This window comes from Pseudorasbora parva, chromosome 11, assembly GCF_024679245.1.
Source record: "Pseudorasbora parva isolate DD20220531a chromosome 11, ASM2467924v1, whole genome shotgun sequence".
NCBI classification, from domain to species: domain Eukaryota; kingdom Metazoa; phylum Chordata; class Actinopteri; order Cypriniformes; family Gobionidae; genus Pseudorasbora; species Pseudorasbora parva.
The window spans coordinates 23,550,077-23,838,434 of record NC_090182.1 but is presented as its reverse complement, the minus strand read 5'-3'; the positions used below and the strand labels follow the sequence as shown (position 1 = coordinate 23,838,434).

Here is a 288,358-nt window from a genome sequence, read left to right as displayed (position 1 = left end):
AAACTTTTCTTGTCTCATCACATTCAGTTATGAATAAGATGGTTATTTAAATGATAGCATTTTTTTTATTCAAAATGGCAAATATTCATGAAAAAAGTTAAGTATAGTTTACACTTACTGTGGGTTGTTAAACATATCGATCGTAAAACAGTTGTCAAATATTAAATGTTTAGCTCTGTATCTTATCACACTGTAAAAACTGAAAGTGTTGCGGGGAATTCACTCCTGTCTTGAGTGAATAGTAAGCCCTCCCTTCTTTAATCTGACTGGCCATCATTTTGACATTAACGAGAGCTGTTATATTGCTGAGGCAGACCAGCCAAAAAAAATTACACTTTTAACTTTCTGTTATCCTAACAACAAACAAAGCAGTGCAAAATGGAGAGCTTTAGAAATGTTGCCCCATATTGATAGGATAGCATCTTGCAGTTGATGGAGATTTGTGGGATGCACATCCAGGGCACGAAGCTCCCGTTCCACCACATCCCAAAGATGCTCTATTGGGTTGGGATCTGGTGACTGTGGGGGCCATTTTAGTACAGTCAACTCATTGTCATGTTCAAGAAACCAATTTGAAATGATTCAAGCTTTGTGAGATGGTGCATTATCCTGCTGGAAGTAACCATCAGATGAAGGGTACATGGTGGTCATAAAGGTGTTGGACATGGTCAGAAACAATGCTCAGGTAGGGCATGGGATTTAAGCGATGCCCAACTGGCACTGAGGGGCCTAAACTGTGCCAAGAAAACATCCCCCACACCATTACACCACCACCACCAGCCTGCACAGTGGTAACAAGGCATGATGGATCCATGTTCTCATTCTGTTTACACCAAATTCTGACTATACCATCTGAATTAGTGCTGCAACGACGCGTCGACGTCATCGATGACATCGACTACGGAAATACGTTGACGTTCGTGAAATGCGTCGACGCATCGTGTCAGACGTTCATCTTGCGTAATGTTGATTTCTGCTCCTGGTTCTATCACAAAAACCTAGACCGTGAATATCAAAAGTATGGGAATACTTTAAACAGAGGCCAAACAGTGTTTCCCACACACAGACTAATTTGTGCCGGACTGCCACATAATCAATAACGGCCGCCACATTCGTCATTCATTCATTTTTACGCTATTTAAAAGACGCACGCATATTCGTTTAGCTGCATTTCCTTAAATTCTCTCTCCACCCTTTTGCGCGTCTCTTACTCACTCACACACGCGTTGCATTCGACCGTAAAACAAGTTTTATTGCATTTTGGCGCATTTAGTATGACATAGCTTTTAAAACCAGAGCAGTTGAATAACAGAGTTGCGACAAGCCTTCATCACGCGGCAGCGCGCGGTCACGGCGCTCATATAATTCTAAACAAACCAGCGCGGTGTCAATCAATACAGACCAGTGTTTCCCAACCGGGATCCCGAGCAAAAGTTGCGGGGACGCACTTACACTTCGGTTCATCTCGCATCTGATGACGCATCTTTAATATGGGTTGTAACTTGAAAATAATGCTGTATGTATGTTTCTGTCGATGGATACACGTGCTGACTCCTCAGGTACACTACAACAACAGCGATAATAAAAGAAAAACGTGGGCAAAACGGTCTCTCTTTGTAAACTTTATAAAACGCATGCGAGTGCTGCTGTTCGTCCGAATATGAGCAGTCATTTTCACCGTCATCACCCCCGTGTAGCCAGGAGACTCGAATGAGAAGATCTGTCTTTGTGCACTCGTCCCAAAAAGCGCGCAAATATTGAGTTATCTTTCAAATCCTGTGCTTAAACGGACAAACTCACAAAAAGTATGTCAAAATGTCATAGCCTACTCTATGCCTTAAGTGAACTTTATACAGAAAATACGACGACTATCCGTGGGTCTTAAAGGGGCAGTAGCATTCACTGCTGTCTGTTTAATGTCAAACAAAAGATAAAGACATCACTCACTGCTCCTGACTGAATAGCTTTTGTAAGTTTAATAAGGATTATTTTTTTTAATTTTAACAGTTAAATGTGTGGTTATTTTACTTTTGATTACTTAATTCCATTTCTCTACCTAAAAACTAATGTTAGACCTACCTGAAAATCCTGAAAAGCATTGTTTATTTTATTCTCATCTTTGCTCAATAGTATTTATTTGTGCTGCTGCTTCTATTTAAGTTATCTGTTCTTATTTTCTTTATTTTCATTTGACAGTAGTCCTTTTTCCCCTGAACATAGCAAATACCGAACTGTACTGAAACGTGAACCTAAAACCGTGATACAAAGTGAACTGTGAGCAGTCTGTACTGTTACACCTCTAGCGTAACTTATGCGAGGGGGTGCCACAGAATTGTGAAAAATTTCAAAGGGTAAAAAAATTAATCGTTAGATTAGTCGACTAATCGAAAAAATAATCGTTAGATTAGTCGACAGAAAAAATAATCGTTAGTTACAGCTCTAATCTGAATGTCTCAACAGAAATCGAGACTCATCAGACCAGGGAACATTTTTCCAGACTTCAACTGTGCAAGTTTGGTGAGCTTGTGCGAATTGTAACCTCTTTTTTCTATTTGTAGTGGAGATGAGTGGTACCCGGTGGGGTCTTCTGCTGTTGTAGCCCATCCGCCTCAAGGTTGTGTGTGTTGTGGCTTCACAAATGCTTTGCTTGAATCAGTCGGCCCATTCTCCTCTGACCTCTAGCATCAACAAGGCATTTTTGCCCACAGGACTGCCGCATGAAAGATGTTTTTCCCTTTTCACACCATTCTTTGTAAACCCTAGAAAGGGTTCTGCGTGAAAATCCCAGTAACTGAGCAGATTGTGAAATACTCAGACCGGCCCGTCTGGCACCAACAACCATGCCATGCTCAAAATTGCTTAAATCACCTTTCTTTCCCATTCTGACATTCAGTTTGGAGTTCAGGAAATTGTCTTGACCAGGACCACACCCCTAAATGCACTGAAGCAACTGCCATGTGATTGGTTGATTAGATAATTGCATTAATGAGAAATTGAACAGGGGTTCCTACTAATCCTTTAGATGAGTGTATAAAGTTATTGTCTCTCAAAATAAAATTAATTAGTCAATTAAACGAATAATTTTTCGAACGGATCGCAAGCCGTTTGGTAGTGACATCAAGGAGAAACATTAGCATATTGCCTGGCAACTTATTGTGCGCGCAGACTCCTGTGGATACTGGATCATCATGTTGAGAAGATGCTGTGTTTATTGTGTTTCATATTAAGCTAACTCATATACTGTCATATATTCTACTGTAAATTAGCTGTGGGCTGCAGTATTACCTAGAACTGTGTCTATTAATGCAGATTGTCTGTCATTCTTACTAATCTGAGTAAAGAAAAAAAATGGCGCAAGATTTGTTTTGCAAACTTTAATGTTACATCAGTTCTTCAGTGGTTGCTGCTCGGCTAACATGTGCTCTGTTATTGATACAGTTCCTGCATCTGCTCTGCAATAATTTATAAACACACAGACACACACTAGCACATTTGTTAATACTGATGGTGAGGAATTACAGTTGAAACATCTCATAATGTACCTCAAACTGAGTAGCATCACTGAGAAACATCCCGCTCAAGGTTGGGGTTGAATTCTTCCTAGCCTGATGCCAGCCGAACTCAGCCCCAGCAGCAACATTTGAGTCCGGGCAGTTCGGTCTGGACTTGATCCATAGAGGAGTAATTATGCCTGAAAAGAAATTGTTAGGGTGGGCTTTAGAAGATGATGGACAGATGATAAACAATAACATAATTTAATCATCCACGTCATCAAAGGCGCTTAGTTGAATTTGTTCAAATCCTAAACGGAGAACTTGTTCGTATATGCATTCACCTTCACTGTTTATCTCAGAAATGAGGATCATGTTGGTAACTCTGTGTATCCTTAAATTCTTTTTTTTTTTCAACACAGGCAAAGATCGTTTATTCCAGCGTGCGTGCTGACAGGGTTTCCAAGTTTTTACAACAAAACCTGCCAACTTCTAGCACAAAACAATAGCTTCTCAGGGGATAAAATGTGTGTTATTTTGGCAAGGTTGCCTGCTAAAATTCGCATTCCTGGTTCTATATATCACATAATTGAGGTCGCTTCAACTGCTGACATGTTAAACAAAACGGGAAAACCACAGACTTAGTAGCACTGTGCAGTTGAGTTCTGTTGACATTTGACAACTAACGTTAAGTGTCGCGTCGTTGCTCTGATTGGTTGTAGGTCTATCCAATTGAGGTCTTTACTGGTTCGGTTGAAACACCCCATAATTACAGACGAATGGAGCAGTATCAGACTCATATTCTGACTAGAATTGAGTATGATGATGTTAGGCTAAGTTCTTCCAGTTTCATCATCGATTTAGACTGGGATTTGTGTAAAATCAACATCATTGTTACTGTCTTTACAGTGTCTTGCGGACGTTTAGGGAGCCTCCGGACGGAGTTGGAGTTCAGTTATGGTAATAGCGATTGTTAATGAAATACGCGCTGTACGTGAAAGACCAATCACAACAGACTGGGCCATCTGACCAATCAGAGCAGAGTAGGCTCGTGGAAAGGATGATTTAGACTAGAGAGACTGATTCATCCGTCAAGTCGTTTGAGAATCATTGGACATTGTGGTGATGTGCAATGTATATTATGAGAAAGTGAAACCGTTTTTTGAACTTTGATGCAAGTAAACATGCTGTTGGAGACCTCCAACCTTTAAGAAATATCATATATTTGGGAGGGATAATTTGGCTATTACCAATTATTGAGGGAGACCTGTCCTCAATGCCTATGGTGGTTACAGCCCTTACATATATTTGAGTGAAACAGCTTCCAAAAAAAAAAAAAAAAAAATGCATTGGATGGTTGTGGTTTGCTATTGGTTGGGACAGGTTGACCCGCCCTTGTGCCAGTAAAGATTACAAACGATGTTGTTGCAAGAGGGAGAATGAAAGATTATGATGCCCACAAATAATAATAAAAAAATAATAATGATGATGTGCACGAATAAATTATTCATAATAATTGTAATTTAAATGGTTATTGTAAGATCTCAATTCATTCTTTAAATATTTACTTGACACATAAATATCAATCTACATTTTTTAAAAAACTAAACTTTTAAAGCCTACCATGACATGAATTGATTTATGCACCGCAGTCATTTTTCAACACACTCCAGGAAGTGTCACAATATTTCTCCTTCCTCTAGTCTCATCCATCCTGCTGCACTGGTAATTGTGTACCCTGTTTAAACCTCTCCTCCCTTCCCCTTGCAGCCCCACCTGCCCAAGACCAGATGTATTTCCTCTTTGATGTGGACTGGGTCACTGGGCCCTGGTAGCCACTTCATTCCACCAGCACATGCCTGACAAAGAACCCAAAGCGGCCCTGAAATGCTACGCTTTTCAATGCAGCTGCCGACTACCCACTGATAAATGGAGCACGGTTTGTCTTGTCTTGACCACACCTTGTAGAAAGCAGATTCTAGAAACCAGACTCTGTCTGTGCTTTGAGACAAATGTGGCTAGAGGACTTCACAGGAGGTTTGAACTTGAGCCTCTCAATAATGGGTGGCCAATTATAAGCATCTGTTGAGGCAGAAACAATCTTCACCACGCTGAAGCGTTGTGTGGTGATTTATCACAAAGCCGTAGACAGCTTTCTTTCTTGTAGTCTTTTTTGTCTGTCTTTTATATATCTGAACATGTTTCTGAGTGAGAGGCATAAATCTAATTTCTGAAATATAGAAATAAAACATTGTTTGAATACTGTCTTTTTTTTACAGTGCTTAAACATTGTTCAATGAAGAGAAAAGTAATGCAGTAATAAAATAAAGGCCATGCCAAAATGACTTGATATAGAATCAAAATTAATTTAAATGTGAAGAACATACAAATGCCCCACTTTATATTAGGTGTTCTTAAGTACTATGTACTTACATCAAAAAATAAGTACAGTGTACTTACTGTGTTCAAATTGTATTGCAAAACACCTTTGCTGATATTGAGGTGGATACGGGTAGAGTTAGGGACAGGTGTGGAGGTATGGGTCAGTTTAAGGGTAGGGTTAGGTGTAAGGGAAGTGCCAACTGTGTAATTACAAATGTAACTACAGAAATTAATTACAGACGTAATTTCATGCAGGTATTTCTTTTAAATGTAAGCACAATGTAAAAACATTTATGTACACAATAAGTGCATTGTATCAAATTATTAATTACAATGTTAGTAGTTGTTAAGGCCACCTAATATAAAGTGGGTCCCATACAAATATACAATAAATCTATATATTATAAATAATACTTATATATAACAATTTAAAATAACCTTTTTTATTATAAAACATTGCAATTTTTACATTCTTTTATTGATTTATTTATTTTAGCATTTAATATTACATCATTGTCACATGAACCGTCAAAAATCATTATAATATGCTGAATTTGTTGCTCAAGAAATAATAATAATTATTATTATTATTTTGATTTTGAATATTTATGTGGAATCAAAACCTTTTTTCAGTGATTACTTGATAAACAGAAAGTTTAAAAGAACAGCATTTTTTAATAGATATTTTTGTAACAACTTTAGACAAAACTTTTAAATATTAGTATATAATTGTTACATTATGGTCGGTTTTTGTAAAACTCGCACTTTAAATATTCAGCATTTAACAGTCCTTGAAATTATACTCTACAATTACCTTAATGAGATCAATAAAAGAAAGATGTAACTTCACTCCATGAATGAACAATGCCATGTATTCTTGCAGATTTTCTTCACCAATTATTTCTATAAGTACAACATTAAGTACCCCCCTAAGTACCCCCCCCCCTCCTCTGACGTCTTTTTGATGGCAACTGCCCTAACTTTCACTTGATTTAGGTAGCGTGATAAATTTGTGTCTTCTTCCTTTTTCCTCTTTCTCTGTCCATGCTTTCAACAAGAGCCATCTGTGCTTGATAAAGTCACAAAAATAACTGGTCAGGGTAAACTAATATTTAATGTGCCTTTCAAAACATTGCCTTCTGCCTGACCTTCTGAAATGTGTGACAAGAGCCTGGGTAAACTGCACTTATGTTCTTAAGGTTAAGAGAGTTTAAAAATGTTGCATGCATGCTGATTGTTGCCTTTGTAAATCAGGCCCAGGCTGAAACAACAAACTGTTTTTGGTTAGACTACTTTAGATTTGAAAGAGAAGGAGAAAGCCACAGATAGAAAGAAAGACACAATTTTAGAATTTACCCCTTCATAAAATAATTAAAGTTTAATTTAAATCTGAAAAAAATGACAAAATTTATGTTAAAGGTGGGGTAAGTGCTATCTGGTAACCGTTGTTGATATTTCAAACCACCAAAACAAACACGCCCCTACCCCCAAAAGGGTCTCGCCCCTATTTTGATAGCGCCGCCCCACACATACGTAAACGCAGAGGCATCAACAGCTATGGCAGAATCTCTGTGTAACTAATCCAGGTCGAATATTCAATGAAAAAGTCATCCCTTCTATCACAAAAAACACAAACCGTTCTTGTGAACAACTCGATAGTACACAAGCAAGACAGTCCAGCTAACAAACATATTACAATTATGACAAGATTAGAGTTATAGCGATCACAAAAACACACACAAACCGCTCATGAACAACTCGATAGTACATAAGCAAGACAGTCCAGCTAACAACATATTACAATTATGACAAGATTAGAGTTATAGCGATCACAAAATCACAAATTGTTCTCATGAACAACGCTATAGCACGAGCCGACAGTCCAGCTAACAACATATTACAATTATGACAAGATTAGAGATAGCGATCAAACAGTTCTCATGAACAACTGTATAGAACACAAGCACGACAGTCCAGCTAACGACATATTACAATTATGACTGGATAACGGTTATAGATCATGAAAAGAGTAAACAAACATATATTAGGAGTATAGTATCTTACTTGTCGGAGACATTGTGTGAGCTGATGCTTGAAGCAGACAGGGAGGAGATTTAGATGCTCCATAAGGTTTGGAAATGAACGGGTCTTTATCATCGCTGAAGTGAGACACAATACGATAACAAATGGACAAACAAGCGAACATGACACGCGAGCATAATCAAGCAGCATATATTAGGCTAGTTCTCGGCTAATGTCCGTCATGTGTGACTCGTGTGTTTTGAATAATGACGTGCACGGAGCGAGAGCGAGTGCTCTTCTCACCAACAATGGTAGACACGCCCCTTACCTGCTGATTGGCTACAAGTTTGTTAATCCACCAAAATAACAATTATTCAATTGCAGTTATGCTTATCATGCGATATTACAATGGGTGAATAGACTACCTCATATTATACATACATGCTGTTTTTTATGTTAATGAGATATAGCTTACTAACATAAAAACTAGCATAAAAATGCTTACTTGCATTATATTTATGTAACTGATTTAAAAACAAAAACAAATTGTGATTAAAAAAGGAATGCATAAACTTATATTTTATTCACAATAGAATATAGATACCATTTAAAACGTTGAAAGTGGGACATTTTGGAATGTCATTCCAGATATATTGACTAATTTTGGATTTCATGAGAGATACACATTCCAAAAAAGTTTGAGCAGCTAGCAATAAGAGGCCGGGAAAGATAAATGTGTATATAAGGAACAGCTGGAGGACCAATTTGCAACTTAGCAGGTCAATTGGCAACATGATTGTGTATAAAATGAGCCTCTCAGAGTGGCAGTGTCTCTCAGAAGTCAAGATGGGCAGAGGATCACCAATTCCCCCAATGCTGCGACAAAAAATAGTGGAGCAATATCAGAAAAGGGTTTCTCCAAGAAAAATTGCAAAGAGTTTGAAGTTATCATTATCTACAGTGCATTATATCATCCAAATGTTCAGAGAATCTGGAACAATCTCTGTGCGGAAGGGCCAAGGCCGGTAAACCATACTGGATGCCTGTGATCTTCAGGCCCTTAGATAGCACTGCATCACATACAGGATACTACTGTAATGGAAATCACAACATTTCATTCAACATCTCAGGAATACTTCCAGAAAACATTGTCAGTGAACACAATCCACCTGCCATTGCAGGCTAAAACTCTATAGGTCAAAAAAGAAGCCATTTAAACATGACCCAGATATGCAGGTGTTTTCTCTGGGCCAGTGCCCATTAAAAAATTGACACTGGTAAAACTTTTCTGTGGTCAGACGAATCCAAATTTGAAGTTCGTTATGGAAAACGGGGATGACAGTTTTCATCTGGACTAAAGAGGACAAGGACAACCCAAGTTGTTATCAGCGCTCAGTTCAGAAGCCTGCATCTCTGATGGTATGGGGTTTGACAAGTGCGTGTGGCATGGGCAGCTTACACATCTGGAAAGGTACCATCAATGCACCATCTTCTAATATTCAAGTTCTAGAACAACATGTGCACTAATCCAGATGTCGTCTCTTTCAGAGAAGACCTTGCATTTTGCAACATGACAATACCAGACCACATACTGCTCAATTACAACACCATGGCCCCTTAGAAGGATACCTGTATGGAAATGGCCAGCCTGCAGTCCAGATCTTTCACCCATTGAAAACATTTGGCGCATCATAAAGAGGAAGATGTGACAAAGAAGACGTAAGACAGTTGAGCAACTAGAAGCCTGTATTAGACAAGAATTGGACAGCATTCCTATTCCTAAATCCCCAGATGTTTGCAGACTGTTATAAAAAGAAGAGGGGATGCCACACAGTGGTAAACATGGCCTTGTCCCAAATTTTATGAGATGTGTTGATGCCATGAAATTTAAACTTATCAACTTATTTTACCCTTAAAATGATACATTTTCTCAGTCATATATGAAACTTCCACATCATTGTTTTTATTCACAATTTGTACAGTCTCCCAACTTTTTTGGAATCAAGTTTGTAATTTAAAAATACAGTAAAAACATTTAAAACATATATACAGAGCCTATATACAGTATATTTGAAAAATGTTAAATAGAAGCATGTTCACTCATCCCCCCCCCCCCCCCCCAGTCCCCAGTATTTTTCCATTTTCTACCTGTTCTGCATGTTGCTTTTCCACCTCTTGTTTGACTTATTTGGGATTTCTCTAAGCATAAGTTCTCTGGAGAGCAGTAAACATTTATAAACCACATGCTCTGAATTTCATACTGAATACAACAGTAAAAAGAACATGACAAAGGTTTTACAATATATAATATAACCGACATTTATTGTGAATGGGTCACTGAACAAGAAATTTGCTTTGTGCATCAGTGAATATAACAGCCCTACAGAGACAGCTACTGACCACGTATCTGTTTCCACCCCAGGTAAATGGCTCAGTCAGACAGACGTGTGGCTGCTTGCCCTCAGGCTTTTGTGATGCTTTACTTTGGGCGAGAAGAACATTATAAAAGCAGAGGTGTCTGATCAACTCCAATCGTAATTAAGCTGACACTTTAATCAATTGAGATGCCAGCTTGGTCTTAAAGGTCAACTTCTCTCTAGCTGCATCATCTAACAGTAAATAAGATGCTGACACACATAAATAAGAGATTTACTAAATACAGTGAAGAGCTGATTTTTACAAACACAAGTTTCAAATGTTCTACAAATCATTCAGAGCAGCAGCCAATCACAGCATTAATATTTGAAATCTAATTATGACAGGCTGAAACAAGGAGTGATTTTAGCATGTCACTTCCTGAACTTTATTAGGCATCTCTGAGGTGGCCTCCATAAACAAAGCTACACTCACATGCTGAATGTGTGCAGTGTCTTTCTTTTACCTGTTCCTTATTTACACAGGAAGCACCAGACTGCCACACCTTGTCAATCTACCTCTCCGAGGAATGCGGGTATTTACGGTCAACAGTATGACGTAAACCTTTAACTATCAGCCTCACTTCAGGGGGATCTTTCAAGCGCCATTGACATTGACATACATGCTAAGCCCAACAAAGTAGCAGAGAGCTTACTCTTTCCTGCATGTATAATCCAGTAATTTCTTGCTTCTTTTTTCTTGTGTACAATTGCATGTCTAGACTGAGCTTCTTTCTGTTGTTGCCTCCAACAAAGCTCTGGGAAAACTTTAAACTCGCCTTCTCATGCCTTCCTTCCCCCCTCAGCTACACATCTGTAGCCAGAGATATTAGACAAAATGTCTCGCTGCGCCCACGCAAACATACAGTCACAAACCAGCCCACCGATCTCCACCCCCCACTAAGAAACACGAGCACTAGGACTAACATTTTTCTGTGCGATCTGCTTCTTTACCGTAAAGATTGGACCTTCCACACTTTGTTGTTGGTGCTTTTTGAAAAATTCTGTGACGAGAAAAAAAATTGGTTAAATGGTTAAATGATTTAATGAGTAAAATTACTTTTCTGTATATGATTCTGTATGTAAATAATAATTTGTAAAAAAAAATTAAGAAATAAAAATTTTTAATTACATTATCAAATTAAATAATTAAATAAATAAAAATATATTATTTAAAAATAAAATAAAATAAACAAAGAAACAAACTAAATAAATACACCAATAAATAAATAAAAACTAAAAAAACTAAACATAAATAAATAAATAAATAAATAAATAAATAAATAAATAAATAAATAAATAAATAAATAAATACATATAAAAAAAATAAAGCAAAACAAAACAAAATAAAGCCAAACAAAACACACAAAACAAAATCTTAAGCATCCTTGTGACCCCCACAAGAGAATTAATGGATGGAAATTTTAAAAATACAAAAAAAAAAAATGCACTAATTTATACACTTATAGTGGAATATTGGAGCAAGCATTAGATAATTTAGTCCACTTTTGATATATGTTTGTCAGATGTATACACAATTTGTTTTACTTCTTTAATCAACAAGAGTTTCCCTATGAAATCCATTTAAAAGGCAACAGGTGAGTGTATCCAGTGAATCCTCTGGGAACACAGTCCCCCTGCAGGCCTGCATCCATCAATATCCTGCCTGGACCTCCATCCTCAAACCCCCTCCTGCTCAGTTCAGAGCCCTAATATGTGGGGCCAGAATTTTGTGCATGCTGAAAAGCCTGAAATAATGGAGAATCATAGCCATGAATGACACTGATGACAATGAACAACACCTTCAGATCCATTGCGCTTGTGGTCTTTGCATTTATTGCAGAATTATTGCTGACAGCCCTTATTGATTAAACGCTTCACTGTTTGCTGTATAGATCAAAAGGTAATTAAAATAGCAATAATATGTCACATATTATTATAAAATTAAAGGTCAAACAGGAGAAAATATGTCACCTCCTGAAATTGGCAGATTAATTAAAGAGCAGGTTTCATCTTTGAATGTGTTTTTTTTTTACTCCTGAGAATCTCTGCAAAACGATCGATTGACATTACATTTCACCTGTCATTTTAAAAGATGGCACAAACCAACAGCAATCAGTCTTTTGTAATACTTTATTAAATGGTGCAAAGGACAGAACTAATATTTTGTCTTTTTGTTTTAGGTATCTGTCTGTTCATTGGGGTTCTATATAGAACCGGTTCTTAACTCAACTCCAAAGAACCTTTTATGCTAAAGGTTATACAATGACAAGAAAGAACCCTTTTTGTCACAAAGATTCTTTAGGCTATTATTCATTCACATATTACATTATTCTGCAACATTTTGTAGTTCTAATTAAATGATTGTTTATTAAACTGTTGTAACTTAACATAACATTTTAACCATGCTGATTTTTAGAGGAGAAAAACTAGAATAGCACTCTTTGTTCGATATTGATTAACAACATAACATGAGATAAATATATACATTTTCGAACCCCCATATCTTGAATTTTGTGATCATTCACATGCATTCATGAATGCATTTGACTACAATGAATAATGTAGTGAAATGTTTGCCAGTGATATTAAATATTTAATCCGGAAAGGACAAAACAAATGATAATGAATGAACCCCTAAAAGGCTCCATATAGAATCTATATAGAACATTTTCTTCTAAGAGTGTACAGTAGGTGACAAGAGATTTGACAGAGGTGTAGTTCTTAAACAAATGCCCTGACTGTTTTCCCCCATTTTCCACCACACTCATGTCCGTACAGCAGCTGGTCCCACAACGTCTCCCAGAAGGATAGACGTTTGCGATGGACAATAAGCCTGCAGAGGCGCCGCACTGTGCCACTGGGAACAGCTTCGGAATGGGAATGAAAAATCTTTAATCTAGAATCACAGCTGTCCTCCCCTTGTTACTGAAGAGCCGCACCAGAATTCAGACCCCCCTCCCCATCCACGTCAACTCAAAGCCAATGGCTCCCCATGGTACCGTTGCATCCTGATAAAATGGGAACTTTCACACAAATAGTTTATGTGAGTTCCTCTCATAAATCGAGGCATGCGCTCTTTCTCCTATCAATAAAACTCTAGCATTCAAGGGCTGTTCGACACAGCCATTCGCTATGGTGTCATTTAATAGGAATCAAAAAGAGATTCTTCTTTTTATGTCTGACTTTATGAAGTACCTTTTATATGCACACAGGAGTATACACCCTTTCAAAACACATTATCACATTTTGTTTTGCCCAGGGTAAACTCCTTCAAAAACTCTTACAAAGACACATGCTTTTGCAATGATATAGGTAAATCACAAGCACTTTGTTTTGTTCGTACAGCTGGATTCATGTTTAACCCCAAAATTTTTGCTATATTCTACGTTTGACAAATCTCTCACTCACAGGCTTCTCGCACATGCAGGACTCCCTCTGCCTTTTTCTTTTTTCCTTCTTAACAAAAAAGTTCTTTCTAAACAACTGAACCTAGGTTGAATAGCAGTTTCATAATGTAATGACAGAAAGAAAGGATAATTGTAACCGTTTGGGGGTTTTGCTCATTTGTACAGAAAATGTTTAGCCAAAACCTTTCACACTTTTCCTAACACATCATTTGCCATGACAATTAAATGTATAAGGGTTTTTTTTTTTAATTAGCTGGACTCAATTAAACTAGAAGTAGGCTACATGATGGCAGATGTTTCATTCATAATACACATGATGCATATTTGTAATGGTGATGAATCTAACAGTAAATGAAACAGTTTTACGATAAATAATTGCATTTCACAATATGCATACACTATAACATTAGTCAATACATAACACAAATGCATATTACAGTTTAAAATCTACCATTTACCATGGTGTACACTTAACCACTGGACACATTTATCCAAGATTTTCTGTAAAATTACTACCAAAAAAAGGCAACAGGTAACTGTTGTGTTTACTAAGCATTTACTAAATGTTTAATCATTTTATGATTATTGACACCAATGAAAACATTTGCTTGTTTTGCTTTTATACTTCCAAGAACATTCAACTATAGTTGTTTTCTGCTCAACCAGATGGCACATATCATTCAGAAGGCAGAATTATGGGTAGTTTATGTAACCCTGCTATTGCCGGTTCCGCAGTGCTTTTAAGCATTGCAGAAAATTCTGGAGAAATGTGTGTATTTGATTATTTTCTATGCACACGTAGAAGGAAAAAAGGGGAAAACTGAGTAATGAAACAGAGCTGAAACTGTGGTCATTTATAATGTGTGGTTTCATCTTTTGAGTAGCGGTACCACCACCACACTGTGAAAACCAGACCTATAATCAACACCAGGGTTGTGCCAGGGGGATTTTACTCAAGTGTTCTCACATTTGTACTAGTGTGAAAAGCTTCGCAAGCAGGGGTGCAGACATCTATCTATCACTATTTCATACTTATTCTAAAATCTCATACATTTTGCTTACAATTCACTTCAGTTGGTTCATCGATAGCATTTAAACTATTAGAAATTTCAAAACAAAAATGAACTTTTGAAATTGCTGTCCACTTCATAATTAGGACATTCCGAATAAAACATCGCTGTGTACTCAAACATGGAGTCTTTTGTCATGGCAACAGCTGTGGACCTCATGAACACGTTGAGGCTCGTGCCAGTAAAGGCCAGAGAGGATGAATTAGGTCTTTTTTATGTATGTTTACTTTGGCATGGTGTTGCATGCAGAAGTCAGTCTCCCCCCTCAGATGACTTAGATGCGCTCATATCCCTGAAACACAAGGCTTACTAGAGCGATGACCTTAACTTATGTTCAACAGGTTATGCTGGTCCAAATGTGAATAATCATCAGCAACGAATGGAAGCAGGCACTTTAGAAGAAAACCACAAAATGGTGTGTGTAAGGGGTGGGGGGGGATGGGAAATGGTCCATGGTGAAATATTGATACTATATTACCTGTGCTGGCAAAAGGAGTCGGAATGTTGAATGTTTGCGGGATAATTTTTAACCACAGGCAAAACAAGTGAAAATGACGATTTTGGGGTTCACACAAAAAGTCGTTCATGAAGCCCTCGTCTAGCGATCGCAATGCTCCAAATATAAACATTGAAAAGTATCTTTTTTTGTATGCTTTCTGAGAGGAGTATTCCTAGATATAGATATTTGGTGTTGACTTGGTGTGGGTCAAATATGGTGGTATTGCCAGGGATTTTCAGGTATGGTTTTTTTTCTTAATTTTTTTTTGCAACCTTCAGAAAACTTTTTTTCAAAATTTACTTTGCTGACTTTATCAACTTCAAACAAATGTAGCTCAGTCATTTTTTGTCAGAAAATAACAATAACTCATTTTTGAAAATGTGTTCATTGTGACTGATTTTGCCAGCATGGGTCCCATATGATAAATGCAAAATGTACATTATTATTGTATTGTACAATGTTATTAATATTATATGTAAAACAATTCAAGTCAAAACATCACATTTCAGAATGTCTTAGAATGTGAAATGGTTAATGAACATCTGGCCTTTTAACCTTTAGGAGTTCACATGATTAATATCACATTAATATATTTACATATTAGACTTACTTATTAGAAAGGGCTAGTTCAACTAAAAATGAAAGTTCTGCCATCATTTACTCACCCTCAAGTTGTTCCAAACCTGTGCGAGTTTTTTATTTTATTTTAATTTTAAATGTTGAACACAACAGAAGATATTTTGAAGAATGTTTGTAACCAAACTGACATTGACTTCCATAGTATTTTTTATTTTATTTTTCATGCTATGGGAGTCAAAGGTGCCCCACAACTTTTGGTTACCCATATTCTTTAAAATATCTGATTTTGTGTTCAACAGAAGAAACTACACAACTTGAGTGTGAGTAAATGATGACAGTTTTTATTTTTGACTGATTTATCCTTTTAAATTTAGCTCATCCAAAAATGTCATTTACTTACCTTCAAGTCATTTCATTTTGTGTGTGTGCTTTCCTATACAATGGAGGTCAATGGTAAACTTACTGTTTGGTTGTTTGGAGTAAATGATGACAGAATTTTCATTTTCAGACAGAACTGTCAAACTGTCACATGTTAATCTTATTTCTTTGTACCAATGTGTTAAAAATGACTTAACTTCTAAAGTTTATTTACAGGTTTTAATTCAATTTAGATCACAGATTTGGTCGCAAACTCTTGGACGGAATATTGACCAAATCAGTGCCTGTGATCTGAAAGTTGTGCCGCTGACATTTCTCAGAGAGAGATGCATGTGCGTCTGACTGCTGTGATTATGAAACGCTGTCTAAGAGTGCAAAAATAAGACTTAAGGGGATTAAATTACATGACACAGAGCTCAGAGAATTTACGTCTGCTGAATCACTCTGATCAACACTGCTGGGTTTGAGTTACAGCAGAACATGTGGTATTTGTTTTGAACATCAATTAATATTGATGATCCATTCCTGCATGCTCAGAGCAGCTATTTTTAAGATTTCAATTTAGAAGCAGTTTTATCTTATCTGCCCGAGACAAATGACTCAGTAGACTTATCATTCATATTGTAATTATTGCTTCTACAATATGTTACAGTGGCATTTTTCAAATTTAATTAGATAAAAAACACTATTAAAATAAATCTTCCTTGTTATGAAACAAATCAAGCCTATCACAAATTTCACTTAGCAGTTCAGGCAAGCACTAGAACACTGCACAAAGACGCTGACAAACCTCCCATGTGAACTCTGTATAAATTTAGGGGAATATGGTGAAGTCAAGCACAAGTCATAAAATTGTATTGTCTGATCATAATAAATTAAGGCACCAGACAGAGGACAACCCTTGGAAAAGCGAGGAGGCTTCCCGGGAGACGAGTGAGCGAGTGGAGTGTGTGTGTGTAGTAGTAGCCACACAAACCAAACTACTCAATCAGTCCTGAGCAAGAGGGAATGGGTCATGCATAAGAAAAATCGAAAGAATTAAGGGGGCTGCAGTGAAAGTGTCCCTGAGTGCAGAGCGAGAGTGTGTACGTGCGTTTGTGTGAAGATCTAAGGGCTATATTACCCCTGGGTTGTATGAAGGGGTGTAAATCAGGAGGTCCAACCACACCATAATGGCCCCTTTGGGTCAGTCTGCTGGCCCTTTAAACAGCTAAAAGAGATGGACGTTGCTGAGAGTGATGAGAGGGGGAGAGAGGGGGGATAAAAACAGGTGACCTGAATCATTTTGTTCAGAAAGAGTCTAATTTTATCAGGTTTTACATTGATAATAAAGGGTTGCGATATAATGCAGTTGTTAAAATTATATCTTTTGAATGAATGAAATAGGGTTAGGGGCCTCTATGAAATGATTATATGCTATCAACAAATTCTGTAATCATCAGTCATGCTATATAAACTATTAGGTGTCAATATCCACAGCCTTTTATATTTACTGTATAAAACAGCACAACTGAGTGCAGAGTGACTAATAACATTGCATTTTCATTTTTCCCACTTTCCATGAAGTCATTTGACTGTACAACTGTACAAATATAACATTTAAAAACAATAAATAGTAAAAATAAAAGTATACAAGTAGAATTATATGTATGTATATTATGTGTTATATAAAATAAAAGTATATCAAATTGAAGTGAAGTAAAACAATAATAAACAAAACAAAGACAAAATGGTAACACTTCACAATAAGGTCTTGAACTAACAATGAACAATGCATTTAAGCTGATTATAAACAGGGCAACTTTTTGAACAATGTTGCTGAAAGATGTTGCTTGGGCACTTTCCCATTGAGAATGGGCAACACATTTCTATCTGGATATCCAAAGAGAAATTTGTTTGCCATTCCCATTGGGAAAAAGCCCACAAAAACATCAACATTGCTCAAAAAGTTGCCCTGTGTATCATCAGCTTTCCAGTGTTTATTAATCTTTGTTAACGTTAGTTAATAAAAATCCAGCTGTTCATTGTTTGTTCATGTTAGTTCACAGTACATTAACTAATGTTAACATACAACTTTTGATTTTAATAATGTATCCAAAGAACCTTTCCATTGCACAAAAGGTTCTTTGTAGTGCAAAAAGTTTCTTTAGACTATAAAATGGTTAGAAAAAAAAGGCTCTTTAAAGAACCTTTCACAAAACGGTTCTTTGTGGAACCAAAATGGTTCTTATAGCATCATTGTGAAACCCCATTTTTGGTTCTTCCTGGCACCGTTATTTTTAAGGGTGTATTTGTAAATGTGAGAAACTTTTCACATAAATGTTAACTAAAGTAGTAAAAAAAGGCTCTTTAAAGAACCTTTCACAAAACGGTTCTTTGTGGAACCAAAATGGTTCTTATAGCATCATTGTGAAACCCCATTTTTGGTTCTTCCTGGCACCGTTATTTTTAAGGGTGTATTTGTAAATGTGGAAATTAACATTAACTAAGATTAATAAATCCTGTAGAAGTATTGTTCATTCTTAGTTAATGTTAACTAAAGTAGTAAACTAATGAAAGCTTATTTGTAAAGTACCGAAACAAACATGCAATATCTGCAATAACAAAACATATATTTGTCTGATATGATTTTGTTTTGATTATGTTTTGCAATGTAGCGTGCTTAGCTTAGTTTTGGTCGTTAATAGAGTCGAACGTTTGTGCACATGCAGATTTCTCAGCCACCAGAGCGCAAACCATGAGCGTTAGCATTGGCGCGGTGGATAACATTAGCGCTGTGCCTCCATATATTCCTCTTTCTACTCTTCCTGTAACCTCAGAGGTGGAGAAGAAAATGAAGGAGGATTAGTAGAACTCGGAATCATCCAAATTACTCTAAATGATTTCTTCCAGAAGGCACAGCCGATGTGTGGCATGTTTAAGATGACATTTCAGTTGTAGAGGTAATTTGCATTCTATTTGACTCTGAACGGCACGCCGATATTAGGGATTCCGCCTGCAATTTTTTGATTCACTCAGTTCAAAGATACACGCTAAGCAGCCGGGCTTAATCAGGGTAAGCACGACTCCTGTCAATCTAAGACAAAAGACATGGAGCTTCTCTAAGCTCCCGAGGCATTCGGCCCTGTCCACTCATGACACAGAGCAAATCTCGACTGCATCAATTCATCTTATTAAACAAAGATCTCAAACCGAACACATGTATCGGTAATATCGCCGGCGAAATTAAAAGAAAGCGAGGGTGGGGGGTAAAAAGGAAGCAGGAGAAAAAAGATTATGTTCAGGTTATTACATGCGGCTGCACATCATGAGGTGTGAGGTTGCTGTGATCCTGTTGCTAAGATACTTGGCTAATACCACGGAAACAAGCCCATATTGCTAATCTAGAGGAATCCATGCATGCCTCCACATATTTTGGCAGTGTGAGCCTGGACTCCATTACATGTCGTCAGTCCCTCACCTACAGTCTATGGTGTCTCCCTTTTTATCTCCATAAGCCCCCAAGATCTGAAAGAAATATAGAAATCTGACACACTTTTGCCGCTATATTTGGTGGCCATGGGCAATTTAAAAAGGATTACACTTTGGGAGAAGGTTCTATGAAAGTAGAAAACATGTGCATCCAGCCATGAGAGTCCTTCAAAAAATGCATATCTGGGGGAAAATGCACCTGTTTTGATAACACATTTTATGGCACACTCTAGAATGAGAGCACTCAGGATTTTCAATGCATTAACGATATGCTTGATGAAATATATGAATATTAGCAATTAGGCACATAATGTTGAGGTGCTCATATGTGTGTTCAGACTCATTGATGTATGCTGAATTGACATGGCACTTTATCTGATTCGGACTGATCTGAAGTTAATTTTAAGCGAAAATCTGGTTTGCAGAATATTTTATACATTGAAAAATTCTGAACATCTGCTGATACCTAAATATGGACTGAAAAAATTATAGGAATAATAATAAAAATCGTACATTTATGTTGATGTGTTAACTAGGATAGCAAAAATACTGTAAAACATAATAACAATAAAAAGCAAGAGTTGAATGTTTTAAAAGGCATACAAAGGTTTCAAAGCTTCTCAAAGTGTCCAGATTGTGCTTCTCTAACTCCTTAATATTCTGGTATTGTGTTTCAGAGCTTATGTACATATAAAAACAGATTACAGCTTCACCTGTCTTTTTGTTGGAAACATTTGGGGTATGAAGCCAACATTTGACAATGTCAGAAGACGCTCAGAGAGATAAAGTTTCAAATGGTCTATAATATATTTAGTTGAGAAGCTATTACAAGCTTTAAAAGGATGTTAACATCTAATTTAAAAGACAGCTGTGAACGCTTATTTTTTGTTGTATTTGTTTAGTGCTTTCTGTTGCATTTTAAGCTAATTTAATACATCTACACATAAGGCTGTATATAAAATTATTTAACATGTCACTGTGTAGAACAAGCTATACAAAAGTTGTGTTGCATACCTTAAGATTTGACATAATAGACAAATCCTGTAAAAATACAGCGAAAGAGCCTTGGACCGGCATAAAGGACCAGCTCTAGCAATGAACCAGAGGGTTTTGATAAGAAATTAAGTGATATTCTGATTGTCACCTGTCTAATGTCTTAGCAGGAGTCCAGAAGGTCTTACAGAGAGATCAATTTCAAAAATCTATTTAAATAATCAAACACATTGCAAACCCGAATAAGTTGGGTGCAAAAAACTGGCAATTTAGATAACTTAAAATGTGTCCGTTTTGTGACCTCAAAAGAAAAAGAAAGTTTTAAATACTCATAAAGGTTAACTTGATTGAACTAAATATGTTAAATTTGAGTTGGCTCTGCTCAAACCAATCAATTTCTTTGAGTGTTAGGGTTTAAAATGCATTTTGGTATTCTTGCATCACTTCAGAACTGCCTTTGACGTTTGATATGAATGATTTTACATTTACTCACTCAACTATATAAAGGTCCAAAAACCTTTGGCAATATAGTGCATTTTATTTATGTATGTATGCGTATATGTATATATGTGTATGTGTGTGTGTGTGTGTGTGTGTGTGTGTGTGTGTGTGTGTGTGTGTGTGTGTGTGTGTGTGTGTGTGTGTGTGTGTGTGTGTGTGTGTGTGTGTGTGAGAGAGAGAGAGAGAGAGAGAGAGAGAGAGAGAGAGAGAGAGAGAGAGAGAGAGAGAGAGAGAGAGAGAGAGAGAGAGAGAGAGAGAGAGAGTGTGTGTCTGTCTCTGTAAAGAAACTAACTTGAAATTACCTATACTTCTAGCCATTAAGACAGTTTCAAACAGACCATGGTAAAAAATAATATGTCAGGAATCAGGATCAAGGTGATATTAATCCTGAATGCTCAGCAGATACACAGATGTGATGATTACTTCTGTAAATTTATATTGATAATGCATTTATTTACCATAACGTTACTGATTCATAATTGGGCAAAATCAGCAGTCCATATGTATCTAGATGTGTGAACAGTGTGGTAAGCATCAATGTGTGTGCACGTCCAAGTAAATGTTACTGTGAACACTTTCTCCGGGCACATATTGTTATTGCTGCTAAAGAGTAAACAGAGCAGGTTAGATCGATATGGAGCAGAGCGGTAGGGACAACAAACCCTTTGCTTTTCGTCTCTACCTCTCTCCACTCATTTCTCCCAGTACCAGGAGAAACTGCCTTGTTTACTGGCGATGGGTCTGGCCGTTGATTGTCATCCCCGCGGTAATGGCAATGCGTGCACCAGATCAATAACCATCTGCACCAATCCTCAAGCAATAACATTCAATAGGGAAAATCCATTTACTTTTACTTACCTTTCATTTTACCATAAGGACACCCAGCCTGGGCAGTGAGCTTAGCAAGGACGCATTTAGCATGGGACCCCAAACACCACAAGTACCATAAGCCTGTTTTTTCCCACTTAAAATTGGTGGCCGTTTGTGAAAAAGGTAGAGTTTTTAAAGAGAGAGAAAGGGAAGCAGAAAGGTAAACACTGCCGTATATCTATGCATGTGCAAAATGTGTGTTTGGGCTATATCAGGTAAGAATTCATGCCTGAATTTATCTGAATTTATTCTGTCTGTCTGTCTGTCTGTCTGTCTGTCTGTCTGTCTGTCTGTCTGTCTGTCTGTCTGTCTGTCTGTCTGTCTGTCTGTCTGTCTGTCTGTCTGTCTGTCTATCTATCTATCTATCTATCTATCTATCTATCTATCTATCTATCTATCTATCTATCTATCTATCTATCTATCTATCTATCTATCTACCTGTCTATAATATAGTCTCAGTAGATAAACAGACAGACATTATTAAACAAATATAAAATTATTTAAAATGCTAATTGTGTTTTCTGCCATCACTCTCCAGAAGTTGGCCTGTATATCTGTCTCTGCTTCATAACAATGAATCTGGCTGGCCTCCCAATAACCCTGCTCCCATAGTCTAAGTCCACCTCCCCATCGTCACACCAGCAGCCAAATATCCATGCAAAAAAGCAACATTACCCAGCCTGATCCACTGCGAGAGACAGCTAGAGTAATGATTCAAGTAGTCTGCTTCTAAGAACAGAGTACCGACAATGCACGCACACACACACACACAGACACACAGACACACATGCACGCACGCACGCACGCGCGCACACACACACACACACACACACACACACACACACACACACACACACACACACACCAACAGAACTGTGAGTGTGTTTATTGGGGGCATGCTTGTTTATGAATCTGAATGCTTTATATTTGGCTCCTACTGTCATTGGGAATGGGCTGTACCTTTTATGATTTATATCTATGGGGTATTATTCACTAAAGTGTCACCATGCCTGAAAAATGTCATCTACATCATCGTGTGGGAATGATTTCAGTGAAGCAAACAATATCCCACCCATTAAAACTATTTTTAAAGCAATACATATTTACTTTAGAGTAAAACTGCACACATCTTGATTTAAAGGATGAAAAGGGTACGTTTTATAAGGGATTTACTAAAATAAATAGGTTAAAGGACACTTGTCATGTGCACTTGTGGCATAAAGATACATATAGACATATATGGGAGCATTTGTGAATTTAAACACACACACACACACACACACACACACACACACACACACACACAAATCTAGCATTATTATAGGCCTGTGTTTGTGATGAACAAAAAGCAACTAGTCTTAAGTATTTATCAGATGTGCTTATGTATGTCGCTATTAATATTTTCCGAATACGTGTAAAGACGTGGCTTATGTGAGAATGTTCCTTTGAGTGTTCACACACATCCTCTGGATTACTGAGACTATACCATATACATAGGCTTGTAAATGCTTTCATAAATAGTTGCCCACCTATTGCTATGATCTGATAAATATAGCACACCATATAGATGCACTTAATCTCTCTGCGAAGGTCACAACCTTTTACATGTAACATACATGCGCACTCAAAGTGAGAGATGCCCACATCACGCTCATAATTTCCCTATTGTTCCAGGTTGAGGTTTAAGCGACTGGAATGCTAAGAGTGCCTGACAGAAGGCCACTGTACTCCCAGCAGCGACAGCAGTGACTCACTGAAGCATCCATGCCATCCCACATTGTAAAGCTCTGGGCCTGGCAGCCTCAGATCCACAGTGAGGCATTAAAGCTGGGCCTGGGATTTTGAAGACTTCAGAAGCCACACACATGCAGATGTGTAAACGTTGGCAAGATCATGTGTTACTTGTACTGTTTCAACTATACATAATAAAGTTGGTATACTGGGCTGAAAAACAAACAAACTATAAAAAAGGATATGCTGTATACTTTTTTATGTGAGTCGAATAATCCCAGTTATGATGTAACTCTGGAATAAATGGCTGCACAAATGTTACTGTTGTGGCACAGTGCTATTTTTCTAAGTATTATTACCCACTGTAACATTCATTGTTTAATATCCCCCTTTAAACCTTTATTAGTTCATGAATCTAATGTTTATTTTATTAGAGTAGTTTTTTAATGCATTTATTTTTTGTTCTGAACGTTACGTATATACAGAGCACGGATAAAAATGTACAACACACAAATATTGATTTAAGAAACTAGATCCAATACTGTAGAAAACGTCTTGCTTTGTAAAGACTTTTTTTTTTTAATGTATGTTCGGAAAAGTTATTTCAAATGCAGCATTGTCAAGCAAATATTTTAAAAATCATTATTTCTTGCTTTGCAATACTTTCAAATTGCCCAAGCAATAAGAAATAAATCAATCGACAGCCATTTCAATTGCTATTATTGAAAGAAGGAAGGGTTACTATGAGACATGCTGAAATAATTATCAAAGTACAAGAACTGTCAGATTTAGGAGGAAAACTAATGCAATAAGCTGTAAGTCTTTACATCGTTCTGTGAATACAATCCTCTTCATAAAGTGTGAAAATAAAAGACTTGAGAGACATTACCATACTGAAAAAAAGACAACATGACGATTCTTTAATGCTTAGGATTAAACCAAATTAAAAAAAAAGAAGAAACAAGAAAAAGAAACAAATCAAGTAAAATATTTTACCAGGAATTTCTAATAATAATCTAATATCTTGTTCTTAGGTTTCTTATGTATGATTGTTTCTCCCACTCCCACAGGAGTACAGTACATGACAATACACTGCTGTTTTTAAATGAGCCATGAGAATAAAACCAGCGCTCTACGAAGCGAAGGTTTAGGAGCAGAAAATATAAGAATTATTCCTCTATATTTGCGAAGGAATGTTAGCAAAAGCCCTCAGTTGTAGAACAGATAATCCAGGATCGCTTTCACAGAGAACGCTCTCTCAGTCAGTGCTGATGTTCATCTGCAATTTCTAGTGAAAATCTACATCCAAATGACAGTAAAATAAGCTTTAAAAAAAAGCATTTCTTTGTTGTGATCCTTTGATTACTTTCATTATGTTTCACACAAATCCCATATTCTTTCTCAGAATTACTCTCAAAAACAAATAAATCCAAATACAAATCCTGCTGTCATGCCTTATAATTTGACTGTGCGTCCCACATATCTCTCATGACATGTGACGCGTCCCAGAGTGCTCTGGTCTCAGTGAAGCAGTGCTACAGTGGCGGTCCGCATCTGTGCTTTTCCGGCATCGGTGGAAAACACACGCTAGATCTGCCGCTCTGTCTAATTACCTCATACAGCATGGCAACTTCAAAAAAAAGAAAGAGGTTGAACTTTCATATATATTGATCTTAATTATTTCGGCCCCAGAGGGTTAAACAAACTCCAAAGTGGAAGCAGAGGGGTAGCTCTGTTTTTTTCAAGCTTTACTGGGATTTGGCTCAATTGGTATAGAGGTGCGCTGCAAAAGGGAGAGACGGGAAAAACAGCCTCGGGCACCTAGCTGAGGATTTGACCTGCTCTCGCAGCCCGGGAGAGAAAGAAACGGAGAGAGGGAGCGACGGAGAGAGAAAAAAAACCTGCTTTCCCACACTCTCCAGGTTGGGTTTTTAAGGCTGGATATAGCGGTGCCCCTATAGGTGTGTGCATTTCCAACACATTGCTAGGCAATAAGTGCGTGAGATGTTGAACAATTCAAACACTGTGCTGCCGTGCCGACCCTAAGGCTCAGCTTACAGCCTCAAAATTAAACAAATAATAATAATTAAGAAAAAAAAAATCAGCTCATAGTCCCTGCACGCCGAGGCCTCACACGTTCAGCCGAGTCACGCAATGCAGCTCGATGTGGCCCTATATGATAAAAGGGAATTATAAGCCAACACTAGGAGTTCAGAGGAGCAAGTAAGTTATATCCTGCACCTTTGAAGTTCATCGACCAGTGTGTTTTCAATTGATACTTTTGGAATAAGTTGAGAAAATAAACAGAGGCAGTGCTTTTTGAGAGTTTTAAATAGCTCAAACTAACAACAATTCTGCATTTACATTTTGCTGCATTGCAACCATTTTAAAAACATTTCACAAGTTTTAAAATCTACCGCTTTTAGTTTTAATTTTGTTGTTGTTTCAAAATAATTTTTTTTATTTGTATTTGTATAATTGCTGTTGAAAAGTAGTTCACCTTAAAATTAGCATGAACAATTAAATATATATATATATATATATATATATATATATATATATATATATATATATATATATATATATATATATATATATATATATATATATATATATATTTTTTTTTTTTATATGTTTGGCTGACCAAAATTATAACACCTAAAACTTGGTTTTGTGTCAGACCAGAACACATTTTCAAAACAAATTTCTTTCTCGAATCCCCTCGAATTTAACAGTGTTGCTTCATACCTCAAGCTGTGATACAGGAATCGTCTCTTTTTTTCCTTCATGTATTTTTGCTCTCCCCTACATTTCTATTTTGCAGGTATTTTTTGAGAAGAGTTCTGCTCTACTATAGTTATGATAATTTGATCGGCGAAGACATAGATATTTGAACTGGAAGAACAGGAAGATGCAAATCCCCCCGTAAATCCCTATGCCATACAAGCCTCAGCCGACGGTGCAGTTTAATATCTGCAGCCATGATTAAAAAGAGAAGGTGAAGCTCCATTGTAGTAATAAGAAGGATGAATGTGCAACACAGGGGCTGGGAAAAGAGGGGTAGGGGGAGTTTTTTCTTTTTTTTTTTTTTTTTTTTGATGACCTTTCATCTTCCCATGTCTATGAATTATAATTCAGAGGATATGAAATCTGACAAGGAACTTTTGTTGTCCCTCAAGGCTCTAAATAATTTAGAATAGTGATTCAGGTACAAGCATTTTATACAGGGTCACCTGTAAGTACTCTGCTTTCTCATTGTTTCACAAAATACTCTGTAAATTCTTTATAAAAAAAAAAAACAACTCATAGGAAAATTAAGGAAACTTTTGCTCCAAATAATGTATCATTATTTTATCTAATCTCATTATTTTATTAATTTAATTTTGACTGCCAACATTACAGTATTTTTAGATTGTATTTTAGAAGGTATTGTAAATACAGTGAACATTTTTCAGCTAATTTTTCAGTGATCCATTTGAAAGAAGCTTCCAAATTTCAGCAACTCGAAGCTATCCCAGGCCTTTTCTTTTAATACCCACATACAGAAAAAAAGACACGCTTTGGCCACGTCTATGATCATATTTACTACACCACAGTTCAAGGACTTTTTTATACTGAGTGAACACCTAATGTTGACATGACATCTTTAATCATTTCAATAAAGAAAATTACAGAGTTATTTTACAGTATTGTTTATTTATGTATTTATTGTTTTTTAATTGTGCTAGTATTCAAGGTAAACCATTATTATGGAATGGAAAAAACACTCTTTTTGCTTTTGCAATACAATTGCGATAGAGAACTGTAATAATTTTGAGTCTATTAATGAAATATTGAAATGTCGCATATTGCACTGAATTTTACGATCACTGATGTACCACAACATACATATTATGTGTGTGTGTGTGTGTGTGTGTGTGTGTGTGTGTGTGTGTGTGTGTGTGTGTGTGTGTGTGTGTGTGTGTGTGTGTGTGTGTGTGTGTGTGTGTGTGTGTGTGTGTGTGTGTGTTTAAAAAACCTACAAGTTAACTGGATGAGTTCACAGTGCACTTCTTTCACTTTCAGATAGTGTCTAGACTCAGTCTTAACCACCATTCCATTCAATTCAATAGGACATTAAGACATGGATGAGTTTTTGGGTCGATATGTCAGCAGAACTATAGCAAACTCTCTAATGGAAACCAAATTGGGTGGCTGTTTTATAGCAGCAAGGCAGAGGCAGACGCACAGAGGTTGCGGGCAATAGACTGAGGTCGTACAGGTCAGAGATCAGAGCATTCTCCTATCATAACAGACATCAGATTTACAATTAGACAGGCAAGTCAGGGGTACACATATTCATACAAAAATGTCAATAAAAAATTGCAAGCACACTTTATGTTTCACACTTTATTTTGTTATTTTGTTTTTATATAAGCCTACATGTTAGAAAAAAGTAAAGTTTAAAGTTCTTGTGAGCAAAGAAACATAAGATTATATATTAGTTTATATGATTAAAATGAATTAGAATAATGTGTATATGCATAAAAGAGTAATAATCTAACAATAATAAACAACAATCTAAACTAACAATATTAAAAGCATTAATGTAATATAATACAACAATTGTGGTTGTGCAAGAATAAATATTATGGGCAGCAAAATATGAGTGATGATGTCACATTGACACAAATAAAGCAATTTTACAGTGTTTGAGGATTTTTGTTTGAATGTGTGTTTACCAGTGTGAAATGACTTCCTGTCACTCACTGAGATACACTGCACACATATTTGTTGTTCGTCTGTTTTCTCCTCACACATTTATGTCAATAAAAATGCTGTGCATCCATTCTGGGGACATCCAGCAAAAACACTCTAAGTAAATTAGGCACTTCAAATGGCACGAATCGCCAGTCTAGTCTCAATATCACTGGGGCGGAAGAAAGTGGAGGCTTAATGATCTAAACCATGTGAAGGTCGTCCCTCCTCTGTCACCAGCAACAGTGAAATGTCACTCTAAAATTCCTGCTTCTAACAACACACACATCCTTGGACTTTCCAGGTGTGGTCAAGCCTTTTTATCGTTTTATTTTTCATTATTCTTAGTTGTAAAGCTGCCCATTTATGCAAGCATTTAAAAACAATAAATACACATATAAAAGTTAATATTTATATAGTTTGAATATCTTACCATAGAGTTAGGTAAATATTTGTTTAAAAGGTTAAATGGTTAAAATGTGACTCCTTACCGTTCAGCAAAAAAAAAACAGTTGGAGCTGCCGACATAAAACCTAAATCTCAGGGCTGACGTTATGATTCCTGATTACAATCTTCTCCAATTCCACCCTTTGTTGGGCTTTTGTGCGCTTCAAAACCAAGTAAGCTACTTAAGAAAACACCCCTCGCTGGGTCAAGTGAGCACAGACAGTGTTTAATTACAGTGTTCGTTTCTAATGCACCTTTTAATCTTCAGAGTTTTGCATGCATAAACGAACACTACTTTCTTGTCACTAAATACATCAGTGTTTTAGCTACCAGGAATGTTTAAAGACTTCTGTTAACCGCATTTGTACGCATCATCTGTGTTTCTTACACCGACTCTCTGCTCAACACTACAGCTGTCATTGTTGCTGCCCCCTGGAGAGAGTGACTAAGAAGTACCTAAATTGGTAGTGAAAGACACACACTTATACGAACGGAAACACAGGCAAATTGTACATTTACAGTTTTAGATATGTCAGACTTTTCCATATGAGTTTATTCTTTCCCATAAACCATTATAAACTACCTCAAAGATTTTTTGAAAGGCAGTTTTCTTTCCTGTGGTGTTTCCTATTGAATGAAGACATTTGGACAAGGGCTCATCCCTTTTTTGAATAGCCAATAGGCTTTGCTACATTCCACCTACTTGCAGTGAATCTAAAGATAAATTTCATTTAAATTGCATGAAACTAGAAACACTATAGGTTTTGAATATGCATATATCATCTATTCAATTATACAGAAAATACAGAAGACGCATATAAATGATGATGAATTACTCTCTCCCTATCTGGTCATCTCTTTCATCTCCCCTATAAGAGGGTCAGAACAGATATGAGGGCAGCTGAGCTCTGTCCAGAGATGGTTTCCTTCACAACAATGTATAAAGAAGTCAAGGTGAAATTCCCCGAGAAGCTGTAACTTTTCAACATTCAGTTGCATAGTCAGATAGATTTACACGCTTCCGTGACTGACTAACAAGGTCAAGAGCAGGAGGCTAATAAAAATGAAGGGAGAAAAAAAAAAGGAGATGAGAGAAACTGAACTCTTCTCTAGCCTCCATTCACCCAAGGCTCCACATCCACTACAAGCAAATATTAAGCAGAAAACCGTGAGATCAGAAATACAGAGCGTTATAATGACTGTGTGTGATCGCACGCAGATGAAAAAGACTTGGTATTCAAGCAAAGAAAACAGAGTCAGAGAAGAAACAACAAAAATGCACGGTTGCACGCTAACTCTAAATCCAGCTATTGGTTTTTTTGGGCCCTTCTCGCTTTCTATTTTCTCTCACGCGCTGACCCGCGGCTTCCGATGTCACAGACACATTAAAGGCGAGTTTATTATCAGGCCGGAGAACGACAACACACTCAGTGCCTGAATTATGACGACAGTTGGAAATCCGTTGTCTCAAGCATGAAGCCAAATGGACTGTATTTCTTCTCTCTGTAAAAACATACATCACTGAGGGCTGAAGGGCAGACTCTCAGTAGGTAAGCGTTCTGTAGTCGTGGCCCTCACTTAACCAGCACTGGGGGCCAGATCACTCTGATAAAGCAACTATTTAACCCCGACTTGAACTCCCACTGAAAATACAACCCTCGTATGGCACTATCTCCGAGAGGTCGAGAATAAAACAGCGACGGGAAAGAAAATATCACGTGCGTCCGATGAGCCAGAGAAAGCAAACATTTGCTCAAATTCATAAGCTTGTTATTTGGGTTTGCCTAAGATCTTATCACCTATGATCCAAAACACTTACAGATAGTAAATATTGTCTGGGTGACTTAAACATCTCATTTTTGTCAGCCAATTTATATAAGCCAGCTGCGTGATTTTTTTTATTCTCTAAAAATTAGCATTTTTTTTTTTTTTATTGATTGCACAGTCTTAACATTTCTGATCATCTAAAACTGTAGATGTAATATCGATACATTTATGCATTTTCACAACCAACCGACCAAGACGCATCTAAAACAAAAACCTAGACAGCTGTCAATCAGGCGTCTGTCACTAGTACCTTTCCCAGGGTTGGGCTGTGCGCTGGCATCCCCACACTGTTTTCAGATAAACAGTTCCTATTACACTGCAAACAGCTCTTCGTGCCCTCCCCTCCTCCTCCGAAAACAGAGTCATAATTCAAAACAAATGATTCCAGGCTTTGATGAGAGCACTTTTATGGGTCACAGAGAGTGAACCTCCCTACCGACATCTGTTTGATTTTATCTACTTGAACTTTATCCTCAGCTAGAGATTTATCGGCCTGCACTGGACCGAGCCTGTTAAAGTCGCCGTAACAGACAGGGTGAGAGAGGGACCGCGGGGGTGATCGCGAGCGACCAAACGAGTGAATGAGTGTCGGATGGCGAATGTGTGAATTAATTAGCTGCAATGAGTGAACTAGTGATTAGTGTGTGACTGAGGAAAAAATAAATGACAAATATAGGAATAGCAATAAGTCAGAGTGGACCAGAGGGAAGAAGATAAGAACGGGATGTCTAAAGGGGACCATCAAAATAAAGTGTTACCAATAATTATTACAAAATATGTCATACTGTCTGGTCTTATGCACACTATGTTTTTTTTAAAGGAGTGCTAACCAAGGCTGCATATGAAAAAAAAATACATTAAAAAAAGTAAGACTGAAATATTGTTGCTATTTTTATACATTTTCAAAGCTGAATTTTCATTAGTCATTATTTCAGTCTTCAGTGCCATAATCCTCCAGAAATATATATATATATATATTAGTTATTATATATATATATATATATATATATATAATTATTATTATTATTATTATTATTATTATTATTATGTATTAAAAACTGAGTGATGTTAATCTTTAATTTATAACTTAACATTTAAACATTAACTACAGTGGTCCATAAATATTCCCCAAACAGTTCAAATAAAAGGTGTCTGTGAATTCGCTTTTCGGTTCCTCGTGCTCTTAGCCATGTACCAGTTGTTCAGTTGCTGTACGTGTGGTTCAGGCAGCAGGTCAAAGCCCTGGTCAGAACTCAGAGATTCCCAGACTCTAAAGGGCCTATAACTCATTCCCAAGCCTGCCTTAGACCCAGTCTCCTCCTGGCTCTTTCCAGCTCTGAAATATCCTTTCAAAGGCCTGGCGCTGGAGACAGATACTGAGGTGTTTGAGATAAGGTTGGAGATGCATTAAGGGATTTTCCCTTTTAAAGTTGTCAAAGTTTTTTTTTTTTCTCTCTCTCTCTCTCTGCAGCCCTTTTCAGTCATACATTTTTCCCAGAGGCTTGTGAAAGGAAACTGAAAAAATAGGTGAGCCAAAAAAAGGGAGAGAAGCAGCATATTAAGCACGGGGGCTTAGGCTTGTGGTCACTTCACAGCTCATAAAGGATATGAAGGGAGACTGTGAAGAGGGCCCAAATGCTGAGACTTAAGGGACAGGCAAAAGAAAAACTCAGCTACATTTAAAAGCACAAAGCGTCAGTGTAAGCCAGGTCAGAGAAACCTCTCCTCAGGTAGATCACTGAGACTCCAGCCATATAGGGGAAGAAAACAAGTAACACAATCTGCAACAAAGCAAACTTTTGTCCAGAGTTTTATTAAATACTCTAGGGGGAAAAGTCAGACTGAAAGTTGACTTTATGGACATTGCAGAGATCTGAGTACTTACAAATGATTAGAAAGGGCAGAAAGCCTTTATATGAGTTGGTTCTGCAGTTTTCTCAATTTTACTTCTCTTTTGATAAGTAATTAGATGATTGTGCTTGCACTACTAGCCAAACTGTCCTAAAAGGGATCATTCAAATTCAGCCACAAAAAAAATATTTATTCATTCCAAAAGTTTCTGCATTCTGAGTTTCTTCTGTTGAACACAAAGTAAGATATTTTGAACAAATCCAATTTTTTCTGATATACTGTATCTTTCTCAATGTTGATTGGCCCTGACATTTTTCAAATCATCTTTTGTGTTCTGCAGGAGAGAAAAAAATTAAAAAAAATTATGAGAGAAATATTCTAATCAAATAACTGCTTAAAAAAAAGACTTATTTTCTGTCTCTCTTTCGGTAATGATGTGTCATGATTCTAACGCTGGGACTGTCTCTGTTTCAAAGCCTTTCTTTAAATGTACACTATAAATATTTCACACAAAGTTTATCCATTGCCTATACTCAAAAAAGTCACAGATTTAAAAAGGGCCTTCAATTCATTATTTTACAAAACTAAAGGAGGCCTGGCCTAAGATTGGTGGAGATGGGGTTGGACTGACAATCTGTTAATGGGAAGAAGCAATGAAATGTTCATAATTATCATTCAATAGCTATGAATTTGCTACAAATTTAGCAGTTCACTAGTTTTTGAGAGGAGATTCGGAGTCCAGTGTGATGTGACAGTTAGCATCTTTAGATCTGTCAAAAAAAAGTTAAAATACATCTCTGCATAAACAGCCTCCCCATTTTTTTTTTTCGTTGTCTTCTTCGCTCTCTCTGGAGTGGTTTAGGGGTGGTTGGAAAGGGGGTTTTGTCCAGCTTGAGCAGAGATTAAAGTTAGACTGTGATTGGGAGCGTAAAGTTGACTCTGAGCATTAAGTGGGATTAAAGTTGGGCTGGCTGTGGCAGGACCTGAACACATTCACTGTTATGCACTGTTGCAGACCCCCCTATTCATCTAAAGGTTTTGAAAGCAAGAAAGAGAAAGAGAGAGAGAAAAGTGTGTGTTGGAGGGGTTCTGCAAGCCCATTTGTTATTTTAAATGTGGCTGTGAGTGTCTGCATTGAGGGACGAATTAATCCATTAATCCAAAATTAGTATAAAAGATCAGTCCTTGCCACCGAAGCAGAGCAGAGCTGATCATGAGGCAAAGAACAGAATGCTCTGGGTGACTGAGCATTTGAGTATGTTTTGAGTGCACAAGAATATCATTACATGTGCAGAAGTGTGTATCCAAGTCGTGTGTGACAATGTAAAATGAAACAAAGCATCATTTAAAACACAGATTAAATGCAAATGTGATATTAAGAACTTGTATTTTCTCTATTCACCAATTTCACCATTTTATCATTTTGGTTTACTTACATTATGTTTAGCTTGAACGACAAACAAATGATTTCTCTTGACAGCATGGTAGTGCAATGAAAAGATGGGAAAATAAATTATATTAAAAACATACGTTATTCACCTGTCATTATTTACTCATACTTGTTCGATACTTATATGATTCTCTTCTGTGCTACAAAAAAAAGAAGAAAAAAGTGCACTATACTCCCTCTTTTCCATGCAATTACAATAAATGGGGACTGAATCATTCAGACAAAAAAATATCACATTCATATTCCAAAGTTAGGTCAGTAAGTTGAAGGACAAGTGATTCAGCTGAATGATTAATTTAGACCAGTTTTGCCAACATGATCAACAATTTCAATGAACAGTTTACCCAAAAATGTAATTTACCTCATAATTTACTTAACGTCAAGCCATCCAAGATGTATGATTTTTTTCTTTTAGATGACTACAATTGGATATATATATAAAATATATATATATAAAAAAGTCTTCTTTCAAGATTTATAATGGCAGTGTAAGAAATGTGTAAAAATAAATAAATAAATAAAAACATTAAAAAATAACTTTATAAACTAAAACAACTTACCTTCCGACATGACGCTGTACGCGTTGATTTACAGTAAAAGAGTAACCCCTAACCTGCACAAGCAAAGGATAGAGCAAAACAAAAGACTGATCAAAAATTAGATGTCTAAAATGAGATTTTTTTTATTATTATTATTATTTTTATGTAAGAGGAGAGAAGCTTGAAAAGAAGTTTGTGTTCACACTAGACGCGAATGAAGTGATAAGCGCGAGTCATTTACATGTTAAGTCAATGCAATGAAGTGAATAGACATCTGCAAGTTGAAAAATCTGAATTTTAGTGGATGTTCGCACAGCGTTGACCAATCACTTGGTGAAGTGACAGATGAGAAACCCTGAGGCCAGAGTAATTTAAAAATGCTACTGTTATGTGTCATAAAATGTAGTTTTAAGAGTTTTTCAAGCAAGAATGTAGTTGTAAACAGATTTTAAAGCTCTAATCTGTGGTTTATTTATTAAGAGAGCGTTGTGAGATCCAGGCGATCAGCAGAGAGCAGCCTTAACTCGGCTAGTCCTTCTGACGACTGCCGCTGTAATGTCTCTGAAGTGGTTAAATATGAGATATAATTCGTCTTGTTTAGAATCAGATCGGGAAAAGTTGGTCTCATTGATCTATAATTTGTTCCCTGCCTAATCGTTAGGCTGAGGGGAAAGTGAAGAAATTTAACTTTATAACATTTTTATTTCGCAATGAAAGTCGCCTGGTAGAAGCGCCGCCCATGACGTGAATTCGCGTCTGTTGTGTAACAGCTTCAGAACACTTAGAATATGAAGACAGAAGTCATATGGATCATTTTTTTGTTTGTTTTAAATGGGTGATGAATTGAGAAATCAACTTTCCCTTGAGCATAAGGTCATGGTAATATAAGATTATCCTGTAAGTTTCAGAGCTGAAAACATCCTCGTTAGTCAAAGAAAAGCTTTTATAGACACCAGGCCCAGAAAACGATCGTGTTCGCATCTTGACGTCATCTAGTGGTGAAACACCGCCTCTACAGAATAATAAGCATGTGTAATTAAGTAGCCCCGCCCACCGACTTGGCCATGTCCTCTTTTTTCAAAATGCTTACAAATCATACAGGATGAGTTTTTTTTTAGAAAGTAAAAATGCAGAATGTTTCCTGTGATGGGTAGGTTTAGGTGTAGGGGCAGTGTAAGGGGAAAGTAAGTACGGTATAATAACGCCTATGGAATGTCCCCATATGTCACAAAAACAAACGTGTGTGTTTATGCTTATATCCACATATCGTGCGGGCCATGTACCACAGAAATAATATTCCAATCAATCGCGGGTGGATGAAATATAAATCATTGTGTTTGCTAGATAAAGGCGTTTACGAGCCCTGTGAGAGAATCCCCATTGCCGCTTATAAAACAATCCCTCCCTCATGTGAACTGAACTGACAGGGGAGCTGAAGCTCATTAAATATGCAAATCTTATCCAAACCGTGGGTGTTTACTTCCATGTCTCCAGTGTGGCACGCCCATCAAAACCTAGCGTTCAGGAGAGAGCCTCAAAACCAGTGTAGAAAATAGCCTATTACTTATTAGTTATGATGATTTTGGATGTAAAAACCCACAAACATCATTAGTTAACCTCAGACAACCGTATATATTTATACATGATGTCCCCCTGAATAATTTCTTTACTACACCTGCCAAACTTTCACACAAATAAATGTTTGTTCACTAGTTATAATTTGTTACAAACAAAAGAGAGATTATTATTTTTTTTCGTTTATCTTTCTCGCACACCTGTTGGGGTGTATATAGTTCAGTCGTCACTGGCCTGCTGTTCTGACAACAGCTATTTCTTCTCTTTCCTCTAACATTTTCAAACAGACTCCTCAAGCAATTAACAGAGTGAATGTGAGTTCATTCTCCAGGCATAAACGCCCAGCATGTCTACATGGGACATTTCCTGTGCTAATGAAACCCAGATCAGAGCAGTCAAAACTTCACTGACCTCTCAGCATGAGGAATCATCTCCAAAAACACCCAAAACATTCCCCTTTCCAGTGAGCATCTAAACGTTTTATGATTTTCAGCTTGTTGGTAAGCAATATAAAATGTGCAGTAAACGTAGTGCTGCCAAACTGGCTGTGGCCAGTGAAACTCAAAGGGGGCGAAAGAAAAAGAAAAATAATTGGACAGACTTCCACAATTTGTAAAGGAAGGAAAAAAGAAAACCCATAAAAATGTTGTAAATGCATGAGAAATGCATCAAAAGTACATCAGCCAAATAAAAAGAGAAAAAAAAATACATGGACTGAGCTGATGAAAAACAGAAAGAAAAAAAAAACATACGTCACTCATTTACCCAAACATGTCATTACTGTAAAACCAGTTAAAGGCTGTGTTAATGTTCTAAAAGCATTAGTAATGAAACCTTCAAAGTGTCTATCAATGCAGTGTGTATAAAGAAGCCAAATTTTACAGTCTCTGGCATTGGCAAATAGTTTCCGAAATACATATATGTAAGCATTTCTCTCTTTTACTATTCAAAGAGATTTATAGAGCTGGAGTAAATTACAGTGGCCTTGAAAAAGAAACCAAAAATCATCTCCTCCATCAGTTTGACTCTGCGTGTGCCAAAACTTGGCCTTTTAACTCCACAAGCCTCTCTCTTTCTTGAGCCCCTTTCTTTGCCGTCAGCGTACACAGCATGTGAACAACTGATCTGACATAAATGAAAGAGCAGAGAGGCATAAAACAACACGGCTCTTTGTGCTTTCCGAGACTTAATACCCCGTGTGCCACAAAATCTGATCCCACACACATATACACAAACTTTTGATATGCATTCAATATATATTGTCGGTATAAGAGGGATGTGCTATTTTGCTGCAGATGCGACTACAACACAATTTTGGCTACAAACGCAAATGCCAAACAGATGAATGGAAGATATGGTAACACACACACACACACACTCACACTAACACACGCACCCCATTGCAACCACCCGGAATTTGGGCTAAGATTAGACAAATTAAATAGTATTATTCACGTCAGTGGTGCAGCTGTGCTTTAAAGTGGCTTTGTGTTAACTATCAAAATGGTTTGCTTTGAAAGCCACAGTCTTCCCCTCATTGGCCAAATGAAAAAGCCCTCCTGCTCCCGTTGGGTGGGAAGCTTTTTTTTTTTGCTCATGCAATGGAAAAATCATGGCTTCCTTCGACTGCACCAATAGCTTTGTAACTCCAGATCAGATGTTTTGCTTCTATGGATGAGGTTTACAGGGTGGTATTGGTTTTTCATCACAATTGACAAGATTTTTTTTATGGTGCATGTAAGCGATTATGAACATGAATGGCGTATGGGAGTTTATTCAGTAAATGTGTGCACACTGTCTAAATCTCCCTGCTGCGGGGACAGATGATCATGTCAGTCTCTATGTGCTCTCCCTCTGAGCTGAGAATGGATGTTCGACTAGACACGAGCCAGAGGGGTTCGCATGTGTGTGTATGTGCAGAAGAACACCAGCCAGGGACAATGATGGATCTTCTACTTTCAGGCATATCATCACCTGCATGCATGTGTAACACACTGTGTCAGTGTCTGTGGATATGAGAAACAGTGATAGAGAATGCAAAAAAGAAATGGAGGGAAACCGAGGAGAAAGGGGATATAAAAAGCTCCGGAAGACAATATTTCATAAAAGTCAACATGAAATCGGAATTGAGCCTATCTATTTTCTTAATGTATGTTCCTGGCCTTATTGTGAACGATCTATCAGTGCATGTTATTCCAAAGAAAAACAAAATGTCAGTCTTTATAATATTGCATTAAAATGTAGCATGCTCCCCCTCTGAAACAACTTTCATTTCTACTGATATCACTTTGGCTGTGTAGGATATGGGATAATGTTAACCAATTGCCAAATAGCTATTCCGTCATTGTTTTAGCCAACAAATTCTCAAACCCAACTCGTCCCATATTGACGCTTGGTCTATTTTCCCTTCAGTGCCGCACGCATTGCGCAGAGTACTCTTATTGATTTAAATGAGAAACATTTCCCGTCATACACAGATGCACTGGGCATGGGGAAGTTATAATCATGAATAAATTATATATTGGGTTTTGATTTTGCCATTATGACATGTTGGAGTGTGATTTTCAATTTAATCAGGCAGCCAGCATAATTTCAGTTACATTTATTTTATTATTTTATTCAAGAACCATTGTTTATTATATGATATTACAGTCAGATACTACTGCTGATACAATTTACTCCAAATGTAAATATTCCAAGTGTTCGGAAGCCAAACGATTGATTTGTGTGAAGAAAAGACACTAAAGCAATCAGCATCTCCACATGCAGAAGATCATCCACACTTTCACTTTGCCACCCGAAGAAACATTACGTCAGCTTTGACTGTAAAATGCCTTTGGCTCTCGTGCATCTCATGACCGATTGCATCATGCTAAAGAGTCTGTGTATCTTTTAAATGAGATTTGACTGAGTGTGTGTTCTCGGTCAACTCTGTTCTTTACATAAATATATGACTTTTTTAGTCAGTTTTTACAATAAATACTTGTGGCTGTACTTGCCTTTTAACGTTAAGTGTTTTATTTTATTGAGAAGGGGGTAGGTTTAGGGTAGGAATGGGGTTAGTTGCTCCAAAATATAAAAGTAGCCTACCGTATAAATATTAATAAAATCATGTGTACTTTTACGAATGTAAACAATTAAATGCTGCTTGATCTGACCATTAGGCAAAAAACTTAAATCAAATGGGTACCCTGCACGTCAGAAAATTATGCTATAGGTGTACCCTGTGTGTCAAAAAGTGACGCAGATGGGTCCCGACCAATCTTTGATAATATGTGACAAGTTGGGAGGGAGAACATGTTGCAAAGGCAAACTCACATGCCTGGCTCCTATATGTATTATATGGACAACTGGCTGGACGCACATTATTCCGCTTATTACACAGCTACACTGTAAAACATAAAAACGGAAAATGTATTGGTTATTTTCTGCCAGTACATTATCCAGGAAATTTTATGAAAATTTCCGTTGATCCTTAAAACACGAACTAATGCAATGTGTAAAACACCTGTTAAAAAAAAAAAAAAAAAAAAGGCAAATTCCTTCATATTTATATAGTACATTGTGCCCTATTTTTTTCAGTGTACTTGCCTCAAGTTAGCCTGACAAGCCAGACCCACATCAAGATGTTTGGTCTGGGAACTCACCATTGACAGGGCTCAATCCGAGGGGCTGGATAAACGGTTTTCTTTCAAACTCCCTCAAACAATTGGATAGAGCTACAACCAACCAGAGAAACGTGAAGCAGAGCTTGTTGATAGATTAAACATTCGCCATATCCGGTCGGCAAAACTCCGAAACACATCTTCCCTTTTTAAGAATGACTTCAGTGCCGTTCTTTGTTTTTTTTTCTCAGAGAAATGCTTAACTCCAAGTCTTCCAGAGTCGCAGTCAAAGCTGATTCGAAAGACCGCCGTTCGCCAGCTTCTGTGTTTACTAGAAGCACGCAAACGCAACTCTGCCGTCATTATGTTCAGCCCCGCCCACCGACTCTATACACGATGTGATTGGCCTGACCAGAGTTTGGCGTTTACAGCTCAGAAGCGTGATTAAGAGTTGCTAGACTACACTCGCGGCAGATTAGATTTGCTGCCGCTAGGGTGGGTCTAGATCTCTAGGCTAGTCTCAAGTAAATTAGAAACAACATTTTCTATTACAAACAATTACTATTGAGTTTAAATATTTTATTAGCTCTTCCGCAAAGCTTCCGCAAAGAAAAACAGTTCCAAACTGCTTTAAGCCTTTGTCTATATAGCTGAAGATTTGTTTTTACCATAGGCTTTATGTTGAAAATTAATGCTGAAAGGGTTTGTTCACCCAAAAATGAAACTAATCCCATGATTTAGCCTACTCACCCTCAAGTAATCATAGGTGTATATGACATTCTTCTTTCAGACAACTAAAATCAGAGTTATTTAAAAAGTCCTGGCTAACGTTAATCCAGCTAACATTAATCCAAGCAGTAGTTGTAACCTTAGCTGTTTTTGAAGTCCATAAAAAATGCAACTGTCCGTCAAATAATGTGCTCCACACGGCTCTGATTGGTTAATAGAGGCCTTCTGATTCAAATCGATGCGTTTGTGTAAGAAAAATATCCATATTTAAAACTTTATAAAGTAAACCCTTGAAGTCTTCCATTGTAACCCATGGCGGTCAAGTGTATTACAGCCACAAGATTGTGTCAGATAGTCAACGACAGCATTATTAATTTATGTAGTGTCATTCAAGTTCACTCGTACCCGTTTAACTTTGGCAGTTGTTATCTGGGAATAACATACCACTGGAATACGTGATTGACCAATCAGAATCAAGTATTTCACAGAGCCGTGCAATAAATGTAAAGTAATGTTCACTTTAAACAAACCAGTCATGTCCTGCCCTGAAGTTTTATCTTGTTTAACACAAGAATAAATTAATGCCATTTACAAACTCAAAAAGTAAATGAGTATTTTTTTTAACTAATAAATTAAAAAGACATAAAAAATACACTCACCTAAAGGATTATTAGGAACACCATACTAATATTGTGTTTGACCCCCTTTCACCTTCAGGACTGCCTTAATTCTACGTGGCATTGATTCAACAAGGTGCTGAAAGCATTCTTTAGAAATGTTGGCCCATATTAATAGGATAGCATCTTTAAGTTGATGGAGATTTGTGGGATGCACATCCAGGGCACAAAGCTCCCGTTCCACCACATCCCAAAGATGCTCTATTGGGTTGGGATCTGGTGACTGTGGGGGCCATTTTAGTACAGTGAACTCATTGACATGTTCAAGAAACCAATTTGAAATGACTCAAGCTTTGTGACATGGTGCATTATCCTGCTGGAAGTAGCCATCAGAGGATGAGTACATGGTTGTCATAAAGGGATGGACATGGTCAGAAACAATGCTCAGGTAGGCCGTGGCATTTAAACAATGCCCTTTTGGCACTGAGGGGCCTAAAGTGTTCCAAGAAAACATCCCCCACACCATTACACCACCCCCACCAGCCTGCACAGTGGTAACAAGGCATGATGGATCCATGTTCTTATTCTGTTTACGCCAAATTCTAACTCTACCATCTGAATGTCTCAACAGAAATCGAGACTCATTAGACCAGTCTTCAACTGTCCAACTTTGCTGAGCTCTTGCAAATTGTAGCCTCTTTTTCCTATTTGTAGTGGAGATGAGTGGTACCCGGTGGGGTCTTCTGCTGTTGTAGCCCATCCGCCTCAAGGTTGTGCATGTTGTGACTTCACAAATGCTTTTCTGCATACCTCGGTTGTAATGAGTGGTTATTTCAGTCAAAGTTGCTCTTCTATCAGCTTGAATCAGTCGGCTCATTCTCCTCTGACCTCTAGCATCAACAAGGCATTTTCGCCCACAGGACTGCTGCATACTGGATGTTTGCCTTTTCCCTTTTCACATCATTCTTTTTAAACCCTAGAAATGGTTCCGCGTGAAAATCCCAGAAACTGAGCAGATTGTGAAATACTCAGACCAGCCCATCTGGTACCAACAACCATGCCACGTTTAAAATTGCTTAAATCACCTTTCTTTCCCATTCTGACATTCAGTTTAGAGTTCAGGAGATCTTGATCAGAACCACACCCCTAAATGCATTGAAGCAACTACCATGTGATTGGTTGATTAGATAATTGCATTAATGAGAAATTGAACAGTTGTTCCTAATAATCCTTTAGGCAAGTGTAAATTAAAGCTGCAGTCCGTAGTTTTTCCTCTGTCACCATCTTTGTTCTAAAACTGCAATTGCAGTTATTCAAGGAAATATCAACTTTAAGTGAATTGTGCTACAGTGTGGATTCAGAATCACAGATTCTACTGTTTGAAGTATAGCCGACATAAGAACAAAAGAATACATTATCTGAACAAGTAAGTAGCTAACATCCACTTTTTTTCTGACCAACTAAGGGGGAAAGGGCATTGCAATAAATCGTGATAATTAATCTAACGATTGTTTATCACAACACGTCAAACTGGTACTGGTACATAGCCTAATTCAACCATTAAAATGTCGTACCTGTCCAGCAGACAAAAAGCTGAAAAAAACCTTCAAAACATGAAGTTCACGCCAACTTTAAAGGCCATTTTTATACTTCTTTTCACATCAGCCGTTTGAAGTCTCTTTTTTTCTGTAGCCACTCTGAAGTCCGAAGATTTTTGCATTTTACAACGGATGAATCTCCGGTTGTAACTGGTGATTGTCATTTGGACCTTTCTGGATCCGCCATCAAATTGATACGTTTAATTATATCAAGTGCTGTGAGAAAAGGCTATAAATCTCCACCTCCAACATCCTCACATGCAATATAGCCTGCTAGCCAGGACACCTTCTTGTGTACATGTGTACAGATGTGACGCAGTGACGCAAAGATAAGCTTAAATTAAAAACATTATTACAAGCTTACCTTTGTAAATTGAGCTATGGTAAGCAGATAGGTTTGAACACTGGCTTGTTATGTACTTGGTCAAAAAAATATTTTGGATAATCCTTAACCCAAAAAAAGTTACGGACTGCAGCTTTAAATAAAATTCACAATACAATAAATAAATACAATTGACAATACATAAAATGAATGGCAAATAGTATGCCCGGCTGGATAATTATGTTAAAGTTCAGAAGTAACATGGATTGAGAATGTCAGTTCTTGATAATTGTAACAAATAAGCTAACAACCCTTTTGCTACTGAAATGAATTGACAAAGTTTTGAGATAAATGAAATGGATTGACTGTTCAGTCGCTGAACGATGTGGAAACAAATCACAGGGCACTGGTTGCTGACAGAGGATGTAGTTTTGCAGACCAGTGATTTGGACTGGACAATCCTGTGGGGAGTCAGATTAGTATGTGGCTCAGGCAGTACCCTCACGCTCTTGGCAGCCTCATTGAGGATCCTTGTTTTGAACGAGGACGTGCTTATGTTTTGAAGCTGAAGTTTATGCAAACTTCCAGTTCAGCTGACCGACATGATCAAATGAAAGTAATAAGCATAAAATAATGTGTTGTGTGTTATAGATTGTGGTCTGGGCAGAGCGTTTCCAACATTTGATTGAATCCGGCCTTCCTCACGCCTCAAAGAAACTTGAGCTGGCTCCCCTTCTACCCAGCACCCCGCCCAAAGCATAACAAAGATTTGAGTCGCAGTTTCACATTTACTGAGGGATTATTCACCCTGTCTGTGTGCTTGGATCCCCGAGCTAATAATTTTAACTTTTACTGCCTCCATAAGAGAAAGGGGGTGATAGCAGTTATGCTTGTATTTATTTCACAGAAAGCCTGTGTGATGGTGTGTTGTTTGACGCCCATGGTAACGTGACAATTTAAAGTGAGTCAGAAGGAAGAGTTACATAAAACAAGGTACTAAGAAAAACAAGTTGAGCTATGAAGGTTTACTTCGATATGATGCAGTAAAAAAACAACTGAAATTCAACTGCAATGTTGATTTTTATAGCTTTGTCTCTTGAGGCTTTGTAACTGAAGGATATTATTAATAACCCTATAGGCCTACATGTGCAGTGGCGAGAATGATGACAATGCAAATCACAATTCCAGAGGAGAAAAACACCCACGACGTAAAACGAATGGGACTGTTGCCAAAGACAAGACTTGCGGAGCTCGGCTTCCTGCAACACAAGGAATCATTCTTCAGTTAGTAGTTGTTTGAAAAGCTGATAGTCCCTCCCAAATGAGCCATTAATGATTGATGACTTTTTTTGTCACCATAGCACATACACGGTGTTCATTCAGCGGTTTAATGCACGTATTAAGAGCACGGCAATGAGCGAGGGTGTGTGTTAGCGTTAATACATCTGTGCAGGGACATTACTGAAAGCATTTTTACACTGCCGAGTTTATGGGTGGGGCCCAACCGTTCCCCACCAACAATTCAGCATGATCACATTTAATATACGAATATTAAAAGTGTATAAATTGTGAGGATTCTGCATTAATGAATCACATATAGACAAGATTTAAAAAAGAAACACTGGAACCCGAGTGATGATGACAAATATGTAGTCGACTAATACTTCATGGGTACTTAATAGTGTATACTTTATACTATATATCCTAGCTAAATAAAATTATGAATTTCTTTAAAAGAACAAAATAATCTATTGACCCCAAACTTTTGAACGTTTTTTTTCAGCAAACACTGACACTTCTCAAAATGCAAACTGTTGTCTATAATTTAAGTGTGGTGCATTTTGCTCACACATATGGCTTCATGCTTGTAAAAGTGTGCTAAAAGGGGCTATTTGAAAAATGATATCAGCAATTGTTTTTTTATCCTTTGGATCACAGTGTAAAAATACTTGATATCAGTATCTGCTTTACATTTCATAAATCGGTGCACCCCTAATAGCGATGTACCGACTGAAATTGTGACCACAGAACAGTGATACACAGCGAACTGCGAGAAATATGAACCCTTACACCCCCAGTGTGTTCCTATGTGGAAGCGGGATCATTTCAGAAAGAGATTCAAAATGTGAGCCAGCGTGTGTGCGTTTGGATGGAGTGGAATCATCTCCCTCCGCAGGCTGAGATTTATGCAAGGCACACTTGAACGTGTGAGTGGAGTCAGCATTTTGAAGATTGTGAAAAAAGAAGGGGGAAAAAGAGGGGTGACGCTAGAACCACACTGTTTAACATTCACATGTTTTACATTTCCAGCCTCTGCGAGGATGACATTTCATTTCTTACTACAAGTCATCTCGCCCTGCCTAATTCAATTTACTCCACAGCCTGTCCTCCATTACCATCCTCCTTCTGAGAAGCCTCTTCAATCTCCAGAAAAAAAGCAGCAACACATTATTTTGTTTTCATCGGCCTGAGTGGAGTGCTTTGATGCTGTGGGTTGCAAATGAGCGTGTAAATAAAAATCGACTTTGTCAAATTTGCCTCCCATTTGCTTCTAATTTCATCTTGTAGTTTGATTGTCCAAGCCAAAGGCCCAAAGCAAGCGAGCTCAAAGCTAACACTAGCAGGTTAAGGGCCACACATCTTTATCTAGTTAGGTGGAGTGGATTGATGAACAGGGTGGGTGATTAATAGAGGTTTGGGGGGATTCTTCTCCGGGGTGCATTCACTCACAAACAGCCACACACACCCTGTTGTTCATTTGTCTGTCTCTTGATGTTACTTTGTCTCACATGGTGTCTGTACGGACAATCCGAACAACTCACATTCAGCAAATTTTCTTTGAGCTTTCCAAACTTTCTTATAAACTTGTCCAGTAATGTTTTTACAAAGCCATCTTTCCAGTGGTAGTCCATGTCAAGCCGTCTTTGTAAAACCATCCTACCAATACCATTTAATTCATTCCATCCCACACACAGATTCACTTTTGAAGGTTATAGCTAATTTAAAACATGGTCAACCATTAGCTGTACATTCAGTAGAAACATCAGCGTTGGCAAGACAGACAAGTATCACACGCTCAAAGTTGACAATAAATAGCGTGTTTGCTGCATTGAGATATTGTAGTCAACACTCTCTGTAAGTTTTATAGAATTAATCATCTTTTGTTCTCATTTAAGAATTCCTTTTTCGTATATAAATATTTAATTATCATGCCAGTTTGGATAGAGTCATCTAATGAGTGGATGAATTTAAAGTTAAACACATACAAAATTTGGGGTCTAAGATTTTTTTAAACATTTTTGGACAAAAAAAAAGTAGAACTATAGAACATATAGAAAAAAATAATATTTAGAACATTTGATGAAAATGTCAAAAGAACAGCATTTATTGAAAATAGAAAACTTTTGTCACTTTTGATCAACTCAACGCATCCTTGTGGAAAATAATTATTAATTATTTTGAAAAAAGAAAGAAAAAATCTTACTGAGCTAAAACTTTTGAACACTAGGTGTATACACATATGATGCTATCAATCTTGAATCTTCAAATACAAAATAGTGGCAAATTGTTTAACCTGTTCACAAACTATTTCTGTAGAAATTCTGCTACTGATAATGTGATTTTATTAGCTGAACGATTCTTATTGAGAACACCTGTTAAACCCAATCTCTGGGTGTTTCAATCAGCTCCCTAGTTCAGTATTGAGGCACTGATCAGGGAGTCGGCTGTTTTAAGGGATGTCTAAAAGTGCAGAATCCTTCCAGGGCACTGAAACATTCGCTCCCACAATGTCCCACAATGCACAGTGAAAACCAGGGAGCATCGAAGCCACCTCAGACATGGCCTGTGTGGAATTGTTGACCATGTACGTTTCTTTTACTTGTTTTTCTTTGATTTCAAGTATTCAAGTATTTCAAGTATGTGTTTGATATTTGCATACATGGAATTGTAGTTGTCTTTGATCCAACATATTTATTGTATTTGTTAAAGATGATTTCAGATGTATGATGTAACACATGCCAATGTGTTTGTATTATTAATTTATAATACAATATAATATTATAGTAATATTATGAGATATTAATGAGAAACCCACATACAACACTCTTCAGTCTGACTATAATTCTATTTTTGCTGCATCACAAAATAAATCAGGAATCTGGTTTTGAGTTAGAGGGGTGATGAATTGAGAAATCAACTTTCCCCTGAGCTTTTGATAGTTTCAGAGCTGAAAATGTCCTGGTTAGTCAAAGAAAAGGTTTTATAGACACCAGGCTCAGCAAACGATCTTGTGCTTCATACTTACGTCATTGCGTGACGAAGCACCACCTCTACAGCGCATCTAATCCAGTAGCCTCGCCCACGGACTCATGGAGGTGATCGGCTCGTGCTAGCTGATCACCACAATAAACGTGCGGAGGAAGACAGCAAGATATTGCACTATTCCTGGGGCCTTTTGCGCAAAACTAGGATAAGGGATTAAGACAGGATAACTTGGTGATCTTTTCATTTTTATGCAAAACTTAGTACATAGCTGTCGTGTAAATATACCCTGAAGGCAAACTCGATAACGATAATGAAAGATAACTGTATATTAGCGGATAAATTGAGCCAGGATCACCAAAATATCCCGGCTTAATCCCTTATCCTAGTTTTGTGCAATAGGACCCTGGTTGTGGAAGAACACAGTCGCTGCATAATCTTCCTTCGGATCCTAATATTAGGAATGTGTTTTTGAACTTTATTTTTAATGAAGTTCCAGCTCACGTGGTGGAGACATGTTCACTTCATTTCACTGCGGAATTGTTTGTTAACAAATCTCCGGTCGATGCTGGATTTGGATCCGACAGGAATGGTGCAACACACTTATGTGAGTAAAACTCGTTTTTATATGTAATAATATTGCATTGTTGTAGATTTTTTTGTTATATTCCATTCTTGTTCTGCTATTCTTTTTCTCTCGAGTTGACATTTGAAGGGCAGCGTGCGCACGTGTATGTGTGCGCGCGTGGTTCACGCTTATATCGTCCGATCTTGCGGGTTATGTGTAATATAAAAATAATAGTCCAATAAATCGCGGGTGGATTAGAAATAAATCATTGTGTTTGTTTGATAAAGACGTTTACGAGCCCTGTGATCAAGAAAATTATTCCGGTTGCCGCTTCTCCCTCAGTCTCTCCTCTCCCTCCTGTGAACTGACAGGGGAGCTTAAGCTCATTAAATATGCAAATCTTATCCAATCCTAGCCGTGGGCGTTTACATCCAAGTCTCCAGTGCAGCACTCCCATCAAAACCTAGCGTTCAGGAGAGAGCCTCAAAACCAGTGTAGAAAATAGCCTATTACTTAGTTATTAGTTATGATGTTTTGGGGGGAAAAAACACATTCATTAGTTGACCTCAGACAACAGTATAAACAAATTTAAAAAGCCAGATCATGACAACTTTAAATAAGTGTAAATAAATGCATTTATTAAGCATTTATAACATGCGAGCTAAAAAGGGCTCACTATTTGGCAGGTATTGGGTTAGTCACCCTTTGTATAAATGAAGTTATAACTGCCTAACAACGATTTATAATGGATTTGTATTTGGTTTTCACGTAGTCATTAACAAACACTTTTATAAACTCTTTACAAAGGGAAACTTAATGTAAAGTGTAACCATTGTTTCCTTGTTTATGGTAACACTCATCATCACTGGGAAATGTCTAATCCTACATGTTGAAATAAAATCAGAAAGAGAGACCGAATGAGTTTTCATGGACCCATTACTCTGGTAGCACATTCAAATCAGTTTAAAATTCCTTTGAAATTTCCTACAATTTCAGTTATTTAATTACTTACAGTCAAATTTGTACAAGACATGTACATGTATTTGTACAAGACATCTCTCTTTTTTTCCTTTTCCAAGAATAGCATATGCTTTATAAACTTTTACATACTTAAATCCCATTGCTAAACATTACATGGGCATTAGCGCTGACCTTTCTGCTGACCATATCCATCTTATCAAGTTGCAAGTTTGGAATCTTTGCATGGAACAAGTGGTATAGTATTCATAACCTCTGTTTAGGCTATAGAGCTGACAAAATGTTAACTTAATCTGACTTGACACAAACGCTTTGGGTCTATGGCCTAGGAGGTCGTGAAAAAGTGTTAGTGGGGTTAAGTGCGCAGGTTAGCAGTAGGCTATATAATAGGCAGCAAAGGAGTGCAACAAAGCAGTCAATGCAGACTTTCTGTCCATCAACTTTCCTCATCCACTGCTAGTTTGTCTTTAACATTCTCTGCTTGAGTTAAGTCTGTGACAAATAAGCATGTTTTGCTATCACCAGATGCTGCTTAAAGAATCATGATTTCTTCCATGAAAGCAACCTTTTCACTTTGTCTCCTGCCCTTGACTCCTTAAAAAAACGACTACTTATGTGCTGTTTTTAATACTTTGATTCTCAGCTCAGGTAATAAAATCAGACAGGGTTGACTTTTTATTTACTTTTGACTTTAAAAAAGAGAGAGAGAGAGAGAGAGAGAGAGAGAGAGAGAGAGAGAGAGAGAGAGAGAGAGAGAGAGAGAGAGAGAGAGAGAGAGAGAGAGAGAGAGAGAGAGAGAGAGAGAGAGAGAGAGAGAGAGAGAGAGAGAGAAAAAGCTGAAATTACCAAAAAATGTTAGATTCAAAGTGTGTGGTGATCTCTAATGTGTGTTTGTGAAAGGGATTAGCAACTTCGCTTCACAACTACAGCAACAACTGGTCTAAATCTGCGCACTCTTTGAATACGAGAGGTACTAATGAAACATTTTACATAGCAGGGGAAAACAGAGAGCTAGTAAAACCAAGAGAGAAAAAGTTTTAAAGGCTTCAAGAAGGAAAGCTGAGAAACCAAACCCCAGCATATGCTGTGCCAAAAACTGGTTAGCGAGCCTGTTAGCTTTTCTTAGTTGTAACTTTTTCTATGCTACTGCCATGTGTTCTTCCGAAAGCTACGTTTTACTGCTAACACATTTCTGAGCTGCCTCACACAAAACGGTGCACTAAATATCACTTTTCAGAGGCTAATGCTGAAAAAAGAACCACGTTTATGAGTAAATCTTTTCTGAAATGCATTCTAATATTTTAATTCCAAAAACATGCCGCTCGCGAGCTATTTATGCACGTCATGTGCATCGGCGGTTTGTCAGCAACAACTTGAACGTGCTTGGTGGCGAACATTTGCTTGTGTTTTTTTGCGGAGACGTGCTCCCAATTTCAAAGGGAAGCATGCGTGAAACACTGTGTGGCTCAGAGTCCCGCTCCAATGAGAAACACATTTAAGCATTCAGCACTGAAATGTCAAACCCAGCGCTGTGCCAGCACAATAAGGAGAATAAGAGAATAGATTAGCGTTTGAACCCTGTCTGTTGTCAAATGATGGAAAATAAATCACAAGGCTTTAATCATTGAAATTGTACATCTCAAATCTTCTACATCCCAAAGTGGGATGCACATGAATGATGCTCAGAGGGAAATTTGCATGCATACACACAAACTTTGGAAGAGAAACATGCGCAAGCACTTGAGTGAGTTTTCACATGATCAATAAGAAGAACTGGGATAAACTATATGGGTTTCAAGACATTATAACCATTTTTAATGACCTCATACTCTGATTATTTTTGCTGCAAGGCCATTTGGTTTAAACACACCTCAGCTTTCAACACACCTCAGAGACTAATTACTTGAGAGATGACAAGCAATGTCATTGGCAAGACCACCAGGACTCTACTTTCATTTTGAGTGAAAAGTAGTATGAACAAGCAAGCAAGGACATTTTTCAAAATTCAATTCAATTTGGAAATATTAATAACAGGGTGTGACATTTCTCAGTTGTTTAACACTGTTAAAAAGTTTTTTTTTCTTCTAAGAATGGAAGCACTTCAGCGTAGAGGGTTTTAAAATTAAATTAGGATCCTCTTGAAGTCACATTTACCACGGCTGACATTTAACAACATCCTGTGACCTGATGGTTGACAAGCTTTTCATTAAGGACTGCTGTGCTCTGCTCTTGCATATTAAAGACATCTTATTTCCATTAGAGAACGAAAGAGTAACTCACTGAATTTCACTGAATTTCTCACTGCCTAAAAAAGCTACAACACATCCAGAATTAGTAAATATATTCACCTAAATAGAATACAATAATAAAATGTAATGTACATTTTGTTGGAAATATTTTTCCAACAAAATCTAATTTGTTCGAAATGATTTGCTGTAATCTTGTTGTATGATCTTAAAATAATTTAGTCAAGACTATTAAAAAATGTTGTCATTCCAACTAAAGTTTTTCTATGCCTAATAGAGAAGGGATTTTTTTTTTTTTTGTGGTGACGAGGTGAGCATGTGCTTAGTTTGTGAGTAGCTGCCGCACACACACACATTCCAAGATTGTTTGTGAGAGGGGAAGCAATGATGACCATATGTAGTGCGGGATCAAACCAATTTATTTATTTCTATAAAAACTAATAACCAACACAACACTTTTTCACATGCTAAGTGAAGTGTAACTTTGTAGCATGCAAGAAACGATCAAGTAAAACACTTGTCCTCTGGCATTAGCACAGTTACAGCTCATAGCCACCCACAACCTAACCACGTGTCTACACGACAATAGTAACCTCAAAAATCAACATAACATAAACTCTTTGTTAAATGTTAAATTTAACTGAATACCAAGATTTAACAGGTCTTTCCCTTTACTAAAAAAACACATTAAATTGAACTCCCTATGCAAAGCATGCTGGGAACTAGAAATACACTGCCAAGTTCAGTCAGCGCAACAGAAATGATTAATGTAGTCCCAACACAAATGTTTTAGGTTAACTTAATATGTTACAAATTTCATTTCATTTAACATAATAAAATTGAAATGGCAATTAAGTAAAACACAAAGATTTGTGTTGTTTCAGCTTATTTTATTTTGATAAACTAAGTAAATATCTAGAAGGCAAAAAAGGTAAAATAAATAAATAAATAACTATATATATTTATATAATATAACGCACATTTACAGACATTCACAGTAGACGCACTGGAAAATAAGGCTTCTGTCTTATTGAACACACATATCCTTCCTAAAAAGTCTGCCTGCCTTAATTTCACTCAAGGGGAGATCTGGGAGAAGATCAATGCCACTAAACCCAGGACTTACCCTCCACACAGACACACACACACACACACACACACACACACACAGTCTGCAAATTAAATGCAGAGGCTTGAGCAAAAACATGCTTCCCCACACACAAACAAACGCTGGCGTGTGTACACGGTGCGCTATTTAAATCATCCGAGTCCCGTACAGTGTTACAGCGGGACAGTGATGGTGACAGGCAGCGTCTGCTGATTTACCCGAGAGGAAATGTCAAATGATTGACACACCGGCCCACCTATTACCCATCACAGCAGGGTCTCCACAGTTTCAGCCGCCCCGTCGATCACTACCATCCGTTTGCGCAGGCGGTTTTATGAAAAGAAAAGAAACAAAAAAAGGAAAGGGGGAGGGGGAAAAGTTCTGAAACTAAACCCAAGGCCCACCTGTCTGTCGGCTGAGGGGGGTTGGACAGAGCTGAAATAAAGTCCTTATGAGAGCACTGTGATCATAACCTTCACAATCCACAACCCTTACAGCTGTCTCTCTCTGGCCCCGAGACCCCGACTTCACACACACCCGCGCTCCGGTATATGTGGATCCATACATAAACGCTCGCAGACAAACAAGCACAAACCACTACGTACACTCAGATATATATATATATGCGTCTACTCTACATATCCTAAGGGGAATAAATACTAACACATACTTGTCCAAGTATTCAAATTTACAGCTTCGATATGACGGAAATTAATAGGCCAGTGAGGAGGAGAAAAGGTCTTTTATTTTTAGGCACCAGAACAAGTCTGTAACAAGCACCGTGCTCTTTAGTGTCCCCACTGCACACACAAACGCACTACCTTAAAATAGCTAAAGCACGTCCACTTATCCTGCGAAGGGGATTTGAACCCCTAAATAAAAACGAGGGATGTTTACTCATCCATATCTCACCCTCTGCTCTCTCCGACAGGGGGAAAACAGGCGCTAAGCTCCAATCAGGCTCAAAAAGGCTGAGAGTCTGTGAGCCAAGGCTCTGAATAGCAGAGAGGGTAAAATGTGCCTCCTGAGAACGAGCCCTGCTTCGGTCTAATTAAAAGTTGGCCTTCAAGCAGAAAAAATGATTAGCAGTTTTGTGTGATAATGTAATTGGCAAAAGGGATGCGAAGCGATGCACCTCTAACATTTTGCGTGTCAGTCAAAGTGAAGGGAAATTTTAACTATATGGAAACTTTGTGAAATGTTATGGAGGGATGGATTGACTTTCACTGCGAAAGACAGATGTCCTTCTCGTCACCGTCGACAGAATGTGCTTCGATGGGAGATGATACAGATATGAATTATCTCACGTAATTCGGTCATTCATAGAGCATTTGTGAAAACTGATACAGTAGGGTACATAGGACTGTGTGACCATTAATGTTTTCATTTTACTAGGTTTGTATACTCTTATTTAATATTAAATTTAGTCATGTATAATTAAAAAAATATCAGTATACCCATCAAAAGTTTGGAAACATTACACATTTTTTTAAAATATTTTTGAAAGAAGTCTTGTGAAAAGTAAAAAGTTCTCGATTTGAAAACAGAGGAGAATCTTAAGAAGTTTGGCATCAATGTTTATTTATTATTATTTTTTTTGTGAGTTTTAAAATTAATTTTAAAGTCAGATTTTCATTGTCCAAGACAATTTGACGCCACTGTTGTTTATTTTACAATAAACCATTCTTTTTAAATTGTTTATGCTTTTAAAAACTGTAAAGATGTTCATCAAAATGCTTTGTTGTGTTGTGTGTGTGTGTGTGTGTGTGTGTGTGTGTGTGTGTGTGTGTGTGTGTGTGTGTGTGTGTGTGTGTGTGTGTGTGTGTGTGTGTGTGTGTGTGTGTGTGTGTGTGTGTGTGTGTGTGTGTGTGTGTGTGTGAGTGTGTGCGTACGTGTGTGTGTGTGTCCTTGTTTATATTACATTGTGGGGACCAAATGTCCCCGTAAGGAAAGTCAAACCTGAGATCAACTACATTGTGGGAACCAGCCAGCGGTCCCCACTTTTCAAAAGGCTTATAAATCATACAGGATGAGTTTTTTTGAGAAAGTAAAAACGCAGAATGTTTCCTGTGATGGGTAGGTCTAGGGGCAGTGTAGGGTAATAGAATGTACAGTTTGTACAGTGTTAAAACCATTAAGTCTATGAAGAGTCCCCACAAAGATAGTGAACCAGACGTGTGCGTGTGTCTGGAGATTTAGCACATCAGTTTTCTTTCTTTTTTTTCTTCAGTTTTTCTGTATATCACTGCTAGCATAAGACGTCTTCAGGTCAGGTTATTTTTTGCCATCTTCTCGAGTGGAAATTTTCAGGGGCAGGGTTTGATTTTCCGTCCAGTTTGGAAGGGATTACCTGAGCTTTGGACGCTCACTCAGCCGTTGCCCACCTTCCATGGGCTGACTGTACTGAGACGTCTTGTGGCCGGGGCGTAAAGTATCCGTCATTTAGCAGCTAAACGTCCCTTCGCTTTCCACAGCGCCTCCTCCTTTAACTTTCTCTCTTCTTGGCCCCTGCTCTTCGTCTGACATCCAACGTGTTAATAAGGGAGATTTCAGAATAATTCAAGCCAGTTGTTGGCTTCTATAATGGCCATTACATTGCTTTCTGCTGCCTGATGAAACTGTTCATTACTGTGAAAAGTAAAAGGATGCTTCACATTCCACACAAAATGCTGGCGAACATCTGACAGAGCTGTATCTCTGCACTGGTGACTTTATTATTTTTCGCCATGAAATGGATGGCGGAGATGTGGAGGCTGTCTGCCTTTTTTCTCTCTCGCTGTAATAACTCATCTCTGTCTTTGCAGTCCAGCACTGTCTCGCAGAGGCAGCTCGAAGCTCCAAAACAGACTGAAAAATTATGGCTTATGTAGTTCAGTTTAGGCCTAGCTTTAAAGCAGATTGCATCTGAGAACTGAGATGGAATGAATGAGTTACGAATGTAACAATAAAAGTCTTGTTTGGTTTTAAAATGAACCTTTAAAAATCCTGAAATTAGCCTCTAAATAATTTTGACAGAGTTCTGAATCAGCCCTGGATGTCCACGTTTCCTGAACATGTCATGGAATCTCAGGAAATCTTTAGTTACGTAACTCTATATTGAGCACATCAAATACTTCATTTATAGTGGGGCACAGGCTATTTGTAGTCTAGATAATATTTCATCACTCTGTGAAAAAAAAAAAAAAAAAAAAAACTAAATAGACCCAAAAGCCAACGGTATGTGGGTGCCTCTTGCCTCGCTCGCTCCACCTCTATTTATTGCTAGTGCAAAGGGCACGTTTGACGTCTCGTGTTGCCTCCCAGACAGAGAGTAGAGACCTCATAAAAAAGAAAAGAGAGCCCGTCTCACCCACCTGTTGTTGCTGAGGCGGGATACCATAGTATGGCTGTGGTGTGGAGTCTTTAAAACCCACCTGCAACCGAGACGCTATATAGAAACATCATCTGCCACATCTTGACCAGGCCCAAAACATGAGGATGAGTGGAACTCCCCTAGTAAATGGCTGAGCTGCTTTGATGTCCACTTATTTACTGGGTCAAGTGCTCATATCAAGCTTCATTAAGCACATAAACAAGTCCACAACAAAGTTGCGCAGAAAATGTGTAACATTTGCGTGTTCATAGCTATCAGTCAAATTGTTGTTTTGGGAATACAATGGAGTGAAACTGATCCATCTTTAGCATTACAGTGTTTAGGCTGGAAATTAAGTAAGGAAAGAAGCATGACCATTTATCATTTAAGGTGCCGTTTACGCAACATCATTTTCAACTGAAAACGGAAATGTTTTTACATGTTTTGGCCACTCATTTAATTTCACAAAACTTATATATATATATATATATATATATATATATATATATATATATATATATATATATATATATATATATATATATATATATATATATATTCTGTTATAGTGTCTGTGTTATCTAAAACGTGGACATATGTGTAAATGGTGATGGCCTGCACATACATAATACGTGTTTAGTCTATAGGTATGCGCGATTGGTGCGAGTGCTCTTTAAAAGAATGAGCAGGCGTGTAGTTTTTCTTTACAAACTGACATCACCAACTACTGACCTGGCATGCGTAATACAGCGGTTTGAGTTGTTTTCATGAATCATTTTGACACTGTTGTCGTCTGTACAAAGGGGGAAAAAAGCTTTTTGTACATCTTATGCCTGGTTCAGACTACACGATATTAGCCCGAATTTGGCACGATCTGTTTGACATAAGGTGTCGTAGGGATTCGTAAACGATAATGGACGTCGGGACGCAAGAATCGATCGTTTCATCTCGTATAGTGTGTCATAGTATACGACAACCGAATCCGCGTCTGCGATAGTTCACGACGTCATGACAGAAAGACTAGCATGTTTAATTTTTTTTGTGGCCCTTCACGACGGGTTCTGTCACGTGTGGCGCTGGCTAATAACTAAATATTTAATATAAAAAGAACAATATTTTACCTCAAGTTCTCTTTGGAGGATTGACAGCCCATAACGTCCTCTTCCAGCAAGCCAGGAACATGTCCTTTGTTGGGTTTTATTTTTATTTTTGCGCTTTTCTAAACATAAAACAGCCAAAACATGCTGCTTCAGACATTGTTTGTTTACGCTCTTGTTTCTGAAAGTCAATGACATCACGCACGTCGTGACAACAAACGATGATTGGTCGAGTAGCAACATGTAGTCTGACATGTTTCTAGTCCAGACACGGCAAGATTTTAGGAGTAAAAATTGCGTAATCTGACACAGTAACTATCGCAACAGACAAAAATATCTTGTAGTCTGAACCAGGCATTAGGCATGTAAAAATACCCTAAAATCCAAAATCAATATATCTGTGTATCTGTTATATATCATTAACACACACATACAACAACATTCATAATCCCTCCTGTTAGAACTGCCCTCTCCAAGCGGGACTCGAACCCAGGTCCGCCGGCAAGAGAGTCAGACACTCTAACAAGCAGGCTAAAGGCTGTAATCTCTAGTGACAGTCGCTAGAGTGTCTCTTGAGATTAGAATGAGGTTTATTCGCACAGCAATTAATAGCTCCCCCCCCCCTTCCACCCCCGCAGTAGAAGTTACACATGCAGTACATAATCAAAAACACTTTTATGTCCCTACTATCTAGTATGCACAATAACAAATCCTGTATTACAAAGCACACTCATATTTTTGTTCTCCTCACTTGTCTCGTCTTTGACATTGATTGGTTTTTATGGGACAATGTGACACTGAAACCCAAAACGGGTCATCGGCAGACCCCTGTAGCGAGGTGAGTCATCCCTGTATTGCTGGTGGATGGAGGGAATGGGAACACATGACAGGCGAGCTTGGTCCGCACTGAACTCTCTATATGTTTGGTGATGTGACTATATGCTGTTGGAACAATAGCAGGATTACAACAGAGGACTATTAAAAGACCAAAGCCGTGCAATGTAGGGGTTGACTCAATCACACTGGAACGACCATGATCTCCACCATCTGCCAAGAATGCCTCTAGGGCTCCCCTTCACTAAATGAACAGATAAGTGTTGGCAAAAGTGTTTAAGCAAAATCAAAGTCCTGAGTCAAAGTGTGTGTGCATTTGTGTGTGTAGACTATCGATTATATTTTTCGGTTCTTGATTGTCTTTGATGTTTTTCTCTCTTTTTTTTTTTTTTATGTATGCGACTTTAAGTGTGCGTATGTGAGCTGGAATCGAGGGAGAAACCTGAGACGCACATAAATTAATCGCAAAGAAACTTTGGCAAATATTCAAACGAAAATCTCCCTTATTTATTACGACAGAGAGATTGACCCATTAGGAGAGTAATAACTTCAGCCTGTCATGGCATTGGCATGTTTTTAATGGCGGAGGGACTACCTCTCTCCAAGTGTCATGACAAGTATTGATGGCTGAATGAAACCTCGTCCAGACAACAAGCAAATAGGAGCCACTTGTGCTGCATTGTTTCAATGCTATCCATGCCACTTATTTTTAGCTGCTTATACAAACTATTCCACAGGTCCTCAAATGGTCGTTCTTTCAAGCTCCTACATTTTTATTGGGACACAGTGGGATACCTAACCCTTTGTTTCCACTTCTCATCTCTATTGTTTTTCTTCCTCTATCCTTTCCCTTTTCAGCAAATAAACTCAGGTCCGATTAATAATAATAATAATATATTTATAGAAATAAAACAACTATGGTATGGCATAATCTCACAAGAGTTTACATAAAAAAAAAAAACGATAATAATAATAAATCAAAACAAAATCCCCTGGGACCTGCAGCTCTATGATTTTGAAATTTAATATAACAGATAAGATAATATCTTTAAATTTTCAGCTGTTCGGCATGAGTCAGGGTTCATTCAGAGGTTCAGAGTTTGAGTTCAGGGTTCATTTCAGACAACAGACATAACAGCTGAGCTGCACCGTATGTATGTGAAAGCGAACAAAATAAATAAATAATTACTCTGTCTAATGCTATTGATGTTTTGACTATATAAACTTAAGCTTCCGCACACAAAATATTACACTGCGTGCTATAATTTGTGACGGTAGTTGATGTAGTGGGGCATTCAATGAATCATAAAAGATGGAATATTACTTCAAATCCATATTGATTCTGCTTATAGAAACAAGGTGTTGTGTGGGTGTTGAGTCTGGCTCTGAAAAACTACACGGCGTTAGGAGGTATCACTTACAGTGGCTCAAAAAGAAACATCTGGGCAGGCACGGCTCCAAAGAACACAAACCCTGCTGAGACTGGAGGAATATTGGAGACCTGGCAACCCACACAATTAAACCTCACCTCTTACTACATGTACATAAACACACAAAATATATAGCTTTCTGTGGTGCTTCTTTTTTTTCAGAAGTCTCTAGAATTACTATTTAGTAGGTGTGTGTTTTAGGTTAATAACTAATAAACATGAAATATTAGATGATTTGAGATCGTATACAACACATCTGTTTTGGGTTTCATTCTGGAGATATGTCAAAAGGGTGTAGCTAATATAAAACCCACGTTCACAAAGATAATGTATTTTAGCTACCAAAGAATAATGAAGAAGGAAAAAAAACAGAAAAATATTAAGCTAATTTCTGCGATTGGGAACAACATGGTATTTACATGATTTTATTGATAATTTTTTTTCTGCATATTCATTCAATCACTGATAGTGTTGATAGTTGATGATAAACACGGAACAGTGCTTGTTTAGCCACTGGATTACTAACAACCATTTATTGAGAGGCGGAATTATTAGTTCTCATAAACACTCTCTTATTCTGGCTGTTAGCCCTCTGCTCTTGTTCTGCACTCAACCCTTCCTCAGAAAGAATCTTCCTCTCCAACTCCCATAAAACTCGGGTTAAACAGTGCAACCACGAAGCAACAGCATTATAACTGTCGAGCCAAATTGTCATTTGCGTTATGGAAGACAAAGAGTGTGTGGTGACTCTACGTAGACAGGGAAGGGAGGTGTTACACCAGAAACAGCATTTGCGCAGCAAGCTGTAGTTCCTAGAAAGCAAAGTGTTAATGCAAAGGGTCAGTGTCACTATGTTTGACGCTGATGAGGACAAAGGGAAAGCTTATGTAATGCAAACTGCACACTTAGGGTTTTTCCCCTCAGCCTGACCTGATTCTGCTCAAAATAGTTCAAGTCCCAGAGAACGGAAAGAACGAGGGATCTACAAAAGAACAGCTAAGACCAGCAAAGAGAGGAAACATTGAGGAGGAGAACGACAGGATTCTTGGAACGTTTTCTACAACTCTGACACGTCGGGTTGTTGATTGACCGCAGAAATCTGGCCGTGAACCACCACTGCCTATTATTGTTGTGCGGATTTTCTTGTCTTTTTCAAGAATTTTGACTGCAATGGTTTGCTGCAACATCAGCATTTTCCCCAAAATGACATCTGAGGGCAGTCCTTAAAACATACCAAACTTCTAAAACTGCACTGTGGGAGCAATGCTGCATTTTACTGCTATACAAGTAAAAGTGACTCATATAGCCGTCAATGAAAGCCCTTGTGAAGCACTTACAGTCTGTTAGAACAAGACAGGAATAGAGAGAGTGAAAATTTGAAAGCTGACACCAAAACAACTTGATATAATAATATTATACAATACAATAATATTATAAATACACACGCAGAAATTATTACAGAAAACGATTCTCATTCAATCAAAGACCATCTGCAGTTGCCCAAGATAACATTCATAAATCTTGCGGCAGTGATACAGTCAGACGGGGGATGTGCCAGCTGCATTTTACACTGACTAAACCGTTTAACTTCTAAATCGAGTGTCATTTAAAAACATTCATAGACAAGAACAGCTATAACCATGTACAAGCACCTAGGCTCTTCATGAGAAAACTGAAATGTTTCCTGGCGAGACACAGAGACTTATTTCAAATGACGAAGGCTTCTGGTCTGCAGAGCACAGGCTGTGGGCTAAGATTACAGACATCTCAAGTTTAAAAATGCCACAGCCCTCTCTCCCTCAGCCGGCAAACTGCATCCCACTGCACTTTTGCAGACGCTCTACAAATTAATTGCGTATGAGCATTTCTGATTGAGCCATGCCTGGCAACTTCTTTGTCCACTAACAGACTGAGAAACAATTTGTAGAAAACTGGCATCTTTCAACAGCAAATTTATGGGTGAAATTTTCTGCTCTTTTTATGTTTTACATGCTCAATTTTTACCAATTTACATTGGCAACGCTTAGCGAGGAACAAGCCTGTACGAGATATCGCTTGTAAATTATAGCTGATGAAAAAGTCTTGTTAACATACATTTAGTGATTTCATGATGAGTAGCATTTCATATTGATAAAGAGACTTGTAGGTCAATGACTTACTGAGCCAAACAATACAGGTTCTTGCACATATTCTTACGCCAATGTGGACGAAAAACAGCAGCTAAAGACCTACTTATTAATTTAAGCTGCAACGAATGAATAGATCCATTTTGTTTTAGTAAAAAACATACAGCACAACTAGTCTAGACCCATTCTCAAACCAACTAATGACTCTTTGAATTGGTTCTTTTAATTAATCAAAAATCTACTGCACCAGTCAGATTCCCGAACAAATAGAGGGAATGCATGTGACGTCACCGTCAGCTGGAGCGACTGCATTTACGCCCCGCTGAGTGGCAAAAAGACTGAGAGACAGCACTGGTTTACAGCGTGAATGCAGCAAAAACACACAAAACCAGGCCCAGCGCCTAGGGGGAGGGTGCTCAATGGACATCGCTGCTCCGAGCTCGAGACGGACTTGATAATAGCTTGTAATTTTCTCACTCAAACCACTACCAATCTGCTGCTGCTTCTGCTTTTAGAGGGAAAAGCTGCCCATAAAGGCCTGTCTAAGATATGTAATCCTCCGTAAGTATTCATAATAATAGCATATTATTAGCGAAAAGGAGCTAGCAAACTATCCAGTGTGTATCTGTATTTGTACTCGTCAAATTATTAGATTTCCAATTTGTTTTTGCCTCGGTGAGTAATGTAGTATTTTTTATTAATAGGTCTATAATATATTCAGAATTTGAATAAAACTTTTGTTTTCCATTCGTGACAAGCAGCCACATACACGTTTCAATATACTGACACATCTACATTTACATGCAGGATTCACTCGAAAAATGTGATGACTGATCAGTTATAAATAATCATGTCGAAATCAGGCTCATAAAAATGTCAAGAAAACATGATTCCTGGCTGCATGTCATTATCCATAGATCACGAATCTATGGTAAGTTGTAAGGAACACTATATCGAACCCAACCTTTAGTTTAAACTGATAATCGTTTGCTCAACTCGCGTTTTCCTCTATTAACTCCAGTCACGCAGCAGCTCTTCTGCCACTCAGCCCCGGCTAAGGGGGCGTGTTCCAGCGGGAAAGTGACGTTGATGCATTCCCTCTATATGTCATAATATAATACTCAAATTAGTCAAACACAACTAGCGACAGCTATAGCCAAGACATCAGTTGCAACTAATGATTATTTTGATATTCGATTAGTTGGGTTATAGTTATTCCATGGTAACAACAAATTAATAATAATAATAATAATAATAATAATAGATTTTATTTATAATGCACTTTTCATTATGAAGAATCTTAAAGTGCTAATTAGCATGGTTTTGCTTCAAATCCATAGTTTAACTGGTATGTGTGGTTATGGTAATCAATCCACCAAAAAACATGGTTTTAGTATAATAAAAATAGTCTATAGGAGATGTCTTACTAATTTTAACATTAATTAATGTTTTCTAATGATCTTTCTACTCCCTATACTGTGTACTGTCTGTTTGATGCATGCACCCCTTTAGTGAAGTTTGAAGCTTTTTGCAAACTGTCAGGACGCACTTTCATGCAAAATGGAAATACTCGTGAATTAGTAACATTTACAGATAAGGATATAACCTTTACATTTTATTTTTTACACAGAGGACGCACAAGCATCTGTCAAAGCGCATTTAAACACTAATTCATTTGCTTGAAGCTTAAAATGCAGATTTCTTATGTTTTGGGCAGCTAGGATCATGTATACAGCTCACTCTGTTTACACTCCACTATTAATAGATGCATTTTGTCCACAGAAATGCTTTCTTCCGTGCTGTAATATGGCACAGAGAGCGGACCCGACTAATCAAGAATCATTTTCGATAATTTTCATTATCAATTTTATCGATTAGTTGTTGCAGCCCTACATCAGTGTAATTATTGACTCATTCTATGAAAACATATAGTTGAAGACACATATTTCAGTAGTATTATATATGAGAAAATAATGAAATGTTACCACATTTTATTTATTTATTATTGTTGTTTAATATTAGCCTGAAAAGCCAGACCCACATCAAGATGTTTGGTCTGGAAACTCACCATAGACAGGGCTCAATCCGAGGGACGGGATAAACGGTTGTCTTTCAAACTCCCTCTGCATGAGATAGGATAGCGCTACAACCAACCAGAGCAACGAAGGTGAAACAGAGCTTGTTGATAGAGTAAACATTCACCATATCCGGTCGGCTAAACTCCGAACACATCTTCCCTTTTTAAGAATGTCTTCAGTGCCGTCTTCCAGAGTCGCGGTCAAAGCTGATTTGAAAGACCGCCGTTCGTCAGCTTCTGTGTTTACTAGAAGCACGCAAACGCAACTCGGCCGTCGTCATTATGGCCCCGCCCGCCGACTCTATACACGATGTGATTGGCCCGTCCAGATTGAGAGGAATACTGCTCAGAAGGGTATTGAGAGTTCCTAGACGACACTTGCGGGCAGATTAAATTTGCTGCCGCTAGGGTGCATCTAGATTTCTAGGCTAGTTTAATATAGGCCTAAATTTAAATCTGTTTATAAAGGTAAGCTTGTAATAATGTGATTGGTACCCGTGATTTTCTGCAAGAAAAAAGACGTAATGACTCGTCTTTGTGTCATTACGTCTCATCTGTATACATAAAGGAGTAAAGTTAGTAGGCTATATCACATGAGAGGATGCTACAGGTGGCGGATCATTTATAGCCTTTTCTCGCAGCAGCTGGAATAGTTAATCTTATCCTTTTGATGGTAGATTGTAATCCAGAAAGATAAAAACAACAATCATCAGTAATAACTAGATTCACCCAAAGTCAAAATCAAAAGATTAGACTGTACAGAAATTAAAAATTACAGGTAACGCTAATACACACTAAATACACTTAGTCACGCAAAGCTGATGTTGTTCAAATTAACCAGTTGAAGACAAATTATAACAATATTGATTTGCATGGTTTGATGTGATGAGAGCCAAGCGATAATTTGATATAATTACCGCTGGTAGTGCGATTCATTGTAATGCTTTTTTTTCTGATCAGAACAAAAGTGGCAGACATGTTAATTACTTGTTCAGATGACATTTTCCGTTGAAAATAGCATAAGACGTGCAGTGTCTGAAAGCCACACATACTCCTCAAACATTATATTCATCCGCGATAATTTCAAAAATAACTGCAATTGCAGGTTTCAAACAGAGATGGCAACAAAGAGACAATATGGACTGCAGTTTTAAGGTCAATTGCAAAGTCAAAGCCTGGGTAAAGTATTTACATTTATATGATTTATTACAAAAAATTGCAGAATTGTTTTCCAAATATTTAATCCTTGGTCTATGTAAGGGGATTTTTTTTTTATTCAATATTAAAAGAATAGCTACTGAAACTTAAGCAATCAGAGCTGGAAACCAGAAGTATCAAATTTATGATTCCCATCCCTAGTTTTTTTAATGCAATGCTGGCTCAACAAACAAGAGCAGAAATATCAAACAGCCATTCAGGCTTCTTTTTCAAACTGCTGGTCTTCTAGGATGTAAAGGTTGAGCAGCAGCATCTGGGGTTGTGATTTCAGATATGGAAAATAATAAAGAGCAGACATTAAAATATTCCCTTGGCCAAGATGTTCAGCCACAGCATCACTCCTTTTCCCTTTCCGCACAATCAACACTTTTTATAACTTCCCTAAAGCTGTCAGACTAGCTAAGAGCAGTGAGGAGCACTCAAACGTGGAGTGGAGGAGGAAAAAGAGATAGAATGATCATCGGCTACTGCTGCTTAAAAAAAGAGGGAGAAGAGGGAGGAAAGGAGAGTCTGCCAGTGCCTCTCTGACCTCCACAGTTTGATTTGGCAGAGGCAGCGGATAATAGGTCAACATCAAGCATGTAGAAGAGGGTCAGAGCAAGGCAGGAAGAAACAAAGAAAATGGAGATGAGAGAAAGTCTGAAGATGGAAAGAAATGAGGCAGAGGGAGGTAGACAGATAAAGAGATGGGGTACGGTATCCCTCTCATGTCTTCTGGCCCCCTGCCCTGCTGGTGTCTTCTCTGCAGTGTCGAATCTCCCCTTCACACCATAGACAGCTGGAGGTGTCGACACTTGACTGGGCCTAAAGCTCTTCTACCCACAAGCCCAGCCTCTGTTTATGCTCACAAAATAGCCGTCTGTCAAAACACACACACATCCCTCTGATGCAAAGCCTTGTGTATCTTGGTGTAACTCTGTGGGTCTGTAGGCCCTGCCCTGACCTGACTATCATTGACTTCCCCACGCAATTTCAGGACTGTAGAAGCTTTTCAGCGCCTTTGTCAAAAAAGCACAGCGATCCCTGTAATCTGTTTGGCCATATGCCCCGAGTTGACGAATTTAAAATAGATTGCACAACAGATATTCTTTTGATGGGCAAAAGACACAGCACAAGCCGCACATCTAAAAGCTACAGAGAAAAGGCTATCACCATAAGGGGGCAGGAAACAGTTTGGAGATGCCAAAGACAATAACATTAACATGAACTATCTCAATCCAAGCTATCACTTTCCTGTCAGAGCTCTACATACAAAAGCATTGATACTAGTTAGGGGTTAAAGTTCCTACTACAAATCACACTGTGTGGGAACACACTTAATATACTTTCTTAATAGGTTCCAGAGAAGCAAATGTCTGGTAATCAAATGCGTTTCCTTGAAATGTGTCCCACGTACCTTTTAGTGTAGACAGCCCAGAGAGGATAATAACTGGAGAATGACAAAAATGACATAAGAGGGGGTTATTTCACATTTTAATTTAATTTAAAAAAAAATATGACTGTACTTTAAAACAAAACAAAAAAAAACAAAAAACAGTGTGTGCTGTCTTGCCACAGAGCAAAAGAAGATGCAAAAAGAGTGGAGGACAGCACATTCCTGTGGAGTGAGTTGGACTGGCTGGCAGAGTTGGCCCAGAAAAACTGAGAGTGATGAATACCATAGGCCTGTAAAGTGGAAATAGACAGAAGGAATCCTTATGACTTCACCAAAACCATTATACCAATGTCATACCTCACAAAAAAATAAAAAATAAAAATATAAATAAATAAAAATAAAATCAAAACAATGAGACATTTACTCATACATTACAGATACTGGATAAATGGACCTGGACCAACTGTATCTCAGACGAGCAAATCTCCAAACCCACAAGGGTTAGTTTCCAAACCAAAATGAGATTTAAATGAAATAGATGCTTCTAAAACTAGATCTCTAAAAACAGACTACACCATTGTCTCTTCAGGTGGGTACAGAGAGAGACATCTAAATATCAAGGAAGCCCCTTAATGAGGATCTCTCAACAACCCACCCACCCGTCTGTCTTGATTTACTTACCCTCATGTTGCAACAAACCTGTTTAACTTATTTTTTTCAGCAGATAGTGTGAAATGTGACTTTTTTATTCCATACGGTGGACATCAATGGACTCCTTTTGGTTACCAGCATTCTTCAAAATAACTTTGAACTTTGTTTTCCACAGAAGTAAGTTAGTTACATTGTTTTGGAATGGCACAAGGGAGAGTAAATAATGAAACCATATTTCCCAAGTCATTCTTCCCAAATGGATGGTGATTTCCAAAGCATGGTTATGCTTAGTCATACTAGTTAAACATAACATTGGAAAAACATATACTGTAAATTAATAACAAGAAACAAATGCTAGGGTAAGATTTCATCTTCACCAGCATCTCTGCAAAAGTTGGATAAGAGGAAAATATATGGAAGGGATGTTATTTTCAAGAAATCCTTTTAGGTGAGCTCTTAATTTAAGATATAGCTCAAAGCGATAAAATACGATAAATGTGTGAGGTAAAGCCTTTAAATGCAACTGATGCTGAGCAATTTCAACGTAGTGTTCTTTTTCGATCCATACACAAGTAGATTTTGTTTTAATTACACAAGGCGCATAAGCATAGACATTTTTTCAAAAGCCTTGTATTTCTACTTGACCGAGCCTGACAAGATTTGAATCTAATCTCTTGTGATATACTTCCATTTCCAACATTTCAGCCCTGCATCACCTATACTCAAGTCATCACAGAGACACAATAAATAATAAATGATCCTGAAATTTCTGATGGAATTCCCATTTGCTGTGTGGACGTTTTTTCAGCACTATGGATTACTGTTCATTTCATGCGGTGTCCTTTTCAAAAGTATCTGCTTGTCGGCAAGCACAGAGATCTCATATTAAACCAAGCACACAAGCCGTTAACACATTTTTAGATTCAGGTTCAGACATTTTAGATAAGGTTTTAGATGAAAGTTTCCAAGGTGTTGGAAGTACAGACAATTTCTCTGGATCACTCCCGCTCAGATGCTCAGACTCATTTTCATTAGGGATTCCCACCCTTCTGAAAGACTGAGGTCACAGACTGTTTGCTAATTCCTGTTTTGGTGCCGGATGTGATGAAGCACCAAGCATTTCCAATCTAGAGATGTGAAATTCTTCAGTCTTAGTCCAAGGCAAGAGCTTACAGGAAAATAACCATGCGTCATTTTACATTCTTTCAACGCAATATCTCATATTTATACTCTTTATACTCAATCACAGCTACATAAAGTCTAGATGGAAATATTGAGATTTGAATTAGTTTCAATGAGCCTAGCTTTCATCATGCTATTAGAGAAAAGAACATAGCATGTTCAGCCCTCAAGGTGCCATAGCCTGGCCAACAGGGCGTGCGGAACAGCAGGGGTGACAATGATTGATTGAAAGATGATTGATGACTGCAGCTGACCATTCATCTCAGATTTCAATTGTTGTGTTTCAGGCTCTTTGCACCTTGTAAAGCACTTTGAGGGGGAGTGTGTTGCATGAGAGGCAGGGGAGAGCAAGGGAAAGAGGAAGAAAGTGGGTCCAACAGGTGCTCCATTACTGTCTGGCCTGTTCTTGGGTCAGCAGGGGAACCCAGACGAAAGGGAAAGAACAAAGTGTGGCTTGGAAAAACAAAGCAGATATACAAACTGAGAATTTTTAATCCTTTGAAAAATGTCAAGGGATTAAAGCCGAACACCATCAAATTAAGGTTTAATTGGCCTGATCGATGCAATACAATTTTCCATCTCAGATTGCACTTTTTTTGCACTTTACAGATCTCATAATCACAGTATTAGCCACTAACCAATTTCACTTGCTTTACTGGAGGATGGTGATCTCCTTCAGTGATGTCTATATGTTATAATGAGAGACCAGGAACATTGGATTAATTGGCTTTTTCTCTGGATGGGATTGTGCTGAGGCAGCTGGTTCAGTGCTCCAAAGTGACCCTGCTGGTGTCACAACTGGCCTCCATCCTTCAGTAATCAACCCCTGAGAGAGAGAGGTCAGGGGTTATCCAGCGTCCAGCAGCACAAGCAAGCCTTCCACAACCTGAAGGATTTCCACATATATGCCATAAAACCAGGTTCATGAGGCCTGAGGCAACATCAGTGTGTCCATAGCAAGTGTCCTGAAAAGTGAAGCCAAAACGTTTCGATCGCACCCAGGTGGGGTGTCCCAGTGTAGGTCATAAACCGCCCTCTCCGTTTAATCGAATTGGACTTGAAACAAACTCAACAATCAAATTACACTTTTGTTTCTCTCATTTTAGGTTGTTTTTAACATCCTGAAGAAGTTCAAGTGTTTGTTTTTTAAATAAGTTTGGTTTTAGTTAGTTATATGATACTATAAAATTGGAGAGGCGTGACATCATGATTGACAGCTGATATTGACAGCTTCTCTGAGTGAAGTAATCCGTGATACACCAACAGATTCTACCCCGATTGAGGCACCGATTCTACCTCACTCCATAAAAAATAGCATATTGGTGAAACAGATTCGGCAAACGATCCAGTGCGGACCATTTTTGCACTCTAAAGAGCATAAAAGGTTTCTATTTACAATGTGTTTTGCAGCATTGTAGCCGATCACAAACATATCTGTTGATTTCTTGAACGCAATGGCCAATCAAAGATGTTTAAATTAGCACTGAACAAAAACTCACAAATCCTCTCATTATTCAAACAGTGTAGACAGTGTAAATAAAAAACTAATTGTGCAGTCAGTTTCCTTTATTATAACAGAACTTTGTGAGATCACAAACTAAGATGAGTGACAGCTTTTTGTGATTATAAACGAAGCGCTCTTTGCATACTTTCTGTCATGCCATACCATATGCTTGCTTTTCTGTTATATTTAACAGTGGTTTGTGATTTATCTGGAGATTTATAAATGTGGGATGTATAGGTTGTGCAGCGATTCATAAACTGAAACTCGTACAAGAAAATGTGTGTGTTTTGAAAGGGGAAGCACATCTCCTTACCCTGGAGTTAGTTTACCTTCCGATATTGTACCAACCAAACAAAAACAAAAATTCTTCCCATGAGTGTCGTCTCGATTCGCTCTCTCGCTGATATACCTGCTGGCCAGTTAAGAAGGCCAGTAGTAAGAGCTTCCTCCCTACAGCCATACAACAAACAATTATTTCAATGCACATAGAGGATCAGCTACTGGTGTTCTATTCCTTTGTCATTGTTTGTGATTTGGGGTGTTTTTATTGTATAATTTTATAATCTCTAATTATAAGTCTGAATTTGCTATGTGTCTTTTTTAAGCACAACTGTGGAAAAGAATTTCCTCCTTGTGGACATATAATGTTAAATACAGTCCCTGACAAAAGTCTTGTCACTTATCTATTTTCTAGAAATACCTGATATTAACCTGACTTTTAATTAATTCATTGGTGTTAGAAATAGCTCATATGAAAAGCTAAAACCCTCCCAAATGATGTTTAATGCACTGAAATAAATAATTTTCACAGAAAAAATATTTATCATTTAATCAAGACAGAAAGGTCAAATTTTGGCAAGACAAAAGTTTTGTCGCCTATACAGAAATTGAACAAATTTACTGCAAATACAAAAATATGTCAGCAAATTAAGTTGTGGTGCTGTGAGATCCAAATTTAATATCTTGTATGACTTCCATGAGCTTGAAGGACTGCATCCATGCGGTTTGGCAAGGATTCATACAATTTATTGATGAAGTCATCAGGAATAGCTAAGAAAGCAGTCTTGCATGCCTCCCAGAGTTCATCAATATTCTTTGGTTTCGTCTTCCATGCGTCCTCTTTCATCCTACCCCACATATGCTCAATGATGTTCATGTCTGGTGACTGGGCTGGCCAATCCTGGAGCATCTTGATCTTCTTCGCCTGAGGAACTTTGATGTGGAGATGGAAGTATGCGATGGAGCACCGTCCTGCTGCAGAATTTGGCCTCTTTTATGGTTGGGAATATAAGAGGTAGCTAAGATTTCTTGGTATTTTAGACTATTGATGTTGCCTTCAACCCTGCAGATCTCTCGCACACCCCCATACTGGATGTAACACCAGACCATGATTTTTCCGCCACCAAACTTCACTGTTTTCTGGGTGAATCTCGGATCCATTCGGGCACCAGTAGGTCTCCTGCAATATTTGCGGCGACTGTGGTGTAATTCAACAGAAGATTCATCTGAAAAATCCACCTTCTGCCACTTTTCCTGCGTCCATCCTTTTAGCAGGCTGTGGGCCTTGGCAAATGCCACACGGTTTTTCAATTGTCTTTTGTTTAGTGCTGGCTTCTGGGCACTGATTCGACCATGGAGGCCATTTCGAGACAGAATCCGACAAACTGTTCTGGTTGACACAGGGACTTCAGGTGACCAGGTCTCGTGGAGCTCTGCTGCAGTGGAAAATGGGCTGGCCTTGGATTTTCGAGCCAACAAACGGTCCTCTTGAGCAGCTGTCTTGCGGGGTCTGCCTGACCTGGGCTTGTCAAAAACGTCTCCAGTCTCTTCAAATCTTTTTTTTATCCTCTGTACTTGACGCTGAGACACATTGAAGGTGTCTGCCACGTCAGCAGTGGATCTGGTCTTCAGCCTCATGATAATCAAAACTTTAGTCTCTGGGTGAATCTTAGGCATGTTTGCAGAGGTCTAGTTGCAGTTGATGTGAAGGTCTAGTGTACTGGGGTTCTTTTTATACACACTTGAGACCTAATTGATCCATTATTAGTCACAGGTGAAGCTCATATGACAAGGTGACAACACTTATGTCTTTGCAAAAATTGACTCAATGGGCTTTACCAAGCTGTGAATATTAGAATACTTTTTGAAAGTTTAGTTTTTCACTGAAACATTATCACAAAAGCTGGTGGGATTAAAATGAGCCATTTCTTGTAAAAAAATCTTGATTAGAAATATATTTCAGCGGCACTTTAGGTCAATTTGTACACAAGCGACAAGACTTTTGTCAGAGACTGTATAACTTTAAAATTGTGTGTATTTATGACCCGCCAGGACCCGGTGTGAAATTGTCAAAATCTCAATTGCGTTTTTAGATTCGATGAATTTAATATAGGATATCTCATGTTTTTGGGGGGTGTTTGCCATTTCTGTGGGTGCTATGAGTGTCTAAATGGCATGAAACGTTTTTTTTTTTTTTTTTATCTATATATTCAAAAAATAAGGTTGTAAAATGTCATGTGATAAAAGAAAGGTAATTATATTTCTAAATTAATAATTGATTATTTTTAAACAAAGAAATACCTTATTATATATTTATATATATATATATATATATATATATATATATATATATATATATATATATATATATATATATATATATATATATATATATATATGTCACATGCCTGTCCTGTCTTGTGTGCACATGTGGGTTTTGTCATGTCTTGCATGTGCTCCTGTCATTGTTCGATCCCTCCCCCTTGTTATCTGATTAGTGTTGATTTCTCCCACCTGTTCCCACCTGTTATAAGCTCCTTGTGTTTGTCAGTCTGTGTTGGATCCTTGTGTGTAATGTCTGCGTCTTCCGTCCTCCCCGTGATTCTGTTGGTTTGTTTAAGTTTGTATTTATATTATTCTATTATGTGTTTTTCCCCCTCGTGGGTTGTTGTTTTGAGTTTATGTTTTATTTTATAATAAATGATCATTTTCTGCACTTGAGTCCTCGCACCCTTTTCCATTGTATGTGACGTGACAGAAGGATCCAACCATAGAGGACTCAGCAAGAGGATTGTTTATTTTTGTTTGTTTGCTCTTTGAACTATGGAGCTAACCAGGCACGTACAGGTGATGCGGCAGGTGAACTCTAAATACATCCGCCAACAGGGGGCGGGTGTAAGAGAGTTTGCCTGCCAATTCCTTATTGAGGTGCATCACCTGTACCTCAATGAGACAGAGAAGGCAGAGGTGTTTAACCTCTGCCTGGACATGCCTCTCAGCCCCATGGAGGTTGAGAGAATGGGAACCCCGGACTTTTGGGAGTTTGTGGAACAGCTGGACTCCAGTCCCTCTAGGACCAGGGGCTGGATAGCTCCGGTGGTTCCTGTTCCAGTGGCCCCAGTTCCAGTGGCCCAAGCTCCGGTGGTCTCTAAGAGGAGGAGGAGAAGGAAGGCTCCCTCCGTGCCTGTTCTTGTGGTCCCAGTTCCAGTGGTCCCTGTGCTGGTGGTCCCAGTGCCGGCGGATCGTATGCTGGTGGTCCCAGTACCGGCGGATCGTGTTCCGGTGGTCCCGATTCCGGTGGATCATACCCCGGTTTTCCCAGTACCGGCGGATCGTGTTCCAGTGGTCCTGAAACGGAGGAGGAGAAGGAAGTCTCCCTCCGTGCCTGTTCCGGTGGTCCCAGTTCCAGTGGTTCCTGTGCCGGTGGTCCCACTGCCGGCGGATCGTGTTCCGGTGGTCCCACTGCCGGCAGATCGTGTTCCGGTGGTCCCAATGCTGGCGGATCGTATTCCGGTGGTTCCTGTGCCGGTGGATTGTGTTCCGGTGGTCCCTGTGCCGGTGGATTGTGTTCCGGTGGTCCCTATTCCAGTGGATCATGTTCCAGAGGTCCCTGTACTGGTGGATCGTATTCCGGTGGTCCCTATGCCGGTGGACTGTGTTCCGGTGGTCCCTATTCCGGTGGATCGTGTTCTGGAGGTCCCTGTACCGGTAGATCGTGTTCCGGTGGTCTCTATTCCAGTGGGTCGTGTTCCGGAGGTCCCTGTACCGGTGGATCGTGTTCCGGTGGTCCCGATCAGGGATGGAAATTAGCACCCGCCACCAGCCAAATGCGGGTGATTTTGAGTTGTGGCGGGTAAACTCGCTTCACCTACCGGCCACCGTAGCGGGTAAATAAAAATAGCATACCGCTTCCCCTCTTTATAAACTGTGTTCAGTGCATGCGAGTGCGGCCGTATGTCCGAATATGACCAGTCGTTTTCGCCGTCATTACCCGGATGTAGTGCCAGAAGACGCGAATAAGAACTCGTGCTCGCGCTGAGAGAAGATCATCCGGAAGCGCGCACTCGTCTCACAGCGCGCAAATATTGAGTTCTCTTTCAAGTCTTGTGCTTAAACAGACAAACTCACACAAAAAGTATGCCAACATGTTCATCTTGATGAGTATTCTAGCAGACATAGTCTGAATATGCCTTAAATGCACTTTATACAGTCGTGAAAGATGACGCATATCCCTCTATTAGGTCTTAAAGGGGCAGTAGCCTTTACTGCTGTCTGTTTAATGTCAAACAAAAGGACATCACTCACTGCTCTTGATTGAATAGCTTTTGTAAGTTAAATAAGGATTAATCTTTCATTTAAACAGTTAAATATGCAGTTATTTTACATTTGATTACTTTATTCAATTTCTGTACCTTTCTGCAGGCCAGTAGACCTGTACATTATTATTTAATGTACACATGAGTGAGGTCGAGTTAAACATTTTAGTTTGAATTTTATTTTATACTGTGCATTGTTGCAATGTGCTAAATAAATATTTGCATAATTTGTAAATGATTTATTATTTGAAACTTTAATATTAATACATTTTGCAATGCCTTGATTTTTAGTAAAGTTACACAGTCATAGCATTAGCCATAAATGCAATGGATAATTGGCATAATTTCTTTTAGTGCTTCGGTTTCAGCCAATAATTTTTATTTTGGTGCATCCCTACTGACAATGTTCTGCTCAGTGTGTCGTCAACACGCTTCAGGAGATGCCAAAACTAGTAGTTTCATTGTTGGTACTAAAAACCTAAAACTGGAAGCCATAAAAGACCACGAATCATCCAAATGCCACATCCAGGTAAAAAAAAAAAAAAAGAGAACACAGAGCCCTACTCATTTAATGAAATGTATATCAGTTCATGGTTTGTGTGTGTATAAGAGTGAAAAAATGTCAGTATTTCATTGAGATTTGAGATTAAATAAACAGCTTAAGTATTGTAGAGCTTGTAGTATTAATTTTTCACGTGCAGTTACACATTGTCGGTTAAAAACAAGAAAGTGGCTGGTAAAAACATTGAGTGGCTGGTAGATTTTGAAATCCACCAGCCACAGTGGCCGGTGGACAAAAAAGTTAATTTCCATCCCTGGTCCCGATGCCGGTGGTCTCTGTTCCAGTGGATAGTGTTCCGGTGGTCCCTGTTCCGATGATCCCTGTGCTGGTGGATCGCATTCCGGTGGACGCCGCTGGGCCGGAGATGCCTCCCAGGCGTCCAGCTCTCACCGCGCCTCCCAGGCGTCCAGCTCTCACCGCGCCTCCCAGGCGTCCTGCTCGGCCCGCGCCCCTGGGGCGTCCTGCTCGGCCCGCGCCCCTGGGGCGTCCTGCTCTCTCCGCGCCGCTGGGGCGTCCTGCTCTCTCCGCGCCGCTGGGGCGTCCTGCTCTCTCCGCGCCGCTGGGGCGTCCTGCTCTCTCCGCGCCGCTGGGGCGTCCTGCTCTCTCCGCGCCGCTGGGGCGTCCTGCTCTCTCCGCGCCGCTGGGGCGTCCTGCTCTCCGTGCGCCGCTGGGGCGTCCTGCTCTCCGTGCGCCGCTGAGGCGTCCTGCTCTCCCTACGCCGCTGAGGCGTCCTGCTCTGACTGCGCCGCCCCGGCACCCTGCCCTGCCCGCGCAAAACTGGCACCCTGCTCTGACCGTGCCTCCCTGGGTGTCTTAACTTTGTGGGCCACCATGCTCTCCTGAAGTTTTTGTTTTCCTCATGTTTCCCTTGTTGTCCCCTCCCTTGTTTGTTTCCCCTGTCCCTCCCGTCCCGCCCTGGTCTGTCCCTCCCGTGCCCCCCTGGTCTGTCCCTCCCGTGCCCCCCTGGTCTGTCCCTCCCGTGCCCCCCTGGTCTGTCCCTCCCGTGCCCCCCTGGTCTGTCCCTCCCGTGCCCCCCTGGTCTGTCCCTCCCGTGCCCCCCTGGTCTGTCCCTCCCGTGCCCCCCTGGTCTGTCCCTCCCGTGCCCCGCCCTGGTCTGTCCCTCCCGTGCCCCGCCCTGGTCTGTCCCTCCCTGGTCAGTCCCGCCCGTCCCTAGTGGAGCGTCTGGTAGCCGCTCTTTAAGGAGGGGGTAATGTCACATGCCTGTCCTGTCTTGTGTGCACATGTGGGTTTTGTCATGTCTTGCATGTGCTCCTGTCATTGTTTGATCCCTCCCCCTTGTTATCTGATTAGTGTTGATTTCTCCCACCTGTTCCCTCTTGATTTCTTCCCCTTATAAGCTCCTTGTGTTTGTCAGTCTGTGTTGGATCCTTGTGTGTAATGTCTGCGTCTTCCGTCCTCCCCGTGATTCTGTTGGTTTGTTTAAGTTTGTATTTATATTATTCTATTATGTGTTTTTCCCCCTCGTGGGTTGTTGTTTTGAGTTTGTTTTATTTTATAATAAATGATCATTTTCTGCACTTGAGTCCTCGCACCCTTTTCCATTGTATGTGACGTGACTATATATATATATATATATATATATATATATATATATATATATATATATATATATATATATATATAAATCATAAGTTATCAATAAGTTATTACTTTTTACTTGATAGTTAAACCACATTACATTTTTAGTGTTGTTAATTTGATCTTTTCTTGAAAATTGTATACATGTTTTTCAAAACCACATGAAACCTAAACGCAAAAAGATATATTATTAAGAACGTTGCATGTGTTTAAAACTATATATTAAAAAATATAAATATTTTTCCTTGTTTAAAGTGGACCCTTTACATTAAAATATTTGACTTCATAAACAGGGGGAGGGGGTGATCAAATGACATGTTATATGTCTTTGAGAATGTACATTGTACATAACAAATCAGTCTCATGTACACTGAAAAAATAATTTGACAGACATTAAGGTTACAAACCTACGGTTGGGTTAGGGTGAAAATTAGACTTTGTTCCCCCTCTTAAAATCATCCGAGAGCTATTCATCTGCAATACAAGTACAGCAAGATGAGGCCAGAAATATCACAGAGCATCCTCCTCTCAAATACCCCTCATTGTCAGAGTCCAGATAACTCTATCAAGATACACAAGGTGATTTCAAAGGCTTGTCTGCAGTACAGAGTCACGCCACAGGAATGCAAGGCAATAAGAACAAATAATGGCAATAATGAAATGTCTTTTTTGTCAGGGTACCTATTCATCACACAAGAGAATGAACACATGAGTAAGTCCCACTGGGGGTGACTGTGGTCAGAGCCAAAACCTCTCACCCTCTTCCAGACATGCAAAATGAAGTCATTTTCTACACAGATGGGCCTAAAAGAGAGAATTCAAGCCTAATTTAATGAAGCTGAGTTTTGGCTACAGAAACTACATGTGTGAAGCTTTTGAGAGCCTTTCGAGAGAAGGTGATAAGTCTAAATGCCCTTTGGCAAATCACTAGTATGTAAGCATGTGTGTGATGTTATGGGCACGCAATCAGGCGGACTTTTGTCCTTGTAACTTTACCGCCAAAGACAAAAAGATACGTTTGGTATGTGTGGTTCCACACACCTTGAATTACATCTGTAATATTTAAAGGGCGCTTGGACAGAAGCAGAACTCTTCCTGTTAGACAAGAAGTGGCGTGACAACTCACACTGAGGCATTGCCACACACAGGGAGCAGACTGAACACTCAAAGTAGCCTTGAGCGTTGTATTGCTATACACCAATAAGAGAGAAGTTATACTTGGCAAAGTTCTCTGGTGCACATAGAAAAGGCAGATGTGGCTTTGAACAGAGCAAAAGTGCCCTTTATTTACACAATGTTATGGGATTGAGATACTGTTATAATGATGTTGTTTGTGTGTAATAAAATGTTTTAAACGGTGCAGTGTATAGCATTTTTAGGGATCTATTGACAGAAATTCAACATAATATAAATAACTGTGTTTAGTGGTGTATAAAGACCTTACATAATGTAGTTATGTTTTTTTTTTTTTACCTTACAGTGAAGCCGCCATTTTTCGCCATCATGTTTCTACAGTAGCCCTAAAAGGACAAACTTTTCTACAGAGCGCTAGTCAGCGCTGCTCTCTCCCACGACAACATTTTTGTCCTGTGTCAGCCACTGTAGCTTCTCTATGTGCTTCAAAAGAGAGGGGTGATTGCAATTAACATCCTCACCACTAGATGCCGCTCAAAATTACACACTGCACCTTTAATATTATATTATATAATTATAAAATAATGTACACATATAAAATCAAATGAGGTCACTCGCTGTTAAAATGATAATGGTGATGTTCCTGCAGGAAGCCGGTACTGCAGCCGGTTTAGTACTAGTGGGCATTTAAATATAACACATGTTGTTGCTGTTTATAGATAAAGCAGCTTTAAGAAAGACCACAGAGTTCAAAACAACAGAAAAAGTACTCTTCGGAATGAATTCGAGACTTTGTATTCCAACTTCGGAAAGCACCCTGATGTTTGGCTACATTTGGTAAATACCAGGGGTTACTTGCCATGCGGGAGAGCACGGTGCCATCAAGACCTCTTGGAAACATTTTATTTTAAGCAAAATTTACGAGGTCAGCACCTGCCATCAAAGTAAATTATGATAACTCTTAAGCTCGGCCCATTAGGCATTTATTCAGAACTATGTAGCACTCAACAAATCACAGACAGTCAGAATGGAATTTATGATGCCTGTCGCCCTCCAAGCATTACGGTTATAAACTATAAATGCATTTGCCGTGCATTAAATGACACTGCTGTGACTTCTACTTTTTTAGATCTTTGAAGGTTGCACTCTACTGTGAGGAAGATTAATGGAGGGAACCTATATGTAATGCAGAGTCAAATTGGAAAAAGTCTATTTTAAAAGCAATCTTTATTGTTAATTTGCTGATTTTATTAAAATGCTGGGTCATTATATGTGTATGGACAAATATTTAAACTTGAAGATTTGTTATAATAATTTGGAGGAGGGGAAATAATAATAATGATACTTATATATACAATGAAATCAGTCCATGCAACTTATCTATATCCTTGACCACCACATTTTATATTCACAATTTGTATGAAATCAAAGGCAAAGGTTTTCACCATTTTCGCCATCACCAGACACCATTCTGTGATGAAAATGAGTAATATCCTGTAAAGTATTTATTGTCAACCCACATATAATACAATAACATTGGCTATTTTGCTTGTAGCCATCGCAACAGATATATATTCAGACAGAAAAGTAGAGGAGTATTCAGTGTTTCCCTTCGTGGCGGTGCAATACACTGACATAAAGATGAATTGAGCGTTTGTTTAAACTTAGACAGGAGAATGCTACTAAATGTAAATACATTCTGCCAACAAGCCTGTGTCTTTAGTGAGCAGCACCCTGCTTGTGCGCCAAGAAAAACTTCTTAGGTTGAGACATTTATAGTGGCTTTAAGAGATTTCAAGCTGGTCACGATTTAGTTATGTAAGTACTATGAAAATCACTTGCAGTGATTTTGCAGAACTGTTGAAACTAGTGTAGCGGCATATGCACCTTGAAAATAGTTCTGATTCAAATATGCATATCCAATGTTATTCCGCCATTAAGCAAAGTCAAAAACAATTCAGCTACAAGCATATAAGTGGGTCAGATACTTCAAACGCATTGCAGTGATGCTTGTGAGTGAAACATCATACCAACAATGAACAGGCTCAGAGGAGCAGGCCATGCTAGATTAAAGTCTGAATGATGCTTAACCCTGGCCTCTGCTGAAATGAACGGGACTTTAGCTCTCTCTCGCACACACAACACACGCACCAGCACAAAGGCTTTGATCCACACTAAAGTGGCTTTGATGGCTGAGGTACAGGAGCCTTGTGGAATCATCACAACCTCATCTAATCTTAGCAACCGATGCTTATTTGTACTAAGCATCTTAGAGTTACAGTGTCTTACTCTCAGACACTTTATCCATATGGGTCCTTGTCCAAAGAAAATACCACAGGGTTGGTCAAATTAGTGATATTTATATTATAAAAAGGAGATGGGATTCCTACTGTGCATATTTCTGCGTGCTGTTATGCGGCTTATTGCGTATGACTAAATGGGAGCACCTTCAGGCTTTTATACTTTCATACATTTTTTTTTATATTTTTAAAATATCAATGTTTAAAATATATTTTTGTGGAAAACGTGATACATTTCTCCAAGGATTCTTTGATGAATAAATGTCCCCTAAAACAGTTTTTATTTGAAATAGAACTCTTTTGTAAATGCATAAATGTCTTTACTGTCGCTTCTGATCAAATGAATGCACCCTTGCTTAATGGAACCATTTATTTCATTTAAAAATAAAAAGTTAATACTGACCCCAAACATTTGAAAAGTAGTGGTGTATAAAGGTATTTGTTTTATTAAAGGAGAGGAAAGTGCATATGCCATTCAGTATTTTAACAGTAAGATATTTTAATGTATTACTATATTTTACTTGCTGCACTCCAGGTGCAATATTATTGCGGTCTTAAATTCCCCAATTTATTTCAACTTATGACCCTCACTACCTGAAATACATCTTGAGGAGTTTATCCAAACGTCTGTGGAAACTAGAGAAAGAAAGAGACTCCTCAGAGGTGAAGAAATTGTATAGTTTTATTTTATTTATTTTTCATTTGTACTTCCTTTTAGTGATTAATATATGAAACAGAGGTAATATTTAGTAATATTAATATTACAAATAGAATTTGCTGCATGTTGGATGTTGATGCTCTCATTATCACATGATGAAACATACGCATCAACACAACATATTAAAACATTGTCTCATGTCAAAAAGTAAAACTAAAATAAACTATTCAACTCATGCATTCAAACAGACCAGAAACGATATATATGACAGCCACACCAGCCTCTTTATTAAGCTTTTGGGGAATTTATTAAAAATGGAACTGTTCATTTCAGTTGTAAACAAAAAAGATTCTTAGGGAAACGACATAAATCACAGATAGGTCATTATTTTAGAATAAAGTTTGACGTGTGTGTGTGTGTGTGTGTGTGTGTGTGTGTGTGTGTGTGTGTGTGTGTGTGTGTGTGTGTGTGTGTGTGTGTGTGTGTGTGTGTGTGTGTGTGTGTGTGTGTGTGTGTGTGTGTGTGTGTGTGTGTGTGTGTGTGTGTGTGTGTGTGTGTGTGTGTTAATCTCCTTTATCCTCGCATCAGGGCAGGGCGTGTCTCCCTGTCTCCGGTAATAGGCAGCAATGAGAAGCTTGAGTAAACACAATCAATGTGAAACAGTACAGCACACACAGGCAAGATACACACTCTGACAAACATGAACACACATATGAACACACACCCCACTCTCCCTCCTGCCACCCACTGCACTGTCCACAGCCACTTCCACTGCCATATATTGCACGTATCGATCGGCAAAAACTACCCAGCCCGAAGAAATGATTGTAGTCGGTATCGCCAATTTAGAGGTAGACTTGAAATAAAAACTCCACCGTTGGAGAGCAACTGTCCTCCTCTCACACTTTCTTTGATGATTTCAGATTACAATCTCTTCATCCATTATTGATGAAGTTAAAGTTGTGGCATGCTGAATGTGTTGCATAGGAGATTTAGGGCTAATCCAGCAGAAAACAGGCACAGGCACATAATGAAGAAAAAAAGGCACAAATGTCAACAGTTTCACACAGGGAGTGGATTAAGCAACCCCCCACAAAGAGACTGTCTCTCTACCCTTCATACACAAACACTCACACAATGTCTCACCCGAGGATTAACGCACAACCAAATAGTAAATCTGAGCTGATTTGTGTGTCAGGATGAACGCAACATAAAATATTCTCAGCATCAAGGTAAAAGCACAAAAGATGCTTGCACTGTCAATATTGGTAATATGACCTTTCCTCTTCACTTTATGTCTCCCTCTGTCTATCTGTCTCTCTCAGCCACAGTGGACTAATTAAACACTAAGCTGGCTCTGGTGGAGGTTTGTGCTGCACCTGAGCAGTTGTTGTCAATGGTTCAGTAACCATCTGATCTCTTTTGCTGATGACCGTGTGCTGGAGTCCATCATGTTTGTCTCATTACCTCAATTTCATTCTTGGACAATTTTCCCTCCAGCAACCCAGGGGCATCACCACAACTAACCGCTCTCACTCGCTGACTCCAGCTGTTTATTGGTTCCCCTGCATCTGTAATTAACACTGTGCACTCACATATTTATTTTCTACTAAAAAAAGGTACTCGAGCAACTCATAACATTATGACCACCTTCCTAATATTTTGTTGGTCCCCCTTTATTGCCAACAAAGCCCGGACCTGTCGAGACATGGACTCCACCTTCTATCAGAACCAGCATTAACTTCTTGAGCAATTTGAGCTACAGTAGCTTGTCTGTTTGATCGGACCACATGTGCATCAAAGAGCCTTGGCCGCCAATGACCCTGTCGCCGGTTCCTTCTATGGAGCGCATTTGATAGATACTGACCACTGCAGACCGGGAACACCTCACAAGAGCTGCAGTTGTGGAGATGCTCTGACCCAGTCTTCTAGCCTTCATAATATGGCCCTCGTCGAACTCGCTCAAAATCTTACACTTGCCCATTATTCCTGCTTCTAACACATCAAATCTGAGGACAAAATGTTCACTTTCTGCCTAATATATCCCACCCACTAACAGGTACAGTAATGAAGAGATAATCAGTGTTATTCACTTCATATAATGTTATGCCTGATCGTGTAACTATAAATATAAATATAAAAATAGGAAGACTAGTTTAACCTGAAGTAACACTGCCTTATCCATTGCAATAAACTATTAGATATTAAATCATTTAACATTCAAAACCACATTACATCAGTGAAAGTTTTTGCTACCATGGTAAATGAGATGTTAATATCATATCAACCCAAGACAAACAGTTGAGTGTTTTTTAAATATATACTACAGCGCTGTTGGGTTCAGTGTGGTGTGTGTGTAGGTACTGACTGCTACTGCCTGCCATATTTGTCCTTCATAGGCCTGGTCATGACAGTAAATGTTCACCACAGTGCGTTCCAGAATATTCTCACGCTCTAGACGCTGGTTTTGAAATCCTTTTTAGCCATTTCAAGATCCGTCTGTAAAACACACATCAGGCTAATGAAGGGCTCTTGAGCATATTAGCTAATCTTACAAATCAGCCTGGCAAATGGAAATTCACAATGTCTTAGGATGTTGTCGCTCTTTCCCATTTTTTTTATTTCCCTCATTAAATTCATCACTCCCCAACAGGTCTACCTTCCTTACTAATAAAACGTAGCCATCATAAAGAATTTACACCCACAATAAAGTCGCTTGTCATGGTAATACTGCTCGTCTAACATATTAGCAGTACATAAACTGATTTGTTTAATGGTTTGTGGTTTTTGTGTGCACTACTCTGACAAGCAACACTGGAAATATAAAAAAAACACTGCGAAGACAGTAGTGTGTGACAACCCCTGTTTATAGTAATTGTTTGAATATAATCTATGAAACAGCACTGTGATTATAATCTGGGTTACATCAATAATCTGTCAAACTACAGCACTTTTCTGGTTGAGCAAACAGAGCTCCTTGTGTATTGAATGGCATAATAATGAAACATACAGTTATTTCTTGTGCCCACAGCCTGACATACTAAGTCATATTTAATTGATTCCTTGTGTGAAACTCAGTTCACCCTTAATGAATCCAAACTGAACAAAAGCAAAAATAATTTGTTATGTTGAGGCAATTACCCAGCATGTCGGGGAGTCTAAACTGTGATAGAAATAGATCTTTCACACCTTCCGTCTTTTGCCAGGAGAGTCAAATCATTATACTGCACCAAGAAATATGTTGAAAAACTATTTAATTTTGGTAAAATACCTGTTTTATGAGGGCATACAAAATATCCAATCAGTTATTAGATATTGTTACTGAGATAAACAAAACACAGTGGCATCTGAAAAGACAAGATGCAAAAGCTGAACATAATTTTGCATCACCTTTACTGACCCAGCTTCAGGAGTTAATATTGAAATTGTCATTTTAACTAATGGGCTATTCGACAATTAAGGCATGCTAACATCACCCAATAGTTTATCAGACATATTTCTATGCATCTCGTTATATTTATCAATTAAAAATGATCATATGCACAACACATCAGTGTCTTATCATGGGGAGGTTTATGCCCTAGTGAAGAGTTTTTCTCGGGTCATTTCAGCCCACACATCTGAGCCCTGTACGATATTCTTTCAAGTGTCCTTCTACGACGCCCGAAGATGACAACAGCGAATCGATAACGAGGCAGAAATGAAAAGAAGCCGCCGGTCTGCCCCCGAGGCATGAAGATCTTCGAGCGACCCCTTTTTCTGAACTTTGGGCATTCCTTTGCAGGCTTTTTTCAGCGTGAGAAAGCAAAGGCTCCAGCTGCTGCCAGATGAAGGTAAGGACGATGTGAGGACGCATCGCTCCCACAGAACCGCTCGGATGAGACGGATGTGATCGACATACACTCGATCAAAAAAAAACGTTAGGGTTCTTGAGCGGTTAAATTAGGTTTAGATAAGTATTTTCTTGGCTGTGTAAGGTACACGTCTACACGATTAAAAGTTTTTTAATGTGGGCTAATTATTTAGTTTTAAACGTTTCTCTTATTAATATTATGTTTAAACAGATTTCCGTAGACCAGTCACAACAGGTGATTTTCTAAAGATAATATAAAATGGTCTTTTTGTGGAACCATTTCATTTATAATTGAAAAGCTCAAAAAAGGCAGATTTACGGAAATTAGGACTGATTGCTAAATAGTTTTCCTTATTAAGCAGTATATTAAACGATTGCAAAAACAGCTTTAACTAATTAGTTACATTATTACATATTTTATTATTTTAAGCAACAATTTATATACACGTCGGGCTGTTATAGCGACTGTAGCCTACTTTATTTTATTTGCAACAAACAAAACGATGCTCACGTTTTTGTTTGATGTTCTTTGTATCACCTATGGAATCATTGCAGTAGATAATAACCGTCATGCGGCGTGCGGAATTATATATAAACATGAATGTCATTTTTTAGGCTCCCAGGCCTATTAACGCTGTGACAGAGAGAGCGGGGTATTCCAACACAGGCTTGGGAATTCCCCCATGGCTGGGCGCATTAATTACTCGCTTAATGGGTGTATGACCCACAATGTAAAAAACGGATTAGGCGCGTGAAACCTTCGTCCGGTCTGCTTTGCTCGCGTGAGATGCGGATGGAAATCAGTCCGGTGCACGCGGATCTTTAAAGATCATTTGCATCCAAGCCAGCTGTTCACTTCATTTTTAAACCTGGCCGATGCTGTTTAAGCACACACTTTTTAACATAAGTTAGTATTTTAAATTACAGCAATGTAATAAAAATAACAAAATTAATAAATCAAACCTACTCCATTTGTATGAATCGAGTCAAATCTACAAACAGGCCTTCTAACTTCTGAACTAAAACTGTCAAGACTACCTGTGCTAGTATAGCCTATGTTAGGACAAATACAATAATTAAAATAAAATGGTATATTCTGCAAATAACAGCCTGCAGCATTTGATGACAACAATGTTCAATAATATATAGGGCTTACCATAAGGTTAGGTCAAATATTAATAATAATACTAATAATTAAATTAAACAAAAAATAAATACATTAATGAAATAAAATAAAAGCCTAGGCTAGTATAGCTACAAAGGGAAAAAAATAGTCTTAATGTCAGTCTGTTGGCTTTTTTTATTTATGATGCTCCGTGACATTTATCGAGCTATGTATTGTCAGTTATTTAAAAAAAAGAAGAAAAAAAAAAGATCTTACTTTGATTCATATTTAGCCAGAGTTTTTGGCGTTTGTCGGGTGGATTTTGTTCGCTGAATTAACGTAGCCTATCGTGTTTTAATGGCTGATTTGTTATCTAATTTAGCCTACCGTTTCGCATCACAAAGTTCACCCTTTACACACACACACACTCTACGTGTTGGTTGTGCATACAAACACACCCACTGTGGCACGCATGCACACGCACGCGCTTATACACACAAACTCTCACTCACGCCCACGCGCTGACAGTCAAAGCTCGTGAGAGGGGGGAAATGCACCACTCTCTGCGTCTTTGTGCGGAAAAAAGTTGCGGTCGTGGAGGCTATGCAGAATATGAGTTTCTAAAGCAGCTTATTAGTTTGTAGCTTAAGACACTCTGGGTTTAAGGTAACATAGCCTATGCCTATGTTTTCGTGTTCTTTGAAAGAACCCAGAAATATCCCTAATCGTTCTCACTGAGGAAGAAGAGGCTGCGTTCCTTTTGGACCTGGTAGCACCAGTTTATACCCGGACATCATCAAGGGCAAAGATAAACTTGTTCGGAAGTGTGGAATTTATCTCTTTCTTAAATAACGAAAAGAAAATCAAGACTGGCACGGCTGCAAAGCGCCGCTTTTCAACAACTAGCCTACTGGTAAGTGCACATGACACCCTATCTTGAATGTGAGACAATGCAAGTGAAGGAATTCGTTCCACCTCAGGGTTGCGAGCCATGGGTGAACTTCAGCTTTAGTGTAGATAGATGGAGAGGCATGATAAGTGATGCTCTGGCAGGTCTCACCTTGACTTTGCAGTTGATAATAATATATCGTTAACACTGCGAGACAAACGGGACAGGGACAACTTTATAGTTAGAGCGTGTCATTTACATTAACACATGTATCATTGGTTTTCATAAGCAGAAATAAATCATGCTAACGAAATTTGCTTTCAAAACCAGCAAACAACCATACGGGTTTAATTGCTTTTTAAAGGCTAGTAGCAACGCTCCTGAAATTATTCCTTTTGGTTTTAACATTGGATAACTAAATTAAGAATTTACAATAAAATATGAATATTAAATTATTATTTATAATTTTCGATAGCAAAAGTTAAATGTATGCAAATACAAATTTGGTGAAATTTGTAAACTAATACAGTATTTTATTTTTTTCCCAATTATGTAAATTAAATTTAGCTACAAAAAATACACAAGCAACACTAAAAACAATACATTTTAGGCGCAATACGATTATCATCTTCCTATCCCTAATATCAACTGAAAACAATATCACAAATGAAAAAGAATAATACAGTTTTCCCCCAATTAATCATTCAAACACATAGGCCTATTATTATTATTATTATTATTATTATTATTATTATTATTATCATTATTATCATCATCATCAGTAATAGTAGTTTGTTCTGTTTTTTGTTATTGTGTGAACTAAGTTTTAAATAGACTAAAATAATAATAATAATAATAATAAAAAATAGGCCTACACAACAAAAATCCACAAGTTTCCCATTTTCCTCTGGTGATGCGCTTCATTAGCCACGCCACTTACACTGCATATAGCCTAATCTTTCACTATCACTTGTGGGTATGCCTTACCTTTTCCAGTTTGAAAGTTGCCTTGGCAGAATACATATTTAACAACAATTCAGTTGTTTTCGTTGTTTGCTTTTTTTGTTTGTTTGCTTTTCTTTTATTTTTACTACAAATATAAAAAATAGCCGAGAGAAGTAGCCGAAATCAAAATGGCCTGTGCCCTGAACACACTCAGAAGAACTACTTCCAACTTTACTTGGACATTTTAGAGGCTACTTGGAATAATAAATAATTTAGAAACTTATTTAGAAACATTTGTTTTGTACTATAATCTCAAAATAGCATTTAGATGAATGACTTTCGCCCTCGCATTAGGATATTGGCATATTAGGCCTTCTCGGCACACGTATACAAAGAAACGTACACAAATTTAATTTCCAGAGTCTCAAGCCTACTAAAGGCACAGATGCGACTGAGGCAGGTGAAGGGGAGGGCTAAAGTAAAGCGTTGCATTCGGAGAGAGAAAAATTGAGAGGGAAAACGGTTAACAGCAGGATTGCATGCAAATTTCCGACTGAAATTATCATAAGCAAACAGCTGAAGCCTGGGCTAATAAAGGCCCATCTGTGTTACTTCATATCGGGTTAGTATAGAGCTGCGATAATGAATTTTGTAATATCCAACCGACAGACATCTCAATCAGACACTAATCCTCTGATTTTACCGCGGAATCACTCAACTTCGTGCGCTCAAACTGCTCTCTTTCTCCCACCGACGCACGGTGCTCTGCCTCTCCTCTTTGTGCGTTGTTTTCATGTGCGTTTGGAGACACGAGTCTTAATTAGGAGGGACTCGAGCAAGCGCCAAGGGATTTCAAAACAAATGATGAGGAATGTGCACATCCTATTACAGACAGGATCCATCCAATATATTACAATAGATTTAAAATATATCAGATAGCTTTATAAAGTAATGGACATACATGTGTAGAAGCTAAACATACGCAGAAGTTGGCCTACGTACATTTTTATTCCTGACATAAACGTTTTATACATTTTTAAATAAAACAAAAATTAACGTTTCTCTTTTCTCACAGGTGCTCAACGTATAATCTATCAAATGGATTCCCACTGCCGCAAACTTGCATCAACCTGTGCTCAATTAGGTAAGCTGATCTTGGTGAATGACAAGCCACCCTCATTGTCTCCAGAGAAGGTCTGGATTCATTAATTCATTTAGTTGGTTTAAACAAACACCACAACATTGTCTGGCCTATAAACGATCGCAGTTAGAAAAACGGGTCTATATAAAAAGAAAAGCGTGAGTAAAACATCTTTGCTGGTGTTTGACGTATGACTGGTTATAGGCAAAGCATTAGACGTTTATAGTCAAAGATGGACATCTGGTGGTAGGACAGTATACACTGGTATGTGAGAACGTCTTCATGATGCCGCGTATCAGCTCCCTCCTGGGAATTTATGTTACAGGCAAAGTCTGTGTGGTTTTACAGGATTGTGGTCTCTAAAATATCCTGAATTATTTCAAACTAAAATACTGAAATGCTTGGGCATAGAATGTAGTTAGATCATCACGTGCGTTCTCGCTAAAATTATGCAAACGTATATCTAGTACAAGACGCTAAATGCATTATAAATTTAATACGCATGAACATTCAGTATGATGTAAATTAAGCGCAAATGAACAATTTTCTCCAGTACTTTATAATTTGCCGCACAAGGACACTTCTAGCATAAATCAAATTGGGGGGAAACTGTAAGCCTAAAGGTTAATACTTAGTGCGCACATAACCCCCGGTCTCTATATCATCTGGCATCTTCATTAAGCTAATTAAAAGAAAATGAGAACAAACCACAAAACTAATTTAATCCCGTTAGTCCGTTTGCCATTTCCCATTGGCATTTTCTATTGGCTATATGGTATAGGCTATGAGCTGTATCAGCAGATAGTACAAGGAGAAAGTGCATACAAAAATGCAAACTGCAAAGTAAAAGGGAAAAGACATTCGAGCGACTTGATTACCGACAATCTCGTCTCCAATGCAGTAATATATGCAGCGCTTGTTAGATAGGCTCGGGGGAAAGTAAATGTGTAATGAAAGCCTCCTCGTGAGGAGGAATATACTAATGGAAGAATCTAATGTCCTCTTAATCCTATGGAAAAGGCTTTGTCGTCTCCCTCATATTGACTGAATTGGTAATTAATGGCTCTGTGGTGCGCCATGGCCAATAATCCACAGCAGGCAGTTAGAGCGCTCGGAAGAATTTTTGAGGGTCCAGAATAAATACAGAGCAATAATCCAGTCCATAGCCATCAGTCCGTTTAAAAAGAATCGAGCTATTCAACTTTTGCCTATCGGATTTCAATGCGCATTATTAAAATATATGCGTAAATATACACAATCACAGCATTCATGTTATATTTTCTATCTAAGGTCTAGAATAATCATGGTTGGTTTAGGTTTTTAGTTTTTAGATGAGTGCAAATGTAGCCTACTTCTAATTTTAATTTACCTATAACTAATAAATAATTATATAGAATATTAAATATTATTATATAATTAAATAGAAGCAGCTTCGCGAAATAAATCAAATTAAATTGAATGGCAAGTGTGAGACAAGACCGAAACTGTGCAGTGTCTTGTGCGGCGCAAGTGCATTGAACACGAGGTCACATCATCATGCAAAAAGACCTGTAGGCCTATGCAGGATTTTCGGCTCTAGATTCATATATTATGCCATAAATTCATATCCAGTGCAAAGAGCGTGAAATGAATCAGTCATTGATGAATCCGTTTTTTTTTTTTTTTTTTTACGCGTGGTATGTTCGACGCTTGTCGCGTGATTTTACAGGACAAGCAGGGACATAAGCAAACTAGATTTCAGTGGTTTATTAATTGCTTCATTTGTTTTTTAATATTAATTAAGAAAGCCACATTTTTTTATATTACCCATGTGAATGACAAATAAATTATTCAAAATAGGCTATTTAGAAGAAACCCGAATTTTTTTTCCTCTTATAAAAAAACTTAGGCCTACCCCCTGTGATAATATCAATAATTTATATTATGTGATATTAATAATTGTATCATTTAAAGTAGCTAACTAAATTATTTGAAGATTTTTAAAAAAATGTAGCGTTTTCAAATAATTTAAAACAAAAATAATTTAGTGTTTTTAAATAAATACATGTTTTTCTTTTTAATAATATAAAGCAATTAGTTGTGATAAGTAAATGTTCTGAAAGAACTTGATTCAACAAGGTAAGAAAGCTTTCATTAAAGATGCCCAATTTAAATTCTTAGCCAAATGGGCATCTTATCAGATTAAATGTTGCCTAGAAATGCAAAGTGGGTGCTCTCTCCCGCGAAAATGCCTAATCACGGGCCCGAGGCGCACAAATAGGTATCGCCAAAGTGCTTCCGTCCCTAAATCAAAATATCTGATATTCTATTTATTCTACAGGCCTATGCATATAGTTATCATTTATAATTGAGTGCTATTATCCAACAAGACTTGGACTGTTCGTTACCAATGAATTTAACGAGGTCTGTCAACCCTGTCAATTTACAGTCGCAAAGAATCGTCCAATTAACATGTCAAAAGCGGAACTTTGGTGATGAGCATCTTGTGTCATTAAAGAAGCACGTTCATATTTTGTTGTGTCATTTCCTATTGAGATTATTTTAATTTGACAGACTTTTGTTAAAACAGGACGATGTGTCCGATATAATAGGCTACCTGTTGAGAAAAGGTTGAGCTTCAGGTGTGCAATGAAGATATTTTAGGGACTCATGTTCTTTGAGCTTTTAGTTTCTTCTCTGAAGCCACTGGATGCAGAGGGGGTGGCTTTCTCAAACTGCACAGGCTTAATTTTCTAATTTCTTAAGGCCGTTTTTTAGTCGGTCGGCCATAAAAGCTCTCATGTATAGGGTCTAATGGTCCGTCAGATTGTGGGCGGAGTTTAGGGTGACGTCACTACGCATAGAGCAACTCGGTTGGACGGATAGAGGGACAGCTGAAATGAAGAGCGAGCGCTGTGATGTGCAAGAGAGTGTGTGTGTGTATGCAAGTGGATATAATATCACATACCTGTCCCTGTCACTCTGGCTCTCCTTGTAGCTCTCGGTTGAAACTATCTTTTTACCCAGTCGGAAAAAAACTTTAACTTTCGTTAGCACTGGGTTTGTTTTCTTTAAAAAAAAAAAAATAAAAAAAAAACGGGAAAAAAAACGGTGAAAAAAAACTGTGGAGTGTCGCTTTGAGTGGGAAAGGAGCACTGACAACGCTTGCCGATACTTCACGACTGGACACATTGTTTATTTTATTTTTTATTTTTTATTTTTTTTAATGTATTTGTGATCTTCGCTGAGGAAGTTATAGCTGATTGTGAGCCCTCTGTAATTCGCTTGTATTATCCATGACCTCTATGAAGGATCCGTTGAGTTTGGACCACCATCACCACATTACCGGGAGTAAACACGCGCCGCTTACTATGGCCTCTAGTCTGCAACCGCTTCAGCGGTCTGTGGACTCGAAACATAGGCTGGAGGTGCACACGGTTTCAGACACCTCCAGTCCAGAGTCCGTAGGTAAGCCCTTGTCCTCTGGAGAGATGTTTAACTGGAGTGTTTTCGGTTTTGGTGTCAGTTATCATGAGGTAGCCTACTGCCTTTGAAAAGAGACTGTTTAAAACTTCTCTCAGTGTGAAAACAGAGCGGGTTATAATACGAGGCTTGCAAATATCATGGAACTGGCAGTTAGTTGAGGCTATTGAAGTAGGCTACATAAGTCATGGCCTTTGACAGGACTTTATTTACTTAAATTGTGTGTGGAAAATGTGGGCTTCTAGCAAATGTTTGCTCTGTGGCAAATTTGTATAGAATAATGTAAACATTCCCCAACTCCAATAGATTCCTTTTCTCTTTTTTTCTATGATGAAAAAGACATATTGCGTTCATTGTCGTTCATAATCTTGATTCAAGAGCATTTGCATGTGAGCCTCTTTTACCGGCACTGTTGGCTTTACCAGAAAAGGATGTTAACATTGGCGGTTCATAAGAAAATTAGTTAAGGAACATCATTAATTAAATCTTACCCGTTATGTTGTTACCAGGGAACCTCTTGGTATGTTACCATGATGCCAAATATTTTCAATTCAATAAAACGGAATTAGATCGTCGTCTCACTCACACGGACTTCTCCAAAGCTTGAAGCTTGTTCCTCCTGAATTAAATCATTCATTTAATACACGGTATCATTTTGCATTGCAGAGAAAGAGAAGGGACAGAGTAAAAACGAAGATTCGACTGATGACCCATCGAAAAAGAAGAGACAGAGGCGGCAACGAACGCATTTTACTAGCCAACAGCTCCAGGAACTGGAAGCCACTTTTCAGCGGAATCGCTATCCGGACATGTCTACTAGAGAGGAGATCGCCGTCTGGACAAATTTAACAGAGGCCAGAGTCAGGGTAAGTTTGATCAATTAAATGGCATTGAAATAACATGCTATAATAGCCCTAAAAATTGAAGACTTGATTTTTGCTAATTCGATTCAATAATTTTACGATACTGAATAAAATAGGCCTATTAAAATAGTGCATATCCTACAAGCTTATAATAGCCTATGCCTACTTAAAATTAAAACAATAATAAGCCTATAGCTACTTATGCTGTACCCTATTGTTAGGGTTGCATATAGCCAACATTGTATGCTTATTTAAACTATTTTGTTCGTAAAGATTATGCCTGTTATATTTAATTAGGCTATGCGCTACATCAATTGCATGACGTTAATTTATGTTACATGCTAAATAGGACTTTATTTAATCATTTAAATAAATCTGTCACTGTTTGGTGAGAGGCTAATTATGGGTGAGTCGAATTGTTTGCAATCAACACAAGTGACGCCCTTAACGATGACCTTAATGGAGTCACACGGTCGCTTTTTAAGAGGTGTAAAGCTTGTATTTTGTGATTGTCATTCTCGTGTTGTATATACTTAAGGTTAGTATGTCTCCGCCTGCTTAGGGAGAATACACATTTAAAGCGTCGAGCGGCACATTGACCGCTGTATGGATGTGTATTGGGATTCCCGGGATCAGACAAGATTCCGCGGGTGACTGATAAAAAGCGACTTAATTAGGAAACCAAACTGAGTTTGACACCACCACCCCCCATATCATTTATCTACCAAAAATAAACCGAGCAGTGGCGAATATTGTTTTAATGCCCACGGTGACAGCAGTTCTGAAAACGTTAATCGTCGCATTCAGTGTTTTAAATAAGAATGAATTATGTAAGCTAATTATAAAAACAAATTCCACATTTGTTGCAGGTGTGGTTCAAGAACCGACGGGCAAAATGGAGAAAAAGGGAGAGGAACCAACAGGCAGAGCTGTGTAAAAACGGGTTCGGCCCTCAATTCAACGGACTTATGCAGCCCTACGATGACATGTATCCCAGCTATACGTACAACAACTGGGCTGCAAAGGGGCTCACGTCGGCCTCTCTGTCTACCAAAAGCTTCCCCTTTTTCAATTCCATGAACGTCAACCCTCTGTCTTCTCAGACCATGTTCTCCCCACCTAACTCCATCTCTTCAATGAGCATGACCTCCAGTATGGTTCCGTCTGCTGTCACCGGTGTACCCGGATCAAGCTTAAACAGCCTCAATAACTTGAACAACCTCAGCAACCCTTCTCTAAATTCTGGGGTTCCCACGCCGGCGTGCCCTTACGCCCCGCCGACACCTCCGTATGTTTACCGGGACACTTGTAACTCCAGTCTTGCAAGTCTGAGACTGAAAGCTAAGCAGCACTCGAGTTTTGGATACGCGAGCGTGCAGAACCCGGCCTCCAATCTCAGCGCCTGCCAGTACGCAGTGGATAGACCGGTGTAGGGGACGATTGTAGTAGAATTTACAATGCCGAATCCCGGGAACGAGAGACTACACTTTTTGTTTCAAGGGCACTAGAAGAATAAACCACTGAAACGCGTCCAATCCTGTGATGGAATGTCAAGCGGGAACGGAAGGCAAACGCGCCATTTCTAATAAGATTGTTCTCTACACTAGCAAGTGCACACTAGCCAGTGAAGAGTTTAGGATAATTAAAAAAAGAAAGAAAAAAATCTCATTTATTTTGACGTTTCAATTTTTGGACAGCAATTGACTGAACGGTTGTATATAGGCTATACATACATGTTAATATCATCTCCAATTTGTAGAGGCGAAAGCTGTAACTCTTAAGCATTTTCGAGAATTCAGTTTAACACAGCATGTGGAAAACGTACAGGAATCATGTCTTGCTTGCGATCAAGGGAATGTACATACTAAACGCACCAGTCGTGTGTGATATTATAAATTTATTATTAAATGTCTGTGTGAATATAGATCTAGAATAGCAACCCTGGGTAATAATACGCAAATGTTTCTGCGAAATGAACTTGGTTTTTGCTCTGTGTATAATATTTGGTACGGAATTTTTGTTTCGTTTTTCAACATCCCAAAAATAAACTATTGTGTTTTATTTAATGGAAGTAAATATATTGTTCTAAAACATTTCAAAACGTTCTCTTCACAATTATTGCATTCGCCTGGTTGTGTAGCACACATTGTTGCTTTGTGGCATTTCTAAGGTTTATAGAGAGAAAGGGAAAACGTATCTAATACACATCAGCGTGACATGGAAGTCCGGTGAAGAGGGTGAGATGTCCCGAGCAGATTAGGAGTCCAATATACAAGACTGACTAGAGGCTGGGCCTCCAGTGATCACCGACGCTTGAAATAACATTGCAATGAGATCGGGACAGCCTGGACCACACATCACTGAACCATCTGCCGGCTGAACTCCTTAAAAAAATATTAAAATGTGAAGGGATAACCTATGAAGGTCCAGTATTAAGCTCATCAGATCGTAAGTTGAAAAAGCTCATATCTCACATGAATTATGAATGACTTATTATAATAAGATAAAGTGCAATATGCAAACAAAACTGCATTTTTATTATAGTACTCACAGCAGCCGCACAGCCTACAATTAAAACTAATAGCTGTTTGTAAACATAGAAAGCTCGCAGCTTTTAAATTACTGTAAAACACAATCAATAAAGAGTGGGAAGAGGATTCAGGTGCTCATAATAATATAGGCTAACTGCTATTGTAAAGTGACTCGCGTGGTTATTTAATGTTTAATTTAATGCGCACCTTTTCTCTGGAAACATTTACATTGTCACTATTGTTAGCCATTGCCTTTTGTCCACCATTAGCTGCACTTTAGCATATTGCGGATAAAAGACTTCTATAGCAGTCAAACTCATTTATAGAAGAGCTATCAAAACAACGAGAGGTATACTACAGAGACAGGCGTGTGTGTGTGTGTGTGTGTGTGTGTGTGTGTGTGTGTGTGTGTGTGTGTGTGTGTGTGTGTGTGTGTGTGTGTGTGTGTGTGTGTGTGTGTGTGTGTGTGTGTGTGTGTGTGTGTGTGTGTGTGAGAGAGAGAGTGTGTGTCCATGAAATGCATGTTACAGCGCGTACAGATCAGAATGACTGAACATTTACTTTAGGTACAGCATGCTGTTTAACATGAATGCCCTCATATAGTGATGATTAATGAGGCAGAAAGAACAAGGCTGGTGGAAATTGTAAAACTGAATGCTACTATTACAGTTATTCAAAATATAATGCTGTTGAATGAAAAGTAATACGCATAGGCTGATTGAAAACGTCTACATTAAAACAACTAAAATCCACAGACCATAAATCAGCTTTTTTTCAGAGCACAATACACATTCCTGATTCTCTAAGTTAAGAGCTCTCAATCTAACCAGGCCTAAATTATTCATTCCTAGCAACATGACGGTCTGGGGTCCCAATACACATCTCAATAAACACTGTGAGCGGGGGGCCCGCGGGAGCAATACAGAGCAGATCCAGAGAGCAACCCTTCAGTCGGCCTAAACACAGCCAGGAAAAGCTGTTCCCTTTATTCTCTAGAAGACTGCATAAAGGTAAGGCATTTTAATGCGCATTATCAGCAGAAAACTAAAAACATGTCCTTGCATGACGAAGAGAAGCGCCAAAATTTTGCATTCAACTCGAGTTTTCTTCATAGGCTTCTGTTGTCTTGCCGTGTTCTTGGTTAGCCTATCTTATGCACTGAAAGAAGAAGAAGAAAAAAATAGGCCACTTCAGTGGTATCTTTTGGGAAAATGTTGTGAAGATGCATCCGATATTCCCTGATGCGGAATATTTCTTCTTTTGCGTCTTGAATTAAATTGTTTGCTATTTTGAAAAGTCCATGGAACAGTTAGGCTACCTATGTTCATTTGTTAAAATTCCTTTGTATTAATGCATGTTGTAGCTGCAAGTATAGCCTACGCTACAAGTTACTTGATATCAATTCCTAATAATCTATTCCAAAAATTACCATAACCCGTCTGTATTTTCGAAAGTATTTAAATATTTATATATCGGAAGTAAACATAGCATTCCTCAGCATATAAAATCAACATTTCCGAATCTTTTTTAATTATTATTTATTTATTTTTACGAAACATTTTTAATAAACTTATTTTTCGAAATACAACTTACAATTCAGTTGTATTTTAAAGCAAATGTCATACTGAGTTTACAGTGGGGAACCATATTTGACAGTTTGCAGTAGGCCTTTTTCATTTTGATAAATTTCTGATTTGAAATAATCAGAAAGATAACTTGTTTTTGCAAATTTCGTTAAATCCCTCACTTTCTGAAATCCAAGGTGTAATAATTCTGGGCTAGTCAAATAGTAAATATATAAAACTCACAACCTAATTAACAGCAGAGTGAAGGTCTTTGATTACATACTGGCTAGTAATACAAGTGGATGGATTGACCAACTCATAAGTTTACCTAATAATAGTAGGCTAATTATTTTACTATTGATTATACAATTGCATATAGCATTATAACATTAAGTAACACGTACATCTGTAAATTTAAATTCACAAATTTGATAATCAGATAGGTTTTCAGATTTAGCCTGGTCAACAAGCCCGTTTTATTAGGTTTGTAGTCATCGGTGTTGCATAGAGGTCCTGTTGATAAACTGAACGGCGATGTTGTTACCACCCCATCTCAGAAAAAAATTACAGACCATCCAATCAGATGTTAGCGATTTAAACCAGGTCGGGGTGGTATGACCTCGCACATTCTCGCGCTTGACCTGCAACACGTCCCGAAATTAAAGGAATGCAACATTCATATTTCCAAGTTATTCAATACAATATTAACTTTTCTCACAATACCGGTAACGTCAAATTAGCATAATTATTATCATTAGCTACAAATTGTCCGTATTTTTTGTAGAATAACAATAATGGACAGGCCAATTAATCAGCTGACATTTGTCTATTTTGAGATAATTAATTGGCACTGTCCAAAAACAGGTGTCCACACGGCTAATTAACATAAAGGTTAAGTATCAGTTCCAAAAAAATCCACTGACATTCATGCCATTTGATGATGAACTTGCCATTTACATAAAGACAGTACTGTACAACATAAGAATTAATTCATATAATTTGCAGTCAAATAAACTGCATTCATTAGCTATTTGCCATATAGGGCAACTACAAATCTAGCTCTCTCTACAGTTTACAGTTACAGTAGGATGTACAACCTCCTTCAATAGGTTCTAAAATGCATCTCTCTCTCTCTCTCTTTCTCTCTCTCTCTCTCTCTCTCTCTCTCTCTCTCTCTCTCTCTATCTCTCTCTCTCTCTCAAGCAATGCTAATGCACTTGGGGGGTGAGCACAGGCCAGCTGGTGCTGACCCAAAATGATTCTGTAGATCCTCCATCACTGTACAAGCAGACCCATTGACTGAGCTGAAGGTTTTCTAAAGTGTGGGCAAACATCGGATGGGGTGAGCTTGAATTTTGTGTGAATGTGAGGATTATGGGTGTGGAAGTGTGCATGGAAAACCTCACGTGTCATTGCCTCTAGTTTGCCCAAAAATATTGTCATCATTACTTACGTTCAAACTGTATGACGTTCCTTCTTCTGTGGTACAGAGAAGATATTTCTACTTTTGTTCATAAAATGAAAGGGTTCTTAAAAAAAAAAGATACTTATTTTTGTAAATCTCTTCTTTTGTTTTCCACAGAATAAATAATATCCTACAAGTTTGGAACGACATGAGAGTAAATAAATGATGACAGAATTTTCATTTTTGGATGAACTATCCCTTAAAGATCAGTCCATTATAAAGTTTCTATAAGGCAACTATGTGTCTGTACCTGCCTCTGTATAGATGTGCCTCTTCTCTTTTTCGTTCCAGTTCTTTGTGTGCGTATCTGTTCTTTTTGTGTTTGGAAAAAGTGCTGGCATATTGCTAACATGCGTGTCTACCCTTTCATCTGATGTGCTTGTGTTTCGTTGGTCAAAGTGTGTGTCTACCTTTCTTAGGATGTGCCAGAGCTTGTGTGTATCCGTGTATATGTCCTATCCCTTGACATGCTTGAGTGTTGGTTGTGTTTTTGGGTGTGTGTGTGTGTGTGTGTGTGTCTGACACGGCCCTGCCTTTGATGAGCTGAGTGTGACGCCGGGATGGCTTCTCTGGCCGCAGGCGTGCGCTGGTGTGGGAGCGTGTGAACAATCAGACATGGAGTAAACTTCCATGACTCAGACACTTCCTGCTTTCTCAACTTATATTAAAAAGAAACATTGCAAATGTTTTGACTTGAAAATGAGGAATTCCACAGTGAGTACCATGAAATCACAGATGCACGGATGTGCGTGGAATTAACAAAGATAGTATCAGGGAAGAGGCCGTATACTGAAACTTTTTTTTTGTTTGTTTTGCAGTGGGAAGAGAGTGATGGTGGACTTATGATGTAATGCTACACTTAAATAAAGCCTATAAGCTGTCCAGACTGCAAGAAGCTTTAATTTTGGATGCAGAAAATCCTCCCAAAATAACAGCCGTGATTCTGTTTTAATAATATTGTGAGGATGTAATGCATGTTGATATGTAGAATGCACATGCTTACAAATATGTAGCATACTCATAAAAGTCTAAAAATAAATGTAATTCTGTCTCAAGCAATAGCCACTGATAAGACAAGACTACAGAGTTGTTAAGCTCTGTGTTTTTAAGCTAAACACAAAAGATATGGAAATATAAGAATGAAAAAAAAAAAAAAGTTTAATAACCAAATACCTATTGGCCGTTCTCCTATAAACAATACAAAAGGAACTATAGTCAGGAAGAGCACACCCTAAAACAGACCAGAGTTCTACACAGGCCCACTCTTCTCTATTGTGCTGTCAATTCTGTTTGCCATGCATGCAAACTTTTCAAAAGCAGCTGCGCACACACACAAAAGTTGACAAGTAATGTATAATAGTTGCAACCGGTGTTGAATTGTGAGTCTGCAGTGCCTAAAGAATTAAGGGAAAGGTAAGAAAAGCATGAATGACAGCATTGTGTAGTTAAGTGTTCACAGTAACAAGAAACTCCAGCTCTCTCCACCTCATCACCTTTCACAAATATGACATCAACAATTGCTTAAGCCTTAACACATCAAATGTGAAAAGGACAAGAGCATTAAGCCTCGAGCAAGGCAATCATATCAGCTCGGTTACTACTGACTCACTAACTAGTGCTAAAAAATTCTGTATGTCGACTACATATTCATAAACAGAACTTAAAGCGGCGAGCTCAGATGTTCTGCAACCCTGGAAGTTGTATGTTAATGCAGAACCGCAGCCTAGTTTTAATTTTTCATAAGGGGAGACATGTTTGAACCCGCAGGCGTCCTAATAAACCAGTCAAAGCAATCTGCTGCGATTCTTTTTCAAACATCCTCCTCATTACGTGCCACAGTTTGCTCTCCAAAATCCTGCTAATCTCATGACGTGAGCTGATCCACATTAATGGATCTGTAGATGCAGAAGTGCAAGACACACACAGGGCAGAGTTTAGGAGCCAGGAATTTAGCATCCGTCCATCAGCTCTGCCGCTGATAGCTTGATGAGCTCCGGTATAGAACTTGTCAACGGACTTTCCAACGCCTTACTGCAGCAGGTGCGGCGTTCCCTTTTGAGATGACTTGACCCGCTGTGATTTCATTGCAAGTTTTGCTAGGAAATCTAGATAAGAATAATATAGCTTTCAGTTCCAGTCTGATGTAATAAAATAATGTGAATGTGATGGTGTAACTAATTTAACTAGCAATTTAATAAGTTTGGCAAAACTAAAAAAAAATTTGAGGCAATCAGTTGCCTCAATTTTTTAAGTTATGAAATGTAAAGCTTAAGCAAGCAAAACTTGCAGATTTTTGCTTTGTAATCATACATTTAGTTTGTTCTGAACTTGAAATATTTGAGTGAGCTAATGCATACATTTTAACGTAATATCATGTAATCTAAAAAATTTTGTAGTGGAAACTTAATTCAATAAATCCCACCTTGCTAATTGGTTACACAATGGTTTGATAGCTTTAGCATGGCACTTGCTGAATGAGGACAGAAATATAATACATTTAATATACTACAGAACTACAGAACTATAGAAAACTACAGAACTAGAAAACTACAGAACTACAGAACTATAGAAAAAACTACAAAAAAAGAAAAAAAAAGAAAAAATCAGGAATTCTTCTAAACTAGCACAAAACATTAAAGACTACTAAATCTCACACTTAACAGTAATATTTTCTTAAAAAACAAAAAACACACTTCATTTTGCCATTTACTGTCCATTTGAGTGTCATGGCAAAGCATGCTGGGAAATAGAAATCCCAGCCCAGTTTCGGTTAAATTTAAGTTAGTGTGAATTTAAAAAAAACAAGTTCATAAAACTCAAAACAATTAAACAATTCAACTTGAAATGTGTCAGCAATGTGTCAACCTAAATACTAGAGAAAAAGTTCTAAATACTCATAAAAGTTCATTTGTTTGACTAATTGGTTTTACTTCAAACCAATTAAATATTTAGGATTTACAGCATATGATAAAGAGTATGGTTGCCTCTTCCAAAAAATACTAGGCCAATTTGTCAATATTTTTTTAGCAGATTTGAAAATAAATGCTGTAATTTGTATACAAAATGTTTTGTACTCACTAAAACAACATCTAATGCCCTGCAGTATTCAAAATTTTACCCAACACACCTAACCAAATCCTAAAACTGTCTGAAGCACAATTTCAAACCTTTAAGTGTTATGCACCTTCACATCCAACAGGGGGCAGAATACAACTAATCAAATTAAGAGTAGATACCCATAATTCAGAGTATACCATCATTATTTGTCCCACACATCTATACTTATTTAATACACAAGGGCATTTTTAACAGATCCAATTCTCATGAACATTATAACACTCTTCTGCATCCTAACTGCTCCCTGTTCCTCAGGATGTGTACACAATTTGTTCAAGCTGTCACAACTTGACAATTAGCAAACAAGAGTTGCTGTTTAAGAGCTATATATCAAAGGTACTATATATTATGGTACTAATCACTGATAATATGGTTATTGTTTGTAAATTAATTGATCAGTAAATAGCGCAGATGAATGGTAATAAATAATATTACTTCTTTTTTTAAAAGTGGGTTTCATAATAAAATGATTAACCCCATGTATGAGGATATTATATTTTAGTGAATTTCTCTGTCGCCATACGTGTCACAGTTTTGGATGTCCTGTAAAGAGCACATTCGGGGCTTTTCAGAGATATCTTTTGTTTTGAGGTTTCAGGACAACAGCTCCGTGGTCTTTAAAAATGACTAAATGATCAAATTTAGCACTCTTATGGAACTATGATAATATTTAGAAATTATCGTTTTCAAACTGTTTGTTATAAATCAAGGAAAATGTTATTTTCCATTCAAAATATGACAAAACAGGGCATTGATTTCATGCATATCCTTAAAGCATGTTTATCAGGCATTTTAAGAAGACACAACAAGTGAATAGGGATATAAGCTACAGATCAATATTCCTATGGAATATTAGATATTATTGTGAAAATGTTGTTAACTATTACTCCTATACACCTTTTCATTACATGATGCTCCATGAACAAATTAATATGCAAAATAGATTCAGTATCACATTGTATTGCATGGAAAAACAACATGTATGGACATTTTACCCACATACTAGATGAAGTAAAATGGTATATCAATTCATTCCGTTACATCTTTCATAACATAGTTAAAAATCATCTTTAAACAAATTTTTGATTAAAAAATGTGAAACCTAAAACCTAAAAAAAGGAAGATAATAGTTGTTCCAGTGTGTCACCACTAGATGGTGCAGTATTAAGTTGGAGGTAGAAGACAAAAAGTGTTATATAAATTAATTATTTAAAAAAAGATACATTTTATTTATTTATTTTGCTAACTAAAATATGCATCAATAACAATTTCCTAATTAAGTTTCAAATTCAATGTTCTGCTATGATATAACATGACAAACATTTCAAATAAATGTATAAACAATATAAATCTTTAACTTCATATTACAAAACATGGATTGCTAATTTAAAGTTTTCAGATTCGCATCCAAACAGATGACTTGTTAACCAGAGAATGTGTTGCATCATCTCATTATGCACATTGCATCTCTTAAACGATTATACTATAATTTAATATCTCAACCATTACTGTAGTAAATCTGTCTGTTAAATGGCAAGTAACCATTTATCTTTAAAGGACAACTCAACACGGTAACAGCTTGGCTCATTATCAAACAAGGTCTTTTTTTAACAGCCTACAGGATCTGGCATGTTTGATCTGAGGACAACAAATGATGATTGGACACATCTGTAAAACTAGTTTCAAAGAAAAAAAGAAAAAGATTACAAAACGCTACACATTCATTATGCTGATTTGGGTCCATTGGACAGTACTAGAAAATGACTTGGCAAATTTACATTAAACATATTGGCATGAGCGTTCAACTTTTATATGGACCACTTTTTTCTTTTTACAGTGTTGATAGAACTGCAAAAGATCATGCAAGTACATTTACCAGAAAAGTGTGATGCATCCGTTTAAACTTTCAGTTTTGCTATAATAATCGGACATCACCAATCATTTGGCCTATACCTTCATCCTCCATAACAAAAACACAAATGTCAAAAGTAAATAGAGGCAAGTTTTGACAGACAAGTTGAAATCACAATAAAAATGGCATCTGATAATCCAGCTGATATCTGTAATTGACCAACTTCCTCTGTCCGCTGTGACTCACATCCTCTCGCTTAACCACACCCTCTGACATTAATTCACACTCAGTCTCCCTACAAGTCTGTTTTGCTGAACTTCTTCACCTGTACAGAGCACATGTTCCTGTCAGTTGAATCAATTAAGTTTCTCTAGAATAAATAAAACTGTCCCCAGAGTTGAAATAACCTCATAGTTGTTGGAGCTCCATAGAGAGGCTTTGATGAAGTTCATGAAGGGTTTGTAAGACCATTGACACAGTCACTAGTGCATTTGAATTCAGATTGTATTATGAAACCAGAAGCAATAACATACAGAGCCTGTGCATATTTCTTTAGAGATTTACCCTTGTTATTGTTTTTCAAAGTGGCTTATTTAGTCACTATAAAAATGTATGCACAGGTTAAAGAAAACTATATATTTTTTTATATTACAGGTTTTAATATAAGCTTAAAGAGATAGGTCACCCAAAAAAATGAACATCATGATCATTCACTCCCTCAAGGTGTTCTTTTGTTACACAGAAGAAAGAAATTCATTGAGATTTTAGAACAACTTGAGGGAGTAAATGATCATAATTTTCATTTTCGGGTGACCCATCCCTTAAGCTTATATTAAAATGTTATTAAAAAAAATCAGTTTACTTTAACCTGGCCAAAAAAAATGTAAACAACAAGGTATTTGAGGGTGAGTCACAGAACATTACATTTTGGGGTGACATATCCCTTTAAATTTTTTATTGCATGGATAATTTTACTACTCTTGTAGGAGACACACCTGCCTATAGCCAAACCCATTTAGTTCATTTCTGCAGATTTCTTCCACACCATAGCAAACAAAGAAATCATTTCTCCTCCATGGGCGTTGGCTCTGATCTTTTACCTTTAGAGTAGGCTACTATCACAGTACCGCCACCAATAATTGAATAATAATACATTTTTTAAAAATTGGCAGAGAAATATGAGCATCCGTCAACATCAAATATTGTTTGGTGATCAGGAACGATACTCGGTATGGATTTGACAATCAAACGGATAATCCGGGCAGGATATGAAAGCAGAAAGTGGCAGTTTCTCATGCCACCAAGATACATTACCGTTCATAAGTTTGGGGTCAATAAAATTTAACAGAAATAAAAGTTTAACTCAGCAAGGAGTCATTAAACAGACCAAAAGACATTCATAATGTTACATAAAATACTTTTTCAAATAAATGCTCTTCTTTGATCTTTATATACAAAGAATCCTGGAAAGAAAAAAAAAATTATATATATATAAACAATATTAAGCAGCATGCCTGTTCATCAGCTGTGGTGCTCAAGTTACATTTCTTGTTATCAAAAAGAAAGAAAGCTCATACTGTAGACTGAAGTTAATTCAGCGCTGCCATCACAGGAATAAATTACATTTCAAAATATATTAAAATAGAAAACAGTTTTCTCAACTTGTAATAATATTTCACAATATTACAGTTTTCCATGTATTTCAGATCACAAAGCCTTGGAGAGCATAAGATGCCTCTTTCAAAAACAAAAGTGTATGGTATTGTACATAATATAGTCTGATAAACCTGCATGGGTTAAATGAAAACTTTGGCTGGCACAACAAAACAGAGTAGTTTGGACGCTTCTTGAAACTATTCTGGCAATGGGAAAATGACATGGAAAAAAAGAGGAAAACAAATAATGACATTTTGTTATTTATTTCTACTATTTTCAACATGTAAGTCATCAAAATATGACAGAGCACAAATGGAATTATGGGGATTATGAAGTGACCAAAACATTTTTTTTAAAATGTCATCAGGTGCCCACAAATGTTTTTAAACCTTAAGGAGTTTCCATGAATGTTGAACACTATCTGGCCCAACCAACTTGTTCAAAAAAAAAACTGCTTAAAAATTCAAGAATGGCATTTTATTATGTAAGGCCAATTTATATTTGTCAGCGGAACTAATCCTTAAAAGCTATTTGATCTAAAATGATGTAAAAGATCATGACAAATACAATTTCATTTTTTCAAGTGTCCCCAAAGACTAGCCCATTTAATTCCTTATAATCTGTTATAAATGCATCTGTGAATAACTAAAATTAGATGAATATACAGGTCTATGACATATAGACTTAGATATTTTTTATATTTTTTTATTTATTTTTAATAGTTATCACATTATATGTGATTACCAATAGAAGATTATAAATATAGAAGGTTATATTTACAAATTTTTAGAACAAATCCAGTTCACCAGGTTAGATAAATTATAGATTGGTTAGGTTTACATGAGAAAACATATAGGCTGTCAGGAGCGACAGTTGATCCATTTTCACAAATAAGAATTGTAGCCTGCCTACAGTCTGAACATCGACTGAAAATGATGAAAAATGCCTCGTTTATAAATATATGCCAAAGGTCACCGCAGTCTGAGATGACATCAGCTCAGGAGGATGCATCAGTTAGTTCTGCGGCATTAGGACCTGCGCTCCTCTTCCCAAGAAAAAAGAGGAGGGCGTATGCCGGCAAGGGCTGAGAGTTAAATAGGCTGACATTCGAGAACAACTCAACGAATGTGCTGGGGGTGGCAAGAGCGATGCGAGGGCAAGGCTGGAGCTGAGCCTGTGAGACATAGATTGGAAATTCGTGAAACTGAACTCAGTTAGTCGCCAAAGAAAGGCTATACGTTCTTCCGTTAGCGTTTAAAGGACGAGAGACCATGTCGGTGCTGGCTTTGCAAGAATACGAATTCGAGAGGCAATTCAATGAAGATGAAGCCATTCGATGGATGCAAGAGAACTGGTACAGTAGCTCTGATGCATGATACATATGCGGGACCATAACAATCACACCTACAAACCCCGTTGTATCATAATTTAGGCTGACTAGCAAATTGAATATTTGAAACATGCATTAAGCATGATGCTCAAAAACGGGGGACTTGAAAGTCACTGGCAGGTAGGGCTACCATCCAGACCACGGTTTATGCACAGTGTGATATTCCCCCTAGAGACTCATTTTTGTTTCAGCATAGAGATTATATATATATATATATATATATATATATATATATATATATATATATATATATATATATATATATATATATATATATATATATATATAATGATCGCTGCTCTAATCAGATTCAAAGCCTCAAGGTGATGCTCCGCATGTCCTTCGTGATAATTGGAACTTTCATCCTAGGATACCTCGCGTGTTCAGATTCCACGCGCAAACATTTACTCGAAAAACACGCGTAGATCGCCTTTTGTTTTTACCCCCGTAAATAAAACCTAATGTGCGTTTCAATCGGTATTTATCCTATATTAAATAGCTTGCCCAAAGTAGCGATTCGTTAAAGAATCATTCTTTAGATTCGGATCTTTTCAATACATCGGTTCAACCGGTTCACAAAACGGTCTGGAAAAGGCTCATGAATCGGACGAATTGATTTAGCGATTCATTAATCCGTGAGTCGCTTCCATAAAACAAGACCAGTAATGAGTCGAGAACTGATTTTAGTGAATTGTTTGACTATAGCCTAATGGAATTATAAGGTGCTTTAAAGGCTTTCAATTTTTACAAATGCAACAAAATGTGTAACCGAACTGATTTGATGACAGTTGCACAAAAAATAGATCAGATTTTTAATTAACTTCAGCATTACAACAAACACCGTAATACATAGGCTTAAGACATAATTAAGAAACACAATAATACTATTTTGAGGAATATATCCATAGTGTAGGGTAGGATAACGTTAGTGAATGTAATGTGTAGCCTACTGTTAGGGATCACGTGGTTACAATCACGCCATGACGTAAGAATAGTTTTGAACCGGTTCTTTTAAATGAACTGTTCAAAAGAACCGATTCGCAGAAACGAGTCTGCCTTCCCATAGCTCAAACTAAAAGCATAGCCTAGCCCACAATCTCTGTAGCAAAATTGTGAATGCCATAATACAGGTAATCATATTGAATAATAGACATGCAAGATGAGCGTTATTATTCATGTCCCTGCTCTCTTACAACCTTGATGTAGTGAATGGCAGGAATCATCGCTGTTTATTGCTCATTTGGCACGTTTCTCATGTTAGAAACCGCGCCGCTTTTTAATAGTATCTGACACAAGGTAATCTCGATACGATTACTCGCTATGGATCAATGTCATGCTTTTGTCATTCTGTAGCGCGTTTGGAGACGAGAAGTGTGAGGCTGGTTAAGAATTCATAGCAACCAATGGGATGTGGTGGTTGATGTCTGCTGACACAAATCTGACCAATCATGTTTCCGCGTCACTGTGTAGACTTCTCGTGGTGCTTTCATCACATCTATCATCTTGTATACCTCATGTGTTTAGGAACACCTACTGTCTTTAAAATGCCTTTTTAAGGTTTACTGTGCTTAATAATTTTGTTTAGTTCATCTCTTCAGCTTGTCGGTTTCCTGTCTGTAGTCTGTACTTAAAAACGGAATGCGAAGGAATTGATGTGGAAGCGTCTTGTGCTGTTAGAATGACAGTCTAAAACCTGAAATGCAGATTTAAAGGGATAGTTTACCAAAATAATTATTCCATCATTTAATCTAAAACCTTTATCAAACTCTTTCCAACACTTATTTTAATCCATTGAAGACTCAAAATGCTTTAGGCAGATTGAAATCCTTTAGTAATTAACTATAATTGTATGAGGAAAAGATGCAGATAGTGAATCAGGGTATATACAGCAATCCTTAAGTTAAATTTACTACTTTTTAATACCTTTTTTACTACCTTCAGATTTTTTTTTAAAACCATCACAACACTGAATTGCAAGTGTTAATCAGTGACCTTTCTATTATTCACACAGATTTTGACATTTATAACATACAAAAAAGAATAGATTTAGAATCGACACCAGGAGGGAAATCTGTCATAAGTTATCATTCAGACACAGTGAAATACATCTCAACATTCACAAAGGTTGGTTGAGGAGAAGCATTACTGCACACACATCTGATTTACATTAATAATTGGTAATTCAGCAATTAAATTATTTAGTGTTTTTTTCCCAACAACAAAACCTGAGCCAAATATTACATTTCTATAACTGTGATAAGTTGTTGAATTAAACAAAATACTAAAAACTAGTTAATCGATTAAAAACTTTAACTAGATTAATCACACATTTTTTCTGTGATTAATCGCAATAAAAAAAAAAAGTTTTTGTACGTTTTTAATATAATAATTTCACAGTTAATCAAATTAATGTAGAAACAACATAAAGACAGTATATTTTAAATACTTGTTTAAATGGCATCTTTTTATGAATGAAGGCCAGTATTACTGATATCAATACAGTTACTGATTTTTTTTTTTTACATTCATTATTAGGCTTCAAAAATATAAACTTAAAACAATGCTAACATAAATCCAGAATAAATGTCATGTTTATTCCTGCCCTTCCTGTCTGAACAGTTAGGAAATATACAGAAATTTAATACAGTTATCAAAGTTATATGTAATCTGCACTGCATAAACTATAAATTAAATAGTTAATCCTTATTAAAGCTACAAAAGTTATTTAGTCAAGTGCAGCGAGTCATTTTCTCTGTTCCCTTTGTTCTTTAACTTTACTGACAGGAAGCTTTATTGGCTGCTGTCCCTTTCAGACAGACACGCGGATCTCACTGTTTATACGGTCTATGTATCGCGCCACATTCTCTCACAACTCTTTGTTCATTTTAGACTATATATATACATCGTTTAAGATTGCTCTTATGAGGACAGTCGTTGAAGATATGCCTTGAAGCAAGTCAAAAATAAAACGTAAGCCAGCCACTTCTGTTGAGCGCGCTGTGCTCTGAGATGATGCCGAACGACCACTGAATATGACGTCAGCATCAAACACACGCAGACTTAAGATCTTTGATTATGTGCCCAGATATGCTAAAGCCCATATTTAAACGAATTAACGCGAACGCAGATAGAATTTCAATACAATAGGACACCTGATAGTCTGAAAAAATAATACCTAATTTGGAAACAAATAATACCTCTGAGGCCAAATTTAACACTTTTAATGGCCTTAAATTTGACAATTTTGATTTATCACTTTTTAATACTTTTTAAAACCCCGCGGACACCCTGTGAATGGTTAATTGTCATTCTGTCTGACATCTCCTTTTGTGTTACACATAATAAAATCATATGGTTAGGAACAACATGAGGGCGAGTAAATGAAGACATTTCAGATTTTGGGGAAAACTATGTTAAAAAAAACAAACAAAAAAAACATATAGCCTACATAGCTACATAGACAGCTATTCAATCAAGCAACCAGCACAAGTCATTAATATCAATTCAACACAGGCTTGTAAATCATTCTTCTCTCCAGATATTTAGTTATTATATATCACAACACTTCCTTGCAGTCACATTAACTTTACAAGTAAGACAATGATAATGGCCCTTGACGTTATTATCTAGTTTTTTGTTGTTGTTGTTGTTGTTTTGTTTTTTTTACTGTTTCAACTGTTTTATTCATGACCACTGTTTTAAAAAATGTGCTCTCGTTTTTATGTGTAGTTCTTATCAATTTATCACGAGGGTGCTAAATGACCAGATCCTTGCTTTAGACTAATATACCCCCCCCCCCCCCCATAATGCAATTATAAATACTGTATTATTATAATATTCTATACTATTTAATATACTACAATACTTTCTAGCAGCTCAGGGTTGGTTCCAGGGCAATGGGTTAGTGGCAGATATCGTAAATTATGTCAATGATAAATGTTTAATGAAAGCCTATTTTCAGACGCATCTATGTACTGTAACATACCTCATCAGACAATAATATATCAGGAAAATGTTACTGGGCCACAGCAAAAAGAAAAAAGGTCAGGAGCTGGACTAGAATCTTTCTTTGTAGATAAGGGAAAGCAGATGACGTTTGCACTGCAACACAGATGAATGAATGCCCATGTCCAAAATGAGCCAGATCTGGGCAGATGCAGGGATGTAGGAACTGACTTAAAGGGATATTTCACCCAAAAATATTTTTTTATTATGTTGTCGTCATTTACTCACCCTCATGTTTTTCCAAACCTGTATGAGTTTATTTCTTCTGTTGAATACAAACAATGATATTTTAAAGAATGTTGGTAACCAGACAGTTGACGGCACCCATTGACTTACATATTTTTTTCCTACTATAGTAGTCAATGGCTACTATCAACTGTTTAATTACCAAAATTCTTTAAAATATCATTGTTTGTGTTCAACAAAGGAAAGAAACTCATACAGGTTTGGAACAACTTAAGGGTGCATGGTTCATGAACAATTGCTAATATAAAAGCTGGCATGCGGACCCGGGTACACAACAGGGTACTGGACTTTAGTTCAGGTACACTCAAACTGTGGCGCAACACAGACTCGAGAGGAATCTTGTGAAGTAACCTGCATATGCATTTTAGCCAATGGTGATCTATTTAGTCAAATAAATCATATGTAAGTGATGATAGTGTTGATGATTTACCTTGGATACGAGCAAAAGCGAACCTGCAGTGTAATCGTGCATAGCAAGTGCAATCAAGGCGGCAAATGAATCTTTAAAGATTACATTTGCAAGCAGCAGAAAGACGCTTTCATGTAATTTACTCTGCTGTGTATAATAGCACAAAATTAATAAAAATTTATTTCACAATATATTGACGCGCTGTTTCCTATTTTGCGAGGTGCATGTTTGTGATGAACGCAAATGCACCAGGGTTCAATAGAATCAAGTTGAGTATGAAACCAGACCAACATTGTGGGGGGGGGCACCGGGAACAACCACAGCAAATGTGCCCTGGTGTGAAAGTTGGGTTAACCATCCCTTTAAATAGCATTTAGTCCAAATACCCTTATATAATTTGGCAAAGACTTTTTATTAGCACAAAGGTCATTCTGCCGAGTGAGAGGATGAACAAAGGGGTTAAATACTACCAATTAGCTGTACCGTTACTCAGCATTTTTAAGACTAGATCAGCATTGTGCAATTGCCTCCTTTGCATTCGAGGGAAATCTATAGATACAGGGAGTAAACATTTGCTTAAAAAGCATTTATCAGAACCCCTCCCGTTCGGATTTAAAAAGAAGCTGCAAGGCACGTCTCTCCTTTACTAATCCCAGGATCCGTTCTGTGATGAATGACTGCAACACCACAGGATCCATTCGTACATCTTCCTGATCATCAGGGAAACAGAAATGTAAGCTCTGATAAATAAATCTTGCATTATTTATGTTAGGTGAGCACAGTTGCTTCAGCACAGACTTTCCTGAAGTTCCACGAAGAAAAGATCTTCAAGTATCCGAATAGAGTGCTATATTACAGATTTGGTTATACTTATCACCTTATGTTAGGTGTGATGATGTGAGAAATCAGCTTTCCCTTGAGCTTTTGATATATAAAAGGTCATGATGATAATAGCTGAAAACTTCATTTTTAGTGAAAGAAAAGCTTTTATAGACACCAGGCCCAGAAAACGATTGTAAGCTTCATTCTTACGTCATAGCGCTACAAAACACGCCTCTACAGCAAGTCTAATCCAGTAGCCCCGCCCACCGACTCATGGAGCTGATCGGATCACTAGCCAGCAGCAATAAACATGTGGAAGAATATAGCAAGATATTGTGGAAGAACACAGTCGCTGCATAAGCTTCCTTCGGATCAAAATATTAGGAATGTGTGATACTTCTTTTTTTTTAATGAAGTTCCAGCTCACGTGGGGAAGACTGTACATGTGTTTGATTCATTTCACGGCGGAATCGTTTGTAAACAAGTCTCAAGTGCTGGATTTGCAGACACTATGTTGTGGCTTCTATATTGGACACGACAGGAATGGTGCAACAAACTTATGTGAGTAAAACGTCTTTTTTATATGTAATAGTACTAGTCCCGGGGCTATACCAGATAGGCTACCAAAACGTACGTCCGTCGGCAGAAATTCTTTCTTGATCTGGGCACGCACGCACGTGTGTGTGTGTGTGTGTGTGTGTGTGTGTGTGTGTGTGTGTGTGTGTGTGTGTGTGTGTGTGTGTGTGTGTGTGTGTGTGTGTGTGTGTGTGTGTGTGTGCACCGTTCACGCTTATATCGACCGATCGTGCTGGTGCGGGCCATGTAATACAAGCGCAGGTGGATGAGAAATAAATCATTATGTTTGTTTGATAAAGACAAGTTGCAGTTGCCGCTTTCAAAATAATCTCTCCCTCATGTTTTTTAATCAGAGTTTTCCATTAACAACACTACAGGATACAGAAAATCTCCTTTGAAAAAAATGTAACAAAAAAAAAAATGTAACATTTAAAATGAATCTCACTCCAACTGGTAATACTGCATTTCAATGGCCACGTCAGTGCTCCTAAATTCATTGTATGTTGCAGTAAAAGTGTGCATGTGTTTTACGGGCCATGTATGTGTTACGTAAAGCATGACTTGTAAAATTAGTTCATTATAATTTGATAGTGCTGAGTCACACCAGTTAGACAGTCATCCAAATTGGCATCTGTTCTTATACGTTTTTTTTTTGTTTGTTTTTTGTTTAATATACATTATTTGTTTTTAATTGGCAAAGCCATTCTCAGCAAAGATAAATAAGACAAAAGTGCCATATTGCGCAATGAGCCATGTTTTTTGTTGGTCTGGGTTGACCAGAGAGAATTACCCTGAGGTTGTGAACATAGCCACAGGTCATCTCTAATCTGGGTGTATTTTTATCCTCTATCCTCACAACACAGCACTGCCTAAATGTTTCTTTAATGAGCTCTCATTGTAAGAGTCTGCCTCTCAAAATAAAGACAAGCAGACATGAGGCAGAGAAACACTGTGGATGAATAAAAGTGGACTGAATTCCACACAACCTGTCAGGCTTGCATAATAGTGACAGATATTAGAGAGTTTCCTGGCCTTAACTAATGTCCCCTGCAATAAATGTTACTTAATACAGTCTTATGAATAAAGACAGTCACTTTACCGCACCACAAGTGAAAATCTCCAAAAAATACCGTCCCTGGCCTTGAGAGATTATCTTAATAAAGTAGATTTGCTTTTCCTGGATCCTTCAAAGACATCTAAAAAGTCTTAAAACTTAAAAAGCCTTTGCTCAACTTAGAGCATACAATAAAAATGCATTTCAAAATGTGACCTCTGATAGAGCAGTCACCTTGTTTCTATTTTCTCTGCGAGTAGCCCTGAAGATGGGATTGCATTTGATGTTTAGAAAGGGTGGCGGAGAAAAAACAAATACCTCTGGCTAAACCCCTTTTCACCATGTCACAAATTATAACATCAACCGTTGGATTATGATGTTATCGCACACAGATATTAAATGTAGGCTGCACTTAAAAGTGTTAGACAGAAATCTCAGTAGCGTTTCAGTATACATCTATATTTTCAGTTTAACGTGGAATAAAAAAGCACTGTGTTTGCATGTCCTTGTGTCAAGGTTTCGCTCTGACAAAAATATTTTCTGCGCTTGAACCGCCCTGCACTTTTACAACATTGTGCTGCATTAAGTAAAAAAAAACAAAAAACACTGAATTTAGCAGAATAGATTCTGCTATCGTCATTAGTCTAAAACTGCTATTAGGCTGCAGATTCCGTTTATTTAGCGTCTCTAAATGACTTGGGAAGCACTTCTAGTGCAAGCAGCTTTGGCCAGATGTGATCCCTTGCAGGTAGCTTCACCATCAGTCTTTGTCCACTGCAGGTCTGATGCTCTCAGCTGGAAAAAACAGAGCATAGACAAAAACATAGATGAAGCTGTTCAAGGATTTGATGGTCTTGCAATAAATAGACCTACTTATGTGTTGATGACGCAGGACCTGAATCTGTTTTGCTGATATAAAATATTTGTTGTTCAAGATATTTACGTCCTATGCAACCCTTTTCTATTATCATTTTCAGTGCATTATACAGAACTGCTAGAGCGCCAGGGTTTTTGTTGTTGTTGTTGTTGTTTTGTTTTTTTGACACTAACAAGGCCTGATGGGAATAGTCTCTTGCATCTTCATTGGATGGCAGGGCGTATAACACTCACTCACTCCGCTAGCAGGGTATTTGAAGCTCTCCCCAAAACATGTCTCCTGATATGGTTGCTAATAAAAAGGGAATTATACGGTGTCATTCACTGCAGCACAGCTTAGTATCCAATCTTAAATGAATAACCTTGCAGTTTCTTTATTTCTTTGCTGCATCTAGGACTGGCAAATATATTGAATACTGGAAAAATTTAGAGATATGATTTTGCTGGAGATATAGTATTAAGCTACATTGTGATCGGAATGATGTAAATCTCTGTTTATTTGACAAATAAATTCCCTAAAATGGTCAGCTTTTAACAAACTTAAAGGGTTAATTCACTCAAAAATGTAAATTCTCTCATTATTTACTTGCCCTCATGTCGTTTGACACCTGTAAGACCTTTGTTTTGTTCATCTTCAGAACACAAATGAAGATATTTGTGTTGAAATCCGATGGCTCAGAAAGGCCTTCATTGACACCAATGTCATTTCTTCTCTCAAGACCCATAAAAGGCACTAGAGACAGGGTTACAAAGTCCATCTCACTACAGTGGCTCTACAATAATTTTATAAATGCGACGAAAACAGTTTTTGTGCACAAAAATAAACTAAAAAAGGACTTATATATATGGTGATAATTTATTTTAAAAAAAAATATATATATATATATTTATATATAATCATTTCAAAACACAGCTCTCTGAAGCCTCGGATCTTAATGAATCAGTGTATCGATTCATGATTCGGATTGCGTGTCAAACCATCAAACTGCTGAAATCACATGACTTTGGCGTTACAAATCATGACTCGATATGTAAGGGATAATGTACACCCAGCCGGTTGTTATCGCAGAATAAACCCCGACAGAGTGATCGGTCTTGCATCACTCTGAAGGGATTTATTCTGCGATTAAAAACTGGCTGGGTGTACATTATCCCGCTTATTACACGGCTACTAGTCTCAAATAAATAATTATTAGACACAAAATATTGTCTCGAGATTAAATATTGTATTAGCTCTTTTACGCAAAGCTTCCGCGAAGGAAAACAGTACCAACCTGCTTTAAGCCTTTATCTATTGCTGAAGATTTGCCATATGCCCTTGCTAAATGTTGAAAATAAATGCTGAAAGGGTTAGTTCACCCAAAAATGAAACCAAGCCTATGATTTACTCACCCTCAAGTTATCGTAGGTGTATATGACATTCTTCTTTCAGACAAATACAAACCGAGTTATATTTAAAAAGTCTAGGTTAACGTTAATCCCAGCAGTTGTTGTAGTGGTGTTTGAAGTCCATAAAAAATGCAGCTGTCCGTCAAATAACGTGCTCCACACGACTCCGATGGGTTAATAGAGCCTTCTGATTCGAATCGATGCGTTTGTGTAAGAAAAATATCTATATTAAAAATGTTATAAAGGAAACCTGCCTTGAAGTCTTCCATTGTAACCCACGGGTGTTATCTGGAAATAACGTACCGCTGGAATGCGCGATTGACCAATCAGAATCAAGTATTTCACAGAGCCGTGTAATAATGATGCATAAAGCTCCAAGGCTTCAGAGAGCTGTGTTTTGAAATCAGCCATCACTAGAGAAGCTGTTATTTAGTTTTTTTTTTCTTTTTTTTCCTGCACAAAAACTGTTCTCGTCGAGTTGCATAAAATGACTGTAGAGCCACTGTAGTGAGATGGACTTTGTCACGCCATCTTTACTGCCTTTTATGGGTCTTGAGAGAGGAAATGTCATTAGTGTCAATGGAGACCTTTCTGAGCCATTGGATTTCAACAAAAATATCTTCATTTGTGTTCCGAAGATGAACGGCGGTCTTACGGGTGTCGAATGACATTAGGGTAAGTTATTAATGACAGAATTTAAATTTTTGGGTGAACTAACCCTTTAAAACCAAAAAACAGGTCCCCATATTTGACATGATACAAATACATGTGCACTACATTTAAAAAAATTAATAATTTTATTTCAGCAAAGACACATTAAATTGATCAAAAGTGATGTATATAATGTCCACAAATGATAATAATTGCAGTTTATGGTTATATGGATGTACACAAAATAAATTAAAATGATTAAATATTCTTCCATAGTTCATTATATCAAGAAGCTTCAATTTTGATAGTAACTATCTAGTTGGCTACAATGGCTGTTTTGAAGTGAAAATGGTTGTCCCTCTGTATATATAAAATTTGTGCTGTTTCACCCAACCCTTGCTGCATCTAACAGAATAGATGCATAATGTATACATAACATTTGTAATGGATTACCATTAGCAGAAGCAGTTTTCTAAAATACAAGCTTCTTTTTAGCTGGCACTGAAGAAAACGTGTCTTTTAGAGTGAGCAAGTGCACTGCAATAACCAGTGCATTTAGCTAAACAGCAACCAGTAACAAGAGTTCAATCTTCCAATAACATGGATAAATCAGTCCTATAATATATGTGCATACTGCAGCCTCCCTTTGTACGCACACAAAGAACAAAGCAATGACAAGTCAAGGTTGGAGGGGGCTGTATGCATAGAATGGACTCACTGTTATAAGCACTGAGTGAGGTCAGTGTTTCTCAAATCCCACTATACAGAAAAATAAAAATGGTGCTGCCTTCACAACCTACACCCAAGCCTATAGATGACACGTGCAATGAAAAACAGAAGAGATTATGCCACTATAAAAGACCCTTAGAACGACTAATACTGCATTATATTTTGATGTATTTGAATTTTTGCTGATTAGAGGAATTGTCTAAGGCTTTATCCAGTGAGTAATTAAAAACCCTGAAGAACCTCTAGGGCTCCGGCTGTAGTTACTGGAAAGAGAGTCACACACAAGATCATACTGGCATGGAGAGACATGCCCCAGTTTTGGCTCATAATGCCAGATGGATGCTGGACTGGCAAAGCTCCCATCTGGTTGACTTCTGCCATTAAATGAAAAAATAAAATAAATGCTGATAATATTAATGAAAGCTTGTTTCAATATAGGGATATGAAAAGAAATGCAGTTTATTGTAATTAAAGGCCAGTTTCCGGCCAAACTCAGACAGCTTTGAATGAGTATTAATACATGTACAATACAATACACCACCGATTTAAGTTAATTTATTTGATAATATTTGCTTGATACTGGTGTTAAAAACAAAGTACTTTAAGAACTAAATGAAATTACAAGCAATAAAACAACAGATTTTTTATTACTATGCAATTGTATCAATTTAATTTGTGAATATGCCTTCAAATTTAGCACTAAACAATGATATTGCTCTCATGTTGGTATCGAAAGTTTGATATTGTGATGTTAGTACCCTTGAACATACTTTTTTATTACTTATGTTTTTAATAGTCATTCTTTATATACAGGTTTCCTAATGGAGTCACAAATGTTGTTTTTTTTCAATTCCAATTACCTCTGCATTCAAAAGGCATGCATGGGGCGTTATGGAAGCAAATTTATTGCAAATCCGATTTAGGGGGATCAAAATATCCTCAAAAATATTTTAAATTAGACTGCAGCTTCCAGATAATGCAGTAGCACTGCCAGATAATATGAGATCCTAAAAGCAACACAAGCTGTCAAAATAAGCCCAATAAGCTGTCTGTGATAAAAAGCTCCAACTGTTTATTTCATTTTGGCAACAGATAAGTGAAGAATATAGGATTTAAGAAACAGTAACATATTTATGTAATGGCTGATGCATTTGGACAAAGTTGCTGAGCCAAATGCATTATATCAGGATGTAATGTGATATTTTAAAAAACTTTTTACAGAGTACACAATATAGACTAGTATGCAAATGTTGTAAGACTGGAATTGCAAGTAAAGGGGGGGGGGGCTCTGGCTGTGCTCTTGCTTTTTTAACAGATGCATAACTTCATTACATTATAATTTAGAATAGTCAGAATAGTCACAGGACCAGTTTCCAGGTGGCTTTTTAAATATGCCAAGTTCAAATTGAAAGAAAATGCAGTGCTCGTGAATTGAGCCACTGTTTAATGTATACACTATACAGTTCAAAAGTTTCAAATGTATTATTTTATTCAGCAAGGATGCATTAAATTGATCAAAAGTACTTAAAAAATGATAATTTATATTTATTAAAGTATCCGGAATCTGTTTGTTTCCATAAAAACTTTGAATGGTAGTGTACATACATATGAATATTTAGTTTGGATAAAAGTATCTGCTAAATGGCTAATTGTTGGTTCTAGTATTATTTCTGGTATTCTAAAAGGTTTTGAAAAGCTATGTTGGGCTATACTAATTTATCCTCATCTCCCTCCTTACAGGAAGAAGTCCTTCCTCTTCTCTGCACTTTACGCAGCCTGCATACTTGGTGGGCGGCATGTAATGAAACAAAGGGAGAAGTTTGAGTTGAGGAAACCTTTAGTACTTTGGTCTTTAACACTTGCAGCCTTCAGGTAAATATGTCTAGAGGTAAATGGGTCATACGTCTTACATGCAAATGTTCGAGTGGGTGTATTTGAGGGTGTTATCCATTTGCCTAAAACACCTGTTAATCCAAAGACATTTGCTTACCTTAACATGCTGTTATTATGATGGAAATATTACTGTAGTATGTAAACTAGAAATATGAACAGTTGAGTGATTTTTTTACATCACAGGCACTACGAAGATTTCACTGCACATTAAACCAGATGTCATAATGCAATGGCAGTGCAGATCAAAGCCAAGTTTGAGACCTCCTTCCCATGACATTTTCTCAGTTTTGCTAAAGATTTAAACCAGTCGAAATGGAAAGACACTTCACATTTATGTGATGTGTACTTTCTGTTTTTGATTTTTTTAAATGATGTCGCTTTGCACGTTACAATACAGCACTGCAGTGAATACTGTGTATTCATAAATTGTTTCATGTTTTAGCAGATTAATGGTGTGCATTATAGGCAGAAAAACAAGCCACTTCCTCGTTCCAAGTTACTTCATAAAGACCTGCATATATGGTACATAAGAGGCCTGCATATATGATTTTGTATTGACATCTTAATGATATGGTAAATGGTACAATGATATAATATATCACACTCTTCTGTGTGGAGATCAGCACTAGTTACTTTAGAAAGGCGGTGACACAGGCTACCTCGCACTTCCAGGTTTTTCACATGATCCAGTCATTGGCAGCTATTATAAGAAACTTAAAACTGGAACCTGAGTGCCAAGTAACTGCTCAGCCATAAAGCATTGTTATAAGTAATGCTATGCCCTGAGTCCTAACAGTCAAATAAAAAAGTACTATACACCTGTATTTGATTTTAAATGTTACTTTTGTTTTGTTGCACCTCCTTCTTCAGTATATTTGGTGCCATCAGAACCGGAGGCTACATGGTGAACATCTTGATGACCAAAGGCCTGAAGCAGTCGGTGTGCGATCAGAGTTTCTACAACGGACCAGTCAGCAAGTTCTGGGCCTATGCTTTTGTCCTCAGCAAGGCACCTGAACTAGGTGAGATTGTACACAAATAGGTCCCCTTTTAGTTTTATGGGTTAAGATTAAAAGGAGCAGAAAGCGATTTCTGAGAAATGCTGTTGAAAATTTAAATCAGCACCCAAACAAACCATTTGGTGAATATTTGCTATATGTCTGGTCTGTGTGTGTGGAAATATTGTGTTTGCACATAGTCCTGGCTGTGTAAATAGGAGAAAAACTGTAGAAAGACTGTAAAAAGAGAGATGCCTGAGATATTACCACAGAGGAAAAGGTCAGAGGAGTATTACTGAATGAAGAAGGTTACGTTCAGGCAAGAGGACCTGCGTTAATATTTGAAATAGCTTTCCAGTGAGTTAGAAATGTTAAAGAGTGGGAAGGCCTGAAAACGGACACATGGGTTCCATAATTTCTGCTCAATAAGTAACAATAAGTTTTTATTTTTCATAGAACCAAGATATGTTTTTGTTGATGAATCCCAGCTGATTTATCCATACTGTGATCGGTGCCTGTGCTGTTGCATAGTGTGTTCGTTATTTTGAAGGCAGAGCAATGAAGGGAGGGGTCTGTTTCTTTTGGGTAGGGGTGTGTTTGTCGAATTCAAATATAAACAGTGTTTCTCAGAAACCGCTTACTAGTGCCATTTGATACATTTGTTTAAATTGCTAAAAAGTATTTTTTCCCTATTACATGACTATAGCATCGCATACTATAGCATACTCATCGCTCAATTAAAGTATCATTAAACTGATATTTTAATAACACTTCTACATACATATACATATGTATATATATATATATATATATATATATATATATATATATATATATATATATATATATACAAATTGTTTATATTTGCTTATATAAGCCATCATTTTAATATTAGTGCATGTGTTTCAAAAAGGTAAATAAAACTAGATTTTAAAACTAGCCACAAACTGAGTATCAGCAACCTCAAGACATAAAACTGCTATCAAATTTCTGCATCATGGCACAGAAACCAAACTGGTGAAAAATGTATGGGGTAGTAAGTATATCTACATAAATATGTACACAGTGATATAAAGTTAAATGGTTCTAGTTAAATACATTCTGCTTCATCTATGTAGCCTGCTCCTAAGCATTACTGAGAAGCCTAGTGTTCATCTACATGAATATAATTGGTTGTGAAAGCATAACAGAATTTGTTAGCGTGGACCTTGCAGCGTAACCCCAAGTCTAGAAATCTGGGATAGTGGTTCTATTTTCCGCCTGCCTGGGCCTATTGTATTTGCCTTGTCCTGGCGGTTAGTGGGCTACCAGGCCCATTGTAAAGACAAAAAGACAGCACTAAGACAACATGAGGACCTTAACATCACTTCTAGGGCCAGGCCAACCGTGATGATGAGTCATGATGCCTTGTTGTTGATGTACAGCAGGAGACACACCAATATATATAGACTTTTGACCAACTGAAAACATGCACTTGCCCTCTGATATATATACCATTTCCATCCCATGTGTTCAAGAGAAAGAAAAAAAGCTTCACTTTTTCTGGGAAACTGCCATAAAGAATCAGTTATAAAATACTAAAAAATGTTGCTTGAACCAGGAAAGCCAGTGACGCCGTTTTCCTACTAAATAAATTACTTGGGTCTCAGAGCGAGCAGATGAAATACTGTAAAAATGGGAGTTCTAAAAGGGGGCATGGGAAGGCTAAGGGGCCATTCTTTGTCAAATCAACCAAAAACTTCCCCCAGCTCAAATTTTTGATTTAGTTAATACTTGTTCTGTAGAAAGACAAACAAATATGAATGAAAGTCAAAATATTAAATTTCACAGATATATATTTACAGATTCATTTATAAAGGGGATGACAACTTTCACCTGAGATTTGGAGCTAATTTAAAGGGTGTAAAATGACTTTAGAAAGATGGCAGCATCATTATTTTTTTTTTACACAGAGATTGGTATGTCTACTAATAAAACCTGTTGACTTTAGCAAACGTTGTTGCATTATATACCAACGATGACAGTTCAAAAATGACAAAAAAGCATGTTTTTTTTGCCTCAAGTTTGCATGCCTGTAACTCAAGCATTAAAAGATACCTAAATATCCTTTTAGATTCTGGTTCTTAAACTTTCCTTTTGGTTAGTATCCCAGAGATATGGAGATCATGATGTGGCTCCACAAGTAAATTGGGTTAAAACCAATTGGGCCAAATTGGGCTACTTTGCACACAGCTGATTCTTTTTTTTTCCTTTTTTCTTTTTGAAGAGGAAAACTGAAGAACAAATAATGCTGAAACTAAAAATGTATTTTGTGCTGTTCTATCAACACAATTGCATAGAACATATCTGTCCAAAGTTTGCATGCATGTAACTTTAAAAGTATTGAAGCTCTTAATGGATCATAATATCCATCTAGATTCTCATTCTTAATAAACTTTCCTTTTGAAATCTTCATTTTCAAGGTCCTATATAGTTTAGTCCCAAAGATATGGGTATCTCAAAGCAGCTCCATGTACAAATTGTTTAATATTTTGGCTTTCATCACTATTTATGCTTGTCTTTGTTCAGAAAATGTTTACAAAATCCAAATTTGAGCCGGGACCTCTGGTTGAGCTGACACGGAATGACTCTAAGGCACAGTGTACAATCACCAGATATAGTTATTCAAAAGAAACCTCTTCAGGGTGATACAAGACCCCACTGTGAAATTATGCTGCTTTTTATGAAATGTAAATTATTAAACAAAATATTAAATGCTACTCTTTTTTTTACCTCAAGATGACTTGCAGTACCCGCTTTGAGCAGTATGTTATCGGTTGTCGTCATGGAATAAGACCTTATCAAGCCTTATCAAGCTTTTCCAGTGTAACATGACATCCATCGTGTCTGATGAAGACACTGTTTTAAAGACAAGAAAACCAGTACAACAGTGGTTATGAAGAAAGACCACAGGTTGTTGTGTGCCTCAAAATACGAACTTCAGACAGTATGAAGCCGAAACAAGTTAAGACTTAGCCTACCTAGAGACTTCACATATTCATAACCATAACTAAAGAAGCCTGTTGAAGTTGATTAGTACTGTATTTATAACAATGTTTCAAATAAATCCTAGGATCTTCCAAGAAAGGTCATGTCTATGTTGATGCATGCAGCTGAGGGCAACTGACCTAATGTGTAACACAAAAACTTGAAATGTTTTAACCCCTTAAGCCCGAAGTGGTCCGCTCGCGCACGGTACACTCCGGTTTAGATGAATAACTCTGCGCCCGTTACGAGTTGATAAAAACGGATAGATGCATTGGAAAGCTGAGATTCTAAGCTTTAAAATGACATATATTACGTGTTATTATATTATACATATATATAATAGTATTTAATATAAATAATTTTGTAATACTATAATATGGCTTTTCTCAGCATTAGATTGTCCAAATGTAATAAAAAATTACATTTTCTTAAAATATAAAAAGTGTTCTAATATACCTACTATTTGACCATCCTTGCTATATTTTGAGTTACGAGTCTTTAAATTTGTGAATGTCACTCAGAAAACGACGGTTTTAGAAATGTCAAGGACTGAACAAAAAGGCTACCTTTGTTCCCAATGCTGTAACTTTTTCTTACTTTATCATATCATCACAAAATTTGATCCAGATGCATGACAAATATAGGGGGACATCACCAAAAAAGAATTTTTATGTACCTTATTTCTGTCCTGAGTTATTGCATGTCAAATAATAAATATTTATAAAATTATTAAAACAATAATACTATTTTTGTCTTTATCAGCAGTTTCTCTGCATTATATTGTCTAAATGTAATCAAAATTTATATTTGATAAAAATATAAAAAGTTTTCTAACAAATGATACCTACCGTTTTACTCTGCTTGCTATAGTTTTGGAGTTATGAGTCTTTAAAGTTGTGAATGTCACTCAGAAAACAACAGTTTTATAAATGTCAAGGACTGAACAAAATGCTAAATTTGTTCCCAATGCTGTAACTTTTGATTACTTTGTTAGCAACACAAAATTGTATTCATATACAGAACACATATGGGGGAACGTCACCAGAATTAGGCTCCGACCATGTTTCCTACCTGAGTTATTGCATATCAAATAAAAAATATTTGTAAAATGTTAAAAATATATATTTAAAAAATAGTATTTTATAAGCAGTTTCTCAGCACTAGATTGTCCAAATATACTAAAATTATATTTTCTAAAAATATAAAAAGTTTGCTAACAAATGATACCTACCATTTGACCCTGCTTGCTTTAATTTTGGAGTTATGAGTCTTTAAAGTTCTAAAAATACCCTTAGGGCTTTTAACCAGTGTATAGCACAGTGCTGTTTTCACTGTTTGAACGGCAACGTTAGTCAAATTAAAACTTGTTTTGTCTAATGAATGCATTGGTAATCTTTGCCGTGATTAGATATTCGAGATCTAGAACATGCAAGTTTAATTTAATACCTTAACCTCTACTTGTACAAAAATAACAAGATAGCACATGAGACAGCCAATAGTTTCACAGTAACCGGCGTTTTTGTTTTAGAAACAACTGTAAAACCTTTCTCCATTATCCACCTATATCCCTCTCACAATCCATATCTTGCTCTTATACTTTCAGGAGACACACTATTCATTGTGTTACGCAAGCAAAAGCTGATCTTTCTGCACTGGTATCATCACATCACAGTGTTGCTCTACTCCTGGTACTCCTACAAGGACATGGTGGCTGGCGGGGGCTGGTTCATGACCATGAACTATCTGGTGCATGCCGTCATGTATTCGTACTACGCTCTTCGGGCCGCCGGCTTCAAAATCTCTCGCAAGTTCGCCATGTTCATCACCCTGACGCAGATAACCCAAATGGTGATGGGCTGCGTGGTCAACTACCTGGTGTATTCGTGGATGCAGCAAGGCCAAGAGTGCCCATCCCATGTGCAGAACATTGTGTGGTCGTCTCTCATGTACCTCAGCTATTTTGTGCTCTTCTGCCAGTTCTTCTTCGAAGCCTACATCACCAAGACCAAATCCAACGCAGCCAGGAAAAGCCAATAAATCAAGGAATTGATTTTGAAAAGTGAATCAAGGAGAGGTGTGGGAAAAACAAAGTGGACCAATGATTGGATAGTGGATGGATGAGTCTTTCCAGTTGGGGCTTATGGACTTGAAGAAGAAAGAAGAGAAGACCATGAAAGGCTACTATCAAAGCTTGTCCATACTGTACTACTAACGTATAGAGATAAATCTCCCCCCAGTAGGGGTGCTCTATTGAGCTGCACTGAGAAATCATTATGGTTATATCAGTTGAACAAAAAAAACTAAAACAAAAAAAAACAAAAAAAAAGTGTCTTTATGTGATGTTTATGTGCCCAACTCAATTCTCTGCATTTAAAAAGAAATGTATAGATTAAAAAGGGATGCAAATCAAATTCAAACAGAATTAAGAAGTTGAAATGGACTGGGATATTTTGGAAAAAAAAGAGAACATTATATGGATAGAATCAATATTTGTGTGGTTATGTCTAAACATTAAATGTTACTGTTGAATTTTTATTTTGTATTGATTAGATACTAGAGTGTGTATGATAGTTTTGTATGAAAGCCATGTCAATGGATGACTGGTCAGTGTTGAGCTAAAAAAAAAATTGCCACAGTGTGTTCAGCATCGCAGCACCAAAATCCTCTCAGGTCTTAAGAGTTTTCCATTTGATGTTCATATCATTTTAGGGGGGAAAGAAAAGAAAAAAGGCAAAATAGTCAAGGTAGTCAAATAGGCCTGAAAATGTTAATGCCATTGGATTACACATACACAAGCAACCACACAATTATTAAAAAGAAAACAAGGCAGAGAGAAGAGCAAGACCAATGAAGGCCATTTTAAGAGGACATTTCAGCCAAATGATCATCAGAACACCTGAGGCCATTGTGGAGTATGAATCATCAGACCTCTCTGAATCTGTGATTGTTCTGACCTCTGAAAGGCCTGGCCTTCCTCCCATGGCTTAAGGTCATGATTTTCATCTATTCCAAAGACCGACGGCATACAGTGTCCAAACAAGCCCTGTCTAGAGGACCATGAAGTCAAGCATACTTACACAAAATGTCTATATTCACTGTAACAAACCTACTGAATGGTGTCTATCGTGCTCTTGTGCATTCGCACTGTATACATGTAAAGCATCTATAGACGATTTTAACAAAGAGCCATGAGTGCTGAAATAATAATGTGTCTGTTTTTTCATTTGGTTTCTCCTCGTTTACTTTGGTAGGACTGTGAGATATTCTTTCTGGTACATACTTTGCTATCGTCTCTGCATGACAAATATCTGAACTGTCACTCTTGCGGTGAACAGGCTCAACGACATGCCAGATGGGAGCACTATTGCCTCAGCGACAATGACATAAGACACAAGTTCAGACTGTCCTGGTTTCTAAAGCCATACTAAGCAGCGTGTTGTTGTGCTGACTGGAGTTGGGCAGTAATGAGAGTGACAGAAATTGTACTAAAAGACATTTGAACCTTTTGGAAATGGTGTTAAAATTACTATGAAATGCACAGATTTGACAGATTTACATCACGCCATATTTGACTGGAAATCTTTGGTGCAATTAAATGTTGTCCAATAAGTGTTAAAATGATTTAAACTAGTTATTAAAACAATCAGAATATTACAACAATGCTAAAACATTATATAAAACAAAGATTGTACTGCATTTAATTGAAATATCTGAAATAAAACCAGAGATAGATATCAACTTAGATAGGAAGTTCTTTGAAATATCTCACACAAGGGCCTATAGAGTCAACAAAAGTTGAGATTTTGGCATTTTAAATGAACATCACAAAATTATAGTCCTGTGTTATTATTAAAAAGCAATCAATAAAACAAAAACATCCACCTTCAAGTCACTTTTCAAGAAAACATTTTAAGTGGTAAGTAACCATTCCAGTGATGCAGACAAAATGAGGGTACTTTGGTAAATTAAGTGTGCAGTTAACTTCAATTTTGGTTGTACAAATTGACTGAATGGGTTTTAGAAAGTATTGTTTATTCTGTGCTGTTCTAGTTCATCGCTGCATGCTTATTGCTTCTAAAACAGGAAAAACTGGTGAAAAAGAAAAACAAAATGTGGCTGACGTGATAAGTTCATCCCTTCAGGACTCTTCCGTTCAGCCAATCACTGGCTACAGGAAAAAAAATGACAAAAATTAGTGCACGATTTTGTTCAGGATCAAGGGAGGAGAGTAAGAAGTAAAGAGAGCTGGGATTACTTACAAATTGAATAGTCGATTACATGACACAAATTGTAGGTAGTAATCCATTACATTATGCATTTAAGGTAATATAACCTACTACTTTTTGATTACTTTTTGATTACTTTTGACCTAACTTGTTAATCACATTGACTTGAATAGGATCATTTTGTACCATATTAATATAAAAATACAAAGAGAAAGAAAAATATATATTTCATTCTTTGTTATCAATAACATGAAGTGCATTAAATAATACACTCACCTAAAGGATTATTAGGAACACCATACTAATACTGTGTTTGTATACCTTTGTATAAAATACCTTTCACCTTCAGAACTGCCTTAATTCTATGTGGCATTGATTCAACAAGGTGCTGAACGCATTCTTTAGAAATGTTGGCCCATATTAATAGGATAGCATCCTGTAGTTGATGGAGATTTATCCTCCAGACATTATCCTGCTGGAAGTAGCCATCAGAGGATGGGTACATGGTGGTCATAAAGGGATGGACATGGTCAGAAACAATATTCAGGTAGGCCGTGGCATTTAAACAATGCCCAATTGGCACAAAGGGGCCTAAAGTGTGCCAAGAAAACATCCCCCACACCATTACACCACCAGCAGCCAGCCTGCACAGTGGTAACAAGACATAAGGGATTAATGTTCTCATTTTGTTTATGCCAAATTCTGACTCTACCATCTGAATTTCTCAACAGGAATCGAGACTTATCAGACCAGGCAACTTTTTTTCAGTCTTCAACTGTCCGATTTTGGTGAGCTTGTGGTAGTCTCTTTTGTAGTCTCTTTTTCCTATTTGTAGTTGAGATTAGTGGTACCCGGTGGGGTCTTCTGCTGTTGTAGCCCATCTTGGCTTCACAAATGCTTTGCTGCATGCCTCGGTTGTAACAAGTGGTTATTTCAGTCAAAGTTGCTCTTCTATTATTATATTAAATAATATAACATTATCTTAATATTGCACTCAATTTTATTATTGACCTAACTTAAAATTACTTATAAATCTCAGCAGGTACTTCAGTTAAATACAGTGAGGCAAAAAAAAGTATTTAGTCAGCCACCAATATTGTGCAAGCACTCCCACTTAAAAAGATAAGAGAGGCCTGTAATTTTCATCATAGGTACACTCTAAAAAATGCTGGGTTAAAAACAACCCAAGTTGGGTTGAAAATGCACCGACCCAACAATTGGGTTGTTTTAACCCAATGGTTGAGTTGTTCTTACCCAGCAATTGGGTTGTCTTAAGCAACATTTAACCCAACCACTGGGTTAAAACAACTCAACCACTGGGTTAAAACAACTCAACCATTGGGTTAAAACAACTCAATTGTTGGGTCGGTGCATTTTCAACCCAACTTGGGTTGTTTTAGAGTGTACACATCAACTATGAGAGACAGAATAAGTAAAATAAATTATAATAAAATCTTTAAATAGACAATGTGATTTTCTGGATTTGTTTTCTTTCTCATTCTGTCTTTCATGGTTGAAGTGTAGCTATGATGAAAATGACAGGCTTCTCATCTTTTTAAGCGGGAGAACTTGCACAATTGGTGGCTGACTAAACACTTTTTTGCTTCACTGTATATTAGGAGATAGATGTACAGCTAACAAAAGTTAAAACATAGTAAAACAAAAAACAAAACAAAAACAGTTAAAAGACTCACTGAGTGATAATTAAAACAATAATTAGTGAAGTTAATAAACGTAATTTCGGGAGGAGTACGCCCATCCAATCTTTCAATTAATACCAAGGTATAAAACCAGCAGCTTACCTCTTCCCCTTTTTGGTTCCTGAAGCATCCCTCCTCCTCCCCTACTCCTCCTTTTGTACACCACATTGGTGGTGATTGAGGAGAGATCCCTGATACGAGTGTAAAGCGCTTTGGGTTTACAGTAGTACATATGAAAGCGCTATATAAATGACTCATTCATTCATTATTTTATTCATTCAATTTGCCTGTTATAGGGGGGCAATCGGAGCTCGGGTAGAATATCCTCTCCGAGCCCCTCTATAGCAGACAGCAAGCCAAATCTGTTTACCACTTTCACTAAGATTATATGGGCACACAAACTCGTGAAATGTGTTTGTTAGTTGTTTATTAGATATGCACTGATTTCTGAAACTTTTTCTCCAGTGATCAAATCACATGTGGCTCTCTGGTTTCAGTAGACTTGTGACTAGTGTGTACAATTCCACAAACCCTGAAGACCTTGGGCATATATAAGGCTTATTTAGAAAGAAAGAAAACTTAAAGTAAAAAGGTAGTAGGGAGAATCAAATAATTAATTTATGAATCATTTACTTCCATTGTGAAAATAACACATAATCATGTAATCAATATAAAAGTATAACTGTAGTCTTATGAGTATTTAAAAATGTAACAATCTAATTGCAAGTACTTAATTTTAGGAATCTGATTACATAATCTAGATTACATGTAATCAGTTACTACCCAGCACTAGTGACACTACTGTCACTGCCAACTGAGTTTTCTTCCCTTGTGACACCAAAGTCATTCACATCTTTGCATTACAGTTATGTGTAAGGAAATAAACTTTATTTGAGTCACTCACTGCCCTATGGAGAATGCCACAAAAAGCCTTAGGTCAGATGTGCCATGCTCTCTCTAGCTCACAAAATATCAGTTATTATTTTGAAAGGTCAAAGACACAGTCTGTGCAACATATCAGTCAACACTGGGACAGATTTTAAAATTGTGCTTCAAAAAAATATGTACATAATTATTAACAAGAGATTATAAATGGATGTAAATACTAAGTACAACATTTCTGGGTAAAAAATATTAGCGTAAATAGAAATTAAAGGGGTCATGAATTGAGAAATCAACTTTCCCTTGAGCTTTTAATATATAAAAAGTCATGGTAATATAAGAATATCCTGTACGTTTTAGAGCTGAAAACGTCCTTGTTAGTCAAAGAACAGCTTTTATTGACACCAGGCTCAGCAAACGATTGATTTTAGAATGTGCCTTATCCTGACGTCATTGTGTGTTGAAACACCGCTGCTACAAAAAAATAAGCACGTCTAATTCAGTAGCCCCGCCCATGGAGCTGTTCAGATCACGTTAGCCAGCAGCAATAAAAATGCTGAAAGAAATAGCAAGATATTGCCGTATTCCTGGTTGTGGAAGAACACAGTTGCTGCATAAGCTTCCTTTGGTTCCTACTATTAGGAATGAGTGGTTGGACTTTATTTTTAATGAAGTTCCAGGTCACGTGTAGAAGAATTAAACGTTTGTTCACCTCATTTCACTACGGATTCATTTGTAGTCTCAGGTCGAGATGGATTTGCAAACATACTGAGATTAAAACAAGATGCTGTTTCTTCTTAATTGGATCCGGCAGGATTGGTGCAACACACTTATGCGAGTAAAACATGTTTTTTATATGTAATAGTATTGTGTAACCCCTCCTGTTCGAACCACCCGCTCCAAGCAAGACTCGAACCCAGGTCCGCCGGCATGAGAGTTGAACGCTCTAACAAGGAGGCTAAACGCTGCAACCTCTAGCGTCAGTCGCTAGAGAGTTTCTTGAGGTCAGAGGAGTGAGATTTACTTGCACAGCAAATACTAGCTGGCCTCTGTTACAATTGCATTGTTACAGATAATTTTGATTATGTGTACATGTTTAAGAGATCATACCTTAACAGGCTGGAGAATACTTTATTTGTTGTTTCATTGCGATTCGGGGTTCATTATATGGGCCATGACTCACAAAGCCGAACGTCTTGGGGCTATGTGTTTTTCAGATGGGCTACCAAAACGTAAGCCCGTCGGCAGGCCGGTGATCTTGATCTGCACTGTTCACTCTCTTGACGTGATATTTGAAGGGCTCCGCGCTTATATCCACTGATCGGGCAGGCCAAGTAATAAAAATAAAAAAAATTCAATCGCGGATGGATGAGAAATAAATCATGTTGTTTGTTTGATAAAGACGTTTACGAGCCCTGTGATTGAGATATTTTGTGCAGGAGAGGACTGGCTTCTTTGTTTTAGATAGTTTGAGGATTGTTAGGTAGAGCTCACAGTGGGTGATTGGTCGGAATCACGCAAGATTTCTTTATTGGAAGTATTTATTGAATTTACAACTGCATATGTACAGTGAAGAGTGGTTACAGAATAATGCAGTTGTATCAAGGCGGGTTGTAAGTCAGTGCGGTTTAGGTTACACTAATGGCAAAATTCTGACAGAACGCTACGAACGTGCAGCGATCCTAAGTCAACTTCTGATTGGCTAACAGTCCAGGTGAAGCGAGGCATCTTCCAGTAGGAGAGAGAAAGTCACAGTAAAGTGTCTGATGTTTAGCACTACAAGGGGGCCATTTTTACATAATTATTCTGGTTGCCGCTTTCAAAACAATCCGTCCCTCATGTGAACTGACAGGGGAGCTGAAGCTCATTAAATATGCAAATCTTATCCAATCTTATACGTGGGCGTTTACTTCCAAGTCTTCAGTGCATCACACCATCAAAACCCAGTATTTTTTTACAGTCTATGATCAAAACCCAGCGTGCAGGAGAGAGCCTCAAAACCAGTGTAGAAAATAGCCTATTACTTATTTGTAATGTTTTTGAATGTGAAAACCACACAAACATCATTAGCTGACCTCAGACAACAGTATAAAAAAATTAAAAAGGCAGTTCATGACACCTTTAATGACTAGCAAGTCTCACATACGTGTTGGGGAAAGATACTTTTAAAAGCAACATGTTATTGCGTTACTCCCTAAAAAGCAACTAATTACGTTAGTTTTGTTACTTTTTCTCGACCTACTGTAAGCAAATCTACTGGCCCTTTCACACCAAAAATGAAATAAATAAGCCTCAGGCTGAAAAACATGCAAATTCACACCTGTTCAGTTGAGAACGCAGATCAAACAATCCTTTCAGCCATGCTGCCATTCTGGGTTGAAGAAAAATAGGATGCAGGAGAAGAAAGTCCACTTTTACTTCACACAACACCTTTGCCTCTTACCCCTGAATCCTCACAACATGGGGAAAGAAGAGGTATCAGTCAATAAGTGGGAAAACAAAGTAACTTGCATTAGTATTTGCAATGCATTACTTTAGTTACTTAAAAAGTAATCTGATTACATAACTCAAATTACTTGTAATGCATTAACCCCAACACTGCTCATAAGTCTGAATGAATACACTGTGTGTTCACGATAAAGAATACTGAAAATACAAATATATGAAATACAAAAAAAAGATTTCCTTTGAATTTCCTCTTTCTTTCCTTGCACCCTTCCCTCACATTCTAATGGGTGTGGAGCAGAAACGTGAGGAAAGGAAATGGGGATGCACAAATAAGAAATGAGTAGCATGGCCATGGCCATCATGTTTAATGTAGAGTCATAATTGTCATGTTATGTACATGCAGTGTTTATTTTGGAAAATGTAGCATAGTGTACAATATGGTATATAAATTACAACATGTCATATCAAACACAGTTTAAGGGATAGTTCACCTAAAAATAAAATTCTGTCATCATTTTCTCACCCTCAAGGTGTTCCAAACCTGTATAAATGCCTTTCTTCTGCTGAACAAAAAATATTTGTATATGCATAATTAAACAGTTGATGGATGGATCCCACTGACTTCCATAATATGAAAAATAGGCCCATCAGCTGTTTGGTTACAGACATTCTTCAGAATATCTTTTTTTATTCAGCAGAAGAAAGATGTACATTCATACATGTTTGGAACAACTTGAGGGTGAGTATAAAGAAAATGACACAATGTTTAGTTTTGAGCAAACTATCCCTTTAAAGTTAATAACCAATCAGCAATATCTCAGATAAAAAATACAAGTTCATATGTCACAATAAGGCCATTTTTATTTTTCAAGAAATGCAAAAAAAAAAGTTATTGACCTTGTTTGGCTAAATGTGTTAAAATATCAGTTGAAACAAACGGGCAACTATTCATTTTGCAGGGAAGAGAAGTTTGCCCCAGGCTCATATGTCATCATTACAGTTAAAAAAAAATACATGGTTATAGCCAATTAGGTCTTTGAATACGAGACCTATCAAAAGTAGGATATGCAACATAAGTCCACACAAAACACAACAGGCACTTGTCCAAATAATGCTGCATCCATGATGCACTAGTTATCAAATTCCCACACTGTAATCTTTAACACAAACATCATCATCACCATAATAACTATTATCATAATAAACAACAAATAGCACAACGTAAAAACAAGCAACAAACAAAATAATCGTTTCTTGCTAACAGCAGGCTAATGTCATAAAAACTTGTGCATGTGAGCATCAAAAAAAGTCTTTTTTTCAAACAAGTGCAGTGTGATAGCTTCTTTGAAGACATGGAGAGGACAAAATGAGAGCAACAAACAAACACCTGTTTCATATCCTACCCGTTCCACGTGGTCTTTGATACTCAGAACTTGCAGTGTAAACACGACTCACACCACCTCTTAATGCTGACATCGCCCTCTACTGGACAGGTGACACTAGCGCAAGCCTTTCATGCAGAGTCATTAGTGCTACTAGCCTAGAAATCTTTATGTATGTGGATTTATGTACAGGTCCTTCTCAAAAAATTAGCATATTGTGATAAAGTTCATTATTTTCCATAATGTAATGATAAAAATTAAAGTTTCATATATTTTAGATTCATTGCACACCAACTGAAATATTTCAGTTATTTTATTATTTTAATACTGATGATTTTGGCATACAGCTCATGAAAACCCAAAATTCCTGTCTCAAAAAAATAGCATATCATGAAAAGGTTCTCTAAACGAGCTATTAACCTAATCATCTGAATCAACTTATTAACTCTAAACACCTGCAAAAGACTCCTGAGGCTTTTAAAAACTCCCAGCCTGGGTTCATTACTTAAAACCGCAATCATGGGTAAGACTGCTGACCTGACTGCTGTCCAGAAGGCCATCATTGACACCCTCAAGCGAGAGGGTAAGACACAGAAAGAAAATTCTGAACGAATAGGCTGTTCCCAGAGTGCTGTATCAAGGCACCTCAGTGGGAAGTCTGTGGAAAGGAAAAAGTGTGGTAAAAAACTGCACATCGAGAAGAGGTGACCGGACCCTGAGGAAGATTGTGGAGAAGGACCGATTCCAGACCTTGGGGGACCTGCAGAAGCAGTGGACTGAGTCTGGAGTAGAAACATCCAGAGCCACCGTGCACAGGCGTGTGCAGGAAATGGGCTACAGGTGCCGCATTCCCCAGGTCAAGCCACTTTTGGGCTACAGAGAAGCAGCACTGGACTGTTGCTCAGTGGTCCAAAGTACTTTTTTCAGATGAAAGCAAATTTTGCATGTCATTCAGAAATCAAGGTGCCAGAGTCTGGAGAAAGACGGGGGAGAAGGAAATGCCAAAATGCCTGAAGTCCAGTGTCAAGTACCCACAGTCAGTGATGGTCTGGGGTGCCATGTCAGCTCCTGGTGTTGGTCCACTGTGTTTTATCAAGGGCAGGGTCAATGCAGCTAGCTATCAGGAGATTTTGGAGCACTTCATGCCTCCATCTGCTGAAAAGCTTTATGAAGATAAAGATTTTGCTTTTCAGCTCGACCTGGCACCTGCTCACAGTGCCAAAACCACTGGTAAATGGTGTACTGACCATGGTATTACTGTGCTCAATTGGTCTGCCAACTCTCCTGACCCCAACCCCATAGACAGTGCCGTTTCTAGGCATAGGCAAACTAGGCGGTCGCCTAGGGCGCCAACAGCTGGGGGGCGCCAATGAGCCCCCGCCCCAACAATATTTTTTAGTTATTTCATATATATTTTATTATTAATATTTCGTACTTTTGCTATTTCGAGGCATTATGATTAGTTGCGATTATTGGAGTGAAGTCGCCATGGTGATAGTGGCGCTGCTGTAATGAAAAAAGATCATGTAGAGGGCGGCAGGGAACGTCGTCATCCGTGGCGTTGTAACGCTTGTGTCCGAGTGAAAAATGCGGATAGCTCACTTAATGTAACTGGAGTGGATGTAAACACGGAGGCGATTAACATCACTTTATTCCCCGCTGAACTCTCATAATAATCCCCACACATGGGAGCTCAAGAAAGACTCAGTGCGCACATACACAAAATGCAGACTTCGTTTGCAGGGAGCGCGCGCAACTCTTAAAGGGGCCACACTATATTTTTATTCGTTACAGCGTGCTTTAGTTTCATCGTCATGAAAAGGTCAAAGCCATCAGGGGATCAGTATTGTAAAAAGAAAAAATAGGAAATATAAAAAAAGAAAGCGAAATATACAGGTATGTTAGCCTACTTATTGGTTACTTGTAGGACTTGTTCTCTACTAAGCTGGTTGCTCTATCATAAGGTTGAGCAAAACATTATATTAGTACTGGACGGACCACACGCCATGCTCATTTCAGGTGCAGAACATTATAGCAGTACATTTGAATACATTTTTTTTTTACATCAGAGATAGCTGTTTAGTGTAAATTGATCAAGTAGGCTAATACTGTCATAGCCTCACTAGGCGCTTTTTTATGAACTTATGCATCAGCCCCCCCTAAAAAAATATGTGATTAACCTTTAAAACATGAAACTGGCGCGAGGCTTCGGCTACGGCTTCGTCCCGTCTTTTAGTCTTTGTGTCACTGTGTTCTTCAATCCGCAGCGGTGCCAAGTGACATGTTTTCAAGCTATTGTTGTCTAATTTTTTGGCCTTCAGAACATCTTAATACACATATGTAGATCATAGAAATCAAAATTTTCTCGGGGGAGCATGCCCCCCGAACCCCCCAACATCTGTGATCTCAGTGATAATAAACCTACCTACATTATTCGATTAATGCATGTACAATATGCCCATGAAATAAGGAAGTCATATTTACTTAATAAGTTGTAGTTTTAAAAAAAAAAAGGGGGGGGGGGGGGTGCAACATATGAATCTCGCCTAGGGTGCCAGAAAGGCTAGAAACGGCCCTGCCCATAGAGAATCTGTGGGATATTGTGAAGAGAAAGTTGAGAGACGCAAGACCCAACACTCTGGATGAGCTTAAGGCCGCTATCGAAGCATCCTGGGCCTCCATAACACCTCAGCAGTGCCACAGGCTGATCGCCTCCATGCCACGCCGCATTGAAGCAGTCATTTCTGCAAAAGGATTCCCGACCCGAAGTATTGAGTGCATAACTGAACATAATTATTTGAAGGTTGACTTTTTTTTTGTATTAAAACACTTTTCTTTTATTGGTCGGATGAAATATGCTAATTTTTTGAGATACGAATTTGGGGTTTTAATGAGCTGTATGCCAAAATCATCAGTATTAAAACAATAAAAGACCTGAAATATTTCAGTTGGTGTGCAATAAATCTAAAATATATTAAAAAAATAATTTTTATCATTACATTATGGAAAATAATAAACTTTATCACAATATGCAATTTTTTTGAGAAGGACCTGTATTTATGTTCTACAAAAAAGATTGTGAATGCAAGCGCAGCAAGTAAATGTTATAATGGTACATAGACTATACAGTCTAGGAAATGTATGGGGTTTTAATCATGAATTTGATATTTTCCATTGTGTTCAAGCTTATTTATTTCAATTTCCAAATCAGCAGCTTATCGTCTCGTATGGCAGACGGTTTGAGATCACGTGACGTCCGTGAACCCACTCGGGACACGTTGTACTAGGCTAAGTCCAGTGCCAGTTTGAAACGAAACCCGAAGGCTACTCATTAATTACTTCAAATGTCTTTTATGAATAATTTATTTATATTGATTTCAATTTATGTTGCAACAGGACGGAGTACAATTACATTTGCGAAATTTCAGTGAAATGACATGGTCAAAAAGGTCAATTCTCAACAGTGTAGCGACGTAATGTATGCAGCACAGCGCACACAGAAGTCACTTTCTGTAGGTCAATACTTTCAACAAAATGCAATCAATATAAATAAAATATTCACAAAGGAAATTTTGAGGTAAAAATGGGCAACAGCTTCATTTTCTGTCCGGGGTCTTTTTTTCCCCTTGTTGTCCAGAAGGTCCAGGCAATTTAAGATCTAAAGAGGTTTCAGTCCTGGTTCAAACTTGTAGCCTATGCCTATTTCAGCATAGGCTACTATGCCAGCCCAAGATCCCTACAAAGCACACAAAGCTGTTGGTCTCTAGGCCTAATGTTATTTACTGCATTATAGCTGTGAAAATACAAACAATTTGTGACATTCCAAACCTGTTTGACTCTGTCTGAAACCCAAAACGCAGATCTCAGGCAACTCCAGTCACCATTCATTCACTTTCATTGCATGGAAACATGCAATCCTTTCTTTCTTTCTTTAAATAGCCTACACTCTCATTCAATTAAATGCAACAATTTATGTACAAATAGTATTCTGTTGTTGAGCTGCAAAAGGTCTAAAAAAGATTTTTAAAACATGAATACAAAACTTATTTGTTATAAGTCAATGGCTTTTTATATTAAAAAGACTTGTAATGCATTACTACTCTTACCCTTAGAAATAAATAAAATGTCTTCTATTCAAATAGGTCAAAATGATTAAGGCATAAGGAAGAATCTGGCATCACTGATGTCAAACCTGTCATATAATTTATCTGAGTAAAGTGAATGAGATTTGAGAGCTTGGGGGAAGATTTTAAGAGAATAACAGATTACATTCGTGTCTGTTCATCACACATGGCTATTGTAGCCTACAACACGGCTTTCTCTCAGAGTTCTCAGTCTATCAGGGGACTGAGCAGCAGTGCTGGGTAGAAATAGCCTGACAAGCCAGACCCACATCAAGATGTTTGGTCTGGAAACTCACCATTGACAGGGCTCAATCCGAGGGCCGGGATAAACGGTTGTCTTTCAAACTTCCTCTGCACGCGATAGGATAGCGCTACAACCAACCAGAGCAACGAAGGTGAAGCAGAGCTTGTTGATAGCAGGTTGATAGATTAAACATTCGCTATCCGGTAGGCAAAACTCCGTACACGTCTTCCCTTTTTAAGAAGTGCCGTTCTTTGTCCTTTTCTCAGAGAAAAGCTTAATTCCAAGTCTTCCAGAGTCGTGGTCAAAGCTGATTCGAAAGACCGTTCGCCAGTTCCTGTGTTTACTAGAAGCACGCAAACGCAAATCGGCCATCGTCATTATGGCCCCGCCCCCCGCCCACCAATACACGATGTGATTGGCCCCGCAAGAGTTTGGCGTTTACAACTCAGAAGGGTATTAGTTGCTAGAGGACACTGACTCGCGGGCAGATTAGATTTGCTGCCGCTAGGGTGCGTTTTGGGATAGGGTAGAAATTGACTGCATGTAATCTGGATAATCAGATTCCAAAAATGAAGTACTTAATTCGATTTTTTAAAAATATTTGTAATCAAAATAAAGGTACATTTTTAATAATTAGGCCTACATTATTCTTACAATGGCAGTAGATTACCATATTGTTCAGAATATAAGACAATGGGTTTTTTGCTTAGAAATACATCTGAAAAAACAGTGTTGTCTTATATTCAGGGTCTCGACTTTTGCATGTCAATAATACACCCATGGCAATAGGTGACACTAAATACGGGTAAAACCTATGGAATGTCAAAGCTAAATATATATATATTATATTATATAATTATTAATTCATTTATTTTTTTGCTTTTCTTATATATATATATATATATATATATATATATATATATATATATATATAAAAGCAAAACAAATAAAATTAATAATTATTTTTTAAATTTTTCCATATTTATTTATTTATTTCCATATTATTATTTTATTTATTTATACATTTATTAATTTCTATTTTATTTATTTCCCCAAGTATTCTTTTCTACATTTATTTATGTATTTTTTTATTTCTGCATTTATTTATTTATACATTTATTTATTTCTGCATTTATTTCTTCCTACATTTCTTCCTGCTTAGGGTGATGAGAAGGGCGGGGTTTACCTAAGACATAGCAATCGAGCTCAGAGTAGGCAAGAGCGAAGCGTTGAGGCCACAGTGACACCTTGTGGTGTGGCCGAAATACAATAAGTATAGCCTGATGTTTATACTGTCTGTGGTAAAGGACTTGGATAGGTATATAACCAAAATCTAATATCATGGGTTAAGTCATATCACCCTAACTGTAGCCTGTGTTGTAAAATGTCCTGGGCTAACAAACATAAACAGCATCTTCAACAGATCTGATAACAGGGAATCTGACATGGGAGAGCTTGATAAAGGAAGCAGCGCATATATACAGTAGGATACAGTGAATTCCACGCAAGCATATTGATCTATGCATTTGAAACGAGACCATGTTTTTCTATAAAAGGGTTACTTCAGCGATTAGCGTATGGCTTTGTATCAGTAGAAACCCTGGAGTATATTCAAATGATTGTGCTTCTCTCCCCAGACCGAACACGTTGTGATTGTATGCGAGCGTGGTCACGATTACCTCAGCTCTCATCTCAAGAGCTCATTCATGACAGTAAATGTAATCTGACTCCTGCAGTGTTAGTGCTGTAACACTCGTGCAGCGGCTCACTCATTATATTGAACAGACAGGTTCAGTATTTAATTGTAGAATTTGGAATACTTCTCTATAAGGGCTCTCAAAATGTATTTATCAAACAAACACAATGATATATTTCTCATCCACCCACGATTGATTTATTTATTTTTATCATTTGGCCTGTCTGATCGGTGGATATAAGCGCAAACCACACACAGGAGTCAGGTGTGCACAGGTGTGTGCTCTTCAAATATCAAATCGAGAGTGAACAATGCAGATCAAGAAATTAATGTTATTTCATTATTTAAGATTCACCGGCATACCGACAGGTAGCCCGTCCACATCCCGAAAACACATTGCCCTAGGACATTGGGCTTTACGAGCCCTAGAGGTCTTAACCCGAATCGCAATGAACCAACAAATAAGGGATTCTCCAGCCTGTGACAGCGTGCCTTAGCACATTCACATAATCAATACGATCTGTAACAAATCATTTTACATATATAAAAACAAAACTATTACATATAAATAACATGTTTTACTTACATAAGTGTGCTGCACCATTCCTGTCGGATCCTATATAGAAGGCACAGCATTGTGTTTTAGTCTCAATATTCCCCTTCTACGTCATTGATGAGAGCCTCGGTTTCTAGGCCTCGTGTCTTTTACTAACTAGGAAGGTTTCAGCTCTGACACTTAAAGGACATTCTTATATTACCATGACCTTTTATATATCAAAGGCTCAAGGGAAAGTTGATTTCACAATGCATCACCCCTTTAATACACTTCATGTTGTTAATAACAAATATATATTTCTTTCTTTTTGTAGGCCTATTCCTATATCATTATGGTACAATATTGTCCTATTCAAATGTGATAATCAAATGGGATATCTGTTTCAGGTGAAAAGAAATCAAAAAGTATGTTATATCATAAATGTATAGCTAATGTATTGTATTACGTTACTAACTGCAATTTTCATCATGTCATTTGGAATGGATTACAATTTGAAAGTAATCTACCTAGCACCGCTAACAAATATCCTCGTCGATAGAATTGAGCCTTCACCACATGTGCCTGTGCCCAAATTCATGCATTATCCTTTGCGCTAAATCTACTCAAAGCCTAGCAAAGCAGCACAGCTCTGGGCAGGTCACAGACCACAAGGGCTCTGCGCTGACCTGGAGGATCAACAACAAAGCCTTTGAGTGGGCATCTAATGCCTTATTTAGTCTCCTCATCTGTGCACCTTTTGCACAGACCAACTGCTTCCTGTCTGATGGGAGGGAAAGGATGGGGGGGGGGGGGGGAGAATGCTTAAAGCAAGACTGATCCGTTGTCGCAGGCCAACCGCAAACACCTTTGCTCGCACACTTTACTCTCTCTCTCTCTCTCTCTCTCTCTCTCTCTCTCTCTCTCTCTCTCTCTCTCTCTCTCTCTCTCTCTCTCTCTCTCTCTCTCTCTCTCTCTCTCTCTCTCTCTCTCTCTCTCTCTCTCAGGTGGATTAACTCTCTCATCCTTTGATCCCCCCATTTTAATTCCCTACAGCTGAGAGAGGGAGTGTGGCCAGGTTGTTACAGATCTTATTGATTCACATTTTTGGAAAAAGTGGGAAAACTTGACTCTTTCCATCCAGGGGGATTGTTAGGAGGGATAATTATTAGGAGAGATAATTCAACCAGAAAAGTAAAACAAAACATAAAAATGCATTAAACTATGATATCAGTTACTCTACAATTTATTGTACATTTCATTTCCATTGATAATAATTAGATTCTAACAATTTTCTTTAAAGAAATAATTGTATCTATTAGTGGAAAGCATAACATCTTACACATTCATGATTAAATTACTTGCTTAAAATTAATTAACTTATTTATCTTTATTTTTTTTAATTGCAGTCTTCTTTTTTTAAATGATGAGTGGTTCTCCTGTTTAACTTCATATTTCATTTATTTATCAAATCTGAATACCAAATTGAGTTTAAATTGAATTTTCTTTGATTTAAGATTTTTTTTATGTTTGCAAAAATGCTGTCAACTAGCCGTCACAAAACGAGTAACACCCTGCAACTAAACATGGTTTATCACAAAAGTATGTGACCAGCATTAAATGATGTAATAGCCACCCAAAATCTAAATACTATCAACTTAGTTATGGTTTTCAATATTTTAATGATCCCTGTTTATATATATATATATATATATATATATATATATTTAAATGTGAGTTTAATGTGGTAAAGAAAATAACACGGTTGGCCTGACAAAGCTTGCCACTGAAATTTTGGGGTCAAAATTGTGAAATTGTTATCTGTCCAATTTAATGATGAAATATACTGTATAAATGTATAAATGTAATCCAATCGTAATAGTAAATAGTAAACAGTTAATTGAGAGAGCATATTTTCATTTTTTGTTGATGTGAATTTTGCCCTCAATTATAAAATTAACCAAATGCTCCACTGTAGTGTTATAAAATGAGACTAGGATTATTCCCTTATAAAACAGTCTACAGTGAGACCTGACTTTACAAAGTCACATTTATGACAAAAAATTAAAATGTCATAAATGCTGAGAGGTTAAAGAAAACAAGTCCACTCATTTTGGAGTCTCTTGGCTTTTGGGAGATGTATTATCAGAGAAAATGACGCAGGCTCAATTTCATCTCTATTACAAGCTCCATTCCCCCCAGTTTGGAGTGCAACCTGGGCTCCAGTGTTCATCAAATCAGAGAGCAATATATAGATAAGTGGACCCTCTCTGAAAATCAATAGATATGTGGGCAAGTGATGGCAAGAAAAAGAGATTAAAGGAGTGTGTGTGTGTGTGTGTGTGTGTGTGTGTGTGTGTGTGTGTGTGTGTGCTAAATGTGTGGGTTGATCTTCCCTCCAAACAAAAGGTTAGCTAACAGAGAGCTGACTTAGTCAAGAAATCAGATGTTGCTGATAGTCATTTTCTCTGAAACTTCTGCTGTATTCCCTAGTGGCTGTGGCATCTTTCAGAAGGATAATGTACTGCCACAAAGCAAACATGTTTCAAGAATGGTTTGAGGAGCACAACAACGAGTTTTAGGTGTTAACTTGACCTCCAAGTTTCCCAGATCTCAATACAATCGAGCATGATGTGGGATGTGCTGAACAAACAAGTACAATCCATGGAGGCCAGGGGTCTAGTGGAGTCCATGCCTCGACGGGTCAGGGCCATTTTGGCAGCAAATTATAAACCAACACATTATTAGAATAATAATTTGTGTATATCCAACATAACATCAATAACAATAAAAATTAGGATGAAAAAAAAAATGGAGTGAGAACAAAAGGCATCAGTTTGGTTGTTGTACTTTGTGGTCTAATTTATTACATTGTCCTTCAATGTCTTTGTTCTTGCCTTTCGGCTCAAAACAGCATGTAGGTTAAAATCCCAGCATATATATTGTCTGACAGATACACGCATATACATATAACTTGCTGCCATAATATTGCTTTTATTTGTGGAACATTTGACTAAGGCTGTTCTTAAATAATTTAAGCATGATTCATTCACTAATATGAGACCTGCATTCACTTAAATATCATGTTTTGAAATCTGTTTATATCTTTTTGATACCAAACATTATCTGTTTAATGTTTTGATACCTGATTCTTTTTTACCTGATACTTGTTTGATGTATTTATTGTGTTCCATTATGTTGGGTTCATCATAGATGTGTTTTTTATAGTCTCTCAGTGAAACCAATGCTGATGTAAGCAGGCCCAGATATGCCCCTGAAATATCATTCTACAACACCTGAAGCAAAGTAGGCCAAGTACATGTTATTTTCTGCTCACAAAGCAGGATGTGTCTCTTGTTTTCCTCTTCACCAGCTCGAACCAACTGTGCTCCATTATTAAAACGATGACAGTTTTAACTATAATATAAAGAATGTTCAATATAAGATCCTATTTTAATATGCTCTGCATCTCATCGCTACATTACTATTTACAGAGCTAGTATGCAACACAACATAGCACTTGAAAAAAGGTTTTGGATTCTGTCTAATGAGGCTTATGGCTTAAACATGACGACAACCAGCAACCTTCAAAATCATTCAGACTCTATATAGATGACATCTTTAGTCTCTCAACACATCGTATAGCGCTTATATATTGCATAAAACCATTTGAGGGATGTTCACTCTTTTTATAGATCCCTGCATTTTCTAATTTAAAAAAAGCTACCAGATAGTGACCTACTTTACTATCAGGACCACTATCGTCAAAGATGATTAACAATTAACATAAAGTTTGGATCGATGATATGGTTCTGTTCTGTGCAAGAACTCCCTGCCTTTCCATGCAACCTATGGAACAGAACCAACATAAATGTATTGCAGATATCATTAATGTTATTAATGACAATAATTTAATGTGACAACATAAATCAAGATAAACATCAATCTGATTTGAAAAGGAATACCAGAAGTCCTGATTGTGGAGAATGTGGATTGCATGTAATGAGCTCTTGAGCAATGTGAAAAAGCTGCTGATGGTACTGAATGGGCATGGATCGGCTGAGAGTCCGCTGATGCAAGCATGACTGGAGTATTTTTTATCTGACCAGGAGTGATTTGTATGTAATCTGTTGACAAATAACTGGTGCAACTTGAATTTGGACACTTGTTCAAACAGCCTTATTTTGGATGCTCTCCCACATTTGGCTGTTCTGTAACACTGAATGATAGTGACTTTGACCATTGAACATATTGACATTAGCAGTTAATGGGTCAGCCTCCAATGATGAATTGGTGTGGTGAATCACTGAGTTGCTGCCTGAGGGTCTTCTAAGGAGATGAGATTATTGGTGGTCTTCTCTGTAACCAGCAATTTGTGCGCATCGCAGGACACAGAGCAGTTGACAATATCCAAACCACAGTTGTCTCTCTGTTGCCTTTCAGTCTCTTCTGAAGCAAAGCTATCTCCTAGAAAAAGAAAAAAACACAACAGCATGCACACAATATATAAGAAATAAAAGAAAATGGGTGCTATTATTATTATAATATTATATAGTTGCCAAAGCATCTTATCTGCACCTATTGCATTAACGATGGCAATTACAACGGGTGTGGTGCTCAAAGGGCATGCGGTGCTCTCTCACACACACGCACACACACACGCGCACTCACGCGCACACACACGCACACACACACACGCACTCACAGTACACACACACACACGCACTCACACGCACACACACACGCGCACTCACAGTACACACACACACGCACTCACACGCACACACACGCGCACACCCACTTAGGCTACATGTTTTGTTTTTTGCCATGTTGGTACTGTTTGGAGCACGTCTTAATTATTTTTGCTACTGTACTTTCTGACTTTTTTTTGTAAGTCGAGTTGTAAATTAACTTACAGTTTGTCCTGCAAAAGTGCCCAAGTCTAAATTGATCATAAATGCAAACACACAGGTGCGTATGCATATCATACACATTTGTTTGCGTATGCATATCATACACACTTTGTGGGGACTCTCCATAGACATGATGGTTTTTACAAACCATATTTTCTATCCCACTACACTGCCCCTACCCCTAGACCTACCCATCACAGGAAACATTCTGCATTTTTACTTTCTCAAAAAAACTCATCCTGTATGATTTTTAAGCCTTTTGAAAAGTGGGGGCCGCTGCCTGGTTCCCACAATGTAGGTGATCTTAGGTTTTACTATCCTTTAGGGACATTTGGTCCCCACAGTGTAATATAAACAAGGGCACACACACACACACACACACACACACACACAGCGACCTCCCCTAATATTGGCACCCTTGGTAAATATAAGCAAAGGTGGCTGTCTGAAAATACTTATGAGTAAACTATCTCTGAAGTAGCCTATATTCCCCCACTCATATTTAAGTATTTTTTAGCACAGCAGACTATATGTGACTATGAGCATAAAATTGTCCAGCCATGAATTCCTAAGTAAAACCAAAGAATATAGTTCTGATGTGCAGCAAAAGATTGTTGAGCTTCACAAAATAGAACATGGCTGTAAGAATATAGCTAAAACTTTTTTAACTTTTTTTAACAACTGCTGTATTGGACATTTCCACCATCAGGTGGAATACATAAGCAGTTCAAATCAGCTAAAGGGGCCCTATTTACAGACTTAAAGAAGGGTTATCTCGCCCAAAAATGAAAATTATGTCATTAATGACTCACCCTCATGTCGTTCCACACCCGTAAGACCTCTGTTCATCTTCGGAACACAGTTTAAGATATTTTATATTTAGTCAGAGAGCTTTCTGTCCCTCCATTAAAAATGTTGTACAGTATACTGTCAATGTCCAGAAAGGTAATAAAAACATCATCAAAGTAGTCCATATGTGACATCAGTGGGTTAGCTACGCCTTTATTCAGCATTGTCTTCTCTTCCGGGTCTGTTTTCAACCCGCATTTGCGACTCCGCAGTGACGCTGCTGATGTGTTATCTGCTGCGCCTGAACTTTATAGTCTGAAGGAGACGCACCCTGTAAACAAAAAAAACTTTGCAAACATTTCTAACGATTTCGATACAGAATAAGACTTTTTGCTCAGCCATATTTATTTGATGAATACACGGGCGCAGCAGATAACACGTCAGTAGCGTCACTGCAGAGTCGTGGCCGCGGATGACAACAAACAGACAACTGACAATATAGCCAATGTCACATATGGACTACTTTGATGATGTTTTTATTACCTTTCTGGACATGGACAGTATACCGCACATACATTTTTAATGAAGGGACATAAAGTTCTTGAACTAAATATAAAATATCTCAAACTGTGTTCCGAAGGTCTTACGGGTATGAAACGACATAAGGGTTAGTCATTAATAACATCATTTTTATTTTTGTTTGAACTAACCCTTTAAGAGCATGGTCTAAAGCGCATGCCTGGTGCATGGTCTAAAAGGGTAGTCCCTATTCTCTTAATGAGTCATTGATGTGTTTGGGGCGTAACGAGCAATCAACCAATCAGAGTCTCTTTTCCCATTTTTTGAATGAAAGATCAAATGACAAACATTGCATATTTACTTTCACAGACACCTTTGCTATAGTGGCCAATGGAGGGCATAAATATAGTATTTATTTATTTTCGTCAATGACTCCATCCCTATCCAGACTTTTAAAGATTGTTTTAAAACAACTAAAACCAAAATTGGCTGTAATTTATGGAAGAAGATAAGAAAGGAAATGCTTACCTGCGTCTGAAGAGCAAGAGGGGCATATTGTTGTTCTGGGACAACTCACAACATGAAGGACCTTTTCATCACTGCAGGGAGAGGTGTCCAAAACCACATAGACCTATATACACACAATGTGTAAATCTACAATATTGTCGAATAAAAGCAAAGAAGTCAGAGAAAAATATAAAAACGGATATTAGGAATAAGTATCTTACCTGCGGAGTGGCTGATGTCATCTCGGTGAAACTGTCCTCACTCATGCTTATGTCACCCACATCATCCTCTGAGGGACATGTTCCAAAATGTCTTTTAGACCTGATAAACAGCAAATCATAGGCATTGTCTGCTTTAGATATGAAGTCCTGTAGATTCAGTGACCTTTGAATACATGTCTTTTGTTTGCTTGTTTCTGAGAGGCTAAATGTCAAATTCATTGAACTGGCTCCTATGAAATGTATTATAGTCATCACATAACCCTCATATCTATGTAAATAGTAATCTGAGGTGTTTTGATTTTTCCGTTCATAGATTGGCACCCTGCTAACTGACACAGAGGGCAAAACCAATCTCTGGATCCTTTTGAGTGAGAATGAAATATGGAGACCTGCAGTGAGACGTGAAGGTATAATAAGTAGCATTATTACAAACATGTGTATTTGATATGTGTGTCTCATCCCTGCACCTGGGGCAATAATGGGCTTTGGGATAAACCAAGCCAGTGTCATGTTTGCCTGTGTGCGAGAGAGTTAAAGGGTGTGTAAAGTTGATATAGATAGAAAAATGAAAGAAAACAAAATGGAAACACGAGTAACCAAGTGAAAAACGCAATTTTAGTCGGGGAAAATTGCCACCCATGTAGTTTTAAATAAGGTTATAGATCACTGGGTCAATTTTGGGGCATAGGAATGACCCATTTTGATGTGTAATTGCTGTAGTACAAGCTAAACCAAGCATGTAATTGAAAGCGTGCAACTGCTGCATTGAAGAGCAGGGGCCAGAGGAACCCAACATAAGTATGCTCCTTTAAAAACACCACACCACGGCTCAATGTCACTAAACCCCCTAAACACAGGCATAGAGAATTAGATACTTATCCAGGGCGAGGAAAATATCACCCAGCTGTTTGTGTGTGTGTGTGTGTGTGTGTGTGTGTGTGTGTGTGTGTGTGTTTAAAGTCTCCTGACACATGCTCAAGGGGATGAAAACATCTTTAAATGTTTCATTGGCTTTAGCCCCTACCTCCTCTCCTAATAAACAATTTAATGCCACTTTTACGCGCTGTTCAACCGGTAAAGCAGGGAAATGAACCCATGCCAGCAGCAATCGAACCATTATAGGTTTTTTATGAAATGGAAAAAGGCTGTTTTTGAGCCATTTTTATCAGTCTCCATTTTCACCTTGTCTCTTGAATCCACTACAAATTGGAGGCATTAAGATTGGAAATGTGGCGGATGCTTTGGTTTTTTGCTTTTATTGACTAACATAAGGCAGGGTAGTACAAATTCAGAATTGCAGAGCTTGCCCCTTTAATTTAAACTAGATTGCCAACACCCACAAATTATTGTTTAAAATGATATGACAGGATGGAGAATTGACTAAATTCTAATTCAAAGAAATATAACACAGATGATGTAATATGGGAAAGATTCGTGTTCATCTTAATCATATCTATTTGTCTATTATATCTATCTATCATTTCCATCTGTCTGTCCATCCATCCATCCATCCATCCATCTATCATTATCTTTGCCCTGTAAATCAGCAAATGAACATTCAACCTTCAAAGCTTTTTAAACATTGAAAATATTTCTTGAAAAAACTTTGCCTATTGCTTATTTAAGATTATTATTCATCAAATATTTATCAACTTTATGAGTTATTTTGTTATAATTCAAGTTGCAATTCTGCAATTTGGGATCTCAAATCAAGTTCCAATGAAATTCAGAAATTGAGCTAGAAAGTTAGAATTTAACATTTTAATTAAATTCTTAAGGTGTCCACCACATACATAGTCATATAAAAATATTATATATATATATATATATATATATATATATATATATATATATATATATATATATATATATATATATAAAAATATTTTATTTTATTTTTTTTATTTTTTTACATGACTAAAGGTATACGATTTACTCTATCCATTACCTTTATTAATTGAGAATAAGTGTGCTATTAACATGCATCTCTGACACCCTGCTAACCTTGCCTATCTCTCTCACCCGTAGCAGTAAGTGATGCAGGCAGCGATGGACAAAAGGGTGATAAAGAGCACAATACACATGGCTATAGCCATATTCCTCCTCTTCTCTTCTTCAGCCTGCTGCAGCTCCCACCATTCAAGATCACTGAACTGACATCGCTCCCCCATGTATCCTAACACACAGCTGCAGCACACATACACAACAGAGAGAAAGCATCAGTCAAATTCATCAAAATTCATTTGTCAGTGGACATAGAGAATAGACAATAAGACTAAGTTGGTCAATTGAATATGCTTAACCTGTGTCCTTTTCGTCAAGGGCAAACGTTCATAAAAAAAAATAAAAAAGCCCAAATCATTTTTAGCACAAGACTGCCATCTATTGCTTATTAACTAAAGTCACATTTTAAAATCAACTTAGCTTTAAACCTTAAAGGAAACTTTAAACTTTAACTGGAATATGCAAAAATGGATAATGAGAATGTAAATCGAGCATGTTAAAGTTTCTGCATGACAGGAGTTACATAAGCAAACACTTGCTTGCAGGCATAAGACTCCATCTCAGGGAAATAGAAGCACACTCCGTCATACAGACAGTACGAATCATGAGTGGAAGGGCAGCTCTGCACAACATTATTGTGTTGCCATGGTGATGTGACATCAAGTGGACTACCCGTACTCGGCCAAGAGGAGGCGCCCTTAAACTCTTCTGCAATGAAACAAGAGCATGAAAATTAGGTCACTATTATGTTGCATCATACATTTCTACTACATATCAATGTATTACTCATTTGCACAAACTCAGATTAGCAGATTTTATCAAATAACAGCTCATGGTATCAAGCCATAATGGCACATAATAAATAAACCATGTAGACAACACAAAAAATGCTACATTTAATTTCATTTCAATTTAAACATTCCAAAGATGAATCTCACCCTGACAGCTGAATCCAGTGCCTGCGAACCCAGATTGACATCTACACTGATATGTTCCTACTGCATTCGAACACTCTGCGTTTACATCACAGCCGTGCATATCTAATCTGCACTCATCTATATCTGTAAAATACACAAAGATAAAGATCTCTGTAACTGCAAAAAATATGTATGTACACGCACACACACACACACACACACACACACACACACACACACACACACACACACACACACACACACACACACACACACACACACACCCTCATCATACATATATACATACATACATGAATACACATATATACACCATAGATATATCTGTAGATCTCCATATATCAGACTTGTTTGTTCAGCACATCCCACAGATGCTTGATTGGATTGAGGTCTGGGCAATTTGGAGGCCATGCCAACACTTTAAACTTGTTGTTGTGCTCCTTAAACCATTCCTGAATTGTTTCCATTCCAGTTTCTTTTTTTTAGCAGGGCATTATCCTGCTGAAAGAGGCCACAGCCACCAGGGAATACCTCCAACAATGCAGGAGGTGGTACATGTGAAAAGTAACATCTACATGGATGGCAGGGACCAAAGCATCACAATGCCTCTGCTGGTTGACCTTCTTGTGCATCCTGGTGCCATGTGTTCCCCAGGTAAGCAACATAAATGCACCCGGCCATGAGTCAATGCTCACATGCCGACTTTTGGCGTTTTCGGGGTGGACAGGGGTCAGCCTGGGCACCCTGACCAGCATTAACTTCTTGAAAAATATGAGCTAGAGTAGCTAATCGGTTTGATCGGACCAAACGGGCCAGCCTTCACTCCCCAGGTGCATCAATGAGCCTTGGCCACCCATGACCCTGTCGTCAGTTCACCACTGTTCCTTCCTTGGACCACCTTTGATATTTTTCTTAAATCAGCATCTATGGAAGCCATTCCATTCCAATGTCTGTTGAATTCCAACACAAGCACACCTCATTCTACTGAATGAGGTGCTGATAAGGTGAAATACCCATAAAAGTATAAAAAAACACTTATGTGGTTATCACTATCCTCTTGCAGTAGGACCAGCTGGATGTCAAAAACAGTGCTAGTAGTACCTCAAAAGTAATTAGAATCAAAAAATAACTATTGACCATGCCAAAAAAGCTAAAAAAGAAAGTTTTAAGTGAGGAAAAAAAAGGGTTCAATTCTGGCTTTACTGGCAGAGGGATACGTGAGTGTCAGGTTGCTTCCATCCTTAAAATTTCAAAGATGGCAAGAACAAGGTCAAGCAGCAGACATTGGGAACAACAAAGCTACAGATCGGAAGAGGGCAAAAACGAGTCTCCACTGACCAGAATGACCGCCAACTCATTCGAATGTCACTCAACAACCGTAGGATAACATCAAGTGACCTACAAAAAGAATGGCAAAAGGCAGTTGGGGTGAAGTTCACACTGAGGACGGTTTGACTCCTAGGGGCAGGAAGTCGTGCTAAGTTAGAAAAAAGCCCTTCATCAATGAGAAGCAAAGAAGAGCCAGGCTGAGGTTTGCAAGAGACCATAAGGATTGAACTGTAGAGGACTGGAGTAAGGTCAGCTTTTCTGATGAGTCCAATTTTCAGCTTTGTCGAACACAAGAGGAAGATGGATGGTCACAAGCCATCAAACAAATCCGAGCTGCATGAATTTTTGCACCAGCAGTGGCATAAAGTCACCCAACATCGATGTAAAAGACTGGTGGAGAGCATGCCAAGACGCATGAAAGCTGATTCAAAATCAAGCTTATTCCACCAAATATTGATTTCTGAACTCTTCCTAAGTTAAAACATTAGTATTGTGTTGTATAAAAATGAATATGAACTTATTTTCTTTCTATTATTTGAGGTCTGACAACACTCTGACACATCTTTTTTGTTATTTTGACCAGTTGTTGCTTTCGGCAAATAAAAGCTCTAAATACAATATTTAAAAAAAATCACATTGTCTGATATTTAAAGAATGTATTTGCAAATTATGGTAGAAAAAAAGGATTTGGTCAATAACAAAAGTTAATCTCAATACTTGACAGAGGTCAAATGTTTTCTTTAAGTCACCACATGGTTTTAACATACTGTTGCTGGTAGTTTGGCCCATTCCTCCATTGCAGATCTCCTCTAGAACAGTGATGTTTTGGGGCTTTTGAGACTCCAGGACCTTGAAATGCTTCTTCTCACGAAGCCACTCTTTTGTTGCCTGGGCTGTGTATTTGGGATCATTGTCATGCTGAAAGACCCAGTCTTGTTTCATCTTCAATGGCCTTGCTGATGGAATGAGTTTTCTACTCAAAATCTCATGATACATGGCCCCATTCATTCTTTCCTTTAGACCAGGGGTGTCCAATTCTGCTCCTGGAGGGCCACTGTCCTACAGAGTTTAGCTCCAACCCCAATGAAACACAGCTGAACCAGCAAACTAAGGTCTTTCTAGGCATACTAGAAACTTCCAGTAGGTGTGTTGTGGCAAGCTGAAACTAAACTCTGCAGGACAGCGGCTCTCCGGGAACGAGTTTGGACACTCCTGCTTTAAACGAATAAGTCGTTCTAGGCCCTTTGCAGAAAAACAGACCCAAAGCATGTTGTTTCCATTCCTATGCTTGCCTGGATGCCAGGGATTGACAGGGTTGCCAAGTTTTTACAACAAAACCCACCAACTACTAGCCCTAAACAATAGCTTCTTGGGGGGTTCTCCGGGGGAAAAATGGTGTTTGGGGTGTAAAAGGTGTGTTATTTTGGCAAGGTTGCCTGCTAAAATTCACACTCATGGGTCTATATATCACATAATAGTCACTTCAACCTGCGGACATAGAAAACAACCGTGGAAAAAACATGGACTTGGCAACACAGTGCAGTTAAACTATGTTGATATTTGACAATGCATCGCTTCTTTGCTCTGATTGGTTGTAGGTCTATCCAATTGAGGTCTTTCTTGGTTCGGTTGAAACACGCCCCATAATCACAGCCCAATGGAGCAGTTTCAGACTCATATTCTGACTAGAATTGAGTATGACCACGACAGGCTAATGCTTCACAGTAGGTATGGTGCAACTCAGCATTCCTTCTTCTCCAAACACGACAAGTTGAGTTTTTACAAAAAGTTATATTTTGGGTTCATCTGACCATATGACATTTTCCGAATCCTCTTCTGGATCATCCAAATGCTCTTTAGCAAACTTAAGATGGGCCCTGGCTTTGGTCCCAGCTCTCTGCCGGTCATTCAATAGGTTCCCCCCGGGATTTTTGCTCACCGTTTTTGTGATCGTTTTGACCCCACAGAGTGAGATTTTGCGTGGAGATGTGTGATTATCAGTGGTCTTGTATGTCTTCAGTTTTCTAATAATTGCTGCCACAGTTGATTTCTTCACACCAAGCTGCTTACCTTTTGCATATTCAGTCTTCCCAGCTTGGTGCAGATTTACAATTTTGTTTATGGTGTCCTTTGACAGCTCTTCGGTCTTGGCCATAGTGGAGTTTGGAGTCTGACTTTTTGAGGTTGTGGACAGGTGTATTTTATACTGATAACAAGTTCAAACAGGTGCCATTAATACAGGTAATGAGTGAAGGAAAGATGAGCCTCTTAAAGAAAAAGTTACAGGTCTGTGAGAGCCAGAAATATAGTTTTTTGTAGGTGAGCAAATACTTATTTTCCACTATAATTTTCAAATAAATTCTTTAAAAATCAGATTTTCTTTTCTCATTCTGTCTCTCATAGTTTCATGATGAAAATTAAAGGGTCTCTCTCTTTTTTTTAAGTGGGAGAACTTGCACAATTGGTGTCTGAATAAATACTTTTTTGCCCCACTCTGAAAAAAATGAAGAGACCACTTCAACAAATCAATGTTAAGTGGTCTCTACATTTTTTTCCAGAGACCACTTAACATTGTATTGAAAGAAGTCTCTTATGCTCGCCAAGGCTGCATTTATTTAATCAAAAATACAGTTAAACTGTAAATTATAAAATAATGTCACAGTTTAATTGAACTTAAACTTTTCTATTTTAATATATTCAAAATTTTTATTTATTTCTGTGATTGATAAATTGATAAATTGAATTTTCAGCATCAATTCTCCAGTCTTTATTATCACATGATCCTCCAGAGATCATTTGAATATGCTGATTATTTCTTATTACATTTTTTGCTGCTTAATATTTTTGTGGAATATTTTTTTCCCCATGATTCTTTGATGAATAGAAAGTTCAAAAGAACAATATTTATTTGAAATAGAATTGTTAACAAATGTAAATGTCTTTCATCCTTAACTTTTGAACAGTTGTGATATATATATATATATATATATATATATATATATATATATATATATATATATATATATATATATATATATATATATATATATATATATATACATATATATATATGCTGAATAAAGGAAACAGTTCAGTTCAGTGAAGTAGTTCAGTAAACAAGTCGATATGAGTGTGTGACCATCTCCACTGAATCCAGTCTTGCATTGGCAGAAATATCCACCTGCTGTGTTCATACACTCAGCCTTATAAATACTACAATCTGCCAGGCCTACTTTGCATTCATCAATGTCAATGCAAACACACACAAACACATATTGTCAATACAGTATGTGCTCATCTAAACAAACCTGCATTTACATAAAGACTGATCAATACATCCAATTACAGGTGCATACCGCACCCACATAAACATCAATTTCCCTACACTCAAATTCAGTTTCACACATACATCACAAACCTGCTGCTTCATTCTATCCGAAAACAAAATCATCAGACATGTAGAGCAAACACACACAGACTTACACTTACCCACACACATTTCCCCGTCTCCAGTGAAACCTCTCACACACTGGCACATGGCTTGGCCCTCCTGCAGCACACACTGAGCGTTCACATCACATCTGAGAGAGTAGCAGTCATCCTGGTCTGAAAGAAATGAACATCATTTAATCAATTTGTATAATGAACATGAGAAATAAATTCTTGTCTATGATGAATAAAATTGTTGTGAATATTGTTCTACCTGAAATCATCTTCTCTGTGTAAAGCATGGCCAGTGGTGTGCTCTCATCATTCAGTGTTTTATTTCTCAGATGATCACTTGATTCACCATCATCTGATTCTATGCGGGGAAAAAAAGATGCAAACAGTTGATTTTTTAATGTGAATTTTTCAGGATTGTTTTGTATTTTTTGTATTTTAACATAATTCTCATTACACTAACCAGTGAATGATGGCCGACAGTCTTTTCCATCCGCTGAAAGAACGTGTTTTGAGTTACATGAGCAGTGAGCCAATCCCAGTCTGCTCTCACACACTTGGGCACATCCTCCATTTTCATGAAGACAAACATCTGCTCCTAGGACCAAAAAAAAAAACATGAATCTGTTGAGTCATTCTAGTTATGTCCTACTATGCCGAATAAAAATATCAAAACATTTTAAAAGATGGAAATCATATTAGTTCACTTTATGTTATAAGTGTTCAAGTTCAGTGGAATTTAAAATAATAACACTACATTGGTTTGAGTGGATGTTGCCATTTTTGTCTGTAAAACTGCCAATTTTTCATGTTAAAAGAGTAAGAGAAATATTCAAACAAAATGTTTCTTCATTTAAAAAAAAAAAAAAATTCAAGCATAAAGTATAATCAATTTATTGTTAATAAAGTATACGTGCCTGAGCTTGACCAGATCATGTTTCATACTTTCACATATTTGGTGTAGCCTATCCTTTTTTAGAAATACACTAACATTCAAAAGTTTGGGATCAGTAATAAGAAAAAAATAATTGCAGCAAAGATTAAGTAAATTGCAGTAAATCAATTGTGACAGTAAATCAAATACATTTCATTTCTATATGCTTTCTATTCTGTTTGTATTTCTCCTGCTTTATTCAGAATCCTAAAAAAAATCATGATTTCCACAAAAGTATTTAGCAACTGTTTTCAACACTGATAATAAGAAATATTTTTTAAGCACCACATCGTCACAATAGAATGACTTCTGAAGGATCATGTGACACTGAAAACTATAATGCTGAAAATCACAGCAATAAATTATATTTTAAACTATCAAAAAGACAACAGTTATTTCAAACTGTAATAATATTTCACAATATTACTGTTTTACTGTATCAATATATGCAGCCTTGGTGAGCACAAGAGACTTATTTCATCTTAATGACCCCATACTTTTGAAAGAGAGTGCAATTTCACAGACTAAAACAAAGGCATATTTATATTTTAAAAGTTATAGAGTTAATGCATAAAATGAATGCATGCAACATGTTATTAAAAACAATGTTTAAACTAGGGCTGCACAATTAATCAAATTTGTAATCACGATTACAATTATGGATGCCACAATTATGTAATAACAGTGTGAGTTCAAAGATGCAAACAAAAGTCCACTTACATTATTCTGTGTGCTTAAGATGTGTTTTTTCTTTCCCATTGTTTAAATTTTATTTATATAATACATTTATTTATTTTTATATGTATTATTTATATTTGATATTTGAGCCATAATACTATAGAAAAGAGCATTATGGCATGCATCACTTCAAACAATGGCAAAAAGTTATTCGAAACATCATTCAATAATAATCATAATTTCATGTACAATTTCAAGGGAATAATAGACAATTATGAATAAAAAGTACATATCTAAAAGTAGATATGCTAATAGTAGGACACAGCATTAGTACCCGGTTTGGCGAGAGGGTGGACAACAACGAGAGAAGCTGGTTGGATAGAGTCATCATGGACATGTTCAAGGTTTCGTCCAGTTCTCATGTCCTTTCGGTAAAGCAGGTGACCCTCCAAGTCACTGATCCAAAGCACATTTTCAAATACTGCAACGTCAAATGGGCGACCTTAGCCAAAGCAAAAATGAAACAGACAACATATTACAAATCGAAAAACATGTTGTCTATAGGTTTTTTTCCCCTCATAAACCAGGATAAAATATTTGCAAGTGCAGAATGTTATCACTTCCATGTATACATACAGTCAGGGCTTGACTTTAACTTTTTTTAACCACTGTGGCTAGTGATTTTCCAAAATTACTAGACACTCAGAATTTCCACTGGCCACAATATTGTTATAGAGTCAATAGAGAAAAACTGCCATATAGGTATTTTTATATACAGTATATAAAATATATATATATATATATATATATATATATATATATATATATATATATATATATATATATATATATTAGATATATATTTTCTCATAATTTGGCAGGAATGGCGAGAGGCTGCTGTCACTTTAAGACCAGGCGCACGGATCCATTATACTGTTACACATCAATTAATCAATCAACTTTATTTATATAGCGCTTTTACAATGATGATTGTTTCAAAGCAGCTTCACGGTGTTAAACAGGACAATATTGCAACAAAATTTGATTGGGCTAGTTTGATTTGGATAGTTTATAGAATTAAATATGACCTACTTAATACATTTAATTTGTATATTTAGTTGAATAACTTGGATCATAATTTTAGTGTCCCCAACTGAGCAAGCCAAGCCAAAGGCGACAGCCAAAGACACATGAGTTTTCCTTCTCAATGGTTTATGTTTACTTAAAACATAACTGACTGTGTTTATGTGATTACTCATCAAGACCTGCATTTAAATTATTTTGTGTGTATTTGACTGTTAAAGTGCAATAAGCAGTGAAAAACAATACAATTTAGAACTGAGAGGCGGCTGTACGTGCGCGCACTTTAGGTGTGAGTGGGAATGAGTAAAATTATGCACAATACATGCAATCTCACGGCGAAATTCAAGCCCTGTAACAGCAACAATATCCGTCTGGAGCAAATTAAATGAGTAAGTGAAGGGGGGCGGGTTTGTGTGTCAACTCGCTGTTGGAGAGATGAAAAATTCAACCCGGCAAAGTGGCTAGTAGGTGTGACTGCGTTACACACCACTGATAAAATCTAGCCGCATTTGGTGGGTTGGTGGGTGTTAGTTTGTGTACTGAAGGTGTGGGTGTGTGTGTTATTGGCAGAGGATCTCACCTACTTGGTTTTCACTTAGTATATGGCGATTAGAACCATCCAGCTTGGCCGATTCAATTACACCTCTGCTGAGGTCACACCAGTACAGAAGCTTTGAGCCGTGATCCACAGCTAGTCCACTAGGAGACACCAGACCGGTGTTGACCACAACTTCACGCATGTCTCTGTTAAGACCTGACCGCTCCACTGCAGGGCGACTACCCATGTCTGTCCAATACACCTTCCTCCAGACACACAGATGAGAAGTTCATATATGATTATGAGGCAAGATGCATTTTAATTCATGCCACAAATATTTAAATGCTGCTTGAGGTTGATTTAATAATTAAATAAATGTTTTTGTTTTGTTTTGTTTTTTGGCTGTGGCCACTGTACAATTTTAAGTTTACAGGATATAGGCAAATCGCATAGAAGAAACGTGCCGTTTTATAGGTCTTACTGTGCCTGAGGATGTAGGGCAATGCCTCTGGGTTTCTGGATGTCTTTATCTATAAAAGTCTCTCTGTCAAGGCCATTTAAACTGCTGCGGGAAATAGAGGATAATCTGAAAAGCAGAATGTTAAAGTCAGTTGAGCAAATAAGAACATTTTAAGGAAGTGTGTCTGTATTCATCTGCAACCCACTCTCTATCAGTCCAGTATAGCTTGCGATGGACCCAGTCTACACCCAGACCCTCGGGTGAGTGGAGTCCAGTGGAGAACAGCAGCTCTCTGAAGCCTCCATCCAGTGAAGCTCTCTCAATACGCTTCAGGCCTTTATCTGCAAAATACACCTAAACAAACAAACAAACCCAAGTGACTTATTCCATGAGACATTATCATTATTTGGTTAGAATTTCAATGATATATAAAACAAATACAGAGGAACATGTTTCACTTGTTCAAGGCCTTGTATTAAAATGGTTTTATTAATTTGACATTTGAACATTGCTCACGAAAATGCGTATAAATAGTAGGCCCTACGAGTGTGCAATCTCGTGGAATGTACATGCCAAAATGAGTTTTGGCATATGGTACGCGGTTTTTCGCGTGCATATGATGCGCAGTTTATGGTGTACTACGTACGTACGTATCATTAAATTATTTTATTTTTCCACAACACCGGCAAAGAACGTTTATTCCAGCGCACGTGCAGACAGAGTTGCCAAGTTTTTACAACAAAACGCGCCAACTACTAGCCCAAAACAATAGCTTTTTTGGGGGGTTCTCCGTGGAAAAAATGGCGTTTGGGGGGTAAAATGTGTGTTATTTTGGCAAGGTTGCCTGCTAAAATTCGCACTCATAGTTCTATATAGCATTAGCCTGACATGGTCATACTCAATTCTAGTCAGAATATGAGTCTGAAACTGCTCCATTGGGCTGTGATTATGGGGCGTGTTTCAACTGAACCAGGAAAGACATCAATTGGATAGACCTACAACCAATCAGAGCAACGAAGCGACGTCAACAGAGCTCAACTGCACTGTGTTGCCAAGTCCGTGTTTGTCCGGGGTTTTTTCTATGTCCACGGGTTGAAGCGACTATTATGTGATATTTAGACCCATGCCATGAGTGCAAATTTTAGCTGGCAACCTTGCCAAAATAACACACATTTTACCCCCCAAACAACTTTTTTTTTCTTCTAGAGAACCCCTTGGCAACCCTGTCTGCATGCAAGCTGAAATCAGGCTGAAATAAACGATATTTGCCGGTGTTGTAAAAAAATAAAAGAATTTAATGATACACAGAGTACTTACCCAACATGATCATTATTTTTGAGAGAAATAGTGAAGGTGAATGCATATACAAACAAGCTCTCCGTTTAGGATTTGAACAAATATAATCCAAGTCCCTTTGATGACGTGATGATTACGATACTGTTTATCATCTGTCCGTCATCGTCTACAGCCCGTCCTGATGAATTCATTGGTCCGAACAGTTTCTGTTCGGAGATAATTACTTCTCTGTGGAGCAAGGCCAGACCGAACCGCCCGACCTACAAATGTTGTGGGCGGGGCTAAGTTCGGCTGGCATCCAGGCTAATATAGCACATAATATTCGCTTCAACCCATGGACATAGAAAACAACCCGCGGAAAAAAAACGCGGACTTGGCAACACCTGGTGAACTCTGTTGACATTTGACAATGCGTCGCTTCTTTGCTCTGATTGGTTGTAGGTCTATCCAATTGAGGTCTTTCCTGGTTCGGTTGAAACACGCCTCATAATCACAGCCCAATGGAGCAGTTTCAGACTCATATTCTGACTAGAATTGAGTATGACCACGTCAGGCTATTGATACAAATTACCATGAGATTGTGATGCAACATGAACATGAAGGAAATAATATGTTTGAATATGCAGTCAAATGGGAAAACACTTTACAACATTTTAGACATTTATCTTCTTCTTCTTCTTCTTCTTCTTCTTCTTCTTCTTCTTCTTCTTCTTCTTCTTCTTCTTCTTCTTCTTCTTCTTTCGGCTGTTCCCTTCAGAGGTCGCCACAGTAAATCATCTGCCTCCATCTATTCCTATCCTCTGTAACCTCTTCTCTCAGACCGACTACCTTCATGTCCTCCTTCACTACATCCATAAACCTCCTCTTTGGTCTTCCTCTTGACCTCCTGCCTGGCAGCTCTAACCTCAGCATCCTTTTACCAATATATTCACTCTCCCCCCTCTGAGTCTGAACATGTCCAAACCATCTCAACCTGGCCTCTCTTTGTCTCCAAAACATCTCACATGCTGTCCCTCTGATGTACTCATTCCTGATCCTATCCATCCTCGTCACTCCCAAAGAGAACCTCAACATCTTCAGCTCTGCTACCTCTAGCTCTTCCTCCCGTCTTTTCCTCAGTACAACTGTCTCCAAACCATACAACATCGCTGACATTTATTAATATATTTGTAAAATAATTTAAAAAAAAGTTTTATAGTTGAAGTAACAGTAAACTATAGTATTTGTGTCCATTAACATTAAATCTCCTCATACTTTGTTTCAGTATTATTTTTAACATAAATGTGAAGGAAATAATACTAACATAGGCTACACTGCCGGTCAAAAATTTCAGACCAGTAGCCTAAGATTGTTTAATATTTTTAAAGAAGTCTCTTCTGCTCAACAAGGCTGCATTTATTTGATCCAAAATACTGCAAAAACAGTATTATTGTGAAATATTTTTACAATTTAAAATAACAGTTTTTTATTTTAATTTTATGCAATTTATTCCTGTAATCAAAGCTACATTTCCAGCATCATTACTCCAGTCTTTAGTCACATGATCCTTGAGAAATCATAATATTACAATATTACATAAGATTACATAAGTATACATTTTACAATATATTAAAATAGAAAAGTTATTTTACAGTTTAATAATATTTCACAATATTAAAGTTTTTTTTGTGTATTTTAATAAAGCCTTTTTAATAAAGCAGAGACTTTTTTTTAAAAACATAAACAAATAGTACCGTTCTAAATTGGCAACACTTTACAACATATGATACAAGTTATGTATTAATATATTTATTTTATAATGAAATAGTATATAGTTGTAGCCTGTATCTATTCTGTGTTTGTATCTATTCACTGACATAAGCATGATCAATAGACTATGTTTTGACATTTTGATCATGTGCATTATTATATGCATATTATATGATTATGTGACAAAATCCATATAATGTTGCGATCCATGTTTATATATAAAGAAAATCACGTGTATGGATAGCGCAATTATGACTGTTTAAGCCCCGCTCCGAAGTTCTGGTTCTGTGGCAGCGGTTCTGAATCTGCTGTTGTGAAAATGTGGAGCTGAGGACGAGACTGCATTAAAGAGGTGTCAGAAGCTTCTAAAACTTACAGGCAGCATTTATTTGAAAAGAAAAAGAAAAAACTTGAACACTGATGTTTACAGCCAATTTGATGTTTCTCATTTCTCATCAACTTTACGTTCTCAGAATCACTCGAATGTGTATTAATAAACTTTCTATAGTTTAGAGATTTTAAATTTAATTTTTTCATAATATGTTGTTGTTTGCAGCAAAATGTCTTACAGGTCAAGGGTGTTGAATAATTTCGATTTTAACTGTATGTACTGTGTCAAATGTGTTCATGAATGAAATTGAAGTTTATCCTCTTGCACTTATATTCTGTAGCCACTAGATGACGGGCAAATACATTCTGTTACCTTACATCTTATGTCCACTAGAGGGCAGTTGTAAACGCATCATAACAGTGAAGTGGCCTAATCACTATGAGCAATCCATTTCATAAACTCTTATAATTGTTAAAACATTAAACTGTGTTTGTTTGATATTTTACCCTTTTCTGCACTGGATCATAATCCACAGCAATGATATTGCCTCTCGGTTCTTCCAGCAGTTTTCGGCTGTGCTTGCCATTTATGTTAATCCTTCTTATATCTGCTACATTGGCAAACAACAGGTACGATGAAGGTCCTGCTCGGGAAAAAAAAGGTTGGGGGGAAAGAGATTCCAGAGATTTTCTAGGTCACTGGAAGCAAATGCACTTAAATACTAATTAACTATATGCTTAACCCAATAATTCTGGGAGACAAAATGTGGGAGACAGACAGGCACCCTGGCAGAATGTAGAATATAAAGAAAGTATGCAGGACTTGCCTTCGGCAGCACAGTGTTTACCATCAGGCTGTAGCTGGTATCCAGGCTGGCACTCACACACCCACCTGCCTGGAAATAAAGTCACACACAACTGACTGCAACCCCCCCGATCCGCAGACAAACAGCCTGAAACACACAGACAATGGTGAAGAAAACAGTCATTTAAGCACACAAAATGTGGCTTTTAATATATTTTTTATTTTCAAAAAGCACACATACCTGTGCATGAACGGCCATCAGAATTTAGCACAGATCCCTCTGGACACACACACACATCTCCTTCTGCTGTTTGTACACATGCATGATCACAAGCTGTACTACTCTCCACACATGGCTTAGTCTCTGTAGACACATAGGGACAAAATTAAGTATTTTTCTGAGTATATACAATATATGGCCAAATTTACTACATTTGTTTGTTTGTGTCCGTCTGCTAGCTATATATATATATATATATATATATATATATATATATATATATATATATATATATATATATATATACATATATATATATATATATATGTGCATACACACACACACACACACACACACAGTCAAACAAAAAATATATAATTTTTTTATAGTGGGTACAGGATATTATGTAGTGAGGATAGCAAAACAAAGTATCTGTTAAACATATTACAACCAAACATTCTTCATACAGTAGACTACCAGTAACATTTCTAAAATATTTAAGACCAAATTTATTTAAACACTTTGACATGACCATGGTTTGCTTACGGTTTTTTTTTTTTCTTCTTTAATTGCTATTGCAAACTTTTACACCACAGACTGAAAAAAATGAAGCATTGCTTGATAATTGGTTGACCTGAATTAATTGAATGATCCATTATTTTGAGTTCTTGTCATGTTTTATTACTATTTTCTAAACTATAGCTAATAAACTGTGATGTGAGGAAAAAGTTAAAAGGAGTCTGAATAAATTTTGGTTTGACTGTATAAATATACATCTTGGTTATTTAACATTTTTAACATTATATTTTCTAATATATATATTTTAAAATATAAACAAAAATGCATTTACTCCTAAAGTATTTTGTTGCTCCCTGAAGTACATGTCATAATATTTTGGAATTTGTAGATTTTTACATTTGAATAATATACATGCAGGGAATTCTCACATGCCCAGATTTAGGTTTTTGTAAATTTTTCTTGACAATGCAAATTTGGAGTGAAATTGACCCCAAACTGAAACATTACTTGAATGGATACTGGTTATCTGTCTGCCTAGTTTTGGTTAGTTAAGAAAATTGTAATAAATAACATAATAGATAAAAAATAGATTCTAATTAATAGATTCAAAATTATTTTACACATAAATCATTAGGATCTCTGAGACCTCTAAATATAAAAGCAATAATAATAATACATTTTATTTATAATGCACTTTATATTAAACAAAATCTCAAAGTGCTACAATAAGGTCAATATCAACTGCTAGAGTTTAAAACAGTGCCAATTAATCGTTTGACAGCCCTAACATAACCTGCCAATATAATGGTCACTTCACATATTCTTCTCAAACCAAGCATTAATAGGATGGCGTGGTCACTTTAGGAAATGGAATGACCTGGATGACAAGGTAACGCAAACAAGTCTAAAGCTAATGGCCTCAATCTTTCCCTTCTCTCTCCAAAAGCCCTGTCCTCAGATGATCAGTTCTCACCCCAAAGTTTCCATGAACACCTCGCTCTCAGTCTGAACCAACAGACCTTGTGGCACTATGCTTATCCTTATTTGAACACCTAACAATCCCAAATCCAATCATCCTATATTTACAAAACACCAGTCCTAAAATCATTTAAACATTGAGAAAATGTTATTTTATTCAGGTTAACAATGGATACACATAGAAAAAATGCCTCCAGTCCAGTTCCATTAAATAACGACAGCAGTAAAAACAGATTTAATACAGATTTAAATACAGAGCGCTACAGAATAAGAAGCCTATTTGAAAATGGGAATAATATCACCGGTGCCAATGATAGATTTTGAGGAAGATGGTGGGAAACAAGCTTCTTAGCGGGACACTCTTTCCAATCCTGTTATGATGTCAGGACCATAATCCCACCCACAAAAGTGAAAGTGAATAAGGGTCCATTGCTCAGAGTGAGTGAAAGCATGTGATGCTCTGAGAGAGTTAACAAGACGATTATGTGACAATTTCACTCTCAAACTATGTAAAATCATGAATTCAAAAAGATAAATCAATTTCTTTTTTTGGGCAATGATTTATCCGTGCACATAAATTCATGTGCCCTCGTAATCTTTAACCAAAATAATTCCAAAAATACTGCACTATTGACTTTAGATCAGGTTTTTTTGGTCAAAGGCCCAGTCGTTTTCAGTAGCCTCAAAATAGCAACGCACCAACAATGCGCCTGAACACACCTGGTTTTCCGACCAGCACACCCATGGGCGAACAGAGGGGCGCGAATACGTTAGCTATGTAAATAATGTGGCGGTGGATATAAAAATGATAACAGATGATAGGGCCCTTTATCTCTGATGACATGTTTACCGGCATGAGGATGGGACAACCTGTTACAGCAATAGCAAACCACAACCATTCAATGATAATCGATTACCGATGCACAACAATGAAGTCCCACCCTTTTCTTTTTTTCTTGTATTGCAACTTCTATTTCATGACAACTTTAAAATAATGTTTTTTTTGCATAAATTTAATTTTTTCCTCCATTCAAAACTTGAGTGTATTTACAATAAACATCTATTTCAGAATTTATTTCAGAATTATATAAAAATCTAGATTGATTTCTTGGCATTTCCTCATCACTAATCACTGTGAGTATTCGGACAGCCAGAAAACATGACAACAAACTTGATTGCATGTGCTTATAAGCGTCGAAGGATGTGAGAACTGTATTGAGCGTTAATCTCGTTGTTACTTTGCTCCTGACCTGCTTAGCCAGGCAAAGCTGCTGACTAAATGTGTTCCTTATTACTGATGTCACCGCGCTGTCCAGCTCTGCCTCAATGCACAATTAGAGCATAAACAATGGAGTCAAGAGATGCTCTCTGTCTCTTTCTAGCCTTTTTTCTTTTATAATTCTCTCACTCCCTGACCCATGATGACTTCCAGCTCATTGATATGTATGCTACTAGTGTTAGTGTTTCATAATCCATTCTCCAGCCCTACCTTGGCAGGTCTTTAAATCAGGCAGTAACAGGTAACCCTTAGGGCAGGTGCAGAAGTAAGAGCCCGGAACGTTCTCACATCCCAGTGAGCAGCCGTGATTCCACAGGGAGCATTCATTAATATCTAATCAAGAAGGAGTGAGATATTTTTTTGAATACATTTTGAACAAAATAATAAAAAAGTATGCTATGTATAGATGTTACTGTGTTTTACAAAGGAAACTGAGACTGTACCTTCACAGTAGTTGCCTTGATTACTGAGGGAAAAACCATCCCTGCAGCGGCACAGACCAGTGTCAGTGTGACTGGAACACACTCTTACACACTCTCCTGTGTGTCGATTGCAGCCTGCAAAGGAACAAACAGCATCCATTTCCATTCACAGAACATTATGTGATGTTTAGGATAATTATAAGAACATTTAAATACTTGATTTGATACAATTTGATTATAGGTAGTATGGTGTAATAAATGGAAAAATTAAGTCATTGTTATAACTTCATTTTGAATGCATTTTGAAGACTAATTGAATACAAGTAACTCTTACACGTCTTCAGACAGAGCGCCGCATCTCCAGATTAAAGCAGAAAAAAGGGTGATATCACATGTAAGCAGATGCATTTATCTAAAATAATGTGATCATCAAACATTAAACAGCATATCATTTAAAACTGGATAACGTTACCAAATGAAATGTCGATTTCATATTAATTGTTGACTGTGAAGCTTTGGGGGTGCTGATGCAGTCGATCTACTCCATCTACACTATATTGACAAAAGTATTGGGACGCCCCTCCAAATCACCGAATTCAGGTGTTCCAATCGCTTCCATGGCCTCAGGTGTATAAAATCAAGCACCTAGACATGCAGACTGCTTCTACAAACATTTGTGAAAGAACGGGTCGCTCTCAGAAGCTCAGTGTATTCAGGTGTGGAACTGTGATAGGTTGACACCTGTCCATTTGTGAAATTTCCTCACTACTAAATATTCCACAGTCAATTGTTAGTGGTATTATAACTAAGTGGAAGCAATTGGGAACTAAAGCAATTCAGCCACGAAGTGGTAGGCCACGAAAAATCACAGAGCGGGGTCAGTGCATGCTGAGATGCAGAGTGTGCAGAAGTCACCAACTTTCTGCAGGGTCAATAGCTACAGACCTCCCAACTTTGTGTGGCCTTCAGATTAGCTCAAGAACAACATGTAGAGAACTTCATAGAATGGGTTTCCGTGGCTGAGCACCTGCATCCAAGCCTTACATCACCAAGTGCATTGTAAAGTGTAGGATGCAATGGTGTAAAGCAGGGGTTCTCAACCCTGTTCCTTGATGTCCACTGTCCTGCAGAGTTTAGTTCCAACCCTGTTCAAACTCACATGCCTGTAGTTTTCTAGTAATCCTGAAAAGTTTGATTCTCAACCAAGGTTGAGAATCCCTGGTGTAAAGCATGCCGCCACTAGACTGAGCAGTGGAGACGTGTTCTCTGGAGTGACGAATCATCTCTGTCTGGAAATCAATTGACGAGTCTGGGTTTGGCGGTTGCCAGGAGAACGGTGCTTGCATCACTGCATTGTGTCAAGTGTAAAGTTTGGTAAAGGGGGGATTGTGGTATGATGTTGTTTTTTAGGGGTGGACTTGGCCCCTTAGTACCAGTGAAAGGAACTCTTAATGTTTTGGCATACCAAGACATGTTGGACAATTTCATGCTCCTAACTTTGTGGGAACTTTTTAAATACAGGGGAAAGAATTTACATTGAGTGGGTAATCTAACTTAATTGAACTGTAATTATTTATTTATTTTTAAATCGATGTTTTTAATATAAATGTAAATTAGGGAGGCACAATATATTACCATCACTTATAAGTGGATACTGGATATTTAATTAAACATGATCATTACATGATATAATTTTACATTTAGATTAAGACCGCTTTCATTTAACACTCAAAGTATTTATCATATGGATGACTGGAATACTTAATACTTATTGGTCAACTACAGTATGATTATAAATAGAAGGGTAGAACAATTGAAAAAATCGAAAATGTTATTAATAATTATAATATTTTTTTTAATGTTTTGTTTAGCTATTTTGAATGCAAATGCTACAGCATATTTTATTAAAGCAATTAATCATTCAATCTTTTATTACTAACCTGGAGTGAGTGGAGTTGGAGTTTCCACCACCGGCTGATTGATGGGATGTACCACTTTCACATCAGTAAGGGGTTGCGACATCTTTTTGGAATTGACATTCTCCCTTCGGCCCCCTGTGTACTTGTTTATTCTTGTTATTCTTTTTGACTTAATGTCTGTTAAGTACACATAATCCAGAAAAATCGTCATCCTCAGAGCCTGTGGTCTAGAGGTAGAGCAGGGAGGACATCTTTACTGTACTTCTTATTTAACTATAAGTAAAGCTAATATGTTAACAATACAAGTTTTTAATATAAAAAAGGGAGGCACAATATATTGCTCTGACTTATTGGCCGAAAACATATTTTTAATTTATCAAATCATTTAAAGCTGCAGTCCTTTTGGTTAAACATGATCCAAAATCAACAAGTACATAACCAGCCAGTTTTTTCCTTAACTTAGCCTGATGCACAACCAGTCAGCTTGTAATAATGTGTTATATTTGAGTGGTACTGGTGAGTTCCGTGAAAAATTTGAGCATGTCTTTGCATTATTGTGTCAACTGTATACATAAAGGAGTAAAGTTAGTAGGCTATATCACATGTGAGGATGCTACATGGCGGATCATTTATAGCCTTTTCTCGCAGCAGCTGGAATAATTAATCTTATCCTTTTGATGGTGGATTGTAATCCAGAAAGATTCAAACAACAATTATCAGTGACAACTATATTCACCCAAGGTCAAAAGGTGAATGAATAACAACAACACATACTCTTTAAAACATTAGATTCAGCCGCGCTGAGGAGCCATGCCAATGCACAAAGATGATGATTCCACAAATAACTGCAATTGCAGGTTTCAAACAGAGATGTCGACAACGAGGCAAAACGTATGGACTGCAGCTTTAATATTCAACAGTATTATTGATTTGATTGCACATTACACTATTGGATGAGAACTAAACTGAGCTGTGATGACATCACTGTTTTCTGAAGAAATGATTTAACTGATTTAGCAGAGCTGATAGCCAATTTAATTGAATTAATTAATGAGCTTAATAAATAACTTCAGCTGAACAATGACACTATTTTCTTTTTAATGCAGCTTTACAGCTGAAATTAACTCTTCGCATCATTTAATAATTTTCCTGTTATCACAGTAAAAGCTTGAAATATCTCAAATATTTACTGTCAGTCAGACTATATCGCAAAATATTCCCTGATGGGTGATTATCACCAGCTGACATTACTACCTATATTATCCTTTAAGGATACATCTCAATTTTACCTGAAGGGCTGATTAAAGACATTTATAATGTTGCCATCATAGTTGCAGGAGCCCATTGCAGTGTGCCCGCCTTGGCCTTGCTGAACCCAGAACAGTCTCCTGTCCCGGTGGTCTAAAGCCAGACCCTTCAGTCTGTCTGCAACTTTCAGCACTGTTGCTATCTTCCCACCTGTCATGTCTGAACGCTGGATACTGGAAGTCAGCCCATTTGACAACCAGAAAATATATCTGGAAAAAAGTTGTAAATATCAGTGAGCTTTTTTATACGTAATTTGTATAGATCATCTCACATCTCTGTAACCTTTGAATCTGCAAAATTGATAATTGCACATTTAGATTAATTCAGTTTATATTTCCTTGTGAAATAATGACATCAAAACAAATGTAAATTGTAATTGAATTACTGTTTTTAATGCATAGTAAATATAAATTAGGCAGGCACAATATGTTGCTACAATTTAACTTATCAGCTGAATACATTTTTATGTATTGTTTCAGTGGATATTGGATATTTTTTAAAAATGCTCATTACATATTACATTTAGATTGCCGCCCGTCACAATCACATAAAGTTAATATTTAAGAATTAGTTCACTTTAAAATGAAAATAATCCCATGATTTACTCACCCTAATGCCATCCTAGGCGTACACGCACCTAAAGGATTATTAGGAACACCTGTTCAATTTCTCATTAATGCAATTATCTAATCACATGGCAGTTGCTTCAATGCATTTAGGGGGGTGGTCCTGGTCAAGACAATCTCCTGAACTCCAAACTGAATGTCAGAATGGGAAAGAAAGGGGATTTAAGCAATTTTGAGTGTGGCATGGTTGTTGGTGCCAGACAGGCCGGACTGAGTATTTCACAATCTGCTCAGTTATTGGGATTTTCACGCACAACCATTTCTAGGGTTTACAAAGAATGGTGTGAAAAGGGAAAAACATCCAGTATGCGGCAGTCCTGCGGGCAAAAATGCCTTGTTGATGCTAGAGGTCAGAGGAGAATGGGCCGACTGATTCAAGCTGATAGAAGAGCAACTTTGACTGAAATAACCAATCGTTACAACCGAGGTATGCAGAAAAGCATTTGTGAATCCACAACACACACAGCCTTGAGGCGGATGGGCTACAACAGCAGAAGATTCCACCGGGTACCACTCATCTCCACTACAAATAAAAAAAAGAGGCTACAATTTGCACAAGCTCAGCAAAATTGGACATTTGAAGATTGGAAAAATGTTGCCTGGTCTGATGAGTCTCGATTTCTGTTGAGACATTCAGATGGTAGAGTCAGAATTTGGCGTGAACAGAATGAGAACATGGATCCATCATGCTGTGCAGGCTGGTGGTGGTGGTGTAATGGTGTGGAGGATGTTTTCTTGGCACACTTTAGGCCCCTTAGTGCCAATTGGGCATCGTTTTAATGCCACGTCCAACCTGAGCATTGTTTCTGACCATGTCTATCCCTTTATGACCACCATGTACCCATCCTCTGATGGCTACTTCCAGCAGGATAATGCACCATGTCACAAAGCTTGAATCATTTTTAAATTGGTTTCTTGAACATGACAATGAGTTGACTGTACTAAAATGGCCCCCACAGTCACCAGATCTTAACCCAATAAAGCATCTTTGGGATGTGGTGGAACGGGAGCTTCGTGCCCTGGATATCCATCCCACAAATCTATATATCTATATATATATATATATATATATATATATATATATATATATATATATATATATATATATATATATATATATATATATATATATATATATATATAAGATCAAAATTAGAGAACAACATACAATTTCCTAAATTTCAAGGTCACTGCTTAGTCCTTTTTGAAATTATCCTAACAGGAGCAGAAGGGCAGTTTTTTAAGCATATTTTACAAGTTAAATACTGAAGTACAGTATATACAACTTAAATAAGAGAATTGAAAAAAAAACGCTGGCCAATATTAGAGAACACTTTCAGATACTTTCAAGCTTTGGGTGTTAATCTGGCACTTGGTACTAATTTCCGTAATAATATGGCAAACCCTACTTCACTTGAAGCAAACTTTTCAATTTTCACTGACTTTGCAAGATGGCAAGCCACTCTAAGGTTACTGAAACCCTACGACACCAGGGATGACCCTTTCAGCTATTGCAAAAGAAGTTAGTCATTTCAAATCTCTAATTTCTACAATATTGAAGGTTTACAAAGACACTAATTCGTTCAAGTACCCAAAAAGGTACGCAAGACCAATGCACGAAAGGACAGGACAATGCAGACTTTCACTGCAACTGGAATTACTCGCCAGTTCAGAGCTGAACACAGTAAGGATCTGTCTCGCCATACAGTGTCTTGCCATTTAAGAGAATTCAGACTGAATGCTCACTCTGCAGTGACCAAGCCTCTCATCAGCAGAAAGAATCAAAAAGCTAGACTAACCTTTGCTGAGGAGCATGTTGTGTGAACAGAGGAGAACTGGTCCAAAGTTCATTTTAGTGATGAATGCAAGTTTAATTTAGTTGTGTCTGATGGGAAACATTATGTTCGGCATCAAACTGGGGAAAGATTGAACCCAAAGTAGTCAGTGATTGATGGAGGCGGATGTGGCATGGTTTTGGGGATGTTTCTGCAGCAGGAGTTGGGCCTATTATACAGCTACATGCAGAACCTCAGAACCTGTTTATCAGAACCTCCTTCGGCAACATGTGGCTCCTTCACTGCGAGCATCTCTCAATAGGCCCGCAATGTTTATGCAAGACAATGCCCCCTATCACACTGCAAAACGGGTAAAGCAGTTACTTGAAAGTAAGAACACTGAAAAAATGAAATCGCCAGCCCAGAGTCTGATCTAAACCCCATTGAAAATCTATGTAAAATCATTGGTGACAAAGTTATGGCTAAGAAACCCACTACAGTTACCGAACTGTGAAAGAGACTGGAAGAAGAGTGGACCAAGATGACACCGGAGCAGTGTGAGTATCTAGTGATGTCCTGTGGCCGCAGATGTGCTGAGCTCATTCAAAGCAAGGGCCTCTATACTTCCTACAAATTTTTGACTGCTCTAAGCATTGGATTTGAGATGTAAGGTTTTTTTTGTGCTGCATTGGTTATTGTTCTCTAATTTTGATCACTGTGTTTTTCACAAAATAAACGTTTTTGTTGAAGTATCTTGGTATTTTGTAAAACATGCTAGCAGAACAATGGTATACCCACATTTAATTCATTTTATTTGTATTGCACTTTACATTTGGAACAAATCTCAAAAGTGTTACAGTTAAGATCATTTAAAAATGGCAAAATACTAATAGATTGAATAGCTAAAAGACATAAGCTCTCCCAAAAGAAATGTTTTAAGTCCTTTTTTAAAAGTCTCAAGAGCTTGAGGTATTTATTGTGCATTAATGCAAATACTGAAATAAGTTTCCAATATGAATATCTAATAATGTTGATTTAATTGTATTGGGAAAAAAATGCATTTTTAACACTTGTTTATCTCTTCAGGGGAGTCCTTTGACTGAAAAGTGAAGCCAGTGTGCATCTGTAGAATGCTACTGGAGACACCCTGTTAAAACTGCACCTATGTGCCAGCCATGTTCGAAAGAATGTGAACGTCTGAAAGCTCCACCATTTATTGCTAGCAAGCAAACTAGGATTTGAGCAACACAGTCCTGAGAAGAACCGTGAAAATGACAAAGTCTTTAGTCATCCTCATTCTCCCCGTGAGTCAATAAGCACACTACTGAGAGAACAGAGTGAAAAAATGTAAAACATGTTGTGGGTAACAGGTCTGACCTATTGCTTCACAAGTCATTTCTCAAGACTAACAACTTTATTGCCATTTAAGTTTATGCCCTTTCCTGTACGCCTATTCATTAAGGATTTTTTTTTTTTTTTGCAAATACAAAATAAAAAAACATTTGTAATATTTGTTTAAAAAGAAAAAAAATGTAATATTTTTAATCACTGTTACTGTGCATTTTAATTTTTGGGGGGAGAACCACCTAAAATTAGTAAATGATTCCTATTTTTCCAATTCTTGCATTTTTCCTTTCCACGAATGATTATAGTTTTGTGTGATAATTATTTTTACCTTTCATTTGGATCAACAACAACACTTTTGGGCTGAGATAGGTCTCTCAAGACAGTCTTTTCATTCCTCCCATCTGTGTCCATTCTGTGTATCGTTCCTTTATCTGCATTGCTCCAGAGGACTGAGTTTTCAATCCAGTTCACAGCCAGACCAGTGATTCTTTTCCCTGATGAGAGAAGCTTCTGAAAGAATAAACAAAAGGCTTTGAACAGGCTCCAAACAATCACTGATGACATTCAAAATGTATATACTGTATCCATCATTTAAACTGTATGAGTAAAAAATGTATTAAACTAACAATAATGGGTCTTCAGTAGTACCTGTCTGCCTGTTCCATCTAGTCCTGCCCTGTTGATTTGTCCTGAATGTTTGTCAGCCCAAAACATTGTCCCCTCACTTAAATGGAAGTCCAACAAGATAGACCTTCCCACCCTAGATACGATCCTTCTCTGGTCCCCACCATTAAGGTTCATCCTCTGGATGCCATTTCCAAGGCCAAGTAATAGGTAAGGCTCAGGATCTTTAAAGACACAAATACAACAAGCTCTGACAAACCTAATCAAAATGATACAAACTGAATGTAGTGAATGATTTCTAATTGGATCCTTATTTGAAGTTAACAACCATTTTAACAAGTGTACATTTCATTTTCTGTTTAAAACTTTCTTCAAATCAATCTGATTAAATCCAATCTTAAAGTGCCCCATTTTAGAATATTCTTTCATACAGTGTATAATGTAGCTGTTTCCCAGAATAAAAAATTGATTCTGAACCTTTTGAGTTTTGTGGTTTATTGTGTATGTAAACTCACGTTATTACTGTCTAACTTAAATACTTCTAGTCAGCTGTGGGCCACTATTACCTAAAACTGCACTGCTGATGTTGAAGAATTACAGCTGCAACATTTCATAATGTACTTCAAAATAAGTAGTGTATCACTGAGAAACGTCCCGCACAAGTCATCCTTGTGATGGAGGTTCGGGTTGAATAACTAACGTAAGTTCTTCCAATTGTTTCATCATCGGACTCACGCTCTGATTGATATGGTAAAATCGACGTCATCGTCACTGTCTATACAATTTGTACAATCGCTGAGCTTTAGGAAGCCTCCGGAGCTGAAGTTCAGTTATGGTAAGGGATATTTAGCTTCCGAAACACGTGTGATAGACCAATCACAACAGACTGTGCCATCTGGCCAATCAGAGCAGAGAGGCTCGCAGAAAGTAGGGATTTAGAGAGACTGATCCATTGAGTCTGAGAATCATTGAACCGGTGATGTAATGCAATGTTTATTATGAAAAAATGCTACTGTATTTTTACCTTTAATGCAGGTAGACCTGTTGTGGGAGACCTCCAAAACAAAACTAGGAGGATTTAAAATAGCATAATAGTGGCACTTTAAATTAAACTGCATGGCCACGAATAATATATTTAGGATACAATATCAAATTATAGTTGACTAATAAGAAATAATTTGGCCATCAAGGTAAAACATGATTTTAAAATGTTTATTTTTCCTGGAACACCGTTTCTATCAGCCAGCCAATCACAGACCTCTGATTTTGGGGGTGGGATAAGAGGGTGAGGTCAAATTGGTTGGTAAGAAATGATGGTCCAGAAACAATAAACCTTGTAGACTTGGGGTGCTTCTCATTTTTTATTTGTGCATCCTTGTTTCCTTTCATCATGTCTTAGCTCCACCCCGTATAGGCAGCACTAATCAGTGTTGGGGAAATGTATGCATTAAAATATGTTACTCCCTTACTAACTAACTCTGTTAGTTACTTTTTAAGAAAAGTAGTGTGTTACTTTTGCTCACCTGGCCTGGACTTGTAGCTTCTTTGAGTTTTGGGCAAATGTAATTAATAATTTAATTATTCCAAAATTTAAATAATAACTCTCAGACTTAAAAGTAGAGTAGGTAAGAATGATCTAAAAAACTTTTGTCCAAATTCGTTTAAACTTTCTTTATATGTAAATACATAATTAAAATGTAAGTATTTTGAAAAAGAGAATATAAAAATCGAGTGACTCTAGACGTTTAAATCTGCAATAAAAACCGCTCATTATTCGCTCAGGACGAAACAAGTGATTGGCTTGGGCGACTGTCACTCTCTATCGCTAAAATTCATAGTGCTGGGTTTTGCAGTCAGCGAAGGCAAACAAGGCAAAAAAGGAAGACAGTACAAGAAAAAGCAATGCACAAGAAGTCTTTGGACAAGCAAAGAAATTAAACACAAGTAAATATCGGCGTGGCTTTCCAACGATGGGAACTGAGGGACCTCAAGGGGCTGAAAAACGACTCATTGCTAGCTGTATTTCTGCTGGACAGGTAATCTTTCATGTTGATTATACATTTTTTTGGTTAATGTTTTCATGAAGCATGTATCACTAGCACATGAAGCTGCCTAATATAGCTAACATAACATTATCATAAAGTTACAATGTTATACACTTAGCCATTAGTAGAGATGATAAATACTCAATATGCTTAGCTCAAGTTGATCGCTGTCGTGTTGAATTTCGTAAAATATTACTTTAGATAACAAAATGCATGTGTAAAAGCTAGTACACCACATCCAGGAACTTTTTTTTAGAACTAAGTTAGAATTAGCTACTACTAATCAACAATGCTTTCATCATAAAAACTCTTACATTATGAATCTTACACGAAATTAATCTTCATCACAGTATAACTGATGTTATTGGAAAAACATGTAATAATGCTACCCGTTTTTAGCTTTGCCTTATATATATAACTAGCTCATAACCTAATCAAACAGAAATATATTTTAAACTTTACCAGTATCAGTATTCTAGCTTGATAGTGAGTACTAAAAGACATCTTATTGGTTTATATTCATACTGATGAAGTTGGGTTTTTTATTTCATGTGATTCTGATATGATGTGACTCTGCTCGTCTCAGGTCAATAATGCGTCTTCCTAGGCTAGCGTCTTCCAGCTGAGCAGCCAGCGTAGGGCGTTCTGGGGGCGTGGCTTTGGAAAGAGCCCAGAAGGGAGAAGGTGGGGTGAATGGAAATAATATGTTCTCATGAGAAGTCTACAGACACTCAATTTCATGAGAAGTCTACAGACACTCAATTTTTATACATTCTTTTTCAGAGTACTTACATTTTAATTATGTATTGATATATAAACAAAGTTTAAACAAATTTGGAAAAAAAAAGTTGTTTAACCAATTCCTACCTTTAAGGGGGGGGGGGGGGGGGGTGAAACACTCAGTTTCAGTCAATCTCATGTCAATCTTGAGTACCTATAGAGTAGTATTGCATCCTTCATATCTCTGAAAGTCTTTAGTTTTATTATATTTATAAAAGAAATATAGGCTGTACCGAGTCTTTCCGAAAAAAATGAGCGCCTGGAGGCGTATCGTGTGGGCGGAGCTAAAGAATGACGATCGCGCACAAAGCGGTGATGTCCTCAAGCGTGGAGAAGAAAACGCTACTCTAAATCAGATTCAACTAATACAGATATGATCCAGAATCAGATCCGGAAGATGAAATAAATTGAACAGGAGAAACAGCAACAGCAGGACGTCCGTCTCTGTGGTATGGACTGTATTTAGTGGCTTGTCAACATTTGTGTGTCTTTACTCGCAGTTTTTGGTTTATAGACTATTGTATTCGACTAAACATTAGCAGTAGCAAGCAAAACGGTTTTGCACGTTAGACTAGTGTAACGTTATACATAGAACAACAATGAAGTAACTGTTAGCGTATTTGAATGACGAAGCACGCTTTGTGAGAACCTCCCCTAGTTTTATTTTGGGTGGTTTTATAGACTGACACCTATAGTGGTCTGCTAAACAAATGTATTTAAACACACACCATAGATCGCATGCTCCATTGATAAATTAACTAACGTTATACACGATCGTGTTGTTTACTGATGTTTACAACGATGGCCAACAACACAGACATTTGAAGCAGTTTTACTCACCGCACACAACCGTGAACCTTTATTGTTGGGACCGCTCTATCAAAAACACACTTCTTTGGTAACTGTTGATATCGTGAAGCCCTGTGACAGCAGTGACCGTGGAGATCCACTTTTGCGATACAACTGAAGCGTGATGTTGTGTCACTTCCTGTAATTTCTGCGTTCAAATCGGTTCAAATGCAGCGCTGCCTTCCCGGAATGCTGTGCTGAAGTCGTTTGATGTCACCCATAGGAATAAAGTGGAGCACGGCGCCACAGAAGTGTTGCTCAGACCAGTTTATGGGCGTGCATTTCCTCTCTTGCTCTAGTCGCGCGCGCACCCTTCTGGGAGAAGAGCCCGTACGGCCCATACAAGGACCTTCCGCTCAATCAACGTCAAGCTGAACCATACTCGAAAAAAAACTCTCTGAAACTTGTGAGAAACCGGAAGGAGTATTTTTTGACACAGAAATACTCCATCAAACGCCCAACATTAGTTTTTGAAACTTTGTCTATGTTTAGGATGGGAATCCAAGTCTTTAAAGGTCCTATTCTTCGCGTTTTCGAAGCTTTGATTATGTTTACAGTGTGCAATATAACATGAGTTCATGTTTCACGTGTAAAAAAACAGTATTTTTCACACAATTTACTTATCTGTACAGCGCTGTTTCCTCTGTCCTAAAAACAGCCTGATGATTTTCTTGTTCTATGAAGTCACTCCTTCAGAAATAAGTAAGGAGTGCAAGCTTAGCGCACTTTGCCTGGGGAGATGCAAGCTCTTCTCCACGTGGGAGAGCAACAAGACCACGCCCCCTTTTTGCTCTTGTGGGCGGAGGGTTAGTCAACAAACGGTTCTAGTGAAGTCATTACATGCACTTCCTGCTGTAGTTCGCTGTAGGTTTTGAAAGGGAACTTCTGTTAAATAAAATATCTCTCTTGGCATTGAACTTTGAGCTTTATAATTTTACAGGTATTATTTATGCTCTAACAGCAACATTACACACACTAACTAAAGTTTGAGAGATGGAATCGCGAAGAACGGGACCTTAACAGTGTAAAAAGCTCAGTATGCATGAAACAGCATTTCAACATCCCCCCCCCCCCCCCCTTAAGGAAAATGCAAATTCACACATGTACAATAGAGGATGCCGCTAATACAAATCTTCCAGCTGTGCTGCCATTTTGGACAATGGAAAAATAGGATGTAGCAAAAGAAAGTTTAACAATTACACAAATTTTGAATCAAAATCATAATAATATATATAAAATATATATTATAATAATATATTTATAATAATAATATATATATTATATATTTATATGTTTACAATAATAATAATATCAAATAAAATATATATTATTATTACATTTACATTTAATCATTTAGCAGACGCTTTTATCCAAAGCGACTTACTAAAAAGGGGAGAGCAATAGAAGCAACGAAACAAACCAGGCCAACAACCTGTAAGAGCTGTAAGAAGTCTCAAATAATTAGCACAGTACACATTTTTTTATAGCCATCTAATAATAATAATAATAATAATAATAATAATTATTATTATTATTATTATTATTATTATTATTATTATTAAATATATTTATATTAAAGGCCATTTTCTCAATATTTAGATTTTTTTGCACCCTCAGATTCCAGATTTTCAAATAGTTGCATCTTGGCCAAATATTCAATATTTAGCTTTTTGGATTATGTATGAAACTAAAAAATATATTTATCAAATATATATTTATATTAAATAATATATTTCAGCATAAATTCAATTTTTATCAAAGGATTGAAGGAAGGATTAAATATATAATATGGTCTCACATATTCTCACATAATCTGATTTGTAAAGATGAAAAAAGTTTTATTTTCTATTTAAAAATATAAAATAAGGAAGGTGCAAGAAATAAGCTCATAGTTATGAGGAAGAACATTTTATGTTGATTGTATTGTTATTGGCTGTATTCACTAAATAAAATGAAATATAGCTTTAACAGGAAACCTCCCTGAAACCTTATGGTGTGACCCTTAAATGAAGCTGTTTGATAAATGAGGCCTGTCAAATAAACAAATACATTCTTTCTTGGGTCATAAAATTGCTAATTATTTTCTCTTTATTCCCTACCCGTAGTAGCACCTATAATGTCATTCAGAATGTGAATTAAATGTTGCTTTGTGGCAGGTCTTTTCATGCTTTAATGGGGAGAGGTTCACACATCTATCTCACAGATGCCTGCAGAAATCAAGCGACTGTAACCTAGCAACACACACCATAGTGGAGGCCTTCGAAGTTGTTTGAGTGGATTACACAAACCCACAGCCATGTTGCTAGGATATGAGATAAATAACGGAAAAAAGTTTCAATAGCCAGTAATTTAACGTTTATTTGAGTATATTAAAGCAAATATATTCTGATGTTAATCAAAACTTTAGCTTTTTTAAAATGGGGTTTTCTTTATATCAAGCATGATTTGATAGCTTACAGTATGCCTAAATATGAATCATGAAGGGAGGGTAAAGTCATTTTCTCACTGCAGCAAAAATCTGGGCAATGAGTCCAAAAACACTCCTGATTTAGTGTTTCTTAAAAAGTTTTTATTTTTTATATATAAAATTTCATCTTTTCATAGCATGTAATGGCCATTTAATGGCCTAGTTCACCCACAAAAATTACACGTGAACATATACTCATCCTCATGTCATTCAGTCATGTATGACTTTCTTTCTTGTGTGGAACAAAAGTGTTTATGGAGCATTTTTTTTCTCCATACAATGAAAATAGCTTGTGACAACGATTAAAGTGCCATAAAAAGTGCTTCGCTTTATTTCAATCTTCTGATACTACTTGATAGTTTAAAAATATTCCCCCTCTGTGTACAACAGGAAAAGTTGCAAAAATAAAAAGTACAGTGTATTACAGATAATATGAAATAAAAGCTCACTCAAGTAGTATACACTTTTAAAAAGTACATTTTGTAATTAAGGGCAATTTGTAGTTAAAGAACATTTTAAATTATTGTATTATATACATTTTTGTCAAACTTTAAAGTACCCATATTTTGATGTGTTGACTAAAATACTAAAGTACACACCATTATTAAAGAACTTTAACTGTGTTAAATCTGTTTTATTATTAACGCATGTAAATGTATTTGGCAGTACAAATAATGTACAGTAAACTAATTGAATATAAATTGAAACTATAATACATTAATTTTGTATTTTATTGCAAATAACATGCAATTAAGCGTCTGAATTGCACTTAAATATATTCTTTTTAAAGTAATTAGTTTTTAATAATAAGTAAAGTACCAGTATAATGCATAACTTATTTCATAATACACACTTCAACAGCACTTACCCACACAGCTGAAGTTCCCAGCAGCCCAGCGTCGTCCACCCCAGCATAATGCTCCCTCAGCAGGGCCTGAAGCTCTGGCTGGGCCCATACTCACCGTCCAGAACCACAAGAGAAAGGTGACCGCTAATGTCCCCCAGAACATAATCCTATCTCAGTTTCTACAGGGCTCTCCTTTTAGGTGTTTCCTCGATCACTGCGCCAAACCATGCAGCCGTAACCCCCACACATCTTACACACACAGCCAACCAGCTTCAACTAAATGGACGAAAAGACTCCAAAATGTGCATCTATATCCCAGAGGTGTCTTTTTTGCACAGATCCGAGTCCTGTAGTGTGGCCAGGTTTGTGTCAGGCACACACATACACACAGAGCCTCAATCTCAGTCCTCCTGCTCTCTAGCTGTTTTGGAAGCAAAGTATGAAATTCCTGACAGTCCCATGGTAAATTTGACACATGGGGAGACCAGCAAGGGCTCAGAAGAGGGTTTTCCCTGATGTAAGACTCTGAGCCTGAACTCAAGCAAGACAAAAACTGCAACTTAAAAGAATGACACAAGTCACACTGAGTTCACCTCCTGGCCTTTCTCAGTCCAAGCATGTGATTTCGTAGGAGTGGACACCTTTTTGTGCTGCTCATGAGTAATGGGATCTCTCTCTCTCTCTCTCTCTCTCACACACACACACACACACACACACACACACACACACACACACACACACACACACACACACACACACACACACACACACACACACACACACACACACACACACACACACACACACACACACACACACACACACACACACACACCATTAAACTAATGTGTTGTTGTGTCTGCATAGCCTCTGTCTTGCCCCCACAGTGAAGAATCACACACAGGGATTGGCGATGGGGGAGGAGCTTGTAAATGCCGGTACACGCAATCTTATTATAGGAATAACTATCATATTGTTACAGGAATTAGAGACATTGCTCTGGGAAAAATGTGGCAGGTACAGGGACAACAGATGCTCTGTTTTTCTACTTAAGCAGGACAGGAAATGCAGCACAATGTCCTCTCTGATACACACTTGCTGGACGTCACGCCGGACATAATTCACTAACTAATTGAAATGACATTTAAACTTGATAGAGGTTGACTATTGCTCAAAAATATATTTGTGATTACTTAACTAGAGATCAATATTAATGAATTCACATACCTTTGTTTTGGGTTTTTTGCAAGTACCATATGCGCATCAAGACTGCATTTATTTGGTCAAAAATAAAAAAAACTGTAATACTGTGAAAAATTATTACAAATAAGATAACTTTTCTATTTTAAAATAATTTGTTTCTGTGATGGCAAGTTTTCTGCATCATTACTCAGTCTTCAGTGTCACACGATGAACAAATCATTCTCAAGGAACATGTCTTAAGTGGGATACCTTTTCAGGATTTATAAATTATTTAAAAAAAAATTTTTTGATGCATATAACTTGAAATAGACTATTTTTTGTAACAAAGTTAATAAATGTAATGCCATTTTTGAAAAGTTTTTAAAAAATGTTAGTGATCCACATTTTTTTAATGGTAGTGCACATGACAGTTGTGTGAATATGGTATTCAGTAAATTGTGCAAATAATTAAATTTAAAAAAAATGGTTATATCAATTATAATGTGTCAACAAGGGAATAGACCTCCAATTCAAAATAAATCACACACGAAACACTATGAGGGGTCATTCTGTTATATGTAAACATTCACTAGATGATCTTTGTTCACTGTTCTTTTTGAATGATTGCATCGTCTTGCTGTTTTATGTTCTTGCCTGACAAATTGACCATATTTAACGTGACTATATTGAACCTGAGATTGAAAACAGTGCCGCATTGAAAACAGTTGTGCTGTGTCCTTTGAGAATGTTCCCTGATACTAATTTCATGCTAATGGAACAAAGAATACGGATATTTCAATGACATGGCACACATGCAGATATACAACACATAGATTACACAAACAGAGCACATAAATATCCTATTAAAAACTTGTAAAGACAGAGAGGATGAAACGTATAAAGAGACAAAAACATTTAGAGAGGGCAGGAACATCAAATGCACCTGTTGCATTCAGAGGAATGCATGATAATTTAAACTCACACACATCGGCTTGACTTTATATATGACCCCTGTAACAAAGAAAGTGTCTATTTCTGCTTGATTTTAACCTTATCTGACACACTTGAGATACTAGCCATTTTAAATGTAAAACTGAAAAAAGAGATGCTGTTAACCGATTGTAAATTTGGCATACTTTACTTTTCACTGCCATTCATCAACTGCATTTACATAATACCAAAAAAGGCATACGGTTTCTAATAAGCAACATAACGTACAGTTTAGGCAGTAAAAATGTTTAATAATATTTATCATGAATCTATATAACACTATTTCATCATATGTTCGCATACACATATATGTACACTGCATTCCATAAAAAGAAATACAGAATTGTGTGTGAAAGAATATGGCTTTTAAAAATGGGAAATGAGACAGAAAATACAATGTGGAGTCAAAATAAGTCTTGTAAGGCAATGAGTTTGACAGCACATCAAGAGCTAATCTTTTAAAACCGATGTTGCCACAGCTTGTGTGTGCGAAGGATAACGCACAAAGCCGATATGCCATACATTAGCACAGGTACTCGGATCTAGAGCTGTCACTCTTGTACGTCATCTGAGAGTCAATGCTTGAACGTGAGCACAGGAGCATCCTCTCTGACTCCTGAGTCTGCCTCCGTGCCCACAAATCGTTCGTCTGCCCGTTCAGAGTCCTTTGCTTCATGGTGAGCGTCTCGAACTTTACGTACGTCTCTTTTGAAAGGTCATCGTCTGGTCCACTGTTCCTGCTACTGTTTCCTTTACAGTAAAGACACAAGATCTTGTAAAGCAGCACCACAATGAGAGGCACCGCAACGGCGCACGCGATCCCACTGGCGATCATCAGAACTTTGTTCTGCCTATCGTCTCCACCGTTATCCAGAGTACTGAAATCCACACATTGCTCTTTCCCAGACACCGAACCCTTAGTAACCAAGCACACCGTGTACATCTGGTTAGGCATCAGGTACTCCAAGAGCAGCTTACCTTGACCAACTTCCGCATCGACCGACTCCTTATCGTCTTTCGCATCATATGGAAAGTAGACCACTGTTAGAGGCGCGTCGCTTGGCAAACCATCAGCGGTCCATAATAGGACTGCAGTGTCACTTGTCTCCTCCACTATCTCAATGTCTTTGATTTCTGAAGCTTTCTTTTTGAACTTGTCACTCATCATTAAACCTTTGCCACCCTTGCTTTGCTGGACTTTAGCTGGTTTGTCTCCAGCAGGTGGGGACCTCTGAACTCCTTCGTCTGGTCTCAGGCTCTTCCTGGTTTGCAGCGTTGGCATTGAGGTCATGGCAGCTCTGGTTGTGAGCACGGGGTCTAAGGAAGTATACAATGCCATCCTGGTCCCCACAAAAGGAGTCCCGGATTGACCATCGGGCAGCTTGGTTATGTTTATCGGTGGGGACTGTGTCGTGCCCTGCACCCCATCCACAGAGAGGGTGATGGATGCCTCGGCATTCCCTGCGACATTCTTGGCCTTGCAGAGGTAATCGCCTGCATCCTTAAACACGATACTGTGCAAACTGAGGACGGACCAATGAACCCCCTCACCTGGAGATTGCTGCACAACTACAGAGACATGAAATGGTGAGTAACGACCTGTCCTGAACAGTGAAAAAGGTGAAAGGATTCTTTATATATTGCTATAACTAAGTAGGTTTACACTAGAGATGAACTGATATTGCTATTCTGCCTTTATGAAAGCAATATGTTAAACAGAGATGTAAATCTAATGAAATACATATACTAAAAAGTCGGGTCAGACATATTTTTCCATGCTTTTGAAATATATATTATATGGAGCCCCACACATGACATGCAGGTAAAAACTAGTAGGCTAAATCATGCAGAAGATTTACTATTTCGTTCCCTCGATTTATAAATCGTTTGCACGTTTTACTAATTTGTTCCCTCGATTTGCTAAATCGTGTGCACAATTTATATATTGAGGGAATGAATTAGTAAAGCGTGCGCACGGTTTATAAATTGAGGGAACAAAATTGTAAATCGTGCACACGATTTACTTTTTTTTCTTGCATTTCATGTGCGAGGCTCTGTAATATTATGATTAAAAAAAATGCTTTATTTGCATTATTAGGGATGAACTAATATTAAAATTCTGCCAGCAATTGTTTTTATGTTATGGCCAATAAATATTGATGCATAATTAATTAATCAATATATTAAAATGTAAAAAATAATAGTTATATAATATATAATATTAATTTTAGGCATGCAGTGAAATATAACATTTTGGCCTATATGCCGATAATTATTTTCACTCCTTACTCATATTAAAATAAATTATACTAATGAATATAAGGAACACACAATTATAATCTACAGTATGAAAACTGTATATTCATTTTGAGATTTGCAAAAGATTACATTTAACAGTGTTTTAAAGATACACTTTAAGTTAAATGTAAAAACAGAAAATGAGCATGAATAATTTAATTCCAAAACAAAACCCACCAACAATATCTAATATCATACAGTCCTAGTTAACAAGCACTTTAAAAGTTACATTTCAGACTAACACAATGATTTATTGTAAACACATTTCATGTAAACACATTAGTTTGACTGTAATTTTACTAGTCTGACTTTGTTCAGCATGTATACATGTTAATTAGTCTACAATTGGCACTCAGTCAAAGACAGACGTTAGTGACATTATTAAAGTCCCTGAAATATTTCAGTTAAGTTTGATGTCATTTTTACTTGGACAGGCAGGCGAAGACGGGGACTCAACTACACAAAATGAGCTATGGTTCAATTATAAATGCACACGATAACATATTGTGAGGCTTCATACCCTTGTTGTTGACTGCGGATCCATCAGCTCTGGTCCAGTGAAGGGTGGGGGTAGGTAAACCAGTGGCGTCACACCGCAGAAGCACATTGCTGCCTAGTGATGAAGTGATCTTAGTGGCCGAAGTCATAACTGAGGGCTTGAGGCACTGATCCAGTTCAGCCCGCTGGAACAGAACACCAGCCAAGTTCTCCGGTCCACTGCATGTTAGAAACTGATCCATCAACACCACAGGTATGCTGCTCATCTTAGACAACTCAATGAGCTTGGAAATTCGACAGTCACAGTACCAGGGATTGTCCTGCAGACCTGCAAATGTTAACATATTTACTTAGAATATTTGTTATTTTACAAATGTTTTGAAAGAAGTCGCTTGTGCTCACCAAGTCTGCATTTATTTCATAAAAAACAATTTTGTGAAATTTTTGTTTAATACTTTTGCGTAATCTATCTATCTATCTATCTATCTATCTATCTATCTATCTATCTATCTATCTATCTATCTATCTATCTATCTATCTATCTATCTATCTATCTATCTATCTATCTATCTATCTATCTATCTATCTATCTATCTATCTATCTATCTATCTATCTATCTGTCTGTCTATCTGTCTACCTGTCTGTCTATCTGTCTGTCTGTCTATAGTCAGGTTCCCATGGAAATTCATAAACTGATAAACTAATAAACTCCTATACTAAAACAGCAGTTTATTGCCATCTAATATTAAAGTGGTAAAACTTGCTGTAAATTCTAAAGCCAGGATGTCTTGTCTAGTTCGCACACATAAATCAGGCGTTGGACATTTACACCACAGTCCACCCATAATTCTGTCTATGGCAGGATGAAGATCAGTTGACTGTAAACAAGGAATTAGACGGTCCACTGATGCAACTCAACAGCTGGATGGTGGCAACTGCTAATATCTTGATGATACAGGGTAATGCCCAGTCACATTGTGCTTTTGTACTCATCTTAACACTTGTATGGCACCCAGTGAAAGTACAGTTGCAGTATCACACAAGCAAAAATGCTGTTGTACACTTGTGTCTAAGACCAAACCAGTCATGCTGATATCCAGACACACCAAAATGATTGAGACTGTGATTTTGCTTTTATACAGTTCAATAATAAAATATATATATATTAATTAACTTACATTTAAAACACAGTTCTGCCAATTATGAAAACGACATCTGCAAATGGACTGCATTTATATAGCGCTTTTATCCAAAGCGCTTTACATTTTTGCCTCACATTCACCCATTCATACACCGACGGCGATGTCAGCCATGTAAGGCTCATCCAGCTCATCGGGAGCAGCTGGGGTTAGGTGTCTTGCTCATGGACACTTCGACACTTGGTCAGGTGGAACCGGGGATTGAACCACCAACCTTTCGGTTTGTAGACAATCTACATGAACCACTGAGCCACTGCCGCCCCGTCAGCTCCAACCAAAGCACTATAGTAGCATTTTTGAATAAACCAGTTGATTGGATAATTCAATGACTCACTCATTAAGAGGAATCCTAAATTCGGAACAGCTTACTTACTAGCAGTTTCAGTCATATAAAGAGATTGCATAAATGCTAAGAATAGTAGTCTATACAGTAAGCTGTTCTAAATTCGCTTATTTCATTATTGCTGAGTAAATGATTTATTAACTCATAAGGACAGTCACTTCCTGAACAGTTAGCGACAATGTAACTAACAGTGTAACTTTCTGTACTTTACAATGGTCCTGTCCCAAATGGCACCCTAAACACTCACGGTCTTCCTACGAGTCTGCACTTTTGTGATGTAACGATGGGGAAGAAGTCTGCTGCGGAGCCAGCTTCGGTGTGAAATCAGCAAAAGTGTGCATCGAGGGCACATATTGCCCACAACGTTGGCACTCGCGAGCAACCTTCTGAATCCTAAAATGACAAATGGGACATCCTACAGTCTGATGGACTTAACGGACACACGCACACGGCAGCCATTGTAAGTCCACAAGATTGAAAGTGCATATGAAGTGTGCCATTTGGGACAGGGCCAATGTAAACTGCAGGGGGACACTTTCAGAGGACACGGAAATATCCTCTACTTCAAGATGGCTGGAAATTGTACATTGATCCATGTAGATCAGCCAACCATGATCAGTGTTGTTGTAGCCTAAATCTCTAAATGAAAACTTCGACAAAACTTTCACTCTCACATCATATATCATATCATATATCATATCATATCATATCATATCATATCATATCATATCATATCATATCATATCATATCATATCATATCATATCAAATATCATATCATATCATATCACTTTAGCAGTTGTTGTAGTTCTACAACAACTGCTAAAGTATAATTTCACCAAGTGCCACACAAGAGTACGCTTACTTTTTTTATCCAGTAGGTCATACACAAATAAATCAATGAAATTGTTAACTTTCTTTTCGGCTGGAATCTGTTCTTTAAATGTCACCGAGCAAACACATGAATCATCCTCTTCTCAGATGAGCTCTACAAAGAAACTTAAATCTTAGCCTCAGACACAGTTGGAAGTCCCATTAGAAGATTAGCTTGTACTTAACTTGGGAGAGCCCATGAAGACACAGGCTAGATTTACAGTAGATATTTAAAGATCACACGGAATTCTATATTTAATTGTACAATTCAATTATATTCATATTTATTTATGCACTATAGCCTGAATGTATATTAAATGCAATTAGTTGAACTTGATACTAAGTAAAGTTGAAATTCAGAATTTCAAATATATTAACTTTAAATGTAATTTTATAAATAAATACACTTTTTAAACATAAAGAAACAGTCAAAAAATACTCTTTAAGTACACTTACTGTAAGTGCCCTTTTATTTAATTAATATTATATTACCTGCAAGTTTTTAAAAAATATTACTAATTTGTATTTGTTGAAAACTGTTAATTCCTAATCAAATGAAATAGTGCATGTTCAACATCATTTCGCATATTCAAGATGTGTAATCATCATTTTTACCTACCAAGAACAATCTTTTGAGAAGCATTGGCACTAGGCAGAATGCCTGAAAATGGAGGCCAGATGTCCACCAGGTCAGAGGGTAGGGTAGTTAGCTTGTTACTAGAAATATCTAGGTAGGTAATGTTAACCAGGTAAGGTGCTGCCTCCACAGGGACACTAGTCAAGCGGTTGTTGTGCAGGTCCAAGGTCCTCAGGCTGGGCATCTCTCTCAGAGACTCCCAGGGAAAGGTAGCGATCATGTTCCCATCCAGCCGTAACTCATGAAGAACTTTCAGATTGTAGAAACTGCCAGAATCCACAGAGGTGATTGAATTGTAGGTTATCCACAGGTAGCGCAACTCTGACAGGTAGTAGAAGGCCTCAGTGGGCACTCGACGCACAGCTGTCTTCTCCACCCGCAGCTTCACCGTGTCCACGGGGACGTTGACTGGAATATCTGACATGTCAGGGTCATTGCATAGAACAGACCTGTGGCAGATTTTTAGAGCAGAGATTAATTATTTCGACCAATATGAGCCTATGCTGTGTGGTGTTATCATTGTGGGTTTTATTAGCCTAGTGTATGAGGAATAGTCTCTTAAAGAACATGAAAGTAAAATTCAAATAATTATTTTACATGTATAACTTATGTTTACACTGGTCTGATTCTGTTATACTGTTTACAAAACATTTTGATTATTCAAAATGGTTTCCTGTATTGTGTGCTAACACTCTCAGGCTAAGCTCTTAAGATAAACACAAGCTAATACCCTGCGATAGTTAAAATATATATATTTTAAGTGGATGATGTTTGAAATCACACATATGTGAATAATTACTGTAATAATATAATAAATCTATACGTTTTACAAATTAGACTGTAATGAAATTACAAATTTAAATCCTTCAAAATCCAAAACAAATATTATTAGAACAAAGTAGCCAACAAATAAAACATTTAATTTAGCAAATGCTTCAGATAGCCTACATTAGGAAATAATCTGTCAACACAAGATTAACTGCTAATAATTAATTAATTAATTAATTTATTTATTGATTTATTTATTTATTTATGTATGTCTACTTTATACTTTTATTTAAAGGTAATATACTTTTCTTTATTTAAGAATTTATATGATGGGTAAATTATGCCTTTTGCAACGGTATAAAAAAGTTGAGATTTTATTCAATTGTTTTTATGAACTTTTTAAAGTAAAAAAATTGTCTCCTTACCGGCTGCCAGTGCCATCGCTGCGTCCGTGGTACACACAGGTGCACTGGGAAGGACAGAAAGGCTGTGCCACACTCCAGCAGCCCAGCAGAACCTGGACCACCAGCAGACGATACATCCTTCAGTCAGATGAACCAGCACGGACACACGCACTCACACACATCAGATCCCACTCGACCATCAGTCAACAAAAAGCCCCTTATGAATCCTCGAGGAGAATGAATAAAAGCAAGAAAAGTGCATTTCCGCGTGCATCCTATTTAGCATGCTAACAGGTAAGAGGGGCGCGGGACTATAGTTGGGAGGTGCGCGCGCCGAGAGAAAGAGGATTTCTCAAGGCTGAGTAGGTCACTAAAGTTGAACAGTGTGGGATGGGAAGTGTGTACGAGTTTATTTGTGTGTGTGGGTGTGTGACTGTGCTCGAGGAGGAGGATAAGCCCTGAAGGCACACGATAATCGGCTAACGACAAGAAGGTTCTCTCGTTCTCATCACGTGACCGCTCGCTCCAGATACTTTTCCATCCTGCGCCTCCTGTTTGTATGAGGCTGATTTTGGCTTCCTCCACCTCCCTCGCCTCGCGTGCATTGAGGGTAGATGACACCTGTGTGTAAGCTGAAGTACAGGTCATGATTTACTAAGAGTAGACCAGAGACCAGGTGACAGACAGGCCAAACTGTTCTTTCTGAGTTCAGAGATATATGACAGGAGCGGCTAGGCCGGGCTGCCATCTTTTGAGAATTGAGGGATCGTTTTTCTCAGAGAAAAACTCAAGTGTTTTAAACTAGCCTACAGGAAACCCTGTCAGCATGGTACATTATTATTAAAGGAAGGTTAATTGAACAAATCTCTTAAATCAATGACTCACTCATAAAGACTCACTTTCATTACTGGATGAATTAGTGTTTTTGAATTGTACAAGTAGGCCTAAAGCAGTTTTTAAAATAATTAGGCTACTTTTAATGGGGGGGAAATGCATATGCAATATGTAATGCATGGCTTTTCTAAGACATGTGACATTGTTTTTTCCCCATATATTTTGTTTAAGAAGCTTAGGCTATCCGCAAAATAAATTATCCTTCAGCACATTATCCTGGTCCTCTTTTTTATTTGCTTAACCAACCAAATAACACAAATATAAACAATAATTTCTGAACACGTAGATACAACAATGAAATACAACAATGGATGACAGCATAAATAAAAACAAAGGAAGACAGTGAAGATACACATTTTGAATCAAGTTACACTCAATAGATTGTCATAGGCCTACAATTTTACAAATTGGACCTTTGTTACAAATTATTTTTACTCATAATTAGGCTTAATGGTTGAAATCACAAGGAAAAATTATTTAATTTGGGTACTGTTAAGGAAAATGTACATTTATGAATAACATTTTGCCAATAAAATAAAAACATTTTGTGACTCTCACGTAACCTCAGAAAATATTTAGCGAATAACATATAGGCCTAATGACTATCTAACAATGTATGAATAAAAAGTTCATTTATCACCTGCTTTTGGGAAGAAACAGATGTCCCTTTTAGTTTCAATTTGTCAAAACAAGATTTTTGCAACCCTTGAGGATGGATAGAAAGTATGCATAATTAGAAACATCATTGTGAAACATGTCCCTCCTTATGTTGTAGCAACATCTGATTTGCATGCATTTACCTTAATCTAAATCATTTCTTGGTGTTTTTTTTTTAGTTTCCTTTTCATCGATAAATTCTGTTTAAAAACGTTTTATATTTTTTTGCATTTTTGTTTTTGTTTTAGTAAAACTTTATATTTAAATTTTAATAGGTTGATTTGTAAATATATTACATGTATATGTTTTTATGTTAATGAATATAGAACACTGTAAAAATTATTTATTGAACATAATGTTTGACATATTATCAACAGCTGTGGAAGCATATGGTTGAGGCCTTTATCAAGTTTGCGTAGCCTGCCTCCGTGTGGTTTAACTGAGAATAACAGACCTGTAGAAATACTACCATTCCAAAGTTTGGGGTATGATTTTTAGTTAAAAAATTTATATTATTAAGCAATTCAGCATTGATCAAAAGTGACAGTAAAGACTTTAACAAAATAATTATAAGTTAAATAAATGCTGTTCTTTTGAACTTTAAATAAAGCATCCTAAACAAAAAAATATTATTGCTTCCACAAAATATTAAGCAACACAACGGTTTTCAACATTGATAATTAAAAAGCACATTACAATGATTTCTGAAACAAAGACTGGAATAATGTTTTTTTTTGGGGGGGGGGGGGGGGGTATTTTTGTTGCAAGTACATATATAATCAAATCACATGCAGTATTGTAATCTGAAACTACATGCCACATGCAACTTTAAAAAGTGCAATTGTTTATTTTTTTCAATAGTAAAACCAGTTCATTTAGATTTTACCAGGTAAACTGACAAAATATTTCGAGTGTATGTGAATTCCAACATGACACAGATTGTTAAGAACAACAACAACCGTAGAATATTTATTAACAAGTACACCAGTGTAGTTTATTTATGCAAGCAGTTTGTCCCTACAGATCAGAAAAGCCACTGTCAAGCGGTTGGCACATTTATGTACAAAACAAATGAATGGTACAGCTTTCTACTAAGCATTCTTTAGTGAGAGTACAAAAAGACTAGTATATGGAGAGAGAGAGAGAGAGAGAGAGAGAGAGAGAGAGAGAGAGAGAGAGAGAGAGAGAGAGAGAGAGAGAGAGAGTCAGCCAGATTGAGAGAGAGAGAGAGAGAGAGAGAGAGTCAGCCAGCCAGATTGAGAGAGAGAGAGAGAGAGAGAGAGAGAGAGAGAGAGAGAGAGTCAGCCAGATAGAGAGAGAGAGAGAGAGAGAGAGAGTCAGCCAGATTGGGGGGGTCAGGGGTTTAGAGAAAGCATTAAGTTAGGGGCTCAACAAGCAATAGTAATAGAAAGGTGAGAGGAGGACTCTGAGGGAGTTAGAGAGATCACCACAAAGTAAACAGGCACAAATCAAACACTAAACCATCGAAGAGTAGGAGTTTCAGCGCATGTATTGAGCATAGGATTCAAATTACTGCACATTATGAGAAAGGGGATGACCCAGCAAGACAGTCGCATATAACAAACTCATAAAAAGATGAAATGAAAACTGTTTTTCTTGTTTTTTTTTCTTTGATTTTTTTTTCTTCATTATTATTATTATCATCATTATTATTTTTTTTGATCCAGTAAAAACGATTACCATTGAATGCATGACCATGCCACAAATAACACTTAGGTTCACAGTCTTTACCTAACATTACAGGGGTCTGACTGGCAGCCGGCACCCCAATGCACTTACACCAAGAAAGAGCTCACAAAATGGTCAAATAAGTGCACGAAACTAGCTTTTAGAAACACTGACTGAACATGATTTGCCAGGCATTAAAATAATAAGACATCTCCATTGTCCAATATAATGACTTGTTAGCAAGACAACGAGTAACTGTCATCGAGATAATAGTATAAGGTCTTTAAATGTTTGTTTTCATCGTCATGTTCCCCTTTATAAAGAAAAAAACCCACTGAAACAAAGTGATCTGTCACAAAACATTACTGTGTTCACTTCACCTGTCTTTTTTCTTAAGCTTTCAGAAGAACACCCACCCTATCGTGTCATGGAATGCGTTTTTCAGTTTAATACGTATTCACCTGAAGGTTAAGTGCTAAATACAGTACATACATTTACACATTGACTTTGTACAAAAGCTGAAAATAAAAAGTCAAATAAAAACCCTGACGGCTTTACTGTGTCTATCTATTTGTGTAGGAAAATAAAAAAGAGGGGGTCATAACGCTGTAGACTTGTGCATGTGTCGCTTGCTTCCAGTAAAGGGAGAGTTGCATTGTTGCCGAAGAGGGTTCGCTGACACTACGGAAAGATTTAAATGCTTAATGTCCACCTGAAAGTGGTCAGAAAGTTCCTCTCCCTCTCAGAGAAGTTACAACGCCACCTACTGGCACGATGCGGTCTGAAAAATTGACTAGCGCAGCAAGCAAATAATAACCATTTTGATATTTTGTAATCATCTTCTTGATAAGCTATGCAATGACATCTGTAGAAAAATAATAAATAAACACTTTATGGTACATCTGTTATATCTTAATTTTGTTTTTTGTCTTTTCTGTCTCAGTTTTTGAGTTTTCTTTTACCAAAATAATGCAGAATGAGCAAGCCATCTGCTGGTATCGGGCTTCATACCTTCTGATGATTAAAAAAAAAGGAGAGAAAGAGAGGGAGAGAGAGAGAAAGAAAGAGAGAAAGAATTGTTTATTTTTTTACCAATTTTTTTTTTCATGATTTAAGTCTTTGACAATGAGACCTTAAGAGACAGACACACATGAAAAATGTGCTTTTCGCCCCAATAACCGACCCTCTACATAAGAATGATTTATGTATTGATGCTAAAATATAAAATAAAAATCCAAAATTGTAAAAGCCTATGTGGTGGAAAAAAGAACCAGCACAATCTCTTAAAAATGAAATACAATAATGTGAAAAACTACAACACTACTGCTAGCACTAATAATAATAATAATAATAACAATAATAATAATGTTTGTGCGAGAGGTAATGGGTTGGCCATGGGGTTGGTCATACGACACACCACCTGGACTGCACCAGTGCCAAAACTCCCTTCAACAGGAAGTGAAAGCACTGAGGGTCCTCTCGCCCTCGCTGCTGCTTCCTGTCTTATGTGTAGGCATTGAGCCGTTCCTTGGAGCGTGTGGAGTGGATGTCATGCAGCTCCTGCTCCTCCTTGGACTTGCAGTCCTCATATTTCTGCATTTTACATGCATCCTTCACATAGGCCCAGTTGGCAGACAGCACCATCAGGTAGTGGATCTGAAACAACACCATATAATATTAAATAACTTCAACAAAGAGTCAAGTGAACATTTGCATTTATATTATAAAAGTTCTTATAAAACATCCTTGAACTTAAAAAAATATATATTAACATTATTCAGACAATATCTTTTACATTTACATACATGGCCAGACTGAATTTAACCCTTAAACAGGCAAGAGTGGAAAATTATCAGCAAAAATAAAAATCTGAGCAAAACATCCCAAGAAAAATTTTAAAATATTTGATATAGTTCGGATTTTATGAGTTGTATCTCCCATGATATGTTGCCCTTTTTATTTTGATGCCAAAAATATGTCATTTTCAAAATATACTAGATGTATGATATGTCTAGTGTCAGTTGTTCATATAATGTACTTTATGATACAACATATAATGTTCTAAGTAATCCTGAAAACAGGGTGCTTGATCAGCATTGATCGAGCATGTAGTTAACCAAGCGCAATAATATCCGTTTTACATGTGAATATTAACATTTGTAAAAAATAAAATAAAATAAAAAACACAAAAAAAAAATGTACTCAAAAAGATTGAGAAGGGCTACTGTCTAAATGAGGGGGCCTATAAGGATCTTCCCTAAGGGCCCCGGTCCTAGAACAAGATAACTACTGGCTCCCTCACCCCTAGCCTGTCATAATGCAATAACCAGTACAGGGTGACCAGTGCACTGTTTTATATTTAATACAATTTGCAACGATTTCGAACAAACTGCTTTCACATTGTCATTATGGGGTATTGTTTGTAGAATTTGGAGAGAAAAAAATATGAATGTAATCCATTTTGGAATAAGGCTGTAACATAACAAAATGTGAAAAAGCCGAGTGCTGTGAATACTTTCCGGATGCACTGAATGCCTCTACAAAGTCAGAATGTCTAGCACCATGACTGGACGTGTTGGATTTAGTTCAAACTGACAAATTGAGCACAGAAAATCTGAACCAACTCATGTGACCCACATACTCCAAACAGACTCAACCATGATGATGATAACAGAATTAGATGACAAAAATTATCTCATGCCTCCTACAAAAAATTTAGTATTTATCCTGCGTGGTGCATAATGCTTGTTTATGGGTTCAATTAGAATTTACTAAGCTACACCAGAAAAAAAATGCTGGGTTGTTTTTTATAACCCAAATGCTGGGTTCAAACGGTTCCACTGTTGGATAAATTTATTGGGTTACTTTTGATATTTTTATCCATGAGCTGGGTAGTTTTTCTGTAACTCAGCTGTTTGGCCATTTTTACAGTCAACAAATGATGAACCCCCTCACATACCTACCCAGCGCTGGGTCAGTGAAGTGTAACGCAATGTTGGGTAGTCTGTGCCAACCCATTGAAACTGGATACATTTGTCAACAGTTTGCATTTTGTTCTGAGAGAAAACTCGCTAATTGGGAAGCTTGAACTTGAACTGAAATCAAGGTCTATATTACATTGTATTCCCATCAAATTGTTAAAGCTGCTGTCCGTAACTTTTTTTGTGTTCCAAGATTTACAAATATTATACAATGACAATGTACAACATGAATCCATTTTCCAAACCATGTTTTTGCCTTACCCTGAATCATTATGGTACACTTATAATAAGTGTTTATATTGGGACTATTTCAGGCCAGACTGTTAGGTACCGCTGCGGAGGAGCACGGTGACTCGCCATAAACATAAACAGAGAGAAGTGGCTGCAATGTTCTTCCGCAAGACACGTGCAGTTCTGTTTATTAACTGCTAGAGCGCAAAACGTTAGACTGCAGCTTTAAATAGGAAAACATATGTAGTCCCACATTTTACCATCTTGTTTACATGTACTGCTTGGTTCGCTAGCCTTTCTATGAACGATGCCTACACTGGATTTACACTCAAAGCGAACAAAGCGCCATCAAACTAAAGCTCGACCATGGCAGCGTCTGAAACCTGGAAAAAGCTGCCTTCAAAGGACACATTTCAAGGTAGGGAGGCATCAAGGCACGTCTGAATCTAGTGTTAGCTTCACTTCCTGCCTTCCTGAGATGCAAGTCATCTGGTCGATTTTTGATGACAGCATAGATGTATCCTTCCCTGTCTTTGATATCCCACAATCCTGTGCTTTCCATTCTGTGACGGTTCAGCAAGAAGAAAAAAAGATGGCGTCTGAAAGTTGCGTTTGCTGGAAAGTTTGTGTGTAAATGTACGTTCTTGACCAACATTTTACACTTCTGATTTCCCTTCTAGCGAGAAATTACTTATGTAGTAATTAAATATTTGTTTAGTTCTCACCAAAGCTTGCTCTATTTTGGCGTAGATCACTGTTTCATTGTCTGATAAGGCAGCGAGGCAACAAGTCAGCTGCCTAGATTTTCAGACGCAGCCCAGGTCATATAACATAAGCGCTCTACTGACTAGAGACCTTATTCAGAGCAGCGTCATGACAGGTATAAAAGCAAGGATGTGAGTGACAGGCTTACCAAATTTTCAGTGGCATCTGCTGTGAAAAGCTGTATAAATCTCCTACATAATATTCCACAGCTCATATTGTCTGGGGCTTTTTGTCAACTGAAATCTCTCAAAGATATTTTTGCGGCGTTTCATCAGCTGAATGAACCAAAACACATTAAATAACAGTACTGACCAGCCTTGTTTCGTCGCGTCATAAAATAATTGTAGAACCACTGTAGTAAGATGGACGATTTGTAACAACATCTTTAGTGCCTTTTATGGGTCTTGAGAGAGGAAATGACATTGCTGCCAATGAAGGCCTTTTCTGAGCCATTTCAACAAAAATATCTTAATTTGTGTTCCAAAGATGAACGGAGGTCTTCTCATCGGCTAAGGTGCCCCTCTTGCCACCTTCCTGTCCTCACCCCCCGAAAATTCCCATAAAGGCGTTCAGTCTTGCTAGAAATCCACTAATTCCCATAATCTGTTCCGTGTTTTCCCGCTCACTCCGCAGCATCGCTCAAAGTTTGTGGTTGTGTCAGCTCTCTGTGGAGATGGCAGTTCCAGAATGTCGTCTCATTAACAGGTACATTACGAAATACAATCGACATTACAGTCTACAGTGGTTGATCGGCGGAATTAGTAGTTTCGTAGTTTGTCAGCATTTGTTTGTTGCAAACATGGATTCAAAGCTCCAGCATGCCAGCATGTCGTCATACTGTATAGGCCTACTGAATATTTTGCTGACAGTTTGTCACTCTTTAACTCCTGTAAAATATATGCCCAATTTTAATCAAATTGAATACTAGTATTTATAAGATACGTCATATTATATTTTACTAAGACCATATTAATCGTATACACAATTAAATAAAAGATAATAAAGGCTATTATAATATAAATGAGTTGTATCAGGGTACAATGAAAAGAAAAATGTGATTTTAATCATGTCTAAGTTTATAATTGTGCAAAAAAAACTCTTTAGAAAAGATTGCAGTATTTTCTGTTTATTTTGATGAATAAAATAATTAATTATTGTTCAGTACATATTAAAATGTTAACATAAAAATATTTTTAAAATACAGAAACTATTTTAAAGTAAATAATCTGAAAACATTGAATGAATGAGATCCCATAATTTAATAAAGTTTTACAGTAGTAACAAATACATATATTTGTATTGTATGATTTGATATGATTATTAGCATATTTTTATTATAAATGAGATGATTGTCTGGATACCCAACTTATTATATGATATTTACCATCTAAATATTAACCATGTCATGTCAACAAATGTTAAATCAGCGGCTGTTCATTATCATGTTAAATACTTTTACATATTCTGTTATTGAAAAACTGTTGCTTTATTTACTTTGAACAAAAATCATAAACAAGACCTTGGCTTTGTCTCAAAATATATTCAACAATTTTAGTGATTCTCTTTTGCTACTTAAATCTCCAATAGAAAAAAAAATGTGATCAAATTAGCGCAGAATCAAATTTTTGAAAGAATAATTACAACAACATAAATTAAATGAGCACTTAAGCCTAACAATTGTATTTACAATATGATTGTAAATGGTTTGATATTCATTCTCTATATTAAGATGACTCAACCCCTTATAGTGCCCCCTTTTTTGGTTTGGGCCACTGCCCCTCAAAATGTCTGTGCACGGCCCTGCCTACACCTGCGAGGACCTCAGATGGCACCAACTCTAAATCGACATGCACCATTGCCAGTTTTTTTTTTTTATATGTATTTGTAATCATTACAAAGAACATAATAATTGCTTTAATGAGCTCATTATTTCTGCCTAAATGAATACTTGATATTAGCTAACTGGGTGATTTGAAGTATCTTAGAACTGTACATTTTTGTATTGTACTGTACGATTGTGAAAAGTGCTATACAAATAAATGTCAATTGAATATATAGACTACCAGTCACAAGTTTATAATAATAAGGTTTTTTTCTTCATGTTTCAGAAAGAAGTCTCTTATGCTTACCAAGGCATCTAAAAGTCTCATTTGTGTATTTGGATTAAGATCTTAGCAGACTGTGATGACGCATGTTTTTGTCACTCTAAAATTAGCAGTGACACCAGCAGGAGGCAGCATTGTAAAGCAGCCAGACTCCTCTCATATGTGTGCTGGCATTGTGCCTTGGTTAGGAGGAAATTCTACAGTATACTGCACTATATGTTGCTTACTTCAATGCACCGTTATAAAAATCAGATTTACATTATGCATGCTCATTTGAATAGGGCCACACCCTGAATTTCTCTTCTTTACAAGGAAAAGCTTGGTTATTATTATCCTTCCCAGAGAGAGTAAGGATGCATTGTGTTTAACAATGAGTTAATTTGCTCTTTCCACAGCAGGGGACAGCAAATATTTTTCTATAATTTGCTACATCATCCCAGACTATAACAACCACATTCTCTTTTTCAGAAAATGGTTCCCCGCAAATTACCGAGTGCTGCTTGCTACAAGCTCTAGGGCCTTTCTTCTCCTAGTTTCCATGACAACAGAAAGACAAGCCCAGCGTCTCCGTGTGTGTGTGTGTGTGAGAGAGAGAGAGAGAGAGAGAGAGAGAGAGAGAGAGAGAGAGAGAGAGAGAGAGAGAGAGAGAGAGAGAGAGAGAGACGGGGGGGGGGGGGGGGGTAAATAACAACAAAGAAAAGGCAATAAGAGAGAACAGACAACGCCCCCATTGAACCCCCCACTCCCCAAAATGCACTAGGAAAAAATGACAGTAATTCATGACTTTATCCCATTTCAGTTTAGATCTACATAAAGGTGCTGAAGCAGGTGATGTCATTAATTCAGCTCGCATCATCACACAAATAAACACACTGTTGCCAGTTTAAAAGGAGGAATTTAAACTTATTTTTTTGTCAGCTTTAGGACTTTAATCACCATGATATAAAACATTAGGGTGAAAGAGAAACATTATTTGCATTGAATTCATTTATAAATGCCAGAATTAAACTAAATAATTGTATTACTTGCTATGAATAAGCAAGCAATTTAATAGTCTTTGAAACAGATTTTGAAATATAAAAGTCATTATACTAAACAGAGTGTTTTGGTTGGGTTTCACAAATGTTGTTATGATGCATACTTTAAAAAGCCATTAAAAATAATCATGATTGATGAGTCCTATACCTAATATTTTACATTTAAGTAGTTCATTTAATGTACGAGGAACATTGAAAGATTTAACTGAACTTAAGCGGTTAACTTGATTTTTTATTTTTTATTTTTGTTAAATGCATTTTATTTTAAAATAAATTGTTTAAGACATTAGTTTTGGTACTGAAAGGGTTAGTTCACCCAAAAAGGATTTGTCATTAATCCTTCACCCTCACGTCGTTCCAAAGCTGTAAGACCTTCATTCATCTTCAGAACATGAATTAAACGGGTGATGAATTGAGCAATCAACATTCCCTTGAGCTTTTGATATATAAAAGGTCATGGTAATATAAGAATATCCTGTAAGTTTCAGAGCTGAAAACTTTATTGTTAGTCAGAGAAATGCTTCTATAGACACCAGGCCCAGAAAATGATTGCATGCGCATCTTGACGTCATCTGTTGTGAAACACCGCCTCTACAGAATAATAAACGGCCTTTACAGAATAATAAGTGGGTGTAATTTAGTAGCCCTGCCCACTGTTCGTGTGTGTGAGTGTGTATGGTTTATGCTTATATCCACTGATCTAGCGGGCCAAGAAATATTTCAATCAATCGCGGATGGATGAGAAATAAATCATTGTGTTTGTTTGATAAAGACATTTACGAGCCCTGTGATCGAGAGAATCATTCTGGTTGCCGCTTTCAAAACATTCCCTCTCTCATGTGAACTGAACGGACAGGGGAGCTGAAGCTCATTAAATATGCAAATCTTATCCAATCCTAGCCGTGGACGTTTACTTCCATGTCTCCAGTGCGGCATGCCTATCAAAACCCAGCGTTCAGGAGAGAGCCTCAAAATCAGTGTAGCTTATAAGTTATGATGTTTTTTGAATGTGAAAACCACACAAACGTTAGTTGACCTCAGACAACAGTATAAAATAATTAAAAAGCCAGTTCATAACACCTTTAAGATATTTTTGATGAAATCTGAGAGCTCTCTGACACCCTCCATAGACAGCCATTTAATAAAAACTTGCAAGACCTAGAAAGATAGGAAAGACATCATACAAATAGTCTGTGTTTACAGTGGTTCAGCCTTAATTTTATGAAGTGACGAAAATACTTTTTTTGCGCAAAAAAACAAACAACAATAACGACTTTTTACTCAAAAATCTTTTCTCATCTGTGTCAGTCTCATGCGGTGTTAAAGTCAATACAGTTCAGCGCTTTTGAAGTGCTATGTCAGAAAGCTGTGGCCTACCATTGTCCGATGCTGTTTAGTTCACGTGAGCACCACAAAGCATGCGTGTGCAGGAGCTGGCCAACGGTGAGCTGCCGTTCTGCTGTAGAACTCGGAAGTGCTACACTGTTTACACTACGGCAACAGCATAGGAGACTGACACAGATGAGAAGAAATATGTTGAATAAAGGTTTTTTGCGTAAAAAAAAAAAAAAAAAGGATTCTTGTCGGTTCATAACATTAAGGTTGAACCACTGGAGTCACATGGACTATTTTATTTAATAATTAAGGTCACTATACAAGAAAATAACACATACATAGCATCAATATAGAACATTGATATAAAAATATACAGTGAGAAAAAAACCTTTCTGGGTCTTGAAAGTGTTAATTACATTGCTGTCTATGGAGGCGTCAGAGAGATCTTGGATTTCATCAAAAATATCTTAATTTGTGTTCCGATGATGAACGAAGGGTCTTACGGGTTTAGAACGACATGAGAGTGAGTAATTAATGACAGAACTTACATTTTTGGGTGAACTAATCCTTGAAATCATATTTAAGACATCTTCTCTAAAGGTTAGAATACACTACATGACTTTTGCGCAGATTTTTGCACTCATTTACAGTCTAGGTGAGTCGACAATAGTTGCAGAAAGTCTGTGCCAGTCTGCAGATTTTGGGCTGTCTGAGTTGACAAATTTCACAGAAAAACCACGTGTGATGAGCACAGACATCTACTGAAACCAAGTTGTCCTCAATCTACCAGTGTTGCAGTAAAATACAATATGAATACATTAACAATACAATAGTAAATTAACAGAACACTCCTAAAAAAATTGCCTCAATATTTATCTTATCAGCACAGATAGTACAACTGAATGTGCCACTCTAATTGACTAAACTGTTCTAATTTCTAGAGTCCGTACTGATCGCGTACTTCCATACTACATATCGTCACTGTAACCATTTCCGAAGAGTTGTCATGCAGTGTCCAGGTGCAGTGTATGGACCAAGTATAATTGTAGGTATTTGTCAAAACTCACCATGGCAATAACTGCAGCTCCAGCCCCAGCCAGCGCACACACAAACAGATGGAAAGTCATATCCAGCTTTCAGAATAAAATATTTAGAGAGAAATGAGTCTTGGATTGTTTTTCATTGTGGAAATGATTTATAGAACTATTTGAAAACATTGGACTTTTGTGAATTGAGTGAAATACTTTATACAGATGTTTACTTACCTCATTCGAGTCACACATTTTGTAGAACTTATCTGATCCTGTTCTGTACTCTGATCCTACACATAGAGCCTTCTCCTCACCAAGGGGCACAACACCTAAAATAAATAATTTTGGTCATTCCTCAAGAACAATCTGTGTTTGTAGGGTATAGGAATGGGTGTTACACTTTTTAATTTGGATAACCAATAAGTAATAAATAATTAAATTACAGCAACTTAACCACACCTAAACATCTGGCAGTGAAACCCATAGATTATGTAACATACCAAACTGGCGCGGATCAAGACATAAACTTGCTCCCTGCAGAGCGGTCGTGTTTTGGCAAATGGTCCAGATGTTGAAATACATGAAGACAGGCAAAGAGGTGAACGCTGTCACTCCAAGCCAAGCCAGCATGAAGATGTACGTCAGCATGATGAACTAAAGGAAAAGAAGGATTAAGACTAATGTCCAAATACCCAAGCAAACACTAAATTAGAAACCAATTAAAAGAGTAAAAGAGAATTAAATAAATGGCACCATTATAAGCTCAGAAAACTAAAACATACAGTATATGGTAAAATACTGCAAGTATCAAATGCATAGAGACGTATATATTAAAGGGAAATTAAACAAAATCTCAAACACAGAGCAGAGTTTAGCCATCAGTACCATACCTTGTTATCTTTTATAGCCTATAAACGGGATGCCATCTTTATGTGCGGCAGTTATTTTTAGCGGCTTTGTTGTTGCCCTTTTCCATTTTAAATCTTTTTTATTGGCAATTTAACAAGACCGTACATAATTATACATTCAATGGAAAATAAGAGATTACAAATTGTCTCATTTTAAACCCATTTTAGAACCATCCCACCCCAAAAATATACATGCAATATAAAAGCAGCCAAACAAAAAAAAACAATGAAAAATAATAATCATAAACAAATAACTAAAAATAAATAAGTAGATGAAAATACACAATCCTCTCTCTTTCGACAGCATTCCTGCTGTCTTTCGGCTTTCCAATAAAGTCAGTTATTTTGTATTAGTGCTAGTATCCGGAGAATAGATAAAACCTTTTATGTGATCTAATACAGGTTTCCAAGTCTTATGAAAAGTTTTGAGGGATCCTGAAAGCAAAAAAAAAAAAAAAAAACTTCTTAAGCTTTATACAGCTAAAGATTTCTTGGATCCACCTATCATGCAATGGAGGGGTGACGTGCTTCCATTTGAGAAGAATAGCTCGTCTGGCTAAAACAGTAGTAAACGCAATAACCTGGCGAGATGAGATAGTCAAGTCGGGTCTCAAGGAAATGTCAAAGAGAGCAGTCAAAGGGTTTAGATCCAAATCTATGTTAAGAGTGTTATTAGATGTATCAAAGACATTGGGCCAAAAGTAAGAACATATGAATGTGGTTGGCAGGAGACTGCTTGGAATAGCGGCATCGTTGCCCTTTTCTATATTACATGACATGAAGTTCTCCCAATGATTTCTCACCCATGCACTGACGCAGCGTCCACAGGTGGTGATCTTGAAGTCTCCATACAGGTCCTTGATGGCCCCACTGGTGAAGAAGCCTTCAACCATCAGAAGAATGCCATACACAAAGAACGCTGAGGCGATGCCATAGATCACATACTTGATAATGTCAATGCTGTGGGATACAGAGGAAATAAAGTCCATCATTATATTCATGCATGGGTAGAAAAAAAAGACTCATACATTTCATTAATATTTATGCTCTGCCAAAATAAATTCCCAGTATATTATTTTACAGTAAATAAAACGTTTAAATCTCAATTATTTTAGTTTATTTTAGTGATTTAGGAAAGAACAGGAACAAGCTGTTTCTAAGGAACAAAAGTAATCACGTGACCACACACATTAAGACATGTTCACATTAATAGTTCACATTACTCAATACATATTGGACTAGGAGAGTTGTAAGCAAACCAGAGCAGTTTTTTTGTCATGTCAAGTGAATTCAACATGTTACTTAAGTAATAAATCTAGCATCTCTATTAAAATAGATCATTTGGACATTATTACATGTTCATTTAAGTCAGTGTAAACTACACAGCTTGGTCATAAACTTAGCATAGCTGTGAATCGAAGCAAATGTGTGAAATACTTTTGTCAAAATGGAGGTTTGTGTGTCAGTCATGTTGAGTCAAAGGCTTAATTTACCCCTAAAGTGTAATATATGTAACTTTGTATTCAAGTGATATTTTTTTTTCATATTCTACATTTAAGAACAATATGGTCGAACACATACACTTAAACGTATATGCACTTGTGCCCAAACGCACGCGCGCGCGCACGCACGCACGCACGCACGCACGCACGCACGCACACACACACACACTTTTTGTGTGTCATTGTTTTGCAGTTATTAGTGTTACAATATTAAAGTAACAAATGCCTAATTATTGACACTGAATTGTTGAAAATTGAATGTTAATTTTGAGCCACACTGTACATGTACACACAAAAGATAATTTACACATACATCCTTTCTGTACACAAAGATCAATTTAATCTTAAACGGATAAACACTTACACTTATGAACTTTTTATGAAACTTCATGAAGCTTCAGACTTTAATGAATCCACGTATCGATTCATGATTCAATAACTGGTGAAACCACGTGACCTTGGCAGTCCGAACCGCTGATTCGATATGCTGATTCATTAAGCTCCAGGGTTCAGGAAGCAGTGTTTTGAAATTGGCCATCACTATATAAGTTGTTATTTAGGGTTTTTTTTTGCGCACAAAAATTATTCTCGTCGCTTCATAATGGACATTGTAATGATTTCTTTAGTGCCTTTTATGGGTCTTGAGTGAGGAAATGACATTGGTGTCATTGGAGGCCTTTCTGAGCCATCGGATTTCAACAAAAATATCTCAATTTGTGTTCCGAAGATGAACGGAGGCCTTACGGGTGTTGAAAGACATGAGGGCAAAGTAATTAATGACAGAATTTTAATTTTTGGATGAACTAACTCTTTAAGACCTAAATTGCATATAATTCATACATCAGCTTGCTTTGCCAACTGTTTATGTTCACTTAAAGGGAGAGTTCACCCAAAAATGAAAATGATCCCATGATTTACTCACCCTCAAGCCATCCTAGGTGTATATGACATTATTCTTTTAGAAATCATGGGATAATTTTCATTTTTGGGTGAACTATCCATTTAAGACATAACCGACTATTAATGTGAATACTTGCCAAGAAGGACATTTTGACATACAAAGTGTGTGTATTTGAACATTCAAGCCCATTAAACCACGGAAGCCTCAGATCGCATGTTGTCGGAGAGGCAGATTTCCGTGCACACTCTTCAGGTATGAGCACCAAATACAGTTATCCTGCGCAGTTTATTGCACTTTTAATAACCTATCGAGCAAGTTCCGCTATTTATTTTCAAACGTATTTGTTTATCAATCTAACATGTCTGTAACTTTAAGCAGTCCTGCACTGCACGGAATTTTTTAAAAATGTATTTATTAATATTATTAAAGCATTTATTAAATAGAAATATTTTGTACCATTATAAATGTCTCAACTGACTCTTTTCATCAGTTTAATGCCTCCTTGATGAAAAAATATCATACATTTCTCTCTTTTTTTAATTTTACCAAATGTTTGAATGGTATATTTGTTTCCGCAAAAATGTTAAACAACAAAAACATTTTAGAAAATTAAAAAAAATGTTAAACATTTACATTTTTTCTGTGTTAAAGCATTAGATTTTTTTTGTTAAAAGATTTTTAATTATTATTTTATAATAATACTATATTTAATATTTTATCATTGACAAACTAACTAACATTATTTTAAACATTTTATTTCTGCATTCCAACATAAACAATAAAATAAAAAAAGTTTTTTAAGTTTGGCATTTATGTATGTAATATTTACAGTGAGAGATGGCTGGTTCAAAGTGCTGCTCTCACTTACATTGTAAACACATCCAGACCATCTCCAGGTCCCCTGATCACCTCAAAGTAGTTCTGGAGGATGGTGACCGTTCCAGAAAGAGCTTCGTGTCCACATCCACAGAAGAGAGCCACTCCAGCATACAGCAGGATGGTGGCAATCAGGGACGGATAAGGGATGCCTCCTAGACATTTCAGACAACACTCCATACATCCTGAGAGATGAAAGAAAAAAACAGGTCATGTTATTCATCTGAAAGATACGACTGGGGAGAACAAGATCTCCTCAAAGATGTTTTGTGTCTGTGATCGATTGCACTGTTTCATTTCACCAGTGCCTATGCCATTTAAGAAAGTAGTTTTCTTGCACATATCCACAATCTTCTACTGTGCTCTTCTTATGTCTAGCCTCTGCCTGACAAGACTAGCAAGTACCCAGATGGTTGAAAATAAATCCTCAATCCATTCAGTCGGAGGGTCCAGAGTGAGGTCCAGTTCATTCTCTCTCTCTCTCTCTCTCTCTCTCTCTCTCTCTCTCTCTGTGTGTGTGTGTGTGTATGTGTGTGTGTGTGTGTATTTGTTACTCTCCAATGATGTGTAAAATTGTCCCTGCAGCAGACTATTTTAAATTCTCCCCTTAGCATCATATATCAGAGTGAATCATAACAGTATGATTCATGAATAACAAAATGGATGGGAGGATGTGAGGATGGACTTTGACACTTAGTCATTCTGATTGAGTTTTTCCAAACGGTTGCCTGTGTTTCATTTCAAAGTTGAATTAGTTTAGATTTCACACAGAAAGTTGTTATGTTTAGAACAGAACAAACTTGGAGTTCATGTCATTGTTTTTGTTTTTTAAGTGTGCGATACTTTCTAGAGAGTTTTTAATTCACATACTTGTTAAAATAATGCACTGTACGGAAATGTTTAATTTCACAGTATAAATAAATAAATAAATAAATAAATAAACTGCTAGCTGTAGTTTCCAGAAATGTACTGTAAAAACACAGTAACAATCTTTCGGGCATTATGAAAGAAAAAAGATTTTTTACTAAAAAGCTGGATGTATTTGTAAATCAAATATATCCAACATAAATGATAAGATAAATTATGTTATAGTATTAAAACACATCCTTTTTATTGTTACTATATCATTGCAGTATATTATTAATATATAAGATATATTACAATATATTAATATTACAACCGTATTTTACAGTACAATGACATTCATTGTCTTTTTATAAAATATAATAGCATTTATCACATATACAGTTAAGTACTTCAGAATAAACTACGATTTAGCTTGCATACGTTCCCAACTCAGTGTTTATTTGCCAGACCTTATTACAACCATGGTTTGGTTGAGGCTATTGCTCCCATTTCAGACCTTGAATGTGAATTATTGAATACTGTCGAATATGGTAATCGTGTTGTAATGAACCTCAGACCTGGCTTTACAGTGGCTTCAGTGAGGGATCAACCTGTTGCCATAGCAACTGCTATGGATCACAAGGAGTGAAAATATAGGGTGCCTCTCATTCGGCTCCCTAGTTCACTAGTCAGGGCACTGATCAGGACAAAAGCCAATGGGCTGGCTCCCTTATCAGTGCCCTGACTACTGAACTAGGAAGCCGATTGAGACACGCCCATAGACAGAATCTGATTTTTTGTTTAAAAGATTTATCCTTAGTCAAGTCTTAAAGGCACGTTATGTAATTTTCGCCTCTAGAAGACGCTTATTCAAAACAAAGGCGTAGGTTTGATGATGCCTTGATTTCACAGAATCATGGGAGTTGTTGTCTTCACCTCTACAATCTGACAGGACTCATATTCATGGAGGAGCTAATGTATTAAAGATTTATTAATGTTACTGTAGTATGGAGCAGTGTGGGGCTGAAAGCTGTTAGAGCGATTGCTAATGAGAGAGCAGTGGAGCTTTTATTATGCCGCAGATGAGCGCTTCCGTTTCTTCCCGTCATGTTTATGTGGTGTAACGTATTATCGTATTAAATACATTTGAGCTCTGCAGCTACCATGAAACACTTGATGCACACTGCAGGAGGCTAGGTCGATTATAGACATGGTAAAACATGGTACTTGCAGTAAATTAAGAAAACGAGATTTAAGCAATAAGACTAACACTAGTTATATAGCGTGTTGCGCTATATAACAATGACTATTTTTCATTTTTCTGACAGTGAATTTATCCAAATAGTTGCTTATGAAACATAAAACACATAATATATTAAAGCGTCTTTGGTGTTTCCATGGTTCTTTAGAACAACAATAACAACAACAACAACAACTTAAATTGAGGGTAAAGCAGATATGGTGACATTGATAGGTGACAAAGTGACACAGTCTGTGCGTTTCTTGGTTAAAATAGTTTATTTCTCTGGATTTAAACATTCTTGGGAACATTTGAGAAAATGTAAGTACACAAGTCAGCTAAATATATAACATCGTTCTAGTGTTTTTCAATCCAATTTCTTTTCAACATATTATGGCTTTAAGCCTAGTCCCAGACTAAAATGCATGTTTGAGTTGTTTTAACTGAAAGCAACTTGCACTGGCATATCTTATGTCAGTGCCTTTGTTTTGGCTAACACTTTAGAATAATGGTCATTGGTTAACATTAGTTAATGTATTAACTAACATGAACTAATCATGAGCAGTTCATTTGTTACTGTATTTGTTCATTTAAATCCAGCTGTTTATGGTTTGGTCATGTTAGTTCACAGTACATTAACTAATGTTAACAAGATTTGAATAATGCATTAGTAAATGTTAAAATTAACATTAACAAAGATAAATAAATGCTTTATAAGAGCAGTTCATTATAAGTAAATGTTAACTAATGTAGTTACTAATGACCATTATTCTAAAGTGTTACCAAATGGCCGTATTGAAGCCCCTGTGAAACCTCAATAGATCTACATCTACTTAAACGGTTACTTCAGCGATTAGCATATGGCATTGTATCAGTAGAAACCTGGAGTTTATTCAAATGATTGTGCTTTCCCCCCTCATATCCCCCCGAGACAAGAGATTTATGCATTTTATTTCTGGAAAAATTCCTCCTATGATGCAAATTGACGATATTTGCATCATAGGAGGAATGTTTGGCCGAAGACTAAAGACTACAGCCAGCAGAGGGAGCCATTACCGCATGTTTTGAACCCGCACATGGGGGAAGGGAGAGCTCAGCAGGCAGCTGCAGGCACTCATTTAAACGGAGCTATGGTGAGCAATGTAAGTCTTCTAACTTCTCAAATTAATTTCTATGAAAGTTAAGCTTGCAAAGGCATGAACTGAAACGCGCCAGACTGAACTCGCGTTGTGAATGCATGCCGCGAGTGTAGTCGCGATTACCTCAGCTCTCATCACACATTTATCTGACTCCTGCAGTTAGTGCTCAGTGCTGTGACACTCACGCGGTGACTCACTCATTATATTGAACAGACACGTTCAGTTTTTAATTGTAGTGTCTTCTCCAACTCAGTCACAGTAATCAAGTTGGTGGCTTTGGGAATGGCCTCACAGGGCAGCAAAGCATTCTGGGAATTGTAGTCTTTCATCCCCATGAGACAAAAATACATTTTCTGTCTTTTCTCAGTCTAGAAGGCACCAAATTAAAAAATAATTTCACATTTCTACTACATTGATGACCCAGTTTAAATACAGATTCGTCTTCCCAGCGCTGAAGTACCCCTTTAAAAATGCTTAAAGTGATTTCGTTTTTAATAATAATATATTTAAACATTAACAGACTAACACACTCTCTGAGTACTAATACATTATTTTATGTATTTTAATATTTGTATGTATTATTCTAAATAATAAATGTTCATATTCCTGTCATTTTACTCATCTACATAACCGTATTAGCATTTACTACCTGTTATGAGATTCTTTGTACTGTTAAAAGCACTGTATGTCTCCACTTAATATAGATGATTTGACAGATGCCAAGCATATTTGCGGATTTGATTAAAGGCAAACTCACACTACAGTACTATGAGATTACATGAATTACCATGGTGCTTACGCTACACAATAAGTTTTCTTGTCGTCTGTCAACTTCTTGTCTTAGCAACTCTTATTTACATTTTTAAAATATATTTCTTGTTAGTTTATCAGTATAATTTTTTTTTTTTTTAAATCAAATTGTCGCCTTGCATCCATGTACATTAAGGTGTGTATATTATTATTTGGCGCAATCCGGGGTTGTCATAGACCTTGTAAATCCATCTGTGACAGCAAAACCCAGCCAAAAATAATGTAGTACAAACCTGCCTTAAAGTATCTGGATTAAGTTGTCTGAGATTACTGTGCGTTCTTATGTTCGTCGGAAAGGCCAGATAGACTGATAACCGCAAAACTTGGCTGCATCCGAAAACTTAAAAATGCTGAAGAACGCATTCTAATTAGGAAGGCACATCAGACACGTCCAAAACCAATGTTAGCATCACTTCCTGTCTCCTGAGATACCTTCATCATTTTTTTAAGGCAGCATATATGCATCCTTCACTGCCATTGATATCCCACAATCCTGTGCATTTCATTTGGTGACTGTTGAGCCAGAAAAAAGAACGATGGTGTCTGAAAGTTGAGGTTGCTGGTCAGTTTTTGTGTAAATGTATGTGTCCAACGTTTTCTACTTCTGATGTCATTTCTACACCTTTAAAAATAAAGGTGGCAGGAAGAACCAAAAATGGGTTTTCACAGTGATGCCATAGATAGAAGAACCGTTTTTGGTTCTCCAAAGAACCGTTTGGTGAAAGGTTCTTTAAAGAACCATTTTTCCAAAACATTTTATAGTTTAAAGAACCGTTTTGCACTACAAAGAACCTTTTGTGCAATGGAAAGGTTCTTTAGATATTAAAGGTTCTTCATGGTACCATAAGCCCTGCCAAAGAACCATTTAGGAACTTTTATTTTTAAGAGTGTAAGTGAGAAATTAGTATACTCTAGTAATAACATATTTGTTTAGTTCTCATCAAAGCTCTCTCAATTTTGTTGTAGATAATTAAACTGTTACGCCACCTCAGAAGTCTGTCCGAAATGAGTTTCGTAAACTCTGCCTGCGGAGTCATCGCCTATAGGGCAGCAAGACAACAAGTCAGCTTTTTAAGTTTTTCGGATGCAGCCCATGATCAGCAATGCAGCAACTGTTTGGCAAGACAGCAACGCAATGACTTCATATAAAAAAAGTACATCACACACCTGACGAAAAACTTCTGGACCTAAATGTTAAACATAAAGGCTATAATAGATCAATGAAATGTCTAATGGTTGTTACATGATTCCCAGTAAGTTATCCCCATCAAGCCACTCCCATAATAGCCGTCACCGTTCAAAATAAAGCACAGCATACTTTCTATACATCACGTGTGTAATCTCCAATTAAACTATTAGGTAATAATTCCCACACAAATAAGTCTTTCAATGAGTAAAACGGTGTCAATATTATTATAGACTAAACAATATAATATTATATTTTTAAACTAATTTTTAATATATTATTATTATTAAATTATTATTGTAACCCATGATAATCTTGTAAGAAATTAGCAATGGCTAGGACAGACTTTAAGTATCACCTCCGCTTAAAAAGATTCTATCTAATCCGCCCGAGGAGGTCTGAGCTTACAGACCTGTTGCTATGACAGCAACTTCCGGATGAGCTTTGAAGAATTTAACAATCCTGGATCATGTCAAATCTTCAACAGTAAAATCCATATAACCACGTACAAAGAATGGGCCCCAGGTTGGCTTAGAGTAATCACATGGTCTGAAGCCAACACAAATTGCCTTACATTAGAATGCAGCCTTGTATGATTAAGGGGTGTTAGACGAAACAGCATTAAAAATGCATGCAGATTGTACACTTTGTTAATAACGGATCTGATTAGCGTTAGCGAATAGCGACTAGAGCTTTTTGTTGCACTTTGGTTGTGATGTTACACTGGAACACGCCCCGCCCACAACTGGCGACAGAATGTGACCTATTAGCACTCCCCTGAGTGAGCTGTACAGTACGCCATGTTTAATTCCTTGCCAGAGCATTTAAAAAGGTTAGTTACCCAAAAATGTCATTCTGTTTTTTTGCATTCATTATGTTTTTTGCGTAAACAAAGTACTCGTGTCACTTTATAAATTAAAGGTTAAACCACTGGGGTCACATGGCTTGCTTTAATAATGCCTTTATTACCTTTCTGGGGCTTTTAAGGCGTAGTTGCATAGGCTGTCAATGGAGGGACCGAAAGCTCTCAGATTTCATAAAAAAGAACTTTGTTTATCAGTAGCATTCAAGTAAGATTTCTATTTTATTTTATTAAAACTAGTAAAGTTATTGAATCAAGCGCAGTGGTTTTCTGCTTCTTTTGTAGCAAAAAGACGTCAAAGAGAACTTAAGTTTAAAACTCACAGGATACGCGCCTGACATCCGGCTTTCTGTGCGCGTGCTCTGGGTGTGTGCGCTCAGAAAACCATATCTCAGAAGTTTAGACTGATAGGCCTTTAATATATGCAGATAAAAATCATATTTCATAATGATGAAGAACTGTGATGTCATGTATTACCGAGATAGAGATAATCATCAAAACCAAACTTTTTTTTTTTGTTCGTTTTTGGAGTATCCGAGGAATGAGCTGTAAAGGCTCATCACTATTCTAGAAAGGGGGACGGGGAGCAGCAGCTCATTTGCATTTAAAGATAAATGCACGAAAACAGCATGTTTTTCATTTCACTCAAAATTGCGTTCACAACATCATATAGTAAATGATCTGTGGGATATTTTAAGCTGAAACTTCCCAGACACATTCTGGGGACAACCAAGACTTATATTACATCGTGTAAAAGGGGGCAAAATGGTCCCCTAAAATAAACTGTTTGAGTCTGAAATTGTATTAATTGATGAAAAATACATATACCAAATCTTCTACACAATTAATGAGATCAGCAGTGTTGTTATTGGTAACTAAATCTAAAACTATTTAAAATCATTTTCGTAAATTTAAATAAAGCAGAAATGTATTAAAAAAATATAAGAGAAAAACTCAAACTTAGCAAAATGAGAAATGCAGCCTGGTAACTAAGCTAAATCATACAAGTATTGAAAATACTTAATCTAAAACTGAAATAAAAAATAATAAAAAAAAGATAAATATATTTGAAAAAATAAAAATGACAAAGCAAAGTACTAAAAATTAAATGAAATATTAATTCACATTATATTAATAAATACTGTCATTATATATAATTGATACGAAATAACACTGGCATTTGGACATTGTTTTCAAATGTTAAACCAAAAACGAAGCACACAAAAGACAGGCCCAACCCGAACAACATAAACAAAAGCACTATCCTGGAGGGTCCTCTAATAATAAAGAAATTGCCGCTCCCACCCCACAGCCCCCATACCTCCCCCCATGTCCCTCGATCACCCCACCCAACCCCAACGCCCATCTGTCAGTCTGACAGCCACAGTGCCACTCCCGCCTCGCCCCACCCCCAACCTCCAATTAATCCCTGGAAGGCTGGAACTGTGGGGTCACTGGGAACCACTGCGAACCCTGATATCAAGACATGTTCAGAGGGGAAACGTTCTCACAGGGCGCTCAAAGACCGTGCAACAAAGGGCTGTAGTCGCTAACGCTAATCCGCAACACAGAGGGGAGAGAGAAAGGGAGAGTGAACGGATAAGAGATCGCAATGACAGATGAAAGAAAACAGGCAGATGGAGAGGAAAACAGAAGCAAGTGTTGGTTATGTAGTAAAATAGCTTTTTTTGCTGTTTATTTTTTTTTATACCTTTTTACGCCCACAGTCAATTATTCTCTATTCATAACCACCTCAATCAGACCTTCCTCGGCCTTTGTTTTTAATAATATTCAAAAGGATTTAAATAATTTGTCAATTTAAAGTGATTAGCATTTCATTACCCTTAATGCCATTTTTCTGTTTGGATAAAAATAATTCAAATTCAATTGAATTCAATCACATCAAGTGGCTATATGAGGGGCGCTGTGCGTCTCTATCGCCGGCCCCTCCCTGAAAGCGAGCGGGTTTTCATCACCGCACGTCTGCGCGGCTTCTCTGCGCATGTTTAATCAACCAGCAGGGTTGCCATGGCGATGGAGGTGCAGGCCCTGTGAATGGGCCGGGCCTTTGCGAGCACCATGACCCACTTACAGCGCCGTGTGTCAACAAATTCAGAGGCAAACGGGCTGAATGGGAGACACATTCACAAGGATTACAGGGGGGGAAACACAGTCCAGCGCCAAACGCAGTAGGAATGGCGAAGACAATACTACTTCCTCCAACCTATCTGATGATGGGGCAGCTAGAGGGTTCTTATACTTCCCACATCTTCCATTTAGACTCCTTTGTATGTAGCCCATTTGTATCGGAATTTGAAATACACCAAATGGGTAGAAAACGGCATTCTTTTAAAAATTTTCAACAATTTGAAGGACTTGCTTTATGTTCATTTGACCTGTTGGAAACAATGGGGAGAACAATAGTGCACTGAATTCACTTTCTATTAATAGCTATGATTCAATTTTGAGGACAATTACTTAAACTTCAGTATCCCTGAGAGGTTTGACTAGAGTGTGGAAACAATAGCAGTGTCCATATTATAGAGGCTTGCCTCTGGATCACACAAGGGTGTGTTTTTTTTCGAGGAAAAAACAAGGAAGGAAACGAGATTCCCAGATAGCGTGCATCCCGCAGAGGTATAGAATTGAATCACGTTTTCATTTCCATTTTAGCATCAGTTTAAAACAATGTGGTGCTTTGCACATCCATTACATCTTAGAGAAAAAGAGAAATATGTTTACACAACAGAATTAAACTGATGCCATAATTCAAAAAGATTAGATGCCTGGATGAAATAGAAATGCACTCAATGACAATCATAACTCGATTTGGACACTATTGAATCAGAAGTTTGTTACATGCTGCTACTAAAGATAGTAAAAGAGGCATAACGACATGTAATGATGTGCACAAATATCTCTTATAAGCGAGTGTTTACATGCGCTAACAAAATACAGGTAACTATCAAAAATCAGCAAATTACATCTGACTATGGAAGATTTTGAAATTGCCCAGTTTTTGTCAGTTTCTGACATCAGAGCATAAACACATGCGCAGAAGACATGGCTGCATTGACTTGGCAGGCAAAACACCTGTGAGGTAATGAGAAACAATCTGTGTGTGCCAGCTAAACCTTTTATTGTCTTTATTTGACAGAAAACACTCATTTACATGGCTACTCATGTTATGCGTGTAAAGTGCCCTCAAACTGTTATCATTTTGTGAAATTCCATAACACTGACTTTATGAACACCTATCAGAATTGCATCATGTGGATGATGTTACAGTCAGTTGGGACTGCTAAAAGCCAATAGACATCAACAGTGGTGACGACAGAAATTTGGAGGTAAAAGTCATAAATAAAAGACGAGGAGTGGGATGCTATCTGTCTGTGTTAACGGCCTAATGTCTTCTAATCCAATAATCATGAGAGGTAATGAAATGTCCATTCTCCCATGAGGCCGCTTAGTTTCCCACTTCATCTATTGTGCAGGGGTAGGGTCAGCGCGCCGGTCAATGCACGTCTGTGAATAAACTACTATTGGACTTCAGCTGAGTTAAGAAACTTTAGTCTTTTGCATTTACTGTAGCATATTAGGTGGGGAAAAAAAATGCATTATATATATATATATATATATATATATATATATATATATATATATATATATATATATATATATATATATATATATATATATATATATATATATATTTCCTTTTATTTCTAAATTGTAAGGTATTCCTGTAACTTAAATGGGTTTGATTCCCATGGAATACATTAATGATTAATATATATATATATATATATATATATATATATATATATATATATATATATATATATATATATATATATATATATATACATATACACACATATACACATACCTAAACTTTCAAATAAAATTCAATTTTATTTGAACCCCCCAAATGTTTTAATAATAATCATAATATATTTATGGACTAATAAATGGAGTAAATAAGTTCTCAGTCTTGCTCATTTGGGATTCCCAGATACCAATAGATCTGGAATTCTCCAATAATAATCCAATTCTTAAAAGAAAAGCAGGCCAAATAAGACATATAATATCCTAGACTGTCAGGAAGTTCATCTGCTGTACTTTATGGACAGTAAACATTTTCTTCATGAACAAAACAAACAAGCATCTAGCTATTAAATGCGAATCGGCTTAAAAGTACAGAAAAGAGAAACAAAATAGATCAGTGTTAACAGGCTTTGTGCATTTTTGATTCTCAGATTAAATGATTAGATCCAGCTAATCGTGCATGGCATCTTCATATTCTAAATACGAAAATTAAACACTAAAACACCCTGGCAGGTCGAGAAAAAAAATCAATGACCCTCCCATATTTCATGTGCTAAATATCACACAAGCACACCGACAGTCTAAGCACAGCAGAACTGACATGGCTGCTATCATCACTCTGCTTTAGAAGGGAGGAGGGAGAGAAAAAGATTTGCTGAAATATAAAGAGCCGTCACAGATGAAGCAAGAAGAGGGAAATGGTTCAAAAGGCTGGTATTTTTATTCCCTTTATTTTAGCTTCTCACGATGCAATAATGTGCATTTATTTTCTCTATAGGCCAGCAAAAAAGACAATGATTTCTTCCCCGCGCTCAAAATCCAGCCCCTGCAAATGGTGGTATTTAAATAGCAAGCTCCCTCTCACACAAAGCAAACAAATGAAGGAGCAAGCCAAGGAAATTAAATGAAAGAGGGGGAAACAATGGCTAAATTTGGACGACTATTTAAATGTCCACTGCATCTAGAAGACGGATCTCCTGTCTGTCTCAGCCTCCTTCAGACAGACTGACAGAAATGCGCGGCAAACAAAGACAGACCCATCAGATGGTACACACACACACACACACACGCAGGATCCAGCCCCATGCACACACCCCTCTACACAATCCCTGCCATTTATAAATTCTATCAATCTGTTTTTTTAAAGGATCATATTTGCTCAGCCACGCTATATAAAATCATTTCGAAGACTAACAATGCATGCAATGCATCACAGTGCATGAATACATCATCAGTGAATTCATTAAAATATAAACTCTAATAACAAATATACAGAAAACACTTCTTCCAGCACATAAAAATACAATAACTTATTCGGAGAGACTAATTTTCATAACCTCATTTTATAATCCACAAGATCAGAGACAATGAAAAGCAGTGAGAGATTAGGCACAAAGGTAAACAACACAATCGGAAAGATGGATGGGAAAACAATGGAGATAAAAGGCATTCCTTTACCCTTCTGGGTCTGTCCCTCATCCATGTCCTCCTCCATGTTGCCTTGTCCTTTGATTTCAGGGGTCTCTACAGCGGTGACCAGTGTTGCGCCTGTGGGTTTAAAGTCCGCTCCTTAAAAGCCTTCCCTTGCCTGCTCACCACAATAGAGGATGAAGCTGGCTCTCAGTGCACAAGTCTCTCCCTCTCTCTCCCTCCTCCCTCTCCTCACTCTCTCGCTCCTGCTACTACCCTGTTCCTCACGGAGGAGAGCTGCTGTCAACACCGATTTTTTTCAGTTGACTTCTCTTGTGTGAGGACTGAGGAGGTTCAGTGTGGCATCTCAGTGCAGGCTTGTGAAAACTAGAGTGTTAAGACATTCAGACCTCTATGCTTTATATTTATGTTTATACGACGCACAAGTCTGGGATACAAAATTAACAAATCGACAACCACCCAAAACTTTGATCATCTCTGCTGGATTATACTTGAGATAAAAAAAAAAAAACAATAAATATTAAATTCATATTCTGTCTGACCATTCCAATAGTTACTACAGTGCACAGTATATAGTAAATCAAGATGTCATCATTAGAATCCAAGGAGACTTGAAATATAATGATGACATCTTGAGTCGATTTTTTCAGCTTCGCTGCTTCGGTGCGCAACATGGATGAAATATAAATGCTTGTGATGAATATAACATCATATGGCACGAATGCTCATATGTGTATGTGTGTGTTGAAACATATTCAATGTGTCATTCCAGGGGGTGTCAAAAACATACAGCATAAAATACGGCATAAAATGGCAGTAATTTTTGTTTTGTCATATTTTACGCACATAATCAGCCACATTTGTTAGAACATGCAATTTAGATGCGTCATTAAAATTAGTATTTCCTCATTTATAAAACCAGAAATATATGCATTGTTATAGTGCTAGTGTTATAGTGGACAGTACAGATTGCTCAATGCTCATGTTTCGGTTTATATCACGGTTTCAGTACGGTTTGGTATTTGCTATGTTCAGGGGAAAAAAGACCACTGTCAAAGAAAAATAAAGAAAATAAGAAACAAATAACTTAAATCTAATAACTTAAAACTTAAATACTATCGAGCAAAGATACTAATAAAATAATGCTTTTCAGTTTTTTCAGGTATAGGTCTAACATTAGATTTTAGGTACATCACTTGAATAAAGTATTCAAATGTAAAATAACTGCATTAAATTAAAGATTAATCCTTATTAAACTTACAAAAGCTATTCAATCAAGAGCAGTGGGGGATGTCCTTATATTTTTTTACATTAAACACACAGCAGTAAAGGCTACTGCCCCTTTAAGACCTAATGCATGGATAGGCCTATGCGTCGTCTTTCTTGGCTGTATAAAGTTCTCTTAAGGCATATACAGACCATGTCTGTTTGGATACAAGATAAACATGTTGACATTTTTTTTGTGTGAGTTTGTCCGCTCAAGTGCAAGACTTGAAAGAGAACTCAATATTTGCGCTCAAGTTCTCATTCGCGTTTTTTGGCACTACACATCACCCGTATTTATATTCGAAGATACGGCAGCACTTACATGCATTGAACAAAGTTTACTAATAGAGACCGCTTTGCCCACGTTACCGCTGTTGTAGTGTATCACTGAGGAGCCCGCATGTGTATCCATCGACAGAAACATACATAAAGCATTATTTTCAAGTTACAATCCATATTTAAAGATGCGTCATCAGATGTAAGATGACCCGCGGTGCAAGTGCGTGCCGGCACCTTTTACACGGCACCCATGCTCTCTTCCGATGGCACCCCAGTTGGGAAACACTGGGTTAGGTGGCCAAATGTAGTTTCATGTATTTTTATTGGCTAAAGTACCAAGCACAGGTTGTCCGGAAACACCACAGCCCTTACCATGGTGACTAGCGAGGGTTTATGATGTCACCAACCCAGGAAGAAGCTTTTTGTAGTCCAAACTGGCCGTTTTTGTAGGCAATAAACTGCCATAACTTTAAAAGACAACATGGTGTGCATTGAACTTTTAGCGCTGTAACCTTGCAGATACTGTTTATGCTCAAGCAGCAACATTATACACTAACTAAAGTTAAAAAAGTGAAATTGCATGCAACCATCCCTTTAAACAGCTCTTTTAAATTATTTCTAAAACAGAAATGCCAGGTATTTTTTATGGGTGCTTATCTGCGATCTAGAGAAATTACTATTTGTGATGCAATGAGCACTTGAGTTTTTACTTTAAATATGCTGACACTTTGCAACATACCAACATATCCTGGCCGAAATGCTGACAGATTTACTTTCTACAGGCAATTTTAAGTTCTTGAATTGTCAAGGCCAAATTTCTTATTTAGAATATAAGAATAGCATTTAGTATGCCACTGGGGTGCACTGAAACTGTCTGAGGACCCATTCTGTGTGAACAGCCCCTAACTCTACAACCCATCCCTCCCCCAACTCCACAAATGGATGTCTTCTGACAATAACAATTTGTTTGACGTGTTGATACTGCTATGCTATGTTTAACATTCTTGCCCTGAGTACCCACATATATAGTGATCTATTTCAAGAATAGCATCACTGCACATGCACAAAACACCAAATGTAGACTATAGCAATTGACATGAAATATAATAAGATACAAAGCTTTCTGTGCTCTCATCATTTACATACATTTACATTTATGCATTTGGCAGACGCTTTTATCCAAAGCGACTTACATTGCATTAAAGGTACACATTTTACATTATTATCAGTTCTATCTTTCCCTGGGAATCGAACCCATGACCTTAGCGTTGCTAGCGCCACGCTCTACTGGTTGAGCTACAGGAAAGCAGAGCATTCAGGTCATCGGTTGAGCTACAGATCATCACACAGGGCATTTTTTTCAACCCTGTTCCTGGAGGCACATTAGCAACACACATTTTCATACTTTTTCTAATCAAACACATCTAATTCAACTCATCAGTGCAATGGACATAACATGAATGGATCTGATAAGGGAGACATCCAAAATGTTTTCTTTGGGCAAAAATTGTTGAAAAGCTTTAAAAAATCTTCTTGTTCAGTTCTAAAATCTACTTTAACTGAATAATTTTATATTTATAGAGAATTTTTAATATGTAATGCAATTGCTAATTAGATATCATCAAATTAATCCACAGATCAGGCATAACATTATTCTGTTCAGGCATGAACTCCACTAGACCCTAGGTGTGCTGTGGTATCGGACACCAAGATGTTAGCAGTAAATCCTTTGAGTCCTGTTAGTTTTGAGGTAGGTCCTCCATGGATCGGACTTGTTTACATCACAGATGCTCAATTGGATTAAGATCTTGGGAATTTGGAGGCCAAGTCAACACCTCAAACCATTCCTGAACCATTTGTGCTTTGTGGCAAGGTGCACTATCCTGCTGAAAGAGGCCACAGCCACCAGCGAATACTGTTTCCATGAATGAGTGTACATGGTATGCAACAATGCCTAGGTAGATGGTACAAGACTGTTCCTTCCTTGGACCACATTTAATAGATACTAGATGACCCAGTCATCTAGCCATCACAATTTGTGAAACTTGCACTTGCCCATCAACTTTGAGGACAAAATGTCATGAGATAAGATAATTCACTTGATACTTGAAAAGTTTTAGATCTGAAAGATCTTTTAATGTTTTTAAAAGAACAGAAGAGAAGTCTCTTCTGCTCACCAAGGTTGTATTTGTTTGATCCAAAATACAGCAAAACAGAAATATTGTGAAATGTTTTAAAACCGTTTTCTATTGGAATATATTTCAAAATGTAATTTTATCCTGTGATCAGCATCATTACTCCAGGCTTCAGTGTCACATGATCCTTCAGAACTCATTCTAATGCTGATTTGTTGCTCAATAAACATTTATTAATATTAAAAAATATATATATATTTCCAGGATTCTTTGATGAATAGAAAGTTTAAAAGAACAGCATTTACAGTGAGAAAAATAAGTATTTGAACACCCTGCAAGTTCTCCCACTTGGAAATCATGGAGGGATCTAAAATTGTCATCGTAGGTGCATGTCCACTGTAAGAGACATAATCTAAAAAAAATTCTTGAATTACAAAATATTTGTTTAACTATTTATTTGTATGATACACCGGTCTATCAGCTAGAATTCTGACCCTCAAAGACCTGTTAGTCTGCCTTTAAAATGTCCACCTCACTCATGTGTCACAACATTTTTTATCCTAAATTAGATGCACCTGTTTGAGGTTGTTAGCTGCATAAAGACACCGGTCCACCCCATACAATCAGTAAGAATACACTACTAACATGACCAAGACCAAAGAGCTGTCCAAAGACACTAGAGACAAAATTGTACACCTCCACAAGGCTGGAAAGGGCAACAGGGAAATTGCCAAGCAGCTTGGTGAAAAAAGGTCCACTGTTGGAGCAATCATTAGAAAATGGAAGAAGCTAAACATGACTGTCATTCTCCCTCGGACTGGGTCTCCATCAAGCGGCAACCTCCCGCGATCTCTCTTGAAGCCAATACGGAAGTAATGTAAACTGCAATTTCTTAACTGGCCTCTAGGGACAGGCTCCAGTAGGGAGCAGAATCTCATTGAGCCCCATGTTAAAATTCTCAACTTTAAAGCAGAAAAAAACATGTTTACAGTTTGGTACAAATTGTGGTTTTGGCCTATAAAGCTAATTTTGATCTTCATGACAACTCTGAGGGGGGTGAATTTTTTTATAACTCATTCGTTTACGTTATATAAAGCCTTAAAGTTCTGCATAATTAAGGACGTGGTTACAAGTGGATAGCCATTTATCTGCCGTCTATAGTCATTGCGTATCCTCAGCTCCGCGCACATCCCGCCTTTTTGCCCATTTTCTGTTATCCGGGAGTGACACGCGATGACTCGCTCACAAGATGACAACGCCCAGCTCGACCGTACTTTAAGCTTCAGAACGGCTTATCGGAATCCTATGGGTGACGTCACGGACGCTACGTCCATATTTTTTTACAGTCTATGGTCTCCATGCAAGATCTCACCTCTTGGGGTCTCAATGATCCTAAGAAAGGTGAGAAATCAGCCCAGAACTGCACAGGAGGTGCTGGTCAATGACCTGAAAAGAGCTGGGACCCACGTTTCCAAGGTTACTGTTGGTAATACACTAAGACGTCATGGTTTGCAATCATGCATGGCACGGAAGGTTCCCCTGCTTAAACCAGCACATGTCCAGGCTTAAAGGGGTCTTCAGTGCTGGGAAGATGAATCTGTATTTAAACTGGGTCATTAATGTAGTAGAAATGTTAAATTATTTTTGAATTTGGTGCTTTCTGGACTGAGATGAGACCGAAAATGTATTTGTCTCATTGGAATGAAAGACAACAATTCCCAGAATGCGTCGCTGCCCTACGAGGGCACTCCCAAAGCCACCACTACTGAAATCACTGTGACTGGATCACTTTCCCCACTGTGTTCTTTTTCACAAAATCAGATTAGTTAGAGAAGACACTACAATTAAAAACTGAACGTGTCTGTTCAATATAATGTGATTTAGCTGCTGAGAGAGTGTCACAGCACAAACACCAGGGGTCAGATTACATTCAATGTGATGAATGAGCTCTCGTGATGAGAGCTGAGGTAAATGTATATACACTCACAACATATGTTTAGTCTGGCACGTTTTCAGTTCATGCCTTTGGAAGCTTAACTTTTAATAGGAGTTAATTTGAGAAGTTGAAATATTTACTTTGCTCCGCCGGCCGCTCCATTTACATGAATGCCTGCAGCTGCGAGCTGAGCTGTGAGTGTGATCTCCCACCCCCCATGTGCGGATTGAAAACATGCGGAAATGGCTCCCTCTGCTGGCTGCTTAGCCTCTTGCCAAAAATTGCTCCGATGACGCAAATTGACGATATTTCCATCATCAGAGTAATTTTTCCAGAAATAAAATGCATAAATCTCATGTCTCAGAGAATTGAAGATGGGTCGAGGCTGGGTCTTCCAACATGACAATGACCCGAAGCACACAGCCAGGATAACCAAGAAGTGGCTCTGTAAGAAGCATATCAAGGTTCTGGCGTGGCCTAGCCAGTCTCCAGACCTAAACCCAATAGAGAATCTTTGGGGGGAGCTCAAACTCTGTGTTTCTCAGCGACAGCCCAGAAACCTGACTGATCTAGAGAAGATCTGTGTGGAGGAGTGTGCCAAAATCCCTCCTGCAGTGTGTGAAAACCTGGTGAAAAAAAACTACAGGAAACGTTTGACCTCTGTAATTGCAAACAAAGACTACTGTACCAAATATTAACATTGATTTTCTCAGGTATTCAAATACTTATTTGCAGTTGTATCATACAAGTACAAAATAAATCATAAATTTTTAAACAAATAAAAAATCATAAATTGTGATTTCTGGATTTTTTTTATTTTTTTTAGATTATGTCTCTCACAGTGGACTTGCACCTACGATGACAATTTCAGACCCCTCCATGATTTCTAAGAGGGAGAACTTGCAAAATAGCAGGGTGTTCAAATACTTTTTCCTCACTGTATTTGAAATAGACATATGTTGTAACATTATAAATGTCTTTACTGTAACATTTGATCAATTTAATGCAAATCTTATTGACCCCAAACTTTTGAACGTATAATTTTGAGTGTATAATATTAAAATAATAAATTGTATACATCTGCTATTATAGAATATAATCAAATTACATATACATTATATACATAATTTATTATTTCATAAATTCTAGAATTTAAAGCTAGAAAATTAAATGTATTTAAATAATTTTATCAGCAATTAACAAAAAAGAACATTATCTCCAATGTGACTGCCACATGCCATTGAGTCTATGCAGGAAAAATACAGCCACACCCTGGTCCCTGATGATGCTGCTTTTCTGGGAAAGTGGTGGGAGACATTGGCTCTTGCCGCCAAGTGTGTGTGTTCTTCGTATGTGCATGTGTAAATGTGTGATGCATAGGCAATGAGTATGGGGTGGGTTTTGGAGGGAAAAAACAAAAGTTAATGAGCTATACTTTAACACCCAATCCCCTTCTGGCTAATCAAGTTCCTGTCTGGATTAAATACATGAATCTGAACCCCCCTCTTCTAACTCTCAAATACATGCATCCTCCCTATTTCGCGCTGCAGGCCCAGATGAAAAAACACACAACAGATGGCTTAGATGGCCTCTACAAGGGCATCTAGCCGTCTACATGCAGTTAGTTGGCACCGGAAAGCATCACACAAAATGTGTTCCAGTGTGCGTTTATTCTGAAATGCTTGCAGTGAGCGTTTCCATCTCCAGCTCGATTGTAGCTCTAGCCGACTTGTTACCATAGAAACACACTTTAGATATCCCCTGTCCAAGAGGCAGCACGTACACATGCATGTATGCACAGAGCACACAATGTGCAAGAGCACGGAACAACATGCTTTACATGTAAGTTAATGCAAAATAACCCTTGACAGGGCTCTGCTTTGCTTCCCATCAGGGTCTAGTTAACCTAAAGGGGTTTATTGTATGATAACGCCCTGAATACTATACACGACTTACCAAAACATTTTTTTTTTAATTAAATAATAATAAGATTAATTCATAGAAAAGAAATAAAAACATATACATACCTGTATAGGTTAAATTATTATATTATCTTATTTGCAGATAAGCTTTAAGCTTTCGCTTAAATATATACAGTGTATATATATATATATCCATATATGTATTCCATCAAATAAACGCAGCTTTGGTGAGCATAAGAGACTTCTTTCTAAAACATCTATTTGAAGTTCTCTCACAAGTTCCTTACCAGTCATATTTTTTAAATTTTCTCTCACTGGATACTCCTGAGAGCCATCCTTTAAAGGGTTTAGCAAACTATAAAATTACAGATATTCTATTTTAGCACTTCCAGTTCCATTGTCCTGAAGTCAGTGTGTTTTTTGAATAGGTTTTTGGTTAAATGGCTGAAATAATGTGTAATATTGAATTGAGTTCAATGAACTCAAAGCTCATATCTGGACACAGAAGTGCCAATTAAATGTGCGAAAATGATTCTTCATGATAATTCAATGATTCAGCCACAATTTGAGCCTGATGAATCTTGACATTGTCATCCTGGAATATGACCATGATGTGACTTTCTATGATTATTTAAGAAATTAAAAGTTACACTCCATCAGTTATGGTTGGAAGAACTGTTGCCAAAAATAAATAAAAAAACATGACCCCAGCAATAATAAACATAATTACTGCAATAATGATCCAGTCATAGACTCTTAAACATTTATATTTATATCGAAAAAGCAACTTTGAGTTTTGTCTTTTTAAGTTTCAACTCGATGCAGTTATCATTTTCACGTCCTGAACCACATTGTTTAAAGGTGCTCTAGAATGAAAAATTGAATTAAACTTGCCATAGTGAAATAATAAGAGTTCAGTACATGGACAGCACATACTGTGAGTCTTAAACACCATTGCCTCCTACTTCTTATGTAAATCTCGTGAATCAAAAACACCACAGAAAACGAAGTGCTTCTTAACATAAACTCAACCGTGACACAAGCGTTGGGGATCATTTATATGCACTCCCCCAACATTTGCATCTGTCCAAACATGCGCATTGTCAGGTGTAACTGGGAGCCGAGACTGCAGGTAAACAAACTTCTCTCAGGGACACATGTCATGTTCCAGGCAGTGCAGGAGACGTGAGGACTTTTCTACCCTTCCCACAGATGAAAACATCAACCATGACTGTTGACATTTTATTTTAATCAGATACCACAAAAATTTAATTCAAGATTGTTCGTTTCAGCCCATTTCAAGCAAGCTTCGTTCAGCGTCTTAAATTGAAGAAAGTGGCAATTACAACTGTATGCCTGCAAGCAGTAAGTAGCGCTTTTATACACCTATTGACTGTTTAAACTATTTCTGATTAAATTGAAAGTTTCTTAGGGAGACAGCATTGTCTCGATAACACAAGATGCTAGTACAGTAACAATAGGAAACTCCAAGTAGCATGCAAAACTAAATAGTGTGTCTAATGACAAAGGTTAATATTATTTTGTATTACAAAATACACCCGTAGATACTTTGCTTACAGATCGTTCACTTGATCTTTCTAGCAAACGTCACATTTTCCGCCATATAAGTTAAAACGATAGTCATTTGTCAAGGCTACTCATTTTGTAAAAATATATATTCATATTTTTGAGAACTTGAGTATGATGTTTTTGCATGCTTGTATTTCAGAGTACATCACAGTCACTGCACAGCCTACATTGTGACTAACGTTATATAAACATGCAATATCGTTAACGAAAAAAGACGAGTCATTACTGGTTTTGGTTTGAGAAAGAAGATTGTTCGCGCGGTTGCCAGATTTCAGTCATTTAAATCCCCCAAACAGAGCTTTTCTGTTAAAAGAACATGTATACTATCCAATGTTTTACCTAAACATGTCCAATCTGGCAACCATTTGCATGCGAGCTCTCTCTCTTGCGCGCGGTGCGGATGATCTATAAACACCAATAAACAAGTAGGCTGCATTTTATCAAATCTCCATTTGAGACAATCTACTTAAAGTGTCATTCAGTCGGTCTGTGTTCTGTCAGGACGGTCAGGACTCACGAGCCGCTTTACTGAACTGCTGTGAGCGGTGAGTTTAGATTGTGCACTTAGATTGTTAAAATAAGGCCCTTAATATCATGAGCTGAACAGAAAAACTCATCTATACACTAGTCTGCGCTCTGGCTAACTATTACAACTCGAACTTTATGTTTTTTTTTCAAAATGTATACAGTGTGTAAATTTTTGTGGCATCTATCAGCAAAGTTGCCCACCACTCACCCCTCCCTTTCAAAGCACATAGAGAAGCTACGGTGGCCGACACAGGACAAAGATGTCGTCTGAGACAGCAGAGAGTAACTAATGCTTGGCTTGCTCAGTTGGGAAAGTTATTCAACTAAACATACAAATTAAATGTATTAGCAAGGTCATATTTAATTCTATAAACTATCCAAATAAAAATAGCCAAATCAAATTTTGTTGCAATATTGTTCTGTTTAACACCGTGAAGCTGCTTTTAAACAATGGTCATTGTAAAAGCTCTATATAAATAAAGTTGATTGATTGATTGATTAATTGATAATACTAATCAATTTAAATTATTTGATCGTTTCATTCCGTTTTACTTTAACACTAGTTACAGTAAAACTAGCTTTTTTTCTTTTAAAACAACGAGAGTGGACACAGATTTCAATAACATCTCGACTATGTTGATGATTCTATTGTGTCATTCTATTGACATCTCATGGCATTTTATTCTGCAAAAAGCATATTTGTTTTTTTAAATGTCCATATCAGACAGAAGGCAGCATGAGCATGTAATAGGAAGGAGGGTGAGAAAATCAGTGGATGCGTGAGAGAGACGAGGTGGTGGTCTAAAAAGTTATTTTCTGGGCACATTCATGAAAAGCAGTACGCTTGCTTTAGATATCCATGGCAACCTTATGCTATGAATTGAATCTGAAAGACGCATGGAAACACAACAGATACACTCTTTATGTTTGACAGCAGCAGTGACCGTGTGAGAGTGAAAGAGACTGTGACACTGTGTTTGTGTGTGTGTACAAGGGGGGAGAGAAACAGAGGGGGTAAACATGCACCCGGGCAACTTGCCTAAAACCTGCCTGTCTCACAGTGAGTTTGCTAAATGAATCTCTAATTTTCAGTGGGCCTTGGGTGAAGTGGGGAAGAGAACATACTGCGTCTTTCATAGAAAACAGAGCACTCTCAATACAGAGATAACAGAGATGCAACAACAGGCCTGAGAGCTGCTGGGGTTAACTGATAAACATTGAATTTATGCTTTTTTTAAAGAGACCATTAAACCTCATGCTTGTTTAATTGTATGATACTAGCTCTAGACAGTGTGCTCATAAGACACTCCATACATATACAAAAACAAATCCTTCCATGGAACACTAAAGAAGTGGCCAAACTGCTCCGTTTCATGCAGAAAGAGAAGTCCTAACTCTCCAAAGCACCAAAGACAAGCAACATAAATGTACCATAAGAAAAAAAAGTTCATACCACTTATGTACTATATTGTTTCCTGTTACTCACTGTCACTGCCTACTCACAAAGAGGAGGAGGAAAGGAAATTGTTCATAAACTTCACTGGTTTAAATATCATGATATATTAGGTCTGGATTAGCAAAAGCATAAATACGATCTATGAGTGAAAGTAGACTTTATGAATCATTTCTGTTCCTCTTAAAATAGCTTTACAAGACCATATGAAATATATAATGTAAATATATAAATGACAATTTATGCACTTTTATTTTCCTTTTAGAGCAACTGGGATTAGTCTCAGATATATTAATATATTTTTATATTGTACTACTTTTACCTTCTACAGAAGAAGGTATGAAAATGAAAAAGGATATATATATATATTTACCTATTCCTTTAAAAACTTGATGTTCTTTGAAGAACTTTGAATATTTAGGAGTAAATTACACAGATGGATTTGTTGACCTGTATAGTGAAGCTATTCCAGTGTAGAAAACTAAAATCCAGTGCCAATATGAACAAGTCTATAGAACCTGACAAACAAGGATTTTAAAGATATTTTCTGCTCAAACATTGACAACAAAAGCAGCCTACACAATTATGCATGTTTTTATTGTGGGAATTAATCGTGTGCTCAAATTTCTAGGTCCTCATTTTGAATGTGCTTTGAAGAGCTTCGTTGGACATCTACCTCAATCAGTCTCATAATTTGCCTCCAATATCTGCAAAGCATTTGCTTCTGAATCCAGATGCCACTGAACCTGCACATAAACATAAACATTCCCTAAATACAATATATTTAAATGTTGATAATCCTAAAATAACACTGCTGCCCAATGCTTGTCACAAGTGTATATTATTGTACATCATGTAATATTACTCAATACTTTTTGGAATAAGTACTGTAACTACACCACCTTAAAATAAAGTGTAACCAGTTTTTGGTTTTAGTACAACATTTCAATTTTTTTTATTTTTTATCTAATATTTATTTCAGATCATTAAAATAAATGTGTATGTTGGGCAGCAGTGTTCCTAGCAGTAAACAATTATTTGTACATTAGTTTAATGGCATTTCTCCATATAAATATTTGAAAGTATTAGAGACTACAGGCCAGATATACTAACAGTTTTACTAAAGACACGCAATGAAAAACTAGCACTGAAAAGGCATGGACAGGGTAATTTTTGCAGCTGACCTTATTCCATATGCATTTGTAGAAGTTTCCCTTGCAGGTGCAACATTTATTGGAGGAGAGTATTGAAATGAATCACGCAACACGATTTACAAAGGTTTGCACTTGTCAATTTACTGGTATTTGCGACATTTCGCTGCTCTTGGTTGATTTACGCAAATGATAGCTGTATCTGCGTTCATTAATCTGCATGTCGCCAGTAGATTTCGCGCAGAATTTTCCAATTCCATCAGTGCTTTTTTGTAATTACGTTCTAATGCTAATTTCCCTTTAGAAAATCTGTTCAACAGAGAAGCTTTTTTATTTAAGTCGTGACATAACGTTGACACTCTCTACAACATCACATTTTCTCATACAAAACTTCCTGTTTTAAATCAGAACTAATGTAAATGAATCATTTTCTTTCCAATGAATCAAGTGGGAAGCAAAACACTTAAGGTATTTTGTCATCAGTGTTGCCACAGTTACTTTGAAAAAGTAATCTGATTACTGATTACTCCTTTAAAAAGTAACTTAGTTACTTTACAGATTACTTGATTTTAAAAGTAACTAAGTTAGATTACAAGTTACTTTATTAGTTACATTCAGCAGTTGCCGACAACACCGCTGCCGCCTCAAAATAGAAATGACAACCGTTTTTGGCAACACACTTTATTGTATTTATGCCCGAGACTGACGGTCCCGACTTTTTTACGCCCCCTTTTTTAGGCTTCTCCTTCGTTTTATATTTATTTTAATAATTAAAATGAACAATGAGATGTGCTGTTGGAAACAACATGAGACCATGATAGCTTGCGCCACTGTCAAGATATGGCTCGCGCAGGGTTAAAGAGTCCGTTTCTTCAGAGCAGCTGCTAGAGTTATGGCCTTTTTACAACTGGTTCCTTCATTCGTTTTCTCTGACCAGGTATCTATCTGATTGCGAAATGACCAGGAGTAGGCCTAAATGCCTTCCGAGAGTCTTTCCAGACGTATTTAATTCCGATCACTCAAACAAACCAATTCAGAAGGTGCATGAAAGCATTTCAAACTAAACCGGACAAATGTAAATATATCTGGTTGTTTAAACCACATGTGTAAATTTTACTCCTGGCAAATAATTAAAAAATAAATGTGTGAGAGCGTGTTATGTTGTAGTCAGATAGATATGACGGTGCTACTGCAACATCGCTGCAGATGAGTAAAGCAAGCCAACGCATATGGCCGTAAATGAAACTTTAAAATAAGTCACACAAAACACAATCATCTTCAATATAAAATAATGAGACTAATGATCTTACCAGTGCTTAGGTCGCTCTCTCTCTCATATTGCGATCATTGAATTTAAAATGAGCTGCTGAATAAAATGCTGGAATCTTTTGCTTTGATGTGAACTCCGTTAAATGAGCATATACCGCGGGAATTGAAGATCGGATTTATATTAATTTTGCTGAAGTGTAAGGTAGGCTATAAGACAACCTGCCTGTACTTTTTTTTTTGTTTGTTTAGATTGTGTAGCCCGTTTCGGGTTTTTTGAGCACCGTTGCGAGCATGTTGTGAGCAGTAGGCTAATCTATCAGCTGCCTCAGCTCGTCAGAAATGCCTTTGTGGTGGTATAATAACTAGCCTACTTTGTTTTTAATGTCAAAGTAGTTATATTTCGTTTCGTTTATTTTTTAAGTTCACTTAGAAAAATGTTTGGAGCAATTTTTGTTTGTTAAATTAAAGTTTTAATTTTTTTATGTGACGACCCAGTGAGTTAACCGCATGTTTAATAGCCTAGTCTCTCAAACCAACTCTTGAATTGTCTTGCCTATATAAACTTTAATTTAACAAACAAAATTAGGATAATAAAAAACGAAACGAAAAATAACTACTTTGACATTAAAAACAAAACTGAACTATTTTAATGGCTGCAACAATGTAAAAAATAAAATAAAAATAAAAAACAGGCTTCAGCCGAACTCGGGCTGAGAACTTTGATAAGCTGTCGGTTTTTACAAAGGAAAATGACTAAAATAGTAACTCACAGTGACTTGGATAAGTAACTTTAATCTGATTACTGGTTTGGAAATAGTAACGCGTTAGATTACTCGTTACTGGAAAAAAGTAGTCAGATTAGAGTAACGCGTTACTATGTAACGCGTTACTGGCATCACTGTTTGTCATGTAGCTTATAGTATAACTAGCTACTTTACGTACTCTAGTCTAAAGGGTATAACTCAAATTATCTTAGCTAATCTTTAGAAATTAGTAACTGCTAGCTACAATTTCTGAATAGATTACTCAACACTGCTTGTGACTTTTAAATTGAGTATAGACTGCTGGCTTACATATGTGTTTTGTTGGGAATGTAGGGCCAGAGACACTTAACAAGCTGCTTGACTGGTGTTCATCTGCAGGTTTGGCTCGCTCTGGTGGGCTAACACTTGATGCAATCTGACAGCCTGTTCTCCAAGAGTGGGCTTAATATTGAATCGTTCTATTAAGAAGTACAAGGGAGAGAAAACAAATTCAATGTACAAATAAAATATGACTCTACAATACCACATCATTCCACATGACAAACATCTTAAGGCAAACAGAAATGATTCAATGAGTGTTACTCACTTGGGTCTTGGGTTCTCTCCTCTTTTCTCTGTTCTATGTGCCTATGTATGATTGTAAGGACCTTGCACTGGTTGGTGATGATGTTTTGTTCAGCTATAACCTCACTGAGACTCAAGTTGCTCTTTATGGCCACTGAGGCTGTGGAACGAGCCACCATGGGCAACTGGTCTTGATAGGCCTTGTCTGTGAAGCCTTGCTCCACCTTCTGGATGGTCTGGGTCCTACAGACATAAAACAAGCCAAATGAATACAAGGTGTGACATTAATTAGTCCTTAGCCTTTGAAGCATATGGGACTCATTATGAAACCAATTTGCATAATTATATTATACACTAAGTATGTACGTTATCAAGCTCCACTCTTCCATTCAAACTGAATTTTATAATTCGGAAATTGATTGCATCATGAGAAGTGAGCTTTATATACCAGAATCGAGAAAAATAAAATACAAGTTAACATTTGGTTTGCATTATCTGATGGGAAATGAAAATGCATAAAGTAAATGGGAAAGCTCACCTTCTGTTGGTCAGAATGGTGTAAATCTCCTGCACAAGAAGCTCTGCAGCTCCAGGTTTACAGTGGATTGTACCATCTATGATCTCCTTCATCACACTGATGTTTTGCTTCACAAGAAACTTTCAAACAACCAAAGAGGCCATATTTAACTAAATAAAATTAACAATTATTTTAATGTCACTTGGTGATCATTTCTGCAGGGAATCAGACTCACTTTCTCAATCTGAGGCCAGTTTGATTGTTTGGCAGCCAAGGAAGTCCCATTGTCATAGGAGTGCATTTGAATATCCCCTGGGAAATACCAGGAAAATATTTCCGCCACAAGGTATCCATTGGAAAAATCTCTTTGGTCGAAAAAGAGAACAGGCAGGCACGTGTATAGCACATTTCATCCTTAATGGCGATACAATTTTGTTTATTTTTGAAATCTTATTTTTAATCCTTTTTTTTTTTTTTACTAACATGGATTTTACTCAAAATCGCCGGAAGTTGACTAAACAACAGCGATATAGAACTGGGCTATACTTTACCAGAAATCTAAATTCACTTGCGATATACCATATTTAAGATTTTAAGCAAGATAGATTGTGTTCCACTAACTTAAATGGCCTGTGGGACTGCTGAGACGCTGTTCACTTCTCTACTCACCTGCGCACGTTTTTTGGAAAAAACGTTAAGTCAAGACTTTGCAGCCATTTCAAAACTTCTCGTGGTATCCCAGCCTTCTTAGGCGACTGTGAATATGCCATTTCTAAGTATGACTAACGACAGAAACGATGAGCAGCCTCACATTTGCTTGACGAAGAGAACACCGCCATCGGGTTCATAATTGTTTACAGTTGCATGGAAACAAGCACGCGCGCTGAAGTTGATGTGCTGCCACCTGCTGGTCGATTAAGTTTGCTCTGGCACAGCATTGGGCTGTGCTCTCATTTCTAAACGTTATAAATCCATCTCTGGAGGACACTTAGGAGTCAGAACAATCATTGCAGCCATATTGATGGGTCGTTTTGAAACTAAAGTGCTCAAAATGGGCATTGGAATAAATAATTTTGAACAGATGGACACTTTACTCCCATGATTCTTTGCACAGGTTTTATTTGTTTGGCACCAAAGAATGGCTGTGGCTTAACCTCCTGGGTGTCACTGTCCCTGTACAAGGAAATTATATTTTAGTAAATTTCTCTGACATCATATATATCTCAGTTTTAAGTCTGGATATCCTGTAAAAAACAAATTCAGGGCTTTTCAGAGATAGCTTACTGTTTGCTTTAAGATTTCTCCAGGACAACAACTCCTTGGTCTTTAAAAATGACTAAATGATCAAATTTAGCAGTTAGCACTCTTATAGAAATATAATATTTTGTAATTATAATTTAAATCAACATCTCAGGAAAATGTAATGGGGTTTCTAATCAAAATATGACTTTCCGTTACAAAACAGGGCATTTATTTCATAGGTCCTCAATGGAGGACACCGGGACCTAAAGCCTGTTCATCAGACATTTTGGGAGACACAACTAGTGAATAGGTGAATAAATTACATATCAATGTTCCTATACTTTGTTTTAAAAATATTATAATGAAAATGGTGCAAATTATTAGGCTACACCCATTATTACACTTCTTTTGTGATTACATGATTGCTCCAAGAATACATTAACATGCAAATTAGATCCAGTGTAGATACATGGTCATTTTACCCACGTGCATGAAATGTTATATCGATTATTCCGTTATATCTTTCATAACATAGTTGAAAATCATCCTTGGGGGGGGCCTATACATGTTATTTCATTTTTTTGAACAACTGAGTCCTAGTGTCCACATACAAGGTCATAGCATAACATGAATACAATATCATTTAAAATGCCTCCCATTTGTTTCTTATGCTCTAAACCAGGAGTTGCCAAGGACCCCCAAATATGATGAACCTTTATGAGGGACCCCCTTCCTAAAATACATCTATTTTTATGTACGACAAAACATTTAAACGGTTAGATAAATAGTAAGTGAGACATTATAAATACAGCATATTTTTTACCATCTTAAATTGGCTATTAATGTTGAATGTATAACCCTGAAGAACATTTTTTATTAATTCAAAATTATTTGTATACAACTTTCACAATCCATTTATGCAAGCAGCATACATATGTTAAGAAAACTCCTTTACGAACCCAGTGAGAAAGATAAAGGGAACTATAGTGAGAAAAACTCACTAAAGACACAAAGCAAACATATACAAATCTGGATGCATATGGCAAGAAAGGAGAGAAACATTTAGAAATGAAACAATTTGAATATTTGGTCGACTTTAACCATTTTTGCTTTGTCTTTTTATTCTCTGAAATTCTGGGGACCCCTTAGAACCTTCTGTAGGCCCCCCAGGGGTCCCTGGACACCAGTTTGAAAACCCCTACTCTAAACAATGTAATGACCTAAATAAAAAAAACCACACACACAAAAAAAAACTACATTAAAAAGACTTATAACCATGAGACTGCATCTGAATCAGCTCACTAGTTCAGTAGTTAGGGAACTGATCAGGGGATCAGCTGTTGGCTGCATCTGAAACCGCATACTTTCCTAATAGTAGGTGAAAAACAGCATGTGACAAAAGAAGTATGTCCGAATTTACAGCATTAAAAGTACTCAGGCAAAAAGTATCCTGATGATCTACTTTTTCCGACAAGAATCTGAAGTGTGCATACGAGGGACACTTTACTATCCCATTAGGCCACAGGAGAGGATTGGTGAATGGCAGTGAAGCGACACAACTGACGCTGGTATCACATGATGATAATGAAAACATGGCGAATGTAGCATTCATATTTAGCATTGTGAAGTAATTACTTATTCAAAATAAGTACCTATTCAATAGAATATGCACTAACGTGTTCTAAAGCGCAAAACATGAATCCCGTGAGCCCACTCATTAGCAACACATAATGAAACGAGATAGATGTTTTTAAAATACAAACCAAGATAGATGTTTTTAAAATACAAACCATTATTTAATTATATGTCAGCATAAACATACATCGCTAGGCAGGTACTGAACATAATCTAGCTAACAATTATTATTTATTTCAGATTAAATGTTGTACAGGCAGTAACAAGTAAAATATTTATCATAACGTACTTCAAATAACATAAAAAATTATGTCAGAAAGATATTCAGTTTGGCTGTTGTTCATAATTACCAGTAGTGTTGTTGTACAATGAGGACGTTGTCGCATCGCTGGAAACAGTCATCAGTGTCCCAATGTGTAATGATTTAGTGTCTTTTACTGTCCCTACCAGTGCCCGAATTTGTGAACATGAAACACTGATTCACAAGCTAGGGAGCTGATTGAGATGCACCCAAGTTGTCCCACTGTTGTGCCACAAAATACACAAAAGAGATGACATTATTAGAGGGAGGGGGAGTCATTTTGTTAAAGATTACAAGTGCACATGAATTCAAAATAATAATAATAATAATAATAATGTGCACAGATAAATCATTTATAATGCTGCAATATTCTATAAAATAAGATTTGTCAATTTTGATTTCATGGTGACTTTGACCAGACACCCGAGTCATTGGTATCACATAGGCAAGTGGAAAAAGTTGCTGGGGTATTTTGTTTATTTATTAAAGTAAGATAAACAAGATGGGGTATCGTTATTTAAAGGGGGGGTGAAACACTCAGTTTCAGTCAGTGTCATGTCAATCTTGAGTACCTATAGAGTTGCATTGCATCCTGCATATCTCCGAAAAGTCTTTATTTTTTTTATAATTATATAAGAAAGATGCGCTGTTCCGAGTCTTTCCGAAAAAAGCCGAGCGGGTGGGGGCGTGTCCTGTGAGCGGAGCTAAATAATGACGTGTGCAGCAGCGCGCTGCTATTGTGTTGAGTCGAGTGCGTCATCCCTAACAGCGGGAAAAAAACTTTATTCAAAATAAAAATATGGCTTTTAATCAGATACAGCCATACATCTATGATCCGGAATCAGACCCAGAGGCTGCAGTTGAACAGGAGCAGCAGCAAAAACGACTAGAGCAGGACGTCTGTATATGGTACAAGTTATACACTAACTATATAATATGCTTAGTGGCTTGTGTTATTTACATATTTATACTTGAATTATATAGTCGTATTTTTGTCTTTGAAGGTGTACATGTGGGAAGTGCAGTTGTGCACGTGTGTTTGTGTGTTTACGCGTGGTTTGTGTAGACAGTAAGCGGACTGGTTTTGCACGGCAGGCTAAGTTAGTGTTTACATAGAAAGACACGGAATAGTAGCGCATTTGAATGAAGAAGCGTGCTTATTTAGTTCAACATATTTCCCCACTCTTTGTGTATTGTTGTTTGGAGTGCTTTTACAATACACAAACATAAAGTTACACATATAGTGGCCAGCTAAACAAATGTACACGCACTACACATCGCATGCTCCATTGATCAATTAGCTATACGTGATCATGTTTGGGCTACTTGATGAGCATTGGCAAAGACACAGACATTTGAAGCAGTCTCACTCACCGCCTGCGGTTCTAACGTTGGGACTGCTCCATCCTTCAGCATTAGGCGATCGGGAAAATCCGGCGTCGAGCTGAGCCTTGTTTATGAAACAGTCGGCACCGAAATGTAGCGAACAGATATAAACATTCGCGCAACTCAGTTGCTGATCCGGAAAAGCAAATTCCATCCACTGTTGCCTTAACGCGGGGGTGTTGGGGAATCTGTGCAGGACTGTCTTGGTCTGGCAACCAAAAACGCACTTTTTTGGTGACATTGTTATGTGCACATCACCTGTTTAGCATCCTACAAGCCAGCGCTTTGATGGGCGTAGCCTGTTGCTTTCGCTCTCTCCCTCGCTCTCTCTCACGCGCTTCCGGTAGAATTGTCCGTAAGGCCCATACAAGGAAATTCCGCCCCCGTTAACGTCAAAGGGGACGCATGATCTCAAAATACTTGCCGAAACTTATGACTAACCGGAAGTAGTATTTTTGACAAAGAAATACTCCCATCAAACGTCCACCTTAACTTTTGAAACTTTGTCTATGTTTAGTATGGGATTCCAAGTCTTTAACAGTGTAAAAAGATCAGTATGCATGAAACAGCATTTCACCCCCCCTTTAAGTATTTATATACCAAGGACATCACTGGCCTATTTTTTGTCAAATCAGGCCACGGAGATTATTATCAAATGGAAAAAGGATTTTAAATTATTTTTTATACAAAGTCTAACTATATGATAATACTAAGATGGACTGCCGGTAAACATAATGACATCATTTATATTGTAAAAAGTTCTTCAGAGCTTTAGGGAGGGGCAAATGTGCTAGAAGATGTAGTCGGGAACGTCCCAAACTCTCCCTGATTTGCTGACGGCACAGCTGATGTAGAGAACGGGGTGTCGCTGCAAAAGGAACACAGCTGATAAGGGCGGATGCGGTAAAACGTGCAAAAGTCAAAACCAAACATCAGTGACTTTTGAGCCTGCAGTGCTGCTGCACATTTAACTCACCTTCATAAATCAATAGGAAGCCCTCTGTAAGGCTCCCTGGAGGAGCAACCTCTACGGGCCGTTTATAATCCAGGCTGCGTGCGTTTACATCTGCCCCAAATTCCAGCAGGAGCTTCACTATGCTTACACAGTCTTTCTGGGCTGCTGCATGAAGAGGAGTCTCCATATGTGTGCCTCTCTGCACATCTGCACCTGTGATGGGGAAGATGCAGTAAAATATTAGTACAGTAAGGGTTATTTTCTGAATATTAAGCCTGACTTTTAGTGTAAACTAGTAGAAATATAAAAATCAGGAAGAAATGTGCTAAAAGGTTACTTCAGCGATTAGCATATGGCTTTGTATCAGTAGAAAACCTGGAGTATATTCAAATGATTGTGCTTTCCCCCCTCATTTATGCATTTAGACAAGAGATTTATGCATTTTATTTCTGGAAAAATTCCTCCTATGACGCAAATTGACCATATTTGCATCATAGGAGGAATTTTTGGCCAAAGGCTAAAGACTAAAGCCAGCAGAGGGAGCCATTTCCGTATGTTTTGAACCCGCGCCTGGGGGATGGAGATCACACTCAGAGCTCAGCTCGCAGCTACAGGCACTCATTTAAACGGAGTGAGCAATGTAAGTCTTTTAAACGTGCAGTATGCAACTTTTGGCCACTAGGGGTCACTCATTCAAAATAATAACAACTGACGTACTTTGGTGACGTCGGGAAAGTGCGTGGGCTCATGGGAGTTGTTGTCATTATTGCCACTGTCAACCAGCGAATCTGGCATCTCCAGCAGAAAACATGTTCACTGACAAGGTAATTGATTGTTATATTACATCTCTATTATTGTTAAGTTTAGTTACGGCTTTTCACTTTATGTAATGTCAATCTAATGAAATAGCAGCAAGCTACCGTTACTTAACAAACTTATCAGTAACGTTAGATAATGTGTGAGACAGAATGTTGTGCGGGCGGTCGCTATGCCAACATACCTATAAGTTGGTAGGCTATGTTGACATATTAACCGCGCATCATAATTTGAGTTACTCAAATTATAGATATATTGACATGGCATCCGCGATTGTCGAACATTCTGTATATCAACTGTTCAATACGGAAATACATTTCAATTTAGTTTATCATTACCAACATAAAACAGTAAATGAGAGAACCAGCACCTGCAATATGTTGTTCATTGGAACACGCGCTGTGTCGCTCCCCACGTTCATCAATCATTCTAATAAACATTTATTTTGGAACTCGGAGATATATGAATAAGTAGATCATTATTAAATCAATATTATATGTAGCTAGTATTAACATGATAAAAGTGACGGTCACCTTATATTAATTGACAAAGATAGTGGCATATTACCTTATGAAGCTAACGTTACTTTCTCCAGCTACATATAAAATAATAGCTAGTCCATCTGCGTTTTACACATGACATCATCGTGTCACCAAATATACGGATAGAAATACTTTTGAATCAGTTTTTAAAAAAATAGCTCTTTCAGTCTCCAAAAACAGAGAATCCGCCTGTTTGAAAAGCCGATACAAAATGTATAACATTACGTATTCAGCTAAACGCGTCTCAATGTGGTCAAGATCGCTATGCAATATGCAAACATACAGCATGTTATGATTATATGATTATTATGTTAGCTGAATGGTTACTTAAATGACCTGTTTATTAAAACACAAGCGAGATCAGCATCTCTCTGCAGTCCGAGCTTGTCACGAAGATTTCGCCATCTTTCAAAGGCTTCTCCAAGGTTTACACGTCTCTTGCTTCTTCTACTGTCCCAAAATCTTCTCGGGTCATTTTTTTCACCCTTACGTTTGCGCTTTGTTGAGCTGACAAAACGTACAGGCAAAGAGTAGTCATGATCCATTATCATACAGACTTTTTTATACGGGTGTTCCCCTTATACTGTCTGTCAGTGTTCCTCTTTGAGTTTGGCGGTTCCGCCCATAGATATCTATGGTTCCGCCGAGTTCCGCAGGAAGCAAGACGCAAACGTGGATATGACGTGAAAGACTGGCGACATAACGGAAATAAAGACACGGTCCGTGTCTTCGAATTAGAATATTAATTTCTCTGGATTTAGAAGTTAATTAGAACTGTCGGAATAATGTAAACACACAACTTTAAAAAATATATAACATAGATATAGTGATCTTTTATATTTTTAATGCTGAAACATTACATATTGTGCCTTTAACTTCTCAAATTTCTATGAAAGTTAAGCTTGCAAAGGCATGAACTGAAACGCGCCAGACTGAACTCACGTTATAAATGTATGCCGCGAGTGTAGTCGCGATTACCTCAGCTCTCATCACGAGAGCTCATCAGCTCATTCAGCTCATTTATCTCACTCCTGCAGTTAGTGCTCAGTGCTGTGACACTCGCGCGGTGTTTATACTCATTATATTGAACAGACACAATCAGTTTTTAATTGTAGTGTCTTCTCCAACTCAGTCACAGTAATCCAGTAGTGGTGGCTTTGGGAATGGCCTCACAGGGCAGCGAAGCATTCTGGGAATTGTAGTCTTTCAATCCCATGAGACAAAAATACATTTTCTGTCTTTTCTCAGTCTAGAAGGCACCAAATTCAAAAATTATTTCACATTTCTACTACATTGATGACCCAGTTAAAATACAGATTCATCTTCTAAGCTCTGAAGTACCCCTTTAACCAATAAAGGCCTATACATTTCCGTGTATCGTTTTTTATCACAGTATATCAGTTTTACAACACATTAACCCCTTACCTGTTAGTAAAATTGAATTTGTCAATCAAATATTTTGATTGTTACACTTTATTTTAAAATGTCCTTGTTGCAGTGTAATTATACATGCAAGTACTGAGTAATATTAATTAACTAAGTGTACTTACTTACTATAGGGTTATGGATAGGTTGATGTTTGTTGTAGGATTATGTGTATGCAATTATAGTTATTATATACTATTATACTTTTATATAACTATTATAAATAGTTATTATAGTAACTACATGTAACATGTAACAAGGACACAAATAAAGTGTTACCACACTTAAAGGAAGTATATGTAAGACTGTGGCCAAAACTGGTACTGCAATCACTTTCAAATGACTGTAGAGCGGTGTATCCCCTCTCCCCCTCCCCCCTGACTCGAGGTTGCCAGATAGGCTGCAGGATCCAGCAGGAACGTTTGTAGCTGCAGCTGTGGTAACTAGAGCAGAGCTGGCAACCCAGATGCCGAAACACTACTGACTTCGTGATTGGTCGATAGGTGTAGGGTGGTGCTTCAGGCCAAAACAAAACACGTCAACATCAATGTCAGTTGAGAGCTGCAACAACAACTTTTAAATGACAATATCCTGGCCGGAATACTGTTGTCAGTGATATAAGTATTTGAAATTAACATGATTTCTTTATGTCTAGTGACATATCAGGGCCATTTTTTGATTAATTGAAATACACCTCTTACATACAGTTCCTTTAATAATGCTGTATTCAACCATTATGTACCTAGAGGCAGAGAGATGTGCAGAAAATATTGATACTTTATAATATACTGATTTAATATTATTTTTTAACAGTGTCATCGTTATTTATGGTGATCTTTCTTTGTTTGAAATAAAGTTTGATTGATTCATTCATTTGAACGAGTTGTGAGTAAACATTCTGTGATGAAATAAAATGATTCAAAACAAACGACTCATTGGAGCAGATTCTCTTTTAACTGTTTTCACTCACATTAACTGGTTTACACCAGTCTGACACTGAGCTGACACTCAGTCATAGTGGTAACTTAATCAAGCAATCTGACTTGCTCACTGAACTACACTTTACTGTTACTTACTTTCTATTTTTATGTACCTAAAGGTGCACTGTGTGAATTTTAGCACCATCTAGCAGTGAGGTTGCAACCACTCACCATTTACCCCTTGCTTTCGAAGCACATAGAGAAGCTACAGTAGCTGACACAGGACAACGATGTCATCTAAAGCTGCATTTTCAACCACAGGAACTTTCCCCAGGAGCTAGGCACTTTGGGGTTTGTGTGTTTCAACCACAGGAACCGGGGTCTAAATAAAGTTCTGGGTAAATATTTCCCCCTCCAAACGGCAATGCTTGTGAGGTGGTACTTTTTTAAAGTTCAGAAACTTCCAGGAGTGGGACTTGGGCACTGAACATGCTGATTGGTTGAGTTCACGCAGCATTTTATTTCAACCGAAAAGTCTGTTTCGGTGCGTGCAGTGAAAAGTTGTTTATTATTCGAATCAACAATGGGGTTTAAAAAATATGACGATGGACTGACAAGGAGGTTCAGGCTTTATTACATTTATTTGCTGGGGATAAAATCCAGTGGGCTCTGGAAAGTCATGCGCAGTCTTACGTCACCGGACTAATCTTTGCTGCACTTTAGACCGCGATAGAAACATTGGGCATTGATCAGGTAGTCAGTCCATGGACTTATGTCCTAATCAGTGCCGTGACTACTGAACTAGGGAGCTGATTGAGACTCACACGCAAACAGCAGCAGGTCTGGGGGAAAAACAGTTCCTAGGACAAATTGTTTAGGATAATTTCGGTGGAAACTGGGCAGTTTGTACGTTTAGGGCTACTGTAGAAACATAAAGGCGCAAAATGGTGGCTTCACTGTAAAGGGACCCCCGGTATAAGTAGATAGAAATGGCTCATTCTAAGGTATTAAAAACAAAACTTTTCATTATGTAAGGTCTTTATACAAAATATAGTTATGTATATTATACTGCATTTCTGTCAATAGATCCTCATAGATATTACAATCTGACTGCACCTTTTTTTTTTACACAAAATTTTTTTAAATGTACATTTTTTCAGTAAAAGATCTAAAAACCACTAGGCCAGTGTTATTATATATTTTGTTCAGGTGTGTACTTACAATATCCCAAATGTTTCCAACTATTTGTAAATTGTGAGAAAATGTATATTTTAACCAAAGACCCGGGACGTCTGATCATAACGTCTGAGGGAGTTGCCTGCCAATAGTGTCATATCTGCGTTACCCTCGGTTTCCGGTTTTATTTGGCATGTGCTTTACTCTTACCAGTTTGAACAAGTTTCACCACGGCTGTTGAGCGAACGCACAGAGTGACGTCATAACATCATTTTAAACAAACTCAAATGTATCTAATATGATAAACAGAGCTGTGTTACGGCCTACTTGTGACCGGAAAAATGGAAATAGCGCCGGCGCCGGAGTCCCATCATAAAAAAAGTCCTGCTGAGGCGTGTGTTGTACATCTAATTAACAATCGCTCCAGCGACTGTGCTCAGCTTCATAGTACAGTAACGTTAATAATCACATCCATGAACATGATTTCTGCCCGAGTCCTATTTTCCACCGGCTGTGAGGTGAAGACCACATGTCCCAAGATGCTGCGCTCAAACTAGCTACGCCTATGTTTTGAATAGGCGCCATCTAGCCGACGGAAAAGTTGCATAGTGCACCTTTAAGGCTCATGAACCTTAACTGTAATTACTAAGGGGTTAAAGTTGAAAAATGTATCATACATTGTCAGGTTGTCATAAAACTGCTTTTTTCTTGTTTGTACAGCTAGTTAGTCGTGTGAATTTTGACACGTTTACCTCCATCAAGCAGAATGCGGGCACATATGAACTCCTTACACCGACAAGCACTGTAGAGAGGGGTGCCCATGTGAGGGATTTCATAATCCACATCCACACCCCATGCAACCAGCGCCTCCACACACTTGCTGTAACCTTTTGAATGAGACCGTATAAAACCATGTCATATTAAAAACTACAAGAGTCAATAAGGAAGTCAGCTAATTTAAGTACCATAGTACAGATTATCCATAATTTAGATTTGTGTAGCATTATGATGCTCTAGTGTTAATCTTATTATACCCACCTCTGCTGACTGCCTCATGGATGGGTGAAGGCTGGAATATAGCCAGGGCCTGTGGTCTAGCATCACACTGCAAGAGCAGCTCTAGACATGCCAAACTGCCAGCTGAGCAGGAATTAAACAATGGAGTCACACCATTTATAGTTGTCACATTTACCTGAACAAACAGACATTAAAATAAATGAAAAAATAAAATAAATCTGTATGTTTTATCTCACATCTTAAAGGTTAAGTTATTGCCAAATTGTTTTGGTAAAATTGATTTAAAAAATAACATATATGATATAAAATGCATTAACTAATGGTCTATAAATTAATAAATAATGATTAAAAATTACATAATAAAGATAAAAGCTATATTATATAATAAAGATAAAAGCTATATTAACTATTGTATAGAATCCAAAGAAAAAGCCTAGGCCATTGCTAATCAAGACCAAGACCTAATAATGTTACCAAGCAGCCCTGCAGAGACTAACGTTGGCTCCGGCATCTATCAGGGTTCTGGCACAGGCAACATGGCTCCCTATGCACGCCTCGTGAAGAGGGCTAATGTGGTCTATTGTCAGCACATTCACACTGTGGCCCTGAGGACAGATTAAGAGAAATGAATATTGCATTTGAATGTGCAGGATTCTTTTATTCCAGATGGGGGCAGCAATGCCCTTTCACTAAGGTGCATTATGGACTGCAGTGTTCACCTCTACACCAAATGTGTATTATGTTACTAATCCGGTAGAGTGCATGTGACTACATGGTATAAATGCTACACACATTAATACAAGTACATATTTCTTACCTAACAGTTGAACTAAAGGTAATTTAAATGAGAAATTACCTGAGCAATGAGGGTCTTCAGGGCCAGCAGTCGTCCTTGGCTGGCAGCATCATGAAGAGGGGAACGGTCTGCCCAAGACCCTGGAGAATAAAGACCAGAAATCCAGGTATTATATATACTGTGTGTGTGTGTGTGTGTGTGTGTGTGTGTGTGTGTGTGTGTGTGTGTGTGTGTGTGTGTGTGTGTGTGTGTGTGTGTGTGTGTGTGTGTGTGTGTGTGTAATCCCTACGTTATGGGGACAAAATGTGAATACAAAAGATTGAACACAAAGATGGCAATATCCGAAATCCTTGTTCTTGTGGGGTCATTTTTAGGTCCCTATGAGGAAACATCCTATAAATCATACAGAAGGAGTTTTTTTGAGAAAGTAAAAATGCAGAATGTTTCCTGTGATGGGCAGGTTTAGGGGCAGGCGCAGTGTAGGGGGATAGAAAATACGGTTTGTACAGTATAAAATCCATTACGCCTATGGAAAGTCCCCATAAAACATGGAAACACTACATGTGTGTGTGATATTAGTATTAGTATTAACATGTCATGTGTTTAAATCATTACTTTATGTTTATTTTCAGATGTAACAATGATTTTTCTAGATCTGCATAGCCATACACAAAAGCTGATATTATACACACCTGAGTCAATATCCAGTATAACTGCTGATGCATTCCACACGTCATCATCATCATCGTCACCTCCTTTCATCACTCACTCAACTATAGTATACTATCCTTCGAGGTACTCTCTGTTGGCCATCTAAAAAATCTGTATCTTTCGATTTTCCTTTTTTTAGTCTCACATTCAAAAGAACAATTAATTCAAGAACACAGCTCACTTTTGCACTCAGGATATTGTAATTCGGCCCACGTACTCACAAAACATATCAAAGCACCAACCTTGGCTGGTTAACCAGCTCAGCAAGACTTCCACTTTGACAGCGTTCGTGTCCCTTCAGGAAAATGTTTCCTCCTTATATCATTTTCTTCAAAAAAATGCTTTAAAAGCGTCACTGTGGCTGTCTGGCGTTTTTATCTCTGTTGCCCTACTTAAGTTGCTTAGTAAATGCTAGACTATAGCAATCCCCTGTGACTATCCCCCGTCTCTGTTCCTCTCTTCCTGATCTTAAACTTGGAGAAGCAGTTTTCTGAGATGCTCTGCGAGACAACTTGTTTACACCAAAAGCCCTCACTGCTGTTAATACGGCCCCGGCTGCACTACTCAAAATTTTGCAGACAAGAATCTGGCTGCACAAATGCTTGATAGACTGAAGATGACTGCATTTCTTGTCTAGTCAAAGGAGAGGGGGTGCATGGCCTCAATTCTATTTATACAACACTGTAAACAGAAGCCTGGCAGCCATTCCTTGGCTTAGGTTGCATGCACTTTGTGAACTTCAATGTGCTTGATGTTGCATGTTTAGGATCTGTTGGTCATGTGATCTAGTCTGCTATGATGCAAAACAAATAAAATGAATCTTAAGAGTGTGCTTTGGAATGCAGAAATTATAGTTTCTTGAACTGAAGTGTTACAAAAAAAAATACGATAATGTAAAATTATGTGAAATCACATGCAATAATTATTACGAATAAATACATCTACACTGCAGGAAAACCATTGTGCAATAAATATTCCTCATGCTCCATATAACCTCATAGTAAGCAGGCCATCATAAAGGGCAAAATACTGGCAATAGAAAATGAAATCCACCCAAGTGGTGAGCAGTGATGTAAGCGCGCGCTCTACTTACCATGCCCTTGACCATTATCATAGAACTCGGCTGAAATCCGGGCAGCCTCCTTGCGGTTGCCTTTGATGATGTAAAAGTGTGTGAGTAGATTAAGGGTAATTCTAACGAAAAGTTTGAAGCAGAACAGGGCCAGAATGGTGAGGTAAACATTGGACAGCTGTGCTGCGAATGGCCTGTGTTCCTCGGTGGTCTCAGTCATGGCTGTTTTAAGAATGTTTTGTGGCAGAAATAAGCAGAGTGCACTACCACCCCAACAGCACCCCCCATGCACTTGGGTCCTTACTGCAGCTCAAGTAGCCTAAGATTTCAAGTAGTCTAAGATTTTACAAGATAGCCTAACAATAACGTTTCAAAGGAAAGATTCTGCAAATATTATGTGTTTTCCCAACACTAAAGTCAGCCCATAAAATCCATACAGTATGACTAGTATGACATATGTGTGTGTGTGTGTGTGTGTGTGTGTGTGTGTGTGTGTGTGTGTGTGTGTGTGTGTGTGTGTGTGTGTGTGTGTGTGTGTGTGTGTGTGCGTGCGTGTGTGTGTGTGTGTGTTAAAGACCATACTTTAATATACATACAAGGGTGCATTTGATTGTGAATACAGTAAAATACTAGTATTGTTAAATATTTATAAACTTATTTTCTAATGTGCTGATTTGGTGCTTAAGAATAATGTCTCATTATCACTTTTAATTTCAAGGGGATGGGGGCGTTCTAGTTTGAAATGTAGCTCCGTAATCCTCGAGGATTTCCATCTTTTATCCACGTAATAGCATACATAATATAGTGGGATTTTCCCACTAAAAATCAAGGGTTTATTTAAAAAAAAAAAATCTTAACTTGATCAGTATAATTACATTTGCATAGTCACATTCTGTATCTGGGATTATTATACAGTCTATGCCTGTACACTTGACTGAGCATATTTTTTTATTAAATAAGTTGTGATTAGACAATCAGTTTATTCAGTAAAAATAAATGTAGGCTATTCAGAAAAAAAAACATCAATGAAAGAAAATTCAATGGAATAGCCCAATATTTCCCTAGTAATATATTGTATTCTAAAACATTCTAAAATGTTTCTACAAAGATTGTCCATTATTGATTTCCACCAAGAGTTCTTTAAAAGTAACATGAACAGTAGGCCTAGTAAGCGCTTTTGGTTTATGTTAATTGAATTTTTTTTAGAATTTCAGTGCGTATACAAATAGGCTGTACATTGCAATTAACCAATTGTTTTACTAATATAATCCCTTCATTGAACCAAGTAGAATAAACCACTACAGGAATTTTGAAAAAGTCTATGCCTCCAAGAGTAGCCTATTAAAAATATAGTTAGGAAATACGTTTTAAAAACTTTCTCTGTTCTTCAAAAACTCTATTAACCATTTAATTTTGGAAATTACATTAAGTGTGGCCACCATAAGACCTAAATTCCCCTTTGCTCTTTGATGTTACATTACGTATTACGCCGTGACGCCTGTATGCTGCTGACGCATCGACGCATGCGCAGATTTGAATTATCTGGCGGGTTCTTTCTATCTGGTCACTTCTTGTTTGCTGGGATAACAACATTAGCGATCTTTTTGATATTCGATCACCTTTTTTCGTTGTTTGCTTATATAGAGACTGATAAATACAGTTCGCAATGGTCGAGGGTCCGGGGTGCACTTTAAATGGAGAGAAGATTCGTGCAAGAGTTCAAAAGGGACAGAAAGTTTTAGACATAACGTTACGAGGAAATGAAAGCAATAAATCAGTAAGTGCATGACAGTGCAGCTGATGATGTAGCAGTCTTGCGTATATGAAATACAATATGAATGTTAACTTGTTTTCTTTGTATTTCAGTCTGATGACAGTACCAGGAGCTCTTTCCAAAGCTTTATGGGCTGTGAGTTCACAGGGGTGGAGACTCTGGGGAAAGAGCTGTTCATGTATTTTGGCTTCAGAGCTCTGAGGTTTGTTGTAAACGCAAATTAATTCATCTCCGCTTTGTGTTTTAAATTATTATTTTATGTAGTGATTTGTTAGAGGTCATGGACCAAATTAAAGTTTCTTTCCCTATTAAGGCAGATTGAAATTTTCTGGCTTGCTTCCCAGAGCCCTGTTTAGATTTGAAAAGCACTCAAGACATGCAATTGTGTTCTGATTTATCATTACAGTACTTTGCAGACTGTAGCAGGGCAGTTTTTTATTATTTTTTTTTATCTTAAAGGGCAACTGACAGGGTAGGAAAGAAGCTTTGTGTAAATGTATATTCACAAATAGTTGAATGTTGGTTTGATATGCAAGACGATTTTCCACACTAATAGAAAACCTGGAAATATCAAGGAAATAAATAAATGAAAAAGTCATAAATATCCATAGTGAATACATTTTCTAAACTATTCCATTGCCAAGATTTTCAGTGCGGCGTTTGCTCTCTAGGCTAGTGTGATTGGCATCAGTCTGTCCTTTGAGGGTAACTGTCTGTGTGATTGATATTGTGGCAAATGTTAATACTAGCTAATCTCTTTCACATGGGGCTCAAAGTAGTGTGTTTAAATCTAAAATTTGTACTTGACATACAAATGAAAATCCCCACAGATATTTAATAAATTTTAAAAGAAAATCCTTATCCAGTTATCACAAATGACTAAGTATAAGGAAATCCTTTTAAGTTGACTTCATATGTGTTTTGGTTTAGACTGCACTTCGGCATGAATGGTTCCTTGAGGATAAATTCCTTGGAAAAAGACTTGAAAGGAAAAACCCCAGTGCTGGTTATTCAACTTTCCAATGATGCTGTCTGTTTCTTTGACACAACTGTAGAAATCAGGTAAAATGTCTTCCAATACCTCAAATTACGGTTATAACATTAGTAAGTATTACAGCGGAATAAGTATTACATTTAATTCTGGATTAGATTCTATCTTTATTGAAAGTCCTTCTGTGTCAAGAACTTAATCCTAATGTACAACTTGGAGGTTCAGATTTAAAACAGGTAGCCTCCCTGTCGCAGAAACGCTGGCTATGCTGGATTAAATTCTAGACTATCGTAGCTCGGTGTGATCCAGACAGCCTGAACTCTTTTCATTTTTACACTGAGCCTTCAAAGATTCTGACTCCTCAGGGAATAGTAATTCTGTTTGCTTCCCTTAGACTCTCTGATGACTGTGAGCAGAAAGTAAAAGCCATGGAGGCTCTTGATATCTGTTCGCCAAAGTTTAGTTTCTCTCGGGCGGTGGAAGCTGTAAAGAGGGAGAGTGCGAGAATGCTCTGTGATGTTCTGCTGGATCAGGCCCTCCTACCTGGTGTAGGAAACATAATTAAAAATGAAGCGCTCTTCGACAGTGGCCTTAACCCTGCTGTCAAGGTAAAATTCGCTTTGTCCAGTACCGACACAAAACTGTCAATATCTCTGACGGATGTTACAGTTGAATGGACGTTTTACACTTTATTTTAAATATTTTATTATTATTTCTTCTGCACTTTTAAAGGTCAAGCAGTTGACAAGCGAACAAGTTCATCATCTTGTAAAGATGACACGAGATTTTACACTCCTATTTTATAAGGTATGTTTCCATTATTCTGAATCTGGACAATAAATAAGTATTTTATGTTTTCTGTCAGATCTGCATTCAGTTTTTATTTCTGTGCTTTCCAAAACAGTGTAGAAAGAGTGGATCCCCACTTTACAAGCATTACAAGGTGTATAAACGTCCAAACTGTGGCCAGTGCAGTGGAACTGTCACTGTCTGCCGACTGGGAGACAACGGTAGAATGACATATTACTGTCAGCGCTGTCAAACAGGTGATCCAAGTGAAGTGAACCTCAGGTTAGCTGCACCTTCTTTCATAGATACTAGGGGTGTAACAATACAATACGCTCATGTCATGATTAAGTTCGATACATGATATACTGATCTCGCAGTACTTTGAACAAAGCCAAAATGGAGCTTAAAATGGCCTGCATCGATCCTTCATGTTAATTTTGCATCGCTGCTGTTTCTCTATCACACAACTGCTAATTATAGTCTAAGTGAATAGGTAAACACACTTCATGAAGTCACAGACTGGAGCCGCGTCACATACATGACGGCCTACTGCCTAACACAGCTGTCAATCAAACATTATGCAAAAAACATAGACTGTAAAAAACTAATTTGATTCATTTCAGTATTTGAGATGTTATAATAGTTTTGTAATTATGTTAAAATAATTTAAACAACTGTTATTTAACAAATATTATTATATTTGTATAATAAACAGAGGGCCTATTCATCATAGTGGGTGGGCCTGTGCCTTCCAGGCCCATCCGCTGGCTACGCCCCTAAATACTGTTCATTAAGAATTTGGTATTACATCAGGGGTGGACTTGGTCCTTCTTTCCATTCACATGGTAATGGTGACACCAAAATAAAAATATTCAAGATTCTCTTAGATAAAAATACAGAATTTTGTCCCTGACTGCATGCATCTAAAGTTTTAAATATGTGTGTGTATGTGTAAATATATATATATATAATGATTTTTTTTTTAATGTATTAATAAGTACCGGGATACATGTTGAAGCTCAAATCTGATACCCTCTGGGTTTACCATATATGATGCACCATTACAATATCTTATGTTAAATTAAATCGGTCTAAACTTTCTTTTTGGATGAACTATCCATAAAAACACACATTGAAACAATCTGCTATCCATAGTCCACATTGTTGCATTAAAATATATAGTGACACGATATATTGTTACACCCCTAATAGCAATATACCTATTTGTATACACGCATTTATAAATGAGAATTCAGCTGCTGACTCTTCACTTTAACAGTAAACTGCCAACTCGCAACAGTCTGATTGGATGGGCTTATCAGGGAGGAAGGAGCAACAATGATGATGTGGCGAAACGAGAGGAGGAAGAGTGGGCGTGTTCCCTTTGCACTCTAATCAACAGGCCAATCAACAAGTATTGTGATGCTTGTATGAGCCCTAGACCAGAGGGTGAGTTTCAAACTTGCATATTCAAAGTAAAAAATATTCAAACATGGTTCATATCTATCTAGCTCTTGCTCTCTTTTCTGAGTACCTATAGAGCCCACAAAGCTGGAACATTCACCTTTGAATCAAGACCTGATCCGCTACCCCTGCAACAGTTTTAGCAAACCCCTGCAGGAAATAAAGATGAATCGTAGGACTGCATTTGGGACCACCACTCTAGTCCTAACCAACCTCAGTGCAAAACCTGACTCTCCTACAAGTCCTGCCATTAACCAGGCACACACACCAGAGACAATGACAGGTCTGAGCACACACGACAACTGGCAGCGGAGGAGTCCCAGTAATGGCGTGAGTGGGATGCAATTCAAAGGCAATGAGCCCTATAAGAGAGAATCTCTAGCAGACCACAGTCAGCCTAACAAGAGATTGAAAACCATGAATGGAGCGTTTTCTGGAGAAAGCATGCAGCGCATCTGCTCCTCGAGGTGAGTGAGTGCAGTTAGAGTTTCGCCTATGACAAGATGTATTAGTGAATTGCTGATATTTTTTTTCAGTAAAGGGTTAGTTCACCCAAAAATAAAAATACTGTCAGCAATTACTAAACCCGTAAGAGCTTAGTTCATCTTTGAAACCCAAATTAAGATATTTTTGATGAAATCCGAGATCTCTTTGACCCCTCATTAGACAGCAATGTAATTACCACTTTCAAGGTCCAGAAAGGTTGAAAAGACATCATTAAAATAATCCATGTGACTCCAGTGGTTCAACCTTAATTTTTTGTACAGACAAGAATATGTTTATGTTTAAAAAGCAACGAATTTATTTAACTTCTTATTAATTTCTTCTCGTCTGTGCTAGTACGCACTCATACGCTGTTGATGTAGTGTTAAAATATCAAGTACTACAGCAGAAAGGTGGCTCACCATTGGCTAGCTCCTGTGTCAGCATCACACACATGCGTCAAAAAGTATTCTCGTTGCTTCAATATATTAAGGTAACCACTGGAGTCACATTGACTATTTTAACAATGTCTTTTCTACCTTTCTGGGTCTTGAAAGTGGTTATTACATTGCAGTCTATGGAGGGGTCAGAGAGCTCTCAGATTTCATCTAAAATATCTTAATTTGTGTTCCAAAGATGTATGAAGGTCTTAGAGAACAAAATGAGGATGAGTAATTAATGACAGAATTGTCTTTTTTGGGCGAATTAACCCTTTAGTATAACCAAATAAAAATAGTTGTTTTTTTTTACAATATATGTAAAAATATACTATAAATAAATTGATAATTCACCTGTCGTCATGTATTCACCCTCATGTCATTTTAAACCTGTATGACTTTTTTTAATATGTGGAACAAGATATTTAGATTTTTCTTTCATACATTGCAAACCCATTGACTTGCATTGTAAGGACAAATCTTCAAAATATCTTTTGTGTTCTGGTTCTGAGTATTATGATTACGATCATTTCTTTATGTTGGATGGCACAATATAAAATAAATACATCTGATTTTGACAAAAGAACATATCTCGCACAACTAAGCAGGGGCACGCAGAGTAAAGACGCATCTCTACCCACAACCCCCTGCTGCAATAGTCATCACCAACCATGCACCCTGAGGGTGGTCAATAAGGAAGGAGAAAACAAAGGCAGGCAGTTTTACACCTGCTCCTTACCTCGAGGAACTCAGTGTAACTTCTTTGTGGTAAGAAAGAAAATGTAACATTTTGAAACCTATGTAAAGTCATCCATTTTAATGTTCAAATTAGATGAAACCTAGAATTATTGGTTTACACTTATTTCAAATGTGATTTTTGCAACAGTGGGCAGACCTGCATTTTCCCACGTGTCATCATGGCAAACGGACTCTTATGAAAACCGTTCTAAAACTGGGACCGAATAATGGCCGCAACTTCTACACATGCCCAGTTAAAATGGGCAAGCAATGCAACTTCTTCCAGTGGGCTGAGAACGGCCCTGGCATCTCAGTTCTGCCTGGCTGCTGAGTCCACAACATGAGTTGGACTTTACATCTTTTATTTAAATGTATTAAAATGATTTTGAAGCCACGCTTGTTTTTCATGTTGAGATGATGAAAACATAAGTGTATGCTTTGTCATAGTAAATCTTTAATAAAAATGAATTTTAAAATAAAGCATTTCCAGTGAACATAATTTTCTGAGTTCTGTGAAAACATGTAGTGCAAGTTAAAAACATCTCAGAGCTTAATGTATTTCACAGATCCTAAAACAGAATTTTATTTTATTTTAAATACATAAGAATTTCTTTTTGTTCGTTTTTTTTTTTTTTTTTGTAGTAAGTGGGGCTGTGTGAACATTGATCATAAGGCATAGAGCAGTCAAAAAGCCATTAACAAACTTTAAGATCATGTTAACATAAAACAAAAGGCTCGCAGTTAAAAGCAGTCCACCTTCTGCAACTGAGATTGATTTGTCTGTGGGTTAACCACCATGAAGGGGAACTGGCTGAACCCAGGACGCTTGTTACAAGCAGCACCTTTGGATAAAACAGGAGAATTATGATTCTTATACCACTTTTTATACTCATTCTGAATAAGAAACAAACATTAGACATCATGTACCATATCCTCCAGTAGTATTGGCACAAATAAGTGCTCCAAAGAAATTGGGGTAGTACTTCTTGATTCTGGAGATGGCCATTCTACAGGCAATAGTAGGTTGGGCTCCATTTCTCATTAAATCAACAGCTAGAAAACTTTGACCAAACAAAATCATTTTATTAGAAGGTTTCAGTTGGATGTTTCTATAGAATCATACTTATTTCATCAGTACAGGTTTTTTTTTTCTTCTTCTGTTGATACGAGTAAAAGAACATCTCAAGAATGGTGATTACCTCGGAAGGAAACGCATCATGATGTCTCCATCCCCTGTGGCAGCCGCTCCCCCCGCTGTGCTGTCGGCATAAGCCCCGGCTCCAGCCACTGGTGAATCACCTACACGACTACAAATCAGCATGCATGTGCTTTACTAAAGCTCTATTGACAGAGGACTGGACACCCATTTCTGTCACTAGTGAACAACAGAAGAGCTAAAAATCACAGTGAAGTTTCTCAAGGTTCTGTTTTTCTTCTGATTTTAAACACTAATGCATTCTGCCTTCAACAGGACACCTGAGACATACTGACAGCTGTCATACTCACCCTGGAATCTTATGTGTTGCTCCATTGGTGGACGTTGCAGCAGCCACCTGTCCGTTCTTACCAATCACAACCATTCCTAATCAAAATTACCGGGAAGAATGTAACATCTAAGATCATATGCATCAATGAATTGAATCAAGCAGTGGTTTTCAAATATGTCCTTGAGGCATTCAGCCCATTTATCATACTTCCTGTTCATTATGCAAATTAAATCTAATGAGCTTGATACTCTGTGGACCTATGTCCAAGTCTGCATTAAGAAAAACAGATTTGTCTAAAGACTGATCATCCATCCATCCATCCATCCATCTATCTATCTATGCTTTGCAATGAATAAACATTCATCCATCCATCCATTCTACCTATGCAATGAATAAACATGTATAACCTTGAGAAGAATATTACCAATTGTGTCATGAGAACTGGGGTCAAAATTTACTTTCGATTGCTTCAGCCTCCACGACTTGGCTTTGGGCTTGTATGGCCCACATGAGTTGGAAGGATCTGGAAAAACATTCTGTAAAACAATCAGACAAAATAAACAACTGATAATGATTATGCTTTGATCTGGGACACAGAACAAAGCTGTTTTTGTATGACTTTTCTTGTTATTTCCTGATTTGCTTTATCCACCTTTAAAGTTTTCTGGGGAAATTCTGATTTTTGAAAATCTGATTAATATAGCCAACAACTCTTACAGTTTAATCTGAGTATGAAAACACAAAAATGTATTCAGAGCATTGTTTCGCATATTTCCATAGGGCTTTGATTGTGCCAAAAGCAGAGTGTTGGAATCAACCATTGTATTCTTCATAAATCTCACTATGCATTATTCATTGCTTTGTTTCACGGTGCATATTTTCTTGTCAGTGATTACACTGATATCCTTCCAGAACTTCTAAGCAAAGTCGGTGTGAACTGAGGTAAACATGACTCTGCTTCTCAATGTAACGCAAGTCTCGGGGTTCTAACCATAACAATTGTGGTCAGAATTATTGGCACCCCTGGTAAATATGATCAAAGATGGCTGAATAAATAAAAATAAACCTACATTGTTCATCTTTTTTATCTTTCATTAAAAAATGCAAAAATCTAACCTTTCATTGAAGTAAAAGAAATGAAAGCGGTGGTTAAATCACATTATGAAATATATGCTATTGGCACCCTTAATACATATGAGTAAAATATCTCTTAAGAATATTCCCATTAATATTTACATTTTTAGCACACCAGGGTGACTAGGAACATGAAATTGTTTATCTATAATGTCTTGTTTCACAGGGGTATAAATATGAGGAAACACTAGGGCCAAATTCCCTTAATCATTAATCACCAAACCAAAGAATATAGTTCGGATGTGCAGCAAAAGATTGCTGAGCTTCACAAAAAAAAAGTGGCTTTAAGAAAATAGCTAAAGCATTGAAAACTCCTATTTCCACCATCTGGGCAATAACTAAGAAGTTCCATTCAACTAAAGATGGTACAAATCTGCCTGGAAGAGGACGTGTGTATCGTCCTAATGCGGGGTGAGGAGAAATGTTTGAGAGGTCAAAGACTCTCCAAGGTTCACAGATGGAGAATGCAGAGACAATATGAGTTTTGGGGTCAGAAAGCCTAAATAAAATAAAATAAAATATCAAACAGCTTCTGCATCACCACAAGTTGTTTGGGGCCAAGACGTGTAGGCCTAGAAGGGAAACAGGTCTATTTAGCTCAAATTATTTTATTAATGAACTCATAGAGAATTTTGAAAGATTCAATTATTTTACAGCACAACAAATGAGTTTTCATTTGAACGGGCTGTAACTAAACTGTGCAGCAGATATAAATATCCAAGCCATAGTGAAACACTATTTATTTAATTATCACTTTAAATATAACTTTCCCCTTTGATCGACGGCTTGGTAAGCCAATTACATGGTGTGTTGGCGGATGAAAGGAAAGTCTTGTGGATGTTTGAAGTTGAAGCTTTCTGAAGTTCAAAACTTTGTGGCAAAACTTAGAACACAAGACTCAAAAACAAGAAAAAAACTAAGTAAAAGAAAGGAAAGTGAGACAAGAGTATTTAGATGGCTCAAGTCACTGTCTCTGTCGTAATCTGTCTTCTTTGTTTTTTTCCTAATTCTTTGTTTTTGCCCTTCATGACAGCTGTGAGGGGGTGATTTTTTTATAACTCATTCATTTAAATTATATAAAGCCTTAAAGTTCTGCATAATTAAGGGTGTGATTACTTTGAGTGACAGGTGGATAGCCATTTATCCTCTGTCTGTTAGTCATTGTATCACCTAAGCTCCACCCACATCCCGCCTCTTTGCCCATTTTCTGTTACCCGGGCATGACACAATGACACGTTGCAAGATGGCAACGGCCAGCTTGTCTCTACTTTACACTTCAGAACAGCTTATCGAAATCCTATGGGTGACGTCATGGACACTACATTCATATTTTTATGAATTGAAAGGTGTTTGATTATAAATCCGGCTATCATCCCTTTTAAATAATTTGATGCTGTTTATATGTAAAAACATTCTATGTGTGTTTTCTTCTGGATATAGACTCTGTGTCACACAAAGTTCATTAATTAAAATATCTGTTTTGGCTCCTTGTCTTGGGGATCAAACAAGCTCTGCTGTTATCTTGGTGTGCCCAAAACTTGCAAGGCCATAAAGTACTTAGCCTGGGTGGGTTTGTAAGCTTTGCGAGGACTGAATGGAGCCCATTTTTTTATAGTCAATTGTGTCTGGTGCACCCTAAAATCCTACAGGGGGGTTTCAAGAATAATAATAATAATAATAATAATAATAATAATAATAATAATAATAATAATAATAATAATAATAATAATAATAATAAATAATAAAATAACCCAGTAACTTTATTCTGGTAAGCCTTTTTCTGCAAGCATGTGGAAAAAGAGCCGCTCAGGTTTCTCTCCACTTCTGACATAGGGGATCTATTAGATTACCACCCCTTAATCTGCACATTTCCACCCATGGTGCAGTAATAGCATAGTTTCCATCCTCAGTCAGTTGTACACTATCCGCCATTTTCTCAGTGCTCAAGTAGCTATAGCACTGTCTTGTAAGCAATGCAGATGCATTGCCTGTATGAGGGACAATTCAAGGGAGGTTTTGATAAAAAGTAAACAGTTTATTAAGCACCCCTGAAAAGGCATACAGTCTGTATATATTTATGTATTATTAGTTGTAAGGAGTGTTTCTGACATGTTTTGTTGTTGCATAAACTACTGGAGCTGCTCATTGGAACAGGCAGAGTTGCGTTTAAGTGCTTCTAGTAAACACAGAAACTGGCGAACGGCGGCGGTCTTTCGAATCAGCTTTGACCGCGACTCTGGAAGACTTGGAGTTAAGCTTTTCTCTGAGAAAAGAACAAAGAACGGCACTGAAGACATTCTTAAAAAGGGAAGATGTGTTCGGAGTTTTGCTGACCGGATACGGCGATACGGATGTTTAATCTATCAACAAGCTCTGTTTCACCTTCGTTGCTCTGGTTGGTTGTAGCGCTATCCTATCGCATGCAGAGGGAGTTTGAAAGACAACCGTTTATCCCGCCCCTCGGATTGAGCCCTGTCTATGGTGAGTTTCCAGACCAAACATCTTGATGTGGGTCTGGCTTGTCAGGCAACATGGTATCATGAATTCTAGCAAATTCCAGCAGATAAAAAAAAAAATCTAAACCTGCTTTTGCTAGAAATCTTATAATGGGCTGTGGTTGGATCTTAAATCAGGACAATGATCCAAAACAAACATTAAAAATCAACACAAAAATGTGTCATTGACCACAAAATTAAGCTTTTGCCATGGCCATCAAAGTTCCCTGACCCTATAGAAAATGAGATGGGTGAACTGAAGAGAAGAAGCACCTTGGAGCTGGGAATCTGAAGGATCTGCAGAGATTGTGTGTGAAGGAATGGTCTCTGATCAGCCATCTTTGATCATATGTACCAGGGTTGCCAATAATTCTGACCACAACTGTATTTTATTTATATTTAGAAAAATCTGTTAAAGGTGTTTGGTGCATTTGAAGTATATCGAAACAGTTTATCTGCCACAGATCATCTTCTAAACCCACGTTTGAAGCTGCCAAAGGTTCTTAGGAACATAAAAGGTAAACCCTGCAGTGATGATTACACAGAGGTTCCTGGTTTTAGGGACTTACCTTTCTATAGTTGGGTTGACAATTCTGCTGCAACCACTTGGAGAAAATAGCTATTGATTGGTTAGTTGACAAGTCCTCAGACATGAAGCCCATGTTTTGTGCAAAGATTGTGGCTGCATGAAGACAGAAAAAAAGTTTATTTTCAGTTCTTCCAAACTTCATATAGCAGGGGAGATTTGAACTGAATAACATAGTAGAGCTGATTTGAAATAAACATTAGATACCGGAAAGAGCAAAGATAGAGCAGGGGAGGCTTACTCAGCCTTTTTTATTGTAATGTGGAGGTTATGCAGTCATGCAATCAGAAAGAAAGCTGTTTTAGTACTCAAGAAATCCTTTTAATTAAAAGAGCAGATGCATTATAGATGGAATAACAAAGTGTATGTAGTGAAGTGATGTATACACTAAGCTGATATAAAATCTAAACAGGGTTAGGGTTAGGGTTAGTGTCTACACATCATTTAGAGAAAGAAAGTTCAAGATGATATTTTAATACTCAAACTTTTTTCCCCCAGCTGAAACCCTTAACCACTGAATGGCAGCCACATAAATTGAGTGACAATTCCTACCTGACTCGCCCACTATGAAGGTGTGCTCTGTGTAGTCCATCACGGCTCGGGCGACACCAACAGCATTTTTGACCCTGCGTAGGTCTGCCACTGCCCCCACTTCCATTGTGTCTCTGAACATGGGGCATACACCAAACAAAAACAGAATAATGTTAATAATCTGACACTTTTTTTACCCACATTAAAACATTCCTGGACACTGTTTACAGTGCCTTCATTCATGTTTTGCATTCTAAAAAAAAAATTTGTATTGACAAAACTGTTTTTGATGTAGTCAATTTGCTGTATCGGTTGATTTGCATATTTGACAGTAACTGCAAAGTATAATGACAAACACTTAATGAGAAAACATAATTAGTTGCAGGTTTTAGCCTGCAAGTCCCTCTTTTGCTTTTTGACCTGATTGTTTCGGAGTTGCTTAATGCAATTTATCATTGAGCAAAAAACAGAACGCACAAACATTTGTGTCAGGTTATGATGTTGTAATGCTCAATATAACGGTAGAAAGGTGTATAACTTCCCATTGAAATCAGAGAGGTTCCTGATTCACAATCAGTTTTATTCGTAGAAATCCATATTTTTTTAATTCATGTGATCTTCGACTCTTTAATCAGTTACTTCCCCTCCTCGCAATGACATCTCGGCAGCGAAACCGCATACTTGAGTAGGTATTATTTTGAGAAAGTAATTACTTCACGACTGCTCAAAAAGTATGTTGTATAGTATAAATGTGTGTGGAATGAATGTAATCTGGATGTACTACATTCACCATGCTGTCATTATCACGTGACCTACCAGCATTAGTTGCGCGGCTGCACCGCTTCACCATCATACACAAATCGCGTCAATAGCACGCCAGGTGGATAAGCCAGTCTGTAATTGGTTCCCGCAAAAGTGTAACAGAAGCTGTAGAAATGAATGTACGGGTTTCCAGACTGAGCTGCAGGACAAAATCAAATCACCGGCAGATCAGGCTGGGTTTACCCAGTTTAAGGGCAGGTACTTTTTGCACACTCTTTTATGAGAACTGTGATGAGTACTGTTTTTCACCAACCATATTACATTTTAAATTCTACATAATACCTATCCAAGTTTTGTTGATTTTCCCAGAGCGCCACAGCAAAACATGGCTACCCACTGCTCCGGATTTGTGTTCACTGCGTGTGTTTAATCTCCACAGATGTGTGTGTGCACTTGGATGGGTGAAATTCAGAGCACAAATTACCAATATGGGACACCATACTTGGCTACATGTCACATCACTTTCACTTTCAAAATTAAGGAAGAAACTTTGCTTTATTTGTTCTACCTCTTTGGGAGAACTTTAGTTGTTATGTTCCTCATTTTATGATTTCAACTTTTCATTGAAAGATATACACTCACCTAAAGGATTATTAGGAACACCATACTAATACTGTGTTTGACCCCCTTTTGCCTTCAGAACTGCCTTAATTTTATGTGGCATTGATTCAACAATGTGCTGAAAGCTTTCTTTAGAAATGTTGGCCCATATTGATAGGATAGCATCTTGCAGTTGATGGAGATTTGTGGGATGCACATCCAGGGTACGAAGCTCCCGTTCCACCACATCCCAAAGATGCGCTATTGGGTTGAGATCTGGTGACTGTGGGGGACATTTTAGTACAGTAAACTCATTGACATGTTCAAGAAAACAATTTGAAATGATTAGAGCTTTGTGACATGGTGCATTATTCTGCTGCAAGTAGCCATTAGAGGATGGGAACATGGTGGTCATAAAGGGATGGACATGGTCAGAAACTAGAGATGCTCCGATCAGCATTTTTGGGGCCAATTACCGATCCCCAAGATCATGATCTGCTGATTGCTGATCACTGCCGATCACAGAATGGCAGGGGAATGGGAATCTTTTATCGATGATCTTGCAGGGTTTACACCATTTGTAGAAATGAAACTAACTCTAAAATAACTGTATTGAGAAAAAAAAAACTGTAGAAATAGGCTAGAGTCAAGATCTTGAAGAACCACCAAGTGTTTATTTTAGAAAATGAGATAACTTAAGGCTACTGTAGGAAATCTTTCCCAAATAAGGCAGAGTAACATAAAATTATTCCAAAAAAAGATGGGTTATGGGTCCTGCACACTGCGATTTTTCAAAATTCTTTACGAATGTTGCTTGTCAGACTGTACGAACATGATCCCCGATGTAAGCCATGTCAAACTGTAAGATCTCAGTTGTCATTAATGTCAGAATGTACGATAGTCAAGTCGCGCTAAAAACGGATGCACGCAAAAAAACGTCCTGAGTTTTATATCATCAATGAATAACGTGTTCGGTGACAGTGAGCTGCATTACACTCAGGACTGAAATGCTGGCTACAAAGAAATCTCTAGCTCTCGTCATGAAAAACCAAGATATTTAACTGTCGTCGTAGGAGAAGTCACACTGCAGGATTGTGCGCAAAATCTTCTGACACTGTCAGAATTTCGTCTGAGGTAAAATTTGATCGCAGTGGTAATTAATCGGCTGTGGTGAACATGTCAAACTAACGATCAAAGACGTCCGATTTTAGCCTAGGATCAAAGGAATCTTGCAAAAGATTTGCAAAGTTTGTCTCAGACGGCCAAATCGTGGGCAAAATCGCACAGTGTGCACCCGGCTTTAGGCAGACCAACACCCATCAGATCAGCTTAATGGGATGTAGCCTCTTAAAACACTGATTACATTTAATAATTGGCAGCTATATGTAATACGTGTTACACCAAAACGGGCTACTGCCAAAAAGGACAAAACTATGGCAAGTTTTTTTTTCTGTTATTATTATGAACGTCTGATGTAGTTGAGGAACCAACTATATCAGATCCAAAAAATAAAATAATGTAAGCTACTGCATGCCAATGCCATCCTTCCTAAATAATAAGAATGCTCCGATCAGGATTTTTGGAGCTGATCGCAGATACCGACCTATTTGAAGCCTTCTTTTTATCATTTATAAAAAGATAAATTATTTATAGGGAATTTTACAAACATTTATTCAGGGAATTGATTATTTCTAAAATTGGGGGAATTCCCCCCTTATAGGTGACTCGTTATATAAATGTATATAATTAACTATCTAAATCTTTGATTATGCAGTACATTTTTGTTTTTAAAGAATAAATTAGATTAATCCATACAAAAGTTGCAAAAGCTAGCCATTCAAGAGCAGCGAGTGACATTAAGGTTAATTAAACAACAAGACAGAGAAACTCACACTGTAAAAAATTATTTAGAAAAAAAGTTACCTGGTTGCCTTAAAATTTTGAGTTCATTGAAATTAAAATTTTGAGTTAATACAATAATACAATTTTTTGAGATTCGACAACCTTTATTAAAAGATTATTAAAAGATTTTGTAAGCATATTGGGTAATAATGTGTGTTATTTCTTATGACGCAGTGAAACATGCCAAATTGTGCTATTTTCATGATTTATCACATTTTTTATGTGGTTCAGATACAAAAATATTTTGAGTTTCTATTTATTAAACTAATTTCCTTCATTGTATAAACTCAAATTTTTAATTTCAATAAACTCAAAATTTTAAGGCAACCAGGTTACTTACTTTTTTAAGTTAAATTAACAAAAACCACCACAAATTTTTTACAGTGCAGAGACAGCAGCAGTTTATTCAACTGCTTTAACTTTAAGAGCGAATACATTGATACAGTTAGGCTACATGCAGTTATACAAATGTTAACGTTTACTCGCAAATCACGACGAGGTTTCTGTGCATACTCGTCAAGACGGTAATTTAGTACATACATTTTGTGTGTATTTGACCACTGCAGTGCAATTTGTACTCGCAACCTTTTTGTGAGATGGGGTGTTGTAACGAGTGGTTATTTCAGTCAAAGTTGCTCTTCTATCAGTTTAAATCAGTCGGCCCATTCTCCTCTGACCTCTAGCATCAACAAGGCATTTTTGCCCACAGGACTGCCGCATACTGGATGTTTTTCCCTTTTCACACCATTATTTGTAAACCTCAGAAATGGTTCCGCGTAAAAATCCCAGTAACTGAGCAGATTGTGAAATACTCAGACCGGCCCGTCTGGCACCAACAACCATGCCACGCTCAAAATTGCTTAAATCCCCTTTCTTTCCCATTCTGACATTCAGTTTGGAGTTCAGGAGATTGTCTTGACCAGGACCACACCCCTAAATGCATTAAAGGAACTGCCATGTGATTGGTTGATTAGATAATTGCATTAATTAGAAATTGAACAGATGTTCCTAATAATCCTTTAGATGAGTATACAGTATTTCCTTATTTATCTAGCAGTGGCCATGCTATTGATATTGTTAATGAATTTGTTTTTATTCACAAAACAATTATGTTTAAACTTTATCTAGATTTGATGTCTTTCTTTCTTGCTGAGATTTCACTTATTTGTAAATTCTCTTAAACTCATTCTTACTGATTGAGGTGCCTTTGTTATTTGTCTTTATTTAATTATCTATTTTTCTTTCTTTCCCTTTACTTTTCATTTTATGTAATTGTATTTCAATGCAGTGGTGCTTCTTTTCTTGCAATTACAAAATAATATAAGAAACAAATATATATATAAGAAATGTATACATTTTAGGACACTAAAACATGCATAAAATTACATGCAGCATATTTTGCATATACATTTTTACACAGAAACATTGATGACTTGGGCCTTGATTATATTGGATCGTATTCTGGCTGCAAATACAACTCATGAAATTCAAATTTTCTTAAATATTTCAAAAACTCTTTTTGGATATGTTTTACTTAAGTCCAGAAGATACCGGGGGAAAAGGGTGATATGAAAATGCTTTTTGGATGATCCACTTTGTTAGGGTTAAAGTAGCCTACAACTAGACTTTTGACCTGGCTGATACAATTATAATATTATAATTTTTTATTGTTTGATTTTTGGTTCTTGTAAATTATTATTATTATTTTCAACGTGGTGAAATGCCTAGTTAAGCGTACTGATATAAAGTAAGTAACAGATGCCTACCCATTCATTATCATCGCGTCCAGGGTGGTCTCTCCGCGCTCATCCGGGCTCCCGCCGAACCCCACGCTGCCATCACACTGCTCGAGCTCACACTGCGCGCAGCCTCTCTCGACCGCGTCCAGAACCGAGCCACCCTTCTGAAGCGTGCTCCAGGCTATGGAGAAAAACCATAGAAGATTCAAGTCTAGACATTCATCAGAGCTCATAACTTACGGCGCAGTCATGGTAAACGTTTCACCTGAGCTAGCTGCATTTTTAAAATGCCAAGTGTTGATCACCAAGGGGAGAGCAGCTTGATTTAGGGGAACCAAACAAATGAAGGCAAATACTATTTGAATCATATTACAATACTCAATAGACATAATACATTTCGTTCATCCTGATCGCAAGTTCTGTCATGGAACTATTCACATCCGTGTTTTGTCACATGACGAGGGTTGATGCGTTAGGTCAATGAATATTTAAAGGGACCGCGCAGTCAAAAACAAAAAACAAAAAGTGTTCCAAATTATTATGCAAGTGACATAGCTGGATTTCAGTACAATAATAATTCCAATTTTAGTTTTTTTTTTCATAGTAAGTGTTTCTTTGTTTTATTTCTCCATATCTTTTTAGATAACTGATATCAAACTCAAGACGTCTGAGTTTTTTCTTAGACGTCTTGTAAGTCTTGTAAATGGAAACCAAAGAGGTTGTTCTGTTATTAAAGGGTTAACTCACCCAAAAATGAAAATTCTGTCATTAATTACTTACCCTAATGTCGTTCGACACCCGTAAGACCTCAGTCCATCTTCGGAACATAAATCAAGAAAGTTGTATAGAAATTTGATGGCTCAGAAAGGCCTTCATTGACACCAATGTCATTTCCTCTCTCAAGACCCATAAAAGGCACTATAAAGACGTCATTACAAAGTCCATCTCACTACACTGTGGTTCTACCATAATTTTCTACGAGAATTTTTTTTTAAACAGTTATGAATCAGTGTTTTAAATGATTTGTATCGCCAAAGTCACTTGATTTCAGCATTTTGGTGGTTTGACACGCAATCCGAAACTTGATACACTGATTCATAATGGTTGAAAGCTTTGTTTTGAAATCGGCCCATATGTCGTCATTATTTAGGTTTTTTAAATTATTGTTCAAATTATTGTAGAGTCACTGTAGTGAGAGGGACTTTGTAACGCCGTCGTTAGGGTCTTGAGAGAGGAAATGACATTGGTGTCAATGGAGACCTTTCTGAGTCATCGGATTTCAACAAAAATATCTTCATTTGTGTTCTGAAGATGAACAAAGGTCTTGTTGGTGTCGAACAACATTAGCGTAAGTAATTAATGATAGAATTTGCATTTTTGGGTGAACTAACCCTTTAAGCTTTATTACACAGTTCTCATGCGATATGAGGAAGACATTTCTTTCTGAAGAAGAAAAGCATGAAATGGTGCCATGTTATGCAAAAAAACAAAAACCAATATTGTGCAAAAAATGACTGGAGATGATCAAATATCATAATATTTGTGAGTACTTTAAGCACTGCAAAATATATATATTTTTTAATTGTCTAGTGACTGGTCACATCTTATTTTAGTTGGCCAAATTTAATTTCGGTGAATTAAATTTGGCAACTGAAAAATTTCAATATGACCTTGGAGAGACCGAGAGAGAATGCGATCAGTTAAAGGCTTATCAAGGAAAGGGTCTCTCTCTCTCTCAAAAAAAAATATTGTATTAAAAGGACATTTAATATATATATTATTTATTTTTTGACATACATATATCTGGTGCTTTTTGTTGAAGGTTTTACTAACAAACTTGTTTTTTTTGTAATCTTATTTAAATGTATATTTTTTTATCAAAACATAACTACTTTCTTCATTCTATCACTCAGTCAAGATGCTGTAGCACTGATATATAGCGAACAAGTAAGCCACTGGAATCTCAAGAACCTTTCCATGCAGGCTGGGAGTTACATTTTAGCCACCTCTAACCAAAGCTCACAAAGAGAAACGTTTACAGTGGGTGTAGAAATACATTTTTAAACTGTTTTATTGCTCTGGTGCTTTTTGCAGCATGTGAAAAGAAGGTAGTATCCTTCCTTTTATAGTAGAACATGATCAGTTATAAAATCCAATGACCTCTTGCAGAAGTAATTTTGACACCCGCAGAGACTCTTTTCACTTCACAATATTCCAGCCCAAATCATCACCCGCTTGCTCCTTGCTGATGTCACAGTCTTGTTGGAACGTGGTGGACATTCACCAAACAGAAATACATCCATCTAGACCAGGGGCCTGTACCATAATTTAGTTAAAATAAACCCGTTACAGGATTAATTTCGAGTTGACAAAACCAAACCATTGTATTAAGGCTTTGTTGTTGGTCCCATGATACTGATCATCAGCTGTCTCTGTCAACTCAGGCTTTGATTGAGTTCAGGAGTTTAAAAAAATTATACATCAAGAAGAAAAGAGCTGTCTATGAAAGAGAAACATGAGAAATATAATATACATATAAAAATATATGTCAATGCAAGTAAAAGTTATGAAGTTAGTTTAGTATATATATCGAGACAATTGAACATTTAAGCTTAGTAAGCTTCTTTTTTAAATAGCTTGACTTTAAATAGGATATTTATATTAATTTTAACAAAGTGCCTATAATGATTGATTAACTAAAATGATAAATGTGTAATTGATTAAGGGTATAATAATTACATAAATTATAGCCTAAAGATCTAAATCATTCAAAATTATTATTATTATAAATAAGCATTAAGCTTTATTCTTTAAAAAAAACATTTGCTATGTAGTGACCTTTAATTTAGAGTAGAAACAGTGGGAGTGCATTACAACTGTGTCACTTGACTCACAGCTAATTGGTCCAATTTCAGTTTGAAATCTCTTATCTAGAACATAACCTGCCCTGGAGCAGGTTAGCCCTGGAGCATAAGTTACTATGGCGATGGACACAGCTAAAAGCCAAACCACTTCCCAGGATTGGCACAAACTAAGGTTAAACATGTCTGGCTAGCCAGCTGAACCGGCTTCATCGTATATATAGGGATGGGCCTAAACACTGCCCTGCAGAGTTTAGCTCTAACCCTGATAAAACTCACTTGTTTGTTGCTTTCTAGTAATCCTAAAGGCATTGATTAGCTGGTTCAAGCTGCTAGAGAGCTATACAGGCTTTTTTTTTTTTTTTGCTGGTATTTGCTAGAATCGGTGATACCATGTATCTGAACAAGATGTCCAGGACCTCCAACAAAAAATATGTCCACAACATTAAAACTCCAGCAGTATATTTAACTGTAGACATGGGGTACTTTTTATCCCTGTTTGCACCAAACAAATCTGCTAGGTTTGCTGCCAAAAGGCTCTTTTTTTAGTTTCATCTGACCACAGAACCCAGTTCACTTTTGAAGTTCCAGTCGTATCTGACAATTAAATATGCTGGAGAGTTTTTTTTTGGATGAGCGAGACTGATTTTTCTTGAAACCCTACTAAACAACTTATGTTGATATATAGAGGTTGTTAGATTTTTTTAAAAAGTCATTCTGACCCAAAAACTCAACTTATCTACAATGCTCCATCTGTGAACCTTGGAGAGTCTTTGGCCTCTCAAGCTCTCCTCCTCGATGTGGACACACATCCTCTTCCAGGCAGATTTGTAACATCTTTAGTTTAATGGAACTTAATTATTGCCCTGAAGGTGGAATAGGGGTTTTCAAAGCTTTAGCTATTTTTCTTAAAACCACTGTCTATTAAAGACATAATCTTTTGCTGCACATCAGAAATACATTCTTTGGGAAACTCTTATTCTGATGGATGATTAAGGGAATTGGCCCTTTGTGTTTCCTCATATTTTGACTCATGTGGAACAGGATGTTAGCTACATAATTTCATGCTCATAGTCACCCTGGTGTGCTAAAAGTAAATATATTATAAAAATATGAATAAAAATATTAATGGGAAAATTCTTCAGAGATATTTTACTCTCTGGGGTGAAAAACATTATGGCCAATGTGTTTTGAAGAAAAGCATTTATTTCATCATGTGATTTAGCCCATAGGGGGTAAATCACATTATGAAATAAATGCTTTTCTTGCTTAATAAATGCTTTTCTTAATCAATTTTTCATTGAAGTAAAACAACTGAAGGGGGCCCCTATACTTTCCATTGTTTTACTTCAATTAAAGTTTGATTTTTGCACATTTTTAAATAAAAAATCAAAAGGAAAAACACTGCTGATTCTTTGATCATATGTAACCACTTCAGCTCTGCACCCCCCATTGGACCCACCACAAAACTAGACATATATGGTATCATTTGAAAGATTAAACCTCAGCTTTCTTAAGCTCCAAAATGCTTCAAAATGAGTCTATTTTCACATGTCTGTGAGCGAGCAGCAAATGACACTGTAATATGTCACCGGTGTCCAGATCAAAACATGTGATGCAGACAAATAGCCTACTCTTATTATCGTTAGTTTTGATTGTCGATGTTAGCTATGATTTTTGATGACGTCATCATCAAAATCATCAACATATTGCGTCATACGACAAAAAAGCTGAGAATCTCAGCTCTTTATAGACATGTTTCTAGACCAATCAGAGCCCAAGATCTCCCTTTACAAAGTTGAAGAGGCGGAGACTTCTTTTCGATTTCCTAGTGGCAGGCTTATGTCAATGCAGATGAGTAGGTGTTATTAGATAGTTTGGACAGATACAGGTCCTTCTTAAAAAAATAGCATATTGTGATAAAGTTTATTATTTTCCATAATGTAATGATAAAAATTAAAGTTTCATATATTTTAGATTCATTGGACACCAACTGAAATATTTCAGGTCTTTTATTGTTTTAATACTGATGATTTTGGCATACAGCTCATGAAAACCAAAATTCCTATCTCAAAACATTAGCATATCATGAAAAGGTTCTCTAAACGAGCTATTAACCTAATCATCTGAATCAATTTATTAACTCTAAACACCAGCAAAAGATTCCTGAGGCTTTTAAAAACTCCCAGCCTGGTTCATTACTCAAAACCACAATCATGGGTAAGACTGCCGACCTGACTGCTGTCCAGAAGGCCATCATTGACACCCTCAAGCGAGAGGGTAAGACACAGAAATAAATTTCTGAAGGAATAGGCTGTTCCCAGAGTGCTGTATCAAGGCACCTCAGTGGGAAGTCTGTGGGAAGGAAAAAGTGTGGCAAAAAACGCTGCACAATGAGAAGAGGTGACCGGACCCTGAGGAAGATTGTGGAGAAGGACCGATTCCAGACCTTAGGGGACCTGCGGAAGCAGTGGACTGAGTCTGGAGTAGAAACATCCAGAGCCACCGTGCACAGGCGTGTGCAGGAAATGGGCTACAGGTGCCACATTCCCCAGGTTAAGCCACTTTTGGGCTACAGAGAAGCAGCACTGGACTGTTGCTCAGTGGTCCACAGTACTTTTTTTCTCATGAAAGCAGATTTTGCATGTCATTCGGAAATCAAGGTGCCAGAGTCTGGAGGACGACTGGGGAGAAGGAAATGACAAAATGCCTGAAGTCCAGTGTCTCGTACCCACAGTCAGTGATGGTCTGGGGTGCCATGTCAGCTGCTGGTGTTGGTCCACTGTGTTTTATCAAGGGCAGGGTCAATGCAGCTAGCTATCAGGAGATTTTGGAGCACTTCATGCTTCCATCTGCTGAAAAGCTTTATGGAGATGAAGATTTGGTTTTTCAGCATTACCTGGCACCTGCTCACAGTGCCAAAACCACTGGTAAATGTTTTACTGACCATGGTATTACTGTGCTCAATTGGCCTGCCAAATCATTTTCATGAGCTTATGTTTCATGAGCTTATGAGCTTTTCAAGGTCTGGAATCGGTCCTTCTCCACAATCTTCCTCAGGGTCCGGTCACCTCTTCTCGTTGTGCAGCGTTTTTTGCCACACTTTTTCCTTCAGATTCAGATGATTAGGTTAATAGCTCGTTTAGAGAACCTTTTCATGATATGCTAATTTTTTGAGATAGGAATTTTGGGTTTTCATGAGCTGTATGCCAAAATCATCAGTATTAAAACAATAAAAGACCTGAAATATTTCAGTTGGTGTGCAATGAATCTAAAATATATGACATTTTAATTTTTATCATTACATTATGGAAAATAATATTTATCACAATATGCAATATTTTTGAGAAGGACCTGTACATCTCAATAACGTTTTTTTGTTTGTTTTTTGGAAGGAGATATAAAGAAAATTATTTTTATCCCCTGTTTAATGCCAATTTGTAGAATCAACAGAAACTTTCAGAAAGGTTGTAGACCAAATAGATAAAAAAATATAGATTTTTAAATAACAAATTAATTCAAAGTAATTAAAAATATTTATTTTTTATGTTTATCATAAAATTGTGAATAGATACAATAGAATATATGCAAGGTTGTCTGCTTTTCAAATACTTTTATAGTTCAAAGTATTTAATGTTGTGATTCACCTTGCTGATTGGTCTGATGGGTTAATGGCTTATGACTCTTTAACAAACACTATATGAAAAAATAATGGAAAACATTCTTCTGGAACCAAGGCTGCTGAAGTCGATGGGCACTTGCTACAAGCTACAATAGCAAATAGCAAATCTCCAATATACAGTAAAGACCCACATTGTTATAGTGAGTCCCACATTGTTCATCACATGGGATTTAGTCACCTGGTTAAATAACACATAGTATATCTTACAGTAACTCCTGCAGGAACCTTAGCACAGAAAACAGCACAAAAATAGGATGAAAAGGGGCACAATTATGTGGCCTGCCCTCTTATATGTGAAACATGACAGCAGTGGTACATACAATACAGGTCTTGACAAAGTGTTGCTCTAACCAGGGAAAGAATGCAAAGATATTGAATTTGCTGTTACATTATTCATAGAAGGAATATACAGTTTTATACCATATTTTATTCATGGATTTGCCCTCATACAATAATGCCTTATAAAAGAGAAAGGGTTATTGAATGCTCAGAAAGCAGAGACAGATCTAGTAGTGCTAACTTAAAGTGACAAAAGCAAAATCGTATTACAGAGCCACACATCAATTTCTTTATTGTAATAATGTAATGTATAGGGTTACCAACACCAAACAAACAAGTAAAAAGAAACTTATAATACAGAAAATAAGCAATGTGCTAGATCATTATTAACATCCAGCATGTTTGGAGTTTGGACACTCAGTCAAAAGAAAATGTTTAGGTTTGTGAGGAGAATGCCCTTGACACACTGGAGACCACTTCTGAATGGAGAACACTTAGCAACATGCACCATGCAGAAAGTATCCCACTTGAGTAGAATCCGTTCAGAAACACACTTATTGGATCACTGTGCCATAAAGAATGACACAGCAATTGATCTGTGCATTACATCCTAAAGATGCATGTGATATGCACTGCCTGGCTAAATGGTTAGTTCACCCAAAAATGAAAATTCTGTTATTAATTACTTCAATGTAACCCGTAAGACCTCCGTTCATTCAGAACACAAATGAAGATATTTTTGTTGAAATCCGATGGCTCAGAAAGGTCTCCATTGACACCAATGTCATTTCCTCTCTCAAGACCCATAAAAGGCACTAAAGATGTTGTTACAAAGTCCATCTCATGCAGTGGCTCTACAATAAGTTTATGAAGCAAAGAGAATAGTTTTTGTGTGCAAAAAAACTAAATATGAATCAGCATATTGATTCATGATTTGGATCGCATGCAAATGTAACATTGACGATCCAAATCCTGAATCGATATGCTGATTCATAACCGTTCGAAGCTTTGTTTTGAAATCGGCCCATCACTTAATTTCGTTATTTAGTTGCTGTTTTTTTTTGGCAACAAAAACTATTCTCGTTACTTCATAGAAATGATTGTAGAGCCACTGTAGTGAATTTTCATTTTTGGGTTTCAATTTTCATTTTTGGCAGTTTGACACGTGATCCAAATCATGAATCAATAAGCTGATTCAGAACTGTTTGAGTCTTTGTTTGAGGATTGAAAACAAATGTGGAAGAGAAGACAATGCTGAATATAGTTTTTGTTATTTTTGGACCAAAATGCATTTCAATGCTTATGTCACATATGGACCACTTTAATGATGTTTTTAATACCTTTCTGGACATGGACAGTATAGCGTGCTTACACTTTCATTGAAGGAACAGAAAAGCTCTTGGACTAATATAAAATATCTGAAACTGTGTTCTGAAGATGAATGGAGGTCTTACGGGTGTGGAACTACATTAGGGTGAGTCATTGTTGCACCCCTGAAATGACAGGACCTCGTCTTCTTTTCACAACTTTATTTGTCTCTGAGTATTTTGCACGCGAGAATTTCTCTGCACACACACTTGACACTTGACTACATGCACATTCGCTTGCTTTTTTTTTGCTTCAGGACATGCACTGGTGATGTCACTCTTCTGCTCGCCTCTGACCTCGACAGCAAAGTCAATCTAATTTAACACAAAACTAAGATGCAGTTTTGATATAGTCCCCTTACAAAACTAAAATTCACATCTGGTTCAGAAAAAAACAACAACGGCAACAACAACAACAAAAACATTGTAACATAGGCCTATTCGACATATTCTCAGCGTGCAACACCGTTATTGACATACATTTTATTTTTAGGTGAACTAACCCTTTAATGACTCAGTGTATCGAATCAGCGGTTCGGATCGCCAAAGTCACGTGATTTCAGCAGTTTGACCGGGTTTAACACGCCATCTGAATCGATATGCTGATTAAGGAAGAAGTGTTTTGAAATCTTCCATTACTATATAAGTTATTATTTAGTTGTTGTTGTCAAAAAGGCGCTTCATAAAATGATTGTAGAACCACAGTGTAGTGACATGGACTGACATGGACTTTGTAACGATGTCTTATAGTGTCTTGATAGAGGAAACATGTGGCCATGGCGGCCGAGCCATCGGATTTCAACAAAAATATCTTAATTTGTGTTCCGAAGATTAACAAAGGTCTTACGGGTGTCGAACGATTAGGTGAGGAATTCATTACAGAATTTTCATTTTTGGGTGACTAACCCTTCAAGTTTTAGTAATTTTGTTAAATACTTTTGTAAATTAGATTTTATTTAGCTTTATTTTAGTTTTAGTTAATTTAGTTAATTTTAGTAATTCTAATTTTAGTATTTTCATTAAAGTTTAATCTTTTTAATCTAATATTTATCATTTATTTTATTCTAGTTTTATTCCAATTAACAGAAACCATGTTCAATTGTTATAAGTCTTAAATGGTGAAACAATTCGGATGATTAATTAAAATTCGGTCTTATTTATCTTGAATGTTCTTAGGGGTATTTGAGTAAAAAACGAAAATATTACATATGTACAGTATTCAATTAATGAAGGCAAATGGCTCTGAAATCTTACCAATGTCATAAGAGTGCAAGTGCATTGAGTAACTGTATTGGAATCAGGTTATATAAAAGTCAAGCAGATGGCAGAATGTGTTATTAATGTTCCAGACTTGAAAATATTTTTTTTTAATTTCATGAAGTCAAAACACACACAGAGTAAAACTCCAGGTGAGGTGGCACTAACTAACACAGCAGTCACCTGATGAATGGGGAAAATTGCAATCAAATTTCAATATTTGGCATAGGAATAAATATTTAGCAATGACAGATCTGTCATCAGAGGATCTCAAATGTTGATGAACAAAGCTTTGGGAACTGAACTGCCCTCACAAGGGAATGTGTGTATTAATTTGGGTCTAAAGAGAAACTTTTAAAATAATGCCAATCATACTATATGCCAACAAAATGTTAATTATTTTAAAAAATGCTGGTAGTTTGAGGCATAGAAGGTATTGTCTATTTGGGGGCCAGTTAGCAATTAAATATAAGCTTAAAAGTGGGATTTGGAAGGTTAAGTTCATGTCAACTATAGTGTTGTCACGATACCAAAATTATGACTTCGATACGATATCAGACTAAAATATCGATATATCGATACTAAATCGATACCACAGTAAATAAATAAATAAATAAGATAATATGCTTAATATGACAACAGAACTTGTTATTATTCATTGTTATTTTTTACTAAAAATTCATGTGGCCAGCATGTTCCTTAGGGTTGGGCATCGTTTTGATTTGAACAATTATTGATCAATTGATCAATTATTATTAAAATTATCTCACAAATTTTTGCTATCTCAATGTATTTTTTACAACGGGGTAATTGTGTTGCAATAGCTTACACACAGCACAAGAAAGCTTGATTTCGAATGGTAAATTGAATTTAAAAAGACGAGTAAACAGTAATAAAATAAGAACAAATAAACAGATTACAAACAATAGCACAAATAAATGCAATAGAATAGAAGATACAAATTAAACAGACTGCTTTATTTTTTCAGGTAGGTCTAACATTCAGATAAGGAACTAAATTAAAAAAATGCATAGTAATTACATTTAAAACAACATTGGATAATGTTCTTTGTAAAAAATTCAATAGTGTACAGATGAAACTATTAAAGTTACACAAGTTGATCAGTCAAGAGCAGTTGATCGTTTGTGTTTTTGTAGTTTGAATAACAAATGACTGCGGTCCCTTTAAGACTAACAGACGCATGGATCCTAAACACTGTTCCTGTTACTCGTTCTTCCTGAACTGTTTGCGACTGTGTTTACGTTAATACTCTTCCAGATGTGCACTGATAATTCTTTGAGTGTATTTGACCAATAATAAGCTGGAAAAGGAAGCAAATGTTTGCACTTGTATCATGTCAGAGGCGGCTTTATTACGGTAGGCTATGTGTGTGCGCGCTTCAGATGTGAGCACGAAATCTGCGGGGATTAGTAGAATTAATTTATGTGCAATCCCGCGCGAAATTCAGACCGATCACACACTAACACTAACACACTGTCATGAGGAAAAAGTCCAGCAGAACGCGCGTTCGCCGTGCTCAGAGGTTAACCGGGCTGAGTGAGAATATGCCGGTGTGTGTCAACTCGCTGACGGTCAGAGAGGAGAGCGCACCTGATATCGATACTGTAAAAACGGAGAATCGTATCGTTTCAGATATTCCAGTATCGATATATATCGAAATATCGATATTTTTGACAACACTAGTCAACTAATAGGAACAGTTTACGGTTCCTCCATTCAAATAATGATTTAACAGTAAATAAGTGACTTACTTTCATATAGTTTTTTGTTTTTTAAATTATACATAATTTTGTGTTTGTGGCGAGGTGACCGAGCTAGAGACATGGGAGGAGCGAGTGAGACCGGGGACGTGATTGCGAAGGAGCGGCACTTGCGAGCCACGCTGGTCTCGAGTCCTCTCATGAGGGAGCTCGGAGGCATTTAAGGACAAGAGAGCACCAGGCCTGGACTTTACTTTATGTGTGTGCGGGCAGTCGTCCGTGAGGGGCTGCCCACGGTTTATTTAGTTTTGTTTATTTAATAAAAGTTGTTGAATGTTTGCCGGTTCCCGCCTCCTTCGCATTCACATCCCCGGTCTCACTCACTCCTCCCATGTCTCTTGCTCCTTCACCTCGCCACAGTGTTGTTCTTGTCTTAAAACAAGAAAAAAAATTGACTATTGCATTTTGCAAAGCCATCTATTATATTTGTCTATAAACGTTATGGAAATGATATTCAATTTGCTCCGAGGAAGATACATTCAGAATATTTTGGACTATAAAACAACAACAACAAAATAATTTTTTTTCAAGCCAAAACCATTATAACCATTGCCTTGAACCTGAACCGACACAAAATATGTGTCAACATGACTAATTCCAGGACGTTTAACAACTAAAATGTAAAATTTAGCATAATGTGAGATTAAATATGCTTTACAGGGAGAAAGCATGCATTTAAAGCCATTCTGACATCAATATACAGTGTCTTTATACAACATTCACCATGGCTGTCACCGCTAAATCTTGTACATTTTACAGGAGACTCTACAGTAGTTGAAATTAGATTATGCTACTTGGGTATTTCATGGAGATCACATTAGTCTCTGGTCTGACAAAATAGGCTGTACTATTTTTTTCAAATAAATTATCCTGAATAATTTACATGCATTATCTTATATCCTCAAACTGTTTCTTTTGAAATGTGAGAGATAAAATTTGTATTCATTCTTATTCAGATCATGCCATGATTCTGAAGCAGTGCTCACCACAGGGAGATGTGGATAACATCAGACATTTTGGGAAGCTATAAACCTTTGAGAAAAAAATAGAAGATAACTTTTTAATCCAATATGTGCTGGATAAAAAATAAGCATTAAGAAACATAATAGTGAAAAGACAAACAAAACAACAATACATTCCTGAGAAACAATGCTCTTGTATTTTCCCACAGGTGTTCGAGCAAACACAGTCTGCCTGCAGCAGCTTTACATTCATCCAGTGAAGATCGTCTAACCTTCTGGGGCAATTCATGTCTCTTTGAGGACCTAAAGGTCAGTGATTGAAGCTATTGCATCAGTGGTGTCACATATATAGCCACCCTGTCTTGTCTGTGTCAGCTGTCCAGTCAAGGACTGTGATTTCAGTTTTGAACAGGAAGCCAACCCTGGAGCAGCTCCATTTTCAGCTGTATATCTGGGTTCACTCCTGCCCAACTCCCGACAACTACAACTAAAGCAGAATGAATGCCTCTGGCAAAGCTTGAGCTACCGGAATTATGGGTCTGAGTTTACCAGCATGCATCCATCTCTGCTGCACAAGCAAGAAAAAAGAAAGACTTTCGGGCCAGAGAAGCTGGAGATGGGTTGATTGAATTTAAACATCCACACAAAGCATATAAAGATCTGAAAACATCCCTTTCTGCCCGAAAGCCTGTCAACAATTCAGACATATTCCTAAATGATTCCAAACATTCAATTGCAGTATATCTTTTTTTTGTTGAATTGCCTTGCATGGAGACCTTCAATTCCCTCAAAAAGAAAACATCTGCCCTGATGATTTTTAAAATAGTCATATTTCCATATCCATTCCATTCCATATCCCAGAGTGTAAAGAAAGATTGGTGTTATTTTCTCATTGTTGTATCTGTCTTTGCAGCTCAGAAAGTTGTGAATGTCAATAGAACAGCTGCACTAAACTATTCATGCAATTTTCTCTAAAGCCCGTTTCTGATAGCCACTTATTTTCAGGTGGATCATGAAAGAATGTTTGATGCCCTGCTTTGATTTAACAGCCTAAGGAAGTTCCAGTAATGCTTGTTTAACTAGGTTGAAGGTCATTTAAAGCAACAGGTAACATTTTGTCAGATATATGTCATATATGCGTTGACTGTGACAATTCAGACATGGTGGTAAACTGATTTAGAAAACAGTTCTGGTTAGACAATTTACAAAAGTAAACGTTGAAACGTTTAATTTCTCATGTTTAAAGTTGAGACAAAATGAGTCAGCATCAGTCACAGCATCAGTTATATCCTATTATAATCTAACATCCATTTAGTTTTGTATTATATTCTTTTTTAATATTGTTTTGTCAAATCGTTTGATGCTCATGTCACTGAGCTGATGTTATCTAGCTGGTTGACATGGTTGAGGATTTGTTGAAAATGCATATTAAAAGCAAAAGGACGCATATCATCGGAAAGGTCTGAGTCTCAAGGTTCAGTATTTGTTGACTGTTTTGTGATAGAACAGATACAGCGACATAAATTTATTAATTTGTTACAGGAGATTGCATGGATTGTGGCTGACACCCTGAGGCTATTTTTGGTATAGCATCTAAACAAAACCTCATGGGCACTTAAATTTTTTTGCCTGGATGCCAGCCGAACTTAGCCCCGCCCACAAAATGTTTAGGTCGGGCAGTTCGGTCTGGCCTCAATGCATAGTAGAGGAGTAATTATCTCAGAACAGAAACTGTTCGGACCAATGAAATCATCAGGGCGGGCTTTAGACGATGACGGACAGATGATCAACAGTAACGTAATCATCACGTCATCAAAGGGGCTTGGATTATATTTGTTCGAATCCTAAACACAGAGCTTTTTTGTATATGCATTCACCTTCACTATTTCTCTCAAAAATGATGCTCATGTTGGGTAAGTACTCTGTGTATCATTAAATTCTTTTATTTTTTACAACAGCGGCTAAGATCGTTTATTCCAGCATGTGTGCAGACAGGGTTGCCAAGTTTTTACAACAAAATCCGCCAACTACTAGCACTAAACAATAGCTTCTCGGGGAGATTCTCCAGAAAAAAAATGGTGTTTCGGGGGTAAAATGTGTGCTATTTTGGCAAGGTTGCCTGCTAAAATTGTTGCTTCAACCCACGGACATAGAAAACAACCCGCGGAAAAAAACGCGGACTTGGCAACACAGTGCAGTTGAGCTCTGTCGCTTCATTGCTCTGATTGGTTATCGGTCTATCCAAATGAGGTCTTTCCTGGTTCGGTTGAAACACGCCCCATAATCACAGCCCAATGGAGCAGTTTCAGACTCATATTCTGACTAGAATTGAGTATGACCACGTCAGACTATACATTTTTGTGATATCAACTTCAAATTTGATTTGAACTTGGTTAGACATATGGCTTTGATTTTTTTAGTGTTTTTATAGTAACAATTATTTTGTAAAATACATATTTTATATAAGATAAAAAATAAGTAAGAGCTGAAAACTTCCTTGTTAGTCAAAGAAAAGCTTTTATTGACACCAGGCTCAGCAAAAGCTCAATCTCAGAATGTGTCAGGCTGTGACATCAGAGTGTGGTCTGCAGAAGATGATCTACACCTCCTTCACTGCCTGTTTAGCCCTGTTCACCAGTTCAAGCAGTAACATAGTAAACCAGATTGAGCGACCAAGCAATTCAGGCCGTTGAAGATTACAGATTATTGTGCAGTGTCCGGGCTCGACCGTAATGCAACATGTAAGTAACCGTGTTCATTCTAATGCCTGATCTGAAATGTAATAATTCAAGTAGTCAGATGTTCTTTGTCTGTGTCAGTCAAACCAGTAACTAAACGTCAATGTATGTTGTTTCTTATTTAACAGTGATTTAATTCTATAAAGAAACCGATCAAAGAAAGCTCCCTTTGCAATCGTTGGAGCTGTCAATCAAACTGACTCCCGTTTTATTCAGTGAATCTCTTAACTATATCACATTTGTACTACTAGTGAAGATGAAAGCATTCGTTAGTGTACAGAAACTGAGTTGAAATGATGAGATCACTGCTTTCATGAGCTCAACAAGTCTGTGGTCGGCTACAATGATCATCACTGTCTGCATCCTTTATGCCACAATCTGTATATAATGCCATAGACCCAATGCAACACTTTTCACGGTTAGTTAACCACAAGAGCTGTAGAAAAAACACTAAACGAGAGAGTAATACTATTTCAAATAGAAAGACATTAGCCAATAACAGCAGTGGGTGTTTACACTGAACTCTCACAGCAGACACGTCCCTTCAAACAGAGCAATCAGAGCAAAGGCTAAAACCAAGGTAGGAAAAATGACTTTAATTTATAAATAATGACCATTTTTTAGGTAAAAAGCCTTCTAACATTATAAGTGCATCCCAGGGAACATCTTAAAACAATTAAATTACGCAGTTCATGACTCCTTTAATACTATACATTTCATTTACAGTGAATTTAAAGCTGCAGTCTGTAACTTTTCTGGGGTTTTTGGGCCCCTTTTGTCTGGACTAGTAGGCCTAAAACATTTCAATGGTTCAATTGTAACAATAGCACACTTGTTCTCTTCATACAGTTACAGAGTTTTCTTTGTTGTGCCTTTCTCGTTTTGCTGTGTGCATTATGGTAAATATTAGGGTTGACCCCAAATAGTCGAAGATTTGTTGCATCGATATGCGGAGCCTGATTCGACCACCGATCTCACAGTTGGATCTTTGCGGGTGTTATGAACCGAGGATCATACCATTTTGGCAATATGGGGGTACTCAATATTTTAAAGACGTGGAGCGACGCTGCGCTTCGTGTTCGTTGTGCCTAACACCCTGAATCGGCTTGCGCACATTATATACGTGCAAGCTCAATTTTGAATCGACTTCTGACAAAAGGAAGTCGATTCAAAATTGAGCTTGCACGTATATAATGTGCGCGTCTGGTGTGAGATACCTGAGACACGGCATATGCTTTGCGTCCGCTGTGCAGCCAGGCATAATCGGCCTTTTACCTTTTACGAATATTTTACGAATGTTTATCCACCACATTACCTTTTATTTAAACCTAAATAAGTACGCCATTGTCAGTTAATCTGTCAGTTGGCAGGCAGTTTTGAAAAAAGTTGCTTTATTAAAAGTTGTTGCTGTATGCAGTGTGTAAAGAAAAATAAACACTGCATTTACACTCCCCCCCCCCCCCCCCCCCAACACCATTTTTTTCCCGGAGAACCCCCCCGAGAAGCTATTGTTTAGGGTTAGTAGTTACCGCGTTTTGTTGTAAAAACTTGGCAACCCTGTCTGCATGCACGCACAGAGTACTTACCCAACATGATCATCATTTCAGAGAGAAATAGTGAAGGTGAATGCATATACAAACAAGCTCTCCGTTTAGGATTTGAACAAATATAATCCAAGCCCCTTTGATGACGTGCATGATTACATTACTGTTTTCATTTGTCCATCATCGTGTAAAGCCTGCCCTGATGATTTCATTGGTCCGAACAGTTTCTGTTCGGGCATAATCATTCCTCTATGGATCAAGTCCAGACCGAACCGCCCGAGCTCAAATGTTGCGGGCAGGACTGAGTTCGGCTGGCATCCAGGCTATAAATCCTTAGTCTGGGACACCCCTATTAAATATGTATTATTTTGTGCTAGCTATGAGAGGGATCCGTTCACCTCTACTCCACATTAATTTGTTGGTATAGCCTATGACAGTTAGAACGCACATTCTCCTCAAAACATTGGATTCATCCGCGCTGTGCCGTGCCGAGGAAAAATTCACCTAAAGTTGATAATTCTGTGAATAACTGCAATTGCAGATTTCGAATAGAGATGGCGACAAAGAGGAAAAACTACAGACTGCAACTTTAAACTTACATAACTTTTTCATACTTTCTTTTTTGAAGTGTTTTCACTTGCCCTCATGTCTATTCTCTAAAAGGGGACAGCAGTTAAGGGGCATTATTGAAGATCGATATTTTTTTGGGAGAAAATACCACGACCTGTCATAGCCTATTTGTATGTCATTGCCTAAAGATACAAAAAATACAATACTTATATATAATATAATATAATATAATATATATATATATATATATATATATATATATATATATAATCTTAATTTACTAACACTTTTAATACTTATTATTACTACTATCAGTAATTTATACTTATATTATAATTACTATTATTATCTCAGATTTCAATGGCCGAACATTCTATTTGTGATCCAATACCAGCATGGATAAAAATGTGAACTGCCCTTATATCTCGCTAGTCTTTTCTTTAACCAGTTGATGGGGCTGTAGAGTCACATTAGAACATATTATAAATATAATTGGTCTAATCAGTGCTTCAGGATTGCATTAGGATTACATTACTCTATAAGGGAGTTTAAAAAAAATAGAGATAATAAATAATAGAGAGAGAGGGGTCCTGGACTGTTATAGCTGGTTACGTTTATTGCTTCCTTTGAACTATATATTGCTGGCAAACTGGATAATTTGTATTAGTAAGTAATCTGCTGCAATGGTGTTTGTATATTTTAAGGTGTAATCTATCTCAAACAGAAGAAAACACAAGGGCCTGCGGTGTTTGTGATCGCACTTGAATGGTTGACTTATTCCCCGCTGCTTCACTCTCTTCTACCTTCTGTCTGCTCAGTGCAGATAACGCTGGTGTTGTAAGGGCCGTAATATGTTGTATCTGAGGTTAAGGTTAGATATCGTACAAATCCTCTGGGGGCTTTGAAAATCTGTGTTATTCTTGTCATTCTCTTGTTGTCTTACTTCTAGCAGCTACTTGCCATTTAACAAGTAGCATAACAATGCCACATTAAAGCAAAGATACTTGTTTCACGGTTCAGTTGCGATTTGCCTTGTGATATTTTCCTTTTATGCGGTTTTAGGACTCTATGCCCTTGAAAATGTGTGTGTGTGTGTGTAAGGGGGGAGTTTAAATTTCCAAATATACCTTTAGCTATAGTCTTTACTTTAAAGGGAAGTTCACTCGAAAATGAAAATTCTGTCATTAATTACTCAATTCCAAACCCCTAAGAGTTTTGTTCATCTTTGAAAGAACTAAACTAAACTTACCACTTTATTTACAAAATATTAATCTCCGACTCCGGAGCCCATGAATCCACATGGAAAATTAATATTTGTAAATAAATTAAATAGTTTTGTTGTGCAAACAAAGCACACTTTTTACACAGTTTGTTTATTGTATTATCATTTTCGTAATTTTTAAAAAATATTTTCTCCAGCAGCCCAAGCTTACACGCCTATAGAATGGTGTGTAAAACAAATTCAAAAGGGAACAAAAACTTTAAATAATAAATTAGCTCCATTGCAGATTCCAAGCGATCAAAGGCTTCATGCATTTCATTTAAGCACATTGCAAGGCTTCCACCAAACCAGTGGACACTCATGCAACGTAAGCAATGACGTATATTTAAATGAGCGAGAAGGAGGGAAGGAAGCGAGGGAGGGAGATACAAATTTGGACTTAAACGCCTCATGAATAATCCAGGGCATTAACCTAGAGCTCCTCCATTATGGACAGCAAGCAAAGTTGCTTTGATTGTTATTTTTAAGGGTCCCACTTTATATTAGGTGGCCTTAACTACTATGTACTTACATCAAAAAATAAGTACTTATTGTAATAATGTAATTTTTGTTTTCATATTGCATTGGAAAACCCTTTTGTTTTCTTCAGCTGAACAGTTAAATGAAGCTCTGCTGTCACCTGACAAAACGTTGTCGTTATGACTCTGTTCTTAGTGCTGCATTATATCACATTAGCATGTAGTGAGTGAGGTGCTGCCTAGAAATCAACAGGATTATATGCATCTGTGGCTCACTGGCCGCATCCTCTCAGTCCTCTTGTGAGTTTTGCCAAGCTGGCATCTCTTCTGCAGTGTAATTTAATGCTTCTCCATCTCTAAGAACAAGCCTCCCTTACTCACCCAAAATAGCAGTGCTTTTCTGCACCCCACTGTGATATGAACACTGTTTGGATCATTATAGCTCCGAGGCAGGAATAAATGGCAATATCGCATGCTACGTCAGTGTTGCGGACTACATGGGATGGTCAAAAGCCATCTGTGAGAACTGTGCTTCTGGTGGGTGTTAATTTCCCCATAAAGCTCTTCAAAAGCTCTTCCTCATATCTTTAATTAGTTAAAGAAGATTTAGTTAATAATAGTTGATGGTGAAACCCCAAGGGTGTCTGATATTAAAACGGTTTTCCTCTGTGAGGTATTCATTTTTTGTCCATTCAGTATTTTCCTTTTGGGCTTATAGTCCAATATCACATTTTACAGTGAACCTTTCAAGCTTTAGGGGGTTCAGTGAAGACAGTCTTGGTTTGTGTCTGACAAGAATTTCAATCAGACAGCAGCTGATATTTGCTGCAGATTGCTGCATTGATCACGTTTATATATGTATAAATTTTTTATTATATTGTATATATCATTTTATTTTGTGTGTGTGTGTGTATATATATATATATATATATATATATATATATATATATATATATATATATATATATAATGCTTTTTACAGTAACATCAGTGCCTCTATTTTCTTTAGCTTTTATTTTTATATTTTTAGATCCTGAAGAGAGTTACATGTAGGTGTACGTGAAGTCACAAAAGAATCCAATTGATCTGTTTTATCTTGGGTTTCCTTCTTGGACTGTAACACTGGCTTTGTTATAATTGATAACACACTAATGATAATAATTCTCCTTTGTAGGTTTTATTTAAAGCTAAGGCTTTTTCTGTACATATTAAAAGAAATCTTAAGGCATTTTATTCTTTAACTTGTGATAAAGGATATCTTCTGTAAATGTGTATGCAGAAAATATTAAATTTGCTACAAGTCGGCTCAACAACAACAACAAAGAATGAATGCAATTGCATACATTTTTATTTTGTTGAGTTATGACAACTGCAAATGTAATTGCGTTCAACCAACAAACGAAATCGTTTACAACTTAATTTGTTCAGAGTAATCTACTTAATGTGTGTTTATGCCATAAATGAAGTCACTCATATCATATTACTTGAGTTGTAGCCCTGGAATCAATTTATCTTAATTACACACAATATTAATACGCCCCACCACCCTAAACCTACCCAATAGCATGTAATATATACGCCATAAAGTGCGTATCATATGCACGCGAAAAACAGCGTATCATATGCATGCCAAAATGAGTTTTGACGTATACATTCCACGACATTGCACACTCGTACTATTTATACGCATTTATGTGTGATCGGGTTGAAGATACAGGTCCTTGTCAAATATTAGTATATTGTGATAAAGTTCATTATTTTCCAAATCATCAGTATTAAAACAATAAAAGACCTGAAATATTTCAGTTGGTGTGCAATTAATCTAAAATACAGGGAGTGCAGAATTATTAGGCAAATTAGTATTTTGACCACATCATCCTCGTTATGCATGTTGTCTTACTCCAAGCTGTATAGGCTGGAAAGCCTACTACCAATTAAGCATATTAGGTGATGTGCATCTCTGTAATGAGAAGGGGTGTGGTCTAATGACATCAACACCCTATATCAGGTGTGCATAATTATAAGGGAACTTCCTTTCCTTTGGCAAAATGGGTCAAAAGAAGGACTTGACAGGCTCAGAAAAGTCAAAAATAGTGAGATATATTGCAGAGGGATGCAGCAGTCTTAAAATAGCCAAGCTTCTGAAGCGTGATCATCGAACTATCAAGCGTTTCATTCAAAATAGTCAACAGGGTCGCAAGAAGCGTGTGGAAAAACCAAGGCGCAAAATAACTGCCCGTGAACTGAGAAAAGTCAAGCATGCAGCTGCCAAGATGCCACTTGCCACCAGTTTGGCCATATTTCAGAGCTGCAACATCACTGGAGTGCCCAAAAGCACAAGGTGTGCAATACTCAGAGACATGGCCAAGGTAAGAAAGGCAGAAAGTCTGAAACGTCAAGACTGGGCCAAGAAATATCTCAAGACTGATTTTTCTAAGGTTTTATGGACTGATGAAATGAGAGAGTCTTGATGGGCCAGATGGATGGGCCCATGGCTGGATTGGTAAAGGGCAGAGAGCTCCAGTCCGACTCAGACGCCAGCAAGGTGGAGGTGGAGTACTGGTTTGGGCTGGTATCATCAAAGATGAGCTTGTGGGGCCTTTTCGGGTTGAGGATGGAGTCAAGCTCAACTCCCAGTCCTACTGCCAGTTTCTGGAAGACACCTTCTTCAAGCAGTGGTACAGGAAGAAGTCTGCATCCTTCAAGAAAAACATGATTTTCATGCAGGACAATGCTCCATCACACGCGTCCAAGTACTCCACAGCGTGGCTGGCAAGAAAGGGTATAAAAGAAGAAAATCTAATGATATGGCCTCCTTGTTCACCTGATCTGAACCCCATTGAGAATCTGTGGTCCATCATCAAATGTGCGATTTACAAGGAGGGAAAACAGTACACCTCTGTGAACAGTGTCTGGAAGGCTGTGGTTGCTGCTGCACGCAATGTTGATGGTGAACAGATCAAAACACTGACAGAATCCATGGATGGCAGGCTTTTGAGTGTCCTTGCAAAGAAAGGTGGCTATATTGGTCACTGATTTGTTTTTGTTTGGTTTTTGATTGTCAGAAATGTATATTTGTGAATGTTGAGATGTTATATTGGTTTCACTGGTAAATATAAATAATTGAAATGGGTATAAATTTGTTTTTGTTAAGTTGCCTAATAATTATGCACAGTAATAGTCACCTGCACACACAGATATCCCCCTAAAATAGCTAAAACTAAAAACTAAAACTACCAAAAATATTCAGCTTTGATATTAATGAGTTGTTTGTGTTCATTGAGAACATGGTTGTTGTTCAATAATAAAATTAATCCTCAAAAATACAACTTGCCTAATAATTCTGCACTCCCTGTATATGAAAGTTTAATTTGTATCATTGCATTATGGAAAATAATGAACTTTATCACAATATGCACATTTTTTGAGAAGGACCTGTATTTTTGTTGAAAGCTGATGGCTGAGAAAGGCTTCAGAAAGGCCTCCATTGGCATTCAGTATATTTCCATTCATAAAACCCATATCAAGATGTTTGGTCTGGAAACTCACCATAGACAGGGCTCAATCCGAGGGACGGGATAAACGGTTGTCTTTCAAACTCCCTCTGCACGCGATAGGATAGCGCTACAACCAACCAGAGCAACGAAGGTGAAGCAGAGCTTGTTGATAGATTAAACAGTCGCCGTATCCGGTCGGCAGCAGCGGAGCACCAAATTTTGGGCCCTGGTTACAAACCATCTTGCTGGACCCCCGTACCAAATACCATAGTGATACCAATGGGTGGGGTATTGCATTTTTATCATAAAAACACTTAAAATGTAAACAAAATAAGCCATTTGTACATAAATTCTATACAAATGTTAGTGCATGTATATGTATAGAAAACTGACTTCTAAGGGCCCCCTCCTACCTTGGCCCTGGATACCTCCCCCTGTTTTGTTTGTTTTGAGTTTTGTTTTCGTCAATGTTTTTATGTCTGCGCGAACCGTGAAGCATTTCTCACCAGTGAGTAGTTTGAAATGTGGACACGTTTCACGATGAATGCGGCTAAAGGGGGTAAGTTACATTACGGCATGACGTTCTCAATATAATTCATAATCGCACGTTTATAATGAACACCGGTTGTATGGTTGTGTTATTACAAATTGTGTACACCAGTTTTAAAGTTAACGTGGACTAGGTAACTAACATAAGCTTAATTATGTAGATGATTTATAAATTACTGTCAAAAAATAAATAAATCGTGTTGTAACAGTTATTACACTGCATTGATAACATTAAGCATCACTGACAAGCCGACATTTACAGAATTTTTTTTATTGGCATTAGCTGTAACCTCAATCTGTCAATGAACTAATGCAAACATCAATAAACACATAGCATTCATCGCTAACGTTACCCTGCCTGTTCATAAAGACGGATCAGTGACATTACTTTAACCAACCATTCAGAAACATCCAGTTTAGCCTTAATTGTCGCATTTCGTTGAAGCTGTTGTCTTGTCCTGTTGTCAGACACCGGTTCATATTTCTAAAGTTGCACAGATCTCCTCAGAGACTCGCGTGGCCATTCTTTCGGGCTCTACTGTTGTCAACGGCGACACTCTG

General features: G+C 37.3%; 9 protein-coding genes and 2 long non-coding RNA genes across 18 annotated transcripts; 4 read left to right on the top strand and 7 right to left on the bottom strand.

Moving 5' to 3' along the window:
* The first annotated feature begins 85,456 nt into the window (after window positions 1-85,456).
* Window positions 85,457-94,289, top strand: pitx2 (paired-like homeodomain 2). Of its 2 annotated transcripts, XM_067456549.1 has the most exons (4): window positions 85,457-85,836; window positions 87,833-87,901; window positions 92,027-92,226; window positions 93,093-94,289. In XM_067456549.1, the coding sequence occupies exons 2-4, from the start codon at window positions 87,856-87,858 to the stop codon at window positions 93,654-93,656; spliced, it is 810 nt and encodes a 269-aa protein (XP_067312650.1). In that variant the 5' UTR covers window positions 85,457-85,836; window positions 87,833-87,855; the 3' UTR covers window positions 93,657-94,289. The 2 variants fall into 2 exon arrangements, with proteins under 2 accessions (XP_067312650.1, XP_067312648.1); XM_067456547.1 differs by lacking the exons at window positions 85,457-85,836; window positions 87,833-87,901 and adding an exon at window positions 90,806-91,345.
* Window positions 94,290-105,490: 11,201 nt separating this feature from the next.
* On the top strand, window positions 105,491-125,681 carry elovl6 (ELOVL fatty acid elongase 6). Of its 2 annotated transcripts, XM_067457446.1 has the most exons (5): window positions 105,491-105,763; window positions 111,698-111,842; window positions 118,297-118,428; window positions 119,320-119,471; window positions 124,078-125,681. In XM_067457446.1, the coding sequence occupies exons 1-5, from the start codon at window positions 105,727-105,729 to the stop codon at window positions 124,509-124,511; spliced, it is 900 nt and encodes a 299-aa protein (XP_067313547.1). In that variant the 5' UTR covers window positions 105,491-105,726; the 3' UTR covers window positions 124,512-125,681. The 2 variants fall into 2 exon arrangements, with proteins under 2 accessions (XP_067313547.1, XP_067313548.1); XM_067457447.1 differs by lacking the exon at window positions 111,698-111,842 and having other exon boundaries at window positions 105,498-105,763.
* LOC137092910 (uncharacterized) lies at window positions 112,027-137,707 on the bottom strand. Its single transcript, XR_010908355.1, has 3 exons — window positions 137,533-137,707; window positions 131,603-131,727; window positions 112,027-113,706 (listed from the first exon to the last, which is right to left on the bottom strand). It is a non-coding gene; the product is annotated as an uncharacterized lncRNA (long non-coding RNA).
* Window positions 137,708-142,567: 4,860 nt separating this feature from the next.
* Window positions 142,568-177,105, bottom strand: egf (epidermal growth factor). The gene is made up of 23 exons (XM_067456546.1): window positions 176,922-177,105; window positions 173,281-173,480; window positions 172,961-173,142; window positions 168,866-169,093; window positions 167,598-167,803; window positions 165,679-165,792; window positions 165,446-165,568; window positions 162,481-162,603; window positions 162,262-162,387; window positions 161,942-162,078; window positions 158,265-158,413; window positions 158,081-158,185; window positions 157,642-157,865; window positions 156,313-156,480; window positions 154,830-154,964; window positions 154,629-154,727; window positions 154,415-154,531; window positions 149,600-149,722; window positions 149,201-149,369; window positions 148,680-148,844; window positions 146,658-146,757; window positions 146,458-146,560; window positions 142,568-144,175 (listed from the first exon to the last, which is right to left on the bottom strand). Exons 2-23 carry the CDS (start codon window positions 173,431-173,433, stop codon window positions 144,012-144,014), a joined length of 3,213 nt encoding a protein of 1,070 aa, XP_067312647.1. The 5' UTR covers window positions 173,434-173,480; window positions 176,922-177,105; the 3' UTR covers window positions 142,568-144,011.
* A 5,557-nt stretch (window positions 177,106-182,662) lies between these two features.
* Window positions 182,663-191,802, bottom strand: lrit3a (info leucine-rich repeat, immunoglobulin-like and transmembrane domains 3a). Its single transcript, XM_067457444.1, has 4 exons — window positions 189,458-191,802; window positions 188,247-188,713; window positions 185,235-185,540; window positions 182,663-183,985 (listed from the first exon to the last, which is right to left on the bottom strand). Exons 1-4 carry the CDS (start codon window positions 189,571-189,573, stop codon window positions 182,940-182,942), a joined length of 1,935 nt encoding a protein of 644 aa, XP_067313545.1. The 5' UTR covers window positions 189,574-191,802; the 3' UTR covers window positions 182,663-182,939.
* A 311-nt stretch (window positions 191,803-192,113) lies between these two features.
* On the bottom strand, window positions 192,114-217,992 carry gpm6aa (glycoprotein M6Aa). The gene is made up of 7 exons (XM_067457445.1): window positions 217,718-217,992; window positions 206,341-206,533; window positions 203,873-204,029; window positions 202,662-202,815; window positions 202,396-202,490; window positions 202,198-202,263; window positions 192,114-194,332 (listed from the first exon to the last, which is right to left on the bottom strand). The coding sequence occupies exons 1-7, from the start codon at window positions 217,752-217,754 to the stop codon at window positions 194,180-194,182; spliced, it is 855 nt and encodes a 284-aa protein (XP_067313546.1). The 5' UTR covers window positions 217,755-217,992; the 3' UTR covers window positions 192,114-194,179.
* Window positions 217,993-229,377: 11,385 nt separating this feature from the next.
* Window positions 229,378-233,938, bottom strand: spata4 (spermatogenesis associated 4). Its single transcript, XM_067456545.1, has 6 exons — window positions 233,734-233,938; window positions 233,300-233,429; window positions 233,086-233,204; window positions 232,570-232,790; window positions 232,293-232,441; window positions 229,378-229,545 (listed from the first exon to the last, which is right to left on the bottom strand). The coding sequence occupies exons 1-5, from the start codon at window positions 233,832-233,834 to the stop codon at window positions 232,329-232,331; spliced, it is 684 nt and encodes a 227-aa protein (XP_067312646.1). The 5' UTR covers window positions 233,835-233,938; the 3' UTR covers window positions 229,378-229,545; window positions 232,293-232,328.
* A 4,279-nt stretch (window positions 233,939-238,217) lies between these two features.
* asb5a (ankyrin repeat and SOCS box containing 5a) lies at window positions 238,218-247,428 on the bottom strand. 3 transcript variants are annotated; one of them, XM_067457442.1, is made up of 8 exons: window positions 246,229-246,759; window positions 245,968-246,103; window positions 245,336-245,415; window positions 244,977-245,084; window positions 244,501-244,654; window positions 244,215-244,349; window positions 238,605-238,796; window positions 238,218-238,496 (listed from the first exon to the last, which is right to left on the bottom strand). In XM_067457442.1, the coding sequence occupies exons 2-8, from the start codon at window positions 246,035-246,037 to the stop codon at window positions 238,369-238,371; spliced, it is 867 nt and encodes a 288-aa protein (XP_067313543.1). In that variant the 5' UTR covers window positions 246,038-246,103; window positions 246,229-246,759; the 3' UTR covers window positions 238,218-238,368. The 3 variants fall into 3 exon arrangements, with proteins under 3 accessions (XP_067313543.1, XP_067313541.1, XP_067313542.1); XM_067457440.1 differs by lacking the exons at window positions 245,968-246,103; window positions 246,229-246,759 and adding an exon at window positions 247,080-247,428; XM_067457441.1 differs by having other exon boundaries at window positions 245,968-246,759.
* A 1,126-nt stretch (window positions 247,429-248,554) lies between these two features.
* On the top strand, window positions 248,555-254,214 carry neil3 (nei-like DNA glycosylase 3). Of its 4 annotated transcripts, none has more exons than XM_067457435.1 (11): window positions 248,555-248,835; window positions 248,925-249,034; window positions 249,239-249,304; window positions 249,763-249,894; window positions 250,218-250,431; window positions 250,556-250,630; window positions 250,728-250,894; window positions 251,892-252,061; window positions 252,153-252,543; window positions 253,605-253,764; window positions 253,883-254,214. In XM_067457435.1, exons 1-11 carry the CDS (start codon window positions 248,725-248,727, stop codon window positions 254,063-254,065), a joined length of 1,779 nt encoding a protein of 592 aa, XP_067313536.1. In that variant the 5' UTR covers window positions 248,555-248,724; the 3' UTR covers window positions 254,066-254,214. The 4 variants fall into 4 exon arrangements, with proteins under 4 accessions (XP_067313536.1, XP_067313535.1, XP_067313538.1 ...); XM_067457434.1 differs by having other exon boundaries at window positions 253,602-253,764; XM_067457437.1 differs by lacking the exon at window positions 249,239-249,304.
* Window positions 254,215-254,343: 129 nt separating this feature from the next.
* Window positions 254,344-265,416, bottom strand: aga (aspartylglucosaminidase). Its single transcript, XM_067457438.1, has 9 exons — window positions 265,236-265,416; window positions 264,998-265,151; window positions 259,989-260,101; window positions 259,420-259,532; window positions 255,646-255,757; window positions 255,241-255,316; window positions 254,934-255,041; window positions 254,662-254,795; window positions 254,344-254,576 (listed from the first exon to the last, which is right to left on the bottom strand). The coding sequence occupies exons 1-9, from the start codon at window positions 265,357-265,359 to the stop codon at window positions 254,476-254,478; spliced, it is 1,035 nt and encodes a 344-aa protein (XP_067313539.1). The 5' UTR covers window positions 265,360-265,416; the 3' UTR covers window positions 254,344-254,475.
* Window positions 265,417-273,859: 8,443 nt separating this feature from the next.
* On the top strand, window positions 273,860-277,734 carry LOC137092903 (uncharacterized). The gene is made up of 3 exons (XR_010908354.1): window positions 273,860-274,023; window positions 277,369-277,468; window positions 277,562-277,734. It is a non-coding gene; the product is annotated as an uncharacterized lncRNA (long non-coding RNA).
* The last annotated feature ends 10,624 nt before the right edge of the window (window positions 277,735-288,358 follow it).

What these genes read in the sequence shown, in the direction of transcription:
- pitx2 (XM_067456547.1), top strand. Translation starts at nt 91,174, where the DNA reads ATGACCTCTATGAAGGATCCGTTGAGTTTGGACCACCATCACCACATT. An exon ending in CTCCAGTCCAGAGTCCGTAG is followed by an intron (nt 91,346 to 92,026) that starts GTAAGCCCTTGT and finishes TTTGCATTGCAG; the next exon opens with AGAAAGAGAAGGGACAGAGT. An exon ending in TAACAGAGGCCAGAGTCAGG is followed by an intron (nt 92,227 to 93,092) that starts GTAAGTTTGATC and finishes CATTTGTTGCAG; the next exon opens with GTGTGGTTCAAGAACCGACG.
- elovl6 (XM_067457446.1), top strand. Translation starts at nt 105,727, where the DNA reads ATGAAGATGAAGCCATTCGATGGATGCAAGAGAACTG. An exon ending in CGATGGATGCAAGAGAACTG is followed by an intron (nt 105,764 to 111,697) that starts GTACAGTAGCTC and finishes TTTTTAATGAAG; the next exon opens with TTCCAGCTCACGTGGGGAAG. An exon ending in CAGCAAGGCACCTGAACTAG is followed by an intron (nt 119,472 to 124,077) that starts GTGAGATTGTAC and finishes TTATACTTTCAG; the next exon opens with GAGACACACTATTCATTGTG.
- egf (XM_067456546.1), bottom strand. Translation starts at nt 173,433, where the DNA reads ATGAACCTTAATGGTGGGGACCAGAGAAGGATCGTATCTAGGGTGGGA. An exon ending in TAAACACTGTGCTGCCGAAG is followed by an intron (nt 162,079 to 162,261) that starts GCAAGTCCTGCA and finishes TTTCCCGAGCAG; the next exon opens with GACCTTCATCGTACCTGTTG. An exon ending in CACAGAGAAGATGATTTCAG is followed by an intron (nt 154,532 to 154,628) that starts GTAGAACAATAT and finishes CATTTCTTTCAG; the next exon opens with ACCAGGATGACTGCTACTCT.
- lrit3a (XM_067457444.1), bottom strand. Translation starts at nt 189,573, where the DNA reads ATGTATCGTCTGCTGGTGGTCCAGGTTCTGCTGGGCTGCTGGAGTGTG. An exon ending in TTCTCAAAAGATTGTTCTTG is followed by an intron (nt 185,541 to 188,246) that starts GTAGGTAAAAAT and finishes TAACATTTGCAG; the next exon opens with GTCTGCAGGACAATCCCTGG. An exon ending in ATCCGCAGTCAACAACAAGG is followed by an intron (nt 183,986 to 185,234) that starts GTATGAAGCCTC and finishes ATGTCTCTGTAG; the next exon opens with TTGTGCAGCAATCTCCAGGT.
- gpm6aa (XM_067457445.1), bottom strand. Translation starts at nt 217,754, where the DNA reads ATGGAGGAGGACATGGATGAGGGACAGACCCAGAAGG. An exon ending in TGAGGGACAGACCCAGAAGG is followed by an intron (nt 206,534 to 217,717) that starts GTAAAGGAATGC and finishes TTCATCTCTCAG; the next exon opens with GATGTATGGAGTGTTGTCTG. An exon ending in GAGCTGCAGTTATTGCCATG is followed by an intron (nt 194,333 to 202,197) that starts GTGAGTTTTGAC and finishes GTGTTGTTTCAG; the next exon opens with ATCCACTACCTGATGGTGCT.
- spata4 (XM_067456545.1), bottom strand. Translation starts at nt 233,834, where the DNA reads ATGGCATATTCACAGTCGCCTAAGAAGGCTGGGATACCACGAGAAGTT. An exon ending in TTTCCAAAAAACGTGCGCAG is followed by an intron (nt 233,430 to 233,733) that starts GTGAGTAGAGAA and finishes TTTCGACCAAAG; the next exon opens with AGATTTTTCCAATGGATACC. An exon ending in ACCATTCTGACCAACAGAAG is followed by an intron (nt 232,791 to 233,085) that starts GTGAGCTTTCCC and finishes TTATGTCTGTAG; the next exon opens with GACCCAGACCATCCAGAAGG.
- asb5a (XM_067457440.1), bottom strand. Translation starts at nt 247,278, where the DNA reads ATGACTGAGACCACCGAGGAACACAGGCCATTCGCAGCACAGCTGTCC. An exon ending in TGATAATGGTCAAGGGCATG is followed by an intron (nt 245,416 to 247,079) that starts GTAAGTAGAGCG and finishes TTTATTCTCCAG; the next exon opens with GGTCTTGGGCAGACCGTTCC. An exon ending in CCGCATTCTGCTTGATGGAG is followed by an intron (nt 238,797 to 244,214) that starts GTAAACGTGTCA and finishes TCCCCATCACAG; the next exon opens with GTGCAGATGTGCAGAGAGGC.
- neil3 (XM_067457434.1), top strand. Translation starts at nt 248,725, where the DNA reads ATGGTCGAGGGTCCGGGGTGCACTTTAAATGGAGAGAAGATTCGTGCA. An exon ending in GCCTTAACCCTGCTGTCAAG is followed by an intron (nt 250,432 to 250,555) that starts GTAAAATTCGCT and finishes GCACTTTTAAAG; the next exon opens with GTCAAGCAGTTGACAAGCGA. An exon ending in CTCAGTGTAACTTCTTTGTG is followed by an intron (nt 253,765 to 253,882) that starts GTAAGAAAGAAA and finishes TTTTTGCAACAG; the next exon opens with TGGGCAGACCTGCATTTTCC.
- aga (XM_067457438.1), bottom strand. Translation starts at nt 265,359, where the DNA reads ATGTCTATTGAGTATTGTAATATGATTCAAATAGTATTTGCCTTCATT. An exon ending in TAAAAATGCAGCTAGCTCAG is followed by an intron (nt 265,152 to 265,235) that starts GTGAAACGTTTA and finishes TTTTCTCCATAG; the next exon opens with CCTGGAGCACGCTTCAGAAG. An exon ending in ATGATGCGTTTCCTTCCGAG is followed by an intron (nt 254,796 to 254,933) that starts GTAATCACCATT and finishes GTTTGGTCAAAG; the next exon opens with TTTTCTAGCTGTTGATTTAA.